Source organism: Melospiza georgiana, chromosome 23 (genome assembly GCF_028018845.1).
Source record: "Melospiza georgiana isolate bMelGeo1 chromosome 23, bMelGeo1.pri, whole genome shotgun sequence".
Lineage (NCBI taxonomy): Eukaryota > Metazoa > Chordata > Aves > Passeriformes > Passerellidae > Melospiza > Melospiza georgiana.
In genome coordinates, this window is record NC_080452.1 from 4567402 (window position 1) to 4815895 (window position 248494).

The 248494-nt window shown below is 52.9% G+C and overlaps 3 protein-coding genes across 5 annotated transcripts; 1 reads left to right on the top strand and 2 right to left on the bottom strand.

The window, feature by feature from the left end:
- The first annotated feature begins 9620 nt into the window (after positions 1–9620).
- Positions 9621–149935, top strand: PPP1R12B (protein phosphatase 1 regulatory subunit 12B). Of its 2 annotated transcripts, XM_058039601.1 has the most exons (24): positions 9621–9908; positions 45620–45750; positions 46988–47106; positions 50225–50384; positions 55160–55304; positions 57592–57666; positions 60320–60399; positions 60969–61108; positions 66090–66193; positions 69569–69766; positions 70537–70619; positions 72740–72865; positions 78900–79082; positions 92284–92374; positions 93356–93499; positions 94217–94400; positions 94940–95052; positions 96344–96388; positions 131137–131153; positions 131641–131788; positions 133433–133537; positions 133773–133826; positions 135163–135213; positions 146512–149935. In XM_058039601.1, exons 1-24 carry the CDS (start codon positions 9621–9623, stop codon positions 146596–146598), a joined length of 2871 nt encoding a protein of 956 aa, XP_057895584.1. In that variant the 3' UTR covers positions 146599–149935. The 2 variants fall into 2 exon arrangements, with proteins under 2 accessions (XP_057895584.1, XP_057895585.1); XM_058039602.1 differs by lacking the exon at positions 78900–79082.
- A 4310-nt stretch (positions 149936–154245) lies between these two features.
- SYT2 (synaptotagmin 2) lies at positions 154246–175683 on the bottom strand. Its single transcript, XM_058039750.1, has 9 exons — positions 175602–175683; positions 160481–160663; positions 160177–160346; positions 158291–158407; positions 157907–158074; positions 157606–157773; positions 157083–157200; positions 155745–155878; positions 154246–154964 (listed from the first exon to the last, which is right to left on the bottom strand). Exons 2-9 carry the CDS (start codon positions 160644–160646, stop codon positions 154758–154760), a joined length of 1248 nt encoding a protein of 415 aa, XP_057895733.1. The 5' UTR covers positions 160647–160663; positions 175602–175683; the 3' UTR covers positions 154246–154757.
- A 2893-nt stretch (positions 175684–178576) lies between these two features.
- NAV1 (neuron navigator 1) lies at positions 178577–240895 on the bottom strand. Of its 2 annotated transcripts, XM_058039588.1 has the most exons (31): positions 240300–240895; positions 239845–239939; positions 237039–237755; positions 209413–209515; positions 205388–205753; positions 194337–194475; positions 193829–194126; positions 192765–193458; positions 192207–192665; positions 191961–192002; positions 191657–191805; positions 190896–191066; positions 190359–190411; positions 190163–190186; positions 189999–190076; positions 189724–189807; positions 189496–189607; positions 188790–188911; positions 186808–187004; positions 186559–186721; positions 186246–186420; positions 185940–186037; positions 185720–185815; positions 185428–185587; positions 185095–185330; positions 184841–184995; positions 184581–184652; positions 184112–184308; positions 183135–183253; positions 182706–182903; positions 178577–182123 (listed from the first exon to the last, which is right to left on the bottom strand). In XM_058039588.1, the coding sequence occupies exons 1-31, from the start codon at positions 240884–240886 to the stop codon at positions 182028–182030; spliced, it is 6255 nt and encodes a 2084-aa protein (XP_057895571.1). In that variant the 5' UTR covers positions 240887–240895; the 3' UTR covers positions 178577–182027. The 2 variants fall into 2 exon arrangements, with proteins under 2 accessions (XP_057895571.1, XP_057895572.1); XM_058039589.1 differs by lacking the exons at positions 190163–190186; positions 239845–239939; positions 240300–240895 and having other exon boundaries at positions 237039–237937.
- Positions 240896–248494: the final 7599 nt, after the last annotated feature.

Below are 248494 nucleotides of genomic sequence, written 5' to 3' on the forward strand. Positions count from 1 at the left end.
AAGTGATACATAGATATCATATTCATTACACTCCTGTTTCTATGAGCAATACATTACATAAAATGATGGATTATATTGTATTAACAAGCAGCTAAGAAAAGTTATAATTTGTACCATATCTAAATCCTTATGATCAATAACAGCATGCAAAAGCTAATACATAAATGTGAAAGCCAATATTATCTGGTCCTTTTTAACACTCAGGAATGCTCACACTTGAAGGTCCAGCCAAAAAGTGTCCTGGGGCAGTGAGATGGGACCAGAGGTGCCCAAAGCAGTGACCAAAACCAATCAAGGCATCACAAATATTGTTTACATCTCGAACAAATGGAGTGGTGTTCCCTGAGGGGAAGGACTCAGGGCACTGGTGCATGGGCAGTAGCCCCCTGTGGACAGGACACTTACATAGGGCCAAGCCCTGCCTTGTGAATCCCTGGCTGATGGGATTTAGCATGGAGTTTTCCAGAGAAAGCAGCTGTGCCGAAATCTGGGACAAACTCCTCCAGGTGCAGATTTCCCTGCTGCCCATGGCGTGGCCATGCAGAGGCAGCTGTGCCCTGCAGCCCACGGAGGGCACGGGAGGCAGAGATCCCCTCAGCCCTGCAGGCTGGAGCAGGGGGTGCCTGAGAGAGGCTTCGAGCCCCTGGGAAGCTCCTGCTGAGCAAGGTCCTGGAAGGGCACCACAGAGCCATGCAGGCAGGAGCCCTGTGTGCTGGAGCAGGTTTGCTGCCTTGGGAGGCCTTGGGAGCCTGTGGGGGACCCAGGCTGGAGCAGGAGGGCCTGAAGGACTGACCCTGAGGCAGAGTGACCCACCTGGCAGCAGGCTGTGGGGAGCTGATTCCCTTGGGATGGACTCCAGTTGGAGAAGTTCCTGGAGAACAATCTCCTGTGGCAGGGCCCCTGTGCTGGAGCAGGGCAAGGACTCCAACCCCTCTCCTGGAGCAGCAGCAACACTGTGGGATGAACCGACCAGAACCCAAATTCCCATCTCCCTGTGCCACTGGAGGGGGGATGAGGGAGACATTGGGAAGGAGGGAGGGCTGGGGGAAAAGTGACTGTGAGATTTGTTTGGTTTCTCATGATCCTGCCCTGATGCTGGGAGTAGTCAATTCAGTTGATACCCAAAAACTGAGGCAGTTTTGCCCATGAAGCTGAAGGGGGAGGGATCTCTCCTTGTCCTTATCTCAACCCAGGGACCCTTGGTTCCATTTTCTCTGCCCTGTCCAGGTGCAGACGGCAGGGACAGGGTTGTTCTGGTGGGTACCTGGTGTCCAACCAGGGTCAAACCACTGCACACCTCCAGGCCTGTGAGTCCACAACCTCTCTGGGCAACCTGGCCCAGTGCCCAGCCATACTTCAAGGCAAGAATTTCTTCCCAAGACCTCGCTGAAACGTGCCCTCCCTCAGCTTCAGGCAATTCCCCCTGTCCTGTCCCTGAAGGCTGCAGGGAAAAGTCCCTCTGCAGCCTCCTGGTGTCCTTCTCTGGGTGGGTACTGGGAGGCTGCTGGGATGTGTCCCCTCAGTTCTGCAAGTTCTCTCCTCAAGTCCCACCTGTTGGTCACTGGGGACACAGCAGAGTGCAGGAGCTCTGGCAGCCTGGGCCAGGTTATCAAGGAGCAGAGCAATGGAAGCCTCCTGCTGCAGAGCCAGAGGAGCTGAGGCAGCTCCAGGGGCAGAGCCAGCAGGAGGAAAGCACAGCGTGGCCTTTCCTTTGTCCTGTGCTCCCCTGTCACTTCCCTCTTGCTGCCTTTTGGCAGCCGTGACCTTCACTGGAAGTTCACCCCACATCTTCTGCAGCCACCAGAGGAGCAGCAGGAGGAAATGGCTGCAACTGGCCCTGGGATCAACCTTCCTCCCTGCAAAACCCACAGACTGGTAGAGGTTCTGGGCTGATCACCTCTGCTCTCTCCTCAGCCAGCTGCAGGGAAAGGCTGGTGCTGGCCTTGAAGAAGGAAGGCCACATTCCCAAACTCTTAAAGCTTTTCCAAATCTGTGAGGAGTTACAGCTCAGATGGGCCTTGCAGCATTTATCATTTGTCAGCCATTATACAAGGAATTCTGTGGCTGGACCAAGCAGCTCTGCTGGAGGTGATGCTGTCCCAGGAGTGTATCGTGGATGTGGTCGGATGCCTCGAGTATGGCCCCTCTCTGGCACAGCCCAAATGGCACCAGCAGCTCCTGCAGCAAACAACCAAGCTGAAGGAGCTTCTTCCCATCCGAGACCCTGAGCTCCAGCAAAAATTCCACCAGGTGTTCTGGGCACAGGGTATTCAGGCTGTCATCTTGGCCAAGGCAGCTGGACTGGGGGAGGGTTCTCTGCCCAGCCTCACCTCCTTCATCAGTTGCAAGAAAGAGGAGATCTTCCATTGGAGGTTAGTGCCTTCTGAGCTGCTCTCAATGGCTTGGGACCTGGAGCTGGGGTTGCCAAGGGATCACTGCTCCTCAGACATGCTTGCATGAGCACAGGATGGGAATGATCCCCCTTCTTTCTCCTCCCTTGGATTCTGTACTTTAATAAGGGAAGAGCTCGGGGAAGGATCTAAAGATTCCTGAATGGGCTGTCAAGGGTCTCAAGTTCTTCTCTTTGATGGCCAAGCAACAGCCTGCTTTAGAGCTGGTTTGTGGGGGGAGCTGGGGAACAAGCAGCTTTTGGGATTCCCTCTCAGGGCCAGGTGCAATGTCTGTGGAACTCATTCTGAACCTGAGATGCCAAAGAGCATCTGAGACATTTGTTGGACCTGCTGAGCACTTGTGTGTTCCTCTGCTGGCGCAGAGTGGCTCTGCTGAGAGTGGAAGTGGATTGCACCACTCCAATGCCAAAGCTCCCACAGCTCTGGGAAAAGGTTGGCAGGTTGTCATGATGCATTTGCAGAGAACTTGAAGGACACTTTGCCAAGCCTTGGGAGTCTGGATGGATTGCCATGAGAGATTAGTATCTCTGGTGAGGATTCTCTTGGGCGTAGCAGTGTGGGCTGGATGTCTCTCAGATTTCCTCCCAAAGAGAGAAATGGCACTTTGTGCAGGAGACACCTGAATGCTTCAGGCCCCACCAGAAAGACACAGGCAGAGCTGTTGGAGCCAAGGGAATTCTTTGTAGGCTGTTTCTGTTCATACAGCCCTGGCCTGTGGCTCTGGAATCCTTGCATTTCTCTCTTCACAAAGGTTCTCTGCACTTCCTGAGGAAGATCATTGCCCTGAAGGATGAGCTTTATACCCAGGGAAAGCTCTTGGCACCCCTTGTGCAGGCTCTGCTGGACGATGGAGCTACATCCAACCTGCTCCACTGGGCTGTGCTGGAGCTCTTTGAATTCCTCAGACTGGAGTTCAGCAGCAGCTTCAGCTCGGACATGGCTGTGGCCTCTCTGCTCAACAGGCCCAGTGCAGCCTCCTGCTTCCACTGTCACCAACAGCCTGGGACACTGCTGACTCTGGTGTCCCTTGCCATGAGAAGATGAATCCTTCTTTCCAGATTTCAGCTCTTGCCTTCAGGATCAATCTGAATTGCTTCAGGATTGCTCCAGACAAATGTGTTTTAGTCTGGCCAAGGAATCTGTTCCTTTGCAAAGGCAACTCAGAAGCTTTCTGAACTTTGGCCTGTGACCACTGGAGACTTGAGACCGTGTTTTGTTCCTCTGCAGGAAGATTGTAAGTCCCTGGTTGCCCATGTCATTGAGAACTGGGTCCACTAAGGAGTGGATCTTGCCCTGCCCACTGGCTGGTCTGGCTGGGGCATGGACAGAGGAGATGGCATTTGTGTGTACAAAAATTGCACCTTTCTAAGTATTCTTTCAAATGGAGAATTTTCTTTTTTCTATTTGGCAGAGACCTTGACCAGTGGCGTCTGCCAATGATCAAGAGGAAGTAATTCCAAAGAAAAGACAGCATCTGGCCTAAGGAAGGAAACCCACATTTTGGGATTTTCAGGCTAGGAGCAGTTGGATGTTAAATAGGTTTAGTTTGTATTGGGTTTAGCTCTTGTTTGTTAAAAGATTTTCTGTTTTCTGTAGATAGACAAGTTGGTAGTGTTTGTTCAAGATGGAGAAGTTTGCTTTCTGTTCAAGTTCCCAACAAAATTGTTTGAGCTTGTTCAAAAGTAGGTGTTAAGATTAATAGATAAAGGCTGAGCTGTAAAATTCAGAGATTGACATTGGACTCTGTAATTGTAGAAGATGTATTATTGATACACACTACTGGGATAAAATGTTCTCTGAAACTGGAATGGGTATGTTTGCCTGGTTTCCCGAGAGTTCTTGGACGGTGCAGTCAGCCATGGAATGCCGTGGGGAAAGGGGGACCTCTCCTGGTCTCATTTCCACTCTCCTCACACCAAAGCAGGAGAGGATTCCAAAAGATTTCTATGAGTCTCCACATCAGTTGTTGGGGACAGCCCCAGCTTGGCATCTAAGGCAATTCCTTTTGCTTCAAGTTCTGTTTATGGCAAATTTGGACCCACAGGCTGGGAAACTGCTCCAAATGTCTGTCAAATTATATAATCTGGTCTTCATATGGACATGACAGCTTGACTCCAATGTGCTGCATCTTTCACAAAAACCAGAAACAATGGCACAGAGTGCAGGGGTTTGGGGATGGCTGTTGGTGTGGGTTACAGCCAGTTCTCCAGAGATGTGGCTGTGCAGGGCTTCTTGGCCTTTGGTAGGTCACTCCAATGTCAGAAGTCCTGGGAAGAGGCAGAAATCTCCACAAATACCAGGATCAAGTCCTGTCAGGACAAGAAAAGCCCTGGTTTCAGATGGCTGTGTGCACATGAGCCTGCTCTTGTCAGCAGTGCAAACAGGGTGGGCTCTCTCCCAATCCCACAGCTCAGGCAGGGAAGGGGATCCCAGAACCCAAAGCTGAACCCAAAGACACCAATGTGGCCGTGCCCACAGCTTCGGGCCAGGGCTCCAGCTCACGCCAGCCTGGCTTCCAGCCCCAAGGAATTCCATTCTGGAAACAAGAGGGCAAAAGCTCAGCAGCTGCAGGCCTGCTCCAGCACAGACCCAGCATGCTCATCCTCGGGAAGAACCAAACCTGCTGGGAAGAGCCAGGCTGGGGGACGAAGGCATCAAGAGCAGCCCTGAGGGGAGGGACCTGTGGGTGCCTGGTGGGTGAGAGGTGGACATGGCCCATCCACACGTGCTGGCACCCAGAACCCCCCTGTGCTGGGCTGATCCCCCAGGGGGCAGCAGGGCAGGGGGGATTCTGCCCCTGTGCCCCACTCAGGTGAGGCCCCACCTGCAGAGATGCTTCCCACCCTGGGGCCCAGCACAGGAATAACATGAAGCTGTTGCAGCAAGCCCAGAGGAGGCCACAGAGATGACTTAGAGAATTAAGGAAAGGCTGAGAGAGTTGGTGTTGTTCAGACAGGAATAGCAAAGGCCTTGTAGTGACCTAATTGCAACCTTCCAGTACCTGAACAGAACCAACAAGGAAGATGAAGGGAGACTATTTACAAGGTCCTGGAGTGACAGGGCAAGGGGAAACAGTTTTAAACTGTAAGAGGAAATATTTTATTTTGGATATTGGGAATAAATTCTCCCTGTACGGGTGGTGAGGCCCTAGCACAGGTTGCCCAGAGAAGCTGTGGCTGCTCCATCTGTGAAAGTGCTCAAGTGTTCATCCAGCCAGGCTGGATGGGGCTTGGAGCAGCCTGGTCTAGTGGAAGGTGTCCCTGCATATGGCAGGAGTGGAATGAGATAAGCTTTAAGATTCCTTCCAAATCAAACCATTCTGGGATTCTGTGATTCTATGATATGAAGCATGGGAAGGTGATCACCCACCCCACAACCAGTCTCCTGCTCCCCAGGAGTGTGTGCAGAGGAATCCCAGCCTGCAACATCCCACTGCTGAAAGCCTTTTTCAGGCTTTCAGGCCAAGGAGAATTATTTGGTATTGACTTACTGTAAATAATTTGTCCTGTTTCTTTCACATCCACCTGAGAGGTACCAATCTAATTTTTATTTATGCCTCAGCATATGTTATGTTCTTATAGGGCTGCAGATGTGCTGGCAGCCCTGTCTCCAGGAAGGCTTCACCTGGCAGGCAATCAGGGCAGGGAAAGCCTCCACCATCGGGCTGTGAGTGGGCCCTCCACTCTCTGGCCGGTGGGGCAGATGCCGCCAAACCGGGCTGTGAGGGAGCAGCAGCGGCTCCCCACACACCGGGAGCGTTTCCTTCGGGCACCTCGGGGGGAGCGGGGCTCGCCCGTAGGGTCCGCCCGGCCCCCTCTCCGTCTGGCCTGTTCCTCCCTGTGGTTCTGTGTCCCTGTCTGCCCCCGTCCTGCCCTGCCTGGCCGATGCCGCGATGCAGCTCGCCGCCGCCACCAGCCGGTGCTCGCTGTTCTCCCGACGGAGCGGGCGCGCTCCCGCGGGCCCCGGCCCGGAGCCGTCGCGCCCCGACCGGAGAACACGCGGCGGCTCCAGGGCCGCGCCCGCGGCAGCCCGCAGTGTCCGAGGGAAGGAGCACACACAGCCCGCTGCTGTTTGGATACCGTGCCCAGCCCGCAGTGTCCGAGGGAAGGAGCACACACAGCCCGCTGCAGTTTGGATACCGTGCCCTGCCCGCAGTGTCCGAGGGAAGGAGCACACACAGCCTGCGCCTGTTTGGATACCGTGCCCAGCCCGCAGTGTCCGAGGGAAGGAGCACACACAGCCCGCTGCTGTTTGGATACCGTGCCCAGCCCGCTGTACCCGAAGGAAGGAGCACACACAGCCCGCTGCTGTTTGGATACCGTGCCCAGCCCGCAGTGTCCGAGGGAAGGAGCACACACAGCCCGCTGCAGTTTGGATACCGTGCCCAGCCCGCTGTGCCCGAAGGAAGGAGCACACACAGCCCGCTGCTGTTTGGATATCGCGCCCAGCCCGCTGTGCCCGAAGGAAGGAGCACACACAGCCCGCTGCAGTTTGGATACCGTGCCCAGCCCGCTGTGCCCGGAGGAAGGAGCACACACAGCCCGCTGCAGTTTGGATATCGCGCCCTGCCCGCTGTGCCCGGAGGAAGGAGCACACACAGCCCGCTGCTGTTTGGATACCGTGCCCAGCCCGCTGTGCCCGGAGGAAGGAGCACACACAGCCCGCTGCAGTTTGGATACCGTGCCCTGCCCGCTGTGCCCGGAGGAAGGAGCACACACAGCCTGCGCCTGTTTGGATACCGTGCCCAGCCCGCTGTGCCCGGAGGAAGGAGCACACACAGCCCGCTGCTGTTTGGATACCGTGCCCAGCCCGCTGTGCCCGGAGGAAGGAGCACACACAGCCCGCTGCTGTTTGGATACCGTGCCCTGCCCGCCTCGGCAGCCACGCAGACGCAGCGCGGTTCGCAGCGCACACGCTGGGTCGGCCAAGCCAGGCTGACACACAGCCGGGTTCTTGTGCTGACGCTGGCCCTGTCTTCTCTTTGGTTCTCTGTCTCTCGTTTTCCCTCTCTGCTCTTTTTTTCCTATCCCCCTTTAGTAAGAACACTTACTATTTTTTATCAATAAACGGTTCTCAGATATAATATTGTTGCATTTGTGCTTTATTTTCGTCTGTCAAATCTATCAAAAAGAATTCTTGCCGACTCCTCTTTTTATAGCGGATCGGACACCACCTCAACAGCCACTGTCCTTACCGCCCCACTGCCAGGAGCTCCACACGGAACTCTGCCATGTGAAGCCCTTGTCCTTGTTGCTCTGAACTGAACCATTTCTGTTCTAGCAATTCCAAACGCCGTGTTTGTGATTTTATATTGTCATGTCAACCATTATCTGGCTATTCTATTAATATTGAACAGCCCTGTGGCTTCTAACAGTTCATTAGAGTGGGTCATGATATTTTGCATGCTGGGGATATCAGATACTCGGCTCCACAGCTCCTGGGGATTTTCCCTGGAACTTTGCTGAAAACTGCTAGAGTTGCTTTAAGGCTAACAAGCCAATGTCATCTGCTCTGGGGGACTTATTACTGATCATTCAGCAGCGTAGCCATCCTGAGATTCCTCCAATGAACAATTTGAGGCAAATCCTCCGTTCGGCAGCTGGGTACCACAGAACAACCTGACGAGAGGGGCAGCCCCTTCGCCGAGAACAGAGGTGCTGTGTGATGCTCAGCGGGACGGGACGGACGCGCAGCCACGAGAGGGGGCTCGGGGAAGGCACAACGAAGCCAAGGCAAATGTCTCATCCAAGCCCTGGGCGCTGCAGCGGGTCCGGCTGGAAGGGAGCGGCCGGGGGGCTGTGCCGGGGGAGCCCCGATGGAAGGAGCGGCCGGGGCTGTGCCGGAGGGAAGGAGCCCCGATGGAAGAGAGCGGCCGGGGCTGTGCCGGGGGAGCCCCGATGGAAGAGAGCGGCCGGGGCTGTGCCTGGGGAGCCCCGATGGAAGGAGCGGCCGGGGCTGTGCCGGGGGAGCCCCGCAGGTCCCGCTCCTCTCCCGGGGACGCCCGGGCTCGGGGCTAACCAGACACTGAAATACTACATGTATTCCATCACGCATATTTGTCCCTCGCTATTTTCCCCAGGAATTCTTGAAATACATCTTAAAATGTCCAGAGAATAAAAAGTTCTTGTAATATTTCTTGTGTATGTCTGTAACCTTGCGCAAGTCCTCTATTAGTGTGGCGGAAGAGTTGCACAAAGTTCTGAGAAGACTTCTTGAGCTTTTCAAGGAGGATGAATTTGGTTTCATGCAGGTTTCACAATTCCATACTTTTTTTTTAATATTCTTTGTGCCAGGGTTAGAGTTTTCACAGACCTACATGATTATTGCTTAGTTCTTGCTTGCAAATCTACAGGTTCTGGCATTTCCTCAATAAAATCAGCCACTTGTGTGACTGATTTGAGACTGGCAGCTCTGGGAACTCCGCACCCCTCTGTCCGTCCCGATGGCAGCGGGACATTTACCCGAGGCTCCAGAGAAGAGAACGGAGCTGGGGAAGGGTCTGGAGCCCCAGGAGCGGCTGAAGGAGCTGGGAAAGGGGCTCAGCCTGGAGCTAAGGAGGGTCAGGGGGTCCTTCTGGCTCTGCACAATTCCTGACAGGAGAGGGCAGCCTGAGGAGTCGGGCTCTGCTCCCTGGGAAGAGGGACAGCACAGGAGGAAACGGCATCAAGTTGTGCCAGGGGAAAGTTTCGGTTGGACATCAGTAAGAATTTCTTCCCGGAAAGGACAGTCAGGCCGGGGCAGCGGTGGAGTCTCCATCCCTGAAGGCACGAGGTCTAAGGGAGACTGGAGGAGGCACTCAGAGCTCTGGGCTGGGTGGGCAGGTGGCGATCGGGCACAGCCTGGCCCCGACGCTCCCGCAACTCCTCCCCGCCCTCAGCGGTGCCGGCGTTCCGTGAGGCCGGGGAGGGCGGGGTCCGAGTAAGCCACAGCAATGGCGCCCGACCGCGCCCGCGCGCGGGGGCCGCCGGGAGTTGTAGTCCCGGTCGCGCCCAGGTGCGGCGCCGCGCGGGGGCCGCCGGGAGCCGCGGCCGCCCCGGGGCAGGTGCGGCGCCGCTCCCGCCCGAACTACATGTCCCGGGGTGCCGCGGGGCGCGCGCGGCGCGGGCGCGGCGGCGGCGGGGGCGTAGCGAAGATGGCGGCGGGGGCGCTGCGCCCCGCTCCGGGCTGAGCGCGGCGCGGCCCCGCGCGGCCCTCAGAGCGGCGGCGGCGATGTCCGAGCCGGAGCACCTGGGCGGGAAGCGGGCCGAGTCGGCGCGGCTGCGGCGGGCCGAGCAGCTGCGGCGCTGGAAGGGCTCCCTGACCGAGCAGGAGCCGGTGGCGCCGGGGGGCGGCCGTGGCCGGCACCGCGGCGCGGGGGGGTCCCGCGTCCGCTTCGAGGAGGGCGCCGTGTTCCTGGCCGCCTGCTCCAGCGGCGACACCGAGGAGGTGAAGAGGCTGCTGGGCCGCGGCGCCCGCATCAACACCACCAATGTGGACGGGCTGACAGCCCTGCACCAGGTACCGGGGCCGGGGAGGCGGCCCGGCTGTGTGTGCGCTCGGTCGGCACCGGGCCGGGGGCGCGGCGGTACCTGAGCCCTGAGCCCCGGCCGGGGGTGTCGGTAAACAAAGGGCTCGGTGCGCCTCGGTCCGAGCGCCGTGCGGCGCGTTCAGCCGGTGTCACAGAACAGACCGGGCTGCTTCCACTCGGGCAGCGGGATGTACCAACTTTCACAGGGTTGTTAAGTAGCTTAATTAGCAAAATAAAGCGGGGGCTGGCAGGGCTGCGGGCCTGACCAGGCAGCTAATTTATTAATTTTTTAAAAACTTAAAATGTGATTGGAGTCTCCTGAAATGTCGGGAAAATTTCCCGGCAGGAGTGCGAATTCTGCAAGATCAGGGGTGTCTGGCCAATTCCTGTGTTGTGTTTTACCAGAGTTTCTTTAAAACTCCCCAAACTGTTCCTTGGCAGGGAGCAGAGAGTGGCCGCATGGCCGATAAGCGACACAAATTCTATTTATACTCATCCAAATGTGAAGATGATACGAAGTGGTATCAGGAATTGGCTGCTGAGCGGTAAAGCCTTGACTGTCAAGAAACATGTGCTGTGTTCCATCCATAGCTTTGGCTGCACTTGTATAAATGAGCAGGAATGCGAGGGAACATGCAAAATTGCCTCCACAGAATATTGGGAAACCTGTTGCTGTCCAAGACTGATTGAGGATTTAGCAGAATGTGTGAAATCAGTGTCCCAGATTGGTACATCTGGTCAGTGAAATGAATCTGATTTGGATCCAGGCCAGCTTCATGAAGAAAATTTTGTTAGCACAAGACAGTGTAGATTAAGCATGTAGTGTAGCAACAGGAGTGGGGAAAAAAGCACAGTTCAGGAATAACATCTGGAACTAATGTGTTTGTAAAGAATAATGTGTTAACAGCACAAATAGCAGGATAGTTCTTGAGTTAATCAGGATTTCTTCTTTGCTGGGCTGATGTTACAGAAGCATTTGGGACTTGTACACGGTGGTTCAGGGGCTTGCTGGCACCTGGCTGTCAGGGGCAGGGAGATGTATTCATTTTGGTTTAGGCTTCCAAAAATAAGTAGTGAAGTAAGGAGCATGCAAGCTTACAGACTGTCAGGTTGAATGAGACTTCAGCTGGCAAAGCAGTGACCTTTGTAATGGATGGGCCTTTTTCTTGGTTATTTGTGGAGTTTGGTGTAGCAATAGCAAATAAATTGCCCTGTGTTGGTAGCCTCCAGCACAGCACATGTACATTTATTATCAGGTAAATAAGTAGTCCTGTGGACACTGGTGAGAACCAGCCACTGAAAAGCAGGTTGTTCATTTTGACAGCCAAGAAGGCTGAATTTGAGGTGGATACATGGTAGAGTTGGGATGACTTCATAGGGGTTTCCAGCCAGGATGGATTGTGATCCCCTTGGAGGGGCCTGGCTCTGTACTGAGGTGTCTGGTGAGTGCTGGATCTGATGGCAGGCACTGAGCTCAGCAAGGTCACACTCCTGCAGACTGTGGCAGGCCATGTATTGACAGGCAGGCTGCAAATTGAATTCTGTGTACGTAAAGGATACAGAATTGTATCATATGTGCCTTAGGAGCACAGTATCAGGTGACACTGACCAGTAACACCTAGGGCTTGATACTTGGGAGAGCTTGGATGAGTGAGTGGTGGAGCAGATGCTGGCAGTACCAGCCAGCTGCTTACGTGAAGTGTTTCTTCACAAACTTGACAGAAAAGGAGGGTGACCTTACTGGGATTGGAATAAAAACTCTGTTCCAACATCCCATGGATGTAATAACAGTTTTGCTGAGGAGTGACAAGATGCTCTTGCACACCCAAATGGAACAAACACTGTTTTGTAAAAGGTTTTGCTGTGCACGTGTATCCTCAGTCTGTAAATGTCTATCAGGTGAGAATGGTTGTTAGCATGGTCGGGGAGGTTGTTGCGAGTTCCTTTCTCTGAACCTCTCCAAAACAGATTTGTTTTCATGTTGCTTGGAGAATGATGCTGCCTATGGTAAAGCGTCAGCCAAGGCCAGTTAGGTTGGGGATCCCCAGAGCACTGGTTGACAGCTGAAATGATGTAGTGCATGTGAGGATATTTAAATAACTTCTCTTAGTATTAGAAACACAATGTTACATTACAGGGCAGGTGGTAGTGACAGTCTGCCCTTGTTTAATACCTGTGAGACAAATGGCCACTCAGTGCAGAAGGAAATTCTACATATTGAAAGGAGATGTCTTTGTTGACAGAAAGATCAGGTAAAATATTTTTCTTTGCTTAAATAATTTAGTACATGAGACTTGCTCTGGATGAGCATCAGGTCTTTTTAGGTAATGGAAGGGTTAACCAAGTCAATTGACTTAATTTGTCAGACTCGGCAGCTGCTCCCACAAAACCTAAGACCAATCTTACAAATCAGGTTAGTTTGTTTGAAGTGCAGGGTGGCCCCAATATTGTGTGTGTTCACAAAGGTAAAATTACACTTGCTCTGGTATCTGGGCCACTGTGGCTAAGACCCATTGTGTGCTTGCTGTGTGAGAAGCTGCCTTGGCTATTTATAGCCACCAAGCTGTATTTTGAAAATACCCTTTTAAATTACAGTGATGTTTCTGAGCCTGCAGCCTGTGTCACTGCCCTCTTTAGAAGCATCAGGTGCCACACAGACCTGCACCACAGACCGTGTCTGGAACCTGCAGGGTGGCTTCAGCTGTGCTTTGTCTACCTCAGTGCCTGCAGAATGTTGCTGGAGAAACATCAGTCCTGTATTTTCAATAATTAACTTCATTATATTCACTGAATTATTTTTGACAATGATTTTGTGTCTAATGCAAAATGGAAAGGGGGATATTAGTTAAATGTGAGTGAACATTTAGAAATCACAAGAAAGCTGCTACCAGTTGGTGAAATGAGCTGTTGGTGGCAGTTGAACTTCTCTGGTGTTTGCAGGTGGTGGGAAATGGGAATGAACTGCTCCTCTGTCTCCTGGGGGACAGATAAAACCAAAGAGTAAACTCTGTGAAAATTGAGTCTTAAGGGAAAAACATTCTGCTGCTTCTAGTTGGTAAAGCATCTCCCAGTGTAATAATAGCAATGCTTGGTTGTCTTCAAGGACTGGTTCACAAAGGATGACAGCAAAGATTGTTTATCCTCTGTCTGCCCTTTGATGATTTACTCTCTGTTTCCCTTTGGCCCGTTCCAAGGAGCAGTGAGTTGCTCATGAAATAGCTCCTGTGTCATTTACAGCACTCTGCAGTACCTTGGTGCTTGCTGTTGACTTTGTTTTCAGGTGCTGGGTGCCTGTGATAATTCAGGAGCTGCTTCCTGAATAGTCAGGTACTTTGTGCAGTAACTCTGGGTTAGGTGGAGGCTGTTTGTTGTTCTCAGTTTGTTATTCCTCCTTCTGAGCCAGAGCTGTAAAACTGCAGGCATGTCTGGTTGCTCCTCAGAGCTTTAGAAGGTGGCATCTGTGTCAAAAGGTTTGGACAATTTTCAGTTGCTGCTCAGCAAGTTTGCAATTTCCTCATACAGGTTGTGTGCAGCCATAACAAAGCAGGAAGCAGCAGAATTTTAGGACAGTCCAGAAACCAGACAGAGATATTAGAGAGCACCCTGCCCATCACAGCAGTCTGGAGACTGTTGGAAGAGTCACTGAGGTGATAACATTGGAACAAAATCTGGAGACTGAGGGGGAAAGGAGGAAAGGATTCCCCTACCACTTCCATGTTCAGCACTAAACCATGTCCCTAGGTGCCACAGCTTTACTCTTTCTCAACACTTTCAGGGATGGTGACTCCTTTGCCAGGGCCTGACCACCCTTTTGGCAAGGACTGTTCCATAAGATTCAACCTAAACCTCTCCTGGCACAGCTTGAGGCTGTTCTCTCTCATCCTGTCCCTGTTCCCTGGGAGCTGATCCCCCCCAGCTGTCCCCTCCTGTCAGGAGTTGTGCAGAGCCACAGGGTCCCCACTGAGCCTCCTCTTCTCCAGGCTGAGCCCCTTTCCAGCTCCCTCAGCTGCTCCTGGTGCTCCACAGCCTTCCCCAGCTCCCTTCTCTGGACACAGAATTTCTTAATCACTGAAAGGTAGCAGCCAGTCTGTGCCTTGAAAGGTGAGGAGATAACACAACTTAGATTGGCATGATAACTCTGGAATGAATGTTCAGGTACCCATCTTTGGGGCATCACAGCTGTGTTTTAAGGTAGTTCAGCTTCTGATCTTTAAGTTGGTGATGATAGCATCATAAATCAGGCTGCATTTTTTAAGATTGGGTGGCTGCATTGCCTAAAAATACATTCATTCCTGGAATAGAAGGTTATCTAGGGAGAGTCATACCTTTCCCACTGTGCTGTGCAGAGTTCCTTTCTGAAGGTGTTCTTCTGCCAGGAAAAATAAAAGTTGCAATCTTCTTGTGCTGCATGTAACACTGCTCGTCAAAGTGAAATATGGCACTGTCAAAAATAGGGTTTATCACTGGGGTGAGTGGAATGGGGTTTCTGGATTTCAGTTGGAAATGGGAATTTAGTAGCATGTACCATCCCACAGGGCTCAGAATAAAGTGAGATAGCTTGGAAAATGCCTACAGTACACAAGGAATTTATGAGACAAAATAGTTAAAATCTGCAGTGCTGTTTTATCAGCCTCGTGCTTTTATTTTCCTCCTTTTGGCTTACTCAGTCCCTGTTCTGCCTTGATACTTTCATCAAGGGTTCAATTGTCTTTCCCTTGCATCTCTGTTTCCAAGCAATCTCCTGAGTGGGCAGAATGAACTGTAGACTACACAAGCTAACCTTGAGCTGCAGTTAGAGCCTGGGAGAGCTGCTGCTCCTGGCAGCAGGGCACAAACCTTCCCTGGTTTGCTTTGGGGCACTTTCAGCTGCTTGCTTTGGCTTCTGGAAACTGAGGACAACCACATCATTTACTCAGTACTGGGTGCCTGGGAGGAAACTGCATTTTAGTAAGTAAATGGGTGTTTGGGAGGGGAAATGTGCATCTTCATTGCTTCCTTCCTCAGCCTTTGTTTATCCTCCCCAGTGATTCCATGTGTCAGGCTCTGCTGCTCCCCATAAACACTGAGCAGGGGAGCTGGTGGGACTTGCAGCAACAGCTTCCTTCATGGCAGCAGCTGGAAGTGCTGACCCTGGTTCCTTAGTGCTGCCTGTGGAAAAGTTCTCATCTCCACTAGAGCTGCTGGGCAGTCTGGAGTCCTGGCCTCATTGGAAAGCAAAGGTATTTTAGGGAAATGGAAAGCTCATTTGGAAAGCAAAGGTATTTTAGGGAAAGCTTGTTGTGCCTAATGTGTGCTCAAAGCTTTCTGACTCGTGCAAATGAAATTCTTGAGCCTGCATCAGAGATGGAGACAAGTTTTCCATGCTGCATACTTGTCTGAATCAACATGGCTTGATAAGATTGAAAGCCAGCTCAGCAGAAATGCAGGAATTAGCAATGAATGCAGTGCCTGGCCAGCCCCTGCTCCAGCAGCACAGCTCCTGCTGCCATGGCTGGAAACATTCAGTGTTTGTGCTCAAACATTCAGTACATTTATGTGCAGAACTCTCAGCTGTAAGCTAGGTGAAGCTCCCATCATCCTGGCATTATTTTTTGCAATTTATAATGTCTTCTGCTTATTTTAACACGGAGTGTTTGGGCTGGGATCTGTTTCTATTTCAAACAGTTTTAGAGATTTAGAATTCAGACTTGGTGCTGTGGGGCTTGTGAGACACCACAAGTGCTGTGCTTTGTAATATACTGAGATAATAACTGACTAATATTAAAATATAGGACTTCTGAATTGGTATGCTGGCTCCCAGTTGAGGATTATTATATACCATAAGTCAAAAAGGCCTGTCAGACTGTGCATATTAGAGCAATCAGTTTTAAGAAGGCTGGGAGAAGGGAATATTATATAAGTGATTGTATAAATTGATATTTATTATTTCTAAATTTTGAATACAAATGAAGGCAGGTGGAGCATTAAATATTCTGAAACATGTGTTTAAAAAAATGTGTTTGTGCAGAGGGTTGGGGTAAAGAATGAAAGAGAAACCCAGAGCCTTTCAGGGGAATGGCACCCCCTGCTATGCAGTGACAGGATCCCCAGCTGAGTGAACCTTTTGACCTAGTGATGATGGGATGGTGAGGGTGCCCAGTATAAATCCTGGGATCTGAGTCTGCAGTTTATTTTCAGCTGTCCTTCTGAAGGGAGGTGCCACAGCTGTCCCTGCAATCTCCTTTCTTGGGCTGCAGCAAACTGATCTGCATGGGGAGGAAGGTGCAGCTTGCCTGAGGAGCTGGGCCATGGGCCTCAGCAGGAAAACTTCACTTGCTGAAAATCTGAGAGCAGGTTGGACAGGACTTTGAGCAGCCTGGCCTAGTGGAGGGTGTTCTGTCCATGATGGGGTGTTCAGTGAGATGAACTTTAAGGTCCCTTCCAACCCACACCAGTTTGTGATTCTCTGAAGGATTTAGTGGGGATTTATGTGCTTGTTTTCATGGGGTTCACTTCAGCATGAATGGACTTAAGAACAAGCTCGTGGTGGGTATGGTCTCTGCAGGCCTGTGCAGAGATGTTTCAAACTGCTGTGAACTTCAGATGGGAGCAGTGGAAGCCAGAGCATGGCTGTGAGGTGAAGCTCCAACCTGCACAGCTTCAGGGAGCCACGTTTTATTTCCTCCCTCCACTCCTGAGATGTTCCCCCTCTCACTGTAGTGAAACACAACCTTTCTTAAATATCTAAGGCTTCACATGATTTTCAGAGGAAATTTGCTTTTCTGCATTTCCAGGCTAATGAGCACAATACCACACATTGCCAGATCCTGGCAGTCAGGCTTCTCTTTATACATCAAGCTAACAATCAAGGGCATCAAAATTCCTGATTGAGACACCTACACAATTTTTCATGTCAGTTTTCATTCATAATAATTATAACATGCAGTGCTTACAGGTGATCAGTATTTTAGAAAATAAATCTGTGTGTTCTCTTGTTAAATATTTTCCTTGTTAAACAAATTTTGGAAAAATCAGTCTCCTTCCAGCTTTAAAACTCTAAGTTTAAATATAGTCTTTGCTGCTCTGAAAACCACCAAAATAACTGAAAATTCACTCTTTGAGAGTAAATGGTATGATTTATTTTTCTTTAATGCTGATTTGTTTGGGATTTTTGTAACTTGTTTCCCGTGGCTGGACAAAATAGAACACTCTTAACTCCAGTTTCACTGGAAATGTTTCTATAATACAATAAGCTGACCTTGCAGAGGGACACAAGCAGCTTCAGCATTGCTTTTCCAGCATTCAGCCTTGCTCATAAATCTTTGTGAGATGTACAGAATGCAGAGTGACCACCTGCCATTAGCTTTTTATTTGTCACTGCCTTTTCAGGGTAAAACTAAACCTGGTCCCTGTCTGATCCCCTGAGCCAGAGCATTGATTTGCCACAGTGATTGCTCACCATCCATTTCTGGAATCTGTCTGAAGCCACCTCCTATTTATAATTTGCCATTCCCTGCTGTATCAGTTAATGTGGTTTTGTATCAAAGACTGATGGGTTTTACATCTGAAATGTGGGATACTAGCAAGTCCTGCTCTAGACCTGTCTAAACACAAGTGCTGGCTTAGTGAGGGGACTCCAGCAGTGCTTTAGGGAGGTGAGGTGAGTGTGTGTGGGCTCTGCCCATACCCAGCTTAAGTCTGTTTGGTTTGGACCTGTAAATAGAGTAGCATCCCCCAGAGGAATGCAAACCAGCATGAAGCTGGTAGGGCCTGCACAGGGAGCTGCTCCCAGTTCACCACATGGGCTTTGTGCTTGAATTGAAGCTTCCAGAAGTGCTTCTGGTTTCATTCTGAAGTCAAAGTATGAAGCGTCTTCATCTTCCAGGATTTCAGTTCATTTGGATTGTCATCCTTACCCAAAACGGCTATTAATTATGAATTATCTTGAGTGACAATTATAAAAAGCAGGAGCTTTATTTAAAAAGTGGCTTTTTACACAGGCAGATAGCAATAGGACAAGGGGGAACAGCTTTAAGCTAAAAGGGAAGAGGTTTAGATTGGATATTGGGAAAAAAGTCCTCCCTGTGAAGGTGGGGAGGCCTTGGCACAGGGTGCCCAAAGAAGCTGTGGTTGTTCCACTCCTGGAAGTGTCCATGGCCAGGCTGGACAGGGCTTGGAGCCACCTGGTGTAATGGAAGGTGTCCCTGCCCATGGCAGGGAATGGAACTGGATGAACTTTAAGTTCCCTTCAAACCCAAACCAGCTGGATTCTGTGATCTCTGACAATTTGATACTTTATGTGAGACATGTAAATAGGGATTTCCCCCATAGAAGGTTGGTGGGACAGGGGAGCTCTAAGCCAGCTGGCTGTGAGTGCTGTGGCTTGCTTTAATTGTTTTAGTAAACCCAAATATATATGTGTGTGTATATATATATATATATTTATATCATTGCTCTGAGTTACATCATCAGCAGAGACCCTGCCTGTGCCAACAGAAATAATCAGAATATTTACCTTAAATACTGTTATGGTACTGGAGGATGAAATGTTCTAAATTTTTATCTAACAAACCATTTTTCTACCCCATTTGCTCTGTGGTTTCTGTGAGATGACACACACAGTGTAGACAGCTTTGTTGTTTTTGTGGATAGCACCTAAATCTGAGCTACTGGTTACATTAGCAGAACAAACACATGTCCAGGAAGAGGTGCACATCCTGAGTCTGACTGCACCTGTGACACACTTCACGCTTGCCAACTGTGATTTAATTTTTTTTCAAGTGCTGTGAACATGCCAGTGGTGGTTTCTGCAGTAGTGAACCCTGTGCCCTTACTTGAGCCTTTTATTGAACATCACAAGTGATGTTGGTATGACTGACTTGTTGTTTTAATGTAATCATTTGTGTTACCCAAAAATATTCCACAGGCCAAGATGCTTTCTAACCAACTTGCTGCCAGTGAAATGCTACATTCTAGCCTATTACCAGATCATCTTCCATTTTTATGTGCAATGTGGCTTTTAAGAGTCTGCAGCAAATATTTCAAGCAGAATTATGATTTCTGGGCTGAAATAGCTCTCTAGAACACAGGTATAAAGAGCTGCTGACTTGCTGGGTTAAACCTTCAAAGGTGGTTCCATCACTTGATGTTGGCTCTCAGTTCTTCCCTGGCTTCATGCTCCCTCCCTGTGTTCTCAGGAAGCTGACTGATCTGCTCCATGCTTCAGCCAGCTTGACTTAGTGTGGGCTGATGTTCTCATCACACCCTTTTAGGGGATTCTGTGTACCCTGCAAGGCTTTGAAAGGTAGAAGTTGTGTTCAAAGGGATTCTTTCAAAGGCTTTTGAGAGGCAGAAAGTCACTGTTGAGTTGCAGAGTCTTCCAGACAGTTGTATGGATTATCTGTAGGAGCAGTTTATTGTGTCTGTCTGGCCTCTGTCCCCTTGTTCTCCCTGAGAGCTTGGCAGGTTTGCTGCCGAGCTGCTTTCCAGCCAGCTGCCCCAGGGTGTGCTGCTGCAAGAGCAATTCTGTCCTGGGCAGGGCACTGTGTGCCTCTGTTCATAAACCCTCCATCAGCCCCTTTCTCCAGGCTCTGCAGGTCCCTCTGAGAAGGATCTCCTGCCCCAGTCATCTGCTGACTTGGTGAGAGCACTCTGTCCCATAATTGGTGTTAATTGAGTTTGTTAATGAAGATGTGGATTTGTATAGACCCCATCATCACCTGAGGGATGCTGCTGGTGAACAGCTGCTGGCTGGACTTTGTACAGCTTTTGAGCCTGATATTCTCACCAGTGTCAGTCACCTGCTTCTGCAGTCCAGCTCCTGCCTGTTAAACACTGGCAGAGATGTGTCCAAGGTGTACCACACTTGCTCTCCTGTCTTCCACACAGGCAGCTTAGAGGGCAATCAAGTTAGGCAAGATTTGCCACTGGTAAATCCATACTGGCTGTTCCACCTGCTGCTGGAAATGGCTGTCAGCAGGATTTATTACACAGCCTTTGCAGGGGCTGCAGTGAGACTGAGATGGCTGATGGTCCCTGGATCCTTCTAACATGGTGGGGTGGTGTTTGCATGTCATCAGGCCTCCCTTTGTCACCATGACATTTGAAAGTTGACAGTGATTTGCAGCTCCCTCTTAAGCCATGTCTGCATCCCACCTGGTCTCACAAGTGGTCCCTGGTCATTCCCTCCCCCTCCCTCGCTGGCTCTGGGCTCTGGTGCTGCACCCTGGGGCTAACAGGACACGTCTGTGCTTCCTGGGGCCTGCACTTGGTCTGTTCCCTCGAGCATGTGTGCCTCTTGTAGGACCAGGGCTGTCATCAGGAGCACTGCTGGAGTTGTGGGCCTGCTGGGAGCTTCAGCCTCTGACTCTTTGCAGTGACTGTAAGACATTCCTAGAATCACACAACGAGGGAATGGTTTGGGTTGGAGCAGCCCTTAAGGATTGTCTTGTTCCAGCCATGTCAGGGACATTTTCCACTGAACCCGGTTGTTCAAAGCCCTGTCCAACCTGGCCTTGGACACTTGCAGGGTTGGGATAGTCCTGTGAGCACAAACAAACCATTTGTAGGGCATTTTCCTGATTTCCTCATCTCCCCGATTTTCCCCTCCACCAGCCTTGCTCTGCCTCTCCCCATCCCCCTCTACAGAATGCAAGTTTCATGGTGAAGTCCCTGCCAGGAGGGAAATAGGAGATGTTCTTTCCACTTGACTTGTCTCCTGTTCTTCAGCACTCAGTCCTGCAGGAACAGCCAGTGAGCAGTTGCTGTTGTCGTACCTGTGGTGCCTTCCCTACTTTTTGGTGCAACCTTGCACAGCACTTCACCCTCAGTTCCAGTTCAGTTCTGAGGCACATTGTGACCTCTGTTCTTCAGGAGCAGACACACAATCAGCAGTGCTGCTTCCTCATGTCTCCAGGAGAGATGATGGCAGTAGATTTCTACTTTCTGCTACCACTTTGGTAAATGTTTCTTCCCCATCCTGCAGCACAGACATCAGTGGCTCCTAAGGTTGGAGGTATTGTCGCAGACATTTCTCCACAGAAATCCTTTCCTTCGGATTTCTGCGTCTTCTGGAGGCCAGAGGCTCCAGAAGACAAGGTAAACAATTATTATCAGCTGCTGGGGAATGCAACAGGGACACCTTGATTGGCTCATTTCCTATGTTTATAATTAAGGGCTAATCACCAGTGCAAGCTAGGGGACTGAGTCCTTGAACACAACTTTGTTGTAGATTCTTTTCTATCGATTCTTAGCCTAGCCTAGCTGCTCTGCAAACCTCTCTCTATATTCTATTTAGTATAATAATGTATTATATATAATATCTTAATAAATTAAGCCTTCTGATCAAGATACAAGGTTCACCGTCTCTCTATCACCAGCAGCGCCCACTCAGGTGTGGTAATAGAGTAATAGAGGTATTTTCTTGTAGAACTTGGCTGTCTTAATTTTATTAATGGGCTTAGCAATTGCTTCCAGTTGCTGAGGAATGCTTCTCGCTGCTGCAGTGTGCTGACACTGTAGGAAATGCTACAAAGCTGAACAGACATTTTTGGTTCCTGAGCCCACTTTAGTGGAGCCCTCTCTACTTTCTGTCCAGCTACCAATTTAATCACTGCTGCACTTTGGATATTAAGTGTTGCTCAGTGCTCTCTGAATATGGGAAGGGAGTGCAGGAGGCACCAGGTAGCGGCTGGCCTCTGGGGAGGATGCACAGCCTGTCAGTGATAGCTGCTCAAGACTCAGCAGCCATAAGTCAGCAGGCTCAGCTTGGTCCTTGCAAAAAGGAATGTCCCAGTCCCACTTGCTTAACCTCACTTGGTAACTCCATGAGCTTGTCACAGATCAGTCCCATGTGCCCAGCTGACACATGTGCCACCCTGGGGAGCACCTGGGTTTGAGTAGCTTTGAGTGCCAGAGCTTTGTTCAGGCACAGCCTTGCTTCTGCCAGCAGGTGAGGAAACTGGGCTGGTGGGTGGGAGTCAGTGGCACCTGAGGTTTGGAGACCAGCAAGCAGGGCATGAGGGGAGAGCAGGGCTTGGCAGCTGCAGTCCCTCTCTTGGACCAAGTGTGTCGGTTTCTGGGCTGTTTTAATGACCTGGAAAGGCCCAGGGTGGCCTTGGGCAGCCCGCTCTTCAAAGGACGAGAAGAGGCTTCAGGTCTTTTCTCGGTCTCGGTGTTTATTAATTGTTTATCTAAAAGATTTTCTCTCGGCCCGACAGAGGTCTGCACAGCAGCCAGCCATGAGCACACTGAGAGCCCCCGGGGCGGTCACCTATCTTTATACTCAAAACTACGTATACAATATTTATCAATTTTCCCCAATACCTTTTACCCTTATTAAGCAGTGCACTTTTAGTAATAACCAATCCCAAAGTGCCAACATCACCACAGAAGATGGAGGCCAAGAAGAAGAAGAAGAAGGACAGGACACGCCCCAATTCCTCCATCTTACTTCTCTAGACCCCCCTGTACAGAAATCCTAAACCCTGTGTTTCACACTCTAACTAACTTATCCCTTCACCATTCACCCAGTGAAATCCTCCCATCCTCACACAGGTGTTGTCTCCTGTGCAGGATCAAAGTCCAGCCACCAGACACTTCTGGCAACATTCCAGGACCTCCGAGCCCCCAAGGGTGGTCTCGGTCACTCTGCACATCAGTCCTGAGGTGCTGAGATCCCACACAAGTGGAATAGCCTCTGGCTGGGAGGGGAAGGAACCAGTGAGGACAGCAGCCCTGTTTGACAGCTTGTGGCTCTGTGTTCCTTTGCATAGTCCTGGGTGGGACTGTTTGTCTTCTGTTCCTGGGCAGTTCCACCATGTGTTGGCTGCTCTGCATCCCCAGGTGCTATTCCAGGGCTGCCCAGATGCCTTCTGGACCAAAGTGCTGCTCTGGGGCTTCAAACTTCCCTGGAGCTGTTGAGCTTATGCCAGTCCCTGTGTTACTTTCCTATCAACTGTCATTTGTTCCCCAGACCCTCTAGTAACCTAATCTGATTAATTCAGTGAAAAGCTGACAGGCAGTAGAGTTCCTGCCAGGTCTTTAGAGGTCCACTTTTTATCCAGGTGCCCTGGGGGCCAAGAAGGCCAGGGGTGTCCTGAGGTGCATTGGGATGAGCATTCCCAGCAGGCCAGGGTTGTCCTGAGGTGCATTGGGATGAGCATTCCCAGCAGGTCAGAGATCCTGCCCCTCTGCCCAGCTCTGGTGAGGCACATCTGGTGTGCTGTGTCCAGGTCTGGGCTCCTCAGGAGGGACCTGGAGCTCCTGGTTTGGGCCCAGCAGAGGCTGCAGAGATGAGAAAGGGCCTGGAGCATCTCCCTGCCAAGGAAAGGCTGAGGGAGCTGGGGCTGTTCAGCCTTGAGAGGAGATAACTGAGATGGGATCTCATTCCTGTCTGCAGTGGAGGACTCAGAGCAGGGCCCAGGCTCTGCTCCCTGGGGCCCAGCACTGGCACAAGAGGAATGGACAGCAGCTGATGCTCAGGGAGTTCCAGCTGGACATGAGGCAGAACTTTGTCCCTGGGCAGTGATGGAGCCATGAACAGGCTGTCCAGAGAGATGTGGAGTCCCCCTCCCTGGGGATATCTCAGACCCTTCCAGACAATCCTGGGCCTTGTGCTCTGGGATGACTCTGCCTGAGCAGGGAGGTGGGACCACATGAGCCACTGGGGTCCTTTCCATCCTGACACATCCTGTGATTCTGTGGTGCCCAGTGCCATCTGAGCTGCACCCAAAATGCTGCTGTAGACAGAGGTGCTCAGGTATTGGTGTGTCAGCCCTCTGTGCAAAGGCTCTGGGCATGAACTTTCCAAATTCCAGGTTGGATCACCCACACCTCTGCTGGGGTTTGCCCCTTTTCTGTTCCCACACACAGGATCTGGAGGGTGGGGTGTACAGGGAGAGTGGGTTTGTGAGCATGAGCAAATTTGCTGCACACACATGGTACTTCTGCAGACATCTACACACTGGACCTATGAAACAGGACTTCCAATGAAGAAAATAGAAAAGTGATGATCTAGAAGAATTTAAATCCTAATTATTTCAAATTGGAAAGAATGATATATTGTTCTTGTGACATGTCATCTTGTATATGTTGTGGCCTGTGTGCATTCTCTTCTCTATCATAAATCACTGTTATAGGTACATACTCTATTCAGGAAGCACAGAGTGTCTGTTTTTGAGGGGATTTTTTTGAGTGTATTGGGAGAATCTGAGTCTTGGATACAGCTCAACAGAATAGTTTCAAATGACAAATCTGTCCCACTTTTGGCACTGTGTGCTGAATAGTTTTGCAGTGTTTTCTCAGTGATACCAGGGCTGTGTGCTGTCAGTCTTTCCTGTACAAACATCTCTTAAGACAAAAAATTAAAATTCAGCTTTCTGAGCTTTCCCAAGCTGTAGTATTGACAGAACAGGTTCCAGAACTGCTCAGACAAATGAGAAGTATCAGGTCTTCAGCATCAGTTGGAGCTGGCACATGAAGTCACTGAGTTATTCTCCACTGTGTGGATGTATCATTTAAAGCAGCTACCAGGGGATGTCAGCAGGAAATGAGAGTTTCAAAAGGGACTCCAAGAACCTGGGGAGTGATGAACCCAAAGCAGGCAACAAGCATGTGGAGAGGAGAAATCTGGTGGTGATGGTGTGTTTGGATTTCCATAACACTTTTGACAATATCCCTCTATGGAAGCTCTGAGAAACAAAGCTGTTGTGAAATAAAGAGAATTTATTAATTACTGTCTGAAAGAGAGAACACAAAGGCTGACAATAAAGGGTCAGTTTGCAGGAGGAAGGAGAGTTATCCTGTGCGTGTCCTCTGCAGTCTGTGCTGCTCTGCACACCTTTATGTGAGTCAGAAAAGGTGAAATAAATAGGGCAGGAGATCTTTCTCCTTTTTAATGCCTTTATTAAAAATCAGCTCGGGTGGGGAGAACTGATGGGTCATGCTCACACCACCACTGCTCCCAGGAGGGGCACAGAGCAGGAGGAGTGAAAGTGCAGCTGTGTCTGCTGGTCTGCAGGCAGAGCTGGGCTTCCATCCTCACAAGAGCACCAGGAGATGCCCATTTTTCAGTTTGACATTCAGGGTCCTCTTTCTAGCATCCTTTTAGGTTAGGGTGAGAGGTAAAAAGGGTCTTAGCTGATACTGGATTCAGTTCCTCACCTCTGGACATCACTTGGCTCTCTCAATTCCATGGTGGCTCGTGGGTTTAGGGGCTTTTCCTGCTGGATTTGGTGAGGGGTTTCCACATTTGCGTGCCAACCCCGATGTCACCTCCTCCTCACCGTCCCTGGTGCCACCTTCCAGGAAGCAGCAGGGGGATACTCAACAAAGGGGATTTCTAACTATCAACAACAGGTAATTAAAGGAAAGCTATTAACAGCAGGTGATTGCAACATGAAATTATTAACAACAAATAGTTAAAACTCCAACTTAGCAGCAATTGGTTTAACCTGTTAACTCTGCAATTTTTTTTTAAAAACGGACAACTTTCCTACTCATAACAAAGGGAATAGTGCAAGGTCACAGTTTGCAAAGGCTCCTGCAGTCAAGGTAGTGAAGTGTGAGCTGGCCCTGAAGGGTTCTGTATTGGCCAATTCACTGATAAAATGGCTGGCAAAATTTGGTCTGTAAATGGGGAATAATGTTTATGGGGAAACAGTGGCTTCCAATCCAGCTGTCACAGCTGGAAAAGCTTGTGTTGTGCTCATGTGTAGATTAGTGTGTGCAGTTCTCTTTCTACCATCTCAAAAATATATAGTTAAGGGAAAGAGATGGGAAATAACATCAAAGGGATCAAAGTCATGGATTGGATTCTATACCAGGAAAGAGCAGAACTTTGTTATTCCTTCTGACTGACAGAAAGCCACAAGCACAGATAGGATAAAGGTTTCCAAAATTATATGTAAAATGGCATTAAGGATGTTCAGTTTTTCCTACAAGGAGGGATTTAAGGACATCAGAGTTTTAAAACAAATACTTTTTCTCATCCAGTGTAAAATTCAGCTGTGGAACTAATTGCTTTAGAGCGCTGCTCATGCCAAAAGCTTCAGTGTGTTCAGAGAATAGTGGGTTCAATTCTAACTGTGTAAGTTAAGTTCTGGATTGCCAAGCTCTAGGATGGGTGGAAGATACAAAAAGCAATTTAAAAAAACCATTATTTATTGCAGGTGAGAGTCAAGAAGAGAAAATTAGATATGAGAAAACTAGTAAGGCCAAAAACCTTCTCAAATGTTATAGCAAAAGTTTCAAAATAAAAACCTGGTGCTTTTTAGAGGGCTCATAACACTGTCCTGCAGAAATTGTGGCAGTTCTGCTTAGTGGGCAATTTTATTGAAGTTTTTGGTAACTTGTTGCAGTGATGTGAAGTTGGTATTTTGTAATATCCTCTAAACTAGAAAGAATATGTATATGTGTGGGATATCATCTCACTAGTCCAGGAGGTTTTGAGCATTTTTCTCTTCCTGACTCATAATAGACTGAACTGGTACATCTGACTGAACACAGAGTCCAGGTGTTCATGCAGGGATGGATTTCCTCTTTCTTCATCATCTGCATTGGCTTTTCTTTTCATTCTTGGGTGATTGACAAACAGAATTTGACCTTCACAGCCCTAAATGGTTTGTCTTTTAAATGAACATCACTTGAGTCATTCTGAACAAGCATTCCCTCGTGCTGAAAAAAGATAAGTGGTAAATGTGTCTGTCTCTGGTGAGAGACTTAGGGCTGTGCCAGCCTGTGCAGCAGCAGAGCCAGGGTTTGAACTTCAGAGCATATTGCAAGAGTTATTTTTGTTCCCTTATATTAATAGCTGCTGTAGAAGGAGCCCTGTGCTTGAGGCCAAATCCTGTCTTACACTTACTCTGAGTATTGGCTTCTCTACAGTCTACAACTCTGTCCTCAAAATCCATTCTTCTCCATTTAGTTTAGGTGCTGTCAATCTGTGAGGAAATTGTTCAGTGTTGCAGAAAGTGAACAAGGAATAAAACATTGATTGTAGTCCTTGGGAGGGTACCCATATGCTGACAGCACAGCCAGCTTCCTGCAAATTGTGATTGGCATTTCAGTTCAGGCCCTGGCCTAAACAAGAACTGCTGCATCTTTTAAATTACAGTCTTGTGGTGATGAAACAAACCTTCAGAGTCCTGGAGATCGGGTGATACCTATTGTTGACAAAGCTTCTAGCTTCTTTTTGTAATTTATTTATTTTAAACATAGAGTCATGGAACCATTATGTTTGGAAAAGACCTCTAAGATCATCATGTCCAACCTTTGACCAACCATGTTGTCAGGCAGACCTGAGCACTGAGTGCCTTCTCCAGTTGGTCCTTAAACCTCCAGAGATGGGGAAGTCCTTAAACACCTCCTTGGGAAGCCCCTTGAAATGCCTGGCCACCTTTTCTGTGGAGAAATTCTTCCTGATGTCCCACCTGAACCTCCCCTGGTACAGCTTGAGGCTGTTCCTCTTGTCCTGTCCCTTGGAGCCTGGGAGAAGGAGCCAGCCCCTGTCCTGCTGATGTGTTGTGCTGGCCTGGTCTCAGTCTCTGACCATTCACCTCTTCTCCACTTTGGTCAAACTTGTTTCGTGATGCCTTGGCTTCTTGGAGCAGTGCTTGGCTAATTCCCCTTCTGTGGTGGATGCTGGAAGCTGCACCTCTCCTGCTGCCATGTGTTTGGCCTTTTGCTGTTTGCCCACAAGCCAGACTGGGCTGTCTCATGGTGAGTGTCACTGGTCTTTGGTGACAGACAGGTGAGGGCAGGTGGTGCTGTTGGAGAGTTCCGGACACAGCTGGAAGAGGTCACAGAAACGCTTTTAGTTCAATCCTCTGTACTGAGACATGACCAGGTTTATCAGAGCTTTTTAGAAAAGACAGTTAATTATCCCCTTCCCAAACATCATCACCAAGCACTTGTGTGCACCTCCCCCAGAGGGTGAGAGCCCCCGTGGTGGCAGGCTCAGCTGGAACCATGGGAGATGTTCTTCAGCAGCACCCTGTGAGTCATTCAGCCAGCCTCAGTTACCCACCGGGGACACAGAGGAGGGCACAGAGATGCTGGATTAAAGCAGAGCTCTCAGTCACTGCTGCTGGAACAACACATCAGTGAGGGCTGTGCTGGAGGACTGAGACCCCCAGGAAGCAGCGTGGGAGCTGCAGGGCTGCAGCACAGCAGGGCTGGGGCTGCTCTGGCCTCCTCAGAGATCCCCAGTGCTGTGGCCTTTATGTGCTTGTTTTGCCTTTAGATTCTCCCACCTAAATGTAGGAATATTGCTATTTTGCTTCATTGTAGGACTGTTTATGAGAGGCTGGGCTGTGCTCTCTGGAGCTCTCCACCTTCTCTGCTTTGGTTTCATCTCACACCAGTAAAAGGTGAGCTCTGATTCTCCTTTTGCTGAACAGGAGGGACAGAGCTGGGCCTTGTTAGGCTGTGCTGGTGTGGGACCTTTGGAGGACTCAGGGAACTGCAACATCACTTATCACAGTTCAGCTTTAAGGAAATGCTTTCTTTTAAATGCTGCTGAAATCTTGATATATTTAGATTCCATGGATTCCCTGCCCAGCACCATCCCTGCTGTGTGGCTGCAGTGGGTCAGGGTAGCAGCTGTGGGGAGCAAATGTGGAGCAAACATCCTGGTTTCCCCAACTTTCTACAGCTTGTTCTCTTTTTATCTTTCTCAGCCAGTTTGTTTTATCCAAGGAGTTTATTTCTGTGGTACCCTAGAAATAGCATCAACCATATTTGTGATGGCACAGAAATCCTTAAGAAATGCTATTGGAAAATAAGGGAAGTTGTTTGGGTTTTTTGGGAGTGAATTTTGGTTTTGTTTGGTTTTTTTTTCATTTTTTTAGCTAAGCTTTTTCTCATTCATGTCCTATTCATATCTTGTATCTTTCTCAGTTCTAGAGACCAGAATTTCTTATGATACAGAAAATCTGTTGCATTTTATAGAGGCCTAATGATATTTTATGGTTTGTTTTGTTCCGCTCCAAGTAATTTCTAGAATTTGCTTTGATTTCTGAGCTTGGAGCTGATATTTTCCTACAGCTATTTGTTATAATCCTAAGAGCTTTTCCCTGAACTCAGTAATAAGCTCAGAGCCTTTCATTTTGGTATGTTTTGTTGGGTGTATTTTGTGCCTGTGATTCACTCTGCAGTGATCTGCACTGCATTTCATCTGCTGTTTTATCAGCAGTTGCTCAGTACTGTGAGATTTTTCAAGTTTGTCCTTTGCTTTACCCCTTGAATAGTTTTACCAGCAAACTTCACCTCACTGATCACCTCCTCTTCAAAGTCCTTTTTGCAGCATGTTTGGTAGCACAGACCCTGTGAGAGAGCTTTCTGCAGAGCTCTCCAGGAAGATCTGTCTCATATTCTGGTCTCCTCATCAGGAAAATACATTTAATTGTGCAAGAATCTTCCATCTTACCTGGGCAACTCAATGGCTTCAGGAGCCACAGTGAGGGGCCTGTTGAGAATCCTGTAGAAAATCTCATAAAATCTCTGGAACTGGAAGGGACCTGCAAGACTCATCAAGCCCACGCCCTGGCTCTGCACAGGACAACCCAGAAAATCACATCATGTATCTGAGGTGAATGTCACCTCTGGACCTTCCTTGTCTGCATGCTTATTTACCTTTCAAAAGATTCCAATGGCTTTCTGTCACATGATTTCCCTCCCAAAATAAAACCATTTCTTATACACCTGCTCTTCTGCATTGTGCCATCCACTAAAGTGACCCCAGCAGGTTGGTGGTTCTTGGGTTTGGTGAAATCTTTCCCTTTCTCCATTCCAGGAGTTTCTTCACTTATCAGTGACTTTCTTTCCATCTCCTTAGTCATATAGTGACACACTTGCTGTTTGTCCATTTGTCTGCTGCACCAGAGGGTCAGGCTGGGTATCAGGGAAGGTTCTTCCCCCAGAGGGTGCTGGCACTGCCCAGGCTCCCCAGGGAATGGGCACAGCCCCGAGGCTGCCAGAGCTCCAGGAGTGTTTGGGCAGCGCTGCCAGGGATGCCCAGGGTGGGATTGTTGGGGTGTCTGTGCAGGGCAGGGGCTGGACTGGATGGTCCTGGTGGGTCCCTTCCTGCTCAGAAGATTCCATGATTCTGGTGTAGCCTTGATGAGGTTTCCAGTCCTCCTGTCCAGCTCCTGTTCCAAGCCTTGGAGTTTCTGGAGCCTCCCATGCCTGCAGGAGGAGCTCACCTGCATCCCATGGCCATCACCACCTGCCCACACTTATGCCTGAAATCCACCTGCTCATGGCCTGGCTTTTGCTTCAAGCTGGCAACTCAGGGGTGCATCCATGGTTTTGGGGCTCTGCAGTCATGTTGCAGTGAGAGAAACACAGGATTGCTCTCCCAAGGATCATTTCACTGCTTCCTCCTTTCAGGTCTTCCTTCACAGCTGGCACAGAGATGGGGCTGCATTTTGATCCCTCTGAAAGTCTTCCTGTGTGATGTTCTTTGTGTCTCTACTCGCCAGCAGAAACCATAGAATCATAGAATTGTTTGGGTTGGAAGGAGATCTTAAGACCTATCTAGTTCCAACCCCCCTGCCTTCAACTAGACCAGGTTGCACAGAACTTCATGCAGCCTGGCCTTGAACACCCCTGGGGGGGCATCCACAACTTCCCTGGGTTGCCTGTTCCAGGGCCTCTGCCTCCCTCACAGTACATAATTTTTTCTTAAGATCTAATCTAAAGTTACCCTCTTTCAATTTGAACCATTCTCCCTTGCCAGGTCACTACATGCTCTTGTAAATAGCGAGATAGTAAATAGTCTTGCCCTATCTTTCCTTTAAATTTCTCTTAAGACACTGGAAGGCAACAATTAGGTCACCCTTAAGCCTTCTCTTTTCCAGGCTGAACAATCCCAATTCCCTCAGCCTTTCCTCATGGGAGAGGTGCTCCATCCCTCTGATTCACTTGGTGGCTTTGTCTGGCTGGGGTGATGCACTCAGACAAGAGGTTGTTCCATGCCTCTGGCAGTTGGGCTTTGTTGACAAGCCTCACCCTCTCCTTGATTGATTCTCCTGTTCACCATGCAGGTTGTAGCACTCTGTTCCTGAGGATTTCCTGTGCCACCCACCTGCAGGGCAGACTCATGCTCAGGAGACACAGTGCAATAAACAGGGAGCTCACCATCCTCCAGCTGGACTTCCACCAGCTTTTGATTGACTTCAGGGATGAGTAAGGGCTGTAGTTCACCTGTAAGCCCAGGCAGCTGCCTGGCTGCTGCTCCTGGTGGCTCCAGAGGTGGAGAGTTTGCTCTGCTGCCAGCCCTCCCGTTACTGGATGCATTCATTGCTCTCACCATGTCTGGCTGTGACCTTTTTTCATGTGTGTGACACTTGGGAGTCCTGTTGGGGCACTCAGGCAGAGTTCACAGCAGGCTGCCAGACCTCAGCCAGTGACTGGCTTTATGTTACTCTGAGGAACACATCAAAGTTTGTATCAGGTCTGTATTTCTTAGATCATGGAGACCACAGTTTGTGATTAGATTTGAAATGTGATTCATGCCACTGGGGAAAGCTGACACTTTAGCTGTGTCCATCTTTCAAACTCCCAAGGTATCTGATGTCCTGCTGTGACAAGGGGCAGTGCATGGCCACATCCTTGGCACGCTCAGCTACCCTGGGAGATCTCACAGGGCAGTCAGGCAGTTCCTCTCCCTCTTCAGTGACCTTATTCCACAGGTCATTTTCTTTAACAGCTCAGTGCTCTCTGTACCATGTTGGCCACCACCTCTCTTTTCCACAGACATCACCAGAATGGAGTTCCCTGCCCTTTCTTTGGGCTGCTGATGGCAGCAGGAATGGAATGTGCTCCAAAACAAGCAGTGAAGGATTTTGTTACTGGTGGCTGTGCTGAGATTTGCTTTAGTTTGTTTCCCACAAGAGTAAAAAAACTCAAAGGCACTTTGCTGTGACCAAGCAGCCCTAGCAATGTCAATTGATTTCTTTTTCTTCTTTTTTTCCTGTGAATAAAGGCAAGTGCAAATGAGCTCTGCCTGACTCACACAACTTGGATCCTCAAACATATATATTTTTCCAGTATTGGGAGTTCTTGAAGACATTTTATCTCTGCTCTGGAGCCAGGTTGGGGGAGCAGGGGGTGTTCAGCCTATAGAAGGCTAAGAGACTCTGTAGGGGCCCTTCCAGTGCCTAAAGGGGCTCCAAGAGAGCTGGAGAGGGACTTTGAACAAGGGCCTGAAATGCCAGGACACAGGGGAATGGCTTCCCACTGCCAGAAGGTAGGGATAGATGGGATATTGGGAAGTAATTCTTGGCTGTGAGGGTGGGCAGGCCCTGGCACAGGGTGGCCAGAGAAGCTTTGGCTGCCCCTGGATCCCTGGAAGTGTTCCAGGCCAGGTTGGATGGGGCTTGGAGCAACCTGGCCAATGGAAGGTGTCCCTGCCCATGCCTCTCCTGGAGGCTCTTAGGTCTCCCCAGAGCCTTCTCTTCTCCAGGCTGAGCCCCCCCAGCTCTCCCAGCCTGGTGTCACAGCAGAGGAGCTTCAGAGCTTTAAGTTCCTTTCAAACCCAGACCAGTCTGGATTCTGTGAAGGGATGTGCAGACTCTGTCATAGGATCATGAACTCCTGTGTTCTCCTTTACCTGCTACACTAAAAATGCCTGTAGTCCAGGCTCAAATTGCTGTCTTTAGGTAGATTTATTTGCTGTGTTTTGGGAAAATGCCTAACTTAACTTCTGCTGTAATATCTAATTGTGTATCAAGGTTTCAGCAGCATTTTAAAGAAAGCATTTCCTTAAGACTGAGCTGTGATAAGTGATGTTGCAAATCCCAATGATGGCACTAGAAATGGAAATGCTGCAAAATCGTGGCTGTGGGCCTTTCAGGAATAGTGTGGAATGAGTTTATTTTTAGAAAGATTTTTTTATCCAGCCCCCTCTTTGTCAGCTCCATCATTTGTTTTGCTTCAAAGAAAATTCTGTGTCCTCTGATTGCTGTGGAGCCTCTTCCTGCTGGGAATTGTGACTGTGGCAGCTGAGCCATGGTGGATGCCAGGCTCTTGTTCAGGTGTGGGCAGGAACAGTGGCAAAACTCAGAAAAACCCCTTGTTACTTGACTGAGAAGGCATTGAGTGGCATGGGACTGGAAAATGCCCAAGCAAGCTGCCACACATCTGTCTGGGGATGATTTTTGCCTGTAGGAGCACATGGACTGATCCTTAGAGAGGTTTTAGCCACTGAATATAAAACTGCAAAGTAGCAAATTTAAACTTTCCTGCATGCTGCCAGACTGGAAAGGAAAATGAATAAATAGAATTACTGAACTGTATATATACAGTTCTCTTTATATACCACCTTCTTTTTTTCTGGCCACAAAGGTAAAATTCAGATCTTGAGACAAAACTTGATGTGGCAGCAAGACAGCAAGACAGGGATGTGCAGGGAAACCAAGGGCCTGATAGTGTGTTTGTGAATAAACTGACAGTGAATCACTCCAAGGAATCTCCTCTTGCTCTTCACCTGGGGTTGTGTTGAGGTGTTTCTGCTCACAGCCACTGGTTTCCAGTCCCTTAGTGCTAATTCAGCATTTTTGGCATTTGCAGGAGTTCATGAAAGTTTTCATACATGAACTTTGATATCTGTACAGCAGAGCTGGTTTCTGTGAAGGCAGTACTGGCCCTGGAGTGACTTGAATGCTTTCTGTGTTGAAAAATCCATTTTTCCCTGGGCTGTAGGCAGCATGAGCTGTCTGTCTTGACATAAGCAAGGTATTATGTGGCAGCTTAAGACTATCTCCGTGCTGCCCTTCCTGCTGCTCCTGTCATGTGCCTTTGACACCAGTGCCAGTGCTTGTCTGGTCCCACTGTGAGCCAGTTTAGCTCCTGGATCTGTTCAGTGAGGTATCAAATGAGTGCCAGTGCCCTTGCTGGGGCAGAGGGTCTGCTGGCAGGGTATCAGGGGTATGAGGGCAGCCCTGGCTTCAGCAGAGCCTGCTGCAAAATCCTGCCATGGCAGAGACTAAAGAAAGCCTGCAGTGATCCACAGAGATTTTTCTGTCTGCCTTTGAGGTCTATAGTTAAGCAACACAAATCTCACCTTTAGTTTGCCAAGTTGTAGCTAAAATCATTTGCAGCTGTTTTTCCATGTCTCTGCTGGGGTAGGAGACCTGGAGAGGCTCTTCCTGTAGAAGATTCTCTGTCAGAGCAGAGGGGCCCTGCCTGGCCTTCCCACCCCACCTTGCTCTTCCAGCAGGTGTGCTGTGAGTGGAGCCACCTTTCCAAGTGGGCCACAAAGTGATTTTGCATTTTTTCCTGCCATTATTCACCAGGAGAGTCCCCATTTGGCACTGGCCATGCTGTGCTGCTTAACCCCCACCAGTGGTCCTGCAAGGCACTGGGGTGAGTGTCAGCCCTGGCCTGCAGGGCACCACCTTGGTTTGGCTGAAGCTGATCTAAGGCTGCATCTTGGGAGTTTAGGGTATGTTTGTGTTGTAGAGATGATGGCAGAACCATATCTGTATTTGCTTGTGTTGTGAAAATGAAGTCTTAAGGAACTGCATTAAGTAGTGCAGTGTAGCCCGTGATGGAGCTCCTGTCAGGTCAAAGGATTGTTAGCTGAACATTTCTTTGCTAAGCAAACCTGCAGTACCTAAATTTCCATTTTCCACTCACGATTGAGATGCTTGTGAGTTTACTAATTATAAAACATAGTTATTTTGGGCAGGAATGAAAATTTCAGTAATTTAAAGGCAAGGTTTTATATAGACTGTCTTGATCAAGTGCCAGGGAGCGCTGGCTGAGGGGGAGAGAAATTACATACTTAGTGGTCAGAATGACTAAACTGGTGAGACTTGAAAAGCCAGTGCTGTTCCACACCATTAGAAAACTGGCAGTCCCTGCTTTTTAGTGACAGAAAGACTTTATTTTTAGTGCTGGCAGTTGATCATGTACTGGACTCATTTCAGGCTCTTCTCAGATGGTACCAAGCATTACCGTCTGCTGTTGAAATAATGGATATTAAAAATCATACTGGAACTAGTGGGATGATGATGATGATGATGATGATGATGATGATGATGATGATGAAGAAAAGGAAGGGGGTAAAATAATGATCTAGAGTGAATTTTGATGTCAGTCCCACATGGCCTGGTGCTGGTTTAGAGCTGTGTTGTGGGCTGTAAACACAAATGGCAAACCAGTCAGTCAGCTGCAGAGGAGGAGCACTGTGGAAGTGGCAAATCAATGTCTTGGGCCCTGTTTGAATGAGAGGTGAATTCAGTGCAAGTTGTTGTACACATGGGAGCACAAATACTGTGAGGCTGGAGGGGTTCATAGGACCATAAAATGTCCTCAGATGGAAGAGATCATGGAATCCAACTCCTGGCCCTGCACAGGTACTCCAGCAATCTTACTCTGTGTCTGAGAGCATTGTCCAAACCCTCCCTGAGCTCTGGCAGTCCTGGGGCCGTGACCATTCCCTGGTCCCTGGGGCCCTTTGCATAGTGAATCCATGTCTGTGTGGTCCATACTGATTTTCCTAGGTTTGCCCAAATGCACTTTGATTAGAAGTGTTCAAGGAGAGGCAAAGAGCTGGCAATCCTGCATGCCTGTACCTGTCATCCTAGGAGAGTAAAAGCAAAGCAATTTAGCTTTCTTGCAATTTCCCTGCCCTTTCAGTAACACAGAGTGTGAGTGTCCAGCTGACCTTCTCTCTCCTTCCCAGTGGCTCCTGTTTCTTACAGGAGCTTTGGCATTCCCAGGGTGAGGGCAGAGTGTGGTGCTCCAGCCCTCACTGGCAGCTCCATCTCTGCAGGACATGCAGGGGTCCTGGCAGCTGGAAAGAATCCCACAGACATTTAGCCAAGCTATCTCTGCTTTAGTGCAGCAGGGATTTACATCTAACTCCCTGGAAATAACTTGGTGCCCCCAGTACATATATATGAAGGTGTGGGGAGTTTCAAAATAGTTGCAAAATGTGGCTTCTATTCAAAGCACTTCTCCACCTGACATTTCATGCTGCTGTTTCATCTTGGAAATGCTACATTCATGGCATAATTATGCCTTTGCATATATTCCTCTCTTCCCATGTGCTCTGCTGGGTTTTTTGTTGTGCTAATCATTGTAAGAGATTTGTTGTTGGTTTCTTTTGATGACTGATATGGATACTGCTGAGTACCTCTCGTTGTGTGTGGGGCTTTTTTCAATGGAAAAATCTGACATAATCCACATATTTCTCTTCCTGCTTACATGAGAAGTATGACTCAACTACTGTTAAAGAAATGAACCTCCATAGCTAATTAATCAGACTAGAAAATGAATCTTTTTATCTCATTTCACTTCCTTTCCTCTGTTCTTTTTAAAGCAGAATTTACCTCTCTCTCCTGGTTTTAATGTGGTTGTTTCAGAATTAGATTTGCCAAGAATTTTAGGGCATAAAGATTTTGAAGCTGGGTTGGTGGTACAGAAGTGCCTGTGCAGGGTGTCAAGGCATGAGGGCTTCAGAAGCCAAGGCTGAGCAGAGAGAAGGTGCAGAAGCTCTGTGGTTTTGCAGGAGCAGCAGTGGGAGCTGTTTGTTGTTCCCCAGATCACTGGTGAGTGTAATCTGTGCTGCCAGAGATAGGGGATCACTTGGAGGTGGAATTTTTGGGCAGTGCTGGTTCTGACAGCAGCCCCTTAAGAGCAGAGCTGTGATCATGGGACACCATGGCAAGGTCATAGCTGCAGTGCCGACAGTCCGAGTGCTGACAGTTGCCAGGCTATTTTGGGAGCGCTTTTCCCTTTGTTTTCTGTGAACTCCTCTCTCTGTGCTCCCACATTTAACCCTGGTGCTGTTCAGCTGTCATCAGCCCTGCCTTTGTTTGTGGTTTTGAGGTGTGTGTTGACATCACGTATTTACTCTTGCCTTGCGTTTGCTGGAAGATGCGCTCCCCTATCTCCTGGCTAACCTTGTTCATGGATTTCAGACTTATGACAGGAGAACAGTTGAGAAGTGAGTCTTGCCTTTTAATCCCTTTGGCTGTGCTGTGACAGCATGGCTGAACTGCCCTGCCAGTGCTTCCAGCCCAGTGTGTTACAGTTAATGGTGCTGCTGGTGTCAGCGTTGGCCTCTGGTTTGCAGGAACCCTTTAACCATTTCCAGAACTTCAAAGTCATCTCGTTACACCAGTAGAAGAAAATGTTGTTGTAAAGAAAATGTAGAAAATGTTGTTGTAATAAAGAAAGCCCTGTCAAAGCTCAGGCTAAGGGGTGAGCTGGTGGATCTTGGCTCGAGGAGCGTGGCCTGTGGCTGCTGGTCAGTGCTGGAGGATGGGGCTCACCTCCCCTGGTGTCACTGGCTCTGTGCTGCCCTGCAGGCAGGGGGAAAGGACAGGCACATCCCACCCAGCTAGGCAGGCAATGCCCTCTGGGCACATTTTGAAAATGTGGATGAGACTGATCCTGTGCAAGGCAAGGTGTGGGAGCACATGGCTGGGAAGGAGGAACCCTGGCAAGCTGGGCTTCAACCTGCTGGGGCTCTTATGGTGATCTTGGGCTGAATTCAGACTGCACTTACATGAATTCAGAAACCATCCTGCTTGTAGACTGCTGCTTTTGATGGCCTCTATTCAGTCTCACACTTCACTTAGCACAGAGCAAACCTTTTAATAATTGGAGTGTGCTGTCTCCCCTTGGTTTGTTTAAACAAAACCAACTTTTTTCACCCATATCTGATGCAGAGTTTTTTGTAGCTCCTGGGTGGTGCAGCCTCTGTCACTCAAATGAGTCTGCATCACGTTTTCAACATGAGGACGTCATTTAGGAGGCAAAAGCCAGAGGCTTGGGCACATAAAGTATCAAAGCTGTGGAGGTGAGTCAGATCTGGATCAGAATGGCTGCACAAATCTGTCTTCTAGTCCTTCCCCACAATTATAAAGTGCCCTGAATTTTCAAGGAATAAATGTGTCTATGTCTATATGAACATACATGCACATATGTGATAATCCACACAGCCCAGAAGGGCGAGGAGAATTCCCTGCTGACACTGGAGGCACTAGCTCAGGAGTCTCCAGAGGTACTTCCCAGCTGCCTTGGTTCCCTGGTGTGTCTGTGGCTGCTCTGTGCCTGACTGGCACTGGGCTCTGTTGAGAGCTGGGTGCCCTTCAAGCAGCAGCAGCTGCTCCCTGCTCTGAGGGTCTCTCCATCTGAGTTGTAAGTGCTTTCACCTGATGGAAGGATGGAGCGGCCTTCTGGGCACATGGATGTGTGGAGAAAGGTCCTGAAGATCAGTGCAGGAGTGATGGATGTGTGGTTGTGTGGAAGAATCTCAAAGGACTCAAGAGTTACAGAAATTTAAATTGGTGGGGGAACAGAGGGAAGCAAACCATGTCAGGGAAGGGCTGAGTGTGTAAACATGGTCCAACACTTGATTTCTAGATTGGAGGAGAGTCTGGTAGAAGAATTAATAATGGGGTTTCATGAGCAATCTGATTTAGCAGCAGCAGCAGCATTTTGCACAGGGCAAGGGGTGCCATAGTGCTGGGAGGCTCTGGAGGTTGGTATTTCCTGCAGTAATCAAGAAGAGCTGAAGCATGGCCTCTCCTGGCCTGGCAGCTCATACTCCATTTCCAAAGCCAGCATGTGCCTGAGCAGGCAGTTTATGTATCACATTTATGTGTGACAAGGGGAGCTGCCAAGTGTGATTTCCATGTGGGAACCATGGGGATTGCTACCCCAGGATCTGACACGGTGGGATTATGAGATTTTCACTGTGCACAGAGAAGTCACTGAGATTGGGTTCTGTCACAAGACTGGGGATTCATAGCAGAAACATGTAACACAGCAGCCAAGCATGCAGCCCTTTCTGCTTTCCCCCTCCTGCATTTTCCTTGTGCCTGGAGCAGATGCATGGCTTCTCTCTCTCAAATCCCAACCAACCGCATTGGGAGCACCAGGGAATTAAATTCAGCCAAAGTTAGCCCACAGCAGTTATTACAGGTTTCCTGGCTGGCTGATGCCAAGTGTCTACATGCTGCTTTATCCTATGATCATATGACACTGGCAGATGTGACATATTATTTGTAAACTGACTGTTGGCTCAGAGGGGCTGCAGGGAGCAGAGCCTTGTGCTCCCAGCCAGGTTCCCCCTTGTTACAGGTGTTGCTGTTGGCAGGGCCAGCACCTTGTGCAGGCACAGGGCAGGACGTGGCCCAGCTGCTGAGTGGCCCTCACTGACATCCTGGCCAAAATTGTTCTTCCTGCAAACAGATGTGCTGAATGTTATTCTTGTATTTATGTTAAATCACCAACAGTTGGGCAAGTTGTGGAGAAAACAACCACCTCCACGTGGGTGCCTGTCTCAGCACTGTGGATGTGCAGTTACTGCCTGGCATCTGTGTTCTCCTGGGTTTGTAAGTGTTTGTAACCACTTTTCTCCTTGTGGAGGTGAAAAGGGTGGGGTTTTTTCCCCTCTCAGCTGATCCCAAGCAATTTCTTAGGAATTTGTGAGGTGGTTTAGATGCTCTCCTCACTGCTATCCTGTGTGTATCTAATATGTAGTGAAATGTAACACCAGTCCTAGGGGCTTTGCTAAACGTGTTTCCCCCCTAGAAAGTGAGCAGTGTCACACTGTTCACACCTTCTTGGAGCTCGATTCCCAGTCCTCTGAACCCTCAGTCTCATCCCATCTGTCTCCTTTTCCTCGCTGATCCTCCAATCTGAGGACCAGGGGATGCTCAGGAGATGTGCAAACCAAGCCCTTGGCAGGCAGCTGGAGCAGATCCTCATCAGGCTCAGCGGTGCCTGTGCGTTCTGGGTGCTCAGAGGAAAGAGCAAACACAACACCATTGTAATAATGAGGTTTCATTCAAGATAAGATCAGATTTTGTCTGGTTGCTGGACAAGCCTTGCCAGACAAGCCAAGTTGTTCTGTCCCATTTCCTGGTGTCCCCGTTTCCTTACTGTAATGTAAACTTCATGCTGGGAAGAAGAATGCCTTGGCAAGAGCTCCTGGCAAACTCCAGTCTGCAGAGTGTGTCCCTGCCTGGAAAGGGCTCCACCTGTTCACTGCAGAGGGGGTAAGCTAATATGCCGTATCTGCAAATTTTAGAAACTGAGCACTTCCTCCCTATGGAAAAACTGCTAAATGCTGGTCTCCTGCCAGGAGCTGGAGGAACACCATGAGCTGGGGATGGAGGCTTGCCCAGCGATGCCTGGGATTTAAATCCTATGAGCCAACTTTCTTTGCGTGTTGAGTGGGTAATTCTGGGCACTGGATGTGGTTTGCATCAAGGACTGCTAAAACTGTAATACATTAGTACCATTCCAGAAGCCCTTGAAGCTTATCAAGTGCCAAGAAAAATACAGGGGTGGCAAGAGATTAGCCTGCTGAAGATCCACCATGAGAGGGAGAGATACTCACCCTCCACTCCCACCCCGTCACATCACCTTGAAGGTTGTGTTAGAGCTTGTACAGAGGCAGAGGATAAAGAAGGAATTAAAAATTTCAAGACAAAATTGCTATGCTTTGTAGCTAACCTTGCTTTTAGCCTCTCCTACGTGTGAACCAAGCAGCTGAGGGTTAGCAAGGCCTGAAACGGAAAGAATTAAGCCTATCCCTCTATTTTTCTTCACGCCTGATTCCAAGGGCAGTTGAAGAGAGGGAGTGTTTCCTCACATGAAGAAACTACCCACCAGAAAGGCAACTTTACTTCTGATCTAACTCTTTTTGACTGTCTCCCCTCCCTTTGGGGGCTGAGGGCAGGTGTCTGCTCTGTGACTCTGCTCCCTGAGGTCGTGGTCCTTACCATGTTCCTGAGGAATGAGGGATCAAATAAGAGAGGAGAACTCTGCATAGCAATAGATCCTCTCGGGTTACTAAACTTATCCACTCTCCTAAATCTGTTGCAGGATTAGTAGTACTTAAAGGAGGACATATCTACCCCTTTACTTCCTCTTTGTCCTCTTCTCCTTCCTCCAGTAACCTTAGGTAACCCAGCTGGTCAGCCTGAAGGTGAGCTGTACCCCTGAACCCCAGAAAGGCCATTTTCCCTGCAGGCTGGCTCACAGGGCTTAATTTCAGTACATTGGCACAAGAAAACACACAGCAGAGATGTGCCAGAGGGATATCAGCAGTCAGGCCTCTCAAAAATTTTAGGTGGACAAATGTGTGCCCTAAGTTCTTCTAAACAGTGAGAATTTTGTTCTTGGTTAAATGGTGACATGTATGAAACTATAAATACCATTGATGTATGTGCAAGTATGAATTCTCTGATAACATCAGTGTTAATCGGTTGATACCTTAAAAGTACTCAAAGAAATACATTGCAACCCCTAAAAGTTGCCATTTAATCTGTTGTAACATTTTTAAAGGTTTTCTAAAGTTCTTAAAGTTCAGAAGATCTTTAGAAGTTACCAATTTTACTCATTATCCAAGTTGTTGACCTCATAATTCTTGCTCTGAGTTGTGTTAAACATGTCATTATCATGTTAAGATCTGAGAAGTGTGTTCTTTTAGGGTGTTTGACTAAAAATTATGTAAATAATCCCTTGCCTGACAGTTTCTTGCATGACACCACGATGAGATTTTCAGAGCTGAGTAGGAGTTACTCAGTACATTTTTGTCTAATGCAGGTTTTGGAAACTCCTTTTCCACATCACTTTTTCAAATCTCAGCCAAGGTAATTAGTTGCATGTAATGATACAAGAATGCAAAAAAAATCTTGTATTTTGGTGTTTGAGGTAGGCATGGTCATACCTGTCAGTTAAAAAACTGTTCATGTTACTCTGCTCTGTCTCAGTTCCATTCCTGTGTGTCATCAGCCCGTACTAAAATCAATATTTGCCAGGCAGTGTTCCATGGCTATGGAACAGCAGCTTTTCCTTGATCACATACATTGAACAGAGCTTTTCATGAACTACAGAAGAGAGGAGGAGGGTTATTTCTCTTACAAATTAAAGAATATTCTCCTGCTGCATTGAGGATAAAGGTGGAAACCTTTGCACTTGGCTTTCTCTTGGTGGTAAGTGCAGACAGCAGGTGTTAAATGGCCCTGGCTCCCTTGGGAGTCCCTGGTGCTGTCAGCACCCAGAGAGCCCTGACTCCTCATCCTTGCTCTCTGCAGGAGCCAGGAGAGGCAAATCTCTGCAGATTTCTGTGTAGGAACAGGTGGGGATTGATCCCATCATCCTGCTGCTTCCAGCATGCATTCCATCAGAGCCAGGCAGGGTGGGCACAGCTCAACAGCAGGGCCAGTAATAGGGAGAAATTTAAAAGAGTGACAGGGCTCTTTTATGTATTTAAACAGGCATTTGACTGTAGAGTTCAGTTTATCCAGTGGCTTGGGCAAGAACTGTGCTTTTCCCTTGGCTGATTCCCAGGCTGTACAGATGTAGTGGGTGTGTTTGATAAACAATGTAAATAAAATTCTCTCTCAAATATGTACAAAGCTCACGCTCTGGAGACATTCTTCAGTCTAAATTTAGATTTGCACTCGAGCTACAGGTAACACTTGAACAAAGCCAGCAGAGTAGTGAGTGTAGGCAGGATCCATCCATCCACCTTGCTGCCTTGGCTGATAAAATTCCTCTGTGAGGCTCCAGGGCTGTGGGCAGCCAGAAGGGATTGTGCCCAAAAGAAAAGCACTGCGTGGGTGAGCCTTGCCTGGCTATTTCCAGAGCAATATGCTTTTAGATGAAGTCAACACTGGTGGTGTTCCAGGTCAAAATGTAAATAACTCATCAGGAGGATGTTAAGTGCAGTTTATTTTAAATGTGTTGGGGCAAAACTTGAAGTAAATCACAATAAATATCAGTGGCAGCAAACCAGAGATTGGATCTGAGTTTTGCAGGATCAGACTTGAATTCTCAGAGAATTCCTCCTTGAGCTGAAGAGGGATTATTATGGATCCATGTGTTTCCATGCACCTCTCTATACATCACATCCTTTGCCTTCCTGCTGCATTTCAGTGTGTTGGTACAGACAGAAGAATTCATAGATTTGTTTGTGTGTTTTGTGGAATTATGGATATCAGGCACTTATCCTTTCTACAGTGTGTCTTAAAATTAATCAGATGCACATTGGGCACGCTGAGTCCTCCTGTACACTAGGAATATTTGACTTGTGTTTCCTGCCCTCATCACTTTTCTGCCTATCCTGCACTCCTGCTTTTCTCTTGGTATTGAATTCTGAACTTCTGAGGATTAAAGTGAAGCCTTCAACTGGTTGCCTTTTTCTGTTACCATTAGACTGTCTCATGATTCATTAGATACTTTAGCTAAAGTGCCAAGCAGAAAGGAAAATGGGACAGCTGCTACAGGGATGTGTAGTGAAGGAGCTGCTCCCTGTGAGGGTGGGCAGGCCCTGGCACAGAGCCCAGAGCAGCTGTGGCTGCCCCTGGATCCCTGGCAGTGCCCAGGGCCAGGTTAGATGGGGCTTGGAGCAGCCTGGGATAGTGAAGGGTCCCTGCCATGGAGGGGTGGGACTGGATGGGCTTTAAGGTCCCTTCTGACACAAGCCAGGCTGGGATTCTGTGAGTGCATTTCCTTACCACAGACAGACTGAGACTTGGAGGCTGCATCTGTGTTGCTGAAGCAAAAGGAATAAGTTGCAAGGAAAATCCTGATTAGATTGTGAGAAGAATTACCCACAGAGAGGCTGGTGAAGCACAGGGATAGGGAGTGTCCATCCCAGCACACTGAACTGAAGCAGGCCCTGAGTTGTGTGGTCTAACAAGATTTAGCCATGCTTTGAACAGTGGGTCAGACCAGATACACTAAAAGAAGACCAAACCCTTGCTCCTGAGGCTGGTGGTAGAACCTGGTTTGCATCCACATTGCTAAGATGTAACCATGTTCTGCCCCATCATGCTTGGATCTGGGGCTCCTCCAACCTTATGGTGATGCTCTTCAGTCCCCAAGAATTTTTGTTTGTGTTGGGTTGGTTTGGGTTTTTTCCTAGTTTTACTTCTTGAAATCATCTAAGCCTCTCAGAGCAGGGTTTACAGGACAAAACTGTTTTGGGCCTGAGGGTGGGAGATCAGAGGTGGACTGAGCAGGGGTGATGGAGCCAGTCCAGACTGGGCTCAGCCATTCTGGGTTAGGAGCAGCCCCTGAAGTAAATGACTTCTAGATTTCTGCTTGTGCTTTTCTGGCCAAGGTTCAGGCAAGCCACTCTAAAGCAGGGCCAGGAAACACACTGATGCTTCAGCACAGGCTCAGCTGGGACGTGAGCCTGCTCCTGGGCCATCCTTTCCCAGTGCTGTGGATGTTCCCTGAGTTGTGCCATGTCTGCCAAGTACCTGCACTAGGAGTTAGTTATCTGCAATGTGCTTCCTTGGGGGTTTCAAAGCTGGGCTTGTGCATGGCTGCTTGTGGGCCAAGCAGATGGAGGAGTGATTGTGTCCTAAGTGGGAGTTTGGGATTTGCACTGAGAATCCTAGAGTGTCCTGAGTCAGAAAAGCTCCACAAGGATCATCCAGCCCAACTCTCTTTGCAGTAAAAATAACAAAAGCTGGCTGTCCTGGTCCAGGACATGCCTCTCCTTTGACTTGAGCAATGCAGCACAGAAGAATGTGTGGATAAATCAGGATTGTTTATTTTTGGGGTGTGTGGATATTGGTTCGAGAGGATTTCCTCATTTTTTTCCCCTTGCTGGGACAGGAATGGATGGATAGTCAGTGGTGCTTATTTGAGATGGATCATCTGAGGGTCACCTGCCTGCTGTAAACAATAGGTGTGCCACATCAAACTGTGCAAAAGGATTGGGATTCTGGAGGAATCCTGGACAAGCTGTTTCCCTCTCTAGTGATGAGGAGCTGTGTTTCTGCCTGGGGATGGACATGTGGTAAAAAGCAGTCCTGGTCATGCCCTGTGCTCCCAGCAGAGGCACACACATTGGGATGTGTGTATGAAGTTGCCAGCTCATCCTTGAATAGCAGCTTCCAGTGAACTGTAAATGTAACACAGAATGTGCTGGAGACAGGAATTTGAGGAAGGAGGAATTCCACCCAACAGAAGTGCTGAGACTTGAAAATCAAGCTAGGTTTTCTTCTGGCAACTTCAAAGCAGGGAGCTCTCTGTAAATGCAGGCTCAGGAATAACTACAGCAGCTAATCAAGGGCTGTCATTCTCTTCAGCAGCTCATGGGGCTGTAGAACAAGCAGGGAAAGTTTCCTGTGTCAGACTCAGAAAAACAAAGAGGTACTGCTGAATAAAGAAGTTATTAAGTTCTCTAGAACTCTGCTTTTGTGATGATTACCTCTGTAACTGAGCTGCTTTACTCTGGCTCCTGGAGCTGCTGCTTTCCCTTCTCATCCCTGCCCCTAGTGAGGCCTCATTGTGTTCACTGTTACAACTCTTATTCACTGACATTTTGAGGACCAGTATAATCTAGTAAATGCACAGCTTGCCTTGCTTAGAGGGATTTGATGCTGTACCTAAAACTACTACAGATCCATCATGTCGGTGTCCCCATTGTGGGGGAGAGTGGAAGGAGATCTCTGGTGAAAAGGGAAATAGGAGCAAATTCAGAGGTTGTCCATCTGGGAACTCTGGGTTACAGTTAATTTTTGAAAGTTCTGAAATTAATTGTTTTGCATTGACAGATTGAATTTATCCTGAGCTTTAAGGTGTGATTGCTCACAGCAGGGGAAGTTCAACCCAGATATTGCTGCCGGCGAGGGTTGTACGTTTGATTTAACACCAACACAATTGTTTTTTCTCTCTTTCTTTTCCCTTCAATTCTTCTGCCCCCTGGACATCCCCTCCCATCCTCCCTCAGGCCTGTATTGATGAGAACCTGGACATGGTGAAGTTCCTGGTGGAAAATGGAGCCAATGTGAACCAGCAAGACAACGAGGGCTGGACCCCTCTTCACGCAGTGGCATCGTGTGGCTACCTGAACATAGCCGAGTGAGTGAGTCTGGGGCTGCTCTGGGTATTTATAACACTTCTGTGCCTTTCCATTCAGAGCAGGTGATGAATACTCTAAGCCTTGTTCAATGCTTTGGAAAGCAATGCTAAAAGAAGTGCTTTTCTCTTGGTGTTGAATTCTGAACTTCTGAGGATGAAGGTTCAACTGGTTGCCTTTTTCTGTTGCCATTAGACTGTCTCATGATTCATTAGATACTTTAGCTAAAGTGCCAAGCAGAAAGGAAAATGGGACAGCTGCTACAGGGATGTGTAGTGAAGGAGCTGCTCCCTGTGAGGGTGGGCAGGCCCTGGCACAGAGCCCAGAGCAGCTGTGGCTGCCCCTGGATCCCTGGCAGTGCCCAGGGCCAGGTTGGACAGGGCTTGGAGCAACCTGGGATAGTGAAGGTGTCCCTGCCTATGGCAGGGGTGGGACTGGATGGGCTTTAAGGTCCCTTCTGACACAAGCCAGACTGGGATTCTGTGAGTGCATTTCCTTACCACAGACAGACTGGTGTGAGCACTGCTGTGGTTAAGTGGGGACTTTCAAGTTCAGCTGTCAATCCAGCACCACCAATACATTCACCACTAAACCTCAAGTGCCACATCCACTCCTTTTTTGAGCACTTCCAGGGATAGTGATTCCACAACTGCCCTGGGCAGCTGTGCCAGGGCCTGACCACTATTTCTGAAAAGAAACTTCCCCTAATCTCCAACCTGAACCTCCCCTGTTGCAGCTTGAGGTCATTTCCTCTTGTCCTGTTCCTGTTCCCTATTGGAGAGACCAACCCCTACCTGGCTGCACCCTCCTGTCAGGAGTTTTGCAGAGCCAGAAGGTCCCCCCTGAGCCTCCTTCTCTCCAGGCTGAGCACCAACCCTTTATTCCTTACCAGTCATGCCATGCTTATATATTTAGTCCACCACAGCTACCAGAAAGTTTCCAAAATTTGAATTAAGATAAGTATTTCTTAAATTAATTGAAAATAAATTATAAAACCAGGCAACCTCACCCTCCTATATTTGTGTGCTTAAACAGATACTTCTTTTACTTCTCAGAATTCTACTGATTAAAAGATGTGCAAGCCAAAGAAGATGTCTGTTGTTGTAAAGTTATGAGAGGAAAAATTTAAAAATTGGTGATACTTCATGAGACTTTTTAAAAAATTAGTAAAATTTCCTTTTCTTAAAAAAAAAAAAAAAAAAAAAAAAAAAAAAGATAATCAAGCTGTCCTTGCTGCAGGTACCTGATCAGCCACGGGGCCAACGTGGCTGCTGTGAACAGCGAGGGGGAGGTCCCGTCCGACATCGCGGAGGAGGCGGCCATGAAGGACCTGCTCCTGGAGCAAGTCAAGAAACAAGGTAAAGGAGGGGCTTGAATGGTGAGAGCTGGCTGGCACCCCTAAGAGTTTCTGTGTGAGAATTCTGCTGCCTTGCTGTCTGTTGGTGAAGAGAACTGAGATCTGGCCCAGGAAGCAGCAGGCAAATTTTGCTTTGCTGTCAGGACAGTGGAGCAGATACAGGAGGTTTGTGGTCTCTGTCCTTGGGCTTCTTCAGAGCACCACACTCCTGAAATCTGATTCATCAGATCTAGTTACTTTTAAAGTGAGATTTAATTCTGACCTCTGATACCAATGAAAGGTCTTGTTTCACTAAGGCTTGATAAAATTGAGGTGAGATTTGTCGTGGTGATGGAAGACTCAGACGCTCAATATGAGAATCAGCAAGCTTTGTTTTTTGAAGAGAGCATCAGACATTTATGGACAACAAGTAATAAGCTCATACATATTCTGTAAGCTAAGCAATCTATTGGTTATACTATAATTATCAGCTCCTCTCTAATTTCTTCATTCTTTATATCTTACATCTACTTATTCTTACGTCTTTGTCTCAGCTGCAGCACTTTGTTATTGTAATCCAGCTATGCTCAAGGCTACAGTGTCCTTGCAGGTGCAGGGACCCAGATTAGCTGGGTCCAGCACCCTCCCAATTCTTGGTCAGCTATCCAAAATTCCTCCACAAGATTTATGGGACTGCCAAAGGCAGGGACCAGGAAATGAATATTCCAGGCCTGGAATGACATGCTTTATCCTGATCTTTCCCTAGTTTTCTTCTGCCATATCCCCTTTCTCAGCAGGTGTGCCTCGCTGAGGGGCTGCTCTCCAGGCTGTCCCTGCACAAACGTCCCTGGCTGAAGACTAGTTTGGGACTGATGTTAAAATAAAGAATTGCTTTATTAGGCTAAAATTTTCTTCATACCCATGGAATTCATTTGGGAGTGGTTGAACGTCTGCATGTGTGTCTGAGAAGTTTAAATCATGTCTATGAATTTCATCAACAATGTTGGAAAAGGAACCCAAGGAATTCCTGGAGCGTCTATCCTTGGACATAGGCAAAGCTCAGCTGCATTCATGTCTGAGCTGGTTCATCTGGCTTTGAAGTTACTCTCCTTGGAGTGTGTGTTGGGGCTACAGAGCCCCACAGACTCTGCTCTGGATTATTTTATTCCTTCAGGTTTGAGGGGGTTGCTTACATGCTGGATTGAATCCAGTCCCTGTATCAGATATATTTTGACACATGGTGGTCACTTTGTTTTTTAAGGTATAGTTAGGCAGGAGTCAGTCCCTTGGTGCTTTGTCACCCGTGTTAATGTTCCTGGGCCACCAAAGGCACAGCTTGCCCTCAGAGAAGCCAGGCTGGCTGTCACCTCCTTATTTTCCATGGGCCTTAACAGTTTCCAGGAGGATCTGCTCCATGATCTTGCTGTGCACAGAGGAGAGGCCAATTGGCCTGTAGTGCCCCAGGTCTTTCTCTTGTCCCTATTTAAAAATGGGGGTTATGTTTTCCATTTTCCAGTCCATGAGAAGTTCACCAGACTGCTACAACTTTTCAAATACAAGAGTGAGTTAGATACTTCCTCTACCAGCTTCCTTGGGTGCATCTCACCAGGTTCTGTGGACTTGTGCACCTTCAGGTTCCTTAAATGACAGTAATGTGGTTGAAACCTTAGAGGACATTGAGGCAGTGGTTCTGCCTTACCTGCAGGTCTTTTGTCTGACACTTTTTGGGATTCTGCTTGCATTGCCTCACCACATTAGTGGCATCCTGCTAAGATACCCTGAAACAACCATCTGTCTCCAGATGAAGATTCCCATCTCACAGTTTAAAGGATCATATTGCTGGAGGAAATGGGGTTGAACTTTAAATAAGCATCTGTCCAGCTCTGCAGCCTGTCCTCAGCAGGGGCTGTGAGCAGATGCCTGCTGCAGACTGTAACAACAGCTCAAGTGTGTACAATTGCCCTCCCAGCCTCCAGCCACTGTGCCTCCAGAAATTCCTGAGCCAAACTGGCTTTCTGTGTATTTGTGAGTGCCCCATGGCTTTCTGTTTCCTGAGCTCGTGTAGCCCTCCTTGGCAACTCCAGCATGTTCAGGAATTGTGTGTAACAGCTACAAACTTGTCTAGTCCTTGGTCTGAAGCCAGTTTATTTCTGATCTTTGCAAAATCCTGCAACAGTGGGTCTCACAGGGCCTCACTCTGAGTTAAATGTTTTCCTTGGTTCTGTTTTAAACCTAATGCCCCATAATTTAATTAGCAATTATGTCATTCTTATACTAAAAGTATTAATCCATAGGAACACTTGCACTTCAGGACCCTTCTTGATTTTTGAGATATGTCATCTTCTAATTTGTATGTTTTCCTGAGTGGAAAGTTCTACTCTGATTAATCTCGTTTGGATTGGTATCAATACTTGTGATTGATACGTTGTCCTTCTATGATCTCATTGCTTAGGAAAACAAGTCCAAGTTGGTTTTTCCTCTCATTGGTTTAATGAGTGTGTCAACCAGACACCTCCTTCTCCACATCATCCTCCTGCCTCCCCACACCTCCACCTGCCCCTAACCAGTCACTTAGGCCATCAGCATAGACTTCTTCTGGCCTTCTAATGCCAAAATTATTTCAAATTGTGTTTTGTCAGAATCTGGGGGTGTGCTGCTCAGTGGAATAACTCAGCCCTTCTCTCAGCATGCCTGTCAGGAATGCCTCTGGAGCAGTGCAGGTTCCTGTGTGTCACATGCAGTGTCCTGAATATGGAGTGAGCACAGAGCTGGCATCACTGAGCTCTTGCAGGAGACACCTGAGGGTCCTCAGACCTTCTCTGTAGATGTTACCAGGTCAATTGAGTCAGTTAAACTGTTGTTCATGACTTTGTTATTTCAGTCTGGGACACCCTTAATGCACACCTGAGCTTTTAGCTAATTGGACTGGGTTGCAACCACTGGCCCAGCTTTCAAAATTTTTAACTCAGGCAGTTTTTGAAGTCTCTGTCAATGACACCGAAGAGGCTTTTGCTGATTGTTTTGTGGAAGATCAGAAATAGTTTACCAATTTTTTATAGCAAATGAAGCATAGGTTAAGTGTAACAAGTACTTCAGACTTTCATCTGTTGTTGGTTTTTGTTCTGTGCTTCACCCCCTAGGTGTGGACCTGGAGCTGTGCAGGAAGGAGGAGGAGCAGCAGATGCTGCAGGACGCCCGGCAGTGGCTGAACAGCGGCAGGATCGAGGATGTGAAGCAGCCCCGGACAGGAGCCACAGCTCTGCATGTTGCTGCAGCCAAGGGGTATTCTGAAGTCATGAGGTAGGAGCTCCTCCAGGGCTGATGCATGAAATTAAGGCTGAAGACATCTTGCTTTACGTTCAGAGAAATTTATTCCATACTGAGATTTCCAGCTTGCTCTTCCTCTGTGGTGTTATGTGTACAGCCACAGTGGTTCACCCAGAAATACACAGGGACTGGAGGATTCCCTTTCATACCTCCAGGCCTTTTTAGAGTAATGAAAGCTTTTTGGAGAATGAGGCATAAATTAGGAGATCTCTAATTTTTCTAATCACAAGATCTGATTTTCCCTATTACAGTTTCAGGACTAGCAAGTTAAACAGCAGTAGGGGATAAAAGTATAATGTTGACATACAAAGTGACAACACATACTGCATGACAGTCACAAACATGACCAGTCTTGTGGGAAAATGCAGTGTCCACCCCTGTCTCACTGTCCTCTGCCCCTTCATGTTACTGCTTCTGCAGTGACAGAGGGATTCCAGCACCTCACAGCTCTGCTGTTCTGGCACTAACAAGATTATTATGACCATAAACCTGCCCAGTGTAGCATTTCCTGGTAAAAAAACATTAATATTGTTACAGGTAATGTCCAATTAGGCTTTCCACCAATAAAGCTTTCTTCTCTGCTCTTTATTTGTGGCTGGAGTTGCCCATGAACATAGAGCTCCTGGAATCCCAGACTGGGTTTGGAGGAACCTTAAAACTCATCTTGTCCCACTCCCTACCATGGGCAGGGACACCTTCATCTGTCCCAGGTTGCTCCAAGCCCTGTCCAGCCTGGCCTTGGATACTTCCAGGGATGGGGCAGCCACAGCTGCTCTGGGCAATCTGTGCCAGGGCCTGCCCACCCTGACAGGGAGGAATTTTTACCTCATATCTAATCTAATCCTGCCCTCTCTTCATGTGAATCTGTTCATCTTTGTGTTGTTACTACATGCTCTTGTAAATGGTCTTTCCAAAGTGTCGTGGTAGGACTCACTCACTCACTCACTCACTCACTCACTCACTCACTCACTCACTCACTCACTCACTCACCCTCCCCTTCCACAGCTGGGCAGAGGAGAAAAAAAAATTACCAGTGTTCATGAGGTGAGATAAGGACTGGAGAAAACCCTGCAAGGGCAAAACAGGCTCAGCTTAAAGCTGCAAAGTGAATTTATTACTAACAGAATCAGAGGAGAATAATGAGAAGTAAAATAAGCCTCTAAAACACCTTTTAACCCCAGCCCCTCCCTCCTTCCCACTGACAGCACAGGGATACAGGGTGTGGAGATTTTTCATCACTGAGATTTTCTTTGCTGCTCTGGGAGAGGAATCCTTCCCCTGTGAGACCCTGGGTTCTCTGTGAACTTTCCAGTGTGGCTTCACTCTCACAAGCAGCAGACCTCCCAAAACTGCTGCAATGTGAATTCCCCCCACAGGCTCACAGTCCTCCCAAAACTGCTGCAATGTGAGTCCCTCCCATGGGCAAACAGTCCTCCCAAAACTGCTGCAGCCTGGGTCTCTCTTCCCACAGGGTGCAGTCCTCCAAGGACAGGCTGCTCCAGCCTGGAAACAGAGCCCCTTCTCTCCACTGGGTCTGTCTCTGGATCACAGCTTCCTCCAGGCATCCACCCACTGCAGTGTGAGCACCTCCCCTGGGAGGTGGCTGAGGGTGGATCTCTGCATCCCCCAGGGATCCCAGTGGGCTTTGGGTGGATCTCTGCATCCCCGTGGATCCCCATGGGCTGTGGGGGAATCTCTTCATCCCTGTGGATCCCCACGGGCTGTGGGGGAATCTCTGCATCCCTGTGGATCCCCAGGGGCTGTGGGTGGATCTCTGCATCCCCCGTGGATCCCTGTGGGCTTTGGGTGGATCTCTGCATCCCTGTGGGTCCCCACAGGCTGTGGGTGGATCTCTGCATCCCCGTGGATCACCACAGGCTGTGCATGGATCTCTGCATCCCCCGTGGGTCCCCATGAGTTGCAGAGCACAGCTGCTTCACCACAGCCTGCAGAGGAATCTTGGCTCTGGTGCCTGGAGCACCTCTTCCCCTCATTCTTCTTGGTGTCTCCATGTTGTTTCCCTCACATATTCTCACCTCCTCTTCTCTGACAAGAAGAAAAACTGTGCATGCCCACTTTGTTTTGATTTCCTTCTTAAATCTGTTGTCACAGAGGTGTCACCAGCCTCTCTAACTGGCCCAGCCTTGGCCAGCAGCCTGTCCATCTCCAGAGCCATCAGGGATTGGCTCTGCCAGACATGGTAGAAGCTTCCAGCAGCTTCTCACAGAAGCCACCTCTGTGACCTGCCTGCTACCAAAAGCCAGGCTGTGTAACCAGCACACAAGCTTACTCTGTTGCCTATGTTAAAATCCATTCTGGAAGTGTTCATCTATCTTGATCCTAAGTTTCATAATTTTAAGTGACATGACCTGATGTCAAAGAGCTGTTTCATATCAAGCCCAAGCATTTTACTGTACTTCATGTTTCTGATTTGTATTCAGTCATTAGAACTTATAATTGAGTGATGAGCTGTCTGTACCTGTACTGTGCCCAAGAACAGGAATCTAACACAGCTCATGTGAATAGAAATGTGATATCTCTGAGTTGGAGGTGTTGGTCCCATCACCTGTCAGGGGAGGATTGTGTATCCAGTGCTCCTTGATGAAGTTCAGTGTGTGCAGGATGACTTAGCTCTGGACAGTCTCTCCTTGGCATTAATTGGGGTAATGATAAACACATCTCACAGCAAGCTGCCATTGTTTCACTCTTGTGTATGTGGTGGCTGTGCTGAAGTTCATATCCAGAGCTTTAGTGACTTAAACCAAGGGGGCTGACAGCCAGGAGCCAGCTAACTCTAAATGAGACATGGAATTTGTCTGTGACCTTGAGTCTCTTAGCAGCTTTGTTTCTCCTTTCTGCCAGCTGGAAAATCAACAGAAACTCAGCACCTAATTTACAATTTCTTTCACAGAGAAGCCCACAGCTGCTCTGCTTTGACTGTGTTTTATTTAGCACAGTAACACTTTGGTGTAAAGCTGCAGGAGTTTCCAAGCATTGGTGCCATGTTGGGATCCTGCTGGATTTCCCTCATGCTGTGCAATGGTGGCTCTGCATGGGGGAATTTCCCACAATGGAAATTTTCAGGAGCAGTTTGACCAGACTTGCAGGATTCCCCTGGGATGTTATTCACTATTTCAGCAATTTGGATAATAGTTTTGATACCAGAGCTGCTCAGAGCTCTTGCCTGGTTACTGCCACACCATTGTGCACATGGCTCTGGAGATCCAGACTACCCCAAACCTTTTGTGTTTGTTTTGGTGTTAAATATTCAAGCTCCAGGTGCTGTGAAACACCAGTGTTCTCCTCTGATGGGGAAGGGAGGCTGGAAGGGGCACAGCAGTGAGGGTAAGGGAAGGAGATCCCAGGCAAGTTCACTTGTGGAAGATTTGCTTGAACTGTCCAAGGGCTACTCTGAAAAAATGGATTTGGGTTGTTTAATCCAAATGAGGGTTGTTTACCATATACATTTTACCTCTGTCACTGTCCCTGGTGCTTCCCTGCAGTCCTGTTGGTCTCTTTGAGGACCACCCCCCACTGTGGCCTAGTGTTCTCAGAGAACCAAGCTGGAGCTCCAGTTCCCCCATGTCCTCTCCAGTTCCCCCATGTTCCTCTTCAGTTCCCCCATGTCCCTCTCCAGTTCCCCCATGTCCTCTCCAGTTCCCCCATGTCCTCTCCAGTTCCTATGTCCCTCTCCAGTTCCCACATGTCCCTCTCCAGTTCCCACATGTCCTCTCCAGTTCCCCCATGTCCCTCTCCAGTTCCCACATGTCCTCTCCAGTTCCCCCATGTCCCTCTCCAGTTCCCCCATGTCCCTCTCCAGTTCCCCCATGTCCTCTCCAGTTCCTATGTCCCTCTCCAGTTCCCACATGTCCCTCTCCAGTTCCCACATGTCCTCTCCAGTTCCTATGTCCCTCTCCAGTTCCCACATGTCCCTCTCCAGTTCCCACATGTCCTCTCCAGTTCCTATGTCTCTCTCCTGTTCCCCCATGCCCTCTCCAGTTCCCCCATGTCCCTCTCCAGTTCCCCCATGTCCCTCTCCAGTTCCCACATGTCCCTCTCCAGTTCCCACATGTCCTCTCCAGTTCCCCCATGTCCCTCTCCAGTTCCCCCATGTCCCTCTCCAGTTCCCACCTGTCCCTCTCCAGTTCCCCCATGTCCCTCTCCAGTTCCCCCATGTCCCTCTCCAGTTCCTATGTCTCTCTCCTGTTCCCCCATGCCCTCTCCAGTTCCCCCATGTCCCTCTCCAGTTCCCCCATGTCCCTCTCCAGTTCCCACATGTCCCTCTCCAGTTCCCACATGTCCCTCTCCAGTTCCCCCATGTCCCTCTCCAGTTCCCACATGTCCTCTCCAGTTCCTGTGTCCCTCTCCTGTTCCCCCATGCCCTCTCCTGGCACAGGGATGCAGCTGAGCCACTCCAGACTCTCTCCTCTGCTGGAGCAGGAGTTCAGGCTGGGTCACCAGTGCCAGGTGAGAAGCCAAGGTGTTCTCCCAGTTCAGGACATGCTGAAAGGGAACCTTATCAGTTTGGCATGTTCCAGCAGGTTTTACATTGAAGTCACTTTTTGTTCATTGCCCTTTCCATTGCAGTTTTGAGCACATCAGGTGGGAGGTTGCTTTGGTTAATAAACAAGTCCAGAAGCTCCTGGCTGTTATGGAAGCAGGCTGCCCACTTGGTGCCTAGCAGGGGAAAGTGCTCTGTCAGGAAGTCATTCCTGAGGGGCAGAGATCAATGCTGCTGCTTTCCTCAGGCTCCTGATCCAGGCTGGGTTTAATCTGAACGTCCAGGACAATGATGGCTGGACCCCACTCCACGCTGCTGCTCACTGGGGAGTGAAGGAAGCATGTTCCATCCTGGCTGAGGCTCTGTGTGACATGGACATCAGGAACAAGCTGGTCAGTACACAACTAATGCAGGTATTCTAGAGCCACATTGAGAGTGACTGATGCCTTCTGCTTGATCATGGAATCATAGAACCCCAGACTGATTTGTATTCAGAAAAACCTTAAAGCTCATCTCATCCCACCCCTGCCACGGACAGGGACACCTTCCACTGTCCCAGGTTGTTCCAAGCCCTGTGCAGCCTGGCCTTGGACACCTGCAGGGAATGAGCAGCCCCATTTTCTCTGGGCAACCTCTGCCAGGGCCTCACCACCCTCACAGCCAAAATCTCCTTCCCAATATCCCATCTAACCCTGCCCTCTGGCAGTGGGAGCCATTCCCTGTGTCCTGTCCCTCCATCCCTTATCCCCAGTCCCTCTCCATGTCTCCTGGAGCCCCTTTAGGCACTGGAAGGGGCTCTGAGCTCTCCCTGGAGCCTTCTCCTCTCCAGGTGAACATCCCCAGCTCTTCCAGGCTGGCTCCAGAGCAGGGGGGCTCCAGCCCTGTGGTCAGTTTAGGGGGCCCCTCTCAATCCTGTCCAGCAGGTCCATGTCTATCCTGAGATGGGAGCTCCAGAGCTGGACACAGAAATCCAGCTGGGGTCTCAGAAGAGATCCAACATCATGATGCATGTACATGACAAAGTCATTGCAGTCCTCCTTGCCTGTGCAGTGGATAATTTAAATACATCAGTAAATGAAGAATCTTGATTGGGAGAAGACAGAAAAGATTTCAAATATTATGGGAGATGTGACCTGATTGAACTTTAGCACTGAGCTTGTAGGAAGGGATAGGAGCTGATCTGTGCCATCCTGAGTTCGTGTAACCCTGAGAAATCAAACAGCAGCAAAGAAACAGTCTTGGAGTGCAAATAATATACTAATATTAAGGTATAAGGCATTGAAAACAAGTGAACCCAGGAGAAACTGGCAGTTTTAGATCCTCCTTCTTCTATGTATTGGTCATAAAAAAGGAAATTGAAGATTTGTGAGACATGAGTGACGAAAAATAGGACGGAAGAAAAGGAACAAAATCCATTTCCTTTCTAACAGTTGCAGGTTTTTCCTTGAAGAGCCCTTGGACTTTCAAGAGTTTGTCCAGGGCTGCTCTTGTGGTTCCCATCCCTGCTGGGATGTGCACACTGGTCTGTGAGCTGCTCCCACTGGGCCAGGTGTGCTGTGGCTGCCTCTGGGCAGGAGGGAAGGCTGAATGTGCTGGAGGAGCACCAGGGGGTGAAGGCAGGAGGAGGTGATAAGAGAGGGCCCTGTGTGTTCAAGTGCATCCAGCTGTGCTGGAACTGCTGCAACTCAAATGCCCCATGAGGAGCTCTTTCAGCCTGGTGAGCTCTTTGGCACCCAAAATGTGGGGAATCTTTTCTGTTTAAATGCCATCAGGTGCTTTTCCTGTTCAGTGTTCAGGATGTGTATGGGGTCTTGTATCATGCCATACTTGAAACAGCCACAGGTGCATTTATTGTGTTACCTGCTCCTTCCAGCCCAGAATTGTCTCCTTATTGGGTCAGATGGACAAGGCTACCTTTTATTTTTTGACCTGTAGCCATTGGGTTTCAGGTTATTAATGGCATTTAGAGTTTTAGTTTGGTGAAAATGTAACCAATTGCTTGGTTTGTGCACTAGAGTATTTTTTCTGGTCTGTTTTAGTTGATAAATGGATGTGGAAATGGATCCCAAATTTTTTTCCTTGCTGGCAGCCTTTCTGAATGTTTAAATACATGATGATAAAGTAACACTGGAAGGGACCCACAAGGACCATCCAGTCCAACCCCTGCTCTGCACAGACCCCCCAACAATCCCACCCTGGGCATCCCTGGCAGCGCTGCCCAAACACTCCTGGAGCTCTGGCAGCCTCGGGGCTGTGCCCATTCCCTGGGGAGCCTGGGCAGTGCCAGCACCCTCTGGGGGCAGAACCTTTCCTGAGATCCAGCACAAGGAGAGGTTGATCACATTCCCTCTCAATACAAGAGTGTCCTTTTTAGAAACTTGGAAACTCAAGCATAGTCCTGGCTGTTGGGCTTGAGCAGCAGCAACCAGGGAGCTGCACTGCCCTGGGAAAAGCTGCTCACTGAACATAAACATGATCCTTGAGGTGTTTTCCAGCCAAAATGGTTCTGTGATTCCATGATCACTGTTACCACATGGGTTTCCTTGCTCTGGAGTGAAACAGTGTCTCTCACCACTTGGGGAGGGAGGATGTGGAGCATATGCTCTGGGAAATGGGACTTTCTGGAATATTCCCACTGTGCCATCTCAGACATCCTCTTGTGTTCTCTCTTTGCACCAGGGCCAGACACCCTTTGACGTTGCTGATGAGGGACTTGTGGAGCATTTAGAAATGTTGCAGAAGAAACAGACTGTGGTGAGTTTCTGGAGATCTTTTTCCAATTACCTTTTCACACCCAGGTGTTCTCCAGGACATATGGTGCCAACAGATGCAGGAAGCTGAGGCCTAGCTATTTTCTTTAGTTACTCATTTGCAATCTTTAATCACAGCAACATTTTTAATAGCTAGAAATCTAGATAACAGCAGCAAGGAGGTCAGTAGTGTGATGGCATGCAGAATTATGGGAACTGGTAAGGATTTTGTGTTCATCTTTGCAACTGTTGTTACCCTGCAGTTGCTTTGTTGGCTGGCAGGCTCTCTAGCATCAAAGAGCTCTGTTCCCAATGAGTGATTACCCAAGTCAGCTTTGTGTTAGCATCCAGGGAAATACACTGTCAATGTTTAGAAAGGGATCTGTTACCATGTCTGCCTCTCTCTTTCAGTAGGGAGGCTTTGGATTGAGGAAGAAGAAATTATAAACTTCAGGGAATTCTGGACTGAAAAAATGGGTGGTTTCAAAATCATAATAAATTGCCATTTCATAATGCAGTGGAAGGGATTATAAGCCAAAAGTTGACATAAAAAAAGGAAAGCAAAATATATCTTGTTCAAAGTAAGGGCAGTTGTCAAGCCAGAAAGTTTGGATTGAATTTTTTCCTATTTCATCTGATCTACTCAATTATCTCATTTGGGTGCTTCCAAAACACAACCTAACCTTCTTTCAAAAAGAATTAAAAATCTGTAAGTATCACTTAAAACATTGGGTTCAGAAAGAGACAGAATGGGAGCACTGCTGATAAACCCAGGAAGGGATTTTCAGGAACTGACAGTGTGGGTGGTTAGAGCTCCAGCTCTGATCACAACACAGCTGCTGCCATCCTCAAATTGCAGCCTTAGTATTCACAGGAACCTCTTAAAAATTAATCATCTTCTCCCTAAATGAGGTGTTGATAAATACTATCAGGGTTGTGTTTTGGATTCTCCTCTCTCTCACTACCCAGGATTTTGCAGATAACTGCACTTCTTAAAAGAAAGAAAAAGAAGAATTTTTTTGGGTGACTGCTCATCCATTTTTAGGGCTGCTTTGCAGGGGCTACAACCCCCTGTTCTCTATATAGAAGCACTATATAAAGGCCTTCTCCATTTATTCAGTCAGTGTAGAGCTGAGCAGAAGAATCCAGATTTTATTACACTTTTTTTTAGTGGATATGTTTTTTTAGTGGAAAAGCCAGTTTATCATGTGTTTATCATGTTCTATCACTTTAAACCAGAAAACTTATATTTGTTAAGGATAAAACAGGCAGTTCCATGATGTTATTTCACTTCCAAAATGGCTTTCAAACCAGATATGTTTCTCAGTCAAAGGCAGAGCACTGTACCACCCTTGCTGAAAGATCTGCTGCCATTATTGGAAAGCAGGGGGCATTTCTGTATGCTGGAAGCAGTTCATTTGGTTTGGGTTTGGATTTTTTTCCCCAGTTACTGAATTATCTGTGAATGGAGCAGGCTGTTTCCTGCACTTCCCTTTGCTGTGCTCCAGCAGTTGGGTCAGTTTAACAACGTTGTAGCACAGATTTTTGCTCTTCCCTGGAATCCATGCAGCTTTTCCCACTTCCCAGGGTGCCCAGAGCAGCTGTGGCTGCCCCATGATCCCTGGCAGTGCCCAAGGCCAGGCTGGATGGCACTTGGAGCCACTGGGATAGTGGAAGGTGTCCCTGCCATAGCAGGGGCTGGGGCTGAATGACCTCTAAGGTTCCTTCCAACCCAAATAATTCTGGGATTCTATGACTGAGAATTTACAGTGCTTTTACTTCCTTTGCCTGGTGTCAACTGCTGTCAAAAGAAAAAGAATAACCTGGTGAGCCATGACACAGCAGAGTCAGCCTTAAATTGAGCCCCTAACTGCCATCCCTACTTCTGCTTCAGCTCTTTCTGTGCTTCTGGAAAGTACTAAAACAATTTTTGGGTACTGTTTTGTCCACTGATGGTGGTAAAATTAATATTGTTGCTCTCTAGACAAAATCTTTCCATTTCTGTGTGATCCCAGTTATTCCCATGCAATCACTTTATGCATTTGAGAGATTTAAGAAGTGACCCATCCTCCCAGGAGTTCCCTGGTTGCCTGTACAGGGCAGACTGGAATGCTTTCCTCTGACAGCAAGTCAATAACAGCCACAAAGGCAGCAGACTTTTAGCTGAATCTATTCTGATTTCATGGGCACACACACATGGACAGACCTCCAGCAGAATCCCAGAATGGTTTGGGCTGGAAGCAACCTTAAAGCTCATCCCACTCCAACCCCTGCCATGGGCAGGGACACTCCCACTAGCCCAGGTTGCTCCAAGCCCCATCCAACCTGCTTTGGAGCCTTCCAGGGATGGGGGAGCCCACAGCCTCTCTGGGCAGCACTCAAGGTTCATCCCTGGTCATGCAGGGGCAGCTGCTAATAAAATCTTTCAAGTTTTTGTTAAATGGCAGCTGCATTCCAAGGACATGCTGGGTGCTGTGCCCAAGGCTCACAGTGCCACTGCAGATGTGCTGCTGTCCCAGTGGCATCTCACACCAATGTGCAGTGGTTGGTGTAACAAGGCTGGCTGACCTTGTGCTGGTGCTCACTGGGTTCTGCTGACAGGGCTGGTTAATGTCTGTCCTCATTCTCTCTCTCCCATCTCCCTGGACTGTGAACAGCTGCGAAGTGAGAAGGAGACAAGGAATAAGCTGATTGAAGCTGACATGAATGGCAAGCCTCAAAACAGACTCTTCACCAAGTAAGTATCTTCCTCTTAGTTGAAAAGAAACTGCCCAGAGAGTAATGGGAGAGCAGCTTCAGCTCTCACAGGCAGCTGGCCTCAGCTGGCTCAAAAACAATTCACTGCTGTTTAGTTCATGCATTTTTTTTAATCTGAGCACTCTCAAGTACAGTTTTAGTTGTGTCAAATGCAGTTTGTGTTGTGTCTTAACATACCCAGTGAGTGGTGGATCAAGGGCTTGGGCTGGTGTTTGATTCTCCAGCTCCTCCTCTGGCTGAGGATCAATCAGATCTTTGGGCTGAGAACTGCACCTTTTTGTTGCACGAAGCCCAACAGCCCAACTGCTGTGTTGTGTGGCACTAGAAAAGGAGAGATCACAATTTTGTGGATGGAAAAATGCTTGCAGAATTAGAAAATGTCAGACTGGCAGTGGAATCCGTGGCAAATTGGCCATGATGGAAGTGCTGGAGTGTTCAGTCTGTAGATGGATTTTATCCTTTGCTTGTTCTGTATGTAGTAAATAATGTCTGTGTCTTCCTGAGAAGTACAACTTGCTTGCCTAGTCCTAAAAATTTCCTATTTTGCAGCAAAGAGAAGATTCTTTATGAGGAAGACACGTTGAAGTCCATGGAAACCGAGGAAGAGAACAAGGACTCAAGCAGTTCTAGTTCTGAAGAGGAGGAAGCTGAAGATGAAGTTTCAGAGTCAGATGCTGAAAAGGAGTCAGGTAAGACTTAGTACAGCCTTGGATTTAATAACTAGCCTAGCTATTACCATTATTAATGGTGTTGTTATTGTTAACTAATTATATAATTAGTTGTTAAGGACATGCTGAAAGTTTTACTTCTGGTGTATATGTACAGAATTTGGAGAAACCTGGAGCTACTGTGCTAAAAAAGCTGATTCAAATGCTGACTCACAGGTCAGCATAATTATTTTTTAAAAATCCTTCAGATCCTGTTTTAATTCATACTTCCAGCTCACATGTATTGAAAATAACACATTGTCCATAGCTTGTTCTCAAACAGGATGTTTTTCTTGTTGGCCCAGTTCAAGAGGGATCCTTCAGGAGGGTAGGGAAGCAGGTGAAGGTGTAGCGAGGCAATAGCCTGTTGTGTTTGAATCAGTCTGAAATGAAGGACTGAAACTGTTCTGACTGATTATAGAGGTGAGGAACTTCTGTTTTCTAGGCTGTAATGAATAATGATTGCAAAAGATAGTGGAAAATAAGGATTAAGTACACAGAGTCACAGTAGCATTTACATTACAGTATATTGCTGGCATCTTACTCTCATTCCTTTTCCATAATTTCTGTGGCTACCTTAATTAATTTCAAAAGTGTTTATGTGCAGCACAGAAAGTTTAAATACAGATACTTAATTGTCCAGTAAGCCAAGACTTATTTGTACTTAATATTTTGTAAACACAGATGGATCTTGGACTATGATGTGTTTAAAGGTTAAACTACTTTTAACATCAACTCACTTGGTCTATATCCAATATACAAAGAAATAGGTCCTGAGGAGAAGTGTAGTTTAAAGTTTTGTTGTGCTTTGTGCCCGTGAAATTGTCACTGTGTTAGTTATCAGTGAATGCTGTTGGGGCAGGGTGTGAGGGTGGGAAATCCTGGCTGGGCTCTGCTGCCCCAGCTCATGGGCATGGCAGGAGCACAGGGAAATGGTCCTGGGGCTTTTAAATCAAGCAAGTCTATTGGACATGTCTGGGGTAGAAAGAGACATGCAGCACAGGTCACATATATTTTCTCCATAAATCAAGGGTTTACCCTGATTATATACATATAAATATATATTTATATATATATATAACTTATATAAATATATAAATTATATCTGTTATATAGTTATATAAATATAAATTATATCTGTCTAGCTGGGTGTCATTATTTGTAATCCTTGTAAACATGGTGGCAGTTTGACCAAAACAACTCAGATGTTTGCACACCTCTAAGACCTGGAGCTGTGTGGGGTTTAACTGAGTCAGGAGCAGCCTAAGATCCTTCAGCAAGGAAAGGTCTACAGCACTCAGCATTAAATTTTGTTTAAAGCCAGAACAGGTCTTTTTATTGCAGTAATTCACTGAGCAAAGCACATTATAGGAGTATATGTTAAACCACTGAAGCTAATAGAAATGGGAGACAACAAGGATTCAGTAGTGATTCAGCTGCAGGCTTTGTTACCTGTGCTCTCCTTTCCTGGGAAGATTATTGGGTCCTTTGAGAAATTGAAACCTCACCTTATAAACTCCTGAAATCTCTGCTAAAATGAGTGTGGAGTTGCTCAGCTGGATGGAGACAGAGCTCTCACTTGCTGCAGGTGTGAGTGTAGGGTCACATGCTTGTTGCTCTTTTTAAAGCAAGATTCTGGAAGGTAACAGCATCAGGCCACATTGTAGGAGCCTCCAAAGAGAAGTAGGATTTTTCATTTTGGTACTAAAAATAACAAATGTCACAGCATTACTGATTTCAAAGACAGACAGTGATATTCCTGGGCTGATCCCCCAGGGGGCAGCAGGGCAGGGGGGATTCTGCCCCTGTGCCCTGCTCAGGTGAGGCCCCACCTGCAGAGCTGCCCCAGCCCTGGGCCCAGCACAGGAGAGAGCCCAGAGGAGGGACCAGGGGGATCAGAGGGATGGAGCAGCTCTGCTGGGAGGAAATGCTGGGAGAATTGGGATTCCTCAGCCTGGAGAAGAGGAGTTTGGAGTGACCTCATTGTGACCTCCCAGGACCTGAAGGGAGCCTGCAAGGAAGATGAAGAGAGACTGCTGACAAGGGCCTGGAGTGACAGGACAAGGGGGAATGGCTTCAGACTGGCAGAGAGTAGGTTTGGATAGGATAATAGGAAAAAATTCCTCCCTGTGAGGTGGGGAGGCCCTGGCACAGGGTGCCCAGAGCAGCTGTGGCTGCCCTGGATCCCAGGAGGTGGCCAAGGCCAGGTTGGAGCAGCTTGGGATAGATGAAAGTGTCCCTGCCATGGCAGTGGGTGGAATGAGATGGGCTTTAAGGTTCCTTTTGGTTCAAACCAGTCTGGGATTCTGTGGTTCTGTGTTTATTTGGTCAGCATTTTACATGCTTGTATTCTACAGGAGGCAGGGGTATGAACACATGATTATTATTCCTTTATTCCTCTTCTTTTTCTGTAATATTCCCATACCTTTATCATTCTGAGCAGTTCTGGACACATAGATTATGGCTGTTGTTCTGAAGTGTTCAAAGTCCAGATGAAAAAAAAATTCCTAGTGGTCTTTTTAAACCTAAAAATCCCAACCCCTTTGGTAGCTGAGCATACAGCAGGACATGTAGAAGCTGGCAGTGTAACACACAAGTTTATTTTGAGGTGTGTTTTGAAGAGTCTCAGGTTGCAATTAATTTGTTGAATTTGCAGAGTGAGAGGAAGAAATTGGATGAGGGTAGCAGTGAAATTGTTGGAGGGTTTCAGAGTAGTATGTTTCTTATAATCGGTAAGAAATTTTTGTTCTTCAGACAAAGGGAGCTAAGAGCATTCATGTCACTTTATTCATTTTGAAGACAGTTAATTTGGCATTGAACTCTTGTAAAAAAGAGAAAGATCAGTGTAAAATTCTGTGGTGATTATCTGTGCTGGGAACTATTACAATATGTAATTATTGGGAATTAAAGCAGGCCAAGGAAGCTTTTAATGTTGTTTTGTTTAGAAAGCAATCAAGCAAAAACCCTTATCCAAAAACCCTTACAGAAAAGGAATTAGAAACCTAAATTTTTACTCTTACAAATTTGTTTTGAAGAGATTGAACTAATCCTCTCCAGTTTTTCTTGTCTGGAATTCATAATGTTTATGACTGAAATTTTGGTAGAATAAAATGTGGGATCCTGCCCAAAGGCAGCCCTGCCAGCACAGAGTCCCTCTGCTTGTCCCTTTCTGCAGTGACAGAAGGTGTCCCACAATGTCCCAGTCACATTGCTCACAGTTAGTCCTTCCCAAGCTGTCATTACCACTTTAGCCTGTGCCCTTCTAATTAGGTTTGACCTTAAAAGCTTCCTGTGTGCTGTGAACTGCAGAGCAGGCTCCCAGTGCCCATCCAGCCCAGCCTGGGGAGCTGCTGCCACCCTCCCTGCCTGCAGTGCTCTGTGGTACAGCCTCAGTCACAGCAGAGAGCAGCTGGCACAAAATGGGCATTTCCATGCTCTTGGATGCCCAGGTGGCAGGCAGGGCCTGCAGGGAGGAGTGAGGGAGGCTGGGTGAAAGCTCTGCTCCAGAACTGACATTTCTGCTTCACAGAGAGGGAAAGTGGCTGGGAATCCATTCTTCTGCAGACCCACAGGAGCAGCTGGAGCTGTGCCAGGGCAGGGTCAGGCTGGAGAGCAGGAAAGGCTCTTCCCCAGAGGGTGCTGGCACTGCCCAGGCTCCCCAGGGAATGGGCACAGCCCCGAGGCTGCCAGAGCTCCAGGAGTGTTTGGGCAGCACTGCCAGGGATGCCCAGGGTGGGATTGTTGGGGTGTCTGTGCAGGGCAGGGGTTGGACTGGATGGTCCTTGTGTGTCCTTTTCAACTCAGGAGATTCCTGATTCTGTCATTGTCTCTTTAGTTCAGGCTCTGTCAATCCTGGTAACTTCCTGCTATTTTAAAATGTTTCTTTTGCCTTGCTCTTTTCTGGTTTTTTGTGTCCTTTGAATCCTTATTTGTCTCGTACTGAGAATATTTGTTACAGAAAGATTGATCTTGACACTCCAAGGTGCCATCCTCCAGATGCTCCATCCCAAACAACTCCAAATATGGAACAGCAGATTTTTATTCCCTGCACATAGGTTATTTGCTAGGACTTTTGGGATGCTTATGCTTAAAATTGCTTTATTTTTTCCAAGCCGTGACTGTGTGAGCACTCATAGCTGTAAGGAAAGCTTTGATTGGTGAGTGTGGGTACATCATTTCTCAGGCAGGTTCCATGTGCCTGGGTTTATGATGAATAGTCTGTCTCCAGCCTGTGCTCTCCTGTCAAGTGAACCTGCTGCCTGAGTCACGCTTTCTGCTTACTCTCCCCCTGGTAATGTCTGCTGAATGTTCTTTTGTCAAGAATGTGCATAGATACAAAAAATAAATGTGATACTGGACAGCTGCTCTTATCTAACAAGCAGGGAGCCAGCTGTGAGCTTGGACAAGGGTTGCTTAGCTTGCTTGGAGCCCAAGCAAGGCTTTTTGTTGGGCAGCAATCCTGACTTCCTGTAGAAAATGGATTTTGCTGCAGAAGATCAGAAATTCTGCCCAGCAGCACAAGCAAATGCAGAGAACTGTGCAGTGAAACCCAGCACTGGGCACTCAGGGCTGTGGGCTGTACCACACTTGTGTACAGGAAGGAGGAGCAGCATGTGCCCCTTTTCATCCCAAGATTTACCAGGGAAGAAATTCCCATACAGGAAACAAAATTGTGAAAAACAAAAACCTGTGTGTCCTCTTTATGGTGCTTTCTGCAAAGATTTTGCTTGTCTGTGAGGATAAAGTACAAAAGCTTTGCCTGGCAAACGTGTCCATGCTGTTCTTTAGGGATGAAAGCTCCTTGCAGAAAGCCCTGGCACTGCCAGTGCAGAGGGCACTGACATCTGTGATCCAGGGAGGTCACACAGCCCTGAGCTGGAGTGCAGACCACACTCTGTGTAAGGAAGGGCCTCAGAAGTGCAATACTGAAACATTTGGTTTCTCTTCTTGTTTAAAATTGTAGAGAGGAAGGAAGAGCCCTTTGCCAACCACTCGAGCCGGGAATCCAGGCCCAGCATCCCTGAGCCAGCACCTGAGCCCAACTCCTTCACTGCATCTGCCAGAAGAGTAAGTGAATGTGGATCCCTGGGCACCCCAGGAGTGCTCAGAAGCAGGAGGTGTTACTGGGAGGTGGATGCTCTGAAACCAGTCTTCAGAGCACTTAAAGACTTGAATTTAGAAAAGCCTGGTAGTATGAAATTCTGATAAAGATGTGTGTTAACAGCAGTGTAGGGACAATATGGTTCCTCTTGAATCTCTGACCTCCAAAGGCAATTGTGGTGAAGAAAGCCAGCCTAGAGCACATGTTCTGTGTGCTCAGTTCTCAGGGGGCTGGTGCCAATGTCTTCTCAGCAGATCTGTCACCAGAGCTGATTTCTGCCTGTGTGCCTGTGGTGAGTTCAACACCATCATTTAAAGTGCCTCTGACTTGCCAAAGCCAGCTGAGTCAGTGGTGTGCTGTTACTGCCCAGCAAGCAGAGGGTGGTTTGCATGTGGCTGGCCAGCTGGGCTATGAGAGCTTTGAAAGGTGAAGTGGTCACTGAAATCTTGTGTGATTGAACCCTCCAGCTCTCAGATCACTCAGCTAGATGGCACCAGGAGACTCTGCTCTGCACAGGACTCCTGTTGTGTACTGCTGCTTTCTTTTTGCACCAGACTGTGGAGAAAACAACACAGAAACCTGGCCCAGGGCTGAAGCTCTTGGTGCTTGTCAGGGGGAAGTGTTTCTTGCTTAGTCACAATTTTTTATTTTTCACATGTAACAGAGCATAACCAAGATCAAATGAAACAGAGCTCCTCTGGGCATTGTTCAGCTCAGGCTGGCTTAGCAGGGGAACTGTTAGAGGGAGAAGGATGCTGGGAAGTGTGAGTACTTCAGTTAACCTTTTCCCAGCTGCAGAGGTTTGGTCTCACACTCCTTTGAGCTGTTGAACACAGAATAAGGGTGTTAGCATGTAGGAGCTGACCTGTGAGTGGAGGAATTATTGATTTGACCTCAGTGACTTAAGATCAGCTTCTTTACCTTCTCTCAGCTGTTTGTTTTTTCTGTAGTTCTCTTTGACAGACTGGGCTTTAGATAGTGTTGCCCTCTATGAGGGGAGTTACTAGTATGTGCTGTTCCTGTGTTGTTCAGAATTTACAGATGGCAGCTTTTGCTGTGGTTTTGAGCATTCTCTGAGGAAAGCATCAAAACTACATGAAAATGTTAGAGCTGTGTAGCTCAGTAGACTGGCAGTGCTGGAAATGGTGGAGTACAGATTAACCCTTTGCATCTGCATTGAAATGACATGAGCTGAAAACATTGCTCAAATACTGGAGGGATAATTTCAGCTTGACAGTCTTCAGACAGTGAGTCTGAGGGCAGAGCTTTCCAGTAGCTCCATTTATTCTGAATAGTGTCAGATAGAATATGGTATAATAATGCTTAGATCAGCTTTGATCAAAAGCCTTGTCTGCCCACTGTCCTGCCCAACAGTGGCCATCAGAAGCTACTGGAGAGCACAGCCTTGTAGGAATTCCCTCCCACAGCCCAGCAGTTGGCATTTCAGGGACTCACTGAACCTGGTCTATTTTTGGTCTTCAGGAGCCCCTGTTGGACTTTTCCTTTATGCACTCACTTTTTAATTGGGATCCTCTAATGTCCAGTCCTTCAGCTTAGTTCAAAACTCTACAAAGCTCCCTGTCCCATTAACCAACCACACACTGGGTTTGTTTGCTGTCCCTCATTCCTTTATGGGGAGGACCAAGGAATAATTGTTCCTTACTCACCCTTCTGTGTTCCACTGAGGGTTTCATGTCCCTTGGTCATATCTCAGCCTGGAGACTACTGAAATACTGAATATCTCCTCATGCACAACCTCTCTTGCTCTTCTCATTCTTGCTGCCTTTCCCTGAACTCTTCCCTTCTTGCCAACTGCTGCTGATTGCTGGACCTGAGCTGTGTGTGGTACCAAAGGTGTGATTGTACCCTGCAGTAACACAGCCACAGTGGTTGTGTGGTTTGTATTCTGTACTATGCCAAAAATTCCTAATAATTTATTTGCTTTATTCCTGTACAAGTTGGTGCTTAGCCCTGCACAAGTGTCTCTTGTGATGCTCAGGCTTCATTCTTGAATGGCAGTGTGCAGCCTTTTGAAAGACTTGATCACTGTAGCTATAGTTGTGCATTGAAGCAGTTGTGCATGGAAGCAGTTGTAAATTGAGGCAGTTGTACATGGAAGCAGTTGCATATTGAAGCAGTTGAGCATTGAGGCAGTTGTGCATTGAGCCAGTTGTGCATTGAGCCAGTTGTACATGGAAGCAGTTGTGCATTAAAGCAGTTCTACATTGAAGCAGTTCTACATTGAAACAGTTACATTGAAGCAGTTGTGCACTGAAGCAATTGTGCATTGAAGCAGTTATATTGAAGCAGTTACATGGAAGCAGTTGTACATGGAAGCAGTTGTGCATTGAAGCAGTTCTACATTGAAGCAGTTATATTGAAGCAGTTATATTGAAGCAGTTGTACATGGAAGCAGTTGTACATGGAAGCAGTTGTACATTTAAGGACTAATGCAGGCAGGTCACAAGTGCCTCATGCAACAAAAAGCACAAAGCCCATTCTGTGCTGTGCATTTACCTGCCCATGGAAGGGGCCTTAGTGAGGCTGAAATCCAGTGTCCTGCTCAAAGCAGGATTAAGCTCTTGTCATGTTGCTTTGTCCTATCTGAGCTGAGCTGAGTATTGAAATGTCTCTGAGGATGGAGGTGCTCTACTCCCTTACTCTCTGTCCCAGTGCAGCTCTGATCCTGCCGGGAGTTACATTTCCATGTCAGCTGGGATTTCCCAAGTGGAAACTTGTCTGTTGCCCTCCTTTCACTGTAGACTGTAGATAAGTCTGGTTCCATGTCCTCTGTAAACCCACTCCCAGGTAGCAGAGCAACTAAATCCTATCTTTGCCTTCTCTTTTCCATGTTGAACAATCCAGATTGCCTCAGTTTCTTCCTTTACAGTGTTGTTGGCTACAGCTCCCTGGTGATCTCAATGGCTGCTTCTGGACTCCACTGGTGCGAGGGGTTTATTTGCAGCTAGCTCCATAAGACCTGAGTATTTGTTTTTGGAATTCTGCCTTCTCTGAATAATCCCCCTTTCCTAAATGGGTGATAGTAAAAGCTTCATTGTTCCATATATTCTTTCCTCAAAGCTGGAGGAGGACATTGTGTAGGCAAAGACCTGCACAGTGACAGAAGATTCCTTTCATCCTCTGTCCTTGGAGATGAGGCACCACAGCAGTTTGCATCCCTGTGAGTTCACCTTGAGCTCAGTCCTGTAATTAAAGTGAAGCAGGAAATAAGTCATTCTACCTTACAAGTCTAGCCCAACAAAAACTGGAGCTTTTTGAAACACTTTGTCAACTTAGAGTGTGCTCTTCCTTTTTCCAAATGTTCATTTTCTCCTCCACAGTTCAGTTGGCTCAGCAAGTCAGACGAGCAGAAGGACGAGTCGCCTTCGTCGTGGCGGCTGGGCCTGAGGAAGACTGGCAGCCACAACATGCTGAGTGAGGTCTCTGCCACTCGTGAGGCACAGAGGGATAAAACTCCTTCCATCTATCGCTCCTCGTCCAGCCCTCGCATTTCTGCACTCTTGGACAACAAGGAAAAGGTTTGGCTTTCAGCAAGGATATTTCAGTGCATCCACTTCACCCCACAGGTGTAAACCCCTTTCCCTTTGAGTTATTGCTGGGGTTTGTATCCATAACAAACAAGGGTCTCTTTCATTCTTATCTCCTTTTTCTTTTGAAAAATATTTTCCTCCTGTCAGTTGTTTCGCCAGAACGGGAGTTTGGTGCCCCTTTGGCCCAATTCCTACTCAGTTTGGACTGGGCTGCCACTAAACAGGGGCTGCCAATCTGGCACAGCCTGTTCTTTACCAGAAAATGTCCAATCCAGACAACAGCACATACCTGCAGTGGAGATTCTCCATCTTCTCCATCATTTATATGGATTTCTCCTCTGTCTACCAGCTGCATTTGTAAATCCCATGCCATGTATTCAGTAACTGTAACTTTTCTGCCCATGGGTAGATGCCTTATCCCTGGAGGCATTCATGGCCACCTTGGGTGGAGCTCTGCTGCAGTGGACTAAAGATCCCTTCCACTCCAAACCAGTTCTCTGATTCTGTGATTGACAAGTTATTCTCTAAGTTAGAAGATGCTTTTATTCACTGGTCATCAGGAAATCCCTGTCAGAACTGATATTTCTATGCTGTGGTATGTTGCTTTAAGCAACATTAGAGACGCAAGAAGTTGCTTTAAACCAGCTGGTAGGAGAATGCTTTCTTAGTTGAAGAAATTTGAACGTGAATTTATTTACCATTGTATGTGCTGTAAGGGTAAGAGATGTGTAGCTGAAGTTCCTCTTTTGCTTCACCAGGACAGAGACAACAAGAGTTATCTTGCCACCATAGTCCCCAGAAGACTGAGCAGTACGAGTGATACAGAAGAAAAAGAAAACAGGTGAGACTGGCTGAAGTTAATGCTCAGCTTCCCTTCTGTCAATAGTACTTCTGGAATATAATTTTTCTGTAGTCATGCTCTGTATATTTTCTCAGCAGTCTCAAGTACACAGGAATTCACAACATCAAGAGCCAGCTCTGTCTGTAAAAGTTCTGGTACGTTGGTTTTCATTTAGGTGAGCAGGAATCAGAAGACTGGTTCCTCCACCCTGTACTCACACAGGCACAGGCTCCATCCAGGCAATCAGATTTATGGATCCTTTTTCCTTTTAATATGCAAGTGCCTCATTTTGTAGCTGCCACCTGCACTTGTAGTTGTCACTTGCTCAGCAGTCACCTTCAATCCCTTTGTTCACACCTCTGTCACTTGAGATTCACTCGAGCTTGTGAACTCTGCCATGTAGGAACTGTTTCCTTGCATGGCTGTTTTTACAGTCAGTGTGTGTAAATGCCCCTGGTCCTAACCGTGGTGTAAATGGTGTGTGGATGTCCAGGAATTCCAGATGTATTTGAGGAGCTGCTCTCTTCTAGCAGCTTCTTCAGGGGCCTTCCAGTGCCTAAAGGGGCTCCCAGAGAGCTGGAGAGGAACTTGGGACAAGGTCCTGGAGTGGCAGAACACAGGGGAATGGCTTCCCACTGCCAGAGGGCAGGGTTAGATGGGATAATGGGGAGGAATTCTTGGCTGAGAGGGTGGCCAGGCCCTGGCACAGGTTGCCCAGAGCAGCAGTGGCTGCCCCAAGCCTTTAAATGTCTAAGGCCAGGTTGGATGGGGCTTGGAGCAACCTGGGCAGGTGGAAGGTGACTTTGCCTGGGCAGGTAGAAGGACAGGATGAGCTTTAAGGTCCCTTCCAACCCTAGCCATTCTATGATTCAGTTTGTACTAGAAGGAGTAAAATTTGACTTTAGCCTCAATTCCAGCTACTTCCCCAACAAAGGAGGAAAGGCACATGCAGAGCAGTGGCTGTGAGCTGTAATTGTTGGGCAGGAGCTGTGGCAGATGACACCCTGAGAGAATTTCAGCACAGCTTGAGAATCTTTGCTGATCTTTTGCTGGAACCTCCCTGCTGTGTTCTTGTTCACTCTCAGGCAGTCTCTGAGATCCAGAGTTTTACAGACAGTTTGTGTCTGTTGATCAGCTCAAGAAGCTTTGGCAGAGGTTGCTGTGAGTGGCACATCCTGCTGTAGGAGCTCAGTGTCCTTTTCTGGGTGGAGTTGGGACTGCCTGAGCAGTACCGGCCTTCAGGAACAGATGGTGCCCAGGCATGCTGTGTAGTACAGATTTTTTCCTAATATTCTTTCCTTTCGAAACATTTGGGTTTTCCTTTCTGGAACCCACAGGTGTCTTGATAGAGCATCAGTCTAGGCATGACAACTGGAAGTGAGAAATAATTACTTTCTGATAGGGGAATGGATTAGTGCTTCATTGCAAGCTCCAGGTGCTGTCCTGCACCAGCAGAGAGCAGGATGCACTGCCAGAGTGTGTATTAGCATTGGGGAAAGAGCCCTGTTTTCAGATAATCAGGGTAAACAGGACTACTAGGAATTTCTTGATAACTTGTCAAGTAGCTTTAGATGCTATAAACATTTTGTTTGTTGTTTTCTGCTTCATGATTTTATGGTTGATGTGGTAGTGCTGGGTTAATTGTTGGACTCAATGATTTTAGAGAACTTCTCCAAGCCTAATGATTTTGTGAAAGGCTTTGCTGTGCTGAATTGCTTTTGTTTTTGCCTGGATAACTTGAAGAATAAAAGCTTCCCTACACTTCCAATATCTGCCCATTTATACCTTATTGTTTGATACAGACAGCAGTGAGAATATTAAATGACACTATTTAATATGTTAAATTACTTTTATGGACAATCTGAATTTCATTTGCAAGTTTTCTGACTATAAAGGATCTTGTTCCTCTTTATGCAAAACATTACATCATCTGTGGTTCTTGAGTGAGCTGGCAGGAGCAGGAGCTGATGTTAAGGCCAGAGCAGGTGTTTCTCTGAGCTGTGTCACCTGAACAATGGAGCACGTAGGTGTAAGGGAAGGATCTGTGTTGTGAAACTGAAGGAACCAAAAGCAGACTCCAGAGGTTTTTCTAAGCTTTTCTGTGCTCTGTGCTGCTGCAGGGAATCTGCTGTGAACCTGGTGAGGAGTGGCTCCTACACCCGACAGCCCTGGAGGGACGAGCCAAAGGGAAACGACGCTCCCCACTCTGGGGCACCCACTACCTACGTATCCACCTACTTGAAAAGGTATGTTCTGCCTTCCATGGGTTCTCAGGCAGTCAGAACACTCTTAACATGCCTCCCACACCTCAGCCTCCTGCTTGTTGCCTCCTGCATCTTGTAACTGGCCTTGGGACCCTCTTCTGCTGAGAGCAGGAAAGAAAAGATTTATTAGATTTGTCATGCTAAATAATGGTTTTAAAGGATATAATTTTTATTAATTTGCAAATTGCTGCACTGAATTTAAATACTCTTCTTCACATAATTCAAATGCAAAGTTTTCTCTGTTTAATGCTGGTGTTATGGTTAGAGAATAACACCAAAATTGATCATAAAACAGATTAATGTAATAAGAGTCCAAAAGCGTTGTTCAGATAGCTCTTGGTGAGTAAGTTATAGCTTATCTCTAATTTTGGCTTATATTAGTCCATGTTTATAGTATTATCAGAAAGTGGCAGTGCTCTTGTGCATGATGCACAGCACTTGCTAAGGAGTGAAATTGATGCTTCCACCATTGATTTGTAAGGCAGAGAGGAAGCAGTTTGTTCACAATGTGTATGAAGTTGTAGAGGTGGATTATTTGATTATTGGTAAAGGAGCCAGGCAGAAGCAGGAAGGCAATTCCAGGCAGAACTCCTGTACCTTGGGAGGCAGGGCCTCAGTGTCCTTGAGGTGCCACCTCAGGGCTCTCTGAGTGAGCTGGAGCAATGCTCTGCTCTGGTGAGCAAACAGTGCATTGCTGGGTTCTCATGTGAGCAGGAGGATCAGCAGTGCCAGCACCTCACCTTTATTTCAGCTGATACTGAAGACCATCAGAACAGCCTGTAATAAACATGTCACACTGCAAAGCCATTGTATTTCTGCTTAAGGACAACAGCAGCAATAGCCTAAGGTTCTAGATTGAGTTTCATGAGATTCTACACCCTGAACTAAATAACTGTCCTGAAGTCAGAACAACTGCCTGAGATACTTGGGAAGAGGCAGTTTGTTCCAGTGTTTGTGCTGTTTCTGTAGAGGTAAGTGGTGCTCAAGGGTGTGTGTGGCCAATTGCTGAGCACATACAGATCCATTGCCACAAAAGGTGAAGCAGCCCCTTCAAGCAGGAGCTTCTGCTCTGCTGCTCCATTCTGGTGACTTCACAGCTATCCTGGGACGTGATGACAGCCCAGCCTCCATGGCTTGTCTCTCTCTGAAGCTGGGCTGACAAGCTGCAGCTGATTACATTGGAAAACTTGTCCCTTGCAGCTGGCACACCTGTGCTGCTCCCTGAGCTGGGGGACAGCCCAGTCACCCCCAGGCAATCTTACAAGCATTGCTGGTTTATCCCAGCTAATCCTGCACCAGATTTAGTGTTGCACTCACACAGTTGTACTGTATTTCCTTGGTTAAACTGTACAGAGAGTGGGGAAGGTTTAGACTGCACTGGGAGGTCACTAATAATGAGTTCTTGTTATAAAGGCTGAATTCTGCCCTTTCATAAGGGAGTGACTGGTTCACATGCAGGTACAGAGAATAGCTTTGTCAGGTAGGAGTAAATATACTTTTAAAGGAGAGATCAATGGTTTGATTTGCATTTCATATACAAACAGTAAAACCATGATCAATTAGACCTTTGTCCCATATAGCATTCTGTAGGAGAGCACAGAGGAATTGAATACAATTGTATTGAACTTTTGATTTCTCCAGCCTTGTGCATCCACTCCTAAGATAAGGAAAGGACTTTGTTAGACATAAGCATTTTGTCATTTCCAAGTATTAGCAAAACTCTCAACCCAGCTCCAAAATGTGAAAACTTCTTCTTAGACAGGAGGAATTCAAGGGATTATGACATGCTTGGATGTCACTGAGGGGATAACTGTACACATCTGCAGCTCCCCTTTGCTTCAGCATTTGACTGATCTCCATAAAGATCACAGACTTTGGGTTGGAAGGGACCTTAAATCCCATCTCCTTCCACCCCCTGTTATGGGCAGGGACACCTTCCACAAACCTGGCCTGGACACCTCCAGGCATGGGGCAGCCACAGCTGCTCTGGGCACCCTGTGCCAGAGCCTCACCACCCTCACAGGGAACATTTCCTTCCCAATATCCTTAGTTACGTTCTTTAAGTGTTTTATGTGACACCCCAAACAGAATGAACAACAGCAGCAGGTCATCTTAAGATGGGGAAAAAGCTGGATTTTTCCTCTTTTTTTCCATTTTTTTTAATAAAAGGGAATAAAATAACTTGCAGCAATGTTACGAATGTTCGTCAGCTTTAGTTGAAGCATATATTGATGCTGTCTCTGTTGTGGTACTGGCAGTTGTCCTGCTTTCTCTGTGTGTGCCACTGGCCCAGAAATCTACAGAACCCTGCTCTAATATCCTGGTGTCCATTTTAGTGTGTACTGGCCTTCAAAAATCCAGGTCACTTGCACTGTAAATGAAGGGATGTAGAGGAAAACTGGCAAAGCAGGTTGGGTTAGTTCAGCATCCTGCCTTTGACATCAGCCAGAAGTGCTGCCTCCCAGGAAGGGCTCACACTGGAATGAAATCCTTCAGCCACACAGATTCTCCTTCATTTCACATTTCTGCACATACCTCCTTGCTGGTTCTGGTCACATAAAAGCCATTGCAGTGAGCCAGGACAGCAGTCCCTGCAGCCCAGACTGTTGCTGACAGCAGCTGGCTTTGAAGGAGAAGTTGCAAGAGCCAGGATAACTTCAGAGCAGTTTGCTACCTCCCACACTCTCCTTGCTTCCAGCAGTCAGGAATTGAGGAGCCAGGGGTTATATTTAACCATTGTTCTTAATAGCCACCACTGCAGCCAGCTTCCATACCCAAATCCCAGTTTGATCTCTGCAACACCCCGTGGCAGTGTGTTTAAAGAATAGTTATGTGCTTTGTGCAAACCTTTTTTATTGCCACATGTGGAAGCTTTTTAAGAGTGTGAAGGTTCTTAAGTAAAAGTTTTTAATGCCTTCAAAGTATTTCTTTAAGTCAGAAGTAGTTTTTTCTTTATTGCTTTGAAATGTTGCTTTACATTTCATTGCTCATTCCCTGATGGTTCTGTTGTGATAATGTTAGAGAATGAGAAGCAGTGTGTCAGTGCCTTTTTTTATTTCTGACATTGAATTATTCAGCATAATTTCATAGTCCTCCCTTTCATAGACTCCTATGGATACAGCTGTTAATTAACAGGATTCCCTGGCTAACCTTTATATTGCAATTTTTTGGTCCAGTTCAGATCACATGTGAACAATGGAGTAAATGCCTTGGAGTGCTCCTCCCACTGTGCAGTGCCACCCATGCAGGGGACAGGCTGGGAGGGGGATTCCCACAGAGGTGGCAGTGCCTTGGCTGCCTTTGGAGCAGGAGGCTGTTCCTGCTGCCCCAGCACCACATTTCTCTGCCCATGTGTGTTGGAGCTGGCACAATGCCATCCCTGTGCCCTCTTCTTCCATTCCTCCTGCTCCTTTCCTCTTATTCCCCACATCACTGCTCTCCCAGGCACCTGGTGTTGCTTCCATCCTTGTCACCCATTGCCTTTCCCTTCTGAAAAACAATCCTTGGCAGGGCTTTTTTGGTAACCCTCCTGCATCCTCCCTTCCTGACCTTGCAGCCACCCTTGTGCCCCAGCCTCTCTGCCTTGGGCTCTCCTAGGATGGTGCCACACCAGCTCTGTTCCCCCAGGGCTGCCATCACCTTTTCCCCTGCTGATCCTCTCCTCCCCTCCCCAGACACAGGCTCCTGTGCCCTCCTCTCCTCACAACACTCATTCATGCAGCTCCACCACCCTTGCTCCACACACCCACCCCAGCCAGGCTCCTCTTCCCACTCCCCCCCTCCTCTCAGCCCATCTCCAGGCCTTGGCTTTTCCCTCTGGAGCAGAGAGCCAAGAAGGGAAGGAATTGCTGCTCCTGCATGCTCCAGGCATGGAGCATTCCAGAGACAGCTCTCTTTAGGGTCTGGCAGAGGTTGCTACCCGGTGACAATGACTTGCTTGTTCCTGTGTGACCTGGATATGGCAGGCAGCCATCAACTGAGGAGCCCAAATGGGAGGTTCCTCCCTGTGGAGGCCCTCCAGGATGCTCTGTTGTCCCCTTTGGCTCCCCAGGGACCAGCTGCTCATGCTGGGCTTGCTGGGGGCCTTGGCATGTAAAACTGGCTTGTAAATTGGTGCCTGGGTGAGCAGGACTGGATCCTTTCTCTGGCCTCCTGTCCCTGGCTGTGCTCCTGCCCCTTCCCAGTGCTGTGTCAGCCTTGGGCTGCTCTCTGGATTCTTACTCTAGAGTTGACTTCCAGTTTCATTCCCTGGCTTTCCCTAAAACCTGCAGCTCTGTCCAGGCCTGCTTCTTTCCTCTAGGTCAGCTTTTATTCCTGTGCAACCACTTGGGTCAGTGTGCCCTGCCCTGGGAGCCATTAGGAGCAGAAGGTGAGAGCCAGCCTTGCTAGGCTTTGATCCTTCAGACAGTCCAGTCTGACCAGTAGCAACTAGGCATGCCAGGTGCTGGGAAAGGTGTGGCAGGGCCCTAGGAGCCCTGGATTGCTCTGTGCAGGCAGGGAGCAGCTTGTGTGCAGGGCTTGGATGTGTGTGAGAAGGAGATTCTGCCAGACTTCATCAAGTCTGTTTTCAGAGATATGCAGCTTTTCCCACTAGAATGGATTTTCTGTCCCATTAGGGTGGATTTTCTTTGAAAAAGTGAAAGGGTCCATCCTTGTGTAAGAGCCCTTTTTCTTTCCTCCTCCATCTTCTCCAAAATATGAACACAAACACAGCTTTTCAGTAAGATTGGTTTTCAGGGCTTGCTTTAAACTGGCAAAATATTATTTCCCTTGCTCATTCTTGAATATTTTTGGACAGCTGTGCTAGTTATTTTCCAGAAATACAGTTTGTGCCAAACATGTCTTAAAGAGAATTAAAGTCTGAACTGATCATCTTTGCCAAAACTTTAAGCCACTGGAAATAAGTTCTTAAAACTGGAAGTCCTGGGCATCCTCAGGGGTCATGCAGCCAGCCCAGCTTTTGTCACTCTCCTTTCCTGCTTCAAGCATCCTCATCCTTGACCCTGCCTTTCCCGAGGGCACAGGGTGCTCCATATGCCCTGCTTTCACTGCAGCAGGGCTTTTTCCTTCCCTGATCCTTCCAGCTCACCCCCATGCCATTTTTCTCTTGCTGGAACTGAGCTGGGCTTGGCTAAGCAGGGCTCTGCAGGCACTGGCCTGTGTGGGCAACCAGCAGCAGCCCCTCTGCTCTCTGATCTCCTTGCACAGCTTTTGCTGCCCTGTGGTACCTGCTCCCTTCCCAGCTGCCAGCCCAGCTGTGGGATGTGCTGTTGAGTATTTGCTGTGCTCTGAAGGACGTGGTTTTGTGATGTTTTACAGTGCTTCCTTTGGTAGAAGTAGTGACCTGAGCGGTCCCTACATTTCAGCCAGTCCATCTCTAGCTACCTCACCCAGTGCCATTGGCTCATCTACCTCCCTGGGCACCCCGTGGCATCCTGTCTCTTGCTGCCCCACCTCTCTCGGTGTGAACACTCCTGCTCCAGCCCTCCACAGCACCAGGTAATGGCTCCCAGAGACACCGCTCCAAAAATCAGCGTTTGGGTTGGAATTCTGGAGTGGATTAGGGATTGGAGGTGTGCTTCCACATGGGACGTGCTGATAAGCAATTCCACAGTGATAAGCAATCCCAGGATGGTGGTGTTGGACAGTCCCATGGTGGGTGTGGCTGGCAGGCAGGTGACAGCCCTCAGTGTGTCCCTTGTGCCCTCTGTGACACAGCGCATGCCCAGGCTGCCCTCGGGTGCTCAGTGTACAAGCTCTTGGAGTTCCTTCCTTCTGCTTTTTCACCAGGTACACTTTCTGATCATTTTTGCTACTAACAGGGATGTGAAGGCTAATAATTCCTCCTGCTCATTCTTCTCCAAGTTTTGTAAAATTCATTTTGCTGTGGCTGTTCTCTACAAGCACATGAGCGTAAAGCGAGGAGGATGAACCGTCCATGCTCCGTCGAGGAGGTTGGGCTTGGTCAGCACTGGAGTTCACTTGCTTTGCTTTCCATATGTCTTCTCTATTTCAGAGCCCCTTTCAGGCAACAAAGTGATTCTGCTGTAGAGAAAAACACAGAGGGCAGCAGTGGCAGCACCCCTCTAGGTGTAATCACAAACCATGCTGTGCTCGGCGCTGCCAACGGCGCCGCGAATGCCGGGGCTGCCTGCCCGGGGAAGGACCTCTCGGCTGAGGAGGCCAGGGAGCGCAGAAGGTCAGTGAGGACTGGGCTCTGCTGGCCCTCTGTGTGGGCAGCTCTCACGTGGTGGTGATGGTGGGGGTGTAAGGACTGGTTTTTAGGTGTTCCATGAAGTTCCCAGGGTGCTGTCCCTACTCTGTCGAAGGTTTTGAACTGAATCGTCACTGGCTTGTAGGTTAAATTTAGTTTCATAATTAAATTTAGTTCATAATTTAGTTCCATGAAGTTCCCAGGCTGCTGTCTCTACTCTGAAGGAATCATCACTGTCTTGGAGGTTAAATTTAGTTTCACAATTTTCTACTTGTCTCTTCAGCATCTCAGCCTTTTTCTTCAGTACTAATCTCAGCTCCTAATCTCAGCCCATCCCAGTGTGTTTGCAGGGACACATAGCAGAGTTTGTCCACTCACAGTGATTTCTGTAAAATGAATTCCATCCTAAAAAGAACATTGCACTGAGATACAGTCAGATAAAATCTGTCCCTTTGATTCAGCTCAGCTGTGTTTACTCATGCCCTGATGGAGATGTCTGTGCTGCACAGGTCCCCCAGATTCCCTTTACAGTTACTGGGAGAAAAGACACATTCCTGGGGTGTGTAGGTGTGTGACACAGTAGGAGATGGACTCCAGCAGCAGGTGTAGCTTTGGTTGACTGGACAGGCCAGAGGTAGGAGACTGCCATGTGCAGCTGAGGCTGTTCCAGCAGTAGCAGCAGTGGGAATGACTCTGACTCCAGCTGGTGGTATCTCTTTCTTATCACATGGTGCTATTTTAAGGCTGGGGAAATACAAACCTGGGCTCTTTTCAAAGGAACACTACCCTATGCATTAATTGCAGAGTATGAAATGATCCATATATTCTTCCTGCAAACAGGTTAACTTTTCCAAAACCTGTCTCTTCTAATGTCATCAGTGAAAACAAATAGTAATAAACAAAATGCAGTGATGAACTGGGTGTTTCTAACCAGCAGTGACTTCATGCAGAGTACCCAGTGCTTGGATTCTTCCAAACTGTCATAGTGATTTATTGAAATCCAACCCTTCCTGAGTGCAGATAGTGCTCTGACACATCTTAAATGGCCTGAGGCTGAAGGATGGCAAAAGCAATAATGGGAATTATCAGCTTACAGGGCTAAAGGTGGTGGGGCTGAGCTGCTGCTCAGCTTCACCTGCAGCACATCCAAGCAAGGTGGGCTGTGCTGTTGGAAAATACTCAAACTTGTAATGCTGCTTGGGATTTTTTTTTCACAGAGCTTGCACAGGGAACACTTGGAAGGTATTAAAACATTCATGAAGAGCCACGTTCATCAGCTTTGTGTGCAGGGACAGTTTGCACTAGCCACTGCAGGGTATCTTTGGTGTTAAACATTTGGGTTAGCCCTGGAAGTGCCTCTGTGTGCTCCTGTTGAGTACCTGGAGGTCAGTTGGCTTGGGGTCATTTGCAATTGAATTGAGATGAGCTGCCAAAAGATACTGCCAGTGCCCACTGAGGTTGTGCAAGTGGACAGAGTGAGTATTGTGCTCTCAGTTCTCACTAAAGACCTTTCACAATGGTGTCTCCATTTTAGCAAGCCCAGAATCAAGTTGCAGAAGCAGATTTTTCCCTGCAGAAGTGGACTGCTCACAGTCCCCCCAGACTTCTGGCACTATCTGCAGATAAAGAACTGGACTGGGCTATTGACTTGGAGGTGTCCAAAAAAGCACCCATTACTATTACTGCATTGGCATTTGCTGCCAAATCTGTTTCTATAAATAATACAGAAGATCTCTTTGTCTCCTGCATTTTTATTAGAGAACCATCTCCTGTGAATTATGGTAATGTAAAGAGAAAACACCAGAAAATTCCTCCCACCTTTAATTGATGCTTTGAAACTACTGAGAAGGAAAAAAGCCCAGAAATTATCCATTGTGCTCATGGGGGAGGAAACCTTACTGATGAATGTATGTCCTCACAGTGGGATGAAGTGACTGCACATTGGAACCAGGACACATGGACCCAGGGAGACAGGAGAAATCACCTGAACAGGAAAAGCTTAGTAGGGAAGGAGACCAATTCCAGTAAAATAAAAAGACAAATGGCAAACAGTTGTCAGGGCAGTGCTGTATGGATTTCAGTTCCCAGTGGCAGCTGTTGCAGGAGTGCTTGGGCTGCTTCGGTGTTTCCAAAGCACCAGCTTGCTCTTAGCAACAAAAACATAAACAGCCTGATCATCTAATTTTAGATCACAGGGATATCTCCGAGCTTGTGGCCTTAAAATTATCTGTGTGAAGCCAAAAGGTTAAAGCAGAAGAGGCAGCTTAGGGCTGGGAATGAACGACTGGCAGAGTGCTCTGGGGTGCTGGTTTGCATCCTGTGGTGGCCAATAAGCCTTACCCTGCCCCACCACAGTGTGACCCATGGTGATTCACCTGGTCCTTGTTTTCCAACTGAATTGGTCAGGCTCCAGTAAATGCTGGAAAATGGTGTAAATTACAGGGGGAGGAAGGAACAAACAGCAGAGAGGCAGTGGAGCAGAGATTGTTTGGGGTGTGTGATGCTACATGGTGCCAGCTGTGCCCGGTCAGGGCTGGGGCCTGGCTGCTGCCATGTGTGTTCTGTGTGTCCTGCTGCACATGCCAGCCTCCTGTCACTGCCACATGTGTTCTGTGTGTCCTGCTGTATATCCCAGCCTTCTGTCACTGCCACATGTGTTCTGTGTGTCCTGCTGTATATCCCAGCCTTCTGTCTGTCCTGCTGCACATCTCAGCCTCCTGACCACATGTATTCTGTGTGTCCTGCCACGTGTTCTGTGTGTCCTGCCACATGTTCTGTGTGTCCTGCCACATGTGTTCTGTGTGTCCTGCTGCACATCCCAGGCTCCTGGTGCTCCTCTGCAGCACTGCAGTGTGCTGATGCTGTGAGCTGGAAATGTGCCATCTCCCACAGTCACTCCTTGTGCCAGGCAGTTTCTTTTGGCCTGTTTTCTGGGAATTTTGGAGCTGCTGATGATCAGTGTGGTCTGGCCATTTGAATGATCTCCTGCCAAAAGCAAATTGTGTCCCATTGTCAGTGTGTTTGTCCACTGGACTCAAACAGCCTTGGCTCTGCTGAGGGTGGATTTCAGCTGTGTGGATGTAGTGCCTGCAGTACCTCACACAGACCCAGCTCTTCCTAGGGCAGAACTAACAGCTTCCTCATTTCTGCTGGGTGCTTGTAGATGGTGAGGAATGGGGATTCCTGTTGGTTGGAGCCCAGTGCTGGATTTTCCACCTTCATCCAGGGTGACAGCGGCCTCTAGTGCCACCAAAAGCTTCCTACCCAAGTTCTCTGCATCCTGTCTGTGCAGGTTCGGTGCAGGTCCTGCACTGCTGCCCCCAGCAGAGTATTCCTGGTGTCACAGGCCTGGGCTGCTCAGGGCTCTGTCCCCTGGGCTTAGGAAGGGGCTGCAGGAGATCCTGCCGTGCTGGAATTCCACCCAAGTGACTGGAATGTCACTTGAGCCATGAGATATCTGTGCTGGAAAGAAAGTCTGGGAGATCTGGCTGAAGCTTTTCATACTCTTCTTATGGAACTTTTACATCCCAGAACAGCTGGAAATGTGACCATGCAGCCCACAGCTGGCATGTGGGGTGGGGTGAGACACACTTTGCCTGAGAACTTCTGAAAGGCAAGTCTGTGCTCTCAGCTATGTGGCCAGTTTGAAAGGACTCTTGAATTTGAAATCTCTCCTGGTTTGCCAAGAATTAGGATTTATTTTTTTTAACCCCCCCCACCATTGTGTTTATACTAGTGAATTCTGCTGTTGTGTATGTTCTTCCTGTTCCTCAGAAGGTTCCAGCACTTGCCATCAGACATGCTCCTAGAGACAGGAAACTCATCTCTCTCCTTACTTTTTCATTTATTCTCACCAGTTTCTCCCATAACTGCCCAATCCCTGGAATTGTTCAAGGCCAGGCTGGACAGGGCTTTCAACAACCTGGTGGAGTGAAAGCTGCCCCTGCCCATGGCAGGGGTGGAACTAGATAAGCTTTAAGGTCCTTTCCAAACCAAACCATTCCATGACAAATCCAGAGCAGGAGTGAGGTGGACTTGTTTTCTGGGCAGCTTTGGGGCTGGTGGCTCTGCTCAGCCTTCTTGCCCTCTAAAGTCTCCCCTAGAAATACTTTTCAGCTGAAGGAAATTCACTGACCTGCCAGGTAACTGTGTTTGACAAACATTTCTGTTTCCTGCTTCATTCCCAAGAGGAATTTATTTTTCATTCTAAGGATCCAGCTGCTAATTATAGTGGCATATATTATTAATACATTAATAACTGAGTCCTCCTCCACCAGTACTGCTAGATGAACAATTTTTGGCAAGTCCTTTTACCTCGTGGTTCTTGTCCTCTGGGCATTCTGAGTGTTTCTCCTCTAGGAAGAGCATGGATGTGTCACCTGATATGTCCTTTAACCCTTATGATCTGATGGAATAAAGGACCCTGACCTCTGTGAAAGCTAAACTATGAAATTTGCATTCAAGGTGTGTTTAAATTTCACTTGAGAGGAGCTGGCACAAAGGGCTGTGAGCAATAGTTCACTGCTGCCATATTTTTAATAGCATTTGACTCTATAATCCTTATCACTGGCTGATGTAAAGATGAGTGGTCTTAATCTCCTGGGAAAGGTCCCTGGGAAGCAGAGCAGTGGGGATGCTCATGCAAGGAGCTCCTGCAAGGCAAGGGAAGGATTCCTGTCCACACCACACACTGGACAACAAGAAGTTAAGAAGTTTCTCTCTCCTGTGAAGAGCTGAACGATCATCTGGCACCTGCTGCGACAGCATTTCCCTGCCACTGCTTCTGCCTCTGCACTTAATCACCTTCAGATAAAGCTGTCCCTTTTTTCAAAGGCTGCTGGTACAGATGACGTGGGAGGGCAGGAATTCTGCTGGCCTGGGATTGTCCATGTTGGGAAGAGGCGAGGTTGCTCCTGCTGGATCAGAATTCAGGCTGCATTTTTATTTTGAGTGAGGTCGAGGTGTGGGCTGGGGTCAGTCTGTTTCCTGTAGGGGTGGTGAGCAGGTGTGTGCTGCATGCTCAGCCAGCAGGGCTCTGTCCAGCCAGGCCTCAGGGAAGGGGGGTGGATATTTTGGCATTTGCTTTCAGCGGGGGAGCCCAGGCTGTAGGCTGGCCCTGCTAACAAAAGCAGGAATCCATGCAGGATCCCTCAGGAATGGCCAAGGAAAGGAAGCAGGGACCACTTGAGCTAAGCATTGTAAAAGAACTGCAGCTTGGCAGCGTGGAGCAAGCAGCAGGTAAAACTGCCTCTTCCCCAGCCCTGTCCATGCCCAGTGTGTGTGCAATTATTCCTCTTGGCTTACTAATGGGAACCACTGCCCTGCTGCACCTGCTTCCCCCTGGGTCTGACAGCAGTGATGGCACCTTCTGGCTCCAGTGCCATCCCAGTGCCACTGCCTGGGTGTTCTGGGGCTGGGCTTTACTAACTTTGACAAATTCAGCTACTTCTCTGGGCCCAAAATGGCTGTTAAAGCCAAGGATGTACCTGTAATATTTACAGAGATCCTATGTGTCACTACAGCTGAGAGCTAATTCAGCACTAAATCAGCTAGTCTGATTTAAATTCTGTGCTCCACGATATTGACCTGGAGATGTGACAGTTGGAGGAGCCAAAGAAGCCAAGTAACCTCCCTGGCATTTCTATTTGAGAAGTTTTTGTGCAGGCTTAATTTTCTGTACCCGAGAACAGCAGACACTGAAAATTGAACCAAAGCCACTGGCTAAGAAATTGCAGTGTGAGCTCAGTAGGAAATGGAAATCTTTGATACATTATTAATATTCAGTGATATTTTGCATAATTCAGCTGGGGCTGGTCTGTGATCTGTTCCTTTGAGCTGCTCAAGCATCTCCTGCTCCCACAAGGTGGCAGTGGGAGGCTGCTGGGATGCACTGCCAGGCAAACACTGCTCCTCGGGCTTATTTGGTTCAGCAGCTGAATTTGATCACCATCAAGTTTTGATTTTACTTTATTTTTTAGTTGCAGAAGACAATTTACCAAACACTCCGAGTTTTGCCCAGTAATTTTTTTTTGTTTCCCCAGGGATTTTCTGCCCTGGAAAATTTCCTGTTTCAGACTGCAAACTAGCTTTTGGGAAAGCTCTAACAGGTCTGCTTAAAGGTGTTGAAAATGTCAAATTGTGTTGGTTAAGTTGCAAATGAGAGGGATGCTGGCAGGGGCAGGACATTGGTTTCCTCTGTCAGTGTCAGGAAGTTCCATCCTGTTCCAATTCCTGCAGCACATTTTTAATGCAAGGCTGCAGCTCCTGAGAACTGCAGACAGTGCACCTTGTTCCCTATCACAGTGATAACCCACTCAGTGCTGTGTATTGACACCTGGAGTCCTGTGCTGAACACAAACAATTCCAAAATGTTCCATCCTGGTGAGCTTTGTGCTGGTGATGGTCACAGCTGCCACGTTCAGTGACAGGGTCATGCTGCCAGCTCAGGTGGTGTTGGCTGTCTCTGCTCTGGGGTTGCAGCACTCTTTGCTTTTCTCTTACAGAACGAATTCCTTTGATTGTTTTTGATTTTTAGAAAAGTAAGTGTTCTCCTCTTCTGGCAGAAGTTTAAAGGTCTGAGTTCACAGCAATGGTTGCTGCAGCCACTTTAGGGAATGTGATCACTGTGATGTTTGTTGCCTTTTCACTCTTCACCATCATGCTGAGTGACATTAATTAATGTGAAGGGATTACATAGGTCATTAAAACTTCTCATGTGTGTGCTGACTGCCCCAGCCCCAAACTTGGTGAGCTCTCAGGAGCACCAATGCTGTGTTTTATTCCTCTGGCAGAGGGATTGCAGGGCTGTGTTCCCAGCTGGATCTGCAACCTGAGCACTCCTCAGCTCGTATTGGAGCCATCCAGGCTGCCAGGAAGGCACCAGGAGCTGCTCTGGGGGCACAACACAGAAGGAGCAGCTCTGCTGTGTGAGGGACACACACAGAACTGAACATGGAACCATGGAATGCTTTGGTTTGGGTTGGGAGGTTGGTCAGGATCTGCTCATCTCATCATAAGGATGCCTTCCACTAGACCAGGTGCCTTCAAGCCCCATCCAGCCTGGCCTGGAGCACTTCCAGGGATGGGGCATGGGAAAGGACCAGAATTGTTCAGAACTTCCTGATGGGAAATGTTCTTGTAGCCTCAGCTGTCACACATTTAACCTCACCCCCTTGTAAGTGTCCCATGGAAGGAGGAGTTCTGCAGGTACAAAGGGACCTGGTTGTCCTGATTAAAGTGGCAAAGATCACAATCTCTTAATCTCTTGGATCAGCACCTGAACATGTTGAGCAAAGCAGTGCTGTGGGAAATAAAGAAGTTAATCTGCTGCTAGTGAACCTGCTAATCAACCTGCAACCAAAGTTTCAGACACTGAAACTTGCAGGAGCTGACAATTCGTTGTCCAGATTGAAACACAACAGCTCCCAGCAGCAAGAGCCTGAAAATGGAGAATTCTCAGCCAAGCCTTTTCGAGCCAGCTGTGAAAGGCTTTAGGACTATGATCTTGTTATCCTTCTGTCATCAGCTTATTAAATAACTCAGCATTGTCAGGCTGTCTCCCCCCTCATTCTGAGCTCCAGCACTCACAGTCTGATGTGTTGTCCTTGTCTCCTGCCTGGAAGGGTCTCTCAGAGCACATCCAGCTTCTGGCAGTTTCTCTAATGACTGTTTCCAGTTGCAGAGGGCTGATGGGCAGAACATGTCAGCACAGGGATAAATTCAGGGAAGAACCAAAACCTGTTGCTTGGATAAGAGAGCAGGAAAGTTTCTTTTTCTGACTGTTTCCATGTAGCTGCCAATGATTGACTTGCTGCTGGGGGCATAGTTCATTTTCTAACTTAAGGAATTGTATTTTGGGAACTGCTGTCAGCATTGTTGCTTGCAGAACTTGCACTTGCTTCTCCTCCCTCCTCCAGCTTACCAATAGTTATTTGCTAATGGCAACTCTCCAGTTGGGAGGAGTGCATTGCTGGGATGCTGTACTTTTCCAGTTGTTTCCAAAGAACAGTATCTGTACTTGAGACTTTTGCTGACTTTTACTTTTATCTTCCTTTTTTCACAGTGCGTGTGAATTTTTAATACACATACGTGTATATACAAACATATATATGTGTGTGTGTGTATGCCTGAGAAGTAGATTCGTGTGTGACAAAGACATTTTAAATCACTCCAGTGTTTGGAATAGGGATACTGTACTCTTCTTAAGAAGAGAAATTTCACACATGTTAAGTCTGAGTATCCACATAGCTTTCCATGTGGTGAACACACCTCCTTGTGCACAGGGAGCCAAACCTGTGCCTGGCTCCCCTGAGCTGCACCTGTGTTACCTGGATTTGGAAGAGCCAAAAGTCTGTCCTGGCTTCCAGGAAAACTGTCACTGTTGGTTCCAGTCTAGTGAGTGTAGTTCAGAGTCATTTCTAAACTAGAAAGAGGTGAGAGGATTTGGACTGGCCTAGGGAGAGCTTTCCTCCAGAAGAGCCCATCAAGCCCAGCTCCAATTCACAACCAGCAGAGTCTCATTGCCACAGACTGGGGCAAACTGTGATAGTGAACCAGTTACTGTGTGCAGTTCATGTTCTTACTGTGCTGCAGGACCTGGATTTATTGGAGAAGGACCTGACACGGATGGAGGGAACTTGTCATGGCCCAATGCAGCTCATGTTGAGGGTGTATCTCAATTTTCAGTCCTGACAGCAGAATGAAATTCCTTGAAGAAATTCTGAGAAGAGGGCAGCTGTAGAATTTGGTGGATGTTTAGCTTCCAAATTTGTTGCCAGGTGTTCATAGAATGTCAGAAAGGTTTGAGTTGGAAGGGAATTTACAGCTTATCTAATTCCATCCCCTGCTGTGGGCAGGGACACCTTCCACTAGACCAGGTGACTCCAAGCCCTGTCCAACCTGGCCTTGAACACTTCCAGGGATGGGGCAGCCACAGCTGCTCTGCCACATGTAGATGGTGTAAAACTCCAAGTTTTGCACATTCTTGCTGTTTTCTCTGGGACTTGGTGATGTTCTGCCAAAGGACTCCATGGTGGTGAATGGTGTTTGACAGAAACACTTAAAGCTCTGAGTGCCTGAAGGAGCTCAGGATGGCAGGATGGAGACCAGTGTCATAAAAGGATTATCAGATGACTCTATGTTTCTTGGAGAAATTAATCTTCTGTTCTGCATGTTACCCATGCACCAACCAACAGAGCATTGTACCTCTCTTTTCTGCATCATTCACCCTTGACTTGGGAGGAGTTTCTCCTCACAATATTTTCTTTCCTTCTGGCCAGCATTCTCCAACATACAGATTGCTCGTGTATTCCTGGTTTGCCAGCCTGTATACCCAGCCTTCCTATTTCCTGGGTTGAATCTCCCCTTCTATTACTATTGTATTGCAGCTCCTTTGGCCTTGATGTGGCCATGAGTAGTTGGGATCCATTTGAGTTTACACTGTCCTTGATGAAAGAATTGACGGATGAAAATAGGTGTTTTCTTGAAAACAGGCAGAATTAAGTTGAAGCCAGGTTCATCAGTCAGTTTCCAGGTTTTTTCCTTGGTAATACACAAACCAGAAGCCTGTAGCTCTCTCAGGGCAGCAGGACACACTTTTCTCTGTCTATGGGAGTTGTAAACCTCTGCTGTTGTTTTGCTGACTCTCACACACACATCTTGAACAATTTGTATTCTTCTCCTTGAACTTACAGCCAAAACTCTGGTAAAAATCTGTTCTGCTTTATACATGCCTTGAGCTTGGTGTGATGGCTGCTCTTACTGCAAGTATTTCTCAGAGAAAGCTTATTGCAAGGAAACACAGCACATAGGGCCTTTCCTTTGAAGATCTGCTTGGACCCTGAGATATTTGCTTGAATTAAGAGCGTGACACAGGCTCTGCACTTGAGGCAGCAGCATGTTCCTTTAAAACATAATTAAAAACTCTGTGACTTGTTCAGAGGCTGCCTCACACCCCATTGGTGCTTGTGCCCTGCAGCCTGCTGTGCTCTGCAGTGTTTGTGCTCTGGAGAGCAGCGTGCTGCTCTGCCTGTGCCATCCAGCCCAGCCCTGAGCTGCACCCAACTCGCTGTCTCCTTCCTGTGCATTTGTTCTCTCTCACTCTTCCTGCCCATTTAGCACACTCAGGTCTCTCAAAATTCAGTTTGTAAGCAAAGTGACACATTGAAAAATCTGTCTTTTCTCTGCCTTCCCCCAGAATTAAAAAGCAAAGCACACAGGGTCCCAAGCAGGACACACCTGGCCTGCACTGCCAGGCTGCTGTTGCAGTTTCAGGTACTGACAGCAGAGCCCCTCCTTTGGCACATGGAGCAGGCTGTGGCTGCTCCCTTGCACAAACCAGCTCTGTCACTGTGCAGTGGCTCTGCTGACTTGCCTCAGAAAATTCAGTTATCTCATGCTGTAAATGGCTTTGGGTGAGCTCCAGGAAGGGATGAATTGTGTAAATGGAAAGAACCCAAAAGTTGGCGAATGACTGCAGCTGTGGCCCAGGCTGAGCCGTGCTGACCTGCAGGATGTGCTCAGCTGAACATCAAGTCCCTCTTACAGGTTGGACTCCCAGAATGGCTGATGATGCTGTAAGATGTCTGTATTTTTATATAGATTCTGGGGGAGCAGAGGGGAAAAAGCCTGGGAGGATGATGGGTAAAAGACCCAAAATGTTTTTTCTCTTGCCATACCCAAAGCAAAGCTGTGGCTGAACTGCACCAAGGGAATGCAGCAGCCTCCTGCAAATGCCTGGGCTGCCCCTTCTGCAGAGCCCCTCCCCATGCCTGGGGCTGACCTGGTCCCCACAGATTTGCCAAACCATTCCTGAAGCTCATTTGCAAACCTGTTCTGTCCTCTCTGTACCTGTAGCTCCTACATACCTGTGTGTTCATTGCAGAGTAAATTCCACTGCTTTAAATTCCCCTGATTCAAAGCCATTGCAGCAAAGTGCCTGCTGTACTGAGCTATAAATTTACTTGGTTTATACATTTCAGGAATTTATCTTATTTTACTACTGCTCTGAACTTCATTTGCAGTATATTTTGCAAGTGCCTTCTTCCTGTAGGTGGCTTATTGCTTCTGACTGCTGGGCAAACAGCAGTGATTCTGCTTGTGTCAAAAGCTGCAGAAAATGCTTATTGTTTCCTTAATGTGCCATTATGTGGACAGTGCACACACTGCAGCAGAGAGAGCAGGAGAGCTCCTGCTCTGCAATATTAGGAGTTGCACAGCTTTCAGGCATCAAACAGCAGCTTTTTTTGTTCATGAAACAGCAGATCCTTGAGAGACAGTCATCCCTCTGGAGTGTAGGCGCTTCCCGTGTTGGCATATCCATCACAGCTCCTGTGTCTGTCTGGATAATCAATGGCAAGAAATGAGCTCCTCTGCAGTGCATGCACATGCCTTGTGCTGGAGGCTCCTTGTGAAGGTGATAAATCACACCCTGGGAGTGCAGCTCTGCAAGGCCTCTCATCTCCATTGCAGGCAGCTCCCAGGGCACAGTTCAAGGAATCACAGAATCTCCTGAGTGGGAAAGGATCTCAGGGATCATTGAGTGCAACCCCTGGCTGTACACAGACACCCCAACAACCCCAGTCTGTTCCCGAGAGCATCATCCAAACACTCCTGGAGCTCTGGCAGCCTCAGGGCTGTGCCCATTCCCTGGGGAGCCTGGGCAGTGCCAGCACCCTCTGGGGGAAGAACCTTTTTCACAATATCCTGACCCTGCCCTGGCACAGCTTCATGTCATTCCTCCAGGTCTGTGCCTGGTCACAGAGAGCACAGATCAGTGCCTGCCCCTCCAGGAGGCTCCAGTGCAGCATCCCTGGCACAGACTCAGTCCTTTGCACTTTCCTTGGCCTCTGGAGATCAGGGATGTTCAGCACATTATCTGTCAGGTCAATCCTTGCACCAGTTTCAGGTGAGAAGGCTCTCACATGAGTCCACAACACCTGAGGAGCTGGGAGGTGTCTGTCTGTACCTCGGACAAGCCAAGAAGCCCTGTAAAGGGGATTCCTCTCTGGAGGCCATGCTGCTTTTGCTGCACAGCACTGAACACAGTCCTGAGGGTGGATAAAACCCACCATGGCAGATTATTGTAGAATGATCCAAGTTTCCAGATTCTCTGTGGTTTTGTCACATGCAGCAGTTTAGTGAACTTTTCAATAAATGTCTTAACATACTGGATCAGATGCAAATCCTCTTCAGCCCATTACCTTTCCCATGAAGGTGGTGGACTAAAACAGGGGAAAGAGTCCAAGGACATAGGAAGTGTATTCACCTTCATCCCTCACTTAGCTCCCTGCCCTTTGAACACATGCAGACCTCTGGTACAGTGTGAACCTGGCAGTGATAGACCTGCAAAGAGCATTCCTGCTCCCTCCTCCCTGTACAGTAATCATTCCATATTAACCAGGCTGAGAGTAAAGTTTAATTAACTGTTCATAAGACTGAAGCCTCTCCTCCAGCATGGAAATCATTTACTGCTGTGCACTCCTTGACTCAAAGCACTGCTCAATTCCTCACCAGTTCCTCCCAGTGAATGCCAGGGCAGAGGCTGCAGTTTATGTTTTCTCATGAGAATAATTCTTTCGAATTCTCCCAGCTGTGATGAAATCTAGTTGTGCCCAGGTCTGTGTTTAGCTGTGGGTTTTTCAGTGTTAAGGATCTTGGTTTACACAGAGTGTGAAGGTCATTTCTTTATTTCCACGGCTTTTTCCAAGGTGTGTCTGTGTGCTGCCTGCAGTTCAGTGGCTCCCAGCGTGATGGGTTTCATATTGATGAAGGCAGCAGATTGCAGGAATATGATCATGACTGTAATGACAGGAAGGAGGGTCTGAGGAATGCACCAGCACAGGATTTCTGTTCTGAGATTTTTGTCTGAGTGAGAGGGTGTTTATGAGGAGTGGGGTTCTTTTCCTAATGATGCAATGATTTGGAATGGAGCAAATAATCTAGGCAATAGGTGCACCTTTTAAAAAGAACTAAAGGGTTTATTGAGAGGCTGTGGGGAGAACGTGCTGTGAACATGTGTGTATTGTGTGCTCACGGGGAAGTTGTCCCAAAGAAACAGCAATAGCAGATGAAGCTAAAATTAATTTTTGTCCATGAGAAAGAGAATAATAGCTCAGGAGTCTACAGAGACAGGAAGGCAGATTATCTGCTTTTACTTTAACCTCTTCTGCACCTTCTTTTTTTCCAGGTCATATCTGACTCCAGTGCGGGATGAGGAAGCAGAGTCACTGAGGAAGGCACGATCCAGACAGGCCCGGCAGACTCGCAGGTCTACCCAGGTACAGAATGGAAATGTTCACATTCATGTGTGGGATGAGGAGAGCTGCTTAATTGCTTGCCCAGAAAAGCTGTGAGTGCCCCATCCCTGGAAGTGTCCAAGGCCAGGTTGGACAGGGCTTGGAGCAACCTGGGATAGTGGGGGGAGTCCCTGCCATGGTAGGGGGTGGAATAGGATGAGCTTTAAGGTCCCTTCTAATCCAAACCATTCCATGATTCTGTAAAGAGGCAGCATTTTTTTTTATGTTATGTTATTTCTTAGGACAAGGGACTTGTCTGCACTCACACTGTTTTAGAGAGGTTCTGGCAAAATTTCCTTCAAGCAGTTATTACAAAACCCTCCCACAGACATACATGAATTAGATTTCCAAGCTTTGCTTTCTGCAATGTACCTGCCTCTTAGTTTGTAGTGTGATCACATGTATTTGGGTTGCTTTGAGTCAGTGATATTGTCAGTAGGCTGAGAAATACAGTAAACGCAACAGAATTCTTCCCTTTCTCTTACCATAGGGATGAAACATGAGCCTGACCAGATGTGAGTCTGTGGCATTTTAAACTGACTTGGAAGACTGAAAATGTAATTTCAGGCTGGAGAAGTCTCCAAGGAGACTGTAGAGACCCTTCCAGTGCCTAAAGGGGCTCCAAGAGAGATGGAGAGGGACTTTGAACAAGGACCTGAAGGGACAGGACAAGGGGGAATAGCTTGCCATTGCCAGAGGGCAGGGTTAGGTGGGATATTAGGAAGGAATTCTTGGCTGTGAGGGTGGGCTGGCCCTGCACAGGGTGCCCAGAGCAGCTGTGGCTGCCCCTGGATCCCTGGAAGTATCCAAGGCCAGACTGAATGGGGCTTGGAGCAGCCTGGCCTGGTGGAAGGTGTCCCTGCCCTTGGGGTGAGACGAGATGAGCTTTAAGGTCCCTTCCAAGCCAAAGCAGTGTGGGGTTGTGTGATTGTGTGCACGAGTGGAGCTGCTGTTTCCCTGCAGGGAGTGACCCTGACGGACCTGCAGGAGGCCGAGCGCACGTTCAGCCGCTCGCGCGCGGAGCGCCAGGCGCAGGAACCGCCGAGCGACAGAGCCGAGGACAGCGGGGACAGAGCTGCGCGCTGGGCACGGAGCGCGGACGACGAGGTGATCCTTGTGCACCCCTTGCCTGAGAGCTGCCAAAACCCTTTAGGAGAGCTGACACCAGGAGATATTCCTTGGCAGTTATCTTTTTATTCTGAGGGGGACAGCCTGGCTGGAAAGAGGCACTGCCGGCTGAGGAGCAGCAGTTCAGTGGGAGGGAGGTGCACGTGGAGGGGCTGGAGCTTAGCTCTGCCTTTGCTCTCCTCTGGGAACTTCACCTTTCTGTCTCTTGCCAGAAAATAAAACAGTGTAAATCCCAGAAAGTGTAATGAGAAGGCTAATGATAGAAATGTGGCCTGGATCCATCCTGCTGTGCAGTCTAGGCAGAGCCTTTGTGTTCACATTTTTCCACAGATGTTCAATGTGTAATGGAAAGCTGGAGAGACCAGTTTTCTGCCCCTGCCACCACCTCTGTTTTTTTCACTCTAAATCATATCTTTCTATTAGATAACTTGTGTCTCCTCCCATGAGCTGTAGGAACAAAGGGATTGATCCCAGATCTCCCTGCTGTGGAGGATGCTTTTACACTGTAGCTGTGCAATGACTTTAACATCCGTCCTTATTTGATAGAATGGACCTGATCTGGCAAGTGCAGGTGATCACTTCCAGCAGCAGTGAAGAAAACATTGCACTCTGAAAAATTACTGCATTCCTTGAAATCCAGAATCTGGTACTTCCTTTTCATTGTGCTATTTTTCTGTCATGGCTCTTTGTTTCTAGACCATCTATCGGCGGCTGAGGGGCTCAGCACAGCCTGACAAACCCACAACGCCCGTGTCTCCTTCCACAGCAGCACCTCTGCTCTATACCAGCTCATACCTGACTCGAACAAATAAATACCTAGGGCTGGACTCTGTGAATCCAGCAGATTTCAGAGCATCAGGCACAGAGATGGAGAAAAATGGTACGTACCAGGAGAGTGAAGAACAGACAAAGCTCAGGGGTTTTCTTGTGGTTTAGAACTTCCAGTTGTATAGATGGAGAGAACATGTTTACCTGTTACTCTGAGGGAAGCTGCCATGTCATAAAACAAATGTTATTTGTTTAAATGAAGTTACACAAATTCCTATTGCTTGTAACAGAGGGATAAAAGGATATTTTTCATTTTGGATAAAGAAATGAGACAGTGATCAGGGAGCATTTAGCTATTGGAGCTGGGGAAAGAGGTTCCCCTAGTACAGGTGGAGGAGTAAGTCAGGATGACTTGGGGAGAGCTGGCAGCTGGGGTAACTTTCCTGGCTCTGATGAGGGAAGGAGTGTATATATACAGTATCCAGCTGTAGTAGGATGCTGAGATTCCATTTCATTTCATTTAATAACTCCTTTGTATAATATAACACAACGCAAGGTGACCTTGATCAGCTTGAAAAGAACCCCGGAACCTTAGCAAAAAGCACAGATGTAAATCACTGAAACCAAAGCAGTCTTTCTTTGCCTGGCCAGAGTGTGAAGATCAGGATTCAGACGACAGATCCCTGAACAAACAGTCGATCCGAGAGCGGCGACGGCCAAAGGAGAGACGGAGAGGCACCGGCATCATCTTCTCCACACAAGATGTGAGTTTGAGTTCCTTAGAAAGAGAAACTCCAGGGTCAATTTTCTTCCCATTCCAAGCTTCAGGATTTTCTGCCCAGTCCATTGATTTCCCCTTAGTTCTTCCCTCTCCAGCTCTCTTTCAGACTGGCCTATCCAAAGGTCTCACATCCCTGTTTGGGCTCTGTCAGACCAAGCAGCTCTGGGCAGCCTTTTCCTGAGTTATATTATGGAACCCTGCAGAACTGGGGAAGGGCCACGTGGGAGAGGAGAGATTCACAGTCTGATTCCTTTGGAAGGACGTCACAAGCCACCTGAAGTATTTCCAAATTTCTTCAAGCCCAAATTTGTCTGCTTTTTAGGCCCCCTGAAAGAAAGACAGTAGGAAGAAAACTTGTGTCTGGGTCCCCTCCCAGCACCAGGGAACACTCACAGCATAAGTGCAGAAGTGTCTGTGTCATGGTCATTTCTCTTAGTCCTGGTTTCAGAGGATTTCTTCAGTCTGAGGGAAGAAATCCTACCCTCCAAACTTTGGTTAGAGCCTCAGCTAGGAAAATAGATCACCTTTTCCAGGAGAGAATAAGAATTATGAAATTATGGTTAATGAGTTGAGTCCAGAGTCAGCTGGGATGCCATAGTAGCTCACATTTGCTCTGTGAAATCCTGGAGCAGTTTCAAAGGGCAGTGGCTTAGAGAGGCTATGCAAGTGTAAGATACCTGGGATGATGAGTCCTTCCACCTGGAGTCTAACTGAGCTGGAGATACTTTTGGAAGTCAGTATTATTACAGGAAGTCAGTACTGTGACAGTGTTTCAGATGTGCAGTTTTTCCAAGTTTTTTTCCATCAGTGTATTAGGGACTTCCTCCCAGCTCCTCAGGGCTTTGGAATGGCAGGAGCCATCTCAAGAGAGTGATTCTGTCCTCAATACCAAGATCTTCTAAATGGCCATTAGGACACCAGACCGGACCTGATAATTAGCCAAAAGCATTTGGACAGGCATTTCCTTTCACAGAAGTTTTCCTAACATTAGCATCAAATAATTTTTTCACTGAAAGGGTGTTAGGGACTGGCACAGGCTGCCCAGAGCAGTGGTGGAGTCACCATTCCTGGTAGGGTTCAAAACACACACAGACATGGCACTTTGTGCTGTGGTGGAGTTGACATGGTGTGTTCAAAGGTTGGACTTGTTGGTCTTGGAGGTCTTTTCCAACCTTAATGATTCTGTGATTCTATAAACAATACATTATCTTCTTGGGATAAAGTTTTGTTGTCTCCAGAGCTGCCTAATTTTATTGTTTGCCTTTCCTCCTTAGGATGAAGATGAAGTTGATGGAAACGAGGAAGTGAAGGAAACTCGGGTAAGTGAGACCATGTATCTGAATCACTGATGTGTCACTCTTGGGTGTTGGTGGCAGAGTGTTCTGTGCCTTTCACTCTTGTCTGTAAGAGAGTTCAGGCTCTGCTCAGGAGTATGAACAGGCAAGTAGCTCCAAGCAGCAATTTCCTTACTGATTTCTCTTGTGAAAGATGAGGTGTATCTGCAGAGTGGCCTGAGCTCAGTGTTGGCTCCTGGGGAGCTGCACAGGAGTTGTGGAGCCCGGAGGGAATGCAGCAGTGGGGCTGCAGTGCTGGGGCAGTGGGATCCCAAGTGTCCTGGGGAAGGTGTGACCCTGGATCTTGGAATCACTGCTATTTTGGACAAGATGTTTTGTATTTCTGGAATCTGCTCTCCTGTCTCTTGGATTTGTTTTCTTGTGGGAAATGGTCTTTGCAAGCAGCACGTCAGAGGTTGTTCAGTGTTCCCCTGTTTTTGCAATAGTCTCATCCTTTGAGGCCCTTTCTTTCATTTTATAATAATTACTGAGTCTTTCCAAATTGCCTTGGTTTCCTTTGGTTTTGTTTGTCTTTGTCTGAAACACATTTGAGCCTGACAACATGACTGACTCTGACAATGTCAAAGCTAAATACATTTCCAAGCTATTAAAGTGCAGTGTGGAAGACCTGGGAGAAGTAGCAAATGTAAGGTTGCCTAGGGGTCAGCCTGCTTGTGGGATGTTCCATTTTTGCTGGGAAATGTTGAATATGGAGGAGCTTTTCCCTGTACTTTGCAATGCAGTAGAGTGCTTGAAGCATCATTTAGTTGGAATTAACTGGTTCTTTGCTGAAATTTGGCAATAACACTCTTCAGACTGTGTTTTTGTTTTCATTCTTGCAATATTCAGTCAGAATGCGGCAAAGTCACGGCAAGCCTTGCTGGGGCCAGAGCCTCACGTGGTGCTGGGATGGTGTTTAGCATGTGCTTATCTTTCCATGCCAGCCCTTGCTATCCCAGTGCTTACTTTGCACTTTACTCCACTTGAAATGTGAGGTATTCCTGCTCACAGAAGCATCACCTGCTTCAAGGAGGCCAACTCTTCCCACAGGAGTTTCTGCTCATCACAGTGCAGAGCTTCCTGAAATCCTCACTGAACCCTGCAGCAAAGACTCGGCCATTTATCGTCATTAAAATTGTTTTGACATTTCTGCTGCCTCACAGTAAGACTGAAGGAGGGGAGTTTTGTAATGTGTAAAAGTAATAATCATAATAGGGACACCTTGTTTCCAGCAGGCATGTTTGGGACTTGCTGGGAATGTCTTGTTCTTCTGAGAAGTTGTCCCAGATTACCTAAATTAAGACAAAAGAGTAGCTGAGGCTGCAGGTTTGGAGGCTTCCTGGAGTCTAGTTCTAAAACTGCTGAGGATTTTATTGAGCACAGTCCTCACTGCTCATGTAAATGGACAAGCTGCACTTCAGGAGAACCCAGCTGCCCAAATAGTCAAGGTCACCCAGTCTCTTACAATGAATAATGCTGGTTTTCCGCAATTAACAGCAAGGATTCCTTTTGCCTAACACTTCATGTGATTTTCTTGTGGCATCCATCTAAAAGCAGAGGAACTTCCTTTCAGTTCCATCATCCCCTTTGTGCAGGTGCTTCATGGCACCAGTACCATGGTTTCTTATGCACCCAACATATCTTAAACCTGGGTCAGACTCTCCTCCTACTCTGCTAGAGCTGGTTTTCCCATTTTCCCAGTCCTCTTCTTTTTATCCAGTTCCCAGTTTATTTTCTTGAATGCATGCCTCCAGCATCATGTCACTTGGTCAGTCTTCCCTGGTTTATTTGAGATCCAAATCAGAGATTTCTGTCCTAACTGGCCATCACTTTGGCAGGAATCATGGAACAGCTCTCTGGTTTCAGTTCTAGTGCCAATAAGAAAGTACAGTTAATAATCCTTAATTCTTCAGTAACTATAGTTCTGGAATGGCAGGTGCCAAATGTCACCAGGTTGTGAACTTGAAGTCTGGAGTATCCCATTTTAGTATCAGAACCCCAAAGAATCTGATTTTGTGGGAACAGTTGCATTTTTCCTCCAGTATTTATATCTTGGCTGATAGCAAGATGATTTTCATGGAAGCCGAAAAAAGAACTTGCTTGAAATCCTTCCTCCTGCTCTGCAGTGCAGGAGACTAACACAGAAAAGGTAAAGGCAGTTTTGGGAAGAAAATAAAGGAGCAAATACATGTTGTTCTAATTCTCAGAAGTGGATGAATTATTTTGGCTGAGCTCATGAGCACCAGAGTGGGAAACCAGCCCAGACACTTTGGCTGAGCTTTAGCAACTGAGAGGTCTCATAGTGGGATGTGTCAGTGTCCTCCATGTGTTCTGCTCCCACCCCAGCTCCCTCCTTGGGACACAGACTGCCTGGATGCACTGTGGAAAGTTGGAAGAGCAGACAAAGTTTTATTGTGGAATAAATGTTCAAGGGTACAAGGACTTCAGCTGGAAAAAGCCTCTGGGGAAGCAGCTTTAGGAGAAGTTTTTCCATGATTCCAGTGGGAAGGAGCTGCAGAGGAAGGAGTTTTTGTGTGGTCTGGGGAGACCTGAGCTCAAAACAGAGGTGAGGGAGAAGCTTGGCCACAGTCTTGTCTCTGTTTCTCAGAAAATAAAAATTGGGAGAGTCAAAAGCTCATGTTGTACCCAGACTGAGCTGGGGGGAGGCTGGAGCTGGGAAACCTTCCCTGTTCCCTCAAGCCACTGACTGCAGAATGCCAGTGGGAGTTCCTTGGTGAGGCCAAATGCAGCAGAGCCAGTGTGGGCAGGGATCAATGGGCTCGTCTGGGATGCAGCAGGAGGATGATGGTGATGAAGAATAAAGAGAATGTTCCGGTGTTCCATTTCAGAGCAGGTTTTCTTTATCCCTGACTCTGCTGGCTTTGACTTGGCCCTGACTTAAAATAATGGAATCCATTACAGACTGGTTTGGATTGGAAGGGACCTTAGAGCCCATCCAGTCCCACCCCTGCCATGGCAGGGACACCCCCACTACCCCAGGGGGCTCCAGGCCCAGTTCAGCCTGGCCTTGGGCACTTCCAGGGATCCAGGGGCAGCCACAGCTGCTCTGGGGAACCTCTGCCATGGCTCTTGCACAGCAGGAACAATTATAAACATTAAGTATATTTTAAATGACAGAGCATAGAGAACAAAGAGAAAATGTTTATAATCATTTAAAGGATTGTTTCTCCTTGCAGTTCTCTGCTGGAGCATTACAGATGTGCCTCACCCACAGGAGAGTTTGTCAAAGGAAAACTTTAAATTCAGAGCAAGACACTGAGTGTTGTGTTCGTAAAATAACAATTTCTGAGCAGTAAAAGTATCAAACAAAATGTCTGTTGTCATGAACTGCCTTCAGGACAGTCTGTATAGCCCAGTATAAACCCCAGACACACTAATGGAATTAAGTTTTATGGAGGAATAGCACTGAAACGTTTGATTGTGAATTACAATTGCAGTAAGTGGATTAAATAGGCTCCATTCCTGTCTCCCTGTGCTTTGATTTATGGAATGAACCAGGCTCACTCTGGTTTGTAAATAAGTGTTCTGCCTACTCGTACTGGTACCATCAAATCACCAGATGCAACTGGATACCAATATAAATTAAATTTCTGTCTTAGAACGGCTGAATTTCCAAGCTTAATTCCACAAGTTCTAAGGGAGGACCAATGAACTGGAAAATTCGTTATACAAACTCAATGTCTTAATGTTATTGCTGATTCAGAGCTATGACCTGGGAGTCCTGATTTCGGCGTGCCCTATTTTTCACCTGTATTTTTGCTTTTAGTTCCATTTTATCCTTCCACAGAGGCTTCGGTTCAGCTTTTGTCACCATGCTGTTTGCCTTTCTGTGAAAGATGGATGTGATGAATAACTAGAAGATCAGGAATAGCTTTTGTTAAGTGCTTTGTGAATGTGCTGTGGTAGCCAGACTGGGTGTACTGGGAGTCCCAGTCACTGCTGCCCCTTTCCCAGTGCCATGCAGCCATCCCTGTGCCTGTTCACTGTGTTTGGGAGCCAAGGAAGGCTCAGAGTCCTCCACTTTCAGGGCTCACATTGCCTAATATGGTAAGGTATGTCTGCAGGAGCTGAGCTGTTTCGCTGGGATACGAGGGAAAGTTGACCAGTAAAGGAGCAAAATAGGTGAACTTCTGGCCAGCTGATAAGAAACTAAAACCCTTTCAATCCAGACAGTGCTGTATGGTGGTGCTCATCCTCTGCTTCATTGCTGCAGGCCCGGGGTCCCTTCTGGGGATGAAGGATATGAGTATTTTCCCCTGGTTTTACCCTTGAATGTTTATTTCTAGAAGAGATGTGGTGTGATGTGGGAAGGAAACCATCTGGCTCCTGTCCAAGGGCACGTAGATGGCACTATGCGTCACTTGCATCATGTAGTTAAATTGGAGAGCATTTAATTCTGTGTAACATAAGGCTGGCAGAGATTGGCTCTGTTTAGTCCTGTTTATAAACAAATTGCTCTAATGGGCTGTGTATGCTGCAAGGAAAGATCTTTAATATGTATAGCAATATGAAATAGCAGCAAAGTGCTGCAGGAAGGAGCAGGAGCTGAGGCTTTGCCATGGAGTTGGACGTGGTGAAGAACGTCCTCAGTGTGTTCAGAGTGCCCTGGGTGCTCTGGGAGGTGAAGGGGGCAGACAGCACAGAAATTAAAATTCACTCTGCAAATATTCCTACAACAATGCTTCACATCTGCACAGAGGATTTGCCTTGTGAGTCTCCAGCCTGGTGTGCTTGTGTTGGTTTTTCTTAACCTCAGTATGTGGAGAAGGGCACCAGCCTGGGTGGCTGCTCTCTGTGCTGGTACAGCACTTCACTCCTCAGCCTGGCTCTGAGCACCAGTTTACAGCTCTGGGAAAACACTGTTTGTGCCTAAAGCCAAGTGACCCAAGTGGGTTATGTGACTACAGGGTTACAGCTAAATGCCTTCAGGTGAATTCCTCTAACTCACCAAGTTGCTGAATTAGGAAGGCGTAATGTGAAGCAGTGATGAGGATGGGGATGGGTAACACAAAACCAGCTCAAAGCCAATCTGTGAGTCCTGGGAAGATGAAGCAAAACAGCCAGTCCTCCAGGAGTGATTCCCAAGGTCACAAACTCATAACTATTTAAGGTAACTTTATGCTGTAGCATCTTGTTAGAAGATTGCTGTCAGCCTTGTGGTGCAGTCTGAGGTGATTGATCCTTCTCAGTTGTTGGTAAGTCATTCCCCTGCAGCCATGGGGCTGGGGTTGGCCCTGCAGCAGCCACCCACAGCTCCCTTGGCTGCTGCTGGCATTGCTGGGAGGCCTGGGCAGTCAGTTCAGCTGATCCCAGCTCAGCCCAGGCTCCTTTTCCTTTGCACCCATGGCAGCTGTTGCACAGGGTCCTGGGATTCTCCTGCTTTCTTCCCAGAAGGAGCTGGGAGCAGTGTGATGGACAGGGTGATAACAGGATCCATGACACGTGTGTGCTTCTCTCCAGTGCTGTGTGCACACAGCAGAGCCACTGCAGGAGATGGGAGTGCTCACTCCAGGGTGAATGTTACCCCAGAATCACCAGCCTGAGGAGCAGCATTGCTCCTGCCCCATATCCCAGAGACAGAATAAATCTCACCATTGTTTTATGTCTGTTTGTAATTTTTGACTTTTTATAGGTTAACAGTGTGTGGTTGTGCTTATACATGTAACAGAGCATCCCACCACTTTTTGTGGGAAACTGTCAAAATCTGTCTCTTTGTGACATGTTCAGAGCTATGGAAAGGAGTCTGTGACTGCTGAGCTGCTTGGAGCAGGTTCTGAGCCCCTCTGGGAGCTGATGATCCCCCCTCAGTGTCAGTCATCCACTGGGCTGGGGGAGGATGTCTCTCCTGACATGATTGAAGTCATCCTCCAAAAAATCTGATCTGCTGAATTAAAATTCCTGCCTGGAGCAGTGGATATCTGGGTGGGCTGTGTCGTGGTGACACAGGGTCTGCCCTGGAGAAGGGGATTGGGGACAGTGGGGGGGCTGCAGCACTGTAGGAATGTACCCCCTGTTTACAGAGTGACCAAATTATCCTTTGTCTCCTAAAAAGGGAGAAAAGCCCAGAAGTTTCTCTCCTCAATTAGGTAAAAAGACACCTCATAGGACCTCGGGGGCTTCACCTCAAGGATAGCCACCTTAAGGATAGCCAACTGGACAGGAGCCAAAAAGTTCTGCCTAAACAATTTACTAGAAAAATAAACTAATTGCTTTTGTGGGGTGTTTTACCAGGAGCAAGAACCTCTTGTCCTGGCTCAGTTTTTCTCTGTAAAGAGCTTTGTTATTTTGCCTTTTATTAAAACTTTGCTGTTTCCAACACTTCCAACACAGAAGCCATCCTGCTGATTTTGTGCCATCTGAGGTGGCTGAGCTCTCTCAGGTGTGACATAGATCTCCGAGGGCTCATAGGACCTGGCTTGAGGAGACCCCATATCACAGCACATGGAACTGGGATGTGCCATGCCCAGGCTCTGCTATCTGGTCCTTTTCCCCAGTGTGAGAATCTGCATCCAGTTCTGGGGTCTCAGCAAAGGAGGGATGTGGAACTGCTGGAATGAGTCCAGAGGAGCCCATGGAGCTGCTCTGAAGGCTGGAGCCCCCCTGCTCTGGAGCCAGGCCGGGAGAGCTGGGGGTGTTCACCTGGAGAGGCTCCAGGAAGAGCTCAGAGCCCCTTCCAGGGCCTAAAGGGGCTCCAGGAGAGCTGCAGAGGGACTTTGGACAAGGGGAAATGGCTCTCCACTGCCAGAGGGCAGGGTTAGATGGGATATTGGGAAGGAATTAATGGCTGTGACAGTGGGCAGGCCCTGGCACAGGGTGCCCAGAGCAGCTGTGGCTGCCCCATCCCTGAAAGTCTCCAAGGCTGGACAGGGCTTGGAACAACCTGGTCAATGAAAGATGTCCCTGCTCATGGCAAGGGGTGGGATGAGATGAGCTTTAAGGTCCCTTCCAACCCAAACCATTCTGTGACTCCACCATTCTGTGGATGTTTCTCTCTGGCAAAGCCAGAAGCTGGTTGTCCTCATCTCCTGCCATCCTGGTGCCATCTCCTGCAGGCTGGTGCCATCACACATTTATGTAGTCAATTATTTATCTCCCAGACATGTCCAGAAGGAACAAAAAGCAGAAGCTGTATTGCCTCATGGCTAGCACAGAACTAAGGATTAATCTAAATTTGTTTGGAAAATTGGAGTCAAATTCTTTGGCAATAATATATCATTTGGAAACAACCACTGTAGGACAAATGGTATGTTGCTGTGATATAAGTGGTGATGTGGTTTGTCCCTTGTGTCTCTAAAAGGTCACTTTTTGTTCAGAGTTTATATTCTCTCACATGCCTCTCTTCAGAAAAAACCCCCATGTTTGGAAAGTCATTGTTAGTTTTGTGCTCTTGGATATGGACTTCCCCCATGAAAAGTAACATTATGTGGCATAAGCTGCTCCATTGTTTGGTGTGTCAAGTTGTTGAATCCTTAAGCTGCAAAACTTCTTCTGGCAGGAATTTCCCACCTGCTCTGGTTAATTTACACCTCATTGCTCATTTTAGGGAACCAAAAGAAAGATGGAGAAAGACTTTTTACAAGAGCATGTGGTGACAGGACAAGGTGAAACAGCTTCCCACTGTCAGAGGAGAGGTTTAGATCAGGTCTTGTAAGAAATTCTCCCCTGTGAGGGTGGGGAGCCCCTGGCACAGGGTGCCCAGAGCAGCTGTGGCTGCCCCTGGATCCCTGGCAGTGCCCAAGGCCAGGCTGGACATTGGGGCTTGTGGAATAGTGGGAGGTGACCCTGCCATGGCAGGAGTGGAACAGGATGGGCTTTGAGGTCCCTGCAAAGGTCCCTTCCCAGGCCATTGTGATTCTGTAGTAGGTACCTACCAGGTACCCAGTGCTGGCTGGGTTTGAGTGGCTGTTTTATCATATTTGTTAACTTTTCATTGATCTTAGATTTCATCCTTGGCAGAGGACATGACCCTCTGCACCACAGTGTGCTGCTGCTGAGGGCTGGTCAGAAATGGGCTGAAGCACAGTTAGGTGACAGTGTGCTGAAGTTACAGATTTGCCTGGCCAGTGGCACTGGGACATTGTTGTGTGCCAGCCACTCACTTCCACAGCTGAGCTGGCAGACAGGTTTTACAGCCATGGGTACAGAGAATCTGATCAATGCAGATAAAGAGCAGAATGCATCATGACTATTGTGAGGGCCCTGAGATTTTTATTTCTCTATGTCATATTTTGGAAAGTCCCTTAGCTTGAAATAGCTGTTTCCATCTGGTTCTTGTACTGCTGTTTGCTTTCTCAGCTTCTCTGGCATGGCCTGTTCATAGCTGTGCAAATTCTTGTGTTCCTCCTTGTAAGAAACCTGGGTGGGTAGAGGGAACCTGTCAGGAAACACTTGCTGAGTGCAACTGCCAGACAGCTTCCCCTGGGAAATAATATGTTCCAGCACTACTTTATCCTTTAATGGTTGGAACTGGATGAAATCAATTGATTTTTTGCATGAGCAGTGCTCAAACTGGACTTGTGAGTGGACAGCATCTCCCTGGGTTTGCTGAAGCCTGTCCAGAGAAGGGCAGCAGAGCTGGAGGTGAGTCTGGAGCACAGTTCTGATGAGGAGCAGCTGAGGGAGCTGGAGGGGCTCAGCCTGGAGAAAAGGAGGCTCAGGGGGCCCTTCTGGCTCTGCACAACTCCTGACAGGAGGGGCAGCCAGGGGGAGTTGGGCTCTGCTCCCACGAAACAGGACAAGAGGGAATGGCCTCAAGTTGAGACAGGGGAAATTCAGGTTGGTTATTAGGAAAAATTTCTTCCTGAAAGGTCTGGTCAGGCCCTGGCACAGCTGCCCAGGGCAGTGGTGGAGTGACCATCCCTGGGAGTGTTCACAAAACATGTGGGTATAGCACTTGGGACATGGTTTAGTGGTAAACATGGCAGTGGTGGGGGAACAGTTGGGCTCATTGGTTTTGATCCTGTGATTCTCTGATTTTATTGTGATGCTTTTTTTGAACGAAGCACAATACTGAGTTCAGGAAAGAGCCAGGTTTTGTGTGGACATGAAGCAACCTCTCCATAGCCACCAGGCCAATCTCAGGTGTACAGACCTGGCCAAGATTATGACATGACAATGGGCAGTGCTGGGGTTGCCTCAGGGTTGTGCCCATGGCTACATTTACAGCCTGAATGAAATCCTGTCTGTGATCTTAGAAACATTTCTATTTTGCCAATCTGACACATCTGTCCCCTTCAGCCCTTTGTGGTGCTGGTTTGTTGTTTCTGGTTATTGCCACTGTGGCCACCCATTTCTGTAACCTCTCACCATCAGCCTGTGCCAGGGCAGGGTCAGGCTGGATCTCAGGAAAGGCTCTTCCCCCAGAAGGTGCTGGCACTGCCCAGGCTCCCCAGGGAATGGGCACAGCCCTGAGGCTGCCAGAGCTCCAGGAGTGTTTGGGCAGCGCTGCCAGGGATGCCCAGGGTGGGATTGCTGGGGGGTCTGTGCAGGGCAGGGGCTGGACTGGATGGTCCCTGTGGGTCACTTCTGACTCAGGATATTCTGGGATTCTCTGAAATACAGTTTAATGACACATTCAGAGGGGGAACATGAACATTCTGTGGGCTCTCTCAGAAGCATTTCTGCCTTTGATACTCTCGAACTGTGGGTTTGTCTGCCCCCTCCAGGCCCTGTCTCAGGTTCCCTTGCCTTTGCTGTAAAAGTGCAGATGTAGATTGGTTTACTGGGCTTGTCCTGAGCATTATCTTCAAATGATGATGAACTCAAGACAGTGAAACATCTCCCTCTCTGCAGCCTTTGCTTTAGATCCAGTTCTCCCCTCTGCAGTTAGGGATGTCCCCAGAGGGGTCAGTGAACAGCCCAGCTTCTCATCCTGCTCTGCCTGCTGGATTTGAGTGTCTGAGACACCTTTTCTTCCAAAAACTCAACTTTGCTCCATAGAACTGCTGGAAGATGTTTCTCCTGCAGGCAGAATGGGGCACTTGCAGGTGCTAAAGTGATGTTTCCCTGCTGAGAATGCTGCTTTTTGAACTGTCTTCACCCTTGCTCTTCATTGCCTGTATTTATAAGAAAGGAAAAATAAAAAACCTGAAATTTTACATTTAAAATGTGCTATTCTCAGCCCCCACTAAATGATCTGCATGTGCTGCTCAGTGCTAATCCAGGTCTGCCTAATGCATGGTGCTTCCAGCTTTTTTGTGATAAATTTTGAGATGGGAATAAAAAGTGGGAGAAGAATGATGCTGTAGATGCAGTTACAGACTCTCAGCTGCTGTGTGTGCCTGGAGGAGAGGAAGACCCTTTCCTTCCTCTCCCTATCTGCGTGGCACCCTGGCAGATGTGCTCCTGGGAGCCCTGGCCTGGGCCCTGCAGATGGAAGCGTTCCCTCCTCCAGTTCAGATTCCATTTATGGAAAACTCCAGCAGAGCCTGCACATCCCATTTACAGAGCAGCTTCTGCCTGACCATGTTGCTTTGCTCCAGTCCTGCAGCCCAGCCCAGCATAACCCTGACTGCTTCTGCAGTGCTAAATAAACCCTGCAAGCTCTATTTGACCCTGGTGAAGCTTGAGGTTGATTTAAAAGTCATTTATTTACAGTAGGGTTTATATATCATGTACAGTTGTTGTGTAGCAGTAGCAGTAGTAATAATAATAATGTTATAATTTGAATTATTAAATCTTGAGATACAAAGTTCCATTAAATAAGCTAAATCAAATGCCCAGAAGTACAAATTGTAGACTAGAGTACGAGTCATGTTTTAATAACTTATTTTAAAGGTGATATGTGTTGGCCTTGTTAGTGCTAAAGGAATTCATATATGTGTGTTTATACATCTGTATACAGACAGTTCCTTGGCTCTTCTGTACACACAGTTCCTTGGCTATACTTGCTGTATAGCACATTAATTTCTATAATCCAGCAGCTCCTCAGCTGCCCATGACTATACCCCAGGAATACAAATCTGTATTTTGGAGCCAGTTTTAGTTCTCTCACTGTTCAAATACATACTTGGTCAAAATTACCTGCTCAGGTTCCCCAGTGTCACGAGAACATGACTGTTAATAAGCAATGCAGAGGGGAAGAGTGGAGCTGAGTTACATTTTTTAGGTTAGAAAGACCAATTAAACACAGAAAACAACCAACCAACCAACCAACCAACCAACCAACCAACCAACCAACCAACCAACCAGTGCCATCAACCCCTGAGCTGGAGTGCAGTCCTTCTCCTGCTCTGTAAGTATCTCAATAACCAAAGCAGAAAATCCTTGTCAGGAAAAACCCACAAACACCACCCAGAACACAGAATAGGTGAGAAGACTTGTGATATTTTCCACACTTAACAACACTGTGATTTTCTGGGTTCTGTGGTCACTTTTGAAGATTGGCTTTTGGTCCCATCCCCTGGGACAAGTGACTGTGCTGCCAATTCCAAATTCACTCATTATGCACCAGAATGGGCAGTTTCTCTCCAGAATTTCTTTGCACAGAATGGGATGGGTGCAGTGAATGAAGAGGTGAGAGCAGGAGGCTTAACAAGGCTCAACCTTTTCCTTCCAATGAGCTCCTTTCCCAATGTTTGGGATGGGATGGGATGGGATGGAATGGGATGGGATGGGATGGGATGGGATAGAATTAGGATAGGATAGGATTAGCATAGGATAGGATAGGATAGGATAGGATAGGATAGGATAGGATAGGATAGGATAGGATAGGATAGGATAGGATAGGATAGGATAAAATAGGATTAGGATAGGATAGGATAGGATAGGATAGGATAGGATAGGATAGGATAGGATAGGATAGGATAGGATAGGATAGGATAGGATAGGATAGGATAGGATAGGATAGGGTAGGGTAGGGTAGGGTAGGGTAGGATAGGATAGGATAGGGATAGGATAGGGACATTTTACTACAAGATCCCATATGGAAAGAGCAGTGACTGGTTCCCTGGTGCAGTGGCCCCCTGGGTGTAACCCCTTCTCTGGCTGTGCAGCCCTGAGTGCTAAACCAGAGCTGTTCCTGGCTGTTGGAGCCACCCTCGGGCTGGTCATGGCTCGTCCTTGGCATATTCCAGCTCTTGCTCTGCTCTGGGTGTAAGGGGAGGAGGTTCCTGTTCCAGGACAGAGGTGGGGACAAGGGGGACACAAAGGATGGCTGCTGGTTTGGGCTGAAGGAAGCACCAATATAGGACATCCTGAGATGATGCCAATCACAGGATCATCCATCTTTGCCCACTGTTGCAAAGGGGAGGTGCAGGATTGTGGCACTATGGATTTCAGTTTTGTGGGCCACTCCAGTGATAGAAAAGCAGTAGAAAATCAAATTCTGACTCTGTTCTCTAGCACCCATGAGGGTAGTTCGATGGTAAGTGGTTTTTTATGTTTAAACTGAGTTTCCTGCACAGATTGCCCAGAGAAGCTGTGGCTGCCTCATCCCTGGAAGTGTTCAAGGCCAAGCTGGAGCAATCTGGTGGAAGGTGACCCCGACCATGTCAGGGCTTGGAACAAGATGAGCTTTAAGGTCCTTTCCCACCCAAACCATTCCAAGGTTCTCTTTTTTCTTTCTGGATATTTTACAAAACTGCTTTATACCTAGAAACATTATTTTCTGGACATATAATGACTTTGTAGCCTGACTCTTGGAAACAACTGCCAGATTATTTTGTTCCATTTTTCCAGAGAAGTGGCATGAGAATAAATGCAGTGTTACAGTTGATTTAGGTACTGCATAAAATCACAAATTTCAGTGATTCCCTGGACCAGCACATGACTCCAAAGACAAACAGCACATTCTGCTCCTGCAGTGGGAAACCCAGAAGGGGAGGATTGGGAAGATTTGTTTACTTGAAGAGCAAACAGCTGAACTCTGTAGAAGGAGGTGCCAGCAGGTATCAGAAGTGTCAGGAGTGGCATGAAGCAATTATGGAGGGTCTCTGCTTCTCAAAGAAGAGTGAGCAAAGTGCGCTCAGGGATGGGCTGGGAAGGGGCTGAAGGAAAGGAGGCTCAGGGGAACCTTCTGGCTCTGCACAACTCCTGACAGGAGGGGCAGCCAGGTGGGGGTCAGGCTCTGCTCCCAGGGAACAGGAACGGGAGGAGAGGGAACGGCATCAAGTTGTGCCAGAGAAGATTCAGGTTGAAAACTGGTGAAAATTTCTTCCCTGAAGGGGTGGTCAGGCCCTGGCACAGACTGCCAAGGGCAATGGTAGAATCAGCATTCCTGGAAATGTTCAAAATATGTGTGGATGTGGCTCTTGGGGGCATGGTTTAGTGGTAAACATGGCAGTGGAGGGGGAATGGTTGGACTCAAAGATCTTTTCCAGCCTCAGTGATTCTGTGACAGGTTCAAAGGAAAACATGAAGCCTGCTGCCCTCCTCTCCCTGTTCTGCCCCTCCAGCTGGGTTGTAGCTCACAGGGAGCTGTGCTGCCCCATGTTCTTTTATCACAGGAGGGGGTTACAGCAGGGGCTGTGAGAGCCCAGCCTCAAAGGCTCAGGACCCATTAACCTGCTGCTAGCCCTGAGGCCAGCTGGGAAGGAAGAGACTGAATCCTCCCTGCCTGCAGATCAGGGTCCAAGGGGCCTGCTGGGAATGGTGCCTAGGAGTGCCCAGAGGTACCCAGAGTGCCCAATGGTACCCAGAGGAGCCCAGTGGTTCCCAGAGTGCCCAGTGGTACCCAGAGGAGCTCAGTGGTTCCCAGAGTGCCCAATGGTACCCAGAGTGCCCAGTGGTTCCCAGATTAGCCCTGATTGGCCAAGGACAAGATGGTGCCAGAGACCTTCCCCCTGCTCAGTGATCACAGGGTTGTGTGCTGGGGATCCCTGGCTGTGGTTAGTTTAGCAGATGTAGGCAGGGAGGCCCTGGGGGAAGGCCACAGTGCTGAGAATGTGCTGGTGCTGTGTGGGCCCAGTTTGTGTTTTCTGCCCCAGCTGAGCCCTGTGTAGCTGGAGACACCACTGTGCTCCCTGGGATGTGCCTGCACCTGGAGATAGAGGAGGTTTGGCTGCAGATGAAAGAGCTCAGCTGGATGGGAAGGAATTCAGTGAGGTACATGGTAAGCCTGGTGTGAAAAATGACAGCTAGGACTTTCAGAAGATAGTTTTGGGATCATTTGTTCCAAAAATACCAACTACTCTCATTCTTCAAGTTGTGTTAGAGTTCTGCTCTCCCAAGAGGGCTTCTCCTCCTCTGCACTCAGGGAATGTGATGTGGGCTTGCATCATCCCTGAGCATCACTGCAGCTCTGGCTTCAACTCCCAGATTTGTTTCCCATTTTTGTCTGCTGCAGGTTGGAATGTTGCAGCACTGCTGACATTTGTTTTACCAGCATCATGTTCTGTAGGTGAAGATTTTCAACACAGATAAAAAGAGGGTGTGTATTTTCCTCTCAAATATTCAGCTCAGGGTTTCATCCTATTTCTGCTACATCATTTTGCTGCATATGAATTCTCCTGTCTAAGTAATTTTAAAAATGGAGTACAAACACAGGCATCATCACCAGAGGAAGGGAGAGGACACACATCTGAATGGAAAAGGAAGTAACAGAATCTGCTGAGCTGGAAGGAACCCACAGAGACCATCCAGCCCAACCCCTGCCCTGCACAGACCCCCCAGCAATCCCACCCTGGGCATCCCTGGCAGCGCTGCCCAAACTCTCCTGGAGCTCTGGCAGCCTCAGGGCTGTGCCCATTCCCTGGGGAGCCTGGGCAGTGCCAGCACCCTCTGGGGAAGAACCTGACCAATTTTTGGGTGAAGGTGTATGAAGAGTGATCATAGCCAAGGCCAAACTCTAACTATGGGAAAACACTCTTTCCTTTGAATATAGCAAAGACACAATGCTGTAGTATAGTTGTGCTGCTATAGTCTAAGGTGAGAAGAAACTTTAAGTTGATTTTGTCCAGAAATAGGCCAGAGCATGAGCTCAGCATTCAGACAGCCTCGGGGGATTGTGTGCAGTGGTTGTGGAAATGCTCATGGAAGATGATTTTTGTGCATGTCTCTCTGAAAGTTGTATAAATATTCCTTATAAAGTATACAGCAGCACAGCTGAAGCATGGACCAGCCTGGTACTGACTGAGGAATCTCCTGAACAGACAGGAACAGTCAGATCTAAACAATGACCTTGAACACGACAGAGCTGAGGCTGTGAGGAATAGCAGCACTGTGAAGGAGAGTCATGTTTCATAATTCCACTGGGGACTACTTGAAAGTAAACTGTACAAACCAGCAGGAAGAAACCCCTAAATCAGGCATTTGTTGGAATAATGCTGAAACCTGGTGTGTTTTGCCATATTGCATCTCTTGCTGCTCTCTGTGTCCTGGCTAATCAAGCCTCCCCCTCTCTCTAAATTGAGTTACTGTCCACCAAGCTGTATTAATCAGTCTGGGTGAGATCTACACTGGGTCACTAAATAATTAGTGTGGAATGGCTCAGGGTGTATTTTGGATTTGGGCTGTGAGTTCTGTACCAAAATGTTGATTTTGGAGCTTTCCTGCCCCTCCTCAGCAGAAACGTGACTGTGGAGGGATGGGAGAGTGGTTTATTTGGGACTGGATGGGAGGGGAAGCCAAACACTGCAATTGAGAGCTGTGTAGCTCCACCTTGGTGATTAAGCTGGGCTTTGTCAGCCCTGGAGCTGGGATTGGGACACTCCAGTGCACCACCAGCCAGTTTGCCCAGTTTCGCTTACACTGTTTTGAAACTCCAGAAACTGAGACTGGTGTGAAAGGATCACCCTGTGTGCAGGGGCTATAAATATGCCTCTGAAGCATCTGAATTACCTCGTTGTACAGCAGAGTTGGGCTCCAGGTACAGGGAGGGGTGTGATGAGTGCAGCAGATGGAGGCTGGAAAGATCCAGGTCCTGCCCCAGCCCTCTGGAGCAGTGGGGAGCCTCTCACTGCCTGCTCGTGTGTCTGGACTTCATTTCCTTACCTTGAAAGGGGAATGCAGAGATATTACCAGGCAGAATTAGACCTCTCCTAACCCCTTTTCCCCTCTCCTGCAGTCAGTGGATGATTAGTCCCCTCCCTCCTTGTGAAGAGGTACAGAGAAACCTGATATCACTGTGACTTCCTTAGAGCAGGAAAATCTGGCAGCCCCCCTCCTGCTCTCCCTGGTTACACAGTGATGCTGCTTTGCCCCTGAAAAGTGAAGATGCTGGATGGCAGGAGGAATTACTGTAGCTGCCATTCCAAGTCCCTTCCCCAGCTCTGTGCCAGTTAAATTACTCAGGTGCCAAGCAGGGTGCAGAAAGGAGCAAGATTTCAGAGCAATGCAGAGTGGGATAATACTCTTAAAATACTTTAATATAGATACTATTCTGCACTTCACAGAATAGTTTGAATGGGAAAAGACCTTAAAGCTCATCTCACTCCACTCCACTGCCATGATAGGGACACTTTGCACTGTCCTAGGTTGCTCCAAGCCCCTTCCAGCCTGGCCTTGGTAGGAAATGTTTGATATTAAGCAGATGTGAAGCTGGAGCAGGACAGATGCTGCTGATGCAGGACAGGACAGGCACCTGCTCTAAGGGACCCGGCCTTGACAGGGGGGTTGGACTGGATGATCTCCAGAGGTGCCTCCCAACCCCAGCCATTCTGTGGTTCTCTGTGGTTATGTGAGCTGGTTTGAGGCATTTTTCAGGCGAACATCCCATGGGCCCATTGCAGTGGGACACGAGGGACACACGCCCACCTTTGCAGGGAGCCATCTCACCCCTTCCAGTGAGCTTGGGCAGAGCTGGGCAGAGAGAGGGGAGTCTGGGAGAGGCACGTGCTCCCCACACCCTCTGTCCTTTCACCCGAGCTCCTCTCCCTCCTCCTTGAAAGGCTCCCTTGAACCAGGGTACATTACACAAGCTCTGCCGCCCTTGCACAGCTCAAACAGGCTTGTGAGCAAACAACAGAAATCTTGTTGTGCTGTCCAAGTGTGTCCTCCCTTTCATGGCATGAGCTGCTCCGTGGCCTTTAAATCATCTCCCTTTGTTGCAGCCACACACAACTTCTGGAATTTAGCCTCAGCAAAGTGCTGTCAGCTCACCTCCAACATCCCACTCACAGCCCACCAGGCCTCAGAAGCTCGAGAGGGATTTTCTCTTCTCTCCCTTCCATTTTTTTTTTCATTTTTTTTTTCCTGCCCAAATCCCAAAACCAATCCCAAACCCAATTTGGCAGCCCAAATCCCAAGCTGAAAGTGAATCGCTGCTGCTGGCTGCCCTCCAGCATTCCTCTTGGAGCGAGTCAGGATCTGGAATGTCAGAATGTCAGGAGGCAGCGGCGGGAGGGAAGGGACGGGAGAAGCCTGTGCGTGGGTAAGGGCGCCGGAGGGGGGAGGAGGAGGAGGAGAAGGAGAAGGAGGATGGAACAAAACCCAACTTCAGCTGGACTGCCCCTTTCCAAACCAGCGTTTGTTCCTGATTTATGCTTTTGTGTTTCACTTAAAACGTGCGGCTCCATGCAGCAGGGGCAGAGCTTGCGGCCGCGCTCCGGAGTAAATCGAGGTTTGCTTTTCCTTTCCTTTTTTTAGCTTTTTTTGGCAAAAGCTTCGTGTGTAGATATACCCAGCCAGTTTCCAGCTCTCTCCTTGAGCCGGGAGTTTCTGCCTCCTGCACTTCTGGGGAGAGGTTGATCCCCCTGGGCCCGAGGCAGGGGAAATGTCCTTTTGCGGAGAAGCCGGGACGGGGCCCAGGCAGTGAGGCTGGCACAGAGCAGCGCCCGGCACTGGAGCACAGCGAGTCCTTGACACCTTCTCTGCTTCTGCTCGGACAAGAAACCTTGTGGAGCCTCAGGTCTTCCTGCAGCAGATTAATGCCTAAAATTATACACCCTAAACAGGAGGGTTTAATTACCAGAGCTGTGAATAGTTTAATTAGTTTGTTCTGACCTTGGAAGAAGGACCTGCCCAGCGCCGTAGAGCGACAGGAGAGCACGCCTGGTGTTGCAGCTCAGAGCCTGCGAGGCCATGTCGTCCCTGTACAGCAGGAGTAAGGATTACACTCGCAGCAGGAAGTCTCAGTCAGACTCTCCCCCGTCCTCTCCTTCCCCGATCGCAAAGACTCTCAGAGTAAGCAGCTTTTTCATTTCTGTATTCCCTGCTCAGCACATGCTCTGGGCACAGCCCAGTGCTGGTGGTTTGTTGTCTTACCCTTGGAGACCTGTGCCTGTGGTTTCCTTTGGAAAGAGGATGGTTTAAACGAAACTTTGGATGGTGCCTCTGCAGCAACAGGTTTTAAGCAGCTGCCAGAGTACCTGCACTGGGATTAGCTGTGTTAGTTGTGGAGGGAATTGCTGGGATGGTAGTTTCCACCTGTCCTGGAACGTGGCTCGCCTGGTAGGCTGTTGCTGGATGAAAACCTCCCTGGTAAAAACGAGGCAGAACCTGACCAGCTTGTTAAACTGCACTTTTTCCATAAACACTTTGATATCGCTGGTGAAACAAGGTTTATGTTCAGCTTTCACCCCTGGGGCTGAGCTGGCCAGTGCTGTAGTTCAGTAATTTCAACACCACAAAAAAATTGAGTAAGACCACCTGTAGCAGGAGGCAAGTCAAGGTAGTTACCTGTACTCCCCAAACCAGAGCTGTATCCTCCTCTCCCAAGGTGTTGGAAAGTTGGGAATGCTTCCCAGCAATGCTGCTGCTAACTCCTGTCATGGGAGAAGCTGTCACAAAGCCTCTGGGTCTGTATCATTGTGCAGGCAGCCTCTTCACCATCAAGAAATATTATCATGCGGGAGTCAAAGCCTGGAGGAATTAGTTTTTAACAGCCAGGCTAATTTTAGACGGGAGCATTAAATTAATTCCAGCACTGGTATTTGCTCAAATCAGATATGCATTGCCTGCTCTGTTGGAAGGGACAGATCTTGGTCTGGAAAAAGTATTGCCCGAAATACTTGATTTTTAACTCACTGCTGTGGCATTAATGGAAGCAGTTCCTGACCTAGGGAACTTCAGCCTCAAGGCTTCTGTGGCTGCTGGTTGCCCTGGGCTGTTAACTGCAATCAGGAGCAGGTGGTTCCTTCCTTCTGCAGCTGTAGTGGCTTTGGGATGGTTCAGATAATCTAAAACTCTCCCCCATGGGCTTGGCTGGGCTTCCCTCATCAGTTTAAGCTCTGTGCTTACCACTCCTCCCTAAAGGGCTGCACTGCTGATCACCAGCCTGGTAACAGGTGGGGAACCATCCCAGTGTGCTGGAAATGGTTTCATTTCTTTCAAACCTCAAGTTTTTAAGGTCAGGCATGTTCAGACTGACTCATTTCTCCCTCTTATGCATCTGGGCACATGAGTGAGTGACAAACATCTCACAAGAGCCCTGAGCTGTGCCTGGAGCAGATGACAGGAGGGGCTGGTTTCTCTGTCCAGAGCCATGGGGGGACTGCCGAGCTCCTGAGGGTCCCTGAGTGTTGGAGAAAGTGCTGGGAACTCTCAGGTGGGTGGAGGAGGTGCTGGTTTCTCTCTCCATCACCACAATGAGATTTGCAGGCTCCTGGGGAGCTGTGGGTATCGGAGAAGGAGGTGGGAGTTCTCAGGTGGTTACAGAAAGGTGCCAGGTGGGAATGAGGGCCTGGAGAAGAGCTGCTTGTTAGTGAGGTTTTGATGAAAGCCAACACACAAGCACAGAAATCCTTGCAATGGTAAGGCAGTGCCAGCTGTGACTCCACAGCATCTGCAGGGAAAAACCAGGTGGGGAATGCAGCAGCATGGACTCAGTCAGGGTAGGAAACAGCCCTGGTGCTATTTGGGTTATGGAAATAGCCCATGCCTTAAAAGGCTGATTAGGGCAGGAGTGACTTCAGGCTAAAATAAGGATCTGAGTTAACTCTTTCTCCAAGACAATGTAATTTTGCCATAAGCAAGAGAAGAGAGTTTGGTTTACTCTGGGTTTCTCCCATGTGTTTGTTCCTCCCCACCCACTGCCCCATGCCCACAGTCACAGGCCTGTGCCACGAGGAGCCACCACCCTTCATAAAGCAGGTAGCAATGTGATATCTTGGGGTCTTTTATCTTTCCGTGCAGTCCATTGACACCAGCAGAGCTGTGGGCTCTGAGCAGGGCTGTGAGCTCACACAGGCAGGCAGGAGCCTCACACATGGTGCACACAGGGAGAAAACTCCTGCAGAAGCAAAGGAGGTTTGACTGGTCAAGGTGTCACTGCCAAAAGCTCCATTAGATGTCATTTGCCCAGCAGTTTCCTGTGGCATCCCCTCTGCACCTGCACTGCTGCTTCCTTAGGAATGCCCCTCCTTAGGAGTTAGGATAATGTTGCCTGGGCTTTTTCCTCCTTTGATTGATGGGAAGTCCCCAAATGCACAGCTAAGGAAGGGAGCACTCTGCAGTGAACTCATGCAATCCATGAGAGGGAATATCCCTGCACAGGAGCTTCTGGTGACAGTGGGATGGGGTCCCTGTGCCAGGGCAGCACTGTCCCATAGCCCTGGGACCACTACAAACTAAAATACACAAATCCTGTTCAATCCCCCAGGGTAAGTGTTGCTTTAATGAGGATGTTCCTCAAAAGAGGAAACCCAAACCCCTTTGAAATCAGTTCACATGGTCCCAATATTTGGCACAAGCTTCAAGTGTTTGGCAGTGGGTACCTTGTCATCATGTTTTGCACCATAGTGATTTAGTTTGAGGTTTCTCCTCCTGAAAAAAATAATTTTCACTTCCAAGAATGTAATAGGCATCCAGTGGCATGAAACCTGTTGTGTGCATTTAAGCAAATAAATGACAGACTGGAAGGGTGAGAGTGATGTCAAGGACTGAATTTTTAATTTTTGTTTCATTCCTATTACTGCTGGGCTGGTTATTTTGTTCATATGAAAGGAAATACCGTGTAGTTTGTGTTTAGATTATCCATCTGTTTCTGGTGGTACTTTGTAACCCTTGTTCTTCTCCACAGCTATTGGTTAGGTGGGAAAACGAAGGTTAAGGAGAATGCATGCTCCTAACTTTCTGCAGAGATTCCAATTGCAGCTTTTTATTTGTTTTCCATCTCTTTGTCAAACCTTCCACTTTTATATAAACTGCTCCTTCTTGATTTATTAGCTGATATTTTTTGCTGTAAAAAAGACCATCAAGATTTAAAATTGTCATTGATGTGTGTGGGCTGCTGTTTCAGTAGTGGCTGTCATCACTTAAAATCCCAGAATAGTTTGGGTTGGAAGAAATCTTAAAGCCCACATTGTCCCATGGTAGGGACACCTTCCACTGTCCCAGGTTGCTCCAAGCCCTGTCCAGCCTGGCCTTGGACACTTCCAGGGATCCAGGGGCAGCCACAGCTGCTCTGGGCACCCTGTGCCAGGGCCTCACCACCCTCACAGCCAGAAATTCCTTCCCAATAACCCATCTAACCCTGACCTCTGGCAATGGGAAACCATTTCCTCTTGATCTGTCCCTCCAGCCCTTGTCCAAAGTCCTTCTCCAGCTCTCCTGGAGCCCCTTTAGGCACTGGAAAGGGCTCTGAGGACTCTCTGGAACCTTCTCCAGGATGAGCATCCCCAGCTCTCCCAGAGGGGCTCCAGGCCTGGAGCAGCTCCGTGGCCTCCTCTGGGCTCTCTCCAGCAGCTCCAGCTCCTTCCTGTGCTGGGCCCAGGGCTGGGGCAGATCTGCAGGTGGGGCCTCACCTGAGCAGGGCACAGGGGCAGAATCCCCCCTGCCCTGCTGCCCCCTGGGGGATCAGCCCAGCACAGGGGGGTCTGGGGGGCCAGAGCACGGGGCTGGGGCTGAGCTTCTGATCCACCAGCACCCCCATGTCCTTCTGATGCACCAGCACCCCATGTCCTTCTGATGCACCAGCACCCCCATGTCCTTCTCATCCACCAACACCCCCATGTCCTTCTGATCCACCAACACCCCATGTCCTTCTGATGCACCAGCACCCCCATGTCCTTCTGATCCACCAACACCCCCATGTCCTTCTGATCCACCAGCACCCCATGTCCTTCTGATGCACCAACACCCCCATGTCCTTCTCATCCACCAGCACCCCATGTCCTTCCCCCCAGGGCTGCTCTCTGCCCATTCTCTGCCCAGCTCAGTTGTGAAGTAGCTGCTTGATGGTTGTTACTCACTCCTCAAGAGAGACTGTACAATTCTCCTTGTTCTGTCCATGCTCACACTTTCACTGCAAGGCTCTTCCCTCTGATGTTAGACCCCTCCCTTGTTAAGCCACCTTCAGAGTACATTACCTGAGCTTTCCAGCTGAATTTTCTCAGGAAGAGCTCAGCAATAAAGCTCTAAGTGTATGCAGTGGTCTGCACTGATTTATTCTATTCAGCTGATTTATTCTATTCATTGGAGCATCTGAAGGAGCCGTGCTGGGTGAAATATGGGATGTAGGAGCATCACCTTTTAAGGGCCGTATGTTTGCAGCGAGTCACTTGATAGCAATGCTTGAGTATAAAAAGCAGCCATTCCCAAAGCAGTGTCTGTGTTAAGGAGCCCCACACGAGCCTGAGCTGCTCTGAGCAGGGCTCTGAGCACTGATTGCCATGGCAGCAAATGCACCAAGGCTGCCACGCTCCTGTGCACACACACGGCGGGAAGGCAAAGCCAATCTTGCAGCAAAAGGAAAAGCTAATGCACTGAAATGTGAGTGAGTGGCTGAGCTGCAGATGCTCAGCATGCAAATCACACTGACAGGGTTGGTGTTAATGTTTCAGTGATCATAGAATCACGGAATCCCAGAATTATTTGGTTTGAAGGGACCTTAAAGCTCATCGCATCACCCCCTGCCATGGGGAGGGACACCTCCCACTAGCCCAGGTTGCTCCAAGCCCCATCCAGCCTGGCCTTGGACACTTCCAGGCATGGGGCAGGAAGAATTTCTTCCTGCTATCTGATGTAAATCTTTCCTCTCTTACTTTAAAACTGTTCCCCCCACTTGTCCTGTCACTTGCTCATGTAAAAAGTCAATGTCCCAGAGTGCTGGGAGGTCATTACAAACGCCTGCTAGGATTATAGCCTTCCTCCAGTTTGGAACAGAAATGTGTCAGAGGGTCAGTTTTTGCTCTGTGGTGTGTTTGCAACAGGTTCCATCCCTTTCAGATATTCCTGGTCACAGGTTTATTCTCACATGGGGTTTCCTGCTATGAATCATTGAACTTGCTGTGCTGCCACAGCCAGTGTATTGCAGAATAGAAAGTGTTATGAAAATATTTTTCCATGAACCTTTACCTTCCTGGGTTTCCATTTAGTGGCTTGGACCCGTTTGGTTGTGATAAAAGTGATGCCGCATAAATTGAAAGAGGATCAAATTTAAGTTGTGTCATGACAGTTTCTGTCTCATTTCTGGATTGCTGACTAGTTACACAGTGTTTGTGGAAATGATTCCCTTCTCTCCCAGCAAAAAATGTGGGATACTGAAACTTGAACTTTCAGGCAATTAACCTTTGTCTGTGTTCTCCAGCACCCTGCTTTGTTCTGTCTCTGGTTATTCCTCCAGCACAGTGTTTCTCAGATGGGTATCAGGATGAAATCCTTCTCCCTTGTTTGTCCTTGGGGTTTTTTTTTTTTTGAGTTCTCCTCTGTAAATGTCCATATCTGGAAACATATTGGGAACTTGTGGTAATTCCCAGGGCACCACCCATGAGATGTTCCCTGCTGTGACTCAGTAGCCAGACGATGCTCCTGCATCTGGATGAATAAACAAGATGGTCAGGGCATTGCTGTGACCCGTGGGCTGAACAGCCTCTGTCCCTGAGGCTGAAGTTCCTTCAGCTCTCCTCCCTCCCCAGCAGCAGAATTGATCCAAGCCAAAGCTGGAGCAGGGAGGCTGTTAACTGTTAAAGGCTCTGAGGGTCATGGATGATTTGGAAAGGACCTGATGTAACACCTCAGCCTCATTTACAGCTCCTGTTTGACCCTCAGCTGCCTGCTCAGAGGTGTTGCCTTTGGAGAAACTGGTTAAGCAGTTGGAGAGCAATCCCTCAGGATAGCTCAGCCTTGGAACCACGGCTCATTGCAGGAGGTCACAGGGTCAGGGGCAGCCTGAGGTTCCACCAGAGCTGGGAATCAGTTGGGACTTTGAAAGGGATGAAGGGAGGAGGAGAAAAACAATGCCCTTAATTTGAGTCAGTTAATGGTACAGCCACAAAACCAGGGACAGAGAGAGGGGGAAGTGCTGCAGGATGGGAATGAGCAGCCACAGGAGTGATGGGGAGAGTGGGTGGAACCTCTGTGAGAGCAAACCACTTCATCCTGCTGAGCTGGAAACCAGTGTCTGCTTCCCTGCAGGGGCCCACTAGAGTTCTGGTTTTCATAAAATGAACACAAACCCATCAAAAATAGGGCTGGAAGAGACACAGAGCCCAGTTCATCCATTTCCCTCTGTACTGGCTGCTCTACTTGTGCTCTTCATAGGCGGTGGTGCAGAGAATCATAATCATGGAATCATTAAGGTTGGAAAAGCACTCTAAGATCACTGAGTCCAGACATTAACCCAGCACTGCTGGGTGGACATCATTCTCTGCTCCCAAGTGAAAAGCAGCAGGACAAGACGAAATGGCCTCAAGTTGTGCTGAGGGAGGTCCAGGTTGGATATTGAGGAAAACTTCCATGAAAAGGTGGTCAGGCACTGGCTTAGGCTGCCCTGGGCAGAGATGGAGTCACCATCCCAGGAAGTGCTCAGAAAACATGTGGATGTGGCACCAGGGATATCACACCTGGGGACATGAGTTAGTGGTGAATGTGGCAGTGCTGGGGTAACATTTGAGTTTGATGGTCTTAGAGGCTTTTCCAGTCTTCAGAGTTCTGTGATTCCCTGATTTCAGTCTTGCTCCATGTGCTGCCTGTGCCCACAGTGCTGTTGTGGGAATGTGGCTGCTGCCTCAGGAGCTGTTCACTGAATCTTGGAGTGAACTTCACACTGAAAAGTTGCTGGTTGGCTCTTGCAGCTCTGTCCCTCACTGCTGCTTCAGGAGTATTCAAATCCCTAATGAAACATCTGAGAACATCCTGCCAGAGGTTTTCAGGGCAGGGAAGGGGTTCCTGCAGACCTATGGCATTCTCATCTGGAAGAAATTTAGGAGTAGAAATCTTTTCCTCTCATGTCACTTGGCCACTCAGTTTTTATTTCCACACGTCTGGAGAGTTTTGTCTAAGATCACGTCGCTTTGCGAAATTAAATTTTTCACCAATAAAATTTGATCCCTTAGAAAAGAAGGGAAAAAGGGCAATGAACCCTGGGTTTCAGAACTATGGCCTTTCCTAAATTAAAATACTATCCAGCCTGATGTTTTACATGGTGAGTTTTATCCCCAAGAGACAATGGGAATAAACTGCAGCTGCTGGAAAGCCCATGGTCCATGAGAGAGTTTTGGAGCACAGAGCCACAGGCTGGCCATGGTACACATGACAACTGTTCCAACTGTAGTTTGTTTGGGATGGCAGGAGATGTGGCCATCAGTCCCTCACAGCCCTGGATGTTTGTTTCTGATTAAATCTGTGCTGTTTGTACTGAAAACGATGGGATCTGCTGCAGCCAGCTGCCAAAGCCACTATTCCATCTTGGAGAAGCTTTTAATGTTATGCTTCAGTAAAAGCAGTTTTTCTTAAGCAAAGTTTATTGATTTATAGTTTGAGAAAACATATTTTGCATCAGGCTTTGGGGAGTTGGAGGTTACATGGAGGTGGTTTGGCTGCACTGGATTATTAATCATATCCAAGGATTTTGGAATCCTTGCATTTGCACGCTTGCAGGCTCGAGCTGGAAGCAGCACATCCATCACTCCAGTGGAGCTAACAGGATGCTGCACAAACCACAACTCTCAGGTCAGAGGAGCAGCTTTCTGAGGGAGGCAATGACCTCAAAATAACTCTCAAAAGTAGAGTTCAGCCAGACCTTCGAATTATTCTGTGCCCACTGAAAAACTAAACTTGATCCCAGCCATTCCTGCTTGGAGTGACAAATGCAGCTGGAGGGGAACACCGACCTGAGCTGTAACCCACTGGGGATGGTCTGAGGTGTCCCAGGCAGCCTCCTCCTGCCTTCTCTTCCTTCCAGCTCAGCTCTGGCTGCACTGGCTCCTGGAGGATTCCTATCCTCAGCAGTGTCCTGCTCTGCCCTGGTGCAGCCTCACCTCAGTTCTGGGGGGCAGTTTTGGGCACTGCAATGTAAGAAGGATCTGAAGTTGTTGGAGAGTGTCCAAAAGAGGGACACAGAAATAGGGAAGGGTCTGAAGGGGCCACACGAGGAGCAGCTGAGGGCACTTGGTCTGTTCACCCTGAGGCCTGAGGTCAGAGCTGATGGGGGGGCTGCAGCTCTGATCTCTGCTCTGTGTGACAGTGACAGTGACAGGAGCTGAGGGAGCAGCTGGAGCTGGGCAAGGGGAGGGTCAGGCTGGATCTCAGGAAAGGTTCTGCCCCAGAGGGTGCTGGCACTGCCCAGGCTCCCCAGGGAATGGGCACAGCCCCGAGGCTGCCAGAGCTCCAGGAGTGTTTGGGCAGCGCTGCCAGGGATGCCCAGGGTGGGATTGCTGGGGTGTCTGTGCAGGGCCAGGAGGTGAGCTGGATCCTCATGGACCCCTTCCTGCTCAGGATTTGATTCTCCTAAGAGGGGGAGGGTGTCCTTTGGAACACACATCAGCCTGGAGCTCATGTAGGGGCAGCTGAGCTACGTAACTGCAGGAACATAGTGACTTTTGCTTATAAAAGGGAAAGAACCCCAAAACCAGCTGGCTTTATTTTACATTTACTTTCTAAAATAAACACAGCTCATCAAGAGGATATTTGCCAGCACAAGAATATAATTTGAGGGGTTTCTAAAACTTCCCCTGTTGCTTAAAGAAGGACAGAGCTGGAGCTGTGCCCCTGCATCTCATTACATGGTGGTTAATTAATCATAGGCATTGATCAGGATTTCTGAGAGAAAACACACCAAAATAAATTCCTTGACAACTCTCTTAAAATAGTGTACACAGTCCTGAGATTGGCCAGTTGGGTATAGAGAAGTATAAAATGTTCCCAAAGCATCTATTTTGTTTCCTTTTCTTCCTTGTTGTTTTTTTTTTTTTCTTTTTTCTTGAAAAAATGTAAATAGTAGGGAATTGTGCCTTCACTGGCTCCAACCTCAGCCACAGAATGCAATTGGAAGCAATTAGGGCAGTTTCTGCCTTGGCAAAAGCAGCAGCCAATCCCCCTTTTGTCACTGCAGTTCAGGGCTGTATTTTATTGAAACCTTCCATGAGGAATTTGGTTTAAATTATTCATCACTGAACTCCCAACAGCTGCAAGATTTTCTGGTTTTTGAGGGAAGGCTCCTGCCCTCCACAGTCCAAGTACATTTGTAAAATCAGTCCTGGATGGTATTCCTGGCACAAGGCAGCATCCCAGCACCTGGGCAGGTGGAGCCACAGCCAGTAACCCAGCTGTGCCTTTCCCTCAGACTGACCAATGTCAGCACCCTGAGAATCTCTGGCAGTGCCCCAGGCCAGGTTGGGCAGGGCTTGGAGCAACCTGGGATTGTGCAAAGTGTCCCTGCCCATGGCAGAGGGTGGAGCAGGATGAGCATTGGGGTCCCTTCCACCCCAAACCATCCTGTGATTCCATGGTTCTGTGGTGTTCTTCGCCCTTTTTCTTGGGTCCCATCTCAGATCCTGCTGATTTTCCAGCCCTCCTGGGTTGGATGATCTCTGAGCTGGCAAAATGGGCTGACCCCCTTCAGTGTCCTCCACCACCTCAGCCCTGCCTGGATGTGCTGCCCACCATGAGATGAATGGGAGGGAAGGTGATGGGATCTCTGTGGTGAGAGCTCTAACACCTGAGGATTACCAAAAGCTTGTGAGCATGTGTCTTGGTTTGGAAAGACAGGAGTCTGCCAAGGAAGGCAGGAGCCTCCCCTGAAATGGAGAATGTAAGCCCTCCCACCCCTCTGAATTGCTATAAATTTTTATATTAAGGGGCTCTCAGGCAAAAATATGGGAGCAGGAAATAACAGTTCTTTACTTGGGAAGAAAATAAAAGGATAAAATAAACAATGCAGTGAATCAAAGCAACAGTGACAGAGTCAGAACACAGCCTGACACCCTGTGGGTCAGGGTGTGGGCAGCAGTCCCATTGGAATTGTGGCTCAGCCCTCCTGCAGTGTCAGGGCTGGTTCTGCTGGAGCAGGGATCCTGGAGAAAGGTGCAGTCTCTGCCTCTGAAGATCCAGGGGAAGAAGAGGCAGCTGCTGTTCCTCTGGGCAATCCAGTGCAGAAGCTGTGCTGGTGTTCCAGAATCTCCAGATTATATCCGGGTAGGAATGCTTGGCTCCTCCCTCTGGGCTCACATCTCCCAATAGGATGCTGTAGTTCTTATCAGCCATGCAGTGACATTCAGTAGCTGTTATCAGCAGGTGTCCTCCCCCGAGGGGGGTGTGATTATGATCACTCAAAGAGAGATAAGGCAAACTGCTCACTTGACAAAAGACAACTGCCATACAGATGGTAACAGAATACATCTTGCCTTGCAATCTGGAGCAGCAAGTCTGCAGGTGCTCCATGCTTTTGGTTTCCTTTGGAAGTCACCCCCATGGGTGTGTGGGCAGCAGCAGCCAGGCTCAGCTCAGCTGGATTCTGAACCAGGACAGCCTGTTCCCCCATCCCAACCCCTGCAGTGCTCTGACCCTCTTTAGATTATGGAAGGATAATTTCACAACTCGATGCTTCCCTGGCTCTTGATGTTTTTAGTTGAATTTTGATCCCAAGGGAAATAAATGAATCTGGGCAAAACTGCAGTGCTGCTCCAAATTTGCCAGGGAAGGAAAAAAGCCTCCAGTGCATTTATTGATAATGACTGGAGTAGATACAGCAGTTTCTCAGCATCCCCTCAGAAACCCTAACAATTCCCTTCAGGAAAATCAGGAAGGAAAAGACCCTTCTTGCACCAGCTCAGTCAGGTGCACGTGTGATGCCTCAGCTCTTCATTCCCTCTGTTCATTCCCAGCAATGAAGGAAGAAGAGTTTTATCCTTCACCTTCTCACTCTCACCTTGGAATTTCCTCTCTGAGCAAACAACCTCCTTCCTCACTGCCATGGGCAGCACAGGGAGCCAGCCAGTGCTGCAGGAATTCCAGTGAATATTTGGGGCTGTTTGACAGGACAGGGCAGTGCAGGCAGGGCCAGTGGGGGCTGCTCTGATGGAGCATGTGCAGCTGGAAGCACATGGAGAGAGTTCCAAAGATGCTGTGGTCAAGCACTGGGCAGAACTGTGCAGGAATGCAGCTGTTCTCTGCTGAAACTGTCTCCAGTGAGACATCCCAGTGGCCTCTGAAGACATTTGTCTCTCTCTGAACAAATGGCAGAGATGTCTCAGTTAAACACTTCCTCCAGTGTTCCACAGAATCATGGAATCACAGAGTCAGTGAGGTTGGAAAAGCCTTCTAAGATCTTTGAGTGAACACTGCCACGTTCCCTGCTAGCCCATGTCCCAAGTGCCACATCCACATGTTTTTGAAAGACTTTTAAAGGGTTGTTGACTCCACCACTGCCCTGGGCAGCTGTGCCAGGGCCTGACCAGCCCTTCAGGGAAGAAGTTTTCCCTGTTATCCAACCTGACCCTTCCCTTGATGCCGTTCCCTCTCGTCCTGTCCCTGTTCCCTGGAGCAGAGCCTGACCCCCACCCTGGCTGCTCCTCCTGTCAGGAGTTGTGCAGAGCCAGAAGGGCCCCCTGAACCTCCTTTTCTCCAGGCTGAGCCCCTTTCCCAACTTCACTGTTCTTCTCTTAGAGGGCTTTTTCATCCTTAATGGTGCTGTCATTCCATGGTTCCAGGTTACTGCAGGGTGGCTGTCTCAGTGCTGACAGCAGCAGCAATGCCTCCCCTCTCATCTGGCACTTTGCTTTTCTTTAAACACACAGAGACAGTCACAGTCTGAACCAAGCCATTGCAGTATCCATCACAGCAAAGTCATAAATACAATAAACCTGAGGGGTTTCCCCCTTTTTGCTGTGTATGTTTAAGGCGATTCCTTCTTACCCCAGCCTTCGTTTGTGGAAGCATGCCCCTGCTCCCCCTGCATATGGAAATTCTCATTTCTTAGAGGGAGAAAGGACAGAAATGGTTTTTCCTCTTGCTGCAAGTGCCCTGGCTGGCTCAGGGACCTGACTGGGTTCATTGCCTGGATTCTATGTCACCTTGCCCAGCCACGGGGTGTTTCCCAGCACTGTTCAAATCTTTTAGTACCTGCATTTGCTGCAGTAACTCAGGCTTGCTAAGGAGTGGATTACTTGCCCAGCCATTTGTCATCGTATCAAAAGTCATCACTGAAGGGGATTAGCATGAAGTGCACAAAAAACTTTCAACAAGAGCCTTGTTCATCTGTGTAATTCCCTTCTCCAGCTCTTCAGGGGAGGTTGGGTCATTGGGCCAGGATTCAAAAGGAGCTCTCAGGCTGTCGAGGGGTTTAGGAAACAAATGTTGAAAGCTCAGCTCACAAAGCACCATGGAGAGATCAGCATGTGTGGCTGAAAATGGGAAACCCTTTGTAGAATCCTAGAATGCCAGACTGGTTTGGGTGGGAAGGGACTGTCATAAATGGAACTCCGCAACGAATTAAGTTGCCCAATTAGAATTTATTAATTAAAGCAAGCATAGGTAATAAGCAAAACAGCGCTGGGCCACAGGGGAGTCCAACTCCACCAACTGCCACACCCAGTGTCTCACAAGTTCCCTTTTTATTCTAGTCCATTTCCGTAGACGTGTTCTTCCCTTGACGCATGCTCCACTTGTTGCTAGGGGGTCTTCTTCTACCCTCTGGTGGTCGCTGGATGAAGGCTTGAAGTCTTCCTCAGGCCTGTACTCGTGACCTCAGAGCTCTTGCCTTCCTTATATGGGGTGGTGTTTGGCTGGTTTCTGTTTCTCAGCTAGCTCTTCTTAGTTCCTAAAACCTTAGCCTTTCGCATGGTTGCGCAATACATGGTTGAATTTAGCAAACATTAGTAACTTGATATATATATTATTTTTAGGTTATGCGGTTATGTATTTCTTAATTATATGGTTGACCATGTATCTCTTAATCACAATCATACGGGGCTGACCATGTATTTCTCAATCACATGATTGTCTATATCGGGGTTTAGTGAACAGGGCTGTCCGTTACAGGGACCATCAAAGGTGATCCCCTCCCAGCCCTGCCACGGGCAGGATCACCTTCCACCAGCCCAGGGTGCTCCAAGCCCTGTCCAGCCTGGCCTTGGACACTGCCAGGGATGCAAGGGCAGCTGTGCCAGGACCTCACCACCCTCACAGGGAAGAATTTCTTCCCAATATCACAAGTCACCCTGCCCTCTGGCAGTGGAAGCCATTCCCCCTTGTCCTGTCACTCCAGATCCTTGTCCACAGTCCCTCTCCAGCTCTCCTGAAGCCCTTTTAGGCACAGGAGGGGACTCTGAGATCTCCCCAGAGCCTTCTCTTCTCCAGGTGAGCATCCCCAGCTCTCCCAGCCTGGCTCCAGAGCAGGGGGGCTCCAGCCCTCTGAGCATCTCTGTGGCTTCCTCTGGAATCACTTCAGCAGCTGCAGCTCCTTCCTGTGCTGGAAGCCAGGGCTGGGGCAGCTCTGCAGGTGGGGCCTCACCTGAGCTGGGCACAGGGGCAGAATTCCCCTTCCCCTGCATGAGCCCAGGACGTGGTTGGATTTGTGGTCTGTCATTCTAACAGCCCTCTGCAGTAGCCATCTGTACAGAAACTGTCCCAGCTTGCTGCCTTCAGGTGTCACACAGAGCATGGCCTGAGCCAGGGCTCTTTGCACAAGGTGGCTGTGTCCCTGTCACAACATTGAGTGGCATGAAATGCTTCCCAGACAGCATCCAGCATGGCTTGTGGAGGCGCAGCACGGCTTAGCCAGGGTGGAAATGCATCTGCTGTCTTCCTTGGAAGGTTTCTCACCTCTAAGATGAAAAGAAGAAAGAGAATTTATTAGAGCAAATAAAATAGTGCCAGGCTGGACCCACTGCTGTGGCTCAGGGCTGTGGCTTGGGGCCTCCTGGAGCTTTGGGTGTGGTATCTACAGGGTGGGGCTGTGTCTTGGTTTGGAAAGTCAGGTGTCTGTTAGGGAAGGCAGGAGCGTTCTGTGAAATGGAAAATATAAACCCCCTCCCTCTGAATTGTTATAATTTTGAAATTAAGGGGCTCTCAGGCAAAGATATGGGAATAGGAATAACAGTTCTTTTATAGGAAAATTAAAAATACAAATGCAATAGTACCAAAACAAACCGCTGACAGAGTGAGAACATGCCCTGTCCCCCTGTGTGCCAGGGTGGTGCCCCAGCCCCATGCCATGGGGGCTCAGCCCTCCTGCAGTGCCAGCTGTGGCTCTGCTGCAGCAGGGATCCTGCACAAGGGGGGAGTTTTCCTCTGCAGCTCCAGGGCTGCTGCAGATGGGCCTGGGCTCCCTCTGGCCATGCAGGGCAGCAGAAAGCTGCTCCTCTGGCAATGCAGGGGGCAAAGGCTGCTGTGCTGTGCCAGGCTCAGATTGGATCCAGGTAGGAATGCTTGGCTCCTCCCCTGGGCGGAGCATCTCCCATGGGATGCTGGGATTGGATCAGCCCTGCAGGGCACTCAGTGGCCATGGACAGCAGAAGATAATTGATAATTAATGGCCCAGTAACAGAAGAGATCTCCTGGAGGGAGGGTTGGCTGTGGCAGAGATAAAGAAAACTGCCCCATGAACAGCAGAGAACTGCCCCAGCTCTGACAGATGGGGATAGAATGCACACCCCCAGCTGCATCTTGCAACCTAAGACAGGCACTAGACCTGCCCAAGAGCCTGGCTAAGGATGGCCCTGTGGGCACAGCTGGAGGGAGAATGTGCTAATCCATAGCAGGGTTTGCTTGTCCTTTTGATCTCTGCAGGTAGCAGCTTTGCCTGAGCTGTGGTCCATCCTCGAGGCTCCATGTGCAGGGTCCAGCAGTTCATTTTCCTGGTGCTGGTGCTCACAGCACAGCGTGTCAGAGGCTGTGCTGCAGAGCCCACGTTTTGCAGACTCCCTAGGCACCTTCCTGTCCTGAATCAGGATGCCAGATGAGGGTCACATGAGGCTGGGCTGAGTTCAAACCTCAGCAGCCAGGTGCAGGTGATGGGTTGCTGTGTCCTGGCAAGCAGCAGGCAGGGCTGGGCACTGGGCAGGATGCTCTGGGAGCTGCCCCCTGCTCCTCAGGCTTGCAGTGGAGGGGTGGCTGGGTCACTTGTCCACTGGGTGACTTAATCCCTCTCTCCATGGGGTGTACTCCCAGATCCCTGCCCATGATCAGAGGCAGGCATTGTCTGTGTGCCAGGCAGGAGTGGGCGCCAGACAGGCAGCACATCTGCCTCCCAGTGAGGCCTTAGCACTGGATTTACTGGTGTAGCTGACAGCACAGCACTGCAAGCATGTCTGGGCACAAAAAGCCTGACCTTTCATCTGCTCTGATGTCCTTTGTGTTGACTCTGTTAAAAAGAGCTGAGGGAATTGGCTGGAAGTGCCTGTGGGAGGTTTGTGCTCCCTCAGAACAATGATGTTACTGATAAAACAACAGAGGAATACTGGGCTCAACTTCCAGTTCAAGGGAGGATAAAGAGTTGGAATGCACCTGGAATTTGAGTAAATGTCTGTCAGAGGAGGTGACTGTCAGTGTAGCATGTCCCACAGGATAGTGATGCTGTCACCACTGGATTTATGCAACTGTAGGAAGGAACTATTCGATCCAGAAATGTCATTGAAATGGTGGTTTACTACATTAAGCCTCTGTTGGATAGTCATAGAATCATTATTGAGTTGGAGAAGCCCTCTAAAATCATTGAGCCCAACTTCCCAGCATTGCCAAGTTCACCATTAAACCATGACCCCAGATATCACATCTGTATATTTTCTGAATATTTCTGGGGAGTGTGACCACTGTTGCCCTGGGCAACCTGTGCCAGGGCCTGACCACCCTTTCAAGGAGGAAATTTTCCCTGATACGCAGCTAGCCTGAACCTCCCTGACGTCACTTGAGGCCCTTCCTCATGTCCTGTCCCTTGTTCCCTGGGCCCAGACCCAGGTCCCCCCTTGTACAGGCTGAGCCCCTTCCCCAGCTCCCTCAGCTGCTCCTGGTGCTCCAGACCCTTCCCCAGCTCCATTCCCCTCTCTGGACATGCTCCAGCCCCTCAATGTCCAAAGGCAATCCAGGACAGCACAGCAGAGGTTTGGGTTGATGGGGAAAGAAGAACCCAGCAGAGACTCCAACCACCCTGGTGTAAGGATGTTCTCCCTCCCTCCTGCAGCTGCTGTTGTGTCTCTGTCTGCCACAGTGAAGCTTTTCTCCATGGGGAGCTGCTTGCCCATGGAGAGAAGAATGTTTGTGATTTTCTCAAGTTCAGCACAAACACTGGGAGATGCCTGTGTCTGTTCATCTCCCTCACCCACATCACTCAGCACAGTGATCATAGTCAGGAAGAATAACTTCACTGGAAAAGGGAAACAGTAGAATAGTTTGGATTCCAGGGAAGGTGTTTCAGTTCTGGAAATGAGAATTTGAACAGCAATGTTCAGGATTTCTTAGGTGAGTGAAATAAGTGCTTCAGAGGAGCTGAAGCAGTTGAAGATTCAGGCAGAGATTGGAGATTCCCAGTTTGGGCTGGGAGATCACTGTGTAGCCTGGCCTGAGCTGGGTGCTGATATCTGAGGTGGGAAATTGCTGCTGCCTGGAAGCTCTGCAGTTTTGAATTGAATGTTTCATTCTCATTATTAATTACCTTTTCCTTTCTTTTTTTTTTCCTTCAGCATGAAAGACTTTCCAGGTAAGAATTTTATTTTTTTCTTTCTTTTTTTTTTTTTCTGTGTAATATTTATTGGCAGCATGTTTTTGTATGCCTTTGAGGATTCCCTGTGCTTCAAATCCAGTCTGGTACTGGCTATTTGGTCCTTTCCTGAGCTTAGCTGTGGCACCAGTTTGCTTCTGGTGCCACAGCTAAGCTGTGGAACTTTAACTCCCCAAATGGTTAACCTCAGTGCCCTCTTAAAAATGGAGCTGGTTCCCACCCTGGAGATGAGAGGTTTGTGGGAAGTCAGTGCCCATGGGAGGCTGGGCTGGTACCCTGGGATTTTTTCAGGTGTTGTAGTGGTGGTGGCTGCCAGGTTTTGAGCAGCGATGCCCAGGGCCAAGCAGAGGGTGCTCCCACTGGCTCAGCCAGGTCTGCCCTCCCTGCAGTCCCAACCAGCTGGGCTCTGTGCTGGCTGTTCCAAGTTCCCACAGCTCCACAGTGCTGGATGTTGCTCGTGTTTCAGGTTGGAGGCAGCTACGAACCCCAGCACGAGCGACTCGTCGTACGGCGAGCGCGCCTCCGGCCGCTCCAGCGCCTACAGCCGCAGGGAGAACCGGCTCGCCGCGCTCAGCAGCCGCGCCGAGGAGGAGAGCAACAGGGACTACAAGAAAGTAGGGCTTTAAACTGATTCTTGTCATTGCACACACTGCAGAGCCTGCCTGTTCTGCAGAAACCAGCCCCAAGAATCAGCGGGAAGAAGGAGAAGATGTTTATTTTCATTTTCTCTGTTTCAAAGAATCCAGTGGTTCGAGTTGGAAGACACCTTAAAGTTCATCCCGTTCCACCGCTGTCATGGGCAGGGACACCTTGCACTATCCCAGGTTGCTCCTGTATGTCTTGGTTTGAAAGACAGGAGTCTCCCCTGAAATGGAGAGTGTAAACCACCCCCTCGCCCCAAATTGCTGTAAATTTTAAATTAAGGGGCTCTCAGGCATAAAATATGGGAGCAGGAAATAACAGTTCTTTACTAGGGAAGAAAATCAAAGGATAAAATAAACAATGCAGTGCACTAGAACAGCACTGCCAGATTCAGAACCCAGCCTGACAGCCTGTGGGTCAGGGTGCTGGCAGCAGTCCCATTGGAATTGTGGCTCAGCCCTCCTGCAGTGTCAGGGCTGGTTCTGCTGGAGCAGGGATCCTGGAGAAAGGTGCAGTCTCTTCCTCTGAAGATGCAGGGGAAGAAGAGGCAGCTGCTGTTCCTCTGGGCAATCCAGTGCAGAAGCTGTGCTGGTGTTGCAGAATCTCCAGATTATATCCGGGTAGGAATGCTTGGCTCCTCCCTCTGGGCTCGCATCTCCCCGTGGGATGCTGTAGTTCTTATCAGCCATGCAGTGACATTCAGTAGCTGTTATCAGCAGATGGCCCCCAAAGGAAGGAGTAGTTGTGGAAGAGATAAGGCAAACTGCCCACTGAACTGAATACAACTGCCATGCAGATGGCAAATAGAATACATCTTGCCTTGCAATCTGGGACACTGTGATAGATGAATAATGTGATGATTGACTCTCACAATTAACAGACAAATATCATGTATATAGGTTAAGAAAAGTTTTACAGATTTATAGTTATGTTTTACCCCCTCACGTGGTTATCAAAGGACAGCTGGGGTTGGGACATCTGGGAGGGCTGTCTTGTCACTGTGGAACACCTGACCTCCAATCAGGATTTGAAGAAGAGATCTCCACCACTGGACAGCAAAGAAGGGGTTGATGGACAGAACTTTGGGAGGGGTTAAAGGGTTAAAAAGGGTCCATTGTGTGGGAGAGGAAGCACATGGTGGGGAAAATCCTTTGCTCCCTGCACTGTAACCTTTTTTCTCTATTCAGTCTTCTGTTGTATTTTTGATAAGGTTTAATGGACCTTCCTAAACTATGAAAAGTGAGTAACCAATTCTCACACTCCTAGACCTGGACACTTCCAGGGATCCAGAGGCAGCCACAGCTTCTCTGGGCACCCTGTGCCAGGGCTTGACCACCCTGTGAGTAAAGAATTACCTAAATTAAAACTGTCCCCTCTTGGCTGTGTTTAAACTCCCTACAAAATTCAACAGCTGTTTTCTTATTTCTAATTAATGAATTATGAAAACATAAGTAAAGCATCCAAGTTGGTTTTGTTTTCCCTTCTCATCTGTTGACATGTGGGAGCAAAAGGAACCCCTCAGCTCAGTGCTGAGGGCAGTGTCTGCTCAGCCTGGCAGGATGGGGTTAATTAATCAGGAGCAGCCTGGTTAATTGAGCTCTTGTTTTGCATTTCAGTTATACGAGAGTGCCCTGTCTGAAAATCAAAAGCTGAAGTCAAAGCTGCAAGAGGCCCAGCTTGAGCTGGCTGATATCAAAGCAAAGTTGGAAAAAGCAGCCCAGGTAAGGGAAAATCCAGGTCCTGACTGGAGAAACTGAGCACTGGCCATGACAAAGCAACACTTGTTCCAGAATGGGAAAGGGAGGGAAGGTGCCATAGAGGAAACAGAAATAAACAAGTAATTTTGTAAATCAACATGTTGCATCCCAAGCAAGAGCATCTTGCTTGTCTTGGCCTTTGTGCAGCACCCTGTGAGAGCTCTTGGGTTTAATCACTTTCTATTTTTAATTTCCATAGCAGAAACAGGAGAAAACTTCTGACCGGTCCAGCATGCTGGAGATGGAGAAGAGGGTACGTGTCTCTGCTTTCTTCTGAGTCACAGCTGTGCCTCGTGCAGGGCAGTAATTTCTAGAAGGGAAGTGTTAATTAAAGATAAGTTGTATTTTTGCCTTGAGGAGCAGTGCACAATGATAATTGTGTTCTGACCTTTGCAGGGCCTGAGACTCTGCTGCTCTCAGCTTATTCTGATTCCTCTCTTTGGTTCTAAGCAGCTGAGGACCAATGGATTGTATCACACTGGCAGACTGTTGGTCCATTATGCTTTAAAACATTCTTGATCCTTACAAATAAAGGCTGGTTTGGGGTGGTAGAGGAGCAAGGCAGAATCCTGGAAGGGCTGCTCTCAATCCCTTCTTTCCCCAGCCTGGGTTGGTACCAAGGATTGCCCCAACCCAGGGACAGGACCTTGAACTCAGCCTTGTTGGAGTCAGGGCAGCATCCTGTATTAACTTCTGTTGAACTAGGATCACAACAGCCACAAATTCTGAGTTAGAAAGTGAAAACATGTCCCGCTGTTCTCAGTGAAGATGCATTAACTGTTTCCAGGACAGCTCATGCATTTTGCACTGATGAATCCCTGGGTGAACTGTGCTGTGGGCAAAAAGTGCCCCAGAACTCATCATCCACAGCACACTCAGAAGCTGCCTTTTCCTCACTCTCCTGGCCTCATGGCTCTTTGCACAGGGCAAAGAAGCCGGGCAGAGTGTGTAAATCTTGTTCTTGATGCATGTTTCCCACTTCCCCCTTCTCAGGGCATGTCCCTGGAGCAGTTTGAGCCCCTTGATGTTGGGAAGGTCACTGAGTAGTGCACTTCTCCTCACCTTGGCACAGGTGTAGCTGAGGCCACTCACACAGCAGAGTCTAATCCTCACTTTCTGAAATGCACTGAAAGCAGTCAGCTCTGCAGCCCTGGATTATCTGGGAGGAACAGGATTTCCAGGCAGGGAATTTCCATGTTCTGTTTCCTATTTGAGCGGCTCAGGGACTTTTCTCATTGCCACCTTCAGTGAAGTATAAGTAACTCCGTGGCTTCACCTACAGAGCTCAAAATCACATTATATCAGCAGCTCCTGAGAACTGGGATCACTGAAAATGGGGAATAATTTCATTAGGGGTATGAATAGAGCTTGTGCTCTGTCCAAACAGGCCCAGCTTATATCCCTGCTGGTTTGCCAGCTGCCCTCTCCCATCTGATCAGCTCCTGGTTGTAACCTCTGCCTTGCATTCCCCTCTTCAGGGAATGCTGCTACAGAAACACAAGATTTCTATTTTTCTTTAAAAGAAAATATACTGTAAATTTTTCTTCCAAATCCTTGTGACCTTCTTTGTCGTGAATCCTTGTAAACAGGAGAAGCGAGCCCTGGAGCGGAAACTCTCTGAAATGGAGGAGGAAATGAAGGTAAGAAATAATCTTCACTGTGTCTATGCCATTTTATATGCTTTGTATTCATGTCTTTGGGGACTGTCACCCAGGAGGAGGATGTTAAAGGTGTCCATGGGAAGGATCTCATTTTCCTTTCTGCAGTCAGAACTTGCTTTAATGGCCCTGTTCTCCAAACATGAAATGCTAATAAACTGTCCTGGTTCTTATTCATTTGATTGCTCCTATGTTTGATTTGTTCTGCTGTTTAATCTGAGAATGGTGAAAGCTGTTCTCCTTAAATGCCTTCCCCAACTAACTTTCTGTGGCATCGCTGAGTTCCAGTGTGCTGACCCCCTGTGCTCTGACTAGTCTGCAGCCCGAGTAAAGGCTCTGAGGTTCTCTCCGGATGGGTAAGAAGACAAAGCTGGCTTTGAGCTCACGCACACTGGCCAGGAGAAAACACAGAGTGGTTGTGTTCCTGTGCTCCCTTCCCACAGCATGTCACTGGGAGGCCACAGCAGCCTGGGATGGATAATTCCAGCAGAGAGGAATTTGCTTCCTGATGGGATGTGCAGCATGGCTTGCTGTCACCAGCCATGGCCACTGGGGCTGTGGCACGTTCTTGCTCCCATGGTGTGGCTTCCAGGATGGCTGTGGCCATGAGGGGACCCCTGCAGGGCCCAGCAGTGTCTGGCTGCCCTCACACCCCCACAGCCTCACCCAGCTCAGCAGCACTGCAGTTCTGCTGGATGTCAGTGCTGTGTTCACAGAGTGGGTGCCCCTCTGCTCTGCCCCTGCTTTCCTTCCCTTTCAACATCAGCAGGTGGGACCAAGCTGCTCTCAGACAGAAGGAAGGACCCGCCTGAGAGCTCTCCCTGCACTGACAGAAATTACTTCCTGCCACCCTGGAGGAGGCTCCAGCTCTGTTTCTGTTTGGAGCTTTTGTTTCTACCAAGCACATAACTCTGAAAGGCCTGTGCTGCATCTTCTGCTGCAATAAGTAGCACAACAATATGGTGGATTCTTGCTGTAAGGCTCTTGTTCTCTCAGAGAGGGGAAAATAAGCGTGAATGTGTGAGGAGGAGAAGGAGAAAGGATTGAATATGTCTAAATTCCAAACTCTTTGTTCAGTGAGCAGGCAGGAATCTTCAACTGCACAGAGACTTTCCTGTAATTACAGCACTATGGTCTTCAAGAGAGATACAGGCATGAGCAGTTTGTGTTGGTCCTTCAGCTCTGCAGATCACTGCAAACCTGCAGCTTCAGCCCGTGGAGTAAGAAGACAAGGTGGTGGCCTCTAGTGGCCTCAGTTTGGAAACATGCTGCTCTGGAAGAAGTAATGAGGGAAGGTTCCTGCAGGGTCTGTGGGACACAGCCAGAGCACCTCCAGCTCAGGTGGAGCTGCAGAGCCATGGAAGCCAAGGGAGGGCAGAAGGAGAAGCATTGCTGGAGGTTGGACGTGTTCTCTCGCTGCCTCAAGAGCTGAAGGAACCTGTGCTCGAGCTGAAAATGAGCTTCAGCTCCTTGAGAGTGGTGCTGACTCTGCTCTGTCTCTTCTTGCTGCATTGGACAACCACAGTGGCCTTTTGTTACTAGAACAAATAGCCAAGGATTTGGAAAATCTCTCTTCTGAGGTGCTACTACATTTTTACTAGTTTTTGTAAAACCTTAAGCATGCAGTGAGTACCTGAGGGCACTGTGACATGTCTTGTTTGACATCTACTCAAAAAAAAAGGAATATAAAATCCCTTAAGAAAGAAGCACTGAACTGGACCTTTCCAAAGGAAAACTGTTGTGTCCATTTTCATGATGCCTTGAAGTGGGAGAAGCAGCCCTGCTGTGTTTGCCTGGAGGGAGATAACCTCTGCAGAGCATCCCTGTCAGTCACTTCTGTGGGAGTTGAGCCAGGAAAATCTGCAAATTCTGGCTGGGCTTTCATTCTTGCTCCTTGTACTACCTGAGTAGCTGTTGTGCAGAGTCAGAATAAGGAAGGAGTCGTGAAGGAAAAGGCAAATCCACCAATTTCCTTTCATGTGGAAACAACAAACCTGTCAGGTGATGAGGTCTCAGGCTGTTTTGGGGAATTCTTCCCACTAGTCTTTGAATCCAGCAAGACTCACATCCAGCTGTTGGATCCAGGGGTGTCTATGTCCAGTTGTGCACATGAGATGTCCTGGCCAGGGCTGTCCTCTCCTTGCAGCTGACTTCTGAGGAAGAGGAGGCAGAGGTGGCAGAAATGTGCAATACTTCAGCCTGTGTTTAAGGGAGTGAGCTTTGTTCCTGTCTGGAGTGTGACCCCTGCTACCAAAGCCATAGAGAAGTGAAGAGGAGCAAGACAGGCTTGGTAACTTCAAGAACCTTGGTGGCAGAGCTGCTCCTCAGAGCTGCTCTTGCAAAGTTGACAGACACTCAGCATTCCCTGAGTGACTGCACAACTCAACTGGAGATCCAGAACCTTGGCTGAGGCACGAGAAAGAAAATTAACATTTGCACTGAGCTGAACTCAATGCCAAGTGCCTGAGGTCCCAACTTAACACAGCAATTGTTCTTGAAGGTCACAGAAGCTCCTTTATTCCATGGCAGTGCTGCAGCATCGTGCAGGCTCTGGGCGTTTTTATTTAGTGTTGCAGGCACAAAATCTGTTAATTGAAGGCAGGTACAGAGAACTGAGAAACCTGCTTTTGCTAAGCCAAGTATCAAGCAGAGTGATAAGCAATCACAGCGGTATCATCCAGATCCTGCTCTTTGCCCTTGGCTTCAGTCCCAGCCTCCCAGCCCTTGCTGGATTTGGTGCATAAACAGGAGCCTGGCCTACCTGCAGCACACAGACATTTTTACATAAATGATCCTTTCTGAGGGCTGTGCAGGTGTGGAGGCTGAGCAGGGGCTGATGGGACAATGCTGAGGTTCTGTGCTGTGCTGGTGTGGAAAAACAAAGGTGGTCTCTGAAATGGTCACAGTCCTTTCCACCTCACACAGCACCATGCCCCTGCTGTGCGTGTTTGATGCTTTCTGCCAGCTGTGAGCCATGTTATAAAACAGAGGGGCTTTATTATCTGTGTATCATAAAATCAGGGAGTAGCCTGAATGGAAAGGGACCCACAGTCCAACCCCTGCCCTGCACAGACCCCCAACAATCCCACCCTGGGCACCCCTGAGAGCATTGTCCAAACACTCCTGGAGCTCTGGAAGCCTCGGGGCTGTGCCCATTCCCTGGGGAGCCTGGGCAGTGCCAGCACCCTCTGGGGAAGAACCTTTCCTGAGATCCAGCCTGACCCTGCCCTGGCACAGCTCCAGCCCTTCCCTGGGGTCCTGTCCCTGCTCACAGAGAGCAGAGATCAGAGCTGTCCCTTGGGAGGAGCTGCAGCCCCCAGTGGGCTCTGACCTCAGGCTCCTCCAGGGTGAACAGACCACGTATCCTCAGCTGGTTTTGGTACTATCAAAAGAAGGGACTATTCCAGTACAGCCACCTAACAGCAGCTCCTGGTGTGATGTGTCACAGGACACTGCCATGTCTGTCTGTCTGTCTGTCCTCACTGAGCACAGTGGCAGCCAGCAAATCTTGGACTGTGAAGGGATGGATGGATGGATGGATGGGGGATGGATGGATGATGGATGGATGGATGGATGGATGGATGGATGATGGATGGATGGATGATGGATGGATGATGGATGGATGGATGATGGATGGATGGATGATGGATGGATGGATGGATGGATGGATGGATGGATGGATGGATGGATGGATGGATGATGGATGGATGGATGGATGGATGGATGGATGGATGGATGGATGGATGGATGGGGGATGGATGGATGGATGGATGGATGGATGGATGGATGGATGGTGGATGGATGGATGGATGATGGATGGATGGATGGATGGATGGATGGATGGATGGATGGATGAATAGATGGATGATGGATGGATGGATGGATGGATGGATGGATGGATGGATGGATGATGGATGGATGGATGATGGATGGATGGATGGATGGATGGATGGATGGATGGATGGATGATGGATGGATGATGGATGGATGGATGGATGGATGGATGGATGGATGGATGATGGATGGATGGATGGATGGATGGATGGATGGATGGATGGATGATGGATGGATGGATGGATGGATGGATGGATGGATGGATGGATGATGGATGGATGGATGATGGATGGATGATGGATGGATGGATGATGGATGGATGATGGATGGATGGATGATGGATGGATGGATGGATGGATGGATGGATGGATGGATGGATGGATGGGGGATGGATGGATGGATGGATGGATGGATGGTGGATGGATGATGGATGGATGGATGGATGGATGGATGGATGGATGGATGGATGATGGATGGATGGATGGATGGATGGATGGATGGATGGATGATGGATGGATGGATGGATGGATGGATGGATGGTGGATGGATGGATGGATGATGGATGGATGGATGGATGGATGGATGGATGGATGGATGGATGGATGATGGATGGATGATGGATGGATGGATGATGGATGGATGATGGATGGATGGATGGATGGATGGATGGATGGATGGATGGATGGATGGATTGATGGATGGATGGATGGATGGATGGATGGATGATGGATGGATGATGGATGGATGAGAGATGGATGGATTGATGGATGGATGGATGGATGGATGGATGGATGGATGGATGGATGGATGATGGATGGATGGATGGATGAGAGATGGATGGATGATGGATGGATGGATGATGGATGGATGGATGGATGGATGGATGGATGGATGGATGGATGATGGATGGATGATGGATGGATGGATGGATGATGGATGGATGGAGGGATGGATGGATGGTTGGATGGATGGATGGATGGATGGATGGATGGATGGATGGATGGGGGATGGATGGATGGATGGATGGATGGATGATGGATGGATGGATGGATGGATGGATGGATGGATGGATGATGGATGGATGGATGGATGGATGGATGGATGGATGATGGATGGATGGATGGATGATGGACGGATGGATGGATGATGGATGATGGTTGGATGGATGGATGGATGGATGAATAGATGGATGGATGATGGATGGATGGATGGATGATGGATGGATGGATGGATGGATGGATGGATGGATGGATGGATGGATGAATAGATGGATGGATGATGGATGGATGGATGGATGATGGATGGATGATGGATGGATGATGGATGGATGGATGGATGGATGGATGGATGGATGGATGGATGGATGATGGATGGATGATGGATGGATGGATGGATGGATGGATGGATGGATGATGGATGGATGGATGGATGGATGATGAATGGATGGATGGATGGATGGATGGATGGATGGATGGATGAATGGATGGATGGATGATGGATGGATGGATGGATGGATGGATGGATGGATGATGGATGGGATATGGTGAGCAGGGATCTCACTGCTGTGGTGTCACTGCAGCTTTCCTGCAGTTGTTTGCTGTAGTTCTGTCTTGGGATCTGTTGATTTATCCAGTGTCAGAACTGTGTTTGTGTGTCCCAGGAGCTGCTCTGTCAGTTTGATGATCTCAGGGGCTCAAACCCCATCCTGTGCTGGCTCCCTGCCTTCCTGTCTTGCTTACCTTGGTTTTGCAAAGCTTTCCAAAGAGGTGTCTTCATTCTGTCATGGAGAGTAAATGTAGGGCTTTTGCGCAGCTAAAAACAGAGCTGATGGTTGGGGGTGCACAGAGTGCCCAGTTTTGTGCAGGAATGAGCCCTTGGACAGAATGCCCTGGGACACAGCCGATTCCTTGCCAGCTGCAGTCAGCTCTGGGTCATAGAGAATTCCAGTGGCTTGGGTTTGAAGGTGCCCTTCTCATTCCATCTCTTGCCATGTGCAGAGACCCTTCCACCATCCCAGGCTGCTCCAAGCCCTGTCCAACCTGGCCTTGGACATTGCCAGGGATGGGGCATCCACAGCTTCTCTGGGCACCCTGAGTAGTGCAGGTTGGGTGGATGGTCACTGTCTCTGTGTCACAGTAGATTCTTTCATGGTGCTCCTTGTTCAGGACAGGCAGCACCTCCCTTTGAGTGCTTTTTTGCTAATGAAATGGTAGAAAGGAACCCTCTTCCTCATAAACCCTTCCCTCTGTTTTCTTCTGCCACTAAGTGGACATGGGGAGGAATATGGTGCTTTGTGGGACTGCTTTGGTTTGGGACTGGGAATTTGCCACTTGAATTTACAACTCTTCTTGTGGATGTTTCCTGCCTGCCCCTGCCCAGTGCTGGGGCTCCTTCCCTCATGCAGGATGGGTTCTTGCTCAGGAGGGGTTCTTGTTGTCTTGTGGCCCAGCAGCCCAACCTCTCAGGGGGAAGGAGGGCAGGGATGCTGCTCAGGAAGCAGCTCCACAGCTCTTGGCATCTCCTGGCCCCTGCAGTTGTGTAAATGTCCACACATGAATTCACTTTGGCATTACTGGGAACAGTGTCATCCTTGTGGCACTGAGATGTCTGCATGGCTTGGACCATTTCCCTGTTCTGCTTCCTCATGGCTCTTCTGTTCCTGACCTCCCTCTGCTGCTGAACCCTGTGCAAGCCCCAGTTTGTACCCATGTCCAGTTTGTACCCATGTCCAGTTGGTTCCTGTCCCAGTTTGTATTTGTGCAAGCCCCAGTTTGTACCCATTTCCAGTTTTACCCATGTCCAGTTGGTTCCTGTGCCCAGTTTGTGCCTGTGCAAGCCCCAGTTTGTACCCATGTCCAGTTTTACCCATGTCCAGTTGGTTCCTGTGCCCAGTTTGTGCCTGTGCAAGCCCCAGATTGTACCCGCTCACAGTTTGTACCCATGTCCAGTTGGTTCCTGTGCCAGTCCCAGTGTGGGGCTTGGTCTCTGCCCTGTCCTGTGCCCCTCATTGCCTTTGTCACCAGGAATGCCCTCCTGGCACATCCCCACTGTGGGAGATTCTCTCATTCAGACTCCTGTTCCTAGAATGAGCAGTTTAAGGTTCAGACTTGTCCCCTCTGAAGGTCAGGGATAAATTGAGCCCTGAGACAGAGAAGAGTTGAATCTGGGCATGGATGAGAAACCAAACCCCAGAGGTTTTGGCAGGACTGACCTGGGCAGAGCCAGGATCATCACTCAGGGATGAGGGACACAAGCAGACACAATACTTGTCCTGGTGATCTGCTGTGGGACAGTGACACTTTCAGGTGCTTCAGTCTCTGCCTTTGGGATCTTCAGGAAGCTCTGATTCCTCTTTGTTCCAGACAGCTGCTTTGGCTTTTAGAGATACATGAAGAAAAGGAGTTTTAAAGAAGTTATCAGTTCCCAGCAGTGCTTTTAGAGCCTGTCTAGGTGTTAAGTCACTGGTGCTAGGTCTCACAGCAATTCCCAGGTCCCAGGGCTGTCTGGGTAAACTCGAATATAATCCTGCTTTGTGGTGGAAATCCTTGTGTTTGACCTTTTTTAAGATTTTGGGGGCCCCTGGAGAAAGGGCTGATTCCCAAAATATCCTTGGTGTGTTGTCAGGCGTTCCCCATCCAGCACTCACTGCTACTAATTTCTTTTATTCTCTTTTTTTCTTTCACTGCCTGTGGACTAAACTCCCATTTCTGTGCCTTTTCATTTCCATGATGTTCTCTCTGTATTTCTCTGTCCACTCCTCTCACTCTCTGCAGAATCTCCACCAGCTCAAACAGATTCACACTCTGAGGCAGATGAATGAGCAGCTGCTGGCTGAGAACAGGGCTCTGACCCGGGTTGTAGCCAGACTCTCTCTGCCCTCCAAGCCCAAGGAATCAGAGGAGCTGTAGCTGCTTTCCCTCGGGCTCATCTTGCCTCCTCTTCCTCTCCTCCAGGCAGGTCTCGGCTCTGCTCTGCTCCCCAGGCTGCCTCGTGGCTCAGAGCTTGTGGCTCAGCATCTCTGCATTCCCAGAGCATGGTGCTGCTGCCATGGCAGGGCTTTGCTGGAGCTCTGCTCCCCCTGGCTCCTGCTCTGCTTGGCAGATGCTGCTGCCCTTGCCAGCTTAGCACTGGGAATGGCTTTGGGGTGGCTTGGCAGTGCCAGCAGCTCCTTGCCTGGTACTTGGCCTTCAAACAGACCCACAGAATGGTTTGGGTTGGAAGGGGTTAAGTTGAAGGTCATCTCATTCCACCCCCTGCACTTTCCACTAGACCAGGTTGGTCCAAGCCCCGTCCAGCCTGGCCTTGGACACTTGAAAATAAGTGGTTTATGCACATGTCTGCTTAGAATAGAATTCTTTTTTAATTGGACTTAGTTCAGGGAGAAGCTGGCACTCAGCAAATCAGATTATCCAGAGTCAGGAAATTTTCAGGGATGTTGTGAAAAGCAATCATTATAGACAGAAAGGGTATTTTTAGAAAAACTACAAAGTGAACTGTCCTCAGCAGGTTTTCTTGGTCACTTGAACAAAAGGGACAAGCTTCTTTCCTTATTTTAAATTGAAATTTTTGAGTGTGAGTCTATAGGCTCAGCACCCCTGCCTCCTGTGGGCTGGATGGGGGATGCAGGCATGCAGCAGGAGCCAGACCAGGAGCACTCTGTGTTTTCATCTCCTGTTTTAAATCCAGTGCTGGACAATTAGTGGTGGAAACAGAAGGATGAGTCTTCCCTAAGCTTTGCCTTCACACATCACACAGTTAAATTACATCTCTTCCTGCTACTTCATTGGTTCAATGCTAAAATAAAGCTGTAAGTGCTCATTTCAGGGGGCCCTGCCTGTCCTTTGCAGGTTAGTAGGAATATTCACATCCCTTGGGACACAAGAAGTTGTGTGCTCTTGTGGGCTGGAAGTGGCACCACAGAATAAAAAAATCTATTCTTAGCACACAAATTATACCAAGGCTGATTAACCATAGAAACAAACTAATCAGGGGAATTGTGGCTTCCCCTTTCCAGGAGTGTCAGCTCAAGCCCACATGTGTGTCACCAGGGCCAGGAGAGTCAGGGGTTTTATTGTGTGCCCTGGATTGTGCAGGTGGTCAGCTGAAAGGATCTCACAGCCTTTCTGGGTTTAATCTGTGGAACTGTCCTCCAGCCTGACCCTGCCTCATTTCTTCTCACAAACTGTGAGTTGAAGTCATTCCCCTTCCCCACATGCTTTGAGATCTGAGAGGGAAAATTGGGCAAAATTCTTTCCAGACTCAAAGAGCTGATGTTCCACAACCTGCAAGTGCCCTCTCCTCCTCCCAGGACATGCCCATGTGCTGACTGCCCTGCATTCCCTGTGCTCTGAGGCTCTCACTGCCCTCCTCACTCACTCACTCACTCACTCACTCACTCACTCACTCACTCACTCGCTCACTCACTCACTCACTCACTCACTCACTCACTCACTCACTCACTCACTCACTCACTCACTCACAGGTCTGCAGTTCCCTGCCAGTGCCACACTGGGCACAGCCATGGGCTGTGAGCTCTGCTGCTTTAGTTCCAGCTCTTTGAGTAGGTCTGACACAGGCTGCTGCTGCTGCTGTGTGTAAACTCTGCCTCAGTGGTGTCTGTGCACATCACAGCTGTGCAGAGCTGTCCCTGGGTTAGGCTGTGCCAGCTGTCCCACGCTCTGGCAGCACAGCTTCTCAGTGAATCTCATTTTCCTGCAGGCACATGGGTTCTGAGGAGCTGTGTTCCCATGTCCCAGGTGGCACACAGCCCTGCTGCTCTGCCCAAAGCCAGGTGACACCAGCACTGCCTCATGGCCAGCCCTGCCCTTCCCTGGGGCTGGGCCACATCCCTGCTCACCATTCCTGGACACTCCAGCCCTTCCAGCCTTGGAACCCCAGGGGTTCCCTTGGGGTTCATTTCACCTGACTTGAGGCTACTCTGCTTCCAAGGGAGGAACACCCTGGGCTTGTGTTGTCTCAGGCTGATGTGCAGCTGTCAGGAGGCCTCGGTGGGCACTGTGGAGCTGGGTTGTGACCAGGAAACGTGTCCAGAGGCACTTATTTCACACTCCTGCATTTTCAAATAAGTGACACAGGTCACACGAAGCCCCCCATGAGGAAGTGCCCAGTGTCTGGAGGGGCTCCTGCAGGCAGTGGGAGGCACCAGTGTGAGTGTGGCAGGTGGAGCTCAGGAGGAGACAGAGGAGTGCAGAGATACAGGAGCTCTGCTGTGTCTCTGAGCTCCTGATCCTTGGGTGGTGGTGATGGCACTGCCTCTTGTTTGGCCATGAGAGATGGCACAAGGAGCCACGAGTGCTGTTCTGTCCCCACGGTGTCACAGCAGCACGTGGATTTATCCTTCCCACAGTGTCCCACCATGCAGCAGCAGCCCCTCCTCCCTCCCAGCTGGAACTTCCCTCAGCAGTGCCCACAGGGATGGAGCTGGGGGTGGTGGGGCTTGGCCCGACCTTGTAAGAAGGGAATTGCTCTGGTGGGAGCTGGAACTGCCCCAAGAGCTGCCCCCACTCAGAGCTGGTGAGCAGGGAGGGACTGCAGGTGGAGGGGGCAGAACATTGTGGTCAAAGCTGAAACACCAGGTTAGGAGGAAGGAGATTTAGTGCAGATTTTTAATTTGAGGGAATTCCTCCAAGATACACTTGGCAGACAGAAGTTGTGGCTGAGCTCATACAGGTGCCATGTGTGACCCCCCTCTGCTCTGGGTGTCCCTGCAGCCCTGGTCACCTGTGGTGGCAGTGACCCCCTGTGTGCCACCCCCAGACAGGAGCTGGGTCTCCCTCTGGTTGGGAACAGCCCAGGGAAGGTCACTGGCTGCAGCACAGGAAGCCAGCAGGGTTTGTGCCCATGGGAAATGCTGGAAGGGTCTTGTTGAAGCCATTTCTTCTCTGTTTCCAAAGGCCTTTGTCTGTTGCAACCTCAGCTGAGCACCCAGGAGGTACCTCCAATGTCAGTGTGTTCTACCAGTCCTCTGGCCTCAGCACTTGGGGCTGTATCACACATCTGCAGGGTCCCAAGGAGATTTGGGGGTATTCTAAAGAGATTTGGCAAGGTCCAGTCCTAAATGGAGATTCCAGGCCTTTGGTTTCCCTTCCAGTCCTGGCAAAATGGAAAAAGCATATCAGGAACACCAGCTTTCCTTGTCTGCTGAGCTGTATTTGGGCTCTGGGCGCAGGTTTGGGCTGAAGCAGCTCAGAAATGGTTCCTGCCCTGCTGGTCTGGTCCTGCCCTGCTGCTAGGGCTGAGGCCTTGCTTTGCACCAGGGCTCCCTGCTCAGTGCTGTGCTCGAGGCCCCTGGCTCACCCCTGGCTCTCACCCAGCTTGTGAGAGCCCTGGGGATGCTGCAGAGCCATGGGAGGTGCTGCTGGAGGGGGCAGGGTCCCCCTGGCCCCCCAGCCCCTCTGATCCCACCTTGTCTCTGTGTCTCCACAGATTTTGACAGAGCTGAAGTCGGACAACCAAAGGCTGAAGGATGAGAACGGAGCCCTCATTCGAGTCATCAGCAAACTCTCCAAATAGGAATCAGAGCAAAGGGAGGACAAGGAGGGGTGTCCTACACCAGCTGCCAACCCCACCACCCAGCCCTACCCCTTCCTTCCCGTCAGTACAGCAAGTGTTTCAGCTGTGGGATCAATGTCACACCTGCCTTGCCCTGCCCTTTGCTGTACATTCCCTTTCTAGCCCTATTTCCCCCCAACACACCCCCTGCCATTTTATTTTTTTTTAATTGATGCATGTTGTGGTATCTCGGACATTTTATTCAAGGGAGAAACGTGAGGACTGGGTTTGAGCTGCCAAAACTTCTTCCAAAAGCTCAGTTTGGTTTTGGACTCTGACCTGGAGTGGGAAGCTCCTACTGTAAAAAGTGACATCTGAAGAACTAACCCAGCATGTCCAAGGCCTTTACAGGTGGGAAATGTGAACCTGGGCTGGGACTCTGAGGATGCACATCAGCCCACAGAGATGTGGGACTCTGGTTAAACGTGATGCTGTGAAAGCCACCAGAGCACATGTTTGTCACAGGCTGATGAGCTGTTTTGCACAGACACCTTCTCCTCTTGCCCCAGCAGACTGAGTCTTTTATTTTAGATAAGATTTTGAACCTGTTCAGTACCATCAGTGCTGTGCTGATGCTCAGTGTCAGACCCTTGTCCCTCAGCCTCCCTTTCCCCCCAGCCTGGGCGATCCTGTGTCACTTTGTGTCCTTCCAGGGCTCCTGTCTCTGTGGTTGGTAGCATCCAGTTGCCACCTGGACTCTTGTTCCTTGGGACAGGATATATCCCAGGCACTTGCTGAGCTTTCTGAAGGACAAACTTGAACCCCTACAGACCCTCTGCTGCTCTCACCTGTGTGTGAGCCTGAATCACCTTGCAGGGAGCTGTGCCCATGCCAGAAACCAGGCTCCCCTTCCCAAAAGCCATCTGGGACCTTCTCCCGCTGCCTCCCTGAAGGCAGAGCCCATAGCAGAGCCTGGTCTGGTATTTCAGGTACCCTCCCTTTGATTTGCAGCAGGATTTATAGACAGAGAGTGCCAGCATCCTGTCCCACACACCTTGGAGAGGCCAGGGTGTGTCGGTGTCAGAGGGACAGGGAGCTGCTGGTAACTGAATCATGGTAAATCAAAGTCTTCTGACCTGTCAGAAATTTGTGATAAGCTTAGACCTTGAAGGAACCCCCCAGAATTATTCCTCTTTAATGTTACATGCACTCTAAACAGTTTGGAATTGTTCTCTCCCATGGGCATTCAGACATTGGCTCCTCTCTCCATGCTGTGGGACGTCAGCAGTTCTGTTCAGCTTCCCTTTAACAGACTCCTGTTTGCTGTATCCAAAAATTCTCCCACCTACATCCTTCCATATTTTCATCCTTTGTCCTTCATCCTTCCATATTTTCATCCCCTTTGTCCTTCAACTCCCCAGGCTTTGTCTGGCCAAGGGCAGCAGTTCTTGGTCCCTGAACCTGGGGGTGGCCGTGGGGCAGCTCTGCCACGTTCCTGAGCAGCTCTGGCTGGGGGGACTCTCCACTACCAGAGAGATGAGATACTTGAACATGAGCAGAATACTTGAGCTTGCTCAGCAGGGTAAAACTTCTCTGTCAGGCAATCCTGGGCTTTTTCAAACCTTTTGCTGGTTATTGCCTCAGAAAGCATCTCTGTTTTCCTCTCTCTGGGGTTTTCTCTCTTTTTCACCCCCCTAATTCTCCATTTTCCCCCATTCCCCTCCCTGTCCTGCCTGTTTCCACCTCTCTTGCTCTTCCTGGAGCTGCCAGTTCTCCCCAGGCAGCTCTGACCACAAGTTGCTCTTCAGCTGGTGGAGCCATTGTGCAGCTGAGGCACCGTTTCTCCTGGTACACTGAGGCCCTGCCTCTGCTGCTGAGCTTTGGGAGGAAGAGACCAAAGCTGGTAAAGGCATCAGGGTTTCTGCAGAGCACTGCCTAAGCCAGGCATCCTTTTTATATTCCTTGATTTTAACCCTGCTCTATTTAATGGCTTTAAGTCTTGAGATCCAGTCAGTGCTTGCCCTGCACGCCGTCCCCTCCTGGTGCACTCTTTCTGTGAGTCCTTCTGCTGTTCTTGGTGTTTTCTCTCTTGGTGACCACTCCTCACTTCAGCCTCAGGCTCTGCTCTGCTCAGGAGCTCAGGGCTCAGGAGCTCTGTCCCTTCTGTGCTGAGGATCAGGAGCCCTGTCCCCTGTGTGCCCAACGATCAGGAGCTCTGTTCTTCTGTGCCCAAGGATCAGGAGCTCTGTCCCCTCTGTGCCCAAGGATCAGGAGCTCTGTCCCTTGTGTGCCCAAGGATCAGGAGCTCTGTTCCTCTGTGCTGAGGATCAGGAGCCCTGTCCCCTCTGTGCCCAAGGATCAGGAGCTCTGTCCCTTCTGTGCCCAAGGATCAGGAGCCCTGTCCCCTGTGTGCCCAAGGATCAGGAGCTCTGTCCCTTGTGTGCCCGTGCAGCAGGAGGTGCTCCCCAGCTGGGCTGGAGCCTCAGGCCGTGCATCCTGGCAGGATGAGGAGGAGAGTTCAGAATCAAGATCCTGTCTCACAGGTTCCTGGCAGCAGGAAGAAGCCTGGTGTCTGTTTCAGGGAGAGGGTTCAACCCAATCTGACAAATCCATCCTGCACTGATGTTTTGCCCCTTCTTCCAGGACACTCGCTGCCTTTTTCCCAAGGGGCAGAGTGGAAAGGCTGTGGGGGCTCGTTCTGAGTGGCACCTTGCAAAGCCAAACCACTGCAGCTGCAGTGGCTGCTGAGCACTGGATTCTCTGAGCCCTGGGCCCCTCAGCTCAGTGTCCCTGATCAGCCAAAGCTGTGAGCGTCCCGTGCTGACGGCGCAACTGCAAATCACATTCTTGAGAATGGATTTTCTTTGTCTCACTTCATGCCTGACATAACCAGTGCACTGAGGAGGTGACAAACAGGACACCTCAAACCCTGTGCTTGGCACAAGGTGCAGAGCAAATAGGTTTTTAAAATTGATCCCTCTTGGAACCAGAGCATTTGCCAGACGTGGTCTCCCTCGGGGAACATGAGCTTTTTTTTCTAAGCAATTGCTTGGGGTGAGTTAATTTTTATCGCTTGGGGTGAACCCACCTGTTGTGGCTGCAAGTTTGGTGATGGCTCTTTGTAAATAAAGTCCTTGGAGAAGCAGGACTGGCTGATGAGATGGGGAGAGAATGTATTTTTATGCAACTTTTGAGTGGCCTTTCAAACCCTGAGATGAATGATTTGTTTTACTGGTTGTTGTTATATAGTATTATAAGTATTATGTGTTTGAAAGTTTGGGAATAATATTCACAGCTATGATGCTTGTAAACACAACAGTATTTATAAATGAATAAAGTAAGAGTTGATAAAATAGAAGCTTTGACTTTGCTTCCATCTTTCTGGAATTACAAGTTGTTTGTGCTAAAATTCCCTGTTTCTCCCAAAATTCTTGTGACATAACAATGTCCATCATCCATAAAAGCACAAAAGTTTTGCAGCTACAACACAGGTGCCTTTTCAGGGGAAGCTGAAATGAAGGAACTGGAATGCACATCCCTGAAAAGCACCCAGCAGTGGGAAGGGAAAACAGGAGAGGGTCCCATCTCCTCCACAACATCACACTGGGGATCAGGCCCACTTCCCACTCTGGTGGCAAGCCCTGGTTTTGCTCTGCTCACAAGTTTGGTCAGCACAAAGTGTGGCACAGGCAGGAGGTGGTGTCACATCTGGGAACCTCTGTCTTGGGTGAGGCTGCTGGAATCTCCATGTGTTCCAGTGTTCAGAGGTGGTTGGTGCAGGTTGAGTCCTTCCCTTAGGGCTGGTGGAGCAGGATGTGACTGTGGGCCAGACTCAGTGTGCTGGGGATGAAGAATTCTGTGGGGCCTTTGGTATTTCCCACCTGTGCCCCAGGTCTGGTCCAGCCTTGCTCAGCTGGGGTTTGAGGTTGCCCAGAGCACAAGTCAGAGGGGCTCAGCCTGGAGAAAAGGAGGCTCAGAGGGGACCTTCTGGCTCTGTACAACTCCTGACAGGAGGGGACAGCTGGGAGATGTTGGGCTCTGCTCCTTGGGAACAGGGACAGGACAAGAGGAAATGGCCTCAGGTTGTGCCAGGGGAGGTTTAGGTTGGATACTGGGGAGAAATTCTTCCCTGAAAGGGTTGTCAGGGCCTGGCACAGCTGCCCAGGGCAGCAGCGAAGTCGCCATCCCTGGAAGTGTTCAAATGGTTGTGAATGTGACACCTGGGATGTGGTTCAGTGGCAGTGCTGGGTTAGTGGTTGAACTCCACGATCTTAGAGGGCCTTTCCAAAGTATTTATTTCATGATTCCGTGTTCTGGGGGACTTGGGCCCTTGTGGGGTTCCACCCACACCTCCATCCCTCCATTGTCCCTGGGATCACTGTCCTGGCTCTTGCCCCTCATGCCCTGTGAGCCCCAGCAGCAACACCAGAAGGGAGCCAGCTCCTTTCAGCTCGTTTCTTTAATAAGGAGACGTAAATCATTACAAAATAACCATCAAACGATCAGAGACGGAACGACAGAGTCCACACGAGGGGAAGGGGCATTAAAAGCAGCTTCCGCCGGAGCCGAGCGCTGCGGGGCTGGCGCGGCCCGAGCGGGGCCGGCACCGCCGCCCCAAGGGTGGCCGAGCCTGCGACTCCAGAGGAGCCGGCTCCTCCCTCCCAGACCGGCAGAAAAAAAGGAAAAGGAGCCCGAGCCTGTTTCTAAGACTCATGGATTCATTTTCCCTTGGTATCCCCGGGAGCATCTCCGTGGCGCAGCCGGGTTTGCTCCGCGGGGCCGCCAGGAGAGGGAAGTGCCAGCCCTCGTCCCCAAAACAGAAACCGCCGGCTGGGCATGGCAGAAATAACCCAAATTGCTCCGAAAAGCCTTTTCACCACCGGCAGGTCGAGCCCCACATCTGTGCCAGCGTTGTGCCGTCCCTGGCCCGGGTGACAGCGGCACCCCAGGGCAGCGAGCCCGAGCCCCGCGGGCCGGGGGACACACGGGGGAAGGGGGTCACGGCTCAGCGCGGGCTGTCCCCGCGGGGTCCCGCTGCACCGTGCTCTAATATGGCTTCTAAAGTTGCTCTGACGGTGAAATGCACCAACGCGACACAGGACACCGAAGCCACGATGTTGCTGCTACCCGGCCATGGGACAAACGCGACAAGACACAGGAACACGACACACATGGACGCCACGGCCGCGGCGGTGATAGCTCACTCTCCGCTGGCGGGTCGGGCTTGGCATGCTTTGCTTCTTGGCATTATTTTCTTCTTTTATATGATTTAATCGGGGATTTTCATTTTAATCGGGGGGAAAAGAATCAGGGCGGTGGAGAGCTCTCGAGCGATGGGGTTTGGTCGTCGCCTCCTCCGTGGGGGAGCCGGAGATGGGGCCATGCTGCTGCTGCTGCTGCTGCTGCTGCTGCTGCTACGTGGCTGCATCACATGCACTGCTCGTGGTATATACAGCTATGTCTCCATATAATTTACCTACACACAGCTAAGGGGCGGGTCAGAGGCAGCGCAGATGGCTTCAGGATGTTGGTTGGTTTTCCCTTTTTTATTTAAAAAAAAAAATTAAATCATGTATTAAAGTCACAGTCTTCCCCCTCCCCAAAGGCTTGGAGAGTCTGAATGGAAAGCAGCCAGGTGGGATCGGCACTCCTGGCCCGGATCCCCGGAGCCCGGCCGATGCGGAGGGTCTAGGGGCGGGGGGGAGCACAGGAGGGGGTGCACCTGGGGTGTGCAGGTGTGATGTGCAGGTGTGCAGATGTGCAGGTGTGCAGGTGTGATGTGCAGATGTGCAGGTGTGCAGGTGTACAGGTGTGCAGGTGTACAGGTGTGCAGGTGTGCAGGTGTACAGGTGTGATGTGCAGATGTGCAGGTGTGCAGGTGTGCAGGTGTGCAGGTGTCATGTGCAGATGTGCAGGTGTGCAGGTGTACAGATGTGCAGATGTGCAGGTGTGCAGGTGTGCAGGTGTGCAGGTGTGCAGGTGTGATGTGCAGGTGTACAGGTGTGCAGGTGAACACATCTCCACCTGCTTCCCTGGGAAGGCTGCAGGGCCATGCACATTCACTGGCTGCAAACAAAGATTTCAGTGCTTTTTCTAATTACTCCTCTTTTAACCCATTCTATGTAAGGCAAATGCCCCCACACACCCCACACTCTCTCTCCCCCAATGCGTGGATGGACCCCAAAATGAGACTGAGTCCTACCAGGGCTCCTGACCACGGGGAATCAGCCCCCTTCCAGCTCCCCATTATTAAAATCATCCCAAGACTTCTTCTCCCTTTGGCTACAGGGGCAGGACAGGACCCCATCTGTTGACACTGACACATCCATTAGGAAAAGGGACTAATTAAAGCTGGAGATGGCCCTGAGAGAGCACTGGCTGCATGACCCCTGCAGACCCAGCGTGGCCCCAGTGCCCCCTTCACCAGGGCATGGCCAAGTGCAGCTGCAGTGGTGGTGGAGGTGGTCATTGGAGGTCCCTGTCCAACATCCCCTTCCCACACTGCAGCTCGGCCACCCGAGCCCCAAACCTGCCACAGATGGAGATGTCCTGCGCTGGGAACCTGTCCCAGAGCTGCACAACCCTCCAGGGATGGGGGCTGGTCCCTGTGTCCATCTGAACCCCTTGAGCCAAGTTTCAAACCTGGTGACTGCCACCAAATGTCCCATCATCTCCCCACCTCTGGGGAGGGCCAGGATGCCCTTTGGGAAGTCAGAGCTGTGGGAGCTGCTAAAGCATCCAACAGCTCTGGGATGAGCTCAGTTTTGGCACTGTGTCCCTGGGCCTCGGTCCCAGCCCAGCTGTTGAACCCCCAGAGCAGCGTCCCCAGTGCCAGCACATCCCTGGGGCTCAATCCTTCCCTGCTGCAGGGCTGGAACCCCCAGCACTGAGCCCAGGGACGCCAAAGGGAGCAGAGTGTGAGGCTGCTGTGGGGCTGGAGCTGGGACAGGGACACGAGCTAACATCAGTGCTCCAGTACAGACTGGGCAGGGCTGCTGGGCCCTCTCCCAGCTGCAGAGAACTGTGTTGGCTTTCTGGCTCGGGGCCTTTTCTGGGACAGAAGGAGAAGTAGCCTAGAGAAGCTCTTAGCCACTGTCAGGGTCATGGATATGGCTTATTCCCCCAAGGGGAGCAGGATGGGGTGGCTTTAACAGCCAGGCCTGGTGGGGAGTAGTAGCTCATGGGGGTCGGGGGCTGTGGTCCCTGGTTGGCCCCAGGCTTGCTCTTGCCATCCCCACCCACAGCAGGTGGGGCTGGAGCTCCCCATGGCCCCCTGGCTGCCCTGAGGCTGGGGTGCCCACAGCAATGATGGGACATGTGATGGACAGTCCCTGGGGAGACACCTGGTGCAGCTCTGGGGAGCTGCCCCCATCCCATCTGGAGACCTCTCATTGTAAATCTGCCTCATGGAAGCATTTTGATCTATGGGATTCACCAGCCATGGTGGGACACAGATGCAAATCACCCAGCGCTGCCCCTCTGGGGACAAAACAGAGCTTGTGGTGCTGCTGGTGGTGGTGATCCACACAGTGCTGCTGGTGCATCCACATTTCACCCTGTGTCTCCTTGGAGCAGCCCTCCTGAGGCTCCCTGTGCCCAGCCTGGCCTCCACAGCTCCTGCTGCAACACCGAGGGCTCGGCACCCCACCAGCACAGCAGGATCCATGCAAGCCTCTCCTCAGAGAACCCAAGCCTGGAGCTGGCCAGGGGCCCTCAGGGGAGGCACCTGGGTCTCTTCAGAGGATCTTTGCACCATTTTTCTGTCTCACTGCTGGTCATGCCCCAACCAAGCACAGTGGGACTGGTCATCTCACACCATCAGGCTCCAGCATCACCTCCACACAATATTCCACAGTTCCCCACGTGATCCCAAGGGCAGGATGGTGGCAGCAATGCTGCAGGCTGGTGACACAGCTGCTGGGGAAGGTCCCCAGGTGTGCTGCTGGCTTTGCTCTGGGAAGGGATGGCGAGCAGAGGCAATGGGACATGCAGCAGAAGGGAGCGATGCCGAAGAACAAAAAGAACCATCCATGTCTTTAACCTCTTCCCCTGGAAGCGATTGGGACTGCCTGGATACCCTTCCAGAGGCATCGAAGGGCATTTCAGCTTGGAACAGAACAAAAACCAAAAGGAAGGGTGCAGAACTGAGGTATCAGAGCTCTGGGTGAGCTGTCCGCGGACTATTTGTTCTTGCCGAGAGCCGCATCCACCTCCTCCTCGGGCTTGAGCGAGTGCCACTGCGCGATGGGCCGCCGCGGGTTGGCCAGCATGTCGGACCAGTGCCGCAGCTCCGTGCCCGTCGAGTTCAGGCCCGTGAAGATCTTGCCGATGGCCTCGTTCTTCCCCAGCTTGTCGTAGTCCAGCACTGTGATGACCACTTGCACTTTCTAAAGGAGGAAACCTTGTTTAGAGGGGTGGGAAGGTGCGGTGGCCATGGCAGCTCCATAGGCCCGGGGATCCCCCGAGGATGAGCCCCGAGAAGAAGCAATGAAAATCTCTAACAAATGTGAAGAAAACATTCTTAAATCATCTTTTTAAGATAGTGAACGATCCCCTTTTAGGATCCAAACTGCTGCTGGATGCTGTATCTGAGAAAATCTCAGTTTTTCTTGTATCAGATTTTACTATAACTACATTTGGCCCATTTCGGGGCAAGGCCCCCTCCCTGCTTCCTTCATGTCCTTCTCTGAGGAGTGCAGAGCCCTGTGGGGGCCCAGCTCATCCTGAGCTGATTCACCTGGGAAAGGTCACCAAGCTGTGGTGTGGGGCTGGGCAAGAGCTGTGGGCTACTGGGCAGGACCAAGGGGCACATGCAGGACTTGCACAGGACATGGAGGGGCAGAAGGCAGGGGCCAAGAGTCCAAAATGCCCCCAGGACCATCCTGTTATGCTTAGGGTGAGCACTGTAGGATCAGGAGCAGAGGAAAGCCCAATTTCAGCTGTGATCTGGGTTGGGGTTCATCTCCCATGGGTGCTGCCCAGCCTCCCACCTCTGCCCCCACACCAGCTGCCCTCAGCATCAGCCCAGGCCCCAGATGAGACTGGAAGAATCTCCTGGGTGACCAGACCAGGAGCTCAGCAGGAGCAGCCCCGGCTGCTGGAGGGCTGGGATGAGGACTCAGGCACCTTTAGGACATCTTCCACCCCAGGGGAGGCATCAGACAAACCTGTATCTGCTCAAAGGGGATCTCAAAGCTGAAGGACTCATTGAAGTAGGGGTTCAGGGTCTTCTTCTTGACTGTGGTCTTCTTCTTCTTCAACCTCTTGCCATTCTGCAGCAGGTGGATCTTCACGTAGGGATCTGGGGGTCAGGATGGGGTATTAGCCAGGGCTGAGGTGCCCTGGGGATACCCCTGGGACACCTCCTGCTCCCAGGAGACATCACAACCCAGGGTGAGGGAGAGACTGCCCTGAGTAAAGATGGTCTGAGCTTTGTGGATGGATGCCAAAGACAAAATGGTTGGGCTGGAGAAGATTTGTGGGAGCAAGTGGCCAAGGGATGGAGCTCTTCTGCATCCAGCAGAACTGGGGAAAGGTCTGGAGAGTCAGGAGAGTGAGGAGAGGCTGAAGGAGCTGGGGAGCTCAGCCTGGAGAAAAGGAGGCTCGGGGGGACCCTCTCATTCTCCACAACACCGTGACAGGAGGAGGCAGCTGGGGGGGGTTGGGCTTTGCTCCCATGGAACAAGGGACAGGAAAAGAGGAAACAGCCTCAAGCTGAGACAGGGGAGGTTCAGGTTGGACATCAGGAAGAATTTGTTTATGGAAAGGATGGTCAGGTATTGGAATTGCCCAGAGAGGTGGTGGAGTGCCCATCCTTGGAGCTGCCCAAGCAATGCCTGGACATGGCACTCAGTGCTCTGGTCTGGGTGACAAGGTGGGGACCAGGCTCAAGTTGAACTGGATGGTCCTGGAGGTTTTTTCCAACAGTAATGATTCTGGGATTCTGTGCCATGGGCCCCCTGTAGGAAGGCAGGGACAGCAGAGTGACAACTGGCCTGTCAGGTGAGTGACACTGGGTGGGCTCTGGCCTGACCCCTGTTTCTGGAGCAGGAAAGCCCACAATAAAGCTGAATCCTTCCAGCCATGCAGGTACTGCTCTTGTCGTGGTTAAAGCACATCTGGAGAGAGCTGAGGACCCCTGGGCACAGAGCTGAGCCCCAGGATGGGGCTGGGAAGACACTTTAGGCACAAAACATGCTGGCAACCAATGTCCCCGGCCACGAGGTCAAGGAGGAGCAGGAGCAAATGGCAGAGGACACTTTCACCACCCAGGTCCTGCAGCATCCTGGGGGCCATGTTTGAAGGTTCCTTCCCAAGAGTCAGGGATGCATCCCATGCCCATCTCCCCTCATCCCCAGCCAGACCTGGGGCTGCCTCCAAGGCACGAGGAGGCCCTGGGGGCTCTCCCAAGCTCTGCCAGACAGGAGGCCCCAGAGTCCTTTCCCACAGAGGATGCTGAGAGCCCCCAGCAGGGCAGGGGGAGGCTGCCCCTGAGCAACACCCACCTGAGAGGCCCCCAACATCCATCTTCTTCAGGTTCTTGGCTTCCAGGATGCAGACAGTGAGCTTCCCGGCCGTGGGCACGTACCGCAGGGAGATGCAGATGTCTCCCAGCTTCTCTGGCTGCCAAGCACAGCAAGGAGGGGAGATCAGAGCCTCACCAGTGCCTGAGACTCCAGTGGTTGGACACAATCACACATGCAGGTCCCCCCAGACCCTGCTCAGCCCAGGCACAAGCTGGCACCCTGTGCACCAACACAAGGGTTTGATCACCAGGTCCAGGACAAGGTAGGCCCTGCACAGCACTCAAGACATTTTATAGTCTTGATTTTTTTGTTATAGAAGCATTTTCACAGAGAGGAACAACAGGTCAGATCCCAGTAATGACTGCCAGGATGCTCATGGTGCCCTGGTGGGACCCCACAGTGAGTGGGACCCTGAGCTGTGGGATGGCCCTGGAAGCAGAGCTCACCCATGGCCAGCCCCATGCCAGGCCCCAGCCAGGGTTCAGCCGTGGGCTGCTCTCACCTCCTCCTTCTCTCCACTCTGCAGGTCCCGCCACTCCTCGATGGGCTGGCCCAGGTCCACTGTGTTCATGGGCACCTTCACCTCCCCGATGATGTCGTGCTTGGAGAAGCGGTCGAAGTCGTAGATGGCCATCACCAGCGTCTTCCCACCCAGCTCCTGGTAGGGCACCTGCACAAAGGGACAGCAACCAGGCTGCAAGGGGGACCCAGAGCCAGGACCACCTCTCCTGGAAGGGGCTGCTCCAGCCAGGGGGAAGGACTGGAGGGGGAGACAAGGTCCTTGTTATGGATGCAGGGCTCACCTTGAAGGTGAAGGTCTCATTGAAGGCAGGGTTGAGGGTCTTCTTCTGCACTTTGGTCTCATATTTTTTCTTCTTGTCAGGGAGCAGGAACACCTTGACATAAGGGTCTGAGGTGCCACCCATGTCCAAAGCTGGCAGTTCAGCAGCTTGGAGGATCCCCACTGTGAGCTGGAAGGGCAGAGGAGTTCTCAGTGAGACAGCCCAGCCACGCCCTGCAGCTGCCAAGGGCTCATCTCCAGTCCAGCATGGGGCAGGACCTCCTCTGACACAGCACCCAGCTCCTCCTCCCCTCATGAGCCCCCCAGGCCCAGCACAGACCTGTCCTCCTCTCAACTCCCCCCAGGCAAAGCCCACTCCTCAGCTGAGCCCCAGCCCCTCCATCACCTGGTTTGCCTGGAAATCATAGTCCAGTGAGAACTGCAGCTTGCCCAGGTTCTCTGGCTCCTTCTCCTCTTCCTCACCTTCCCCCTCTGTCAGACCCGTCTCTGCGTCATCGTCGTCCTGTTGGTCCTGCAATGGCAGCCAGGTCCAGCTCAGACAGAGCCCCACAGCCCTGGGCACCTCAGCAACCCAACCCAACCCTCCCGGTGTCCCAAGAGCCTGGATGTCCCCACCAGAGGGAGGGGACCCACCTGCTGGGGACAGGAGGCACGGACAGAGCAGGGGGTGGCACTGGGATGGCACTGGGGGTGGCACTGGGGGTGGCACTGGGGTGGCACGGGGGTGGCACTGGGGGTGGCACTGGGGTGGCACGGGGGTGGCACTGGGGATGGCACTGGGGGTTGCACTGGGATGGCACTGGGGTGGCACTGGGGATGGCACTGGGGTGGCACTGGGGGTGGCACTGGGGGTGGCACTGGGGTGGCACGGGGGTGGCACTGGGGGTGGCACTGGGGTGGCACGGGGGTGGCACTGGGGATGGCACTGGGGGTTGCACTGGGATGGCACTGGGGTGGCACTGGGGATGGCACTGGGGTGGCACTGGGGGTGGCACTGGGGGTGGCACTGGGGTGGCACTGGGGTGGCACTGGGGGTTGCACTGGGATGGCACTGGGGTGGCATTGGGGTGGCACTGGGGTGGCACTGGGGTGGCACTGGGGGTGGCACTGGCTGTGCCACAGCCACACAGCTGCCAGGGAGGCCCCAGTGCTGGTCCAGCCAAAATGACAGGGGGGCTGCCAGGGGTGCCAGGACAAGGGATTGACTGCAGTGGAGGGAGGTTTGGTGCTTGCAGCTGGTGGGTCCTGTGCCCCCAGCCCATGCTTGGAGGAGCACTGCAGCCAGAGCTAAGGGCTTGTCAGGGCCATTTCCAGGCTTTGTAGGCTCAGAAATAGATTGTCCCCAGGAAATCCACCCCTCTTGCTGCCTCTCCAAGCACAGTCCATGGGGTGGGAGCCCCAGCTCCTTGCCCTCTCTTTGATGTGTCCCCAGTCCCCCATCCTACCCAGAAGCAGATGATGAAGGAGGCTCATGGTGACACTTACATGGAGGGTGTCCCCAGGCAGAGGCAGCCAGGGCAGGACAGCGAGGGCACCGTGGGCAAAGAGAGACACAGACACTGAGTTACACCAACACTGAGTTACACCAACACTGAGTTACACCAACACTGAGTTACACAGACACGGAGTTACACAGACACTGAGTTACACAGACACTGAGTTACACTGAGAGACCTGGCAGGGGGGGGATCAGGGCTTGTGCCACCTGGGGAATCCCACCTCACATCTGCCCCCTCTCCTGCTCCAGCCCTGTCTGCATGCCCACAGTGCCCACATGGTTCTGAAAAGCAGGAACAGATACCCAAATTCTCCCACCCCCTCCAAATGGCCATGGGTCACGGCCATTGAAAAGGCTGGGGTGGCCCCAAGCCTGTGGTACCAGAGCCTGCCCTGGGCTGGCCACCAGGATGAGTTACCAGCACCTGCCACTTCACCACAGACATTCTGGGGATCCCAAACTGCCCGGTGTTCTGGCCTGGTGGGCCTCCCCTCTCAGCTAAAGGCTCAGAGAAATGAGTCTGACCCAGAGGGAGGTAGGATTAAATCAACATTTCCTGGCTCAGGTGGAGCATTGGCATGTCCAGGCCAGCTTGAGCCTGGTCCATTTGGGCCACCAGACACTGGAAGAGGACAGTGCTGCTGTCCCAGGTCCTGGCTCCATCCCGGGGTCCTGGTGGCTCCATCCCAATCTGCTGCCTGGTCTGAGTGCCCTGACACAGCCCATAACTCAGCCAGAGGGGCTGTTGGCCAAGCAGCCCAGGAGGACATCACCTGGTTGCCTGACTTCATGTCCTTCATGTTCATGGCATTCTTCATGCCTTTGCCCTTCTCCTTCTTGTTCTTCTTCTTCTTGCAGCAGCACTTCTTGCAGATGCAGAAGCAGCAGGTGAGGATGAGGAGTCCGGCCACAACAGCGATGGCGATGAGGGCCCAGGGTGGCACTGTGGGCACAGGCCATGTCCTGGTCAGCCCTGCAGCTCCTGCCAGCCACCAAAACCTGGTTCCACAGCTTCTGCTGGGACCAGTGCGGTGGGGAGGCCATCAGGAGGGTAACACCTGGAAAGGAGCTACTCACAGGGGATCTTGTTGAGCTCATTCATGAACTTGTCCCTCAGCTTGGTGAACATGTCCTCCTTGCTCTCGCCCGGCCCCGCAGCCTCCGTGGAGTTCTCCATGGTGCTCATGGGCAGCGTGCTGGCCGTGGCCTCCGGGGCCATCATGGACGCTTGCTTGAAGGTCATGGTGGGCCAGGAGCTCCCTGGAACACATCTCCCATGGTCACACAGCCCTGCCGCCCCCACTCCTGCCCAGGGTCCCCAGGATAGTGCCTGCAGCAGGGCTGCACCAGGACACCTCATCTTCTGCTAGAGGGGCACAGACCCAATGGCTGTGAGAGGTCACCTGGATCCCCCACAAGCCATGGGAAGCCCAGCTGGCCTCTGGGTTTCCTGGTCCTTGACACCTCCAAAGCCACTGGGAGCATCACCCAGCCCTGCATCAATGATGGTGCCAGCTCTGAGCCTCCTGGGGACAATGGGGACACTCCTGGGAGAAGTTCACCTGGCAAAGCCCCTTGGGATGAGGGGAGGGGGTTTGCATCCCCAGGAGAGAAGAATGAGATCAGCTGGGACAATTCCAGCCCTCCCGTCTCCTCCTTTTCTCAGGCAGGGACCCCAGGCATGGGGCACCCACAGGGACCCAGCACTGGTGTGGCACCTCAGGACTTGTTCCCAGTCCCAGGGTAGCTTCCAACTCTGGGAACAGCAGCAAACCTGCTCTCCTGCCAGCCCCCAGGGAGCTTTGGCAGGGCACATTTTGAGGATGGATGGAAGCAGGGAAGAGCTGGCTCTACACAGCAGTGGCAGGTTCAGTGTGCAGGTCAGTGGGTCCACCCACACGTCACAGGTACCATGTCCTGGGTGTCACACCTCCCAAGCCCACAGGGCTCCCCTGGCCGGCTCTGCTCCTCCATGGAGCCAGGGAAGGGGTTCAGGTCACAAACAGCCCCACAGGCTCTGCACCCCCTCCCCAGCCCAGCTGGGTCTGAGCACCCACCAAGGATGGGCACAGCTATCGTCCTGTAAATGTGGTTTTGACTCCTGCAGGAAAACCTGGTACAGAGTACCCCCAGAACCCCAGCTCCAGCCCCAAAGGGCCTCCACAACCCCATCAGAAAGCAGCTTGCAAGAGAAGAGCAAAGCAGGGAACAATGCCAGGGAATGCACAGTGCCAGTGGGGTTCAGGAGAACACCAGGCTCTGCAGCAGGGGAAGCAGAGACAGCAGGATCACAGATAACCCAGGAAGGAGTTCCTGGGGGCAGCTGAGCTGTGGCTTGAGTGAAGGAAGCTGTGGCTTCCCTGCATCTCTTCTTTCCTCCTCACACTCAAGAAGCCTCTCAGCCAGAGCATCATCCCCTGGGGCCAGGTGCTCCTCTCCTTTCCTGCAGAACTCAGAAAGGAGTGTTCTCACCTCAGAAAAGGCAGCCAGAGAGACCTGGGGGTGTTGCTGCCCCAAAGTGACACTGCCTTGTGTCTCCAGCCACCTCGCAGGTGAATCAAGCACTGAATTACCCAGAGTGTGGCTCCACCCCTGGACACCTTCCTCCTGCACCCCTGCTCTGGGGGAACGTGGTGTGGGGACCTAGGGGAACCCCCCCTGAGGCAGAGACAGTCGTTCACACAACAAAATGTGATTATGTGACTCCCACCTAGACAAGGTCCCTGCTGCAGCTTTGTCACCCTTGGCCACAGTCACCTTCCCACCCCACTGAGGGACTGTCACAGCCCAAACACCAGCATGAGCATCACCTGGCCCTGAAACCTGGCACTGGGGGGCTGCAGCAGGAGGCTGGAGGGCCCCCACAACCCTCACATCCTTATTGAGATGAGCCAGGAGCTGCTGCATTTAACCCCTACATTGGGAAAGATCAAACAGGAAACCCTTATAAATATGATTGCCTGGCAAAAGATTTTGAGAATATGGAAACTATAAGTGAGATTGAAATGAAAGCAAGCTTTGAGATCCCTCAGTTACTGAACAACTGGAAAACAATGGTGTGGCCAGCTGAAGGTGATCCCCTTTTGATGGAACAACACCCTCTGCTTGCAGACAGGCCCAAGGCTCAGAGCAGACCCTACAGCTTGGCAACAGGGGCCCAAAGAGGAGTTTTTAGGGCTTAAAATGTAACACAGTGTGGTAATGTAATGATTCTTATAGGCTGTATGTAAATGCTATAGGATTTGTATATTGTACTAGATTGGTTGGTGAGAATTAGAATATTCAGCCCAGAAGAAGATTTATGGTATTGTAATGGGAACCTCGCTCTCTTACTCTCTTACCCTCTCATCTTCTCTCTCTCATGCTCTCTCCCCCTCTCTTCTCTCAGCCCTGCTCCAGCTGTGGCTGGCAGCTCCCAGCAGGGCCCTGCACCCAGGCCCTTTGCAATAACCCACAAGTTCCAAGCCCTGGCTGCAAAGATCTCTCCTCTCCGTCCCTCCCGACTCTCCTATCTCCTGTAGCTCCTACACCCCTACCCAGCTGAGGGTTATTTGATCTTGAAGGCCTCGAAGGTTCCCCAAAGCTTCCAGCAGCTGAGGAGACCTGGATGTGTGTGTGGGTCTGTCCCCACCACTCCAGGGGTTTGTCCCCATCACTGCCCATGTGCACCAGGGTGGTGGGAGAAGAGCCAGGATTTGGAAGCCAGGGACAAAGGGGTGGGGTCCAGGCCACTGACACCCTGCAAGCTCCCCAGAAAACAGGAGGTGGGGGACCCCAGGGCTGCCCCCCAGCACAACAAACCCCAAGGCACCCGCCCTGCCACACAAGGTGGGCAGCACCCAGAGGGGGCACCTGGCTGAGCTGTCTCTCCTCCCTCGGGCGCTCAGGCCAGCACTGCCTGGGGGATCCAGCAGAGCCCCGCTGCCATCTGGGACAGGATGATCTCAGGGTACCACAGGCGGGCATGGGCACAGCGAGGCGTGCCAGGGGTGTCTGTGCACTGCGAGCGCGCAGGGGTGCACAGTGTGCAAGGGCCGGTGTGCATCAGTGTGCAAGGGCCGGTGCGTGTGCATGGGGAGTGTGTCTGTGTGTGTGTGTGTGTGCGTGTGGGGAGTGTCTGTGTGTGTGCACGGGGAGTGTGTGTGTGTGTGTGTGTGTGTGCACGTGGGGAGTGTCTGTGTGTGTGCATGAGGAGTGTGTGTGTGTGTGTGTGTGTGTGCGCGTGGGGAGTGTGTGTGTGTGTGCATGAGGAGTGTGTGTGTGTGCACAGTGTCTGTGTGCACAGGGAGTGTCTGTGTGTGTGCACAGGTAGTGTGTGTGTGTGTGTGGACGTGGGGAGTGTGTGTGTGTGTGCATGGGGAGTGTCTGTGCGTGTGCATGAGGAGTGTGTGTGTGCACAGAGAGTGTCTGTGTGCACAGGGAGTGTCTGTGCATGTGCATGGGGAGTGTCTGTGCGTGTGCACAGAGAGTGTCTGTGTGTCTCCACACCAGGGGAAATGGAGGTCCAGGTGTGGCCATGCACTTGTGCAAACAGGCGTGCATGGGACATGCAGATGTGTGAAGGTGTGAATGCTTGTGCAAGGTGTATCCACAGGATATGGGGGTGTGGGTGTGTGTGTGTGTGCATGTGCAAATGTGCACAGGATATGAGTGTGTGTGTGTGAACGTGCACAGGGCACGGGGATGTGTGTGTGTGTGTGTGTGTGTGTGTGTGTGTGTGTGTGTGTGTGTGTGTGTGTGTGTGTGAATGCTCACGCTCGGGCGTGTGCCCATAGCTATGCACAGGTGCGAGCACAGCTGCCCGGGGCCATGTGTGAGTGCCCAGGGCTCTGTGTGAGTGTACACGCAGGCAGTGTGTGCCCGGGGCTGTGTGTGAGTGCACATACAGGCAGTGTGTGCCCGGGGCTGTGCACACGCAGGCAGTGTGTGCCCGGGACTCTGTGTGAGTGCACACACAGGCAGTGTGTGCCCGGGGCTGTGTGTGAGTGTACACGCAGGCAGTGTGTGCCTGGGGCTGTGTGTGAGTGCACATACAGGCAGTGTGTGCCCGGGGCTGTGCACACACAGGCAATGTGTGCCCGGGGCTGTGTGTGAGTGCACACACAGGCAGTGTGTGCCCGGGGCCGTGTGTGAGTGCCCAGGGCTGTGTGTGAACGCACATACAGGCAGTGTGTGCCCGGGGCTGTGTGAGTGCACATACAGGCAGTGTGTGCCCGGGGCTGTGCACACACAGGCAGTGTGTGCCCGGGGCTCTGTGTGAGTGTACACGCAGGCAGTGTGTGCCAGGGCTGTGTGTGAGTGCACACACAGGCAGTGTGTGCCCGGGGCCGTGTGTGAGTGCACATACAGGCAGTGTGTGCCCGGGGCTGTCCCGGGTACCCTGGGCGGTGCACACCCGCCCAGGCTGTGTCACCTGTCCCCTCAGGCAGGGCCCGTGTGGCTGTGCCAGCACCCAGCCGCGTGTGTGCGGGTGCCACAGCCTGTGCAAGGTTTGCACACCCCCGCACAGCCCCGAGTGCCAGCTGGGTGCCAGGGGCCTGTGGGGCACAGATGCAGCCCAGACCCTTATCCACGGAACTACTGCTTCAGGGGCTGCTGCGGGAGCTCTGCGGGGCTGCCCGGGGCTGGGGGCTGCAGGCAGCATCAGGCCTCGCTGGAGGGGCTGCTTTTGAACCGGGCAACCTAATTAGCATCACTAATTGCTCCCGTGTGGTGCTCAGCGGGCGCTGGCAGAGCTGAGGCCGGGGATGCCTGCGGGAGCCAGGCAATGGAGGCCCTGTTGCTGCTCCCCTCAGCCGAGGGCCCCACAGACCCTGCCATGGGGCGGGGGCTGATCCTGCCCTCAGGCGGGGCACCAGGCTTTGATCTGCCCCTGGCATGGGCAGGGCAGGGCAGGGCAGCGCCGTGGGGCAGCCGGGGAGGGACGGGAGGCTGGGAGGGCACGGAGGGGGGCACTCTGTGGGGCACGGAGAGCAGCCAGCGGGGCACTGTGATCTCGGGGATGTCCCCTCAGCTCCAGATCCCATCCCCGCGGTGCCTCCCTGGGTGTCCCTGGGCACACCCCGTGTCCCCAGCAGGCACAGGCGGGCAGCCCAAGCCCTCAGCTGCGGAGGCAGAGCTGCTGCCAGCCCTGGGCTCGGATTCTCAGGGGTGGGGCCCGTCCCGGCCGCCTGTCCCAGTCCCGGCCCCTTCCCCGGCAGCGGGCGGGGGCCGTGCGGGCACGGCTGCGGCACTGCATTGCAGTCCTGCTCCGGCTCCGCTGCCTGCTTGGTTTTTTTTTTTTTTTTCCATTCCTTTTGCAATTTTTTTCCCTCCTCTTTGCAAGTTGCGGCAGCCGCTGGCGAGGAGCCGAGGGCCGGCGGTGCGGGCGGGAAGGGAGCTCGGCCCCCGCAATCCCCACCGCACCCCGAACCCCGCTGGGCCGCCCCTGCCGAGCACTCGCTGCCGTTCTTCAAGTTTCCTCTTTATTCTGCCTGGTTTGGAGTTGTTCCCTGCCAACCCCCACTGCTCCCGTCCCCCCCAGCCAAGATCGCAGGTTAGGGACAAAGAAAATATGAGGGTTATAATTAACCATTTCTATCAGTCCTTGGCCGAAGAACGAGCATGGGTTAAGGCATGATGAATAAATTCTGGCTAGGAAGGGGCCCCTTGCTGCCTTGCTGGTCCCTGGGGATGCCCCAGCCCCTCTGCGGGGTGCAGCATCCATCAGGGGAGGGTGATGGGAATGCACCCCATGGGAATGCACTGCACCCCTCCTCCCACAAAATAAACCCCACAGGAGCTCCCCATGGAGCAGGACAGGCTTCTGCTCGGCAGCTGCTGCAGAGACCCACAGGGGCAGCGGGTGGGGAGGGTGGCACATTGCCCACGCACATCCATTACACTGTGCCCGCGGTGTGGGGTCCCCACAGCTCCCCAGCTGCCACCTCTGCCCCCACAGGGCTTTATCTTGCTCCGTGTTGCTCCAATCCCCCAGTGTGTAACCCTGAACCCCACTAACCCATCACTCTCACAGTGCACTTCTCCTCTAATGCACCCCCCTGCAGCCCCCAATGCCTCATCCTGCACCCCTCCGTGCGGCACCCCAAATCCACCACTGCAGCACCCCCACCCCCAGAGCACATCCCATATCCTGTGCCTGCAGCACTTCCCAGATCCCCTGACCTATCACCCCAGCCCATTCCTTGCATGCACCTGCATGCTGCACCACCCTCAGAGCCCCTAAAGCCCTTCTGTACCCCACACTGTGTTACCCTCAGGCAGTGTTCCCCAGCTGCAAACATCTGGCCTAGGACACCCTGGGGCTGGATCCAGCGAGCTCCCTCCAGGCTCAGCCCCCAGACTGCCCCAGGTTTCCATCCCCCCTCCCCGCGGTGAAGCTGATGCTGAACCCCGAGAAGCTGCACTGAGCTCCAACCCAGCCCTTCCTGGTGTAAACCTCCCGGGCTCCATCGATGGTTTTGGGGAGCAGAGGGGGTGGGGGTGCCGCACACATTCCATTTGCTGCATTCCGTTTGCCAGCACCATCCCAAGGTCTGGAGGGATGCAAATCCCAGGCTGGAGCCGGCGATCCCATCCCCATCCATCCCCAGGCCATCCCCAGTGTACAGAAAAGCAATTTAGACACTGAAAAATCCCTTTCCTGAGGCCTTCATCCCTCCTCCTCCATCAAAGATCCCAGAGATCACCCCCCTGCTGCTGCAGCACCTGGCACTAAAAAGGGGATTTGGGGTTTCTGCAGAGCTGGTTATCATGGCTATCCCCTGCCCCAGCAGCAGCTCCCTGTCTGGGTGGGATGGAAGGATGGAGGGGGGAGTCACTGGCTGGGGGGCTTTGAGGATCTCTCATCAGCCAGGATGCTCTGCCAAGGACCAGACCCGGGGTGAGAATCTGCGGATGCACAGAAGGACCGGGATGTCCCTGGACAGCTCAGTCCCCATCAGGGTGAGGCCTTGGGGGAATCCAGCTGCTCCTCTGCAGGGGCAGCCGGAACCTCCCCTCCAGCAGCAGGAACCTCTCCCCATCAGGAAGGTGAAGGCCGCGGGGATGATGGAGAGCAGGAACGGCAACAAATGAGGATTAATGAGGCTGAGGCAGCAATTAGCAGCAGCGGTGCTGACCCAGCATGGGCTGGGTGTGGGCAGGCACGGGGGTGTCCCAGCTCTGGCCCCCCCAGCCCAGAGGGATGAAGTGTCCCAGGGAGACCCCGACCTGCGGGGGGCTCGTTAGCTCAGGAAGGGCAGCCATGGCCCCAGTGGGATGAGTTACTGCTCCTTTAGGGGATGGCAAAGCCAGGTCTGAGCTGTCCTGCTGGGACAGGGATGTGGGAACCCCTCAGACCTCCACGAACGAGGAGCTGACCCTTAAACTGTGCTGCAATGTGCCAGGGCTTGGGCTTGGGTGGTCATGAATGAAAATCCAGAGCCAGTTTCAAGGTAAGACCTCTCCCACCCCAAAGCCAGCGGGAAGCCTGGGCCCTACAGAGCCTGCACAACCCTGCAGTGCAGCCCGGGGACAAGCAGCGATCCCAGAGTACAGCTGGGATACCTGGCAGTGCCCCATCTGGATTCCGATGCCAGCAGGTGCTTTGTTTCGGGGTCAGGAGCTGGAGGGGGAGATCCCATCCCTGCTGGAGCCGTGGCACAGTGCCCAGGCATCCCTGGGCAGGCACAGCCGCTCCCCACAGTGCCCGGGCATCCCCCACAGTGCCCGGGCATCCCTGGGCGGGCACAGCCGCTCCCCGCAGTGCCCGGGCATCCCTGGGCGGGCACAGCCGCTCCCCACAGTGCCCGGGCATCCCCCACAGTGCCCGGGCATCCCTGGGCGGGCACAGCCGCACCCCAGCGCTCCCCCAGCCTCAGTGGGACACAGAGGGGACACGCTGGGCCCGAGGTTCAGCTCACAGCAGTGAGACAGGAGACTCTAATTAAGGCAAAAACATGACTTGGCTTCTAATGGTCATTTAATTAACAGAGCAATCCCGGGCAAGGGATGTGTGAAGGCACCAGACCAAAGGATCAGGGGGGAGGGAGGGTGATCAGGGGGTGCTGGTGGGGAGATGCTGCAGGACCCTGCTGCAAAGGGACTCTGCAACAGCCCAGCGAGCTGTGGAATCCCATCCCTGCTCCCCTTGCCCAGCACAGCACCACAGCAGCTGCATCAGCAGCGCCACATCAGACCCTCAGCTCCCAGCACGGTGGAGCAGCTCCCAGGGCTTGGGGAGCACTTTCCCCCAGGATCCCCCCACGTTCCCACCCTGATCCACTGTGCTGAGGGCAGGGGCAGTCTCTGCTCCCCCAGCTCCACATTTTTCAGGGGAGGGTATTCCTGCAGCTCAGGGGTGTGATGGGGTGAGGACACTCTGGTAGCAAGTGGCACCAGAGGACCTGAGCTGCTGAGACATCACCCTCTCAGGGACACATGTTCCTGTCCCCAAACCCATGTAGGAGCTGCTGGCCAGACACCCCCACTCTCCAAGGGAAACTGAGGCACAGCATGATAAGCAGCATCCTGGGAGAGGAAATCCATGAGCAGGGTTGAAGCTCAGCATTCCCCCAGCTCTGAGTGGGCCAGTGACAGCCACCAGACCTCACTGGGACCACCAGCACTGCTCCCCATCCTGCAGGCTCCAGCAGCATCTCTGGATGGGACCAGAGCTGGCAGCACCCTCCTCCCAGCAGGGCACACTCCACTCCTGGCCTCATCAGCTCTCTAATTAAAACTAACGACTTGCTGGGCTTCAGCAGCCCCAGGCTCTTCCCCAGGGATGAGGAATCCGAGGAGGGCACCCCACTGCCCAGCTCAGGACCAGCTCCTGCCTCACTGACCACAGCTGGAATCTGGGCTCCTCATCATGGAGCCCCTGGCCTCAAGGAAGAATTAACTCAGCCCCTGCCTCACGAGGGGGAGTTGTAAAATAAATAAAATAAAACTGATGGTGGTTTTGTAGCCAGAGCTTGCCTGTGAGAGAGGATCTGTGTTACTCACAGCAAACCCAAGTGAGGTCTGGCAGTAAATGCAGCCTTAAGGCAGCCTGTGTCCATCATCTGGGCTCCAGATTGATGGCTGCTGGTGTTCCCAAGCCAAACCATCAGCTCCTGCTGCCAGGACTCTCCCACTGGATGGACACCTGAAGGTCAGTGTGGAGAAGGGATGATCCCACCCTGCCCTGCTCGCTCCTGTGCATCTCCTCCTGCAAAGCACCCCCAGCCAACGCCCAGCAGGTATTGGGGAGCTTCTCAGCAATGGCAGGGCCCCCCAGAGCATTGTGACTCAGGAGATGGCAGGTTTGTCCCTACCCAGGGGCACCTCCCTGCATGGGGACCACTGCTGGCACCCACCAGCACCAGGGTGCCCAGTGAGGCAGCTCAGGGATTTTCTGTGCCTTTGCCTCTAAAATCAGAACAGAACGAGGAGAAATGGGGGACGAGGGCAGTGACAGCCCACAATGCCAACACCCACATCAGAGGAGAGAAGGACCCACTGCTGGACACTCAGAGCCCTGCCTGGCACCCAGAGGTGCTGATCCCCCAAAGCTCACGTTTTCTAGAGGGATCAGGCCCTGGCTCTGCTTTGCAGCTGCCCCAGGAAGGAAGGGCAGGAGGGAGCTGAGCTGGGGACTGGTGCCACAGCCACTGCCACCTGAAATTTGGGTACCAAGGGACTGATGAGCACCTTGTCCCCCTCTCCACTGTGGCTCTCTGCTTCCCACTGTCTCCCATCACTGCTGCACTGCTCTCTCATCCCACAGGAATGCTGCAGAGGCTCAGGCACCATTCACCACCAGCACTTCCTCCAGAGGGTTTTGGCTCATGCCATGTGCCACAGGCAGAAAAGGCAGCTGGGGATGCTGGACACCCCATCCTGAGCTGTGGGGACACAGCTGTGGCCAAGGCCAGCAGGGCATGTGGAACATCTCACATGGCACTGACCACTGCCACAGGCAGCCACCAGGCTCACCCCAACCCCAGCAGCTCACTCAGTCCACCCTTGGCACACAGAGCCATGAAGGGCCAAAGAAGCCTCCCAGAAACAGGTTCTAGGTGGTGGCACAGCCCAGCCCACTCCCCAGCTCTGTGATGCCACAGCAGCAGTGCCTTGCTCCGAAGGCAACACGAGAGCAGCTAAATAGGGCACCAGATGGTGATGGGCTGAGCTGCCCTGGCACTCCGGAGCCACCACAGAGCCAAGAGCTCCAAGTTCTGCCCTCCCGGGTGGGCACCATGCTGCTGGCACCACGGCCACGCTGCCAGCACTCCCGGCCATGGCTCGGTGCCACGCTGATGGCTCCAGATCAGCAGGGAGGAGAGCAAAGGAGCCAGGTCAGCTCCTGGGGAAGAGCCAGGAGCGGCTCCAGGAGCAGGGCGAGACGCGGGGATCGATCCCAGACGGAGCAGGGAGGGCACGCCCCGTGTGCTCCCGGCTCAGAGCACGGCTGAACCAGCAGGCACAAGCCACCAGGGGCCATTTCCAGCGGGAGGCTCCAGGGAGATCTCCACAGCTCCCAGCCACGCACGAGGTTGTGATGGGCTGGTGTTAGAATCCAGGAAAGCATCTCCCATCCCTGGGGAGCTCCCAGCAATGCTCATCCCCCTCCCCCTGTCAGCCTGGGCTCGGTCCCCCAGGACTGGATCCTGTGGGAGCAATGCTGGTGCTGCTTGCCCAGCCCAGGGGCAGGGCAGAGCTCTGTGTCCCCAGTGCCCCCCAGCCTTGTGGCAAAGGGAATGGAGGAAGCACAATGATGGGATCAGCAAGGACACGGCACCACAGCAGCCCAGGGGATTCTGTTGAGGCACAAAGCCCCACCAAGGCCAGGACACAGGGCTGAGTTCCATGAAAAAACCTTGTGCAGATGGAGAAATGTCACTGGGAGAGCTGGGCCACGGCTGGGGTGGTGAGCACAGCCCCTGAACACCACAGAGGGATCACCTGTCCCTGCCCAGCCCCTCTGGACTGCATCCCTGTGTGACTCCAAGTGTTTTGTCAGCACAGCAGCACACACTTTCAGGGCTGCACAGAAGAGCTGCTCCACCTGTGCATCCTGGAAAAGGTTTTCCAGGTCTTCCTCCCCTGGAAAAACCAAATGCAAAGCACCCTGGTTCCTGAACTGGTGTTGGTGGTCATGATCCCTTCCAAGGGTCCCCCATGGCCAGGCCCACACCACTCCACCAGGAGGTCTCTGCTGGGCCCTCCCGTGGCACAGAGCAGAGTCTGAGCTGGCACAGTCCCACACAGCACCAGGCAGGGGCTCTGCCAGGCTGCTGGCACTGGTGCCACCATGCTGCATGGGCAGAGTGGGCATCCAGGCACTAACCCAGCCCTGCCAGGCCTCAGCTCCTGGAGGAAACTCTGGGACTCCCCTGGGAACAGAGCATGACAGCAACAGAGCCCACAGGGAGCTTGTAAATCCATGCATGGCTCTGAAATTTGGGGTTGTTTTCTTCCCTGAATCCTCTGCTTGAGGCTGCTGGGAGCTGTGATGCCACTTGGGGTTCCCCAGAACCAGCAGCCCTCAGTCCCAGCACGTCCCCAGAAACACCCTGTGTCCTCCAGGAGAAGGTAGGAGGCATCTCCCTGGGACAATGCTGAGCAGTTTGGGGGCTGTTTTGGTGGAATTGCTGTGGTGTGAGGCACCACATGAGGCTCACAGGAGTCAGGGATGCCTCATCCCATGCCAGCACTACCAGAATGAATATCAGCTGCCAGATCATCTCTGCTGAGCCCAAAGCAGCCTGGCAGACAGGCATGTCACACTCTCTGCTGCTCACAGACACCCCAATGCCCATGGCCTGGCCCCAGAGCAGCTCCCCAGGTCCCTGGCAGCAGGACAGACCCCCCAGGCCACCTCCAGCTCAGCCCAGACTCAGGGCTTGGACTACCCCATCACATCCCACAGCCCCCACCTACACCTCATGCCACAAGCACCCACTTTGCTCCTGGTCTCCCCACATCCCCAGGGATGCACAAGCCCAGAGTCCACATCTGCTGCACCCTGCAGGGCTGGGAAAAGCTGGGGAGCATGAAACACCCCGGATTAACTAAAACACACCAGCTTTCCTTAAGATGCACATGGAGAAGGACACCCTGTCAGTGCCACAAGTACCTTCCAGGCCAGTGGGGATGGGTTTGGTGCAACAGTCAGACAAATTGCTGTGTGGGTGAGTGGGATGTGGCTCCAGACAGCAGGAATTTGGCACAGCCCAGCACTGCCAGAGCTGGCTGCAGTCACCCCTCCCAAAGCACCAGCAGCAGCAGAACCACCCTGGGGGAACAGGGAGCTCTGCCAGACTCTGCTGACCAGCAGCGAAATTCAGGGAGAACACAATTCCTACTCCAAACACCAGGTCTGATGAAACATCACAACTTCCAGCAGGCAGGAAGCAATGGAGCAGGTGGTCCCACTGGAATGGGGCAGCCCCCAAACTCAGCAGGAGACACCAGGATCCCACAGCCCAGGGCTGACAGGAATGGGCCAGCACCATCCCCAGCAGCAGCAGGATTACACCAGAGTGGGGCATTCAGGTTCCAGACGCACGCTGCCTAATTTACGGTTTAATTAATAAATGGGGAATTATGCCAAGTTTATCCAATACTTTTGGACGCGTGATGTTATCAAAATCCCATTACTGATGAAGGAAGGCTTGAAGAGCAAAATTAGCTTTGGCATCTGAAACAGTTCAGTCAATGCGATAACACAATTATTAGGGCTAATAATCAAAGAGCGCTTTGGGGAGCGCAGGCTCAGGCAGGAGCTGAGCTGAGGGCAGGAGCTGGGTGCTCACCCAGGAGGGAAAGGCCGAGCACAGCCAAGGGCAAAAGCTTTTTGCTGATTGCACTTCCCAGCAGCTCCAGATAACTGGCACAGGGAAGGTGCTGGTGGCCACCAGGCTGAGGAGGAGCACGGCCGGGCACAGTGCCGAGCTGCACTGCCGGGAGTAGGGAATTAAAAAATCCAGGATTTTAAACCAGTGGGCACTGGGTCCCATCTGTACACTGGGCATTGATCCTGCTGGAGGACATCACGGCTGCCAGCTCGCAGCTCTCTGCGCAGCCCGGGGAAGGAGAAATTCCAGTCGTAATGAGGAGCCGCAGTCATCCGGCTCCCAGAGCTGGGACTTTGCCAAAACCATGGTGAACTGGAGGAAGGGCCTGCGGGGGAGTGGGAGTCCCAGCTCACTTCAGTGGCCTCGAGCTCCAGCCTAGTGACCATCCCTGGGGCTTATGGAGCAGGAGGCAGCTCCCATGGGAGCAGTCACAGCAATTCCACAGCGGCTGTGTTTGGAAATCCCCCTGCCATGGATATATCATATATATCTATGTACATGTACATACAGGGTCTCTATGACTGGATTTGTGTGTCCTCCCTCCTCGGGCCCTGGGTGCAGAGGCAGCACACAGCGCCGCGGGTGCTGCTCAGCGCCGCTGCCACCCGGGCTCAGGCAGCCAGGGACGCGTCCTCGCCCTGCAGAATCCGGGGCACCAGGGCTCAGGCTGGCTCCCGGCAAGCAGGGCAGGGGTGCTCACCAGGGGAGGCCGGGCAAGGTGCCAGGGGATCGGGCAAGGTCAGACCCATTCCTGCACTACACCCATAAGCAAGGAGGAGACATGGCATCACCCCGAGAGGCGCTCGGGTTTGGGGGCACGGGGTGCTGCGCTGGGCTGTGCTGGGCTGTGCAGCACAGGTGACTCCCTCTGCCACTGCTGGCCTCAATGACCTTGGGTGTATCACCGCCCCCTTGATGTCTCACTCCACCTGCACACAGACCACCGCAAACCGCACTTTCTCCCACGCAAACCCTGCGGCCAAAAGCACCGCACGCAGCGCAGCGAGGCCGAAGAGCGCCGGGGATGCCCCAGGGGTGCCCCGGGGGTCCGGCAGCCCCGGCAGCGTGCGGCGAGGCTCTGTGCTAGCGAGCAATAATGCAGCAGGCTGGAGACTCCTGCCGGTGGCTGCGCTGCCGCTCGGTGCGTGCAGGAGTAACCCCGCTGCAGCAGCAGCAGCTCCCGTACCAGCCAGCCTGCGCTCAGGACTGAAGTTTTGCTGCAGCAGAGGAGCAGGCGGGGAGTCCAGCAGCGCCCTGCAGCTCCACAGCGCAGGAGGCTGTGCTGTCGGACACTCTGCAGTGGGTGACACCCGCAGCACCCCGGCCGCTCTCTCTCGAGTACAGAAGAGCGCTGCGCCAAGGAGCGCCCGTGCGGACAGAAACACAGAGGCGCTGATACAGTGGGAGACCACAAAGCAATGGGTGACACAGACTTGTGTCCCCCCCCTCTCTGTGCCACAGTCACCTTGCAACGCTGCCTGTCCCCTGCGCAATTTGCAGAGCTCCTTTGGGATCACTCTTTAAAACTAGGCTGAGGGGAGCAGCGATGTGCTGAGCACAGCAAGGGCTGCGGCACCCCAGTGTGACATCCCGAACCCCTCCTGTGCAGGGCTGCACCCTGAGGGCACCCAGCCAGCCTGGGAGTGCTGGAGGATCCCGGAGATGGTGCAGCCACGGCGGGGGAACCCAGACGGAGGGTCTGCCTGGAGCTGGCTCCGGGCCAGGCCGCTACAAAGAAGCCGTCAGTGCAGCGGGGCTTGTGCTGCCCACGCTGGGGCCACGCCGCTCCCAGCACCAGGGTGGGTTCCCCGCAATGCTGCGGGAACAGCCCCGCGCCCCCGCCACTCCAGCACCCCAAGGGCACCCACTGTGGGGCACCGCAGGGATGAGGAGCTGGAGCTTCCCGCAGCGCCCAGAGGGCACCTCTGACCCGGCGGCACCGCGCGGCATCCTCGGGGCAGCCCCGCATTCCCAGGGGGTCTCGCGCTTTCGGGAGGGTCCCCACGCCCCTGGGCGCTCCCCGCCTGCTCCGCAGCCTCCTGCACCACTCGCCGCCCCCTCCCCATCCCTCCACGCTCCGTCCCCAGCCGCCTTCCGGGCGCAGCCCCGCACGGGCAGCTCCGGGACCCGTGTCCCGGGATGGGTTCCCGGGAAAAGCGCGGGTCCCTGCCCTGCTCCCGGCACCGGGACAATCGAGCGGCACTACCCGGTGCCCACGGCGAGTACTCCATCCCACCCCACCCCACGGGGGACGATCGCGCCTCGGGTGGCGGCGCCGGGACGGGCTCGGCGAGAGCTCGGGCAGCCCCGTCCCGCACGGTCCGCGCCGCTGCGGCACCGGGGAAACTTCGGCGGGAGTGCGGGCGGGCACTTACCGGCCGGGGCGGGAGCGGAGCGGTGCGGTCGGTGCTGTGCGCTCGGTCCGGTCCGGTCCGGTCCGGGTCAGCCCGCTCGGCGGCGGCGGGCCGGAGGGGAGCGGTCGGCGCGGTCGGTGCCGGGCGGGCGGCGGGACCTGCGCGGCGCTGCGGCAGCCCCGGCCCCTCCGGGCTCGCGTGCGGCGGCTCCGCGAGGCTCCTCCCGCCACCGGGAGGCCCCGCCCGCGGCCCCGCCCGCACCTCGGCCCGCCCGGCCCCCCCGGCGCGCACCGGGGCTCGAGCGGGAGCGGCACCGGGCACCGCATGGGGCCGCCTCATACCGGGCACCGGGCACCGGGAAACCCCCGCCGGCACCGGCACCGGGCACTGCATGGGGCCGCCTCATACCGGGCACCGAGCACCGGGAAACCCCCGCCGGCATCGGCACTGGGCACCACATGGGGTCACCTCATTCCTGTCACCGGGCACCCCGTGGGGTCACCTCACAGGGGGCACCGGGCACTGGGAAACCCCCGCTGGGGTCACCTCACACCGGGCTCTTCACATCAGCACGGAGCGTGGGCACGGGGCACAGTCACCTCGCCTCGGGGTCACCTCGCACACAGCGCTGGCACCTGGCACTGACACCAGGGACTGCCAGCAGGCACCTCACACCGGGCACTGATACTGGGCACCAGCACCAAACACTTCACGTCCATCACCTCGCACTGGTCACGCACGCTGGTCCCTCCTCACCAGTGACCTCGCCCAGATCACCACCCACCAGTCACCCACCACTGCCGCCACTGCCACCGCTGCCACCACTGCCACCTCTGCCACCGCCGCCGCCACACGGACCTGCCAGGTCCTGCTGCGGCCACAGGACAGAGGCGCTGAAGGCAGCTGTGGTGGTGGCACCTCCATCGTGCCTCTCCCCACATCCAGAGGGCTCCTGAGAACCCAGGTTTTGTCTTAGAGTCAAAACATCAGGAAAAAGTTGATGGGATACAAACGAGGATCCCGGGTGGGGAGGAGAGAGCAGTGTGGGGACAGTTCTGCCCCTGCTGTGCTGTGGGATCCCCTTCCCATCAACGGAGTCTCCAGTGGGAAAAGGGAGCCCTTGGACACTCCTTACTCCCCATACATGAGCCAGGGACAGGGGCCCTGTGGGTTCACCCCAAACCACCCCAGCTGAGGGTCTGCCATCTCCATTCCAGCAGCCCCAGGTCCCAGTGTCGCAGCCAGAGCATCTGAACTACACAGGGAGGGGCCGGCTGCTCCAGGAGAGGTGGTGCCTGGAGCAGGGGGAGCATCCCGGGGTCCCTGCCCAGCTGGGAGCTGCATCGCCCAAAACCTCTGCACACCCCAGTTTTGCTGCAGCAAAACCCCCTCCCAGCCTTGCACCAGCCCCCGACAACACCACAGAGCCGGGCAGGAGCTCCCAGCGGATGTCGGGGCAGGGGAAGGGCCCTGCATGGGCCATATCCCCACTGCAGCACCCAGGGGTGCTGGTTGCCAGAACCGAACCCTGCCTGTCGCTCTTGGAAAGGGAGGCTGAGTGTTCCCAAACGCTGGATCCGTCTGAAATTGAAGTGTCAGCATCAGCTTCGTGTGGTCCCTTCGCATCCCCCCCACCCTCCACGGCTCGGACCGACTGCTCTGGCTCTGCGCCGTGGCAATTCCCGCAGTCACGATATGTGGGACCCTTCTGCCGCTCCCCTGCCTCCTGTCCCGCCCGCTCTGCTGCCTGCACAGGGCTCGGAGCCAGCACAGGTCGGGGGCACGCACTGGGCACATCTCTGCGGACGAGGGGCCGGGTGTCACCCAAACCGGTCCCACTCCGTGTCCGGGACCGCACCCAACGTAAGGAACTCGTGTGAACTCGCCCTGCGGGAGGAGCGGTGGCGATGGGAAGAGCCCTCTCCTGGCCCTGGATCCGCCACTGCAGCCTCTTACAGCTCATCGCCATCCCGTCATTAATTAGCGGCTCCTGAAGCATCTGTCCCTGCTGCAGCATCGCTCTCCGGAGGGGAGAAAACAGATTTGGAGGCGCCGCGGGAAGAGCGGGCTCTCCCTGCCTGCTCCAGCCTCCAGCCGTGCTCTGCTGCAGGCAGAGAAACCGGATTTGCACAAGGGACACCGTCCCAGCTCTGTCCCCCTGTGCTGATGTGGCACCTGCCACCATCGTGTCCTTTCAAATGGGAGATCAGATCAGACCTGGGGAGGCAAAAGGGGCCCTGGGAATGCCCACCTACCCCGAGCCCTCCTCCCCCTGCTCACCTCAGGCAGGACCTGTCTCTCCTGCCCCAGGAAAGGGACCTCCTGCTTTCCGTGTCCCGAACTGCCAAGATTCCAAATCAGGAGTTTCTGCCCACCCCAGACTACAGGAGTGTGACCTCGGGAGAGAGGTCCTCAATCCCTAAAACTGCCCCCAGCATCCTGAAAACAGCCAAGACTCCAACCCAGGAGTGTTTCTACTCAGGCTCCCTTCACATTTTGCAGGCAGGCAACTACCAAGGACAGGGGAAGATGCTTTGAGGGCTTGAGCCCCTCTGCTCTGGAGACAGGCTAGGAGAGGTGGGGGACACTCAGCCTGGAGAGAAGGCCCTGAGGAGAACTTAAGAGCCCCTTCCAGTCCCTCTCCCTTCCAAGAGAGCTGGAGAGGGACTTTGGACAAGGGCCTGGAGGGACAGGACAAGGGGGAACGGCTTCAAACTGCCAAAGGGCAGGGTTAGATGGGATATTGGGAAGGAATTCTTGGCTGTGAGGGAGGTGAGGCCCTGGCTCAGGCTCCCCAGAGAAGCTGTGGCCACCCTATCCCTGAAAATGCTCAAGGCCAGGGACTTGGAGCAACCTGGGACAGTGCAAGGCATCCCTTCCACTGAGATGAGGTTTAAGGTCCCTTCCCAAACCATCACAATTCTGTGATGTGTACAACTGCCCTCCCATCTGCCACACAGGGCCAGAGCCACAGACACAGGACCAGGAGCCAAGAGTACAGGAGATCACTTTATTGAATCCAATGGTGTTAGACAGACGACTGAGAAGAGACATGCCAGTTGGTGCGGGCAGTGTGGGCAGCAGGAGCTGACTTGGTGCAGGGCTGGATTTGTTTTCTGTCTTTTCAGAATATCCTCAAGCCTTTTCCTGGCTTCCTTTTATGTTTCCTTTAAAATTTCTTTGAAGTAAAAACAACTAATCGTGGAAAGAGTCCAGATGGTGTTTGTTTGTTCCCTATGATTGTTCCCGCAGCTATATACAACGTGGGGCTGGGTCTCAACATCAGGTATAAAATGGAGCGAGTTTACAAACGTGGAGGGTGCAAGGAAAAAGCAAAAACAGACAGGCGTGAGTAGAAATCTGGACCAAAATCTTAAAGAGAAATTTAAAAAGTGCTATAAAACCCCTCGGCAGGAATACCATGCAGTTAAGAAACACAAAACCCAGTCAATTACACAGATAATCTAGAACAGGAATTTGTCCATTTCATCTTTTATTTAATTAAAAAAAGGTTGTTTGTGTTTATTAGAAAAAAGCTAAAATTGTAAGGTTCAGGCCACCAGGCAGCAGCAGCTCGAGGGGGCAGGAGGGTGAGGCACTGGCATCACCCACCTCCAGCCCCTCAGGGGACTCCCAGGGACCATGGGCACCTTTGGGGGCAACTTGCCCTCTGGAGGTGGCAGATATCACTTTGTGGGGTGATGGGCACCTTTGGGGACAGCAGGCACCTTTGGGAGTGGTGGGCACCCTTGGAGGTGGCAGCAGGATGAGTTAAAGCAATCCTTGGAGCCTTCCCCTGGGGACAGAGGGGCTCAGCCCACAGCCAGGGGTTGGCCCAGACAGCTGCCAGCCTTGGGGACAGGAGGTGCTTGGTGTAAGCCAGGAGGAATGCACCAGGACCCGGCCCCTCCTGCCAGGTAACCCCAGCCAAGCCCCCCACCAGCTGATCCCGGGGGCTGCTGGCACAGCCCTTCCCCTTCCCCTGGAGATTCCTCCCGGATCACACCCCACAGGCTGCTCACCTCCAGCTGCTGGGGCCGAGGGGATGGCACAAGGGGCAGCCCCAGCCTGGGGAGGGATGGGGCAAACCCGCAGGACACAGGCCAGGGCAGGCTCAGCAGTGGGGGACGGCTACAGGTTTGGTCCAGGTTTGGGTGGCTCCTGGAGGAGTCACAAAAGAAAGCTCAGGCAAGGCTGCCCCTCCTCCCACAGGACTCCTCAGGGCACCTGGGCACAGGGCAGCCCCCAAAGGTGCATCAGTCCCTTCCCTGCCTGGGCACCTGAGTCCCAAGGAGGGTGTGAGGGGCTGGAGGGAACGGCTGCATCCCCATTGCAGACCTCGAGCGGCTGCTGGGCCGGAGTCTCATACAATCAGAAAAGAAGTCAGCACAGCACAGTCATCACAGAGTACAAAAAAAAACCAAAACCAGGGACAAGGCGCAGGGCCGGGCCCCCCCAACCCACACAGGGCGTTCCACGACGGATCTATGTACAGCGAGTCCTCGACAGAAGAGAAGGCGAACAGAAAGCCCTAACGCCCAAGCCAGCGTGGGGAGGAGATCGCGGGGATCCCCGCGGGGAGGGGCCGGGCTGGCGGGCCCGGAGGCAGCAGGAGGCTGTCGGACAGACGGACAGTGGGAGGAGTGAGCACCATGGGGCGGCGGGGCGGGACACACCGGCCGGGAGCACCGAGGGCAGAGGGGCCGGCAGCCTCCGGGGGCACTGCCCGTTCCAGAGGGCTCTGAGGGGTCCCTGAAGGCCACACCAGCTGCAGCACAGGGGGCTGAGGCTGCCCAGTCCCCAGCCTGGCAGAGCTTGGGGACAGGGTGGGCTCAGGTGATCTGGCCCTGGGGTCAGCTCTCCTCATGTGTCTCTCCAGGGCCCCAGAAGGAGGTGGGGGCTGAGCTGGAGGGCAGCAGGGAGGAGAGGGCCCCCAGAGCCCAAGTGGGCACAGGATGGGAGTGCAGACCTGCAGGGCATCCCACAGCCGTGGCTGGGGACAGGCCAGCGAGGGTGCTGCAGGCAGCAGTCCCAGCACCTTCATTCCATCCAGCCAAGCTGGCTTTGGGGACAGAGAGGCTGGGGCAGGCTGTGACAGCACTGTCCCAAGCCCCCTTTCCCCCTTCCCGCATGGCCAGAGATTAAGGCACCGCGGCAGCACCGGGGCCGACCCTCTCCATGGAGTCTGGCCTTTTGACAATGCAGGATAAGGCCAGGAGGACACATGGCAGCCCCAGGTGCCCCCAGAGCACCAACACAGACCCTGGCAGGCTACAGGAAGGCACAGGGCCAGGGGGAGCAGGCAGCATGGGAAGCAACCCCAGGCTCATTGACCCACAGCCCCAGGCCTGGCAGCACCAAGGGGATGAGAGGCTGGTTGGGCCCCCCTCCACCAAGGGGATAGGGCTGGCATCCAGCTGCCCAGGGATGGGGCAGCAGTAGCAGCCTCCCCGTGCCCCAGTAGCTCAGGGAGGGGATGCTCTGTGGCATCCCAGCCTGGTGGGAGACACCATCCCAGTGCCCTGTGCCTTGGGTGGAGGAGGGAGCTGCCATGTGAGGGGCTGCTCTGGGAGCCTCCTGCTGCCACCTGCCTCCACACTGCCTCCAAGTCCCACCTCAGCCAACCTGTGCAGCCCCAGGAGGTGGGTTCAGGGACTGGAGATCGTCCAGTAAGCACCAGTTTTGTGACAGAGGTGGTTTGAGTGGTGAAACCAACAGCTGCAAAAGAAACCAAAGGGGAAGGACACTGCTGCCAGGGAAGTAGTAGGCACCAGGCCACAGGCTCCAGGCCAGGAGAGCAAAGTACCAGAACAAAAAAAGGGATCAAAGCAAAGTCTGGACTCGGCCAAAGGAAAAGGGGAAGGGGGAAACAAAATAAAATAAGAAAAGCAGGGTTTTTGGGCTGTCCTGGTCACAGCAGCTGCAGGCGGAACAGGGAATGCACAGAGAGCAGCCAGGGCCGTGCTCCCCTTGGCTGGCACGGGGTGGGAGCTCCACAGTGGAGGTTCCCGTGGCTTGGCCCAGCGGGCACAGAGGCAGCCAGAGCCCCTCGTGCCCACGTGCTCATCCTGCAGCCCCAGCTCCTCCCCAGCTGTGGCCCAGGTGGCTCCTGCAGGGTCCCTGCCCCTCGCAGGGGCCTTCCTGCAGCTCCCGGGAGCGGGGCTCAGCCTCAGGGTCACCTTGGTCCCAAAGCCCAAGAGTTTGCAATAGAGACAGAAAAAACCAAGAAGAGAAACCAGGATTCTCCTACCCCCAGGGCTGGGAGGGGAGATGGTAGCTCGTGCTCTTTCACGGATGAGCTGAGTTTCCCCAGGCTCCACCAGGACACGCCAGAGCCCTGCTCTTCTCCTCTCCACTTGCTCGCCAGCCCCACGCTCCTGGATGCCAAAGGAAAAGGAGAGCAGCCCAGCAGCAGCTCCCCTCCACCTGGGCTGGCACATCTGGGCCTCACAGAGTCGACTGCAGGTCGGGGTCCACCATGGTCTCACGGTCTGGAGACTCAATGTAGTTGGCAGCTTCCTGGAGCTTCAGCAGCATGGCCATCTGTGGGGACAGGAGCATGGCAGGAGCCCGAGGGGGACACGAGGCCCACAGGTGACTGGGGAGGCCACTTGGCCCTCTTGCCCTCCCAAACCAGCCTTGCTGGAAAGCTCCTTAGAGGGTAAAGCAAGTCCCAGAGATGCTGCAAAATCCCTCCTTTGTGCCCGGATCCAGCCTCAGGCACAGCTGGAATGCTCAAGACTCAGTGTGCCAAAGCAGCATCAGCTGGCATCACCTGTGGAGCCAGCAGCCTCTCCAGGTGACAGCTGGCATCATCTGGAGCCAGCAGCTCTCCAGGTGACACATCAGGACGTGTAGGAGCACGTGTGCCTGTCTGTGGCTCTGCATGTGGACATGATGCCTCGTGGAGTGTCATGTCGTGCCCTTTCACTGGCACGTCACCATGTGTCCTCGTGTGCAGCCCACCTGCCAGTGCCACCACCCCTCACCCACTGCTCCTCCAGGGAGCACGCAGTGTTTCTGCACCCCGGATCAGGCGTTTTACACTGAGAATTAACTGGGAAAGCAAAGCTCCGCCCTGCTCTGCCACCAGCTCCTCCCAGCCCCTCCTGCTGGCCAGCCTACCAGCGGGTCCGAGTCCAGGGAGCTGGGCGTGGTGTCCTTCGCGGTGCGCTCCTCGGGCGGGGACACGGCGCTCTGGGGCCCCATGGTGGGCGGGGGCAGGTGGTACAGCTTGGACTGGTCCTGCTGCGCTGACGGCCAGGGCAGGGTGTCCCGCACCCACTCCACGGGGTCCTCCCAGGCTGCCTTCTGCCCATGCACCTGCGGCAGGGAGCAAGTGGCAGCCATGCCCTCAGTACATGCCAGAGCCAGCAGGGTGGCACGCTGAGCCCCCCAGGACAGCGCCATGTGCCACAGCAGCCACAAGGTACAGGGACTGACAGAGATTTACACCCACCATCCCAGTGCCTCCCCTCTGCCCCCACCCAGGATGGCTGTATCAGTGTGTCCCTGCCCTGGTTTGTGTTCTCATGTGCCAGCAACACTGGCTACCTTGAGCCCATCTTTTGCCCCCTCCTGCAGGTAAGGGATGATGGAATTGTTCCACAGGTCGATGAACCAGGTCCGGAAATCCTCAATTCCAATAGGGCAGGACAGAAAGAAGCAGGGACCTGTGGGGGAAAGGCAGACAGTGGAAATGGGAGCTGGGTGCCCCTCCTCCAGTCACAGCACTGAGGTGGGCACACCTGGCTGGAACGGGGCCCTTGGGAACAGTGACTAGGCACCATCCACCTGTACAGCAGACAGGCAGCATCTCCCAGACAAGGAAGGGGGCTGCCAAGTTCAATCTATCCCCCAAAAGCCTGGTGAGGCACAGGGGGTTCACCTGGGAGAAGACAGCTTCTCCATGCCCAGGGAAGGGTACTGGGAGCCTTGGCTGACACCCCTAGTGACAGCTCCCAAAGGAACAAAGAGCACCCAGGGAAGAGCAATGCTTGTGTGCATCACCCAGCAGCTGTGATTTGTGGGACTGGGAGACACAGGGAACACATCAACCCCCCCAAGCTCCTCTGGGAGGGTTTGGTCCCAGTCCCCAGGGAGGATTTGGTCCCAGTCCCCAGGGAGGGTTTGGTCCCAGTCCCCAGGGAGGGTTTGGTCCCAATCCCCAGAGAGGATTTGGTCCCAGTACCCAGGGAGGGTTTGGTCCCAATCCCCAGAGAGGATTTGGTCCCAGTACCCAGGGAGGCTTTAGTCCCAGTCCCCAGGGAGGATTTGGTCCCAGTACCCAGTGAGGCTTTAGTCCCAGTCCCCAGGGAGGGTTTGGTCCCAGTCCCCAGGGAGGGTTTGGTCCCCGTCCCCAGGGAGGGTTTGGTCCCAATCCCCAGGGAGGTTTTGGTCCCAATCCCCAGGGAGGTTTTGGTCCCAGTTCCCAGGGAGGGTTTGGTCCCAGTTCCCAGGGACGGTTTGGTCCCAGTCCCCAGGGCTCCTCACAGCCTGGGGCAGAGGAGGAAGGTGAGGCAGGGCCATACCGATGAGGAAGTCAGATGTGCTGTGTTTTTCCAGGAAGGTGTGCAAATGGTACCAGAGCTTGGGCACCCAGTCCAGCACCCGCAGCAGCTCCTCCTTGTTGGCATTGATGTCCGTGTCCGACTCCAGCAGCTTCCGCCGCAGGTAGCGCACCAGGAAGCCGTTGGCCGGCTCCACGTTGTTGGAGAAGGTCAGCATCCTGGGGAAGGACTCCAGTGGTCAGGGCTGGGTCTCCACACAAGCTGCCCTGCTCCCCAGCACTCCTGAGGCCCTCCTTGCATCCCCACCCTTCATTTGCCTCAGGCTGGGGAATATCAGGTCCTTCTGGGATGGCAGGGACAGGCCTGGGGGCCCAATCTTAATCAGGGTCCTCAGCCATAGGATGTGACCACAGAAACACCCAGGTGGAAGTGATGGCTTCTGTCCCCCACAACCCCACAAGGATGATCCCCAGGGATGTACAATTCCTACCTGAAGCTGAGATGGAGGCCGTGGTTTGGGGTCATCTTCACAGGCTGGTTGGTAGTGCCAATGATATACGGACTGAGTGAGTGACAGAGAGACAAGATTAATGAGAAAAACCTCTGAGTCACCCCTGCCCAAGGCAGAGCTGATCTGGGCACAACAGACATGTGCAGCCTCATTCCCACAGCCCAGTGACCACGGTGAGAGCAGCGGGGAGCATGTGTGTGCCATGGGGCTGCACTGGAGGGATGCAGGGGGGCTCTCACCATTTGTGGTACTTGCAGGTGAGCGCCCCGTTGACGAGCTCGCTGATGGAGCCCGCCTCGCTGAGGTCGTCCAGCAGGATCACCAGCGGCACGTCCGCTGTGCCCGTCTCCCGGTCGATCTGGTTGGCCAGGTTGGACAGGTACAGCTGAAGATCCTGGAACAAACAGGTTGGGTGTCACGTGTGGGGCCATGGCATGACTGCCATGAGGACCATGGCACCAGTGCCCACAGGGACACTGCTGTGTGCCCTCACCTTGCAGGACTGCTGGTGCATGTTGAAGGTGCTGACGATGCCCTCGGTGACGTCCCGACCCGAGCGCTCCACCAGGTACTCGGCCAGGCGGTTGGTCAGGTAGGTCTTGCCGGTGCCACTGGGCCCCGAGAGGATGAGGCGGCGGTGCTTCAGCAGGAGGCTGATGTAGTGCTGCATCATGGGCTTGGGGATGAGTGTTTCGAACACCAGGCTGTCCACGCACTTCTCTTTCAAGCCTGTGGGCAGGGGAGGGGTGAGGGTCCACTCCCACCCTCTAACAGCCCCAAACAGCAGGGACATGGCACAGCCACGGAGCCCCTCTGCCACACTGACCTTTGAGCGTGACGACAACGCTGGTCAGGCCCCGGCGGCACAGGGGCAGCTCCGGCGGCTCCGTGTCCAGCACCCGCTTGATGTGGCTGATGCTGTAGCCGTAGATGGACTCGGTGCTGAGCCCCAGCGTGGATGCAGGATCCATCTTAGTGATGTAATCCTACATGGAGAAGGACAGAGCTGTCAGAGAGCAGCTCCAAGAGAGCTTGGAGAGGACCTGGGCCAGGAATAGCAGGCCTGGTGGAGCAGTGTCAAAGGATGGTGCTCTAAAGAGTGCTCTTTGTGCTCCTACCTTGAAGACCTGGCAGACAGCCTCATCCAGCATCTTCCAGTCTACCTTCCCGCTCACCTTGGTCCAGCCCAAGAAGAACTCCTGCTGCTTGAGGTCCTAGGAGCCAAGGCAGAAGTGTGCAGTGCTGCAGCACCATATCTAGCCCTGGGAGGGATCCTTTCCCCTTTGTCAGGGCCATGACACGGTGACAGGTCAGGCTCCCCACAGAGCCCACACTCACCCCCTTGATGATGTGCTGGGGCGGCATGCGCACCACAATCCGCAGTGTCAGCTCATCCTTCTGGGTGCCAGCGCTGACAGCATCCATGGGGGACATGTCTGGGGATGGAGCAGTGAGGCTGTGTGGCCAGAGCTGAGCCACCTGACCTGGCTGTGCCCAGCCAGAGGCAAATCCCGCTGTGGCCAACAGCAGAACCAGCAGCACGACAGATGCCCTGTTCACTCCAGGTGAGCAGCAGCACGTTGCCACCACACACACTCCCTATCCCAGCCCTTCCCCATCTGCCAGCAGCTCTATCACCCCTACCTGCATCCCCCGGGCTGGGGCTGAAGGCGTGACCAATGGTGAGACCCAAGGAGCGCCGTGGTGAAGAGGAGGCCGATGTGCTCGTGATGTGGCTGGGAACAGCACCTAGCACTGCTGAAGGCCCAGGGGCCACCTTGAGACGGTCATTCTCAGCCTTCAGGAGATCCACCTCCAGCTGGGACACAACAAGGCAGGGCACAGGGTAAGGAGCTGTACAGCAGCAGCACTCTGGGGTGCAGCACAGTGGTGAGAATGCAGGGACTGAGGGCACCTTGGTACTGAGAGCAGCCAGGCTGCGGGCAGGGGTCCTCACCTGCATGTTGTGCATGGTCTCCCGCAGCTGCTCCAGCTGGTGGGCTGAGTTAAGGGCCTCCAGGCGGATGTCTGTCAGCTTCATCTCCTTCTCCCACAGCTCTGACCGCAGCTCTGACACCTCCTTCTTCTCGGGCTCACCCTCACTGTGGGCCTGGAAGAGCCTAGGCCAAGGGAGAGACCAGGTCTCACACGTGTCTCTGGCAGGAGCCTGCTGCCCCTGCCACTGGCCCTCCCTGGCCCCACGTACTCAGCCGTGTCAATGCCCACGGAGGAGGATGTGGAGGACTTGATGGAGGGCGAGGCAGTCTCTGTGGGGCCATGCTGCAGCTTGGGGGAGGAGGGGGCTGACGAGTCTGGCGTGGCGATCTCCTCTATGTCAGAGTAGGACGAAGCCGACTTGGGGCCCTTCTTGATGCTGAAGGCCTTATTGAAGGAGCTGCGTAGCTACAGGAGAAGGAAAACTTGTTAGAGGCAGTCCAAAGTGCAGCCTCACAAGCAGAGACCTGGCCTGGTCCTGCTGTGTCTGTCCAGGACCCACAGACAGTCTGAGCTGGGACCAGTACAACCACACCCACCACAGAGGCAGCACCTCCACCATGCTGGGGAAGGCTGCAGCCTGACCCCCTCTGCTGGCACTGCCAATGGATGGGGTGCACAGCGCTTTGGGCAACACTCACCCCAGCCTGGATGGCACCAGAGCCCCACAGAGTGGGACCCATGTCCTGGTCATGATGTCTCCCAGCCCTGCTCCCCACCAGCACCTACACCAGGCTGTTCAGGCACGGCACCAACACCCTGGTCCATCGAGAAGGGCCAATCCACCCCCACATTCACCCCACCACAGCCATTTCAGCAAGAGGCATTTATTTCAGGGATGTCCCTTGCTCCAGCCACTGCAGAGCCAGAGTCCTGCCCCACACCTCCCTCTGCCCCGTGGATCCTGCTGGAAGCACAGAGGGGCAGCCAGCCCTCCACAGAGCATGCAGGTGTCTCACCTGAGCATGCAGCATGCACACAGCACACACAGAGCAGTGGTGGGTGAGCAGCGGGCTGGGGCCGGGGAGGGGGATGGACACTGCACAAACTAGACCCAAACTGGGTCCCACCAGCTGGTAGGAGAGCAGCAGGACGAGCACCCTGGGCTCACAACATGTGCCCTGGACTGCCAGGGCCTGCTCCAAGGGAAGGTGGGAGAAGGAAGGGATGGAGAGCACACTGGATCTCTCCCAATCCCCACAGGCACTAGCAGACTGCTCTAGGGTGTTCTCAAAACAAAAAGCATTGCATTTCAGTGTAAACAAAGTAGGTATCCAGTTCTGCTGATGGTGGGAGCAGGGAAACACTGAGACCTACATGGGTGCTGGCAGAGACAGAGCCACTTGAGACCACATCAGGCAGCCCTGGAGAGGCAGAGATGGGCACTCTAGTGCCCTCAGTGACATTGGCAGGGCTGCACCAAGGCCTCCAGCCCAAAAGATGCAGTTACAGGAAATCAGGAGAGTGCCTGCCTTCCCTAGGCAAGAAGGGGACTGTTCCCATCCATGGGGCAGGCCCCATGTGAGCCTTTCCTGCTGTCTATCTATGGCAGTTCAAGCCCCTCCTTGTGGGTGCATATTTGTCCTTAACATCAAAGGAAGCAGCCAAGGTGGGCACAGCCTGGCTGGGGACCCAGGATGGCCTGTGCTGGGGTTAGTGCCAGTGGGATGGATGGGATGGGGAGTGTATGAGCACCATCCATGAAATGGAGCAAAGGCCCTGGCTGGGCACGGGTGGATTGGACAGCGTGGGACTTACCTCATACACCTGGAAAAAAAGGGTTGAGGTCAGCATAGGGGAAGAGAAACAAAACAAAGCAAGACTTAATTGCACATCCAGCTCAGAGCTGCCTGGTGCAGGGAAGGAGCTGCCCAGCCGAGGTGCCAGCCCTCCACACTGTCAGAGCCTGCGTGCGCAGGAGGGAGACATGGGGGAATACACAAGGAAGCAGGCATGCAGGGCCAGGGCTGGGAAACTCCTGAAGGGGCTGGAGAAGTCCCAGCCAACAATTCAAGACACAAATCCATGGCAGTTACACTCTCCTCACTACTGCTGTCCCCAGAGGACAGGGAACACCAACACCCCAAAGCCAAGGCAGACTGAGAGCAGCTGGTTTGCGGGGTTGACCTTGAGCAGACCCTGCCAGTGGCTCCCCAAGCCCCAGATCTCCTGTCAGTGCCCCATCCAACCCACCCAGCTCTTCTTCTTCTTCTTCTTGGCGTCAGCGTCCTTGCTGCTGCCGATGCTGGAGTGGCTGGTGATGCTGTTGAGGCTGGAGATGCTGTCAGAGGAGTTCTGCCGCTTGATGCGCAGCTCTGGGGTCCACCAGAGAAGCAGGAGAGATTGGGAAAGGAGGGATCAGTTACCTGCAACTGTCCCAAAACCAGAGCACCCTATAGTCCCTCCTCCCTACACCCAATTCCTCCTCCCACCCAACACCTTCTGAGCTCTTGAAGCCACCTTGTAACAATGACATGGGACTCAGACACCACCTGGTGAGAGATGCCCAGGGCACATATCACCCTGCTGCTGTCCCAGGCCATCTCCCTGACAGCTTCTGGCACTCACACTGGGGTTTTGGGGCTACAAACAGCACTTATGGCAACAAAGTCAATAGCAGCAGGCAAAACTGGCTGTTGGCAAAGGGCCTGGCAAGGAAGTCTCCCAAGACTGACAAACAACCATTCCTCTACATGCCAGCACTGTGACCTCCCATGGTGACAGCTCTGGCTGTCCATTCCTGGTTTCAGATGGTCAAGGATCCCAGGTGGGGAAAAACTGCTGCCTGGGGCATCCTGTCTCCAGATGAACTTCCCCAATGAGAAAGTGTGCCCTGGGGCCTGTGCCAGTCTCAGTAGGAGCATCCCAGCCCAGGAAGGGCTGCAGCATCATGCCTTACCTTTGGGGGTGACATCAGTGCCATTTAGAGCACCCTGGATCACAGCCTGGGCCTCTGAGTTCTTCTTCTTCAGGAAGTCAATGGTCTCTCGCAGGTCCAGCAGCTCCGTGTCCTGGGGCAGCAGAGTTGGGAGCCATGGAGTGCATCCCGATGGTGGAGAGCCCACCCAAGAGCATCCTTGGGGCAACCTCCCAAGTCCAGCACACACCAGCCCCAGGACACACTCACCTTCTCCTCGGCAGTCTCAGCCAGGTGCCGCAGGCGGGACGTCATGCTCACCAGGCTCTGCTCAAAGGCTGCCACCAGGTTGGCCTGGGAGAAGTGGAGAAACAGGTGAGCCCCAACATCTGGGCAAAAACCCACGGACAGGTGAGCACCCACCGCCAGGTGTGGGATGCAAAAGGCTGAAGGGAAATCAGGGCTTCCATGGGCACATCCAGCACCAGCCCTACGCCCTGCATGGATGGAGTGGGGTGCCCCACAGGGGCTCCATGGGGACTCACGTTAGCAGACAGCTGGGACGTCAGCGTGGCCACCTTCTCCTGCGAGGACTCCAGCTCGCGGCGCAGCTTGCGGATTTGCTGTGGGGAGAGAGGGGAGGTGAGAGGGGCCAGGCACTGCCCTCACTGGGGGCAGGGGCAGGCGTGAGCAAAGGGTGTGGGCTCACCTCAGACTGCATCTTCTCCTCAGCCTGGCAGCGTGAGAGCAGAGAGGGACAGACAGACAGAGGCAGGCAGTCAGGGGGGCAGCGAGGCACAGACAGGCTCAGCAGCAGGCAGAGGCATGCACAGAGCCCCCCCCAGCCCCACCCGGATCCCCCAGCCATGCACAAAGCAGCACAGCAGCACGGAGGCGGCTCTTACGGAGGAGTAGGTGGAGGACGCGCTGGAGGCCAGGGACAGCACCGATCCGTGAACTGCAACACAGGAAAACCCGAGCTTTTTTGTCAGGGTGCCCTGGAGAGCAGCACCCAGGGCTACAGGACAGGGCACACCTACTGACTGGGCTCTCAGGGGTGCCTGGGGGAGGTACAGGGTGGAATGGCAGCTGCTCAGCACTGCCCGTTTCTCTGTATGTGCTCTCCATCTGCACCCTCCTCTCTGGGGAACCCGGGGGCTCTGCTGCCCTCCCTGTCTGCTTGGATCCCCTCCTCCCCAGTGTCACAGCACCCTGGGGGCAACTGAGTACCCATGGGGGTCAGGGCAGACCCAGGGCTGATGCCAGCACAGAGTCTAACAGAGCCCTCAGCGTTGCTGTCCCTCCTCTGATGCCAAGAATGGGACACAGCCACCCATCCAACAATGCCATGGCAGCACCAGTAGGAAGGGACAAGGGTGCAGGGAGCCCCACCAACCCTGTGCAGCCTCCTCTGCCTGGGCAGGAGCACAGCACTCTCTCACCATCGTCCACAGGGTCCCGGAAAGAGCCCGAGCGGATCATGCCCTTGGACTTGTCGGCCAGGGAGAGGGTGCTGCCCATCTGGGAGGTGCTGTACAGTTCGAAGGTGGAGTCGTGGGTGGGGATGCTGTTGGAGCGGGTGATCCGTGGGGCTGTGGTGGCAGTGGGGCTCACTGCAAGGAGAAAGCAGGGAGGAGGCAGGGTCAGAGCCACGCTGGGGACCTGCCATCAGGATGGGGAAGCAGGACTGGGAGTGATCCACGAGAGCTGTGATGCAGTGAGGAAGCAGGGATTGTGGTCCCAAAGCAGGGAGGGGCTGGGGAAAGCTAAAAGGCAGGTTGATGCTGGGAAGACCTGGACACCAGCACCAAGGTAATCACAGGGCTGAAAAACAAATCCATTGTCCCAGGGCCAAGTGGGTACCACTGTGCCACAGCCCAACACCTGCAGGTGCAGGAGTGGAGCCTGCTGCCCCAACTTGTCTGCCTGGACCCCCCCAAACCCTCCAGGAACATTCAGGTCCTGGTCAGATCATGACAAGGCTTACCCCTTGCCCTGCCAGGCACCCCAGAGGAGCAGTTATGGCCTGAGGCCCAAAGGTGGATGAGATGCCCTGAAGCAGAGGTGACGGACACCCCTGGTCCCAGTCCAGCACCCGAAGCACCAGGTGCTGGTGTTGGTGGTGTCAGGGAGACAAGCAGCGCCCAGGGGAGCAGGGAGCAGGGGCAGCAGGAGGGAAGGGGCTGGCAGCGAGGGCACTGACCAATGCTGGTGAGCGGGCCCTTCCCCACCAGCGCCATGGGGAGGGCGGGGGGCGAGGGCAGCTCCTGCTGCTCGTCCGGCTCGGGCAGGCTGCTGACCGCGTGGGAGTGGCGCCGCTCCTTGGCCTCCTCCTGGGAGTGGAGCTGGTACCTGGGGAGCCGCAGACAGGCACGGTAAGATCGACCAGCACCGTCCAGCTCCTGCCCACTGCACTGCAGCCCAGCTTCCCTGGCTCAGGGGCACTGGCCTGGAAAGCCTCCCCTTCCCACCCCAGCACCACACAAAAATCATTTGGGCTCTTTTACCTCAACCCCTTCTTGGGCAGTGTGTTCCTGTCGCGGTTGGCACTGGAAGGGAAGGAAAGATCAGTGACATCCCTGCACGGACTAGGGAAGGAACCATGGGGATTGAATTGTAGGAACAGGGAGCTTTTCCCTAGAAATGTAGCAGGAAGAGACTCTGAAGCAGGCAAAGGACATGGCAGAACAGCAGGGAGCAATGTGTGCCCATGAAGGTGCTGCAGCAACCCACCCACCTCCTTCCAGCCATACCTGTCCAGATGTGTGAGCCGGGGGCTCCCACTCCAGCCCAGCTCTCCTGCCTCTTCTTCTTCCTCTTCTTCCTCTGTGCTGGCAGGGGGTGCAGCAGCAGGGGCGGGGGTGGTGGTGCTGCCCCCTGAAAAGGCACTGGGCAGGCTCATGGGCATCTGCAGGGATTCCATGCTGCGGTGAAGGCCGGAGAGCTTGGGGTACATCCTGCCCTCCTTGGGGACACTGAAGCCACCCATGAGCTCCAGGCCCTGGGAGAAGCTCGCCGAGTTGATGTTGAGGATGGGGGCAGGGCTGGGGCTGAAGCAGGGCGCAAGGTGCCCACCAGCCGGGTGCAGGTCCTGGAGCTTGGCAGTGTGTGGGGTGTGCAGCTCGCTGGAGGAGGGCAAGTCCAAGCTGTTGGAGTTGACCTTGTCCAAGTTGGCCAGCGAGGGAGGCTTCACGTAGGTCTTGGCAGGTGCTCTGGAGGGGGAAATGGGTAAGGAGAGGTGAGACTCAGGTACTGGTGCCGGGCACAGCCGTGCCAGGCACCTGCTGCCCTCGGAGGTGGAAGGACCATACCTGAGAGGTGTAGGGGGCAGCTCAGCCACCTTGGCTGCTGGCGGGAGGCTGGCCTGGGCTTTTGGGGTGCTCTCAGGTGAGCTGGCACTCTTCAGGGTGCTGCACTCAGAGTCAAGTGCCACTGCCTTGGCCTTGGCCTTCTCCTTCTCACGGTCTGTCTGGTTCACAGGGGCCGGTGTGCCACGGCCAGTGCCAACCTTGGATGGCTCCTTGAGCCGCGACACCGAGATGCCGCCCGGCTTGGTGCTTAGCAGGCTGGGGTCAATGCTGCTGCTGACCGGCCGGGCTGCGCTGCGGCCCCCGGTCACACTCATGGAGCTGGACTTGGCCGGCCGGGGCAGGCTGCGGTACTGGATGTTGGAGCGAGCCCCCGGTGCCAGGAACCCGGGCTCAGGTGCGTTGGAGACATCGAGGCTTGTCTTCCTCCCACTGACTGGCTTAACAGGGATGCCAGAGCTCTTCTGGATCTTGCCAAGAGTGGCTGAGCCCCCAGCCTGCATGACAGTGGCCGTGCCAGTGGCAGGAGCTGGTTTCTTGTAGCCAAAGGAGCTGGAGGATGAGGGACGTGTGAGCCCTGACGGCGGCTTCTTGGCGTCAGCGGTGCGGTCACGGCCGGCATCGGACGAGGAGCGCTGCAGGCCCGTGTTCTTCACTGACAGCTTGCTCTTGTCGGTGGCTTTGGTCTCTGGCTTGCCTGGTGGCAAGAAAGGACAGGTTAGTGTCCCTGGAGGCTTTGAGAACATTTGGAAGTGAACAAGCCCACACAGGATATGGGCACCAGAGATGCAGGGATGTGACGGATAAGGGACATACCAGACCCGTGGTGCACTCAATGGTTCCCCAGCCTGGTATGTGGACATGAGACCATGGGGCAGGCACAGAACCTCAGATTGCCTGCAGCCCACAACACAGCCCTGCCTCCCCTTCCAGCCCACACCCAGCCCCTGGGTCTGAGCACAGCCATAGGCCATCCCATGGCCCACATGCCTGGGGAAAGCACACAAAGACAGCAATCAACCTTCTCTCCATCAAAGGAGCTGGACCCTGCCCAAACTGGTTTTTACCTGCCACTTTGAGGGTGCTCTGGGCCATGTGGGTGATGGGGGAGGTCACAGCCACTGGAGGAGTCTTGCCCTTCTTGAGGGAGCCCGGGGTGCCCAGGCTGACAGGCTTCTTCAGCTCACCACCCTTGGGCCCCTCCTCTCCACCCTCTGAGGGCTCCCGCCGCCACTTGGAGGAGCCATGCTCCATCTTGAGGCTGCTGCTGTCGTAGTCCAGCTTCTTGGGTGCCTTCTCGTCGCCCTCCCCGTACCAGCTCAGGCCGCTCTCTGCCAGTGAGCGCTTCTCCGAGTCCGTGCGCAGCTGGGGGCAGAGCAGAGTCAGGGGCACTCCTGGCACCCACCCCAAACCCATCCCCAGAGAACGTCAGCCAGCTGGGAGAAGGATGCAGCAGACACCCCGTGCCATCCTTGTTTCCTCTCACTGGCACCCTCCATGCCCTCTGTCCCTTTGAGGTGTGCCAGGAAGGCTGGGACAGGTGCTGGAAAGGGTCCGGGTGCCCCTGGCACCTACCGCTATGGCTGAGTTCCTGCGCGAGGCCGTGGGGGTGGAGGGCAGGGAGTTGAGCGAGGAGCTGGCGTTGAACTCCTCTGAGCTGAGGTTGTCTGAGGCATCGCTGAGGCCGCTGCTGATGGAGCTGCTCTCATCCCAGCTGTGAGGGAGAGACAGCATCAGACCCCTGCCCAGCCCAATGGGTCCCACCACCCGCAGGATCTCCCTCTTCCAGGGGCTGCCGGGGCAAAATCCAGCTCCTGGTAGTGCCCATGACAAGGACATGGCATGCAGGGCCCATGGCTGGCTCCAGCCCAGCCTGGCATTGGCTTGTGTTCCTGTGGCACACAAGCCTCAGTGACCCTGCTTCTCCCCATTAAGGCTCTGTGGAGCTTTGGGGGGATGGAGGGACATCCACAGCTGGCAACAAGCCCCCAGCAACCTGCTCTGACCCTGGAGGCAGGTTGGGATTGCCAGAAAGGACAGGACTGCTGGAATAAACAAACCAACCACCCCGTAGCATCCATCATTCCCGGGGTGATCCCCACCCACTGCACCCTACTGCCCCTCTCCAGCCCCCAGCAGCCAGAGGCAGCAAGTCTGGGATCTGCTGCTGTGCCAAGGTGGCTGCTCCATGCTGAGGCTCAGCCAAGTGTGCAGAAGCCCATCTGCAGGGCCATCAGTCAGCATCACACTGGGGCAGCAGCTGCCTGGGTGCCCCAAGGGCACAGCGGGTTCCACAGCACTGGGCTGTGCCCATGTTGATCTGGCACAGGCAGGCACGGAGCACCTTCCAGCAGGATGAGCACAGCACCTTTCAGGTCAGCAGCTGAGTAGGTCAGTGAAGCCTCGCTGCCCCCCAGGGCCTGTGAGGGGCTGGGGGAGGCAACACTGAAACAGGCTGCACAGAGAAGCTGTGACTGCCCCATCAATGAAATGTTCAAGGTCAGGTTGGATGGGGCTTGGAGCAACCTGACCTACTGAAAGGTGCCCTTGGCCACGGCAGGGAGTGGCCCAAGATGAATTTTAAGGTCCCTTCCAACACACACCATGCCATGATTCTGTGACAAGCTGTAGCACAGGAGTGCAGAGCAGAGCTGGGAGCTGTAGCCAGCCCCAGTCCCCACAAGAGAGATGCCTGTTTATCTGCACTGGGGCCACAGAGGTGCAAGAGAAGCCCAGCAAACAGCAGAGCCCCAAGAGCAGTGGCAGAGCAAAAGCAACAGCCACCAGCATCCCCATCAGATGCTCAAGGCTCCAGAAGGAGCAACAGAGGCAGCTCCAGCACCGTAAGACCTGCACTGTGTGTCCTGCTCTTTCCACAGGGGAGGAGTTCATCAGAGACTGGCCAAAGCCAGGATGGACACAGCCCCCTATGCCCCCACAGCAGCTTCTGGGACAGAGGCAGCAGGCGCTGCTGCCCATCAAGGGATTTCAATAGGATGTGCTGCTGAGCTCCTCAGCTCCAAGCCATCATGTCTCACCACCAGCCCTATGCCTAGGGTGAGTTCCCACTGGGATGGAAATCCTGACCCCAGGGTCTCCCAGCCCGGCATCACCTGGCAGTGGGCAGTGGCAGGAGTGAGGCCAGGCTTCGTAGGACTGTGTCCTATGGCAACACAGCTGAGGCCACATGTGGTGCTGGGCATCTCAGTCTGGCTTTTGGGGCCAGACAGGGAAACCCCAAACACTCTCCCAGCCATGCATGCAGCACCCCCACTGCCCTGGGCATCCAGAGAGCCACTGAGAAAGGGACAGAGGGTCAGAGGTTTGGCCAAGGCAGGAGGTGACTCCAAATCCTCCTTGACAACCCTGTGCCAAGAAAAGACACCAAGCAAGGTCACATCCCAAAATCACTAAAACCATGGCATGAGGCTGGGGAGCCAGCTGCACACTGTGAGGGTGTCCCTGACTCTCTTATGGGCACACAGCTGATGCACAGAGGGATCCCCCTAGCTGGTATGTGTATGTCGTAGGCAGCACAGCAAGGAAAGCCTCAACCGCAGCCCCACTGGCCCTGCAGCAAGTACAAACTCCCGGAGCATGGCTGAGCCCTGGCACCTCGACTGCCCCTCAGAACCCTCCAACGAGGGGCAGCCATATCTGACTGTCACTCCGGGGCAAAACTGACCCTCTGCTTTGTGCTCCATCCCCTCCATCTTATCCAGAGCCATTCCCAGCTCCTGCAGACGATCCCGCACCGAACCTACCCGCCAGCAGCCCCGCGGGAGCTCCCAGGAGCGGGGATGCTCAAGGGCAGCGCGTCCGTCCTGCCGCGCTCCGCGGCGCCGGCGGGCGGACGGGACCCGCTGAGGGCGGGATGGTCCCGCTGAGGGTGGGACGGTCCCGCACGGCCTCGGGGATGAGCAGCCGGCCGCAGCCCGGCGCGGGGAGGCGGCTGCACCGGCAGGGAGCGGAGGATGGAGCGGGAGCGCGGCGCGGTGCGCGGGGATGCTCCGCCCCGCCCCGGCCGCACCCCGATTCGGAGCCCCGCGCTCGGCAGTCCCGGGGTCAGACCCGGCGTGCGGAGGCACCAGAGCCCCGGGAGCCCCCGGGAGCCCCGCGGAGGACAGGCCCGGCCGTAGTGCAGGTGCAGGGCGGAGGATGGGGGTGCCGGGGCGGAGGATGGGAAGGCAGCGGGAGCCGCCCCGATGCCCCGGTGCCGCGGTGCGGGCGCGGCCGCGCTGCCCCGACCCCCCTTTCACACCCCCAGCGCGGCCGAGACAAAGCACCGCCCGCGGAGCGGCCCCGGGGCGCGGGGCTTTGTCTGCCGGCGCCGAGCTCGGGCCGCGCCCCCGCCCGCCGCGGTGCCCGCTCCGTGCCCGCTCCGTACCTGCTGGCGAGGCGCGGGGCGCGGCGCGGCCTCCCCGCCCGCAGCATCGTGCTGCCCGCGGCGCGGCGCGGCCCCGCCGGCCGACAGAGAGGGGCGGGGGGCGGCGGGACCGCCCCGCTGCCCGCGCCTTAAAGCGACAGCGGCACAGGACCCCCTCCGCCGTCCATCGGCCCCTCCCCGTCCCCGCCGGGACGGCACCGGGCTCCCGGCTCCATGCCTCGCCCGCCTCAGCTCCACGACCGTGTCTCCGAATTCTGCCCCGCAGCCCACGGCCCCGAACCCTGTCCCTGGTGTTCCCCAGCGTCCCCCCAAATGCCCGCAGAGCCCCCAAACCACGATTCATATCCCCAAACACAGCACCAGTGATCCCCAGTCCAGCCCACAAAGTGATAACAGAGGGCATTCCTCAGCACTGGGCCTGGACTCAGTGCCCCCCAAACCACCCTGTTCTCTGTCCCAAAGGAACCTCCTCGATGTGGGTCACACTGTGGGGTGCTGGGACAGCTGATCCCAGAAACCTCGGCACTCATCCCCAGAAAGGACATCCATGCCTTCCCCGCTCTGCCTTTCATTGACCAAAACCCCAACTTTTGTCCCTTTTTTCTCTCTCTCTTCCATCACATCAAGAGCCATGCTGCAGGGTAGGGTCCTCACCGGGATGGTAGCACCAGGGACAATTTCACCAGCCCAGCCACGTAGGGCAGAGAGAGTTAACTGCAGCCTTGGCAAGACACACCAGACCCTGCAGGCTGGGAAATAAGTAATTCCTTCCTTGAAGCAACGGCAACGCCTCTTGGCTCCTTCCCCACTGTCCCATCACTCACCACACAGGGCTTGTCCCAGCCTGACACGGCAGGACAGGGGTGCCTGACCATCCCTGTCCCCAGTGACCAGCTCGTGCCCACACCCAGCAAGCCCTGGCAGGAGCTCATGGCGGGGCTGGTGGTGCAGCCAGCCCGAGGTGCGGGTACGGCGCCACGGCCGCGTGTGCCAGCGGGTGCGGCGGCACAGCCCAGCCAGCACCGCATCCCCCGGGTCCCTCCGGCCTGGCACCGTGCCCGATGCTGTCCCTTCCCTCCTCTTCTCCTGCCTGCCTGCCTCAGCCCCGCCACAGTGCTCAGAGCAGCTTCTGCTGGGCACAAATCCGGGCATCCCGGGTGGCAGGGGAGCCAGCCTGGCACAGCCCAGCTCTGCAGCCCCACAGAAAGGCAGCTTTGACCGTGCCAGAGCCACGGGCCTGCTGTGAGATAATGGCAGAGAATTGCTGCTGGTCACAGCAGACCCTTGGGCACCAGCACAGGCACTGAGCCCCATACAGAGGAGCACCCCCAGCACATTTCTCAGCAGAGGATCTGGATGGTTTTGAACTCTCCTTGCTTCACCTGTCTCACACCAGCTCAGACACCTGCCCATGTAGCACCCAGACCCACTGGCACCAGCCAGGGCTCCGGACACTCATGTCCCTGCCAGGCTGGTCCAGCCAGATCCCCACTGCCATCCTGAAGCCCACCCTGCATGGAAGCAAGTCCTGGTCTGCCCGGGCCCCTTCCTCCTGTGGCAGGGCAGGAAATGCAGGGTGTGCACTGAGGGGGTCCCACACATCACCAGATCACTGGCATTGAGGGGGCTCTGTGGCACTGGTGCTCCCAGGCCCAGCTCATGCTGTGACTTAAGATAGGAGCAGTGAGGAAGGCACAGGCACAGCCGGGCTCTTCACACCCTCCCCCTCTCCTCCACTTAATGGGGCAGAAAAAACAATTAGCTTCATAAATCCCGTTGAGGGGGTTGGGAGCTCCCCATGGATGTGGGCAGGGCGGGGCTCTGCATCTCCCTCACATCCACATCAGGAATCAGAGTGTAACAACACTCCCTGACTACCCCGATCTCCACAGCCCTGTAAACCCCTCTGTACCCTCCAGGATGCCCCCCAGCTCCCCAGGTACCCCCTCAGAGAACTCCAGCCCTACAGAGAGTCAGGCTACCTTGACCCCAGGTGTCTCCTGCTTGCATTTTGGGTACTGTGATCTGGCACCTTTCTCCAAAGCTGCACTCAGAGGAACATGGGTCTGCAGAGTTTCGGCAGATGGGGAAACTGAGGTAGGGAAGGGGGATCTGACTTGCCTGAGCTTCCGCAGCAGAAGAGAATCAACATTACATTCTGCATTTGATTCAGGACTCCATTCTCGAGGCACTGCCTCTGGTCTCTGGCCCCCCAGAACCCTGAGGGGTGCAGAGGACTGCCACAGGAGCCTTGAGCGTGGTCCCTGCAAGGGGGACCAGGCTGTGCCTCCATCCCAGCTCTGCACCACCAACCTCAGTAACAGTGGGGTCTGATTTACCCGCAGCAGTGAGGCCAAGGCCATGGGGGGGTCAGCCAGCACTCACTGCCTGCTGCAGTGACATCAGCCATGGACCCCAACCACACTCCAGGCTGAGAGCTCACCTCTGGTCACCCCTCTGCTCCCCCCCAGGTGGTGGAAACCCTGGAGGAACTGTGTCCTGGTGTGGGGATCTCCACTGGCAGTTTTGGTGACGTGTGGAGCCTCACCCGGGCCACGGCGGCACCCGGGGCTGCAGAGGCCACGTGCAATGCTCAGAGAGTCCCAGGGCAGTGCCGGGGTGGGGAGCAGCGTGACTCAGCTCGGTTGTGAAATTCCTATTTTTCCTGTTGTCTGGACGAGCTGGTGACCTCGGACACCTCAGTCCAGAGTGGCCAGCTCCTCCACAGGCAGCAGGGTGGCACATGGTAAAGCCAGGTCTCGAGGTCCCCAGGTGGCATGCAGAGAGGCAGGTGGGTTTGGGTCAGATTCTCCCCAGCAGCTTTCCCCAGGGCACATGGGTGTGTGAGGTCCAACCCTGCACTTGGCTCTGCCCTGTGTCGGTATCCAGCCTCATCAGCAAGCTGCAGGGGCCAGCAGCTTCCTGCATCTTGGGCATCACTGACCCCCAGGTGCCCTGTATCCCCAAGCCTCACAACCCCAGGATTCCCTTCCCAAAACATGCCTCATGCAGACACTGTCACATCCCCAGGGACCAGGGATCAGCACTGGGTGCCTCAGCCCAAATCCCAAAGGATGGAATTGCTAGAAAGCAGCGCACAGGAAGGTGCTGATGCCCAGGGGGGCCTGGGGCCCCTTTCTGGGAGCGTCCCCTGTACCCAGCTGGCGGGAGGAACTCGCCAAGCCCAGCACACAGCACAGCCCAGCAAATATTTATACAACATTGCTCCCTGGCCAGCCAGGGTCCCACACACACGCCAGGCCACGTGCAGGGCCACGGCCATGCCCCACGGGATGTCCCTGATGAGGAATGACTTCATGGGCTCACTGGGACAGGACATGGGGTCATGCTGGACTAGCCAAAGCGGAGCAAGGGGCGTTTGAGGGAAGGGAGCAGGCTCCAGCGCCAGTCCTGCTCGGAGCAGGGGGAGGCCGCTCCCCTGCTGCTCCTGGGGAGCTGAGCCAAACATCTGCTCCCGCCTACGGCTGTGCCGAGCCCGAGGAGATGCGAGGAAGCCGGAGCCAGGCCAGCCAGAGCACAGCGGGTGTCAGCTCCAGAGCACCCCTCCCGGGAGGATGCTGCTGGCAGCCCCCAGCCCTGCTGGAGGGGACCACAGGCTCTGCAGTGCTTGGCTGTCAGCAGCACCCCCACAGTGACCTGGGACGGTGCCTGGGGTGTGCTGTGGGCCAGCAGCGTGCCCTGCACTCCCAATTCCAAAAGCTGCTGCCTCAGCTCCATTTCATGCCCACAAGAAGAGTCAGGGCAGTACCCAGCTCATGAGGGTGCAGATGCTGCGGTGGGATGCAAAGCTGCCTCCCTTTCCGCCTCCGACAAACAAGATGCAAAAGGACATCCTGAAATCACAGCAGTCCCAGGGTCACACAAACATTCCCCCAGTGCTCTGTAAGCCCCAAGGAACATGCAGAGCCCTGGGGACTGGCTCCAGAGCTGCACCTCCACAGCACAGCACTGCAGCACACACAGACCATCATCACTGCTCCTGCAGCCATCGCAGCAGAAGATGCTGACTCAGCAGCCAGCCCCTCTAGCTCCTTCTGTACCCCATGAGCTCCTGACTGCAGCAAAGCCTTGCAGCATCCCACTCACTCCCACCGCGACACAACTGGCCCTAGGAAACACCCAGGGATGGTGCTGAGCCACTACTCAGGACACACCACATCAGGTCAGGCTCTGGGCACACACGGCACAGGGGCAGGCACACCAACACATGGCCACACTGTGGTGGCACTGCTCAGACACGCAGGACATGGCCAGAACAAAACTAGGCCAAACCTGGCTTGCACATCCTGCTCCTCACCACTGCCTGGTTCACATGCAGGTCTGCACACAAAGGCACCCACGTTATGCAGAGATGTCCCTGGGGAAGCTCCCAGTGGAGTGACCTTGGTGGGGTGACCTCCAGAGTTCAGCAAACAACCCCAGCACTGCACCCTTCCTGGAACTGGCCACAGGGCAGGGAACAGCAAGTGGCCACTGAATACTGGCAGATGGGAACCAGAGTTGACCAAGGAAGGGAGTAAATATGTTTTAGTGTTGGAGAAACACCCCAAGACAGGGTGCACATGCCCTGCCTAGGCCCCAAGGACAGGCAGGTCAGGGCAGGAGAGCAGCACCATCCCTTCCATCCCTTCAGTCATCCCAGACATCCTGGTGGGTGCTCCCTGTGCCAGGTCCCTGCCCTGATGCAGTGCACAAGGAGGATATAGTGACATTGGGAACAAAAGGTATGTGCTGCCAAATAGGAGGCAAAAACAAGAGCTTTCCAGACCCTGAAACCAGCAGCAGGTAGAGAGGAGTGGCAAATGTTATGCCGATGGACGCAGGCACAGCTGGGTGAGGAGCCAGGATGCCGGGGCATTTGGCTAATACAGAAATGCTGCTGGGTCTCGGGTGTCCCCAGCCAATCCCTGCTCAGACCTGACCATCCCACTCCCTCTCTGAGCTGGGCCTCAAGTCCCTTACAGCCTCCTTGGCTGGGCTCACCCCAACCTCCACCCAGCCGAATCCACCTCCATACCTTGCGGGCAGTCCCCTTGCCCCAGCCGTGTCTCACCTACCTCAGCCCTCGCTCCTTCCAGCCTGCTCCCCCGCCGAGCCACGGGCATGCCTGGGCACATCCCACAGCCCCACACGTCTGTGTGTCCCACAGGGACGGGGACAGGGACGTGTCACCGCGTCCTCCGAGCCGTCTCTGACCTACTGCCCTACAAGCGGGGCCGTGCGCCGGCGCGAAGCGGGGGACGCTGCCCCGCGGCCCGGGCTGGGGCTGCCGGCCCCATCTGCAGCAGCCGCTCCTGCCCGGTGCATTAGCAGCACCGCGAGATGGGGCCTGCGGCGGTGCCGCTTTCTAGGTCAGAGCCAGCGAGGAGGCTGGGTGAGGGGCTGCAATGGGTGAGGGGGCAGCGCTGTGTGAGGGGCTGTGTGGGTGAGGGGGGCTGTGCTGGGTGAGGGGCTGTGCATGAGGGGCTGTATTCGGTGAGGGGCTGTGCTGGGTGAGGGGGGCTGTGCTGGGTGACGGGAGGCTGGATGAGGGGCTGCACTGAGTGAGGGGCTGCACTGAGTGAGGGGCTGTGCTGGATACAAGGCTGTGCTGGATGATGGAGGCTGGATGAGGGGCTGCACTGGGTGAGGGGCTGTGCTGAGTGAGGGGCTGTGCTGGATACAAGGCTGTGCTGGATGATGGAGGCTGGATGAGGGGCTGCACTGGATGAGGGGCTGCACTGGATGAGGGACTGCACGGGGTGAGGGGTTGTGCTCAATAAGAGGCTGTGATGGATGACAGGAGGCTGGATGAGGGGCTGCACTGGATGAGGGGCTGCACTGGGTGAGGGGCTGTGCTGGATACAAGGCTGTGCTGGATGATGGAGGCTGGATGAGGGGCTGCACTGGGTGAGGGGCTGTGCTGGATACAAGGCTGTGCTGGATGATGGAGGCTGGATGAGGGGCTGCACTGGGTGAGGGGCTGTGCTGAGTGAGGGGCTGTGCTGGATACAAGGCTGTGCTGGATGATGGAGGCTGGATGAGGGGCTGCACTGGATGAGGGGCTGTGCTGAGTGAGGGGCTGTGCTGGATACAAGGCTGTGCTGGATGATGGAGGCTGGATGAGGGGCTGCACTGGGTGAAGGGATGTGCTGGCTGAGTGGGGTCTGCATGAGGGGCTGTGCTGGACGGGTGGTCCTGGCTAGCTCCTTGTCCTATCTGGCTCTCTGGATGGAATGCTCCTCCTCTGCTTCCCGGGCTCTGAACCCAGACTGTGCAGGCTCCTGGACAGGGCACCTCAGTGTACCCCAGCACCCAGCCAAAGGCATGCTCTGGGACAGAGACCCTGCCATGCTGCCCGCTCTGGGAGACCCCCCCAGGTCCTGCTGTGGGGCCGTGGGGGATGAAGCTGTGAAGCTGTGTAGGTCACTCATTACATGTGCCCGCAACGACCCCGGTGAAATGGCTGATCCCCAGGAGATGCCCCTGAGGATAAGGGAGTCCTGTGCTGCCCTGGCTCACTCCTGCACCATTCCTTGGGGAGGATACCCAGTGCAGAGCACCCAGTCTGTCTCTGGCATGGCAGAGAACTCCAGGCACATCCAAGAGTCTCCATGCTGGGGACTCTGCACAGGAACAGGACTGTGGCACCTGCCCATGGCCCAGCTCACCACAGCACTGACAGCCTCACCCACACCAGGGATTGTGCACTGCCAGGGCCTCACAGAGGCTCAGCCATGCAGGGATCCATCCCCAAAGCTTGCACCTTCCTGAAGGAGAAGTAAATCCTGCTCATAGCAGTGCAGGGCTGAGCTGTCCTGGGTCTCTGACCCTGCCCACACTCCCTCTGCTCTGTGACTGATGAATACGAAGTGTTGCTCCACTGCCTCTGAAGCCAAGGGCACCCCAAGGTTATCTGCCTGCATGAGCAGCATCAAGGTGAGACAAGGAGGGAGATGGGGAGCAGTGCACCCTTCATCCCCACAGCCAGCCCTGATGCAGCCTCAGCCATCCAGGGCAGCCCAAATCCACCCCACTGCCAGTCACATCTCACAGTCCAGTGGCCAGTGGCAGAACGTGGTGACATGGGACCTCTGGCTGCCAAGCAATAGGTTAAGATCTACAGGAGGGTCAATGTGGAACCAGCACAAGGCTCCCTCATTCACAAGCACAGAGCAGCCCCCAAGGTCAGTGCCCATGGGGAGGATGGGTCTGACACCCACGGTGCCACACACTCAGCCCACAGCTGGAGCAAGGCAGGGGCAGAAGCCAGCAGATAGCCAAAGGTGTGTCCCCTGCAACTGCAACAAGCACCTGCAGGCCATACCTACAGAGCACTGGCCCCAGGATGGGTGTGAAACCACAGACTGTGCTCTATCCTGCACCAAACTGATGTGACTACAGCCACCCTAGGAAGGCCAAAGCAGCACTGTCAGGAGGCCAAATACCTCATCGGGCTCTGGGACAGCTCAAACGCCCAAGTTATTTATTTTCTGCTGTGCTGAAACAGGAAACCTCCAACATGTTCAAACCCTGGACCCTTGCCAAAGTCAGGGGCACCTCAACAGTGCAGCAGGAGCTGGACACATCTGGCAAGAAAACGTGAGCCCTGGGAGTGCTGGGTTGTGCCCATCTGGCAGGAGATGCCCCTGGCCCCATGGGTGGAGGGACAGGGGCTGACGGGAGTCCCAGAAGGAGGGACTCTGCTCAGCAGCACACCCTGCTCCATGTGGAGTCATCCATCAGCAATGACACCTCAGTGCCCAGTTCTCACAGGGGTGCTGAGATCTGACCCAGCCTGTCCCACCATGGACCACCAGGAGTCTCACAGGGTGTCCCCACAGTGCCTGGGTCACAGGAAGCCGCTCAGACTGACTGGTGTAAACTGAAGAGCACTTCTGAAAGCAGCAGGACTGTGGTCAGGGCCTCTGCAGTTACAGACCATGCACTTTTCTCAGCTCCCTGATCAAGGAACACCCAGATCAAGCTGGACACTTCCCACATGCTAGGAGAGCAGCTCATTCTCTCAGAATGCCCAAAGAAAACCCATCTGGCCCAGCACCACCAGAATTGCTAGCAGGGAAGCATCTCCTGGGATGTGGGGACATGATCCAATGCTAACCAGACTGGCTGTAACCCACGTTCCTCTCCATCCACCCCCACTGTGCCGGGTGAACAGGAGCAGGTGAAACTCCTGCAGAGCCCCACTTTGGGCAGGACTCCCCTCACAGGCACGTACCCCGTGGTGATGTCGTCGTCCTCCGTCAGCGTCTTGCCCATCAGGTCACTGTCACTCATGTACCCCGATTTCAGCTCCACGTCGTCGCTGTCCAGCGCCTCCACCAGCTCCAGGCGGGAGATGTGGCTGAGCTTGCTGGGGCTGCGCATGGGCATGGTGTGCGAGTAGTGCGCGCGCTCGCCGTGCGCGTACCAGCCGGGGGTGCCCTCGGAGCGGCACGTGCCCCCCACCGAGGGCGCGTCCCCGGCCTGCAGCCGCGGGCTGGACTGCCCGTAGCGCCACGACAGAGGCGACGAGCGGTTGGACAGGCTGGAGACGCTCCGCGCGTTGGCTTCGTCGCTGTCATAGCACGTCATCTCCAGGGAGCTGCAAGGACAGGCAGGCAGGGAGTCAGGGCAGGGCACAGGGGGCAGGGGAGATCTGTGCCCTGCCTCATCCCCCAGAACTGGGTCTGCCAGTGCTCACATACCAAAACTGCCCATTTTGAGGCAGCCAGGCAAGGCCAGAGGCTCCCAGGATTGTGGTTGCAGGGACACTGTCTGTCCTGGACCATCTCCATCCCAGACAGCAAGGGACAGTCCCCTCCTTCCCTGCCCAGTGCCACCCCAGTGTCCCACAGTCCAGGACACCGTGCACACCACGGTGTTCAGTGATGCCCATGTCTCCCCTAGGACGGTGGAATAGGACATGGGATATGATGGGGGCTCTGTGCTCAAGTCAATCTACAAAAGCAACACTCTACCACAGCCCTGTCCACCCACCTCAGAGCAGGGACTGGTGGCAAACACACCTGGGAAAGGGATCAGCACCATTCTGGAGACTGGCTCCAGCCCCAAAATCTGGCTGTGCTGAGCTCATCAAATAGGGCACCTTTAGTGGAAAGCCTGAACATGCTCCCCTGTGTCTGAGCTGCTTCTGCTCAGCCACTTCCCCCCCAGCACTTCAACATCTGCACCACAAGATCACACCAGACCCAGGACAGGACAAGCTGGGGTGGTGGCACCAATCCCAGAGAATGTGACAGCGGGCCATGCCAGGGAGTGGAGGCTGTGAGTGAAAGGATGCTGAGGGACAGACCTGGGACCAGTCCCTGCAGCAGCACGTCACACTGAACCCCTGCAGACTGAACCCCCAGCATCTGGGCAGGAAAGATGACCCCAAGAGAGGGCTGCTCACAAGCACAGTGCTCTGCAGCCAGCCCAGAGCCCACAAGCACTTCAGAAATGGGGAGTTCATCACTCCCTGTGCCTCTCAGGGTGTGTTTTGGGCAAACAGTGATTCTAAAACTAAATTTAGCCACGAGAAACTATTACTTCTTGCAGCAGCTCCTTGGGAACCCACAGCCCTCAAATTGGCTGCAAACACTACTATCAGTAAATTATTCCCTAGCTTGGATTAAAGGTTCCTGCAGGAGCACCCAAAGCCAAACCTGGGCTGCAGCATTGAATCTAAAACAGGGAACTACATTTAAAAAAACGAGGAAGTTTGTTAAAGCAGAACTAAAAGGGTTTTGTTTTTGTCAGCAGCACAAAGGCTGTTTGAGGATGTGCTCCCAGCAGCTCAGAGCAGATGCCAACCATGTCTCTGAGCAGGAGGAACAGAAGCTTCACCTCGAATCCTGGGTTCAGTTCTGGGCCCCTCATGACAAGAAAGACATTGAGGGGCTGGAGCATGTCCAGCAAAGGGCAACAGGGCTGGGAAAGTGTCTGGAGCACCAGGAGCAGCTGAGGGAGCTGGGGGGCTCAGCCTGGAGAAAAGAAGGCTCAGGAGGGACTTTCTGGCTCTCCACAACTCTCTGACAGGAGGGGGGAGCTGGGGAGGAGTTGGGCTCTGCTCCCTGGGAACAGGGACAGGAAAAGAGGAAACAGCCTCAAGTTGTGCCAAGGGAGATTTAGGTTGGATATTGGAGAAAATTTCTTTCCTGAAAGGGTGGTGAGGCACTGGCACAGGCTGCCCAGGGCAGTGGTGGAGTTACCATCCTTGGCATCCTTGGAAGTGTTTAAAAAACGTGTGGATGTGGCTCCTGGGAACATGGTGTAATGGTGAACATGGCATGCTGGGGAAATGGTTGGACTTGATGATCTTAGAAACTTTCTCCAAGTGTCCTCCAAGTGTCCACTGAGTATCCTCAGTGACTCTGTGATTTCATGATTCTCTAAGCCCCAAGGACATTCATGCAGCCCTGCTGCCAGGAGTATGGCGACATCTTTCAGGAATAACACTGTGCTCTAACAAGGGAACAGCAAAGACTGAGCCCTCAGCCACTGAATGGAAGAACACAGTGAGTGTAACAAGAGAAATTTGAGGAATAGTTTGTGGAACGAATAAAGAGAGAGCCCAAAGCAGCTACAGGACACCAGCAATGCAGGCACATCCTGAGCACTTGCAGATGACATCTGCATTGGGCAGACTTGTAGGAAGTGTTCCCAAGAGCAGAATGAGTGGGTACGTGTGTAATTACAACGTAGCAGGGAAGAGCTGACACAGCTTTGGGAAAGGAAAATCTGGCTCACAGCCGCAGAGGAGCTCCTGGAGGGATGCAGGGAGCTGCCGAGGCTGCTCTGGGCTACTGGAATAAAAAAAGCTTCCAAATAAATTCAGCTGTCGTGGGATAAGAGGGAAGAGCTTCACATGTTTAAGTCCTGCTGAAAGGGACAGAGAGGAGGGGTAGGGATCCCTGGGCTATCCATAGCCATTTTTCTCCACGGCAGGAATGCAGCTGAGGCATCCACCATGTGATATACTCACAGCTCATCAAGGAAAGGAAGTGATAGTGAACAGTCAAATCCCACCAGCAATGCTAATTTAATCACCCTTAATGTCCTCGCCCTATTTTCCTAAGACCTGAGCTGAGAAGGATTTCTGAAGGAGCTGAGTGCTGGGGTGAGGAGGGGGAGTTTGACACTTCTCATTTGATGAAAGCAAAATTAACACAACTGCAGCCCTGGCTTGGCATGAGCAGTGCTGGGCTCTGACCCAGCTCCTGCACCGAGCAAAGGGATGGCAGAGCTGCAATGGATCATTTCAGGAAATGGCCAGCTCAGAAAATATTGCCATGGCCCCATGCAAATCCCACTGCCACAGCTCTCTGCTGCTCCTGGCTTGGAAAACATCCAGGAACAGCAGCAAGGGTGAGCTGGGTCTCCAAGGCCTAGAAATTTCAGGTGATGAAGAGGGAGATCAAAGGGCTGCTTCATCATGGACAAGGCTGCTTGAGGGCTGACATGGGAAGGTCTGTAATGGTGAATGGTGGGTGAAAGGTGGGAGGAAGCTGCTGCTTTTTGTCCCTTCCAAGACAAAAAGCAGGATCGAGAGAGACCACGAGGTGGCAACACACTCCAGGAGAAGGATGTTCCCGGCAAACCCCCACACAACCTTGCAAATCCAGAGTGAAGCAGAAACCATGCAAGATCTCAAGTGAGTGACCCAGGGGGACACAGGCAGTCCCAGACGTGTGGCAGAGCCCCCTAAACACAGACACTGTACCCTGGTTGTCCATGCAGTGCTCACCCTGTCCCCATCCCCACCATTCCCTTGCTCCAGCCTGGGCAGGGCACCCCAGGGCATCCCCACCTCTGCTCCTGGGCTCTGGCTGAGAGTTCCTCCATCATCACCCTACACAGAGCAGAAAAACTAAGTCACAGACAGGGATGGAGCCTCTGGTGCAAACTGGGGTGGGTACAGGTGACATACTGACCTCTGGTGGTCCATTCAGGGTCACCTGACCACTGGGAACAGACCTCACCCCCTCTCTCTGCTCTGTCAGCTCCCCTCACTGCCAGCACTCCCCAGCCTTTACTGTCCCAGAGCACTTTAGGGGACAGGACTCTGCTGCAGCCCCACACGACACCCCACGGGTTTGGGGGCTTCTCTCCAAGCCTCCATGCACAGGGTCCCCAGGTCACAAAGCACTGGTGATTCCCTCCCACCCACATGGCCCTCACCAGGAGCAGAGCTGCTTCCCATCTGCCCCAGGAAGGACACTGACTGAAGGGGCTGGGGGGGGTCTGGTGCTGGGCCCTCACCTGTGAGACACCTGAGAGCCCCTTAGGCTGGACATGGTCTCCTCCAGGTTCTGACGCAGGTCCAGCACATTCTGCACTGTCCTCTTCCTCTGGGACTCGGGGTCTGTGGAGAGACAAAGTGAAGGCTTTAAAAGGATGGATGGATGGATGGATGGATGGATGGATGGATGGATGGATGGATGGATGGATGGATGGATGGATGGATGGATGGATGGATGGATGGAGCACCCCCCTGCCCGTGGCCATGACTAACAGCCCTGGCTCTGCCCATCAGGAAGGAACAGGGCAAGTCTGGCACCAGGCTGGAGCTGCACCACCCTGAAATGCCACTCCCAAGCATGCAGCTGGAATGGTGATGTCCAGTCCAGAAAGGATGAGCTGGCAGAGACCAAGTGGGGCCACAGGACCCACATAGGTGACAGGATCAGCAGTGCTAGAATAATGTCCCCAAACCTGCCCTGCATCCCTCAGGCCCCAGGGGTGCTCCAGCTTGGGAACATGAGTGCTGGAGCAGCATCACTTGGTGTGCAGGCAATGGATGTCGGGGGGTGAAGGACACTGAGCCTCACTCATGAAGGAGTGGCTGCTTCTGTGCAGGGCTGGAGCAGCTGCAGCCCCCACAGGCACAGCGCAGAGCTGAGGATCCCCAAGCTCTGTCTGCCCTGGGACCTCTCCAGGTGTACACACACACCCATGCCATGGGTGTACACACACACACAGAGCCATGCACACGAGCACATGCATCTGCCCACATCACAACCACTTGTGCACATGGGCAGATATACACAGGCACCTCCACAAACACGTACATCCACCTGCACACACAGAGGTGTGCACCCTGCCCAGAGACACCCGCACAGATGAGTGAGAACACAGACACCTGCACAGAGCAGGGGTCACTCCTGGCACAGCCCCAGCAGTGCTGTGGGCTCAGGGCCATGGCTCCAGCCCCAGGTCCCTGTCCTGTGCACGTGCACCCGGGCACCAACAGCCGTGCCACTGTGGCTTTGATCCCTGATTTCAGCATTTCAGCTGCAGCCTGCCACGGATCTGCAGTGACAGCAGGCATCAGGGACCTGGGATGTGGCTCCTCCTAATGTAACGTGGCAACCAGCGCTTCAGGATTTGCAACGGCACCGGCACCATGTGAACTGCAGGGACAGGGGGATGGGGGACACTGCCAGCACACAGCCCAGGGATGGGAGATGGGGACACTGCCAGCACACAGCCCAGTGCAGGGATGGGAGATGGGGGACACTGCCAGCACACAGCCCAGAGATGGGAGATGGGGATGGGGGACACTGCCAGCACACAGCCCAGGGATGGGAGATGGGGGACACTGCCAGCACACAGCCCAGGGATGGGAGATGGGGGACACTGCCAGCACACAGCCCAGGGATGGGAGATGGGGGACACTGCCAGCACACAGCCCAGGGATGGGAGATGGGGGACACTGCCAGCACACAGCCCAGGGTTGGGAGATGGGGACACTGCCAGCACACAGCCCAGGGATGGGAGATGGGGGACACTGCCAGCACACAGCCCAGGGATGGGATGGGAGATGGGGGACACTGCCAGCACACACCCCAGTGCAGGGACAGGGAGATGGGGGACACTGCCAGCACACAGCCCAGGGATGGGAGATGGGGGACACTGCCAGCACACAGCCCAGTGTAGGGACATGAGGATGGGGGACACCACCAGCACCCATCTCAGCAGCTCCCCACCAAGGCACAGCCACATGCCAGTGCTCGAGCAGGGCTCCTTCTGTGTTCCTTGCCCCCATCACGCTCTGGCCACACCTCAGGCAGCACCCACAGGTTCTGCCCCGTCCCCAGGCTCCCCTGGCCCCCCTGCCTGGGCAGGAGCACCTCAGACCAGTGAAGCAGCCCTGATTCGTGCATGAAGGGGGTGACAGGCAGGAACAGCCCGATCAGACGGGTTCAATGAAGCAGGTTAAAGTCAGTTGTAGATGAGGTAAAAGGGCTGCTGTGCCCACAGGGCACCCAGTGTGGCCAGCCACATCAGAGCACAGGACACCCATCCCTGCATGTGTCCAATCACCCCAGTCCAGCTCCCAGAACCTGGCTCAGCAGGATACCAGTCATTATTAATTCATTATTAAATCTCCATTGAGGAGATTGGAGGAGTTAATCAAAGGCACAGAAGCTCCAAGTGCATGTTCCAATGGCACTGACCCACATCCTCAGCTTCATCCATTGCCCCCGTGGAGGAATTAATCAAAGGCACAGAAACTCCAAGTGGTCCCCAGAGCCACAGGATGGGGATGCACAGGCTGTACAGGAGAGGAATGTAGCTGAGGTGGCTGCACACAGGGAACCAGGGTGCAGGAGAGGCTTGAGAGGCCCTAAGTGCTGAAGGGTGGCACCCACCTTGCTCTGCAGTCAGGGACAAGGGGACACCATGCCTGTCTGGTGGGGCAAGAAAGGATTGTGTTGGCACCTCAAAGCTGCAAGGTCCTGCCCTCAAGTTGCCTGCAAAGATGGATTTTCAGGCTTGACACGGCAGGGCAGGAACCTGTGGCCAGGTCCCTGGCTGTCACACTGCAGTGTGTAGGGCAATGGGAGATTCGGGCCCTTGAACCTCAGGGAACAGCAATACAAAACCCACCAGTGTCCCCAGGTGGGTCTCCATGCACGAAAGGACTTGGCACCTTCAGTTCCTTCACCCTGGCCCCATTCAGTGGGTGCTGTCACCCACACCCGGCCCCTGCAGCCAGAGAAGGTGGCACGCACACCCTGGCAGTGCCACATCCCTGCGTGCTGGGCCAGGACAGAGCGGGACAGGATGGAGAGTCACTGTTGTCCCCTGGCGCCGGCAGGGCTCCCCCCCTGCCAGCCGGGCAGCGTGCTCCTCCCGGGCACGGCTCCCTCCCAGAGCCCCGTCTGCCTCCCCCAGGGCCACCCGCAGCCACTGCCCGGGCACAGAGCCAGCGCGGGCCTGGCGCTGCCTCCTCCCCGGGCGCCGCTGCCAGCGGGGCTGCTCCGGCCGTGCCAGCCCCAGGAGCAGCGGGGCGAGCCTGCCTGTGTCCCCAGCTGCCCTGGCTGAGGGGCCAGCACAGGGACATCACCTCCCTGCACTGCTCTGCTGCTGGGCCACCAGTGGCAATAAGCAGCATCAGGGACAGGAGTTCCGGGGCAATGACACCGACCCACATCCCCAGCTTCAACCATTGCCCCATTTGTCATCCATGCCTGGATGAGATCACCCCAGTTCTTGGGTGACAGTCCAGGTCACTCTAGACTCCAGGAAAAGCAGCAGCTCTCACCCTGGAAAGGGCCAAATTGGGACTGGAAGAGCTGCTCACCCACCTCTGGCACATACCCTGCTGCTAGCACTGAAGTGCCACCATCTGCCCCCACGGTGCTGTCCTGGTGGTGACACAGGGACTCCTGCAGCTCCCCCCTCCCCAGGGGCAGCGAGGGCCCAGGGGCTGGCTCGGAGCTCACCGAGTCACCGCGTGCCAGAGCTGAGTCGAAACCGGAGCCACTGGGAGAGGCTGAAGTGTGGGAACAGCAGGAGAGCGCTGGATTCCTCCCCACATCGATTTAGCAAGCTTGTGCAGCCAGATGTTTCCAGCTGCTGGAGCATGGAGCAGCAGAGAGGGCTCAGCCCATGCCGTGGCAGGGTCAGTCAGACACAGCCTAGGCCAGGCTCAGTTTCCCAGCAGCCATGGCTGGGATGTGTTCTGCAGCACTCCCCACTCCTCTGGAGCTGCAGGCTCAGGGACTGATGTCTCCCTGCCTCAGCCCCAGGCTGGCCTGCACCCCCTCAGCAGATCCCCCTGCTCTCACAGGCTCTGACCATCCTGCTGTTACAGAGGGAAGGCAGTGCTGCCTCTGGCCCTTTGCCTCCCGTTCTGACATGAGATGCAGCCACTGTCCCAGGCCCTGCACTGGGAGGTCACCAGAGCCCTTTGCCCAAATCACTTGTCCCTGTGCCAGGCTGGCTCTCATTTGCCTATACTCTGCTGTGCTTGAGCAACTCTCGCTCAGCTGAGAGCTCCCACTCAACACTCCTTTCTCAACTGAGCCCTTCAACATCAGTAAATATGACACAGCTCCACTTGGCACTTGAGGAAACTGAGGGAGGAAGCCTCAGCCCAGCCCCAACCACCCCCTGACCTGCAGCACTCCCTGGCATGGCTTCCAGCACTGACCACCACATTACACACACTCAGCAACCTGGCACTGTGGGCACCTGGCCCCGACCCACACAGTGCCCATCGCCCCATCTCCTGCCTGCCAAGGTGGGGCAGCAGCAGGTACCACCACCACAAGAAGGAGCATCTGCAGGGTGGCATATAGAGACAGCCAAGGAGGAAGAAGAGGAGGAGGAGGAAGAAGGAGAGAGCTGTGCTGGAATGGCTGGCTCAGGGCACAGCACTGTTTGCTGTGAGTCTGACTGATGGGCAGCACAGCACCATGGCTGGACAAGGCTGGGAGCTCCAGGCTGTGCTCGTGTCCAGCTCTCCCTGCACCTCCCAGAGCAAGCAGCAGCAGTTCCTTTGTCCGTGTGTCGGGGTGCAGCCCCAGCCCCGCAGCCGGGTGCTGCCGACGTGGCCAAGGACGTCAAAGAATGAGGAAATAATCAACTCCAAATGGCTCTGACAGCTCATTTCAAAGAAGCAGGTGGCCACCAGCTCCTGCTGGGGCAAGGCAGGGCTGCATGCGTGGGACACGTGTGCCCCATGTGCCTTAGCACAGAAACTCGTGTGTGTGTGTGTGTGTGTGTGTTTGCATCATTCATTTGGGGGCCACATGGCAGTAATAGCCTGCAGAAAGATGCATTTGTGCAGGAGTATCACCTATGCCTGTGACCTTGCACATGTGCCCACGTGTCCATATGCAGGCAGTGGGACAGCAGGACACGACACCAATCCTGGCACAAGGGTGCCAGGCTTGCATGGGTGCACCGTCTGCACTCAGCATGAGCATGGCACTCACACCGGTGTTTTCTTGTGCCCTGTGACCCAACTGGTCTCATTTCAGAGGATCCAACTGGGAAAGAACTCCAGTTGGCCCAGTAAAGATTTCAACAGCAAGCAGGAATGCACCGGGAAAGGCTGCGTGGTGTTCCTGAGTCATTCCGGTGGGCCCCTATTACACAGTAGCTGTAACGAATTTCTCCAGGCTGGAAAACATTTCTAACTGCTTGCTCAATTCCTTCCAGTGCATTGAAAAATCCACTAATAAACTCTGCAATAAAACCCATTCTCACGGGGCTGTGAGCCTCCTCCGGCCCCGCTGCACTCCCTGGCTCCACGAACCCTCGAGCAGACTCACACTGCTTCCTCCATCTGCCCCAGGCCCTGCCCCCAGTCCTGTTTATGAATGAATCAGCACAGGCACTGTTTTGTTGGTATTTTTCTTGGAAACCTTCCACCCTGGCACTTGGAGACCACCCGAAGGAAACCCAACAACCCGAGCCCAATATGAACCTCACTGAGCCCTGTGGGTTCCTCACTCACACCTTGCAGCCTGTGACTCTCACCAGCATCCAGGTGTGCCACCTGCAGTCTTCCTGAATGGAGTAAATGGCTTCACCTTGCATTATTACATCCAGCTCTGATTCCCATCCTGGATGGCTGGGCAGGGGGATGATTGCAACCTGCAATCCTTCTCTTTGGGGCTTAACTGTCTTTTCTCCCCAACAGCTCCCAAACAGGCAGAATGAGCAGTGGAGATGGCTAACAGGGCTCTGTGGGGTGACTGCCATTCTGCAGTGTTGGCCTTGTTCTCCAGCTCAAGCCCCATCCCTGCAACTCCTACATGCTTTCACCAAGGCTGTATCAAAATCAGCCCTCTCCCTCTGGAGATGTCCCAGGGCACCCAAGCTGGGCACAGCGTCTTCCACACTTGCTCAGTGCCCTGGGAAAGCACCACACTCTCCTGCAAACCTGCTGCCCCACCCAGAAGGCAGCAGGTACATTAGCACTCCTGTTTTATTACTTTCATTGGTGTGAGCAGAGCTGGCTGCCAGCCCTGCATCCTCTGCTGCAGTGTCAGGAGAGGGTCCTGCTCCCTGATGGGCGGGGACAGGGCCAGCCAGCACCCTGGTAATGGGGGACTGGGGTACCTGGACAGCTGGCTGGTGTTCTGCTGCCCCCAGGCAGATGGATGGGGAAAGCCTGGCCACCATTCCCTGAAAGACAGCAGCAGCCCCTCAGCTGGTGGAGCTGGAGGTGCTGTTCCCCACGGACATGGAGCACAGCCTCCTGCCATCGGTGATGGTGAGGTGCAGGGGAAGCTGCAGATACCTGAGGGCCCACCTGTGACTCCAGCAAAGCAGGCTGGCCTCTGCACACAGTGCTGCTCTGCACGTGGCCCTGCAAGGCTGTGGGAGGAGGTTGGACACGGCCCAGCACGTTCTGCACTTGCCCTTGGCTGAGGGAAGAGAGGCCAGCAGCAAGTCTTGGGGGAGACACTGAGGTTCCAGCAGGCAGCACTGTGGGGGTAGCATGTGTCCTGCAGAGCCCAAATCCCCCAAGAATCACCAGCCCCTGAGGAGCCAGAGAGGTGACAGGGCTCTGGTTTGGCACAGCCACCCCACGTCTCACCTGTTGGTGGACCCTTCTTCAAAATGACATGGCTCTGCAGGAGGCTCCAACAGTGGCTGCAGAGGGGGAGGAAACCAATTCCCTACCTGCACTCACTGACTCTATCATTGCACCCCACCACTGCAGCCATCATCACCACCACCATCCTCATCACTGCAGTCATCACCACCACCACCATCCTCATCACTGCCAACATCCCCACCACTGCAGCCATCATCATCACCACCATCCTCATCACTGTCAACATCCCCACCACTGCTGGCATCATCACTACCACCATCCCTATCACCACCACCATCCCCATCACTGCCAACATCCCCACCACTGCTGGCATCATCACCACCACCATGCCCACCACTGCAGTCATCATCACCACCACCATCCCCATCACTGTCAACATCCCCACCACTGCTGGCATCATCACCACCACCATCCCTATCACCACCACCATGCCCACCACTGCAGTCATCACTGCTGCCAACATCTCCATCACCACCACCATCCCCACCACTGCCACCAGTGCAGGCAGGGGCAGCCCCACGCCGTGGGAGGGGGCCACCACCTCCCTGCAGGCAGGTGAGAGCAGACAATAAGCAGCTGTGCAGCAATGACAGGCTGGGACTGGAGCCGAATCAGCACTTCAGGGGCGATCGTGGCTGCTAAGCCTTGCGAATCACTGCTCATAACAAGGGCAGGGCTGAGAGACCTGGAGCCTGGACCCCGTCTGGCTCCAGTGAGCCAAGCTTTTAAAAGGGATTCAGACTTTCTCAGGCTAGAGCAGCCATAAATCTACTTAATTGGGTCTCTCCCATACACAAGTTTCCAAGTGAATCCACTGGAGAGATCCAGACTGGGCCTCCAGCCCATTTGTGGGTTATTCTTTCAATGGATGCTGTGCTTGGCCCCAAACCACCCCACCTGCACATCCAAACCACAGTTCCTTTTCCAGATCCAGAGCCTCTAGCTGCTCCATGTCCAGGCATTTCACCTCTGTGCTCCTCTGTGCTGATGAGCTGAGGGAGCCCAAAGTCCCATGTTTTGGGACAGACTCTGCTTCTGCACAAGGCACTACTCACCCCAGAGCCACACCTGCCTCCAGAGCTGCTCCTGAGAGCATCAGAGGAGCTGGGAGCATCCCAACACCCCTGTCCCCAGCACCACGGGTCTCCAAAATAACCCATGCAGACACTTGTGCAGCTTGGGAAGGAGGGGGATGGTAGGTTAACAGGCCAAATCCATGCTCCAAGGGATGCCCCGAGCCTCTGGCCACTGGCACTCACAGCAGCAGTCACACACAGTGACACTAACTCCCTGCTGACAGCCCCAGGGCTTTGGGAACACGGAGACAGTGTCACCAGTGCTCACTGCACCTGGGATCTGTGCTGAGCTGACAGAGGAGGGTCAGACTGGTCACGCAGCACTCCATGCCTCAGTTTGCCCTGGAGCCTGCTGCCATTGCCCTCACAGTTCTGCATTACCAAGGTGTGCTAGGGCCCTGCTGGCTCCCAACACAGCACAGCTGTGTCCAGCCTGGTTTCAGCACCCCAAACATTACACCTTTCCCACAGCCACCAGCAGATGGCCAGGGCAATGCTGCAGACCCTGAGCAAAAAAAAGCCAAAAAGTGGGGAAGAAATGGAAAAAAGGCCTAATTCCCCAGGGTGAGGCAGAGCAGCACAGGCAGGCCCCAGCACAGAGGCCCCAGAGCAGCCGGCAGCAGCGGGTTCACACTCCCCACGCATCACCAGACGCAGGTTGGACATTGTGGAAATTCAAAATTCCAGATGGCTCTTTTTGGGTGGGTTTTTTTTTTTTTTGCCTTGCCTCATTTCCAAGGCAACAAGACTCCCTGTCATCTGCCAGTTGCCATAGAGATTTCACCTGATTCTGCTTCAGCGGAAGAGAAAGCCGGGCTGCTCGCTGCTGCCGAGGAGCCACGAGCCGAGACCGCCTTCAAACTTACTGGGAAGAGCAGAGATAAATGGGGCTTTATATGAGGAAGGCAATGGGCTGATTCAGAGGATCAAAGGAAGGAACTGCGGGTTTCTATAGCACAAATCAGCCCTTCACTTAACTGCTTTGGTGCCCTCCAGATGTGCCCTGCATCTGGGGACGTCGCCAGCTCTCGCTCCAGGCTTTGCCTGGTGGAGGAGGGGGGATGTGGGTGCATGGGGAACCCTGCACCCCTTGCTTACAGAGTATCCAGGACCAATCTGGGCTCCCTGCACGGCCTGTGCAGGTGACAGCCATGTCCTAACCCCTTAAGGACCCTCCCTCACCCTGCACAGCCCTTCTCCAAAGGCCCTGTGACCCAAAGAGCCAAGGGGAGGATGGGGAAATGCAGGAGCAGCTAAGGAGGAGGAGATGCCATGGGCTGTGCTCAGAATGGCTTGGCTGTCATGGACATGGGGGTCAAGCACCCCCAGGGCAGCCCCATGCAGGCAGACACAGGGTATGCTCCTCATCAGCACCAAAGCCATCCCAACAGCCCCATCACTGCTGGGGATCATCCATGGAGATGGTGTGGATGTGTCCACACCCCAAGCCCAGGTGCAGCATGTGATGCAGTCATTCCTCCCAGACCCACCCTCACCCCAGGCCCCTGTGACAGCAGCCCTTGGACTCTCAGTCAGATGCCCCAAATGAGTTGATGTGATGTCCCCCTGCCTGGGGCTCCCTGCTGTCGATGATAATGAATCCCTTGGGCACAGGAGAAGGTTCTAGGCACTGGCAGGGTGCTCATGGGTGGCAGTCACCCCTGTGTACAAGAGGCCAAGGTCCTCACACTCATCCCTCTGCTCTGGGTGCCCAGGTCTGGCTAAAAGGGCATTTATCAGGCCCCAGAGGCTCTGCCTGCATCCCTGCACCAGGGCCAACAGAGAAGGGCCAGACTGGGCAGCTCTTAGCTCGAGTTGGCTCTGTTTTGTAGAACAGTCATTAGCAGAGCCAAATTTCCCATTCCCAGCCAGAATACGGCCATGCTTGGGGAAGCTTTATATTCACAGAGACAAACAACTCACATTTGCTTTTTAACTGTTGGAATTGCACCCACTGGGACAGAGTGAACAGGGAGCCTTTTGTCCCCCTTGCCTTGTGACTGAGAGCTTTGTGCAGAGCAATGCGTTGCAAACATAATTCTCCCCGGCCTCAGCTGGGCTCTGGTAGACACTTGGTCTGTCTGTCCATCACCAGATCAGCCCAAGAGTCCTCATGTGTCTCCAGCAGGAATGTAAAATGTCCTCCCCAGCTTCCCTGGCAGCCTGTGGAGCTGCTCCACACTGAAAGATCAGAGACACTCAAATGGACCCAAAACACAGCTGGTGATGGGGGTTCCTCATCTCCCAAGTACCTGGGGTGAGCAACCAGAGTGGCAGCCAGCCACAGGCAGCAGAGCTGCTCTCTGGGGCTACAGCTCGCCTGGATACAAGGAAGAGCAGCTCCAAGCATGGAAAATCCCAGCATGGCACAGGCACAAAGAGAGCTCATCGTGAGTCTCCAGAGAAGGTGCCCCAGCCACTCCCCAGAGAGGGCATCTCTGGAAGCTCCAGCTCACTGCCAAGCTCCTGAATATCGGAGCTGGCACTCACTAAGCTGTGAGCACCAGCAGCCCTCAGAGCTCTCACTCTGGAGAGGGACAAGGGACTGCTCTCCTAGTGTGGGACATGTCCTTGAGGCACCAGCTGAACCCCCATCTCAGCTCAGCAGCACCACTCAGGGATGAGCATCCTCCACTCCAGAAGAGGGAGATCCTAGAACAGCTGCTCCCCTCCAAACATTCAGCTTCAGGAAGGGGCTCAGCATTGCAAGCACATCCTGGGCTCTCTGCAAAGCCTGGGGGATGTGCACAGGAGGGTCCAGCTGACAGCAGGGTCAGACCCCAGGGTAGGTCATCAGCCCTTGCACCAGAGGGTCCCTCAATAGCCCCGTCGAGAGAAGAGACCGGGCAGCAGGCAGAGCACCTCGGGGGGCAAACCCAGCTTAACGAGTTCCAGGCTCGTTAGTAGATCTATTGTTACCACATCCCGCGGGAGGAGGGAGATAACACAGGCTATTTTTGCTTCCATCTGGGGAATCGTTTTCCTCCAACATATACTGCCACGATGCTAATTTTTAAGGCTGATGATTAATTGATGTCAGGCTCATTATGGGGCCAGCGGATCTCTCTTCCCTGGGAGCGCCAAGGACAGAGGGAGACGTGTTTTGACAGATGTCGTTGGAGCTGCGTGTGAGTGACGTCCTAACAACAGAGGAGAACAGGAGCCATTACCATGGAAAGCCCTGGAAATGGGAAGGGAAGTGCCTGCACGCGACCCCAGCACCCCTCCTCAGCAGCCCCTAATCAGCCCTTCACGCTCTGCCCTGGTTACCAGGGCTTTGCTCCGCAGATAAACGCTCTTTGTGCACACCCAGGGAGAATTGAATCTCCTGCCTGCGGCGAGGAGGGCTTGGCCTTTCTTCTCCCCCTCGCCAGCCTCGCAGGAGGGCCAGGTGCCAAATTCACTCTGGCACCAGAAGCAGCAGCCTGCAGGGAGCCGGAAACAAGCCTGCTACACATATGATCCCCAGGACCCCGCACGGCTCGGGCTGTCCCCGCACCTGCACCCCGGCAGCGGGGTGGGTGAGCACTGCTGGGGTGCCCAGGGATGCTGGTCATCGTACCAGGCACTGGGCAAGGCTCACCCTGAAAATCATGGCAGCATCTGCAAGAGCAGCCCAGGCAGGGCTGCAGACCAACATGCATATCATGGATTTTGGGGTCCCTTCAGTCTGCAGCATCAGGTGATGCTCAGCCCAAATCAAACCCCCCATACCCTCCCAAAGATGGAGCTGTGCATGGTGAGTGGCAGAAGGATTGCTTGAAGAGAGTGCCATGGCTCTTACAGCAACACAGTGACCTCCTGCACTCCCCAGGTCTCCCATGCCCCCTGCCCAGAGGCAGGATGAGGCACCCTGCTAACTGAGTTGGGAGCATGGGGTGATCCTGATCAGTGCAGATGGTCTCCCCTGCCTGCTGTGCCAGCTCCCCAGGGCCACCCTCACTGCAGTCTGTGGGTACAGAGCATCATGCCCTGCCACAGCCCTCAGCTTGCTCCCCTCCCCACCAACACTGCCATTACCTCTGCTGGCCTTGTTACCTGCTCCTCCAAACTTCCCTGGGAAAGGTACCTGACCCACTGGAGCCAGGAGCAGCACCAGCCCCACATCTCTCCCCATCCTGGGGCTCCACACCCAGCACCCAGGACTGCATCCTGCTGCCCCACAACAGTGCCTCCCATCCCTGTGCCAGGGACATGCTGGGTGTGTGCTGGGGAGCTCAGCAGCAGCAGTCTCTGCATCCACACTCAGCCAAATTCGACACCAGCTCCAAAGGCTGCACAGCCAATCTGCCAGCAGTGTTATTACAAACTTGTGTTAATTGCTGCACAGTGCCTCGAGCATCCTTCACAGGGGGAGGGATCCAGATAAACTCTCTATTCTTAGCACCGATGGTTGCCCACTCCTGGTGCCGGCCCACACCATCCTCCAACTGCTTCCAGACCTGCTCCCTCTCCCAAAGCACACTCCTGGTGGGAGAGTCCCTACCACCAGGGAAAGGTTTTCTTGAGCAGCACTTGTGCTTTTCCCACTAAAGGTGATTTGCAGAGAAGGAAGGTCCTGTCTCCTTCAGGAAATCTATTTGTGCCACAGGAGGGAAGGGCATGCTTGGTGCCAGAAAGCTTTGTGGGAGCCACCACTTGGTCCTTGCCCAGGGGCTAGGGGCTGGCATGGAGGCAGCGTGCTGTACCTCCCCCACCTGCGTTAGTGAGTGAAGGGATGCTGACACACCCTACTGTTCTATGCAAAGAGCTGCTGTTCCACCTACAACTCCAGATTTTACTGGGGGCCTGGCAGTATGTGGGATGGACAGGGTGGAAAATGCTCCCAGTCAGACACCAGTGCCAATCAAAGGGATTTCAGTGTAGCCTCTGGACTTTCCCCTGTGCAGCTCCTGTGGCTGCCCTCACAATGCACCTGCCAACACCAGGGGCTGAGTGACATGTGATGACAGCAGCCATGAGCCTCCAGGCACAATGGGAGAGCAGCCACTCACCTCTGGACCCCCCACACACACAAGCCCCATCCCCTGCAGGCTGCAGGATCCCTTTAAGCATGCTGAGAGCACAGGGAGTTACAGCCCCAACTTGGGCAGCTGGGATCCCCAGCCAAGCTCGAGACAATGCCATTCCCTGAGCTGTCACAGAGCCAGCACACACCGTCCCACAGGCAGGCCCTCCTGGGAGTGCCACGCTTCAGGGATGGCGCAGAGGGGTCCCTGGCAGCACTGCAGCTGGGATTTATCTTCTCTAAGAATATCTCAGCTCCGTGCAATGGCTGCCTGCACAGCACAAGCCCTCTTCGCCGTGGGAAGCAGCTCTGCAATGTGCTTTGAGCTCTTCCCCCCAAATTTGCTCTGGGGGCCTGTCCAAGCACTGACGATGCACAGCCCAGAGCCACAACTGCTGCAAGAGAACCGAGCCAACACTACAGCTTGGGGGGAAAGCATCAGCCAAAAGTCACTCAAACAAGGAAGCAATTTGTCTTATTCTGGCTGCACTCCCTTGAAAAAGCAGCTCAGAGCAGGGAAATCAGGATCACGTGCGGCGCGCTGACCGAGCACCCACCGCAGCAGCAATGGGGAGCGTTCACACCAGGAGCCTGACAGATAGAACAGAATAGGGGGAAAAGGATAGAAAAAGAAATGCCATGTGACCCCTCGCTCGATCCAAGGCAGACACCACATCCAACAGTTCAGAATATGAAATACGCACAATGAGCTCCAGTGAGTAATTAATCCCTTCAGGAACACTGTAAGTGATTGCAGACAGCTTACCAAGAAAAAAAAATTGGAAAGTCATTGAAAAAATTACCACAAAGTGTTTCTTTTTCTTTTCCAGCCTGAAATACAATGAGATCTGCAAGGAGCCCTCTCTGCTCCGCACAGTGTGACAGCAGTGGATTTCCAGCAACCAGCTGGTTTTCCAACAACACTCAATCTACCTGCCAAGGTGAAAGCTGTGAGAAACCAGCCTGGCCTGACTGGTGGCTGGTCCCAGTGCTGGGCCCTGGCCTTGGTGTCAGTGGGACATGTTGGAGGGACAAGGCATGGCACAAAAAGGTGTCCATGATATCTCACAACTTCATTGGTGATTCAAACTTTCGCAAGTCAGAGCTTGGCTCATGGAGCAGGACAAGCTCTCCTGGTGATGGGATTTGGGCTCCCTGGTGTGCCAACCTCCCCTCCTATCTCCACCTCTCCCCTCCATCCTTGTGCCCCCTCTTGCCTTCTTCCACTTTCTCCAGCGCTAACCATGCAGCTCTTCAGCTGGAAGAATTTGGATTTGGACCAAATTCTGACCCATTGCACCCAAAGTCCTGCATCTGCTCAGTGCCCTGCACCACCAGGCAAGGAACCACACCTGTCCACATTCTGCCCTGTGCAAAGTGACCATGTGTGGGTGATCAACCCTGCAATCCCTGTGCACAGGCAGACAAGCATCCAGAGGCATCTGCAGGGGGGTCTGTCTCACCCACTCCTCAGTCCCCCACCTCCAGGGAGCACTGACCCCCAGCACAGCCAGGGGGAATTACAGAGCACAGCAGCTGCCTTTTACTCCCATAATTTCATGGCATTTTTCAACCAACTACTATTATTTCTACTTGTAAAACAGGAGTTTGTTAAAAAGAGTATTAGGAAAGGTATTTTCTCCTGTCAATAAAGTGACTTAAAATTTGTTGGAACTTTCAAATTAAAAACACAACCTAAACTTCCACTTGCAATCACTCTGATTTGGAAACCAGAATTTTTTCCTCATATCCTCTCCTAGGTTTTCTCCCCTCTCTCCTGTTGTCTCCTCGCCATGTTTTTGTTTAAAAATTCATCAGGTCAGGGAAAAATGCCTGGGCAGGAAAAGAGGGTGGGAAAAAAAAAAAAAAGCAGAAGAAACTGTAGCTTTTACAAACCTATCTCAGCACAGGGGAGAAGAAGAGCTTCCAGACTCACCTCCCTGCTCTTGGAAAGCGAGAGGCACTTGGAAGGACAAGGGAATACTGAATATTAACCAACCTCCTGCACACTCCAGCAGCAGACACGGCCTCACTGACCCTCCTCAGAGTTCTGTGATCCTCCATGGCCTAACAGCTCCTCTAGCATGGCAACCAGGGGAAGGAGGGATGGATGAGGCAGGAAAAGAACCCTGGGCGTCGGTGTGGGATGCAGCCTGCCCTGACCACAAACCCCAGCTGCTGCTCCCAGCTCCTGACAGGGCTCTCACTCCACAAAGACAAGTGCCAGCTCGTGTCTGGCCGTGGCACAGCTCAGAGCTGGACTCTGGCTGATGTGAGGCACACCCCACAGGGGATGCTGAGCTGGGGAAGGACTAAGATGGTGTTTGCACAGCAGCAAGGGTGCTGCCCTGGCCAGTGGTGCAGGGACACAGAATCACCACAGAACAGTTCAGGTTGGAAGGGACCTTAAAGTCCATCTCGACCTAACACCTCCTACCCAACCAAGCTCCTCCAAGCCCCATCCACCCTGACCCTGAACACTTCCAGGGCTGGCACAGCTACAGCTTCTCTGGGCAACCTGTGCCAGGGCCTGACCACACTTACAGTAATGCATTTCTTCCTAATATCCTTCCTGCATCCCTGCAGTCACTCTCACCCCAGGCAGATCCCTCTCTGCTGTTCCAGAGCTTCCCTCTTACAACATGATTTTTGAGGACAGCTGCTGCACTCTCCACACAGGATGTGTGCAGCAGCATCGGCTTACGAGTGAGCACACTGTGCCAGAGGATGAAAAGCTATATGGAAATGGAAGATCATTACCATGATCTCTGTGGAAACATCCCATCAGAGCAAGTTTTTTGTCCTCCTCCTTCTCTCTCCCCATGTGCACAAATTCTGGCACCCCATGCACCACTTGGCGTTGCCTCAGCACTGTGGGCCCAAAATGCAGGCGTCTGATTTCTAAAGCCATTGTCTGGGATGTGCTATTGAGCTGCAAAACATGGAAGGTTTGGGATGGAAAACAGGCATCTCCTGAAACACAAAAAGAAAGCTGGCAACCCAGATTTTATTTGACTTTGAAGTTACAGAGAATGTCAACCAAACACAATTTGCTTTACTCCCACAAAGGGAATGAGAATCTCAGCCACAAAATAAACCCACACCTCTGCCCCTGGAAGGCAGCAATGGACAAATGGGGAATAGAGCAAAGAGAGCTCCGCTGGTCACTGCTGCAGCACAGAGCAGCTGGGCTTGGAAACACATTACCCTGTTCCACCTGGGAATGTGAGGCAGGAAAAGCTGCTTTGTAAATTTACTTTTGATTCGGAGCTCAGGGTTCATGTGCCATTACATTTAGTCAGTGCTCCTTTCTCAGTTCCAGGCAGGGAGGTTTGCAGGAACCCCCAGAATTTCACCCATTTTGATTTTAGCACAGGGACTGTTTGCACCAGTTACCTGCTGTTCATTTGTGAGAGTGAACAGGGTGGGAAGTGCCCAGTGGTGCAAACAGCAGCTGAGCTGAGATCAAATCCTGCCTCCAGGTTACTGTATTTTCCCCACCATAATACCTGATGAGTGACCTCTCACTGCAGATTCTGCTTTCAGAGGAGCAGCTTCAAAAGCCCAACCTCCAGGCCCGACTCTGCACAGTCCTGAAAGCATCTCACAGGCTCCAGGATGAGATTCCCTCACTCATCCCCCATGCTGCTTTATGAGTGGGGCCATTCCCCTCCCCTCGCAGAAATCAGCCACATGTTCTACATCTGGGAGCAGATGCCCATGAGCCAATAAGCTCAGCTTGGAAAACTTCACTGAAAATATCACCAGATTTCTGAGTGCTCTACAGACCGCGGCCAGATGATGGATATTAGTGCTTCAGCAGTCCTGGGACGCTGTTTGGCACAGCACAGCAAAAACACAGCTAAAAGGGCTCAGGGAAATGGAAATGAGATGGCTGGAGGTACTGCTGCTGGACAGTCTGCCCTCCTCCAGATGATCCAGCCTGTAAGGAGGGAGGGTCTTGGTCTGCTGGTGAATGAGCCCCCAAACAGCTGCTGTACTCAGCCTGGAGTGTTGAAGGACACCAGCTTTGGCCTCACAGCAATCCCTGCCACTGCTGGGGCACAGGGCAGAGCCCTGGGGAGAAAGGTGAGGGACCACGTAGGGCAGGCCCCTCACTGCCCCATCCCAGCCGTGCCCATGGCACTGCTGGCACAGAGCTGAGGAGCAAGAGGCCTGGGGTAGGTCCTGGGCACTGCTCCTCCCCACAGGGTCAGGATACAGTCAGCTTTTGATGCATCCAACCACCACAGTAGGAGACAGGAGTCCAGACAGTGATAAATCCAGCCTCACACAACCCGGGATGAGACACCAAAATGGAATTTACCAAAGGACCTTAAACTGATGAGCTGTGAGCTCCAGGCAATGTACAGCCCGAGGCAGAGAAGATTCAGGCCTGCTCAGAGTCAGGCAAATGCTGATACTTCCCCTTGGCCAGCAATCACACTTCTCCAGGCCAAGATGGATTTTAACCCCACTGAGCCTATGTACACATTGTCTGGGAGAGAAACCACCAGGAGCCAACAGGCGCCAACTGGCACCTCTGCCCCCAGGTCCTCTCCTCACTGCCCACCCTGATGTGCAATGCACAGCCTGTACCGGGTGACTCCGATTCCCTGGAAGGGTTTTGTTACATTTTTTAATGAATCTGAGGTCTGGGAGAGGCAGGATGCAGGGCAGCCACCTTTCAGCATACCCAAGGAATGGGGCAGCCCCAGAGAAAAGCCCTGGGCTGTCCCCATTGACTCTCCACAGCTGTTTCCCTCCAGCAGCCCTGCCCTGATCCAGCAGGACAGAAAGCACCAAGCCAAACAGGGCCAGACTCAATTTCCTCCCATCCTTTAGTCTGCACAAACCTCAAGCCCTGCACAGTTCAGCTGCAGTGCAAGTCCAGCTCCTCAGGATTCAGCACACGCTCCTCTGGGCTCACGGCAGCAGAAGTTTGCAGGACATCATCTGTCTGTCCTCCCTGCTGAGATGAAGAAGCTGAACTTCATTATTTCCCTTGCTTCTGCACTGCCTGTTGGGGGTTTGGAGCCATCTCCTCGTCACTCCCTTGGTGCAGTGAAGGGCAATGCAAGGTGGCTGTGAAAGGCCACAGCTGGGTGCCCAGGGCTCCTGTGCCAATGGTGGCCTCAGCATGCTTGGCTCCATGTTGGCCCTGCCCTGGCAGGGCTGGACTGTCCCAGTTTCCAGCCAGAATCTGTCAAATGCCTTTCCTCCTGCTTTTAAGATGAGGGGAACTTTGTTGTCTCCCCTCCCACAAAGCAGTGCTCCCACCTTGAAGCCTGCCAGAACAACCCTGCCTTAGCTGATTTCACCACTGCCAGGCTAGCCCATGACTCTGTACCCACCCTGGCACTGCTGCCTCGGGCCTCTGAACCACCAAAGCTGGGAGAAACCTCGGGATGTGGGAGCAAGCATCCACGAGGCTGAACACGTGTGCCCTGCGGCAGCACACCAGGAAACAGCCGGGGAGGGACGTGCTGGCCCCATGGAATCATGGAATGGCCCACAGCACATTTCCTGCCAGCCCCAGCTCACCTCGGGAGCTCCGGCATCCAGGGATCAATGGGAATTAGCCGCTATCTGCTCTTCCACTTGTTTGCATCAGCTTGGAAATTTAACACCAGGCCAGAGATAAAGTGAACTGGAAATACCCCGGCAGGCCTAACACTTCCAGCCCGAGGGGTTCATTCAGCTGATGGGTTTCATCATCACAGGTTCCAGCCCGAAGAGCAGGTTCCTGCATTCCCCATGCACATCCCTCCCTGCCAGTGCCTGCATCACACATGCTGGGCTGTGAAAGGGCTGCTCTCTGTCAGATGGGTTTTACAGAGCCCAAACTGCCCCTCACCACACTCCCTGCAAAAGCTGATGATGTCCTGACAAGAAAACCCTGCCATAATTAACTAGCTGAATCTCCAGGCCAGAAAAACACCAGGGTAAACCCCTTTTAGTATCAAACTGGGCTGGCACAGCACCAAGACAAGCCCCAAGCTGCCATGTGGGAAGCTGAGACGATGACGCTGCGCATGGGCGACGGACGTGTGATTTTGAGAAGTGTCTCCTCAGTGAGTTATTCTCAGTGCACAGCAGTGCTGAAGCTCACACACTATAAATAGCCAGCAACAGAGTTGTACCTGCACCACAGCTCAGAACGTGCCTCAAGCCAGCTCGTGGAACTGGGAGTGCCAGGCTGGGGCAGAGCCAGTGCCAGGGACGCTTGAGGCCCATGACAAAGCAGAGGTGTGAGCTTCAGGCAGTCTGGGCTCTCAACAGAACCAGTAAGGGCCAGGTTTGGCCATGACTGGGTGCTCTTGAAAAAGCTTCTCTGGTTACAGGGTCTCACTGCCAGCTTTGTCACTCTTGATGACACAACCTTGCCTAAGATGAACAGAGGTGGGATATGCAGCTTCTCCAGACACCAAGCATGTAGGGTGGGAGCCAGCAGGGCTGACATGAGAAATAAAGGTGGTTCTACATTTCTCCAATGCTAAAGATATGGTACTACCCATCTACCATGCTGCAGTTAGGGGGAACAGTTTTATATTGAATGGAGACTAGAGATGGACTAGAGATTAGGAAGAAATTCTTCCCTGTGAGGGTGGTGAGGCCCTGCCACAGGTTGCCCAGAGAAGCAGTGGCTGCCCCATCCCTGGGAATGTTCAAGGTCACATTCAATGGGACTTAGAGCAACCTGGGCTAGTCAAAGTGTGTCCTGGCCAGTGGCAGGGATTGGAACAAGATGATCTCTAATGGTTTAACCCAGACCATCCTATGGTTCTATAATTTCCCCTCCAGTTCCCACAGCACAGGCTGCAGCACCCACAGCACAGCTCTGCCCGTTTTTCTGGCTTACATGAAAACAACCAGAACCTCCAGCAGCTTCAGCAAGGATCTGATGCCATCCTTCCAGCTCACCAAGCACGAGAGGTTGTGATCCCAGAGCCGAAGCCAGCCGAGGGCGGGTGAGCCAGGGAGCTGGCGCGGTGCCCGGCGCTGCCGCTGCGTCACCTGTGGCTGCGAGTCAGCTCCCAACCTGCCGGGGAACCACAGCTCCGAGAGCACAGCTCAAACCCTCAATTTCAGTTCCCCACTGAAAGGTGCCTCCTGGGTCCCTCCTAGCCAGCTCACCATCCCCTCCCTGCCCACCGGGCAAGATCCAGCCTGAGGGGAAGGCAGAGCAGCCCTACCTTACATCTTCAGACACTAATTTCTGGATTCGCCAAAATCTTTCTGTAATTTCACAGGGATGCTTGAGGCCAGACCCTCACAGGTACAGAGGAGGACTGCAAAGTGCCCACCTCTGGATAAGCAGGACTGCTAAGAAGAGAGACAACAAGGCTGACACAACACCAGAGCAATGTGGAGTGATTAAGAATCACTGATACCTATGCCAGGTGGAAAATCCTGTGCTCCCAATGTGCTGGTATGCTCACATGTTCACAGTGGTGGAGGCACATGTCCAGCTGCAGGACACATCTGCATTTCACTGGGCAGCATGGGAGCATGCGTGTGCCCAAGGTCAGCCCAGGTCCCCCCTCCAGGGAGCTCACATGCCATGCTGTGCCAGGGCCACAAGGCTCTGGAGCCACCTCCCCGATCCATGGCTGCTCCCAGGAGCGGGGAAAATGTCCTGACCAAACATGCTGAGCTTCTGCTCAGCTTCCCTGTGTGGATTCCAGCAGGTCCTTCAGTGGGAGATGAATCTCAGTCCTCCTCCTGAAGTAATAAAAAATACATTATGCCCTCAATTGAACAAGACAAATACCAGCACAAGGAATGAGAGAAATGCTGGCGTGAAACAAAATGTGGAAGAACTGGATTAGAGGAAGGACCAGCAAATCAGTGGGCACTGGGCACCTCAGTGTCACACCCACCCTGACACAAGCACATCTCCATTTGCACAGTTTCTAATCTCAGCTCTGCAATGCAGCATCCCCTGACTTCCCAGCTTCACGGCTGCAGCATCCCTGCCTTCCCAGCTCCCCTCCTGCTCAGCTCCGTGCTCCGAGCTGCAATGCAGCAGCCTGGGCAAGCCCTGCTCTCCCTTTTGCCCCTCCGCCCCACCACGAGGCAACACTGAGCCTCCCAGCCGAGCTGTGAGCCTCACACATCCTCTACCCTCCCAAGCTCACTGCTTTCCAGGCAGGGAACTGGCAACCCCTTCCCTGGCTCCCCCGGGAGAGCTGCTCGGTGTGTCTGGAGGAGGACGTGACTCTGCAGGGTGGGGGATATGGCAGAACAGCACCATGATCTGCTCCCCTGTGTCCCCACAGCTCTGCAGGAGACACAGCCAAGGTGTGAAGCCTGGAGAGGACAAGGACTCAGATACCACAGAGGGATGCAGCCATCCTCACTCCACCCAGGGTGTTGATCCAGGCTCAGCAGCTTCACCATTGCCACCAGTACCAGGAACAGCACACACACAGAGCCCAGGACACCACTGTCACAGGTACCAGGAACACCTGGCCATGGGACAACACTGTCACAGGTACCAGGAACAGCACACACAGAGCCCAGGACACCACTGTCACTGATACCAGGAACACTGCACACACAGAGCCCAGGACACCACTGTCACAGGTACCAGGAACACTGCACACACAGAGCCCAGGACACCACTGTCACAGGTACCAGGAACACCACACACACAGAGCCCAGGACACCATTGTCACAGGTACCAGGAACACCACACACAGAGCCCAGGACACCACTGTCACTGATACCAGGAACCCCACACACATGGCCATGGGACACCACTGTCACTGATACCAGGAACACCACACACAGAGCCCAGGACACCCCTGTCACAGGTACCAGGAACACCACACACTCACAGCCCAGGACACTGCAGTCACCAGGACTAGGAACACCACACATGCACATTGTGTGCAGGACACTGACTGTATGTTCAGGACACCAAAAGCCACAAGCACAGTGCCACAAAACACACTCTGGACCAGATAAGTGACTGATTCAAAGGATGTGCCAGTGGGTCCACCTGACAGCACACAGCCAGGCAATCCTGATCCCAAGACTGCAGCCCTACAGCAAACTGCCCTGTCACAGCCACAGCTGAGCCAGGGAGGCCAGGAGGCACATGCTGGCCATGGCAAACAGGCTGGCACTGGCATCACTCACAGCTTACACACCTCAGAGGGTGTGCAGGCTCTGATTCTGTGCTGAGCTGGAACAAATCCTCCCCCATGCAATGGGCACAAGCATCAGCCAAGGGCTGCCCTCAGATGCTCAAGTGAGAGTGGGCAGGGGGGTCTGCAGGTAGAAGGGACCAGGGACATTTTTTGCTGGCACCATGAGAAGCTGCACAGGAAGACAAAGAGCTGGGAACCTAAATGGACATTGATGGTGGGGGGACTTGTGACAAGGGAGTGCTGTGGGCACAGAGATACATGCCACAGCATGAGCAGCCAAATACACAAAATAGGGAACAGAGGCATGTGGAGGACAGTCTCCAGAAGGACGCAGAACTGCCCACGATTCTCCAAGTGCCCCTCACACAGAAGCAAGCTGCTCATGAGGCACCAGGACCAGGCAGGAGCCATGGGTGGACTGAGTCCATCCCAGCAGCACTCAGCAGTCACACCCATGGGATTGTAAAGCCTTGAGGAGGCATCACCCAGGTCCCACTGTGGTCATATCCCATCAGCAGATCCCAAATAGCACTTCCAGAATTTCCACAATTTTCTATTTATTTGCATATTTTCTTTTTAGCCATGTTGGATTTGGGGGCGAGATATAGGCAGTCACTGTGAAAGCCCCATTTGATCAGGGATTTTCAGGCTCTTTGGGGAGAACTTTCTTTCAGTAGTGCATCCACAAATATGTTTGTTTTCAAGTGTTTGCTCTGCTACCTTTCCATAGGAAATTTTGAAAGACAAATCTGGATTTATTTTTTTCTCAGCCCCTTTTCCACACTGCCATAATCACTGGGAACAGAGCACATCCCAAACAGCTTCAGCAGAAGCTCTGGGGCGGCCCTTGGATCCCATTTCCAAATCTTCTCCCCAGTCACTGCAGCCATCTCAGCTGGAGAAAGCAGACATCTACTACTTGCTGTCAGCTCCTGAGAGCAGGCTGGAAGTAGCAATACAACTGTGTACCACTCCCCTTCCTCCCCACTATTACCCCAAAGGCAGGAGTCCAGCTCTGTGGGCAAAGGGAAATCAATCCCCATCCCAATGACCTCGTCACTCAGATGCTGTCACACAGGGACCTTAAGAGAGGAATATCATTAGTGGTATCAGGACAGCCGCAGCGCTTTACGAGGCAATAACCCGCTCTCATTGCTGTGAAGAGCTACTTGGTCTCTGACCTCCTCATGGTCTCCTGCCAGGGAGCCTGGCTACTGCTGCCCAGTGCTGCCAGGGGCACATTAGTGCTTAATTAAACCAGCAGGAACAACGTGGGGCAGAGGGAGGAATGCCATGGGGCGGAAGTGCTTCCTTGATCCCACCTTGTGTGTTTCCCAGCAAGGATAGCAATCAAAAAGGAGTAACTTGGCTCCCATCTCCACCAGGGTCAGGAATGTCCTTGCATGGGACATGTCAGATGCCAGTCCTTTCTGCACTGTGGTTCACTTTATAAACCAGAGTCAGATGCAACACACAGCTCCCGCCTGTCACAGAGCCCATCTGCCCATTCCAGCCCTTGGCTCTCCTCCCCACCACTGAGGGGCTGCTGGCACCCAGTGCCCACCCAGCACCAGCCTGAGCACAGCGGGCTCTGTCCTGCCTGGGTGTTGGCACCACAAAGCTACAACTCCCCATGGCTGTGTACTGCCCAGCAAGGACATCCCTGCTGGGGAAGGGCAGCATGGCCCACTTGGGGGCTGCAGGACTGAGATGCTGCAACTGAAGAGTTTGGCAGGGCTGCAGACTCCTGCAGAGAGCATTTCGGGGAACACCATCTCCACTGGGACCTCACGTGTGTCCACCTGGGCTCTGGCCCACACAACACTGACCACTTATTTGTTGATGCGAATTAGCAGCCACTTAAGAGGCACCACATCCAGCAAGAGATGGACAAGGAAATGGCTGCAGAAAGCAGCTGCAGCATCTCAGAGGTGCCCTGGGGAGCTCTAGGTAAGTGCAACCATCACACCGGGCACCACAGGCACAGCCTGTACAAAAAAGCCCCTGCACCTGATGAGCCCAGTCCATCACACGTGGACACGAGCAGGGTGAGCTCTGCACAGCCAGCTCTTCCACCACGCTGGCCACGTGCCCTCTGTCCCCTTCATCCTGTGGCTGGGCACTGGTGTAATTAGCAGTCCCAGCTGCCAGGCAGTTTTGATGAGAAGCCTCAGCCTTTGGTTGATGCAAAACGTGTAATTTGGATGATGGAAATAGCCTCTACAAAGCACATGTGGTTGCTGTGCGCCCGTGACCTCTCCTGGCTTGCGCAGGCTGCTCTTTAAACGTGGTTCAGCTACAAAGGCTTCAGTGGCATCAAACACATGAGGCAGAGGCAGTGACTGAATGAGAGGTAACATTTGGCCACGACTGAATAAACTGTATTTTTGGCCAAGAGGCTGGGAAATGCTTCTGGCAGGAGAAGCGTGAGGCAGAGATGAGAATTCAGGTGTGGAGACTGAACACACAAGGTCTCTGGAAGCCACTGTGGCTGGCAGGGCCAGGAGCTCATGGGCTTCTCAACACAGGTCAGCAGTTCAAGGACAACCATGTATATCTGCAGAGGCTGGAAGTCCCCGCAATTTCCTCTCTCTTCCCAGCACAAACCAAGCTTGTGGCTCTTTCCATGCCACTCTGGATAGGGTGTCCTTCAGCAGACATTGCCAAACAGCTCAGGCTGCTGTTTTGTTTGCCAAAGGGACTGATGAAAACAGCAAAGACCTTCCTTTCCTCCCTCCAAAGCATCTCCTGTAGCAACCAGGAGAAAGCCCCTCTCCTGGTGCTCCTCACCAACCCTGGCAGGGTGTGAAGCCCACTCTCCTGAATCCAGCTCTCCTGGGATCCCATTCCCTCTGGGTCCATCTCCACCTTTTCCTGGGGAAGCCAGGCTGTGGAAGGCACCATCACCATTGGGGAAGACTTCATCTGCCTGGATTGCAAGCAAAGGGGTCTGGAGGCTCAGCGTGTCTCTACACAACCTCGAGCTGTGGTTGTGCCAGCACCACTGTCACACAGCTCCCTCCTCTCATCATCCCAGGCTCCTGGTGGCATCCCCACCACACAGGCTGGCATGGGTGTGCCAGGTCATGGCTGGCTTGGCTAAGTAGGTGTGATTCAACATCACAACTCCACGAATGTGGCAAGTACAACCCCACAGAAGGGGAGTTTCAGCAGGGTGAAGCTCCTGCTCTGTCCACCCCAGATGCTCTCCCCATCCAACTCTGGACACAGCCCTCGATCCCCCCTGCAGGAAGCCTGCCAGTCCAAATGTCTTGGAAAATTATTGGCAAAGGACAGATCTGGCAGAGTTTGGGCCTCACAGACCAGCTGACCAAGCCTTCAGATGCTAAGTGCAGTCCAAAAGGATGTTCAACACCTCCCAAGGTCAAAGTCAGCCCTGACTGATGCAGGTGGAGGTTTGGCAACACCCCAGAAACCAAATCAGTTGCTGGGGGCACTTCCACAACCATGATCTTCCTCAGCATGTGCACAAGATCTTTCTTGGATCTCTGGTACTCCAGAGTACCACAAACTGGGAGTCACTCCCACGTGGGCCAGTCCCACAAGGATTTCTCTTGGGAATGCTGAGGAAACTCCCACCTAAGAGCAGAGCATCATGGGGGGACACTGAGATTCCCCCAGGCATCCCAAATCAGGGAGTGGCAGTCTGTTAGTCCCCTAAGTGACAAATCCTCCTGCAATCCTGCCCTGCTCCCATGGCATCTGGTGCTGCCACAGCATTAGGCCTGAGGATGGATGGCTGTACACGCAGCTGTGGGACCACTGGGGCAGCCTGAGCCCCCACAGCCAGCCTGACCTCCTGCATCCCCCCTGCTTATCCCCACAGCCTGCCTGCCCAGGCCCAGAGCTCACCCTGTGGCTTCCATTTGTGAGCCTTGGGATGCCCCAGCATGAGGGCAGACCCTGCCAAGGACAGCACTGCTGCTGGCCCTGTGGCTGGGGGCCAAGGGCAATGCTCTGGGAGGCTCCATGCCTCTGTGCCAGCACACACTGGTGCACACTGTGCCAGAGCCCTGCTGGAGCTGGGGCTGTGACACCCCAAAGGCTCCTGAAGCAGCCAGGGGTGTGCAGGGAAGTGGAATCTGCAAATGTGGCTTTCCAGGTGCCTGGCTCCAGCACACACTCCAGCTCCACATCTCCAAACCACCTCCGTCAGGCCCCAGCCACAGCAAATCTCTCCCCTTTCTCTTCATCACACAGCAAGGACAAGGCATCTCAAGCCAGCTCAAGCACCAGAGAAACTCCCGACCCCCTAAAAAGAGGTCCAGGCAGGGAACTTGAAAGGACTGGACACACCAGTCCTGCCTGTACTGCTGCTCCCCCACCACCACCAAGCACCAGGGCTTTCCAGCCAGCCAGCTTGAGCACCATGATGGCTGTGCACAGCTCCCTTGCCACCCTCTCATGCCAGTTTGCACGGCTCCCTTGCCACCTTCTCATGCCAGTTTGCCAGACCAAGCACAGCTCTTCAGAGCCACAAGCCCCCACAGTCATTGCCCAGCCAAGACCCCAGGCACTGCTGGGGGATGCAGGGGAGATGAGGTGTCAGTGGGAAACAGAGGGCTGCCGAGGCAGCCACAATTCCTAGAGACCAGCATGCAGCACCGGAGAATGGCAAGGGCTGGGCTCACCTGCACCGAGACCCAGCACTGCAGCCCATGATGGGGCACTGGGTCCCCAGGTCAGGGGCACAGCCAGCTCTGGGCCAGTGCTCGCTGTTCTCATGGAAACCCACTGTGCACACAATGCACACAGCAAGCCAGGGATCAAACCCACAGGGATAGCAAAGCAGGCTTCAGGCAGCCACAGCCCGAAATCAGCTCACACAAACCCTGCAGCAGCATCCTTGGAGACCCTCCTCTGCCGGAGACCCAGACCTCAGTGGAGCTCTGGATCTGCCCAAAATGGAGCAGCAGCATGAGCCCCTCGCACAGCACCTCCAGCAGCAGCTTCCCAAGGTCACCCCCAGGGCGAGCCACGCTGATGGTGGGGAGCAGCTGTGGCACCCGGCTGTGCAGCCTCCATCGTGTTTGGTGGGTGTTGAGACAAGGGATGGCCGACAAGACACGTGGGGGAGGACAAGCTCCACCACCACCTGCCACTGCTCCTTGTGAGGAGGAACTGCCTTTCCTCCAAGGCAAGAGGCAGCTGACAGCACCTTCCCTCAAGCATGCCTTGGAGATGCACTGAGGGCTGGAGCCCCTCTGCTCTCAAGACAGGCTGGGAGACCTGGGGATGTTCAGCCTGGAGAAAGCTCTGGGGGGACCTTAAAGCCCATTTCAGTGCCCAAAGGGGCTCCAGGAGAGCTGGAGCGGAACTTCAGGACAAGGGGGAATGGCTTTTCACTGGCAGAGGGCAGGCGTAAATGGGATATTGGGAAGAAATTCTCCCTGTGAGGGTGGGAAGGCTCTGGCACAGGGTCCCCAGAGAAGCTGTGGCTGTGCCATCCCCAGCAGTGGCCAGGGCCAGGTTGGACAGGGCTGGGAACAACCAGGGCTAGTGGAAGGTGTCCTTGCCCATGGCAGGGAGTGGAACAGGATGAGCTTTGATGTCTCTTCCAACCCAAACCATTCTGTGATTCTAAGTGACTGGGGACACCGAGGCTGATAACTCCTTTCCCCTCAGCCTCCCTTCACTTCAAGACCCTGAGGTCGCCCTCAGCGGGTCCTCTCGGAGTGCCAGGAGCCCAGCTGCCTCCAGCTGCCACCTCTGGCCATTCCCATCTCGACGTCGAGCCCGGCGGTCGCGCCGGCCGCACTCACCCAGCATTTGGCTGAAGAGCAGCTGCTCCAGGTCGCCCAGCACCGTCACCACCAGCTCGGGGTCCACCTTCAGGTACGGCTTCTCCTCGGTGCCCGCCGCCACCGCCGGCGCCTTGCCGCCCAGCAACTCGTCATCGCACTTGCCGCCGCCGCCCGCCTCGGGGGCCTTGCTGAGGGGCTTCACCTCGGCGTAGGGCCCGCGGGGGATGCGGCTCGGCTTCCCGGCGGGCGGCGGCTTGGCCGGGCCGGCGGGGCGCGGCGACAGCAGCGAGTGCTCGGAGCGGGACAGGCTCCGCGACATGGCGGGCGCGTCCCGCCCGCGGGGGCCGCCGCGCCCGCCGCCCCCCGCCGCCGCCGCCCCCGGCGCTGCCGCCTTGGCCATGTCGTCGCTCCAGCGAGGCTCATAGAGCTGCCGCTTCTTCTCGGCGTCGGTGAGGAAGGCGAGGTTGGTGAGCGACTTCTGCTTGCGCAGGTTGGAGCCGGCCGGCAGCCGCCCCTCGGCGCTGCTCGCCTTGAAGACGCGCAGCTCCGCGCCCCGCGGCCCCGCGGGCGCCGCCGCCGCCGCCTTCGCCCGCTTCGGCATCACGGTGCTGCCGTCGGGGCCCCGCCGAAAGCCGCGCTCCTCCTCGCCCAGCTCCACGTCGGGAAGGCTCTTGAGGTTGCTCCCCAGCATCCCCGCGCTGCAACCATTTAACCCGCCAGGCGCTGCTGCTGTTGCTGCGGCACCGAGGACACACCGAGCGAGACAGAGGGAGAGGCGCCGTCAGCGCCCGTCCCACCGGCCGGGGCGGAGCGGGGAGGGGATGGCGCGGGCGCGGGCGGGGAGCTGGGTTGCGGGGAGAGGGGGGCGAGCGGCACGGCCCCACCTCGCCGCTCCACCGCCGGCAGGACACTGCGAACCAGCGGAATGTCAGGGGCGAACAAAAAGGGCCCGCCCTCCTCTGGCGCGGCCAGGGGGCGGGGCGCGGCGCGCGCGCCCGAGGGGGGCAGGGAGGGGAGGGGGCGCGCGCGGCGGGGCGGGGCCGGGCGGGGGCGCGCGCGGCGGGCTCGGGGCGGAGGGAGCGCGCGGGACCCCGGGAGCGCGCTCGGGGCGGCGTGAGGGGCGAGCGCGGGACCGGCCATGGCCCCGCGACCACGGCCCCTCACAGGCAGGGACGTGCTGGGGGCTGGGTGGGAGGCGGATGAAGCCAGCGCGGGGGCCCCACGCCCCAGCACCCTGCGCTGAAGGGACCCCCACACTCCTGTCCCGCCCGCCACGGACCCCACACCCACCTAGACACTGCGCACCCATTCCCAGGGGAGCCAAAACATCCCCGTTTCTCCCCAAACTGTGCAGCGAGAGCCCAGGGTGGCATCAGGAATCCCGGGAGGGACACTGTGGCTCCCAAGCCCAGCAGGGCCTCTCCACTGATCCTAGGGAATTAAAGGCGGGGGGCAGGAGGGGAGTGGGATCTGGTTATCATCATTTTTCATTAATTACCCGTCCCTTGGGAGGGCTGAATTAAGTCTATTTGGTGACCTCACGCGGGCTGCCATGGCAACCGCCGGGAAATATTGCATTAGACCCCATCGCTGCTGCCGAGATAAGGCCGGGAGCAGCGGGGGTGGTGCGAGCCCCCAGCCACCCCGGGCTCGGTCAATGGTAGTGCTGAAGAGTCCCAAAATAACTCCACCCGGCTGGGACAGTAAAGGGTGCCCCAAAATAGGGTGATTTGCACTAAGAGGTGCTGCTGGGGCAGGATGGGTGCACCCCAAAGCCACTCGGGGTTCGGGGGAGGGCTGTTGGCTGCAGGGCCTGTTGTTGGGGGCAGATCTGCGGGTGTTGTGTCGTTTTGGGGCTGCTGAGGTGATTCTTGGGCTCTCCCAATGTCCCCTGTTCCCTCTGGGCCCAGCCGAGCCGTGGGAGGCGCCGCGGGCAGGGGAAGCTGGAGCAGGCACGGAGGGAGGGAAAGGATCCGGCCCCTTCCCCGGGGCCGAACCCGCTCGGCTTTGTCCCAAAAGCTCCCCAAGGAGCAGGGCAGCTGCGCTGAGCGCATGCCAGCCCCGCTCGCTCCCTCCTGCTTCCTCCTGGAACACCCTCCCGCTTCCCGCTGCCTTCAGCACTTTCCAAATCGGGGCTCAGCGCTGTTATTCTCTGATTGAAGTACTGGGACCCCAGGTCAGAGTCGGGCTCTGCCAGGAGCCACCGTGGATCTGACCGACTTCTGTCCCTTCAAATCACCCGGTGAAGCTCCCGGCTCTCTTTTTCCCCTTCTCTGCACATCTCTGGAGCATCCCGCCATCCTTCGCTGCCGCTGCCCTGGCAACCGCCGCCCCAGCATTCTCCCTGGACCCGCCTCCCCAAAATCTCCCCCAAAGCAAGCGCCAGAGGGGACCGGGGTGGCCTCGGCATTGCAGCGAGGAGTTGGGATCCAGCCCTCGAGAAAGGGGTGACCCGGTGGTGGGTGTGGGCAGCCCCCGGTCCCTCCGCGCCGCTCCTTGGAAATGGGTCATTCCTGGAGCTCGCCGGGAAACTGCGGAGGGAAAGGAGCCAGCAGGGGTGATGTCCTGGCACCGTCCCCAGAGGGGTCAGTCCCCTGTGCTCCTCACAGTGTAGGGATTTGGCCACGGAGGTCACCTGATGCAGGAACTGCAGACGAGCCTTTCCCAGGGGAGTTGGGGCACCTCCAGTGTGAGGGTTCCCCCACACCCCACTGCCCTCCAGCCCTGGCTCCTCCCGTTCCAGCACAAGCCTCTGTCCCCTGGCCCTGTCACGGGAGCCCCCCAGCAGGACACCCCCACTGCTGACCAACCCCTCTGGACTCACTCAGGCCTCTGGGCTTGGGGTCAGATCCCTTCTCAGGACTGGAGCACTCATCACCCGGGGACGTGGCCCTCTCATGCTCCCGGTCCTCCTGCAGCCTGTGGGCAGAGGGGGTAAGGGTGGGTGATCAGGGACACTGGCCCCAGGAGATGAGAACCTGGAGCTATAGGCTCTGCCATGGTCTGGGAACACTGGTCTCATGGCAAGGGCTCCCAGGGCACCCTATTCCCCAATGAGTCCATCCCCTGCCCCACATCAATCTCCCATGGGTGACTTAGGAGCCCCAGCACCCCAAATCCAGTGGGAACCTCCTTTTGGCACAGAGCCCCCTGACCCAACCCCACCATTTCCCATGGCCACCCCTGCTGGGCCTGCCTGCCTCCCCCTGTCCCCATGCCCCCCACAGCCCCACGTCCCAAGGCACCCCCATCCCGTGCCCCCCATCCCCAGGGACTCACCGGTACTGGAAGGGTGCCACAGTGGCAGTGATGGGGTGGCTGTGTGGGGGCCCTGAGGAGAAAGTGATGGCCCCTGACCCAAACACAGGGCCCCTCCCCTGTGAGCCACCATGAGACTCATCCTCTGTCCCTGCTGGGGCTGCTCCCCTGCCCTTCCCAGGGGACCCTCCCAGCCTCCCCCCACCCCTGCCCTGTGCCAGGGGGGCTTTGCACAGCTCAGTGAGCTCCCCCACCCTGCCTGCCCCTCTCCTCCCACTGCCCACTGCCTCTGGCCATTTCCCAGGGGACACCAGGGATCTTGACAGGGCTTTCTGCCCTCCCTGAGCAGGGACACCGGGGCTTCCCTCCCTGCCCTCGGCCAGCTCATGGCCAGCAGCTTTGCCAGTGGCTTTGGGCTTGAGAGTCTTGGGACTGGGGGCTGGCAGCTTCCCTGGCCGAGGGGACGGAGCCCTGTGGAGGACAGGGGACCCCGGGGTGCTCAGAGGGGCTGTGGGGTGCAGTTTGCCATGGGCTATGGCACGGGGCACTGGGATGGCAGACTGGAAGGGGCTGCGGCCGGTGGAGTTGACATTGGCTGTCCCCTTCATCCTGGTGAGGCAGCTGCTGGCAAGGCTGTGGAGGAAGAGGAGGGTTTGTTACAGTCCAGCACAGAGGGGGCACCCACAGCCCCTCAGCTGCACCAGATCTCGGTCTTTGTTCCCACTGGCCATGGGTGCTCAATGTCCCCATGCTGGGAGAAGGCCACTGCACCCCACACCCCACAGTGAGGACACACACGATGTCCCCTGACAGGGATCACAGGACCAGGGCCTATGTGATGTCCTCCCCCTAGGGAGGCTGTGCAGCCCCACCCCTGTGTCCCCAGGTCCCTGCAGCAAGGACATTTGGGCACAGACCCTCACCAGTTAGGGCTGCACCACAGGCAGGATGGGGCCCTCTTGGCCACTCGAAACTCTTTCCTGGTCCCCAAAACCACCTCCCAATCAACCAAGACCACCTCCCAGACACCTGGGGCCATCTCCTGCCCACCTAAAACCATCTTCTCGTCATCTAAGACCAACTCCTTGTCACCTGAAACAATCTCCTGTCACCCAAGAGCACCTCCTGCTCTTCTAGGCAGGAGGACCAGCTCTGTGACCCCATCTATTGGTGTCTGAGTCCCATCCCCACACTGGAGTGTCCTCCTCAGCCCTGATGTCCCCCCACATGGTGCCACCTGCCACATCTCTCCATGCTCCTGCTCTCATCTTGCTTGCCCCATGGTGACTTTCATGTCACCCCTCAGAAAATGCCCTGTGTGCCCCCTCCCCTTGCCTTGGTGTTTTTCTCCATGTGATAAGGGTGTGGTCTCATGCCACCCAAAACACCCACAAGCAGGGCCATCCCTGCCACCACCAGTGACAGGGATGTCACAGCACAGTCCCAGTGAGGGGAGAAGCTCATCACTCCTCATGCCCACAGGATTTGCCCAGGCAGGCAGAGCAGAGCTCAGCAAGGAAACCAGCCAGGAACAATTTCCCAGGTGAGCTCCATCTCACCTGCAGCTCTTCAGGAAAAAATATCAAAACTCAAAGAAAAAGGTTCTCTCCAGAGGAAGAAATGATCTCTAGAAAGATGTGGAGCTGTGGTCCCTCAGACACCAGGTGCCACAAATCTCCCAAGACACACATTCCACAGGTTGCTCCAGCATGGTTGCACTCAGCCTCCTTGAAAGAAAACCACTGAGGAGGAGAAGCTTTTTGGGGTCCCAGAGCATTCTGTGGGGACCATCAGCTCCAGGCTGGCCACCCATGGAAAGGGTTCCTCTACCTGTGTGGGTGCAGTGAGTGCATTGGAGGGTGTGCTGGAGCCCACTGAGGCTGTTCCTGGTGGGCTGGGGAATGCACCTTCCAGGTACCCACACACACACACCTCCTCTTTCAAACCACCCAGCCAGGACAGAGCTTCTCCAGAGCTGCAGAGCAGCTGAGGGTGCAGGGAGAGGGCTCCTCCACCCTGCTGGGAACAGCAGCCCAGCCTCAGCCCTGCATCCACTGCAGTCCCCAGCAGAGGGTATTACATGAACAAAGTCCAAAAATGTCCCAAACTGTCCTGTTCTGCCTCTTCCCCATCCTGAGCTGCCCTGCACCCTGCTCCCCCCAGGCTTCTGGGTGTCTGCAAGGACCAAACCATGCCCCACATTCTCCCCACCCTGGGATGACCATGTCCCTGCCACAGGCAGCACTGAAATTCCCTTTTCCCAGACCCACATGAGCTGGATCATTTGATCATGGAGCCGTGGGTCACGGGGAGAAGGGCTGATGCAGCAGATGAGATCAAGGAATTGCAGCGCCAATTCCAGCGCCAGCTGGGAGCTACAGAGCTCCTTCCAAGGCAATTTGGATTAAGGGGCAGAGGAACCTGACACACACAGCCCTGGGCTTGCTCTCCCTGAAGCCTCTGAAACACTGGCATGTTGCAGAGGATGTCTCCCCACATCCTGGCTGAGCTGTCTCTGGCCCTGAGCCACAGCAGAGCTGGGGGAGGCAGTGCTGGGACAGGCACGGGGGGCTCTGGAACCCCCAGATCCATCCTCGAGTCCCTGTGGGAGGTGGGATGGAGCACGGGGCTCTGCACTCCTGTGGGCACACAGACCCAGCTCAGGGGGCAGCCACAGCCCCAGGGTGTGCTGGCCCCATTCTGCACCCAGGGGTGCTGCAACGTGGGCAGCAGGAGCCAGGCAGGGCTGTCCCTGTGCCAGCAGGATTTCCCAAACCTACCAAGGTCACTCCTGGGAGCGTGGAGAGGCCAGGGCTCAGCACCCAGCTGGACACCAGCTCAATTTGGGGGCCTAAAGTTCCCAAACCAGCTGTGAAATCAGCAGAGAGCAGCTCCCCTCTGTCCCCCCGTCTGTTCCCAGGCTGTGCCACACAACTCACACCTACCAACCCCAATTCTACACTTTTTTTCCCCTCTCTTTAAGTCAGCCCTTGCCCCAAGAGTGCTGTGTCTGGGGACAGCAGTTCACAGCCTTGAGCTGCAAAGCATCTTGTGCAAACACAAAATTGACCTTCACAGAACTACAGAACAGTTTGGGCTGGAAGGGACCTTACAGACATCATCTCATTCCAACCCCATGCCAAGGCAGGGACACCTTCCACTAGCCCAGGTTGCTCCAAGCCCTGTCCAACCTGGCCTTGGACACTTCCAAGGATAAGGGAACCTTCCTTCCCATAGGTGCAAGGATGATGAAACCAGCAGTTGCAATTACCCATTTCACCCTGAGGTCCCTCACACAAACACCTGCAGCCCAGCAGCTGGCTGTGGTGGGTTTTCTCCTAACACAGAGGAAGATAATTTGCCCCTCACTCTGTAAAATCTGTCCCAAGCTCATCCTCAACCAACTCAGAGGCAAAATTTAAATTTAAATTTAATTTAAATTTATGCTGTGACTTTACCTTCCCCAGCACCCACTGAGCGCCACCAGCATGCAGCACTTCTCCAGCCCTGCCTGCTCCCTGGGCATGTGGCATCAGGGCTGTAACCAGGTTTTGTAGATTTCTTTTCCACTCTGGATTTCTCTCTTGTGGACACAACTTCCATTTCTCCCCCTCTGAGCCCACCAGCGATGCCACAGCCGCAGCAGAAGCCAAAGCTGCCACGCTGGCCACAAGAAAATCAATCCTTCTCTTGTGCTCACAGGGCTGAGGCTTCTCAGGAGATGCCAATGCCTGCTGGGAGCCGGGCTCACAGCACTCCTTTTCCCACCACACACACCTCAGGTGCCTCCAAGGATTCCACTGTGCGTGGTTCAGCACTACTGACCCCTCCCCAGGCTTCCTGGGGGATGGCGAGGGATGATGTGGATGTGGCCCCACTCCCCCAGCCTGTGACACCACCTGGACCCTCATGCTGGCATCCCACACCCGGGGATGCCATCAAAGGGATGAACCAAAGCAGCTCCTGCCAAGCCCCTGTTGCCCCCAGCAGCTCCAGGAGGAGCCACCCTTTGCCCAGAAGCCCCTTTCACATCCAGCATCAACCACCATGAACCAAAACCATTCCTGGGAAAGATTCAGTCTGTCCTTGTTCCCAAGGAATTCTCCTTTGCCTTCAGACTGATTTTACCCTATCCAGGACTGGGTGTCCCTGGCACATGCCCCACGATGGTGGCAGGGGAGCAGACAGGCACCCGTCATGCTGTGTCACCCTATGTCACACTGTGTCATGCTGTGTCACCCTATGTCACACTGTGTCATGCTGTGTCACGCTGTGTCACGCTGGCATCCTGCTGCCTCTGCCTGGCTAAAGCAGGTCATGGCCTGACCCAGATAGACTCAGCAGCTCCTTTGCAATTAGCTCAAAAAGGAAACAACTTTCTCCTTCAGCCCAGGAACAGCTCTCAGGAACAGGCTGCTGCTCCCCCTCTGGGTAACGTGAGCCCTGGGAACTTGCACCTGATTTAATGTGGGGACTTCCAGCTGCTGGGTGAGGTTTTGGCCCAATCACTCCCCTGGGTACCAGTTTGGGATCACTGGGTGCCGTGGTAGTGGAAAGCAGCAGGCACACACGAGGTGTTTCAGCACAAGGGGATATTCTGGAGCAGCCACAGCAGTGCTGTGGGCAGCAGAGCCATGCCTGGGCATCAGGGCAGAGCCTCCTGGGCAGTCAGAGCTGTTTGTCTCCCAGCCAAGCAGAGGACACTCATTCCAGGTGTCCCCAGAACTCAGGTCTGGAGGTGAACTTGAGTTTTTAACCCCAGAGGTGAGGTGGATTTGATCCCTTTGGACAATGCCATATGCAGAGTTACGAGTGTTCACATTGAAGGAAAGCCTTGGCTGAGCTGTGTCCTTCATCCCAGGAGAGACACAAGCCAGCACATCCCTGAAGGCATCTCCTTCAAAGAGGCATCTGTTGTGCCCGGAGCTTGAACTACTTCCTCAGCCTCGTGTCCAAATCCATCTCACACGTGTGATTTTAGCAGCCAGAAATGAACAGGGACCTGGAGCCTGATCTCCTTTCATGTCCCCATTTCCATGACCTAGAGGGGTCACTGGAGCATTCCCAGCACTGAAGCAGATCTGCTTTGGAGCCATCCATCACCTGAGCCGAGCTGGGAGCAGCCCCCAGCCCTGCAGGGGCTACAATGAGTGGCTGAACCCCTGGCCCCACCTCTGTGCCTTGGAGGGGTCCAGCCACAGGGGTCCCATGTTTCCAAGAGAACAGTGAATGGCTCTGCAAGCATTTTGTTCTTTATTTTGTAGCATTTTGGGGTGACTTTTATAAATGAGGTAAAATTTGCTTCTCTCCTATCACAGCTTAGATCCCTGTCAGGGATGACATGCTGTCCCATATCCCAGGATAAATCTGGCAGGAGTCTGAGCATGGACACTGAGTGACAGAAAATGTGTTCAACCCTTCAGCCTCTGCTGGCACCTTGCTGCTGTTCTGTGCCTGTTTCCCCACCCTGACACAGCCTCTGGAAGGGGTAAGAGAGCTGAAACCAGGCTGGTGAATAGGAAAGAGGGAGGATGGATCCTTTCCTGTGTGTGCTGGGATGCAGAACAGCGCTGTAAATTGGAAATCATCCTTGAGACACCCTTGGGACTGGCAGCACAGGAACACCAGGGGCTGCAGCACTGTGCCAGGTGTCCCCACAGAGATGCCCAGGGGCTTCAAAGCATCCTTCCTTTTTATGGGTGAGGGTGGAGGGGGCAGCCCAGGGGTGAACCCCAGGGTGTGAGAGACAGGAGGAGCTGAGCCCCTGCCAAGGACAGGTCCTGGTGCTGTGAAACAGCTGCCCCCAAAGGCTGCTGCCTGCACCTTGCAGCCCTGTGCAGCATCCAGCCTCGAGCTGCCATCAGGGATGGCCGTGCTCCAGCACAGCCTTCTCCCTGGCACGCTCGGCAAGGGCGACAAAGAAAAGGCTCCTTGTGACACAAGGAACATAAAACTTTCCAAAGAGAAACAGAGGGAGCCGGGGCAGAAAGGGCCCTTCAGAGGAGAACAAGCTGCCGATTCAGACACCAGGCCCAGCCCTCCAGCCTCCGTGCCCCGGGCAGGACCTGGCCTGCCCACCAGCCGGTGTCACTGCCTGGAACACTGCCACCACCCATGTCACCGGGGCACCAGGCTGGGTCCTTCCCCAGGGAGGTGCCACTGCTCCCCTCTCCTGCCCCTCCGGAGGGCAATGTCGGGCTGGGTGCAGGCAGGTGCTGCTCCTGGGGGCAAGCAGGTAGAACTGGAGGGCAGCCAGAGCCAGCTCTGCCTGTCCTGGATGTCTGTTCCCCCTAGCACCATGCTGGGAGCTCTGGGAGATGGGGAGGGCAGGCACTGAAGGACAGAAATCAGCTGTTGTCCAAGCAGAGATCAGAGAGAAATTACAGAATTGTCAGGTTGGAAAAGCCCTCCAAGATCATCAAGTCCAGCTGCTAACCCAGCACTGCCATACCCATCACTAAACCACGTCCCCAAGTGCCACATCCACACGTTCTTGGAACACTTTCAGAGATGCCCAGCCCGTAGCCACAGCACTAATCCCTGCCTAAGCCCCTCAGCAGCAATCCCATTAGGCACTTAACCCATTTCAATAAAACCGGCTCTGAGCAAAGCCGAGCTCTGGGCTGGACCTGCTGGGGCAGCCGCTGTCACCGAGCCGCGGGTACCCAGGAGAGCGAGCCCTGCTCGGGCTGAGCCGTGCCCGGCACAAATCCTGGGTGGATGGGCTGGGGATGGGGCTGGGGCAGAGCCTGGGGGCTGTGCGGGGTCTGTGCAAGGGCTATGGGAGGATCTGGGACGGTGGGGACGGTGTGAAAGGCTGGGCAAGGGTCGTCCGTGCCCAAGGCTTCTCCCCGGGGCTATCCCGGCCACACAGTGCCCGGTTCGCCTCGGCCCCCGCGTGTTCCCCCAGCCCGTGCCCACCCCGCTCTGTCACAGCCCTGGTTCCTCCTGGGCCGGTGGGCGTGGGCGGTGCCCGGCAGAGGCGGGGGCAGCGGGGACATCCCGGGCCCGGCGCTGCGGCCGTTCAGGAGCCGCCGGTGCTGGACAGCTCCGCCCGGGGCACCGCCCCCGGTACCGCCCCCCGGTGCCGCCCCCGGGCCGGTGTCACCTCCACCCGCTATCGCATCCCGAGCCGGTGTCACCCTCCCCTCCCCTCCGCCGGCTGCCACCCCCTGAGCAGATGTCACCCTTTCCCCCGAACCGGCCTCACTCTCCTCGGTCCGGTACCGCCTCCCCAGCCGGTGCAGCCCCCCCGGGACGAGCGTCTCGTCCTCGAGCCCGTGTCCCCTCCCCAACCCCGTGCCCACCGGGCCGGCAGTGCCCGCACCGCCTGTGGCCGGTGGTGCCACACGGACACTCTCGGTGGTGTCACTGTCCCCCTCGGGCCACACCACCAGCCGGGGGCCGGCAGAGGGAGTCCCCAGGGAGCCCCCGGCCCGGCCCCTCGGCTGCCTGTCTGGGACGGAGCCATCTGTCCGGTGCCTGGTGCCATCTGTCCCCAGCAGTGCTGCCTGTTATGTCCTGGTGTCCCCAACACCCACAGGGAAAAGGGTTGGGCTGTCCCTCCATGGGCTGTCTGTCCATGGGGTCACACCTCACTGAACCCTCTCCAGATGCCCCTGCAGTGTCACCTGGGAAGGTCTGGGCTGTGCCCAAGGCTCTCCCACTCTCCTCGGCCCCCCGCTCTTCCCGTGCTGTGTGGCAAGCAGAGCCATAAGCCCTCGGTAGCCCTGCAGGTGCCTCCTCCAGCACAGGAGCCACCATGGACACCACAGAGCCTGGGGTCCCTCTGGCATCCAGCACTGCAGCCAAAATACAACATCTCCTATTGCACATCCTGAGGGCTTCAAAACCTTCCCAGCACCACCCCAAAACCTTCCAGAGCCTCAGTGCTGCCATGGGGCCAAGGGGCTCCCAGTGCTGGATTGAGACCCGGGCCAGGAGCCGTCCCACAGCTCTGGTGACATTCAGCTAAACTTGTCTGGGCCAAAACTCCACGGAACCAGTTGCATCCTTTATTCAGCCCTGGGTTCCTGCAGCATCCCACACCTGGCCCTTTGCTCCTGAGAATTTTGAGCAAGACCAGATGTCACAGTGTCTGTGTATGGAAACGGCCCCCCCCAGTCCTCGACCCATGAATCCTGGAAGGGCCTGATGGATTTTGGCTTGGCTGCTGGGCTGGCAGGGAGAGGCAGCTGCACAGGAGGGCTGCAAAA

Coding starts and splice junctions, on each gene's coding strand:
- PPP1R12B (XM_058039601.1), top strand. CDS start 9,621: ATGTCCGAGCCGGAGCACCTGGGCGGGAAGCGGGCCGAGTCGGCGCGG. Junction 72,866..78,899: donor GTATCCACCTACTTGAAAAG/GTATGTTCTGCC, acceptor TCTCTATTTCAG/AGCCCCTTTCAGGCAACAAA. Junction 133,827..135,162: donor TGCTGGAGATGGAGAAGAGG/GTACGTGTCTCT, acceptor CCTTGTAAACAG/GAGAAGCGAGCCCTGGAGCG.
- SYT2 (XM_058039750.1), bottom strand. CDS start 160,646: ATGACCTTCAAGCAAGCGTCCATGATGGCCCCGGAGGCCACGGCCAGC. Junction 158,075..158,290: donor ATGATTTCCAGGCAAACCAG/GTGATGGAGGGG, acceptor CTGCCCTTCCAG/CTCACAGTGGGGATCCTCCA. Junction 157,774..157,906: donor ATGAGACCTTCACCTTCAAG/GTGAGCCCTGCA, acceptor CCCTTTGTGCAG/GTGCCCTACCAGGAGCTGGG.
- NAV1 (XM_058039588.1), bottom strand. CDS start 240,886: ATGAAGGGGACAGCCAATGTCAACTCCACCGGCCGCAGCCCCTTCCAG. Junction 191,067..191,656: donor GGGCCCGCTCACCAGCATTG/GTCAGTGCCCTC, acceptor TTCTCCTTGCAG/TGAGCCCCACTGCCACCACA. Junction 182,904..183,134: donor GGGCAAAAGATGGGCTCAAG/GTAGCCAGTGTT, acceptor TCCCTGCCGCAG/GTGCATGGGCAGAAGGCAGC.